This window comes from Corythoichthys intestinalis, chromosome 18 (assembly GCF_030265065.1).
Source record: "Corythoichthys intestinalis isolate RoL2023-P3 chromosome 18, ASM3026506v1, whole genome shotgun sequence".
NCBI lineage: Eukaryota > Metazoa > Chordata > Actinopteri > Syngnathiformes > Syngnathidae > Corythoichthys > Corythoichthys intestinalis.
In genome coordinates this window covers 10,631,907-10,868,063 of record NC_080412.1, presented here as the reverse complement: position 1 = coordinate 10,868,063, position 236,157 = coordinate 10,631,907, and the positions used below count along the sequence as shown (strand labels likewise).

Sequence of the window (236,157 nt, the reverse complement as noted above, 5' to 3'; positions counted from 1 at the left end):
ACTAACAGAGAAGATACTACTACTACAGACTATGTAGTAGTCATTTTATATCCGGTAAGATGCATTTAAGATATACTTAGAGGGTTTTGGGCTGACAAATAACCACAATTAAGATCATTGCTAGGCTAATCGCCGACAACATACACGTATGTATGTAGTGAGAGTGCTATCGCTAAACCATATAAACATTAAAAGCCTTAACTCCATTGACAAACGACATGAAATACATTAGACTTGACGGTGGATGTTAGCAATAACAAAAGATTTTGAATTGAAAATTTCGTAACTCACCTTTCCAAGCACAAGATAGATTCCTGCCGAATTTTCGTGGACGAGGACCTGTTTCACCCAACCAGCAACGAAGTATTTATAAGCCTCCAAGCTCTTGAAGTTTTTCAAATTTTCGTGAGAATAGGCTGATTTTGTGTGGACAAGATAATATCAGCGTAGCAGATGTCAGGCAGACAGGGCAAAGACAGTGGGTCGAAAAACATCGTTTTGGGCATCAAATATGGATCTGGCGACTGTATAGAACGAAGCTTTTCCACATAACGCCTTTTATGCAACACATCCAGTGAATTTACGGCATCAGAAAGCATCGGGTCTTCCATGAAATGCATTTTAAATTCCTCGATCAATTGAAACCAATGCTAATACAGAGACAAAATGACGGACAAGTGGGCGGAACCATACAGCGAGCACGTGGTTTTGTGACGTCGGTGGGTAGGGTCTATAACTGCATTAACCCTCAAAGTGAAGTCTAACTGTAACTGTAGTCTTGAAACAAATCTGAAGAAGGAAAAACATTGCAATAAAATAATGCAAACGGTTAAACTTGAGAGTAGCTGAGATTTGTCATGACAGAACATCGCTTCAATGATATCTGGTGCCATCTAGCATCGTGAATGGGTATAATGTCTAGACCGCGAATATAAGAGGACCCCCTCTTTTTCAGTTTAATTTCAATGCAAAAAACACTTTAGACCAAAATGGTACCTTTCTGACAAAATATAATTTGGGGGAAGGGGGTGCGATGGGGTAGCAAAAACGGATATTGAAGTTTTATGGGTTGTGAAATTCAGTCTTACTGACAATTTTTTTTTTCAACAAATGCCCCCCCCAACCCCTTTATACATTGGCTACCATTAATGGTGATAGACCTGGCAGCCCTCCCAGTTCTAATAGACTCCGGTTCTCCTGTAACCGTTCAAATTTTTTTTATACGATTCCAAGTTTCGATGCCCTGACCGCTGACCGGAACAAAATAGCTGCCGAACACCACAAAGAAGAAGCCATATGAAGACTAGCTCCGTTATGAGCAAATCAAATGAAGTAGCTCATTTAGCTTAGCCAAACGTGTTGCTTCGCTTCACATAAATGACAGCACAGTAACAGAAATGATATCAGGCCCTCTGTTAAAACGTGCAAAGTAACAGATTTTGTTTTATCAAGGGTCAGGGCTGTCAACAGACTTGCAGGAGCCCGGGGACAAGAGAGCATTACAGGGACCCACCACCCCACCCAACCCCTGCCGCTGGCTTGTCATGACAACATATGCAGTACTTTGACGCTTTGCAAGCAATGACAGTGTAAATCTTAAAATTATTTAATTTGAGATGGACATTTAACAGACCATAATGTTATGTGACACAATATAAACAAACAATTTCCATCTATTGTCCCATGTAGGCTACAATACAATACTACTGAGAGTACTATACCTGCCTGCTAAGCCACAAAAGAGTTTAACTAAACAACCTGTGCCTACCCCCTCCACATCCCTGCAAATTCATTTATAACATCAATAAAATCCAGTTTTTGAGCAAGCTCATACTCAATGGAGAGCATGGTGCTACCGGCATCCCCAAGGAGCCGCTGTCCCCTACAATATGACCAGCTTTATCAATTTGGCGCAGACGAAGAGGTGGGCGAGTGTAAGGGGGTGAGATAGGAGTTGCTGAGAGCTGTTGCGCGGTAGCGCTGAGTTGAGTGGCTGTGAGTCCCCCATTGTTAATAAAAGTTCCAGCAAAAAAACACCCAATATGTCTCTGCGTTTTTATGCACATCGCCACCTTCCTGAAGGAACTGACAACGAACAAGCCAAGTAAATCGCTGGTCCACACACTATGGTGCGGAGTTGAGAGCACCGCGACTTACCATAAAGTGCAGTTTGGTAACAATGGCTAGGTGTTAAGCCTGCCCTTTGATATGGTGGAGCGTAAGCCAAGCGCACATTGCAAAACCAAAGAAAAACTGTAGTGTCCGGAGTTAAAAGAGTGACATCTTGTGGACGGATGAACAATATATAAGTTTAGAAAGTAATCAAACTTAAAAAGTAGTTAAGATCAAGGGAAAGAACACTCCCTGCCTGACATCAGCCCTTAACTAACTTGTAGAAATACCACCTAAAAAAAACAACGCAATACAATAAATGCCTGCAGCATAAGACACTCTAAAACATAGGCAAAAGAATATTGTGAATATTTTCTCCGTGAGCTTTTGAAAAAGATCTTTGTGAAAGTGCACTCCTGTGGAAAGTAACTTCGTCATATTTGAGCTCAAAGACTGATATTTTTATACAAGTTAAAAATACCCCTGTGAGAAATTCATAGCAAAGTTAATTGAAAGTTCATATAATTAAAAAAAAATTGAGAAGTTAAGAAATTAATATAAACTACGCAATTTTTTTTACCCTGCCTAGTAAAAGAATTGGAATTGAGAATCGTTTGGAACCGGAATCGAAATGTGGACTCGGAATAGGAACTATTCGAATTCAAACAATGCCGAACCCTAGTGACTAGGATAAAATGCCTCTGCCCAAAATTAACCTGAAATAAATATAATAATAATAATAATAATATACGGGTAGTCCCCGGTTTACGACGTACTCAACTTACGCGATTTCGGCTTTACGACGACGGACTCTTGTGCGCCATTCTGTCTTCAGTCTTTTTTTTTTTTTTTTTTTTTTTTGTTTTTTAGTCGTTCAAACAGTACCTAATTGTACCTCACAGTATCTTATTTTCTACTTACTTTATTAACATTACTTGTACTGCCTTCACTAAACGTGAAGTTGTTCAGCTTGACAGACAGCAAACAAAGCAATTGTGCTTTTTGAAGCTTCACTTTTGACAATTTGTAAAGCTGTAAGAAACATATATACACATCTGTTCAAAACGACACACATTTTAACAATAAAACCTTCAACACAAAACGATTGGTGTTCAAACATTCATCTAGTCGGATCAATATGTAAATTTAGTAGCCTAATTTGCATCACGAAAGTCCGCTATCTTAAATGCTACGAATGCTAACGAATTTACAATTTTCATAGCAAATCGCTCACACGTAACTCCACAGTTTGTAGCTCTAAACTTAATTACACATGCATACACAAACATACAGTACTAGCTGAAGAAACTTACAGCCTTATGTGGGCCAAATCAGAGCAGAGCTATCCTTTATCCATGTGAGACGTCTGAGTACTCCTGTATGGAAGCATGATTGAACGACAGGCCAGCCAGAGCCAACGCTGCCACCAGAGGGTAGTATATCCTCCACCATTAAACATAATAAAATACTTTTGGACTTTTTGGATAGTTGCATTTTTAAAGTGTTAATTCTGATTTATGCGGAAATTCGGGTTACGTCGCCAGCCGTGGAACGGAGCTCGTTCATAACCCGGGGACTACCTGTAATAATATTTACATATACATATACCCTATGTATAATATATATACCGTGTTTATATATGGTGGAAAACACAGACAAGACTGAAAAAGCAGTTTCTGCTCTTGCACTCCTCTTTAAAAAAAACTGCTGTATTTTAAGCCAAAAGAACTGTTGTGTTTGATATAACAATATGTCTATATGCTGCCATAGCAGATTCATGGCACATTAAGCCCCCAAACTATTTTTAATTTGTCCCTTTTACCCTGGAAACCTCTGGCGCAACCGCTTTTGTTTCAACCCAGCCATAAAAAGAAGGTAAGTTATTATATTTATTAATCAAAATGTCTGTCATTTTTATCTTTGAGTCATTAATTGATGTCTAATATTTCTTAAAAAAAAAAACGACTTCAAAAAATTATTCACTCGCATATTTTAAACTTTTAAACAAATTACGTCACAATGAAAAAAATGGCGTCTGTAAAAACGTCACGGATATCTATCTCATAACTATTGATTAATTGTATTTTTTTTGTTACTGTCGCATTTTCCCCAATAGGTTAGATGATAAATAATTGATCCAAACAAAGAAAAATTGAAAAAAAAAAAAAAAAACGTTTAAAAGGGTAAATATATGAAAAAGAAAATCTCGACTACTCCTTGATGTACTGTATGCGATTTCTGCATCGCGACTATTGTTATATTACCATGTTTCACCCATAAAATCCCCCAAAAATCCGGCTGTGGCCATTCACATCTGTGTTTTGACACGCGATGATACATGCCACATGGAGTTTTTGAATCGAAACGAGGCAAGTACACGATAATATCTCGTTAAAATCATGGCGTCTTTAATTCTGCTCTCGCGTGCTCTCGCCTCCAGTTAGGGTTTTGCTGTTTATTTATTTATTTTTTTTAAATACCCTCTTGTTTAAAAATTTTCTTCCCCCAGAAAATTGAGATTTTAAGCTTTCCAATGACGTATCACACATGCATATAGGACAATTTTGAAATATGGTCAAATTGGGGGTCCCAGAGCGGAACTTTGAGTTACCTGAGTGTTTTCCGCCATATATATTTTTTTTACGAAGATATAGAAAAATAAGTTTTTCTCCGAAATGTTTTGGGAGAAAATACTTTTCTGGCAAAAGATGGTTTTGACAGTCATTTTTTTTTCACTTGAGGTCATTTAGTAAAAATTGATATTGAGATTTATTTTTGGGTTTCACTTTACTTACAAAAAATTAGCCCAATCATTTTCCTAATATTTTTTTTCTTCTACAAAACATTTTTTGAACAATGTTGTCCTTTCACAAAATAAAAATGTTACTCCGTCTCCCTCTGAAAAAGCTGCTGAATTTTTTTTTTTACCAAAACGCCATAAATTGCTATATGTCACCCCTTTTTTTTCTCTCAATGGCTGTCATCAATGGATATAGACATCCAATCAGTTTGAACTAGGAGGGTGGCAGCCTCCCAGTTCAAATGGATTGGGCGTCTATGAGTCATAAACTAAGTTAAATTCACTTGTTAGTAACTAATAATATAACACTTTTTATTTTCTCCTCAAAAAGTCAATTTTGGAAGCTTTTTTCTGCCTGAAAAAAAATTAAACTTCGATTTGAAAAAGTGGCGGCACGCACGCAGCTGGTAAACAGGAGTGCATTCTCACCTCCCACGCGACTTTGCATGTTTCTGTTCTCCAAGAATGCCGAATGATGCGTGCAAAACATCAGCAACGCATGTCAGCCCACTGACGCCATCATTCACCTTTTTCCACTCAAACTACTTGATGTTAATTGCATGCGTGCTGTCGGGGGATGTTGCTTACGTGATGGTTGATACTCTTGACTTCCTATTTTAGTTGCATAGCCTTTGAAGCATTCAAAAGATTTTTTTGTAACTCTCAACGGCATGTTTCAGCTCCTCGCACAGATGTTTAATGGGATTTAAATCAGGCTCATAGTTAGTCAAGCCACAGTAGTGCGATGCTTTGCTTTTTGAAATGTTTTTGTTGTTTTTTGGGCAACACATTTGTTTTTTTCGTTATGTGAAAAAGTGGCGTATTTCAACGGGAAGGGGGGGTGTTCTTCAGGAAAGAATGTTTAGGTCAAAATGTTTTTTTTTTTTTTTTTTTTTCTTCACAAAAAGTGTTTTATTTTGATTGTATCTATTTGTTTTTATTGGATGTGTCAGATAATGACTTTTTAACCAATAACCGATATCGCGATATTGTCCCTCTCCAAAAATCCAATACCGATATCAAACCGATACCACCAATACCGATATATGTGGTCGTGGACTTAACATGGAATGGCTAATTGCATACCTGTCAAGTTGTACGGTTTCGGCGTAAATTGTATAAGTGAGCACTGATTTTAAAATGTGTACGCTGTACGTTCAAAAGTTGTACGTTTTTCATGCATTACATTTTATTTTCTACGTTCGGATTTTGTCACCGTTTCGGCAATGAGACAATGTTTGTAACTACGTTGGTTGAATGACGCGAGAAAAGTCAGAGACACTGAGAGAGAAAAGTGTTGTGACGCTGTAGCAAACGCGATGCTAGGATAGGTGCCTCCAATATTTCCTGACCCTAGCCGGCAGCCTACAATCTACGCCTAGATATTACATGCTTATAGAACTACATGCGGAATGACAGACGGCGGCGTTAATAAACAGCCGCCATTTTAAAGCAGTAAACTTCTCAGAAAGGCTCTGTTGTCGTGAACCTTCCTAGCGAACCTAAGTAACTTTTTTATCTAAAATACTCTTAAATCGGCAAAATTTTGACTTGAATCTATCTTTAAATGATGAAACAGTTTTAAAACTTTAACATGTCGAAAGAAGGCAGAAGGGAACTAATGCAAACATGGTAGCAATTTTAACAACTTTTACAGTTGATTCAAAACATTAAATGAATTCTACACATAGCAAAGGTTAGTATGCGGCACGGTGGCTGAGTGGTTAGCACATCTGCCTTACAGTTCTGAAATCAAGGGTTCAACCCTGGGATTCATTTGCATGTTTTGCCTGTCTCTGCATGGGTTTTCTCTGGGATTTCCTCCCACATCCCAAAAACATGCATGGTAAGCTTATTGAACACTCTAAATTGAGTGAGTGCGTGAATGGTTGTATGTCTCCTTGTGCCCTGCGATTGGCTGGCAACCAGTTCAGGGTGTACCCTGCCTACTGCCCGTAGCCAGCACCTCTGCAACCGTCATGAGGAAAAGCGGCATGGAAAATGAATGAATGAATGAATACAATGTTGTAAGATTAGTCACCAATTTGTTAGGGCATACATCACTATTTGTAAGATTGCCAACGGCCTCGGGTTTACAGGTTTGTAATTGTATTGTGATTCCCCACTGGATGCTTATAAATGATAATTATAACAGTTTCAAGGTTTTTCAAATAAACATTTTGTGAAAAATGTGAACAAATTCAGCTTTTTAAAAAGTTATGGAAAGAGTGCGTATATTGCACCACTTTGTACTAATGAGTTTATAATTAATTGTTTTTCAATTATTTATTGTTCATTTAATTTTTACACCATGACTGCAAATGCTGTGCTCACATAACAAATCCCAAGCATTTTAGGGGCAGTTTACATGGCGACTCTGCGACACCAAGCTCAATGTGGAATTGTGGAATGGCCTTGCATTTATTTGGTGTCGGCGAAAACGGAAGGTGAAGACGCATCCCTTTGAATTCGGGCTCCAAAGATTTCGATTGCGGGGGCTTGCTCAGCATCCATATGAATGGAAAGCTCCCGCACCGATAACGTCAGCACTCGCACACGTCACATTGGGAGTGCGCAGCGGTGCTACTAAACATTAAAAACAGCAAATATGCCGGAATTTCAGGTTTAATTTACTGTTTTTATAATATTCAATTTAGATATATTGAATGTTTCCATTTTTGTGCCTATGGGAGCAAAACAAAAATGCCATTGATTGAGACAACTAAATGTCAATAAGCATAATTGCAGTGATAAGCGGTGACCAACCCTTGTACAAAAGTAGAAGGCTTCTACATTCACTTTAAAGACAAAATGTATATTGAATAAAGATGCACGATAATATCGGTTACCGATACTGGCAATTATGACGTCACACAGATAATCCAGATAAAGAAAAAAAATCAACCGATAATGCAATCCGATAATATTATACTTGATTTAGCCTCTAAATGTGCACAATCGACGCAGTTTTGTCCAATTCTGCACCGCCTCCTCAACCCCTCCTCCTGCTGAAGTCCCGGTTGCATGAGTGACACGTTACACGACATGGTTGAGGCGGCAGCTGTCACCAGCATGGGTTGATTTTTCCGTGTGGGTGAAACAAACGACGCTCTCGCCATCTGCAAAACATGCACTGCAGAAGTTCCGCAAGGCGGAAAGAAAGCGTCCTCATTCAACATCAAAAACCTGATAGGCCATTTAAAGCTGCATCACAAAGATTTTTGGAACGAATACAAGGGTGCTGCTAGCGTGTAGGCTAAAGCTACTGTAAACAGACAAACTAAGCAAAGCTACGGGGCTTGTGACGATCTGAGACGCATTTGAAGGCAGCGCTGTCGCAACTCATATCCGGTTCAACTCATTAAGCACTACGGCCAGACTGAGGCCTGGCGCGGGTGCTCACTTTGTGGCCGGACGGACTGAGGAGCACAGGTGGGAGGAGATGCCAGGCTCGGTCGGACGAGAGACGTTTTTTACTGAAGTGACCCGACAGCCAAAGACCTGGATGAAAAAAAAAATGCAGTTTATACGACCACCATTTTTCGTGAAAAACATGCCAATCAAATCAGTTTCACCACGTACATTTGGACAAGCGATGTCAAGTAATCAACAGAAAGTACCACGGCGACTGCAGCTAGCTTACTCTGGAGCACGGTAACGAGACTTGCTAGCAAAACGGCCTGTCAGCTAAAGCGCTTGACAGCGTGGCAACTCCACTTCTTGCCCGATAGACACTGAATAACTCGGCGTGGCCCATTTTGCATTAAAATGCCGCCGAAAAAAGTCCCGTCAATGGATGAAATTGAGGAGATCAAGCAGTCTCTCAACTTCATAACGGAGGAACTCAGTGCTGTTCGGCAACAGCAGAAAACTATTATGGATTTGGTCGGGGAAGTAATGCAGCTGAGAATACAGAATGCTGAGAAAGACAACCGTATTCAACATCTGGAAAGCCGTGTCGCGGACCTTGAACAGCACACCAGAATGAATGACGTTATTGTGACTGGTCTTAAAATCAAACCGAGGTCGTACGCGCGGGCGGCGGCAGCGGAGAGCGCAGGGGGAGAGCCCGCTGAGCTAGATAATAGCTCCACGGAGAAACAGGTGGCTGAATTCCTATGGTCCAAAGGGATCGAACTGGACCACAATAACATCGAGGCCTGCCACCCTCTGCCCAGGAGAAAAGATGGTGAGAAGCCAGCTGTACTACTTCGGTTCACAAACAGAAAATACAAAATCGCCCTATTGAAACAAGGAAGAAAGCTGAAGGGAACGGATGTCTTCGTCAATGAGCACCTAACCAAACATAACTCGGATATAGCCTGGAAAGCGCGACAACTTAAAAAACAGAGGAAAATACAAAATACGTGGACTTCAAGTTGCAAAGTATATATAAAATTGAACGGGACCCCCGAAGAAGCAAGAGTAATCTGCATACGAAATATCACTGAACTGGAGAAATATTCATAAACGTCAACGGATTGCAGTGTCAACATAGGATGGAGCGGATCAAGACTGGACTGGATACGGAGGTAGCAAACGTAACACAACCATGACTTCACAATTGGCTAGAACTTATTATGGATCGGGGGATAGGAACCAACTAACACAGATAATACGCAACAGCGGGGAACAGAAACTGAAAAGTTTTGAGTACATTGACCACCACAATTTGGATTTAGAACAGGACATAGATCCGGACAGTAATTTTTTCTCTTCCATTGACAAAAACTGCTGCTATTATACAGATGAACAATATAACAAGGTCATTAAACATATGGGAAAGTTATCAATTATTCATTTCAACAGTAGAAGCTTGTATGCAAATTTCAAGAAAATTAAGGACTATTTGAATACTTTTACAGAACATTTCGATATTATTGCAATTTCAGAAACATGGATTAATACTGAAAAAGGAACAGACTTTCAAATGGAGGGATATGAATTCATATATAAAAACAGAAAAAACAAAGGTGGTGGAGGAGTGGCTATATACATTGATGAAGCATTAGACTTCAAAGTTATTGAACAAATGACAACTGTGGTGGATAATGCTCTTGAATGCTTATCTATTGAAATATGTAAGAATTCTAGAAATATTATTGTTAGCTGTATATACAGGACACCAGACTCAAATATTGCTGCTTTCAGTGAATGGATGGAAAGGATGTTTTCAAATATAGGTAGCAAAATGGTTTTTATATGTGCAGATTGGAACATTGATCTCTTAAATTCTAATAGTCACAAAGCTACAACTGACTTTATTGAAACAATGTACAGCATGAGTTTTTTCCCAAGAATCACTAGGCCAAGTAGAATTACATCTACATCTGCTACGCTAATTGACAATATTTTCACAAACAATATTGATGATAAAGCAATTAGTGGATTATTGATAAATGATATAAGTGATCATCTCCCGGTCTTTACAATAAGCAATATAAAACTTGGAAGGAAAAAAGAGGAAAAAACAGAACGCAGACGAGTGAAGACGGAGGAAGCCTTAAATTCGTTGAGAAATGAATTGATGGATCAAAACTGGGAAAACATATATAACGGCAACAATGTTAACCAAGCATATAATGAATTTCTAGAAATATTTATGCTATTATATGACAAACATTGCCCAATTAAGGAACACAATAAAAAACATGCCTATGGTAATTGCCCATGGATGTCAACGGGATTAAAAAATGCATGTAAAAAGAAGAATTATCTTTATAGAGATTTCATTAGAGAGAGGACTATAGAGTCTGAACAGAAATACAAGAAATATAAAAATAAGTTGACTAATATTATGAGAGCTACTAAGAGAGATTATTATGCACGGATATTAGAGGATAACAAACATAATATGAAAGGAACATGGAAGATACTAAAACATATCATAGGGAATAGTAATATGTACAACAGTCTGCCGAAATATTTTATTGATGAGGATGTAGAAAAGTACAACATGGATGAAGTTGCCAAAAAAATGAATAATTTTTTTGTTAATGTGGGTCCTAAACTAGCAGAAAATATACCTGATACCGGAAATTATGAAGAATATTTATCTGAAAGAAATCCTTGTTCTCTTTTTCTCAAACCTGTGACAGAGCAGGAACTAGTGGACATTGTTTTAAAATGTAAGAATAAATCTTCTACAGACTATAATGACATTGATATGTCATTAGTGAAAAAGACGATTGAGGCCATCTCAAAACCATTAACATACATATGTAATTTGTCGTTTCAGACTGGTAAGTTTCCAAATAAAATGAAGATAGCCAAGGTAATACCAATATTCAAAACTGGGAACAAGCATTCATTTACAAATTATAGACCTATATCTCTATTACCTCAATTTTCAAAAATATTTGAAAAACTTTTCAACAATAGACTAGACTCATTCCTAGAAAAACACAACATCCTTGCTGAAAATCAGTATGGGTTTAGGTCAAGCAGGTCTACAACTCTGGCAATAATAGAAGCAATAGAATCAATAACAAATGCTATAGACCACAAGAAATATGCTGCTGGAGTATTTATAGACCTGAAGAAGGCATTTGATACAATTAATCATGAGATATTATTTAATAAACTCCAACGATATGGCATTAGAGGAATAGTGCTTGAATGGGTAAAAAGTTATTTTAGGGGGAGGCAGCAGTTTGTCAAATTAGGTAATAATTCCTCATCATGTTTGGATGTTGTGTGTGGTGTCCCACAGGGGTCAGTATTGGGCCCCAAATTCTTTCTTTTGTATATAAATGATATGTGCAAGGTTTCCACGCTACTGCAGTTTGTGTTATTTGCTGATGACACAAATATTTTTCACTCAGGGGATAACATATTACAATTGCAGGGGGAAATAACAACAGAAATGAACAAATTAAAAATATGGTTTAGTAATAATAAATTATCATTAAATTTAGAGAAGACAAAACTAATATTATTTGGGAACTTTAAAAACGATGCACAGTTGAAGATAATAGTAGATGGGATAGAAATTGAGAGAGTACATGAAATAAGGTTTTTGGGGGTAATTATTGATGAAAAACTTAACTGGAAACAACATATCAAACACATACAGGGCAAAATTTCGCGGAATATTGCAATAATAAATAAAGCAAAGTGGGTATTAGATTCCAAATCACTCCACACTCTATATGGCTCACTAGTCTCTCCTTACTTGCAATACAGTGCCGAAGTGTGGGGCAATAATTATAAAACTTCGCTATATTCAGTAAATGTACTGCAGAAAAGGGCATTACGGATCATACACAAAGCTGGTTATCAGGATCATACAAACACACTATTTCATAAGTCAAAATTGCTCAAGCTTTCAGATATCGTACAATACCAAACAGCACAAATAATGTTCAAAGCTGTAAGAAATTTATTACCTCAGAATATTCAGCAGTTGTTTACAAACTACGAAACAAGTTACAATTTACGGGAATCTAGGGACTTCAAAGAACCCAGATTTCGGACGACAAGGAAAAGTTTTTGCATATCAGTATGTGGGGTGAGACTACTGAAGAAATTTCATGTGGACTTAAAACAATGTATAAATATTGGACAATTTAAGAAACTGTATAAAGATATGATTTTCAAGAAATATAAGGATGATGGAAATATGGATAATAACTAGGGTGTTGTGGTTATTGGGATATGGGACAGTGCTGTCATTTATTCATGTTTTCTGGGCTTTTTTGTGTGTATAGGTCATATGCAGGGTTATATGGTGAGATTGTATATGTGTTAAACAAGAATGTATATATTTAAATGTAAGGAATGGAACTGATATGTCAGGACTTAAGGACAAGGGGTGGGAGTAAATAAGTTTTTACTTCTTCTCACTCCTTTTCGAATACTCATATTTTGTTTTTTTTGTTTTTTTTTTCATTATTGTCACCGATTATCGGTACCTATGTATTAAGTATTCGAAATAAACGTGTTCAAAAAAAGCATGCTTATCATGACGACAAAGTGGTTAGATGATAATTTCAACATGCACCAAACCATACTCACAAGAAGTCAGTCAGTCAGTAATGCATTCAGTACACTATAAATTTATAACGTCTTAATCAGATAATTTTTCTTAAATCTAGTCAAACAATTTCTCCACCTTGTTTTGAGTGTTAAAGACTTGTTAACAGATGAATGTGCCAGATTATTCCACTTACTCGAAGTAAATATTACCATTTGTTCTTAGTAAGCTCATACATTGGTCATTTTTCACCCAAATCAAGGAAAATTTGCTTTCAAATAATGTTTTGAACCATACTTATTCTTGAATAAAGAACATTTCTGACAAGTTATTTTTTTGTAGATTAAATATAATAATTTATTGCTTAAAATAAGATGATAAAGGTTATTTTCAGCTAGCTATTTTTCTTATTTCAAGAAATCTAAGTGAGTGAAATAAACTTGAAGCGCTGCAGATAATTAAACTTATTTCCAATATACTGGGAAAAAAAGGGAATTGAACTAGTTTTAAGGAGGTGGTTTTTTGTAGTGGAGTAATGTTATACTATTATATGTTAGGAGTGGCTTATTTTTAAAGGCATTTTTGTGCAACTTAGGTATTTTTTTTCAGTAAGTAATAGCTGCGAAAAGTTACACACCATTACACAATGTCAGACAATCTGTCATTATTTAGATGTTGGAATTTACTACTTGTTCACATTTGATGTTGAAAAAAGAGCAATAAATTCTATTTTTGTGCAGTAATATTTGCTCTTGTGTATACTTTAAAATTTTACAGATATCTTTTAATAGAATTATCAGCTTGACATTATCAGTTATCGGCTGGAACGAGTAGGAAATGATTGGTTATCAGTATCGGTTGAAAAATTATTATCATGTTTTTATCATGTTATTATTATTATTATTATCATGTTTAAATAATTATTATCATTATATATATATATATATATATATATATATATATATATATATATATATATATATATATATATATATATATATATATATATATATATATATATATATATATATATATATATATTTCTTTACTTCTATAAGACCTAATTACTTTTAGAAAAAAAAATCCTTGGCATTTTAAGCATTTTTTAAATATTTCACTTGAATTTAAATCTGAATCATTTAAGTAAATTTTTATAGTTTTTCCAGACCAACAATATTGTCTGACCAAAAGACAAAACAAACCACAGCCATTTTTGTGGGCTTTTTCTTTCTTTCTTTCTGTTTTTTTTTTTTTTGTTTTTTTTTTTTTTTTAGATGAAAGCATCCATACGCAACAACAACAACAACAAAGAATATTTCTGTTCCAATATTTTTGTCAAAAGTAGCCAAATAACTCTTTTGGTGCGATTGGCAATGATAGATGTCCAATTATGTACCTCTTTTCATTCGTCTGCTGTGAATTCAAAGGAGTTTGTCTGTACTAGACGTTCAGTTCATTTTAGCTGGAATGGTGGCAGATGAATAAATGTTCATTCTCTTCCAATCCTCCCACTTCAAAATGGATTAGACATCTAGCACAGTAAATGACAGCCAATTTCGATTTCACATTTAGTTTTTCATTTAGTTGTTAGGGGGACAATGTACATACATACAGAGGTGGATAGTAATGCGTTATGTCTTATGTATACTCCGTTACATTTACTTGAGTAACTTCTAAGAGTAGTTTTAGTAAGCCATACTTTTTACTTTTACTTGAGTAGATTTGTGAAGAAAAAACGCTACTCTTACTCTGCTACTTTAGGCTACACAAGAGTATTCCATTTTTCCTCTTTATTCTACGTATTAGAATTATTATTTTTTTGCCAGCGATGCCAAGAGTCGCTCTAATTTCACCAATGAGACATCGCAACAATAATCACAGGACTCCATTACACCAATCAGAAACAAGCTTGCTGTTCTATGATCTCGCCAGCCTGTTGAATCATGTGGCGTCTTTAAAGAACAACAAAAAAAGGAAGTATTTCACGTAGCGCGCTGCCCTCAACATGACTCGAAAGCGCGGATTTAAACCTCTCTCCCAGTTTTTATTTGGCACCGAGTGACCACAGAAAAACGGAGATAGGATCCTTTTGATTTCATAACAGTATTCACTATTCAAACTATTTTCTCCACTAGAGGGCACTCATGCTCTTTGGACGAATCATGCTTCATTTCAGTCTTTATTTCTTTCTCTTGTCGGAATTCAATGATTTTTTTGTTGTTGTTGTATTTCTGTAATGGGCTATTGTACAGTATCATTATAATAACAGTTCATATAAATAGTTCTGAGAGAAAAAAATACTATTGTTTAAAAAAAAAAAAAAAAACTAAAATAAGCAGTTACTCACAATGTTACTCATTACTTGAGTATTCTATCTAAAGGATACTTTTTTATTTGAGTATTTTTTGAATGACAGTGGCTAATTTGGCTACTACAAACTTTAAGTAGCACTTCGCCACCTCTTTTAAAATGAAGCATATGTGAAACAGATTAGACAGATAGAGGGCACACATGCTCTTTGGACGAATAATGCTTCAGTTCTGTCTTTTCTGAATTCAATGGTTATTTCCCCTTTTTTTTGTATTTCGTTTAGGGCTGTCAAATTTATCCCGTTAACCGCCGGTTATTAATTTTTTAAATTAATCATGTTAAAATATTTAACACAATTAATGCATGCACGGAATGACCCATTCATGCGTTGCATCAAACAGTTTACAATGACGCCCCTTTAGCACATTGAGCGCGAAAAGGCAGAGAAATTGAAGTGGACATAGGCGTTCATTGGACCCCGCCTTTTATTGGCGCAAGCTTTGGCAACTCTTTCACAACAAATATAAGTATTGCGGCGAACAACGTGGGGAAGAATGACAGGGGACAATATATTTCTTTACACATTGAAGTGAAAATGCAGATCAAACTGTATACCATTTGCAGCCACCACTGACAGTCATGGTTGCCCAACTTCCCATCATGCATTTGGGGGGAACAGTTAAGTCGCTACAGTTCCATTTAGTGTAGCACAACAACAAAAAAATATTCCTACCTCTCACAGGAGACCTTTTTCTAAACACGCTTAATTGACCACAACGCAGAACATACTCTATGGCATTTACAGCCACCACTGAAAGTCATGGTTGCCCAACTTCCCATCATGAATTTGGGGGTAACTGTTAAGTCGCTACAGTTTCAATTAGTGAAAGCACAACAAAAATAATGCTCCTATCTCACACAGGAGATGATCTTTTTCTTAACATGCTTAATTGAACACAATGCAGAATATACTCTATACCAGGGGTGCCCACTCCCTGTCCTCGAGAGCCCCTATCCAGCTTGTTTTCCATGTCTCCCTCCTCTAACACACCTGAATTAACTAATCAGGATCGTTATCAGGCTGCTGCAGAGCTTGCTGATGAGCTGATCATTTGATTCAGGTGTGTTAAAGGAAGGAGACACGAAAAACAAGCTGGATAGGGGCTCTCGCGGACCGGGATTGGGCACCGCTGCTCTATACCATTTGCAGTCACCACTGACAGTCATGGTTGCCCAACTTCACATCATGCATATGGGCGCAACAGTTAAGTCACCACAGTATCATTTAGTGAAAGCACAACAAAAATAATATTCCTGTCTCTCAAAAAAATAATGTTCACAAAAAGAAAAGCACTCAATGCAAAGAGAACTGGCATTCCCAATCAAAATAGCTATGCAAAATACACATAAAACTTACTCAGACTTTTCCTTGGCTAGATCTCTAAATAATTTTAAACTAGCCATTGACACCTTGTGGTGTATTTCAATCACTACCATACGTAGTTAAAGACACTGTGGAAGAACGGCAGGGAACCCATTTGACGTCCCAATGGCTAGCTATTAGTGTATTTTTTGATTGAAAATTTTTACAAATTTTATTAAAACGAAAACATTAAGAGGGGTTTACTATAACTTCTACTCAAATTTATCTTTTAAGAACTACAAGTCTTTCTATCGGTGGATCCCTTTAACAGAAAGAATGTTAATAATGTTAATGCCATCTTGTGGATTTGTTGTTATAATAAACAAATACAGTACTTATGTACAGTATGTTGAATGTTTATGTCCGTCTTGTGTCTTTTATTTCCATTCCAACGATAATTTACAGAAAAATATGGCATATTTTAGAGATGGTTTGAATTGCGATTAATTACGATTAATTAATTTTTAAGCTGTGATTAACTCGATTAAAATTTTTGGTCTTTTGACAGCCCTAATTTCTTTGGCTTAATGTGGTTATATAATGGCGTATTGAACAGTATCATTATAACAACAGTTCATATAGATATGTTTGTGCTGAGAGAAAAAAAATACAATTGTAAAATAAATATATATATCATAAGCAGTTACTCACAATGTTACCCACTACTTGAGTATTCTTTTCACCAAATACTTTTTTTACTTGTACTTTTTTTGGATGAGTACTTTTACTTGAGTAATATTATTTTGAAGTAACTCTACACTTACTTGAGTAAAATCTTTGGCTACTCTACCCACGTCTCATAAATAGACATAATGTAAATTTACCCGATTAAGCTTAAAGCCTAGTTTTCATCGGTAGTCGCCTGCCAATGAGTTTGTTTGGAGTTGTGCCACTGTTATCGACATAAATGTGAATTTTGCTTGCATCGCGTTTCATCTTTTTCCAGCACTGTTTTTGTTTGTCTGCTCTTTTGAGGAGCCTCTGAAGAATCCTATGGATTTCAGGCCAAAACCCAATTTTGAGGTCATACTGGTTCCTTTGAGCATAGCGCGTAATTGCGTGTTACACAAGCGTTTGTGGGTCAGCATTTGAGAGGGGAAAAAACACTCGCATCCAATTTGTGGAAAGCGTGCCATCTCCCTCTCAGCCGTCATTACGGAAACGCTCGGTCGGGGTGGACAAATTGCATCATCGTAGCAGTCATTGATCTCTGGACCCTATGTGACGCACATACAATTATTCAGCATTGCTCGCATGGATTTTTTTTAGTGTGTTTTTTTGGCCCGTCTCTCGCATCTGATGGAAGCTCTCATCCGAAGAGGACCACGTGTCGGACGACCAATAACCACGCCTGGACTTGATGTGTCATCGAACGGGGATGATATGAAGGGGCGGGGAGCCCATTAGATGTGATGGAGTCCGTCAGTGCCCGATGGGATAAAAATGCCAGATGTAATAATTGCAGCTGTTGAGACCTAGAGTGGTCTAACCTCATTTTTTGAATTTAATAAGTTAACTGTAGAATAAGCTTGTTAGTATCATCTTTTCTGGACTATATAAGTCGCACTTTTTCCATAGTTTGGTCATAGACTTCACTATCAGTTGACGGGAAATGGGGCCGGCGTCGCTGTGTAGTGGGCCTTTTTTCAAAAAATTAAAATTAAAATATTTTAAAAACCAAAGCCGCTAGGCACAAGCACCCCCCCCTTAGGCTTATATGACTCTCCATGAACAGCGGCATAAAAAAATGTCAAAGTTGTTCCCCAATAAAATCCAGATTAATTGTTTTTATCTAATTCTAACAAGATTTATAAAATTATAAAATTCCCAGATTTTACTTTAGGTGCAGAAAAATCACCAAATGCAGAAGAGATAATCTCCGATAATTTCTGGATCAATACCAATATTTAACATATGATATGAGTTTTTTCGCATTAAGAAGCGCCTTTTTTTTTTTTTTTTTTTTTTTAATTTTGTACAAGTTTTCAACAGCTAATAAATCACTCAATTTTCACATCAGAAACTTAATACTTGAGGAAAGCATGCAGAATCATCTTAATGTTACCCGTAAATTTTGCATTTTTCCATATCAAATCACAACTTATTTAGGTTGAATTCCGATGTCACTATTGCCTTAGCACGTCTTGCCGGCTATTTAGTCCTTGTCGTTTTTAGATTACATAAAAATACATAAAATAAAACATTTTTGTATGGATGCAAAAATTTCTATAACACTAGTTTTTTGCCGAATAACAGGCAGTTGGCCGAAAATTACCTGATTATTTGAATGTAAAGTTACGCTATTGAGTATGGATACAAAATCCAACATGGCGGCCATCACAATGCAAAGAGATTTTTAAGTTGAAAATTCTTGTAAATACAGTACCTTGCAAAAGTATTCGGCCCCCTTGAACCTTGCAACCTTTCGCCACATTTCAGGCTTCAAACATAAAGATATAAAATTTTAATTTTTTGTCAAGAATCAACAACAAGTGGGACACAATCGTGAAGTGGAACAAAATTTATTGGATAATTTAAACTTTTTTAACAAATAAAAAACTGAAAAGTGGAGCGTGCAATATTATTCGGCCCCCTTGCGTTAATACTTTGTAGCGCCACCTTTTGCTGCAATTACAGCTGCAAGTCGCTTGGGGTATGTTTCTATCAGTTTTGCACATCGAGAGACTGACATTCTTGCCCATTCTTCCTTGCAAAACAGCTCGAGCTCAGTGAGGTTGGATGGAGAGTGTTTGTGAACAGCAGTCTTCAGCTCTTTCCACAGATTCTCGATTGGATTCAGGTCTGGACTTTGACTTGGCCATTCTAACACCTGGATACGTTTATTTTTGAACCATTCCATTGTAGATTTGGCTTTATGTTTTGGATCATTGTCCTGTTGGAAGATAAATCTCCGTCCCAGTCTCAGGTCTTGTGCAGATACCAACAGGTTTTCTTCCAGAATGTTCCTGTATTTGGCTGCATCCATCTTCCCGTCAATTTTAACCATCTTCCCTGTCCCTGCTGAAGAAAAGCAGGCCCAAACCATGATGCTGCCACCACCATGTTTGACAGTGGGGATGGTGTGTTCAGGGTGATGAGCTGTGTTGCTTTTACGCCAAACATATCGTTTTGCATTGTGGCCAAAAAGTTCCATTTTGGTTTCATCTGACCAGAGTACCTTCTTCCACATGTTTGGTGTGTCTCCCAGGTGGCTTGAGGCAAACTTTAAACGAGACTTTTTATGGATATCTTTGAGAAATGGCTTTCTTCTTGCCACTCTTCCATAAAGGCCAGATTTGTGCAGTGTACGACTGATTGTTGTCCTATGGACAGACTCTCCCACCTCAGCTGTAGATCTCTGCAGTTCATCCAGAGCGATCATGGGCCTCTTGGCTGCATCTCTGATCAGTTTTCTCCTTGTTTGAGAAGAAAGTTTGGAAGGACGGCCGGGTCTTGGTAGATTTGCAGTGGTCTGATGCTCCTTCCATTTCAATATGATGGCTTGCACAGTGCTCCTTGAGATGTTTAAAGCTTGGGAAATCTTTTTGTATCCAAATCCGGCTTTAAACTTCTCCACAACAGTATCTCGGACCTGCCTGGTGTGTTCCTTTGTTTTCATAATGCTCTCTGTACTTTAAACAGAACCCTGAGACTATCACAGAGCAGGTGCATTTACACGGAGACTTGATTACACACAGTTGGATTCTATTTATCATCATCGGTCATTTAGGACAACATTGGATCATTCAGAGATCCTCACTGAACTTCTGGAGTGAGTTTGCTGCACTGAAAGTAAAGGGGCCGGATAATATTGCACGCCCCACTTTTCAGTTTTTTATTTGTTAAAAAAGTTTAAATTATCCAATAAATGTTGTTCCACTTCACGATTGTATCCCACTTGTTGTTGATTCTTGACAAAAAAATTAAATTTCATATCTTTATGTTTGAAGCCTGAAATGTGGCGAAAGGTTGCAAGATTCAAGGGGGCCGAATACTTTTGCAAGGCAATGTAATTGCATAAATCCTGGAAATTCTATAGATATGAACGTAAAACACTCTAGATTCTTGGTTAAAAGCAAAAACCGGACAGTTATCATTCCTTTCACGTAAATATTTCAAGCGTGGGTTACGCAAATTTTTTCCATTCATTAAATTGTTTTCACAACGTTTCAAATGCATGCATGGTTTCTATTTTATATAATAATTAATTATCTGGAATCCTCGAACAAAACACTCTTGAGACACTTCTGCCTGCTTGTTTGCTTTAAAACTTTTGTCCTATTTCCACTTAAATCCGACATTAGAACGCTGCTTGTTTGAGTTTATCGCAGTGAAAGCTGCCATGACGATCTGCCCGGCCTGACAACCATACGGGAAGCCGTGGCGCAATGTCTGTAGGAGCTGTCTCTTCAACTGGTAGTGAAGTCTATGGTTTGTTGTCCATTCGCGTTGATCTTTTCATTCTTCTGCTAGCTCCTTCCTACTTTACGTAATCCTTGAAAATGAAAAATATTGAGCATCTCGAAAGGCTGTATTTCAGAATCTTTTTCACGTACAGTATGGTTCATCTTAATAGAGGTGGCGAAGTGCTATGTAAAGTTCGTAGTAGCTGAATTAGCCACACAGCATCTACACTGCTGGCCAAAAGTATTGGCACCCCTGCAATTCTGTCAGATAATGCTCAATTTCTCCCAGAAAATGATTGCAATTTCAAATGTTTTGGTAGTAATATCTTCATTTATTTTGCTTTCAATTAAAAATAATACAAAAGAGAATGGGAAAAAAAAATATTATCATTTTACACAAAACTCCAAAAATGGGCTGGACAAAAGTATTGGCACCCTCAGCCTACTACTTGGTAGCACAACCTTTAGACGAAATAACTGCGAACAACATCAATGTGTTTCTTACAATGCTCTGCTGGAATTTTAGACCATTCTTCTTTTGCCAACTGCTCCAGGTCTCTGAAATTTGAAGGGTGCCTTCTCCAAACTGCCATTTTCAGATCTCTCCACAGGTGTTTTATGTGATTTAGGTCTCGACTCGCTGGCCACTTTGGAAGTCTCCAGTGCTTTCTCTCAAACTATTTTCTAGTGCTTTTTGAAGTGTGTTTTGGGTCATTGTCCTGCTGGAAATCCCATGACCTCTGAGGGAGTCCCAGCTTTCTCACACTGGGCCCTACATTATGCAGCAAAATTTGTTGGTAGTCTTTAGACTTCATTATGCCATGCACACGGTCAAGCAGTCCATTGCCAGTGGCAGCAAAGCAACCCCAAAACATCAGGGAATCTCCGCTATGTTTGACTGTGGGGACCGTGTTTTTTCTTTGAAAGCCTCGTTTTTTTCCCTGTAAACTCTATGTTGACGCCTTTTCCCAAAAAGCTCTACTTTTGTCTCATCTGACCAGAGAACATTCTTTCAAAACGTTTTTGGCTTTCTCAGGTAAGTTTTGGCCAACTCCAGCCTGGCTTTTTATGTCTCTGGGTCAGAAGTACGTTCCCTTTTCATTCAGACACCAACAGATAGTACGGGTTGACACTGTTGTCCCCTCAGACTGCAGGACAGCTTAAACTTGTTTGGATGTTAGTCGAGGTTCTTTATCCACCATCTGCACAATCTTTCTTTGAAATCTCTCATTAATTTTTCTTTTCCGTCCACATCTAAGGGAGGTTAGCCACAGTGGCATGGGCTTTACACTTATTGATGACACTGCGTACAGTAGAACATTCAGGTCTTTGTAGATGGACTTGTAGCCTTAAGGTTGGCCATGCTTCACCAAAATTTTGCTTCTCAAGTCCTCAGACAGTTCTTTGGTCTTCTTTCTTTTCTCCATGCTCAATGTGGTACACACAAGGACACAGGACAGAGGTTGAGTCAACTTTAATCCATTTTAACTGGCTGCAAGTGTGATTTAGCAATTGCCACCCCCTGTTATGTGCCACAGGTAAGTAACAGGTGCTGTTAATTACACAAATTAGAGAAGCATCACAGGATTTTTCAAAGGGGGCCAATACTTTTTTCCGGCCAATTTTTGGAATTTTGTGTAAAATGATAATGATTAAGTATTTTTTTCCATTCTGTTTTGTGTTTTTTCATTGCAAGCAAAATCAATAAGGATATTACTACCAAAGCATTTGTAATTGCAATCATTTTCTGGGAGAAATTGAGCATTATCTGACAGAATTCCAGGGGTGCCAATACTTTTGGCCAACAGCGTATATTATGTTAAAATTCAAATATAAGGACTTTAATATCTTAATATTGAATAAAATTACCCAACATTCTGACTTTTTTGTTGTAAATTATGTAACACTGACTTTTTTTCTCATAATATTACTTAACATTAGTTAGTATTCCGGTTATACTCTCGTAACTTTATGAAAATAAAGTAATAACATTACGGCTTTATTTTTGCAGGCCTATTTTTTTTCTTTCTTTGTTTGGTCCTAAGAATCTGTCTTAGTCTCCAGCTATTGATATGCCTTTTTTAAATTGCTCTATGAATATAGTTGAGTTAGAAAGTTTACATAATTGAACAATATTCCTCCTCCTGCACATTGTTGATCATTTTGAGTGCCAACGTCCCCTCTATTTGTGCCGCTAATGCGCGTGCTTTTGTTTGCTTTAACGAAGCGGCGGACCACTTAGCGCTTCGCCGACGATTGATGTGCGCCACTGCGTTTTTACATCAACGCCCCCGAGTGTATGGCGAGTGCTTGTAATTACAAAAGCAGAAGATGCGATTCATCTCATACGTTTGCTTGCAGAAGGCAAAAACAAGTTTTGAAAAATGAAATAAACAAAGGTGGGTGTTTGAGAAGCTCTGTCTCTTGTTAAATGGGGTCTGATCCATTCTTGGATTGATTAATCATGTTTTGAAGATTTGGGGGAGGTGAAATGGGGTGCAGTGCTTGGCTGCAGCCAGCAGAGGCACTGCTGATTCACGAAGGTTTTTATGAATGAATAAATAAATGAAGTTATGGGTGAGGGTAAGTGTGCATGTGTTTTTAGTTTGTTTTTAAATCATAGCTAGAATATTTTTTTCAAATTCCAAAGTTCAAGTTCCAAAGAACAATAACTAAAAAAATACAAATTTTATATTTTAACTTTTGTGAGCAAAAACTAATTTTCCTAAAAATAATTAGAAGATCAAATCTAACAAAATGCCAACATGTAAATGTGCTGCTGGTGTACCGTGTCGTGATTCGGTACACACCAGTACCCGTTAAAAAGGCAGTAGCGTCCGCCCGCGCTCTTCCTGGCATATGCCACAGGATTGGCCCGCTAATCATCTGCCAGACACGCACATACACACACTGGGATGCCTTGCTGCAGCTGATTACACTGTTGAAATTAAAGCATCGCTGAATAATGCATGAGCGACGGTTGCGTGAGATGCTGTTTGTGTCCATTCCAGCTGTGCGTGTGCGTGCGTTTGTGCGTGCGTACGCGCCAGGCAGATGTCGTCCACACAGATTAGGCTGCGCCCTGGGTGTGTAATCCTGGTGTTAGTGAGAGCAATGCTCCTCTTCCTCCCCTTTTTGCTGAATATGATTCTCAGCATATGTCCTGCTCACTGCAAACTGCCCAGTAACAACATTCGGCAGTGCTGGGAAGTAATCAGGTACACACTTTATGTCGGTACATAACAGAGGTGGGTAGAGTAGCCAAAAATTGTACTCAAGTAACAGTAGCCTGACTTCAAAATAATATTACTGAAATACAAGTAAAAGTAGTCATCCAAAGAATTTACTTAAGTACAAGTAAAAAAGTATTCGATAAAAAAAAAAAAAAAAAAAAAAAAAACTCAAGTAATGAGTAATTCCATATCTTATTTTTTTTTAAACAGTAGCATATTTTTTTCTCAGCAGAGTTCTTTATGAACCGTCATTATTAGAGTTCCCCAATAATTACTTTTTAACTGATATCCCAATATTGTCCAACTCCAAAAATCCGATACCGATATCAAACCGATACCAATATACGCGGTCGTAAACTTAACATATTATGGCTAATTGTATTGTGATGCCTCACCGAATGCTTTGATAATGATAATCCCAGGCATCTTAGTTTGAAGACTTCTAATGGTCAATAAGCATAACTGCTGTGCTAAACTGTTATCAGCCCTTGTACAACCCCTAGCAAAAAGCATCGAATCACCAGTCTCGGACGAGCACTCAGACATTTTATTATGTAGTACAAACTCAGATAAAAACCTTGAAAAAATAATGAATTATTTCAAAAGTGCATCTCTTTTGCATTCTGAAACACTAAAAGAAATTAATGAAAAACATTGTGGTGGTCAGTAAATGTTACTTTATAAAGCAAGTGCAGGGAAATAAATTAGGGCTGTCAAAATTATCACGTTAACGGGCGGTAATTAATTTTTTGAATTAATCACGTTAAAATATTTGACGCAATTAACGCACATGCCCCACTCAAACAGATTAAAATGACAGCAGTGTAATGTCCGCTTTTTACTTGTTTTTTGTTGTTTGGCGCCCTCTGCTGGCGCTTGGGTCCAAATGATTTTATGGGTTTGGGGAGTAAGCATGGTGTAATTATTGACATCAACAATGGCGGGTGAGCTAGTTTATTTTTTGATTGAAAATTTTAATAAAACGAAAACATTAAGAGGGGTTAAATATAAAATTTCTATAACTTGTACTAACATTTATCTTTCAAGAACTACAAGTTTTTCTTGTTGATTTATTGTTATAATAAACAAATACAGTACTTATGTACCGTATGTTGAATGTATATATCCGTCTTGTGTCTTATCTTTTCATTCAACAATAATTTACAGAAAAATATGGCATATTTTATAGATGGTTTGAATTGCAATTAATTACGATTAATTAACCTTTTAAGCTGTAATTAACTCGATTTAAAATTTTGATCATTTGACAGCCCTAAAATAAATATTGAATCACTCCATTCTGAGGAAAAACATATCGAATCATGAGAAACAAAGAAATAACAATCAAAACACATCTCTAGTATTTAGTTGTCCCACCTCTGGCTTTTATGACAGCTTGCAGTCTCTGAGGCATGGACTTGATGAGTGACAAACATTATTCTTTGTCAGTTTGGTGCCAACTCTCTTTGATTGCAGTTGCCAGATCGTCCTTGCAGGTCGGAGCCTTGCTGTGGACCATTTTTTTCAATTTCCACCATGTGGTTTTCAATAGGGTTGAAATCTGGGCTATTTGCAGGCCATGACATTGACTGAATGAATCTTTCTGCAAGGAATGCTTTAACAGTTTTAACTTTGAGGCATGATGCATTGTCATCTTGGAAAATGATGTCACTATCCCCCAAAAAATATTTCCAATTGAAGGGACCAGAAAGCTGTCTAAAATTTCAATGTAAACATGTGCATTTATTGAATATTTAACCACAGCCATCTCCCTAGTACCTTTGCCTGACATGCAGCCCCATATCATTAAGGACTGAGGGAATTTTGATGTTTTCTTCAGGCAGTCATCTTTGTAAATCTCACTGGAACGGCACCAAACAAAAGTTCCAGTTCCATCATCACCTTGTCCAATGCAGATTCTTGACTCATCACTGAAAATAACTTTTATCCAGTCATTCACAGTCCCTGATTGCCTCTCCTTAGCCCATTGCAGTCCTTTTCTTTTCTGTTTAAGTGGCAATGATTGTTTCCTTTTAGCTTTCCTGTATGAAAATCCCATTTCCTTTAGGCGATTTTGCACAGTTCTGTCACATACCTTGACTCCAGCTTTCTTCTATTTCTTCTTCATTTGTCTTGTTGTACATCTTCTGTTTTCAAGACATATGGCCTTTAGTTGTTTGTCATGACATTTGGATGTCTTCCTCTGTCTAACAGTACACTTATCTTTAACAACCTTGCCATGCTGTTAGTACTTGGTCCAGATTTTTGATACTGCTGACCAGAGGTTGCGCTGGACTTTTTCGTTGTCTGTCATTTTGACTGACAGGGTCATAAAAATCCGGTCATAATCTATTTTTACCCGTCACTTAAATTTTTAAAATGTTAATAATGACATATTCAATAGTATTTACTTTTCATTCATCTTTAATTAATATTCTGTCCAAACACGCTTAACAGAGAATCCACACCGCGCCATCACACATCAAGCAGCTGTGCGTTATTAGCGCCTAGCTTGCCTTAAACACGGCTTTTTAGGAAGGGTCAGACTTGACAAGTCATTAAAAAAAAAAAATAAATAAATAAATAAATTTTAAAAAAAAGGGTTTGAGGATAAGCCTGAGAATGATCGGTTTTCTCTCTGCTCCATATAAGCAATATTTCAACATTGCTTACACGGCCGAGAGTCGGGGCCAAACTGCTCGGATGTGTGTGTGACATGCACGAACATGCTATCGATCCATATACTTTGAATATAAACCTGTACAGGGAGTACAGCCGTCTCCCCAGTGCCTTTGCCTGACATGCAGCCCCATATCATCAAGGACTGAGGGAATTTTGATGTTTTCTTCAGGCAGTCATCTTTGTAAATCTCACTGGAACAGCATCAAACAAAAGTTCCAGCATCATCATCTTGCCCAGTGCAGATTCTTGACTCTTGAAACCTTGTCAAAAGCAGATTCTTGACTCTTGACAAGACGAGTGCTCGTCCGAGACTGGTGATTGCATACTTTTTGCTAGGGGTTGTAAAACTGCTCTTAGGAGTACATTTTTCTCCAAAAGTTACTCAAGTATATGTAACAGAATAAATGTAACATGTTACTACCCACCTCTGGCACTTAAATTATGGGCTGTAACTGACAGCACTAGACGTCCAATCCACTTCAAATGGATTGGACCTTGGACGTCTAGTCGTCTGCAAGTGATAAACTCATTTGGAGTTCTACTTTATTTTTGAACAGCAGCATAATTGGACGTGTCATTGAAAGAACTGGCATTATATTGTTTTTCAAAAAGACAAGGAAGACACAGGAAGACTGCCATTTTGCTTTGAAGTGGCGACTTTGGTTGGAATCTGGTATTCCGTCTCATTTTAACCATGAAAAACAAAATGGTCATTGAGGCTGCTACCAAATTTGGACCAATCATCCTAGACCCTTGGTCTTCAATTAGCGGACTGCGGTCCACAACCGGACCACGGCACACCTCTCTGCGGACCCACGGACGTACGAAAAAACGAAAGAACCCCCACCCAACTTTTTTTCAACATACATCATCTGTATGAACCGCCGATCTATCGCTATGCGCTATTCTATCGCTAAATTCTGTTTGTTTTTTTAAGTCAAATATCTTATGTTTTCGCTTCTGTTGTCATCGCTATGACAACGATGCGCTGATTGGCTGAGAGAGCCTGTGTGGATGCGCTCATTGGCTGAGAGAGCGTGCATAAATGCGCTGATTGGCTGAGAGAGACTGCATGCTACTAGCTAGCGCGGACGGACTGCAGCAGTGTCAGCAACCTCAAACACGAGTCGCACCCAGCACTTTGCAATCTGTTTGTATATGCTATCGTGTACTTTATTTTTCATTCAAGAATGTGAGTCATACTGTGAGCAAACGTAATTTATTTATTTATTTCGCCGTGTTACCCCGGCACTCTCGTTGCATGAGGGCAACGTTCAAGATCACAATGTTAAGCAACGTTCACTAACACCACACGTGCCACAAGACCGAATCTAACAAAATGGCATGCTCAAAGTTGACCAAGAGAAGAAAAGTGGACAACGAAAATTGCCGTTTCAATGAAGAATGGAATGACGAACTTAAAGAGTATTACAACACCTGGGGAAATGCTAATATTCCATCATTTATCCATAAATACATGCCTTTTGGATTCATATCATGTCACTACGTGTAATTACACACATCGCAACACCAAGAAAATGATAGAAATTTGGATCGATTGTCAAGCTATAACGACCGGCGCCCGAGATCCCGGAAACCTAGCATATTGTGTGTGTGACGTCAAAACTAGGAAACACCCGGCTCAGTGCTTAGTACTGAATGGCGGCGATGATGGCGGACAATTTTGTTTCTAGTTGCAGCGACGAATCCGACGTAACGAATTTTCTTCTAATGGTGACGAGGAGAGTTATGAACCTTTCTTTGGCGTTTTGGGTTATCAGTTTGAGCCCAAACGAAAGCCAATGCAGCCTAATGAAACGATCACTGAGGGGAGCAATCACACTGATGAAACACCGGCAACAGATCGTGTGGGAAACACCGAATGGTTTGTTTTGCATTTCTTTTTGTGAAGCTGATACACCGTGAGCGCAAAATAATGTATAGAATAATTATCATTTATTGTGCTATCATAGGTTTTTGCTCTGCCAACAGACACAAATATGAATGGGATTAGAGGATTTGTTGTATAGATTTTACGAGCGATAATTTATACGTGTCCAGTCCTATATCCAATGTGTGATGTTTTTTATTATAAAAGAGTACTCACTCTGGCCATTTTGAGCTTGGCTGCTCCCCTCCTTTGCTTAACCTGGGGTGGTCTCATCAGTCCCAGTCATCGTCCTCTTTCTTGATATCTCAGGACATTTAGGTGGCTGCGCGTGTATGGTGGGCACCGCATCTGTTCGAATAGCTTTCATGTGTAAAATACGCACCACACAAGACTGTGCCGGAGGTTGGGTCTGCAAAATTAGCCCTATTTGCACGGGCGAACTTTACTCATTGTCTGTGTAGTCCAGCTCTTTTTCTCGCGTTCGGGAACTCATGGGTACTACATTGCGACAAATGGCTATTTGTACACCACATCGCATGACAGTTTGAACCATTTTAGCGATTTTTTTGATAAAACACGAATGCAACTCTCTCGTCGATAAACAACGATGGCACCTGCCTCGACCTTTTGTTTCCTGGCTGTGACGTCAAAGCCCCATTCGGCTGTTTCCGGAATACTTTCGGAAATGTTCATAATTTTCGATCTATTTTCGATAATTGCTCATGAATGTGATTTTTTTTTTTTGTTCACTTCATTAATATTTGTTATCTTGCCACATAATGGTTCTATTTATATCTCACAGCCCCTTAGTATTACAATTCTCTTTAGGAAGCCGTTCTCTGATGGAGAAATAATAAAAGAGTGTATGAAGTGATGACAGCAATGTTCAAAGGGAAAGAAAAGAAGGAAATGGCAAGAAAAATCAAATCTCACTCTCAGATTTATCAACCACAAGACGCACTGAAGTACTGTCTGATGATGTGGGTAAACAGCTTTGTGACCCCCAAATGCCATTTTTCTCATAGAGCAGTGTGTTACAGTTACAATTACTGTCAATAATGTTTGCACCTTGATGACAGAGCTTGTCATTTATGTTCTGAACAAGTGAACATGTACTGTACTACTTGCACGTTTTCTTTTTTGTCCAGCAGTTTTACAGTTACAAAATTTACTGTCAATAGTTATTGTTTGCACCTTAATTACAGATCCAGTCAATTATTTTGTGTACATGTGTAAATATTGTTCTCGCATGTTTTTTTTTTTTGTATTTTTATTTTAAGTCAAAAAAATGTTTTGTTAATTGATTTTTATTTAATCAGAATGTCCATTGCATTTTTGTTTGGTCCAAAGAAAACCACCTTTACCACCTTCGACCTGCCTTGGACTTGACCGACATTAACAAATGGACCCATGCTTGTATGAAAAAAAAATATTGTGGACCTTCAAGATTTGTATTTGAGGACCCCTGTCCTAGACCGAGTGGTCGTAGTAAATAACTAAACGCTTGAGTTTTCATTAAGAACTAGTTGGCTGACATTGAATGATCGAATTGAATTGGCTCTCTTTTACAGTCAATGGCGCTGAAACAGGATTACCGGTTCAAATCGGATCTTTCACTGCCAGCCCTCCCAGTTCAAATGGAACGCAGGGTGAAGTGCAGCCACAGATGACAAACACAAGTTGCGCACAGTGTACACAATTTATTCACAGTGACAAAACAAGGCGTTAAATCCAAGGCGGCGCGTCTGTGCGTGTGCGCTCGCTCTTGAAAGTGTCTTACTTTTAATTATCTTCCGCTTTGATGCGCCTGCTGCTCGGCCTCCAAACGACCCCCCTATGAAATAAATAATTGGCGAGTAATGAAATGATTAAACAAAGAAGGCGTTCGTCTTAACCCATTGACGGCGATAGACTTCTGCTAGTGATAAACAAAATTTAATTCACAATTAAGGATGAAAAGAGTCACATGATTAGGTGCCTATCACCGTCAATGGCACTGAAAGAGTCTCGGAGGTTGCGTGCCACATGTGCTACATGTAAGAGGATTCCTGTCGATCATTTGAATCCGTCCCAACCTGCCGCGGGTTCCGACCCAGTGGAGGTTCTGTTGGTCCTAGTGGCCCTTCTGGCTCGCAGTGACACCAGGTTCAACAGTCTCTCCAGCTCGTCTCCAGAACTGGTCATGGTACCAGAGCCCAGATTTGCTCCACCGGCCTCCCGAGATCCCGGTGCCCAGGCCCGTAAGGGGGGCAGCAGCTGGGCGGGGTGTAAACTGAGCCCCGGGTGGCTGGACGGGTAGCCGTCATAGGCTTCTCGGGTCGGGGGCAAGGTGTCGTAGAGATCCTCAGAGTCTTCGCCGTGTTCAGAGTCTCGTCTGGGCTCCCGGTATTCCTCGTAGACGGGCGATTCCTCGCTGCTCCGTTGCCGTCCTTCCCCGTCCAGCCACCGCTTGCGTTGCCACTCGCCCGACTGGTTCTTCTCCCACTGGAAGGCCCGCCGTCCGGCCTCCGGCGCCTGATCCCGCCGTATGTCGCGGCTGGAAATCTGGACTGGGAAGTCTAGCTGCAGGGAGCGGGTGCTGCCTCCCCGCCGAATGCTCTGCTGGGCGTCGCTCACGTCGTAGTGCGAGCCTACTTCGGGTGGACGCAGGCGGCTGGGTGAGAACCAGCTGGAAGTCTGGCTTGAGGGGTCCCAGTGGTAGGCTGCAGGGAGAAGTATTCACACTTGAGTAAACATATTCGGTGGCGTGAAGATTAACAACCCTCGAGCGACACCTGTGTCAAAAGAAATTGAGTGTGTGCTACATTTCCGCGTGAAAATTCCTTCTGTGTTGTCATAAGTCACCCTCGTAATGAATGAATATAATGATGAAGTTTTAGTCTTATAGCTTGTTTTCATGCTAATGATGTTTATTATTATTTAAGCTGCTTTGTGACAAAAGAAGTCAAGACTTGGTTCTCTGTCATCTTTGAAGTTTAACGCCCTCAGAGTTTCTTTTGTTTGCACCGGCGCGGAGGAAAAAAAGCTGGGCGAGATGTGCTGCAAGGAGAAGTGGCATCGGTTGCTAGGGAACAAGACATAAAAGTCGATAACCGACGTCTCGGTTAGGGCCAACGTGCCTTCCTTAACCTGACAGGAGAATTCCAACAGTTGACTTAGTATTACAGCCGGTAAAGTAGGTGTCGTCTAATCTCCTGACAGACGGCCCTCACCAGTTGAACATTTCCACAAAGTGGAACTATCCATCGATGAGATTTTTTTGGCCTCTGCATGAAAACAGAAAAATAATGGCGATGGCTTGCTACCCGGGCAGAGTTTGTTTTTTCCGTTTGTTTGTTTTATAACTCAAACAACATGTGTCAGTAGCACCTGATTTGACGTTCACAGTCAGTCTGGAGGAAATGTGTTGAAGAACTCATTGGCTGCCATTGACAACGATAAACGTGGTAGAGGTCCTTTTCAAATGGATTTGACGTCTACTAAGTGATAAACTTATCTAGTTTTTGATAAATTTATTATGTTAGCATTTGATTATGACATTCACGGTTCCTATGCATGCGTGCAATTTGGTGCTGATCCAAATGAACTTACCTCTTCGTGAGACTGCGAGTGGCTCGCGCTAACAATGCTACATGCACTACTTGACGCTTACGCATAATTGAGGTTGGTGTTAATGAGGTGTGAGGAAGAGAGATATATGCAGTATTTATGGTATTGATGAGTTCAAGTACAGGCTGTCGTAATGATGAGATACCAAGAGGAGATGAGCGGGTACGCTTCATTTGCCAGTGCGCTTCAATGCACGCACTACCGTCTACTTAGCGACCCGTCAATCGTCTTACTTACTTGCCTATATTTCCATTTCCCAATCTACCAGTCAAACAATAAACGATCAACTACCTGTCCGAACTTAGCAAGTACCTAGCTAACTAACTACATACTGTCTCGTTTTACGTTTTATGTATTTGACGAGAAATCTCCTACAGGGGATACTACACATGCGAGGCTCCATAGCACCCCAGGCCTTCCCTCCCTTCACCTACTTGGACATGAACTGATAAAATACACTCAAATTACTATATGCGAAATTTCCATGGCAATCAATGACTTTTGAACGAAATGTGTTAGACTATGACTGGACTGATACACAACATGCTGCTTGTGCGACCCGGGCGGAAGGGGGACGGGATTCCGATAAGCTTCTGCTTTTCCCGTCTTCCTTGTCTTGTCTGTCTTCATCTTGTCTTTCCTTCGGGTAAATTCACACTCTGATAATGTCCATACTCTGAAACTGTTAATGATTTCTTGATGATTTTTTGTTTATGATGATCCTTTTTTTGATGATTTCTTTTATGATGATCTGATGATGATGATGATGACAATGACAATAAATTCTTTCATAAATTCATAAATTCATTTTATACAGGACAGTATGTGTAGTACACAATATATTTCACATGAGACTTACCAGGACTGTGCTGCCACTGCTCCTTGTCCATGGTAGACACTACAAATAAAAATGGTTTTAATCATAATTGCAAATATATCCATAATACTGTACACATAAGGCATTGCCTACCTTCACTTTCAATGTGGTCCACCGTGTCATTGACCAGACGGATGACTGTTACGATGGAGGCTGCGTGTATACAAACATAATACTCATTTTAAAAAATGTTAACTTGTACATTGTGTGATTGTGTGCACACGTGAAACACCTATTTAGGGTTGGCCATCGTTTGAATTTGAACGTTTCCAATTCCAATTCCATGTTTCGATTCCGGTTCCAAACTATTCTCGATTCTGATTGTTTCAATCGGCAGGGTAAAAAAAAATTGTAAAGCTTATATTCATTTCTTAACTTCTCAATTCTTTTTTTTTTTAAATTATATGAACTTTCAATTAACTTTGGTATGAATTTCTCAGATGGCTACTTACCTGTATAACTTGTACAGTGATACCTCGGCATAGAAAGTTAATTCATTCCAGGACCTTGTTTGTAAGTCGAAATGGTCATATGTCGAGCAGGATTTTACTTTCGTTTTCAATGTTTTCTTGAGAACACCGTCAACTGCGGTAGGCCTTTTGTGTTGCATAAATTGTGAAATAAATGATAAAAACTAGGGATGTCAAAATTATCGCGTTAACGGGAGGTAATTACTTTTTGTAATTAATTACGTTAAAATATTTTACGCAATTAACGCACATGCCCCGCTCAAACAGATCAAAATGACACTGTCATGTCCATTTGTTACTTGTGTTTTTTGGTGTTTTTTCGCCCTCTGCTGGCGCTTGGGTGCGACTGATTTTATGGGTTTCAGCACCATCCATGAGCATTGTGTAATTATTGACATCCACAGCGGCGAGCAACTAGTTTATTTTTTGTTTGAAAATTTTACGAATTTTATTAAAACGAAAACATTAAGAGGGGTTTTAATATAACATTTCTATAACTTGTACTAACATTTATCTTTTGAGAACTACAAGTCTTTCTATCCATGGATCGTTTTAACAGAATGTTAATAATGTTAATGCCATCTTGTTGATTTATTGTTATAATAAACAAATACAGTACTTATGTACAGTACAGTATGTTGAATGTATATATCCGTCTTGTGTCTTATCTTTCCATTCCAACAATGATTTACAGAAAATATGGCATATTTTATAGATGGTTTGAATTGCGATTAATTACGATTAAGTAATTTTTAAGCTGTGATTAACTTGATTAAAAATTTTAATAGTTTGACAGCCCTAATAAAAACGTGACGAAGCTGGCGATTTCTTTGGCGATGTTACCACAATCAGTGTTGTTAATAACGGCGTTAGAATATAACAGCGTTACTATGCGTTACGATGTTGGTTGACTGACGCGAGAAAAGTCTGAAAAAGACGGACTCATGGAGACAAGAGAGCAGAGCAGGAGTAGGGAGGAGGCAAGGGAGTGTGACGCCGTTGCAAACGCGATGCTACTATGCTAGGCGGCTCCAATAATACCTGACTGTAGCCGATGGCCTACAAACTACGCCCATATGATGCTTCGGTAGATGTCACATATATAACGAACTAGATACAAATGACAGACACGGCGGCATTAGCAACATGTATAATAAAGAACTAGATGCGTTAGTAAACAGCCGCCATCTTAAAGCAGTAGACTTCTCAGGAAGGCTCTATTGTAAAGAACCTTCCTAGCGAACCTAAGTAACTTTTTATCTAAAATGCTCCTAAATCGGCAAAACTTAAAACTTTTAAATGATGAAACAGTTTTAAAACTTGTCGAAAATACATGCCGAAAATAGACAGATGGGAACTAATGCATTAATGGGAGCAATTTTAACAAGTTTAACGGTTGATTCACAACATTAAATGACTTCCACACATAGCCAAGGTAAAAAATCTAGTTATCGTAATATCCCCAAAACTAGTGTCTAGTTAAGTTTAGGGTAAAGAATTTGGCTAGGGCCAATTGTCCCAAAAACCCTTTAAACTTCACATTGTGTGACCTGTTTTTTTTTTTGAAAATGATCACCAGTTACTTTGCCAAGTAACTAATTACTCTTAAGTTCATGTAACTGAGTTACTTACGCAATTACTTTTTGGGAGATGTAATTTTTAACTGTAATTAATTACTTTTTAAAAGTAAGATTAACAACACTGACTACAATAATAATTGTCACCTTAACTTATAAAGACTGGCGAACGGTGGTCGGAGGAGGACCGTGGAGATGTATTGTTGAGGCAGTACATGGATGTGCACCCCACGCTCATATTTCTCTATAATTAGCATCTTAGGAGGTAAGCGTCACCTTTTTCCTTGTTTCACCACCTGTACCAACCTTTTTGAAACCTGTGTTGATTTCTCACACAAGAAAATCCCCCGTGCGTTCGTCTACGGTGCTCTCTTGTCGTCGTATTTCGAGCATGTCATCGGATGTAGAGACAAATGGCGAGTCAAATTTTACGTCGGATGTCAAAAAGATCGTGTGTCGAAGTGATCGTATGTCGAGGTACCACTGTCTTTGAACTTGAATATGATGAAGTTTCTTTCCACATGAGTGCACTTTCACCAAGATGTTTATTTTTCAAAAGCTCACTGAGAAAACATTTACATATTCTTTTGCCTATGTTTTAGAGTGTCTTATACTGAAGGCATTTATTGTATTGCATCATTTGTTTTAGGTGGCATTTCTACAAGTTAGTTAAGGGCAGATTCAGGCAGGGAGTGTTCTGTCCCTTGATCTCAGGTTGACTACTTTTTAAGTTTGATTTATTTCTAAACTGATATATTGTCCATCCGTCCACAAGATGTCACTATTGTAACTCCGTACTCTACAGTTTTTCTTTGGTTTTGCTATGTGCGCTTGGCTTCCCCTAGTGGTGACTTACAGCAACCAGCAGGCAAAAAGAACATTACTTGGAAAAGAATCCTTGAGGTGTGCAGATGTTACACACCTTCTCAGCACAACACATCGTTGGGAACCCTTGATAAAACAAAATCGAAGTTTTCACGCTCTAACAGAGGGTCTGATATCATTTCGGGGTGTTTATTCTGTTACTTTGTTGTCATTTATGTGAAGCGAAGCTGCACGTTTTTGTGCTGAACTAAATTAGCCAATTCATTCGATTTGCTCATAACAGAGCTAGTCTTCATGTGGCCTCTTCTTCGTGGTGTTTGACAGCTATTTTTTTTCCGATCGGTGGTCAGGGCATCGAAACCTGGAATCAAAATTTAAAAAATTGAACGGTTCTAGACGAACCGGAGTGTTAGTCCCTGATCCCATCGATGCTCGATGCCCAACCCTACTCTTATTTCTGTGTACTTGCGTGCGTGTTTTACAAGTATAGGTTCCTAATCTTCAGTAATTAAAGAGACACACAGATGCACACACGTCACTAGCATGTTAGCCGTGTACCTTCCTAGTAGCAGGGAGAAGATCAATGCTATTGAGTTGTCTAGGTGGGGGAAAAAAAGTCTTGTAATTCTTCTTGTTGTGCCTCAGAGTGCTAATCATCTTCTTAATGACTTCATGTCGCTTAATGAAGCGCCGGGGTTATCAATCTAGCGTGAAGCTCACTCATCAGTGGTGTTATTGTTACCTTCAGTAGGGAGGTTTTTCTTTGATATTTTTTAAATTAATGATTACTTAATAAATGCAACTCATTTCTATAAAACAGTACAAATGAGGTAACAACCACGCTAAGTGCAAATGTTGGTGCACTCTAAACTCATTCGAACATAACCCATTCTTGAAATTTTTACACAGTTCAGATCTGCATAGGTCTCCAATGCATAGCCGCTATTGAATTATTGGCGGCATTGACATCCAGTCTATTTTGAAATTGGATTGGACATCTATCGGCGTCAATGGCAAGTCGCTGACGTACCGTTGTCGTCGAAGGACTCCGACGTATACGAGCTGAGCTCCTCTGACGCGGAGTCTGATGAAAGACCAATGGCGTCGTTCTGCACAGGCGACTGCTCACCTGGACACACACATGCACACAGACATAAATAACACAATCGACTTTGTTAGCAGTGTTGTAAGAATGTAAGTTCTATTGAAGTTGACATGAAACTCCTCAACTGGAGCCTTTGGTCTCCACAACAATTCGTCATGCTTTGACGCCTTCGGACCACAAGTGTGTGAGAGTTAGAGAGAGAGACACACACAGCACCCCGCCAACCTCCCATCACCACCACCACAGGACCCAGGCTGGCTGTCAATCAAAGTAAAGAGAGAGCAGCCACTTGACGGCTTGTGGATGCATCAGACTCTTTGAAAACACACACACATGGACAAAGACACACAGATGAGACACACACATTCACAGTGAGACAGAGACACACATACACAGAGAGATGAGAAACACACACTCACCCAGACACGCACTCATTTCTACGCTGACAGATGAGACACACACACTCTCACAGACACAAACTCATTTATACACTGACGGCTTAGACACGCACACTAGCAGACAGACAGACACACACACACAGACACTCATATACTGTATTCAAAACTATGGTTTTGGGTGAGCTATTATGTTGGCAAACCCATATAAATATCTACCTCATTTGGCTGCCATTGACGGCACTAGACTTCAAATCCCTTTTGACTGGGATGAGTTCATTTTCCCCTCTTAGTCAAAATGGATTGGACGTTTAACACCATGATTGGTAGTTAAACTCGTGCTTCCCTGATTGAGTGATTAATCAATTAGCAAAACAATCGTGATCTTTTTTGATAGGCAATAAAGCGTTTAGAGACATTGTTGACATCACAATTGTCCAAATCCCTTTTTTCTGAATTAATACACTGGAATGAAAAAGTATCTGAACATTGTGGAATTTCTCAAATTTGGAATTTCTCAAATTTCTGCATAAAATCCCCATCAAATGTGATCTGATCTTTGTCAAAATCACACAGACGAAAAAACAGTGTCTACTTTAACTAAAACCACCCAAACATTTATAGATTTTCATATTTTAATGAGAATAGAATGCAAACAATGACAGAAGGGGGGAAAATAAGTCAGTGAACCCTCTGCCTAGGGAGACTTAAAGAGCAATTGAAACCAATTTTTACCACACAATTCGGGTGCATGCCCAATCACTGATGAGTGGTTTAAAGCTGCCCTGCCCACTGTAAAACACACACCTAGTAAGAATTGTCTTGCTGAATAGCATTGTCTGATGTGCATCATGGCTCGGTCAAAAGAGCTGTCTGAAGACCTGTGATCAGGGATTGTTGATTTGTATAAAGCTGGAAGGATACACAACCATCTCTAAAAGTCTGGATCTTCATCAATCGAAAAGTCAGAGAAGTTGTTTACAAATGGAGAGAGTTTGGCACTGTTTCTCCTCTCCTAAGGAGTGGCCGTCTATCAAAGATGACGCCAAGTGCAGAATACTCAGAGAGATAAAAAAGAACCCTAGAGTGCTTGCTAAAGACAGAAATCACTGGCACAGTCCAATATCTCTGTGCACTCATCAACTATCTGTGCACACATCAACTATATGTAAAGATATGGCTAGGAATGGTGTTCATGGGAGGACTGCACGGAAGAAGCCACTGTTGTCTAAAAAAAATATTGTCGTTAAGTTTTGGCAAAATATTTTGTGGTCTGGTAAAATTAAAGTTGAATTGTTTGGGAATAACTTACAATGGTATGTGTGGAGGAAACATTGAACAGCTCACCAACATAAACACGTCATCGCCACTGTGAAGCATGGTAGAGGGAGCATCATGATTTTTAGGCTGTTTTGCTACCTCAGGGCCTGGACAACTTGCAATCCATTAATGGAAAAATGGAATTCAAAAGTTTATCAGGATGTTTAGTAGGAAAACCTGAGGCCGTATGTAGGACAGTTGAAGCGAAAAAGGATTGATGTTGCAACAAGGCAATGATCCAAAACACAGAAGAAAATCAACTTCAGAATGGTTTCAGAAGAACAAAATGCACGTTTTGGAGTGGCCAAGTCAAAGTCCAGACTTGAACCCCATTGAGATGCTGTGGCATGACCTAAAGACAGCGATTCATGCCAGACATCTTAGGAATCTGACTGAACTACAGAAGTTTTGTAGAAAACAACGGGTCCTGATCAATGTGCTAGACTGATCTGCAGCTACAGGAAGAGTCTGGTTGAATTTATTGCTGCCAAGGGGGGTGGGGGGGCAGGCACAAAATATTAAATGTGATGGCTCACTTATTTTTCCCCCTTCTGTCAATGTTTGAATGCTATCCTCATTAAAATATGAAAACCTATAAATGTTTGGGTGGTTTTAATTCAATTCAGTTTTATTTGTATAGCACTATATCACAACAAGGTTGTCTCAAAGGGCTTTGCAGAGGCAATATGAGGCAATTATTTTACTTAAAGCAGAAACTTTTTTCATCTGTGTGATTTTAACAAAGATCAGATCATATTTGATGGTGATTTTGTGCAGAAATGTGAGCAATTCCAAAAGGTTTAGTCACTTTTTCATACCACTGTATTGTTTTTTTTTTTTTTTTTAATTCATTTGTAATTTTTTCCAAAAAAAAAAAAATATCACTTTTTTTTTTCTTTCATTTGCTGGTAATTTTTTTTCTTCATTTTTATCTTTTACAATTTTTAATAAACCAACAATCGGAACTCTATCAGTAAACATTCTCTTCAGTAAAAAACGGGAAGAAAATCCTGTAAATATTCCCTTTTTTTAATTATTATTTTTAATTTCATTAGAAAAAGGGGGAAAACAGTAAATATTCTCACATTTTGCACTATGGAAAGTTTACCGTACATACATTTTATTTTTGTCCTTTGGCCAATTTGCATTTGTGCTTTTTTTTCTTTTGCAAAGCGTTTGGAATTGTCGTGCGTGTTATGGAAATTTGCATTTGTGCTTTTTTCTTTTTGCAAAGCATTTGGACTTTGCAGTTTGCCTGACACTTCTCGGCCACCGCAGATTTGGGCCCTGGGAGTCAGTTTGACACTCCAACTATCCACAGACAGATGAGACACAAACACACACATAGAAAACAGTCACTAACAGAAAGAAACACAGACTGTAAATGCATTCACATAGACACACTAACATAGCCTGGCTCTGCCAGACTATTCTCCCTGTATTTTTCAAACACTGAGAGAAATAGTCTGGGAACCATCCCATTAACGGCCTTTTCGAGCAGATACAAAATCAATCGACAAATCAGATTCGTTTATTTGCGTCACGTGTTCTTCACGAGCAACGTCACTCTTGCGCGTCGAAAGTCGTCTCTTCAGCAACACAGACGGTGAACGGCAGAGCCGAGAATATGTTCCAATCCACGGTAAAATCAGTTTTAAATGACCAAAAACACATCGACACGAGTCACTGACAACAATTTGTCTCGCGCTAGCCATGTCGAATAAACTCCGCTCTCTTCGTACGTTTACTTCCGCGCGCAAGTCCCTCATCCTGAAGTCGCCATTTTACTAACGTCACGTCTGCCCGTCGCTGATTGGTCCACTCCGCTGTCTGTATGCTGTGGCTTGCTCCGCCCTGGAAATTGTTTCCGTGGGAATGGTGGCCAGACTCAATAGCTGGAACAGCGTTGAGTCTGGTGTACCAGGCTAACACTAACATACACAAACCTATGGATAGACAACTTCACTTACACAAAATACAGTTTCAAGACAAGTGTAGGGTTTTAAATGACGCTTAGTGATTCAAAGTGGGCTTCCAAGCCAGGTTAAAAAAGAATGAATTTACAGTTGTGGTCAAAAGTTTACATACACTTGTGAAGAACATAATGTCATGGCTCTCTTGAGTTTCCAGTTATTTCTACAACTCTGATTTTTCTCTGGTAGAGTGATTGGAACAGATACTTCTTTGTCACAAAAAACATTCATGAAGTTTGGTTCTTTTATGACTTTATTATGGGTTAACAGAAAAAAATGATCAAATCTGCTGGGTCAAAAATATACATACAGCAGCGCTAATATTTGGTAACATGTCCCTTGGCCATTTTCACTTCAATTAGGCGCTTTTGGTAGCCATCCACAAGCTTCTGGCAAGCTTCTGGTTGAATCTTTGACCACTCCTCTTGACAGAATTGGTGCAGTTCAGTTAAATTTGATGGCTATCTGACATGGACTTGTTTCTTCAGCATTGTCCACAAGTTCTCAATGGGGTTTAAGTCAGGACTTTGGGAAGGCCATTCGAAAACCTTAATTCTAGCCTGATTTAGCCATTCTATTACCACTTTTGATGTGTTTGGGGTCATTGTCCTGTTGGAACACCCAACTGCGACGTTGACGTTAGGTTATCTTGAAGAATTTGAAGGTAATCCTCCTTCTTCATTATCCCATTTACTCTCTGTAAAGCACCAGTTCCATTGGCAGCAAAACAGCCCCACAGCATAATACTACCACCACCGTGCTTGACGGTAGGCATGGTGTACTTGGGGTTAAAGGCCTCACCTTTTCTCCTCCAAACATTGCTGGGCATTGTGGCCAAACAGCTCGATTTTTTGTTTTGTCTGACCACAGAACTTTCCTCCAGAAGGTCTTATCTTTGTCCATGTGATCAGCAGCAAACTTCAGTCGAGCCATAAGGTGCTGCTTTTGGAGCAAGGGCTTCCTTCTTGCACGGCAGCCTCTCAGTCCATGGAGATGCAAAACACGCTTGACTGTGGACACTGAAACCTGTGTTCCAGCAGCTTCTAATTCTTGGCAGATCTGCTTTTTGGTGATTCTCGGTTGAATCTTCACCCTCCTGACTAATTTTCTCTCAGCAGCAGGTGATAGCTTGCGTTTTCTTCCTGATCGTGGCAGTGACAAAACAGTGCCATGCACGTTATACTTACAATTGTTTGCACTGTTGCTCTTAGGACCTGCAGCTGCTTTGAAATGGCTCCAAGTGACTTTCCTGACTTGTTCAAGTCAATGATTCGCTTTTTCAGATCCATGTATGTATATTTTTGACCCAGCAGATTTGATCACTTTTTCTGTTAACCCATAATAAAGTCATAAAAGAACCAAACTTCATGAATGTTTTTTGTGTAAAAGAAGTATCAGTTACAATCACTCTATCGGAGAAAAATCAGAGTTGTAGAAATAACTGGAAACTCAAGAGAGCCATGACATTATGTTCTTCACAAGTGTATGTAAACTTTTGACCACAACTGTAAGCGCTCATGCTTTCCACATTTGTTGTTCTGAGTCATAGACATCATTACTATTGACATGTCATTTCGTCATTCTTTGCATGACGCCTTATCAGAGGGGGCCAAGCTTCATTTAGTAATAGCCAAAGACGGCACATGCTCATGTCGGATTTAAGCTTGGATTTACTTACAATTGGATTTATCTATGAAAGCTGTACCGCATACAAACAGGTAAATATTATATTTTTCGTATCATGCGTGATTGAAGCATTTATTCGCAGGAATTGTGTTCTTTGTTTACACCTGGAGGCCGCTAATTTTCGTAATTGTCTAGCCTCATAGTTTACTTTTAACCAAGAATCAAGACTTTTTTACATCCATTTCTATAAAGAATTCGGGGATTTAAGCATTTGTTCACAAGAATTTTCGCCAGAAAAGCTCTGTTTATGCCAGGCGGACACTAGCCTCATTCGCTAACATAGTACCATTGTACTACATCAATATACTGTACGTAAAATAAACGCTAACTGCACGGTTTCTTTGCTTTTAACCAGGAAACGAGACTGTTTTACTTCCATATCTATGAAGAATTTGGGGATTTAAGCATTCACAAGAATTTTCTCCACAAAAGCTCCTGTTACGCCAGGTGTTCACTAGCCTCATTCGCTAACATATTAGCATTGTACTTCATCAATATACGTAAAATAAACGCTAACTGCACGGTTTCTTTGCTTTTAACCAGGAATCGAGACTGTTTTACTTCCATATCTATGAAGAATTCGGGGATTTAAGCATTTATTCACAAGAATTTTCGCCACAAAAGCTCCTGTTACGCCAGGCGTTCGCTAGCCTCATTCGCTAACAGTATATAGTGTATAATGATAATAAAGGGAATTCTGTTCTATAATAAGTTTTGATTGTAAATAGACTTTATTAATAATTTACATGTTATTTATATAGATTCTGCACATTTTCCTCAAGTATTAAGTTTCTGATGTTGAATTGAGTGATTTATTACCTGTTGAAAACTTGCAGTAAAAAAAAAAAAAAAGTTGCTATTTTGGCCAAAAACTTATATATATATGTTAAATATTGCTATTGATCCTGAAAATATAGGTGATTATCTCTGCCTTTGGTGATTTTTGTGCATCTAGTGTAAAATCTGAGACTTTTATAAGTTGTGTTATACTTACAAAAAAAAATAATTAATGGGGATGTTATAAGTGAACGACTGAATTTTTTTGATGCCGCTGCTCATGGACACTCATATATGGCTAACGTAGGTGCCTGTTTTGGTTTTAGGTCGGTAGCAGCTTTGGTTTTGTAAATATTTGAATTTAAGGTTTTTGAAAACAGACCCCCTACGAATCGGCCCTGTTTCCCGTGTCATGTCAATAGGTTATGAAGTCTATGTCTGATCTTATTCATCATACACTGATAAAGATATTAAACGAACAATCAGTTCGTTGACTTAGGCGTGACACAACGTAATAAACACGTGCATGGCTCTCAATCACGTACTAATTAAGCTGGAGTGGACCCCCCGGAGCGTGCTTTCCGTCCTCGGCGGGGGAGCGCGGCACCCCGATGAGGACATTCCGATCCCTAAGGAGGAAATCAATGTTGGCGAGAAGGAAGTAGACGCTAACAAATGCTTCCGAAATGCTCCTTGCATGGAGAAGAAACCTTGTGGGATTGCACCGGCAACAAATAACACATGACAAGTAATCTGAATTCTGCTTTCATACCAGCTTTAAGAGTAAGGTTTGAAGTTTGGATTGGGGTCACAAACAAGGATTAGGCTTGCAAAATTCATTTTTAATGTGAAACCATGGTTTCCAAAATTAAAGTTTTCATGGCACCCTTTCTGTGTTTTGGTACTTCTTTCCAACTGGAGCACTTTGTGTCCAAAGTTGGTCAAAGAAGAAACTAATAAACATTATTCCTCATATTTATTCATCAAATGTCTTCATTAGAATTGATATTGAAAATGTTTCAAGTGTATTGAGGTCAGTACTTTGTCTCCATGGCAGCCGTGCCAACAAAAAGTAGCTTCAGCGCTGTATGTTTGTCTTTGAAAACCAAAATATAGTTAATCGAAAACCCCACTTTTAAACCCTAACCCCTCATTTCAAACCTTAACCCCGGCCGGGCTGTTTGCGTGCAGTCTAACCGTTGCTGCCCTCCGTCTGCTCCATCTCAAAGGCTCTCTGACTCCATTCTTCTTCGCGTTCGTCCCGCCGCCTCGCTTCTGGCGCCGTGTCTGTGTCGCCGCCCTCCCAGGAAACCTTATGAACGGGACTGTGCTGTCTTAGGCGGTGGCAGGGTGACTGCGGAGGCAGGTTGGTGGGCGCCACACTGCACACGGCCACGCCCCTACGCTTGCCCCGCGTGTTGCACGTGTCGGACAGGAAGCCGCTCAGCTATAATGGAGGAAAAAAATGCTGATGTTACTGTTGGATTTTGGATGGGATGCATGTGGTTTGCATGCATGTGTCACAGTTGAAAGGTTTTAGGATCAAAACCAGGCTTGGGGCTTCCTACGTTAAGCCTTACTCCCTTCCACCGTCCCTATACACCTATGTGCAAATTCCAGTCCTACGGCATCCAATACTTACCCTGCTTCCAGCCCCGTCTCTCCCGTATCTGCACCCCAACAAAGGCGAGTGCTGGTTTGGTCTCACTGCCACTTGAGGCGGTCCAGTCAGGCCGCCGCTAACCTCCCCGCTGGCATCGTCGGCAGGGCTCAAATTTGCCGGCGAGCCTGACACGCGCACCGCCTTGAACTCAATGCCCTCCGTGCCCATGCCGGTCTTGCGCAGCATGTAGCTTGTCTCCGTGATCGCCGAAATGGCCGCGACAGCCCCGCCGGACGCCGCACCAGATGGGGGCGCTGACTCCTTCCGAAACTGGATCTTTTTTCGGAAGATTGCGAAAAGGATGAGGAGCAGGACGATGACGAAGGCCAGGACGCCGATGCCAATGATTTCGCCCGGACCGACGTATGATAATGGCTCCGCCTAGGACATTCCCGCACACATGATTGACACTTAGTACATACGATTGACAGTTGACAAAAGATCATTCACACCTATCACATACAGTGGGGAGAACAAGTATTTGATACACTGCCGATTTTGCTGGTTTTCCCACTTGCAAAGCATGTAGAGGTCTGTAATTTGTTTCATAAGTTCTCTTCAACTGTGAGGGACGGAATCTAATACAAAAGAACAGAAAATCACATTGTATGATTTTTAAATAATACATTTTGCATTTAATTGCATGGAATAAATATTTGATACATCACAAAAATCAAACTTAATATTTGCTACAGAAAACTTTGTTTGCTATTACAGATACCAAACGTTTCCTGTAGTTCTTGACAAGGTTTGCACACACTGCAGCAGGGATTTTGGCCCACTCCTCCATGCAGATCTTCTCCAGAGCCTTCAGGTTTCGGGGCTGTTGCCGGGCTACACGGACTTTCAGCTCCCTCCATAGATTTTCTATCGGGTTCAGATCTGGTGACTGGCTAGGCCACTCCAGGACCATTAAGATGCTTCTTACGGAGCCACTCTTTTGTTGCCTTGGCTGTGTGCTTGGGGTTGTTGTCATGCTGGAAGACCCAGCCATGACTCATCTCCAGGGCTCTCACTGAAGGAAGGAGGTTGTCAGCCAAGATCTGGCGATACATAGCCCCATCCATCCTCCCCTCAATACGGTGCAGTCGTCCTGTACCCTTGGCAGAGAAGCAGCCCCAAAAAATGATTTTTCCTCCTCCATGTTTCACGGTTGGGATGGTGTTCTTGGGGTTGTACTCATCCTTCTTTTACCTCCAAACACGACGAGCCAAGTTTAGACCAAAAAGTTTGATTTTGGTCTCATCCGACCACATGACCTTCTCCCATTGCTCCTCTGGATCATCCAGATGGTCAGTGGCAAACTTCAGACGTGTCTGGACATGCACTGGCTTCAGCAGCGGGACCTTGCGTGCGCTGTAGGATTTTAATCCATGACGGCGTAATGTGTTTCCGATGGTTTTCTTCGAGACTGTGGTTCCAGCTCTCTTCAGGTCATTGACCAGGTCCTGCCATGTAGTTCTGGGTTGATCCCTCACCTTCCTCATGATCAGTGATGCCCCACGAGGTGAGATCTTGCATGGAGCCCCAGAACGAGGCAGACTGACCGTCAACTTGAACTTCTTCCATTTTCTAATAATCGCTCCAACAGTTGTTACCTTCTCACCAAGCTTGTTTGCTTATTTTCCTGTAGCCCATGCCAGCCTTGTGCAAGTCTATTATTTTATCCCTGATGTCCTTACACAGCTCTTTGGTCTTGGCCATTGTGCAGAGGCTGGAGTTTGTTTGTTTGAGCATGTGAACAGGTGTCTTTTATACAGGTAACAAGTTCAAACAGGTGCAGTTACTTCCGGTATTGAGTGGAGAACAGGAGGGGTTCTTGAAAAAGAACTAAGAGCCGAAATATTTACTAGTTGGTAATGTATCAAATACTTATTTCATGCAGTTAAAAACAAATTTATTATTTAAAAATTATACAATGTCATTTTCTGGATTTTTGTATTAGAATCCCCCCTCTCACAGTTGAAGAGAACTTATGATACAAATTATAGACCTCTACATGGCTTGCAAGTGGGAAAACCAGCAAAATCCGCAGTGTATCAAATACTTGTTCTCCCCACTGTATGTTTCATTGAATAATTGGTTTAAAATGCTTTAAAATGTTTTAATACAAGCTAAAGGCCTGTCAAGTCCAGGCTCATGTTGTTGAAGTTATGTACACTACCATTTTTTTCTTATTCCGCCGTGATTTGTGGACGGATCACAATGACATTTTGTAGTTATATTCTAGTGATGTACAGTATACTCTACCACTGATTTTGTGTCAAGGCTAAATAATTAATTGCTGACTTATTGTTGCCTGTAGGTTAGAAGTTAGCCGGTAGAGCAGGGGTCTCCAAACTATTCCACAAAGGTCTCCAGGATTTCAATCCAACAAAACAAGACAACACCTTTTCACCAATCTGGTGTCTTTCAAGTGTAATCAGTTGATTGCAGTCAGGTTCTGCGTGTTTTAGCAGAAACGCCAATGGTTAACCGGTCTGTTCTCAATCAGTAGGAACAAAAACCAGGATCCACAGGGGCCCTTGAGGACTGGTTTAGAGACCCTTGCAGTAGAGGATGTGCGCTATTCGTCACAGCTTTCAACCTATAGTAGCACCTATTATTTTTGTTTTTTGATTTCGTGCGCGGCTAAATCTCAACATTTTTCCTCGTAAAATGATTGAATATCAGTAAACCGACAATCGTAAATGTTAAAAGGATCCATGGATAGAAAGACTTGTAGTTCTTAAAAGATAAAGATCATTATGGGTTAAAATAATTTGATATTGAAACCCCTCTTGATGTTTTTATCTTTACACAATTTGTAAAATTAGTTTAACTAGTGGGTCGCCATTGTTGTTGACGTCGCAGGGCGGTGACGTCACAAGGTTAGGCTGCCGGGGCTTCCAGAGTATGACTCTAGTGACATAAACATGTCATCTGTTCAACCCTTTCAATTCGAACCGGAGAGAAACATTAATGAGCATGACAGCACTGTCGATATTTCGCAAAACGAGCAGCAAAAGCAAAATGAACAGGACAGACAAGATGAGACGTGACGAGAGTAAGGAAAAAAAGAAAAACAATCTTCTGCCAAAATGTGCTACACCGGCAAAACGTCTACATGAGGCAAATTTGACACCCAGAGTACAACCTTGCGCTTTCAGCTTGTTTTGTTTGGATGCATACAGACAGAACATACTAAAGATGCTTTAAGAAAATACTTAAATGTAGTAACATCAAATGAGGGTGGTTTAAATATGCTACGTGACTAATGCGGTCAACAGAATAACAGTCTGCTTTGAAGCTACCACAAGAAAACACTATATTTAAAAGTATAAGAGGAAAACACATGCAAAAAGTATTTTAAGGCAATGAAAAAGTAATAAAAGACTCAATAAAAACACAAATATTAAGTGCTCGCCGCTTTTAACCAATGAAAGCAAGTGTTGGAAGTAGTATTCGTCGAGTGACAGTGACAATCTACGTCATCACCCCTAGCGTCCATAAAACATGGCGCCTTCCGTAGGTCAAAACATGTACTAATTATTTTAAATGTTTAAAGCAATTGCAATATATGATGTGTTTCTAGTAACATATTTTAGACAAAGAGAACAATTGTGGTTTATTAGAGCCTACAAGTCTTTAAGTCTGAGGTTCCCTTTAAGATTGGCACCTGTGTGTCGTCGTCTATGCCGCCCCCCTCGACACAATCCCCATTCTCGTATCCCGGCGTGCAGTTGCAGTAGAAGGATCCTGGCGTGTTGATGCATTCACCCCCGTCTCCACAGTCGGTCTGCTTGCACTCGTCCACGTCCTCATCGCATCTGCAACATTAATGATCATTTTTATCAAATTGGTTTCTGGTGTCGTTCAGTGGTACTAACTCCAATTCCATCGAAGTTGGGACATTGTTTGCGTTTTGGCAATTTTTGGCTTGTTTGCCTTTGTAGTCGAGTTTGGAACGTACCGTTTTAGCCTAAAAATTGCACAAGCGTGATCACGTACCAGCAGGAATACAGGCCTACGTCTGTTATTTTAATACAGCATCAATTGATTCGAATGGCTTCAGAACAAATCTATTAACACTCTTGAACAACGTGTTCCTGATTTAGTTGTTTGCAGTGAAAGAATATAAGGACAATGAGCCACAAATGTGCATACAGATTTTTGTGCCTATTTGAAACTCATTGTTTCTCTCCAGTTGACTTTCAATCCATTTTTCTGTAAATTATTGTTGGAATGGAAAGATAAGACACAAGACGGATATATACATTCTACATACTGAACATAAGTACTGTATTTGTTTATTATAACAATAAATCAGCAAGATGGGATTAACATTATTAACATTCTGTTAAAGCGATCCATGGACAGAAGGACTTGTAGTTCTTAAAAGATAAATGTTAGTACAAGTTGTAGAAATTTTATATTAAAACCCCTCTTAATGTTTTCGTTTTAATAAAAATTGTAAAATTTTCAGACAAAAAATAAACTAGTAGCTCGCCATTGTTGACGTCAATAATTACACAATGTTCATGGATGGTGCTGAAACCCATAAAATCAGTCGCACCCAAGCGGCAGCAGAGGGCGACAAAACACAAAAAAAAACCCACAAGTAACAAATGGACATGACACTGTCAGTTTAATCTGTTTGAGCGAGGCATGTGCGTTAATTGCGTCAAATATTTTAACGTGATTAATTAAGAAAAATTAATTACCGCCTGTTAACGCGATAATTTTGACAGCCCTAAAAATATATATGTATATATACATATATATTAATATATTTTATTTAAGCACTTCAAATGTAATAATTATGATGTTTTAAACATGTTACTGTCCCACCACATTATTTTTAAACAAGAATAAAGTAGCAGAAAAATGCTTGGCTTTATTAAATGCTTCATTAAGTAAGTCCACTCAAATCCGCTCAAGCTGCTCACTTACACACAATGAGTTGCCACAGGAACTGTTTAACAAGTTAAACGACGACTGACGCATGCGGCGCTTTGAAGTTCATGTCTCCGACAACAACAAACCGAAACATCTGTCAGTCATCAGTAACTTTAATAAGCAATTTTAATAAGCACGCCTGACGAATAAAGAGCAGGGAGAGGGAGGGAGAGTGAGACTACGCGATCGACTCGGGACAGCTCATCTGTATATATATATTCTTTTTAATTGAAAAAAAATCCGCGATGGACTGAGGGTGCCAAGTTTGAAGTGTGAAGTGGCGAAGGAATACTCGCCGGCATTCCGTTTAAAATCTTCACTACTACTAGGAAATTTGCGACAGTTGATCAAATTTCAGTGGAAAACTGCCAGACCAGTGCTGGTTGGCCAAAATACTTTGTATAGTAATGTGTCAGGTGGAGGTAATAGTGCCATTATTGTTAGCCGCCGGCGAAACTGTAATTGTGACAGCGATGGAAATGTTTTTGAAAAGGAAAGATGCTAACTCAGAACTGGAAAAAAAACATGACCCAAATGAAGGCCCAAGTATGAGTGGCAGTCAAATATAAGCAAAGACAGTCTGGTGTGCAGCAGTAAAGCTATATTCCATAAGGAGTTACCATAGACTGGAAAGAAAAGGACAAAGCGGGATTAACTTTCACCTGGGATGCAATGATACCTGCTGCAATACAACAAGCCCTTGTGTCACACTGAGTGGGAAAAAATATGATTATAAAATGAGTTTTTCTTGAATTCATATTCACTGCATGACTTTTTTTGTTAATATCAGCTACAGAAATTAAATTTTACATTTTAATGCAGGTGGTGTGCCTTGGGATTGTCTCAAAATAGCTTGAAAAACACCACCCACTCATTTGCTGCCATTGACAGCGATGGATGTCCAATTTATTTTTTCCTGGGAGGCCCTGGCAGCAAGTATGGCGCTGCCAGCCCCTCCTAGTTCAAAAGGGGGGATTTTGTTCAGGCTCTGATGTGGAGTGATTTTTTTCAGGATCTCAATGTGAAAGCGGCAATAGACAATCAAATGGGTATTTAATGAACAATAATGGCATTTGCTTTGTAGATGAATTCAAAGTTTAAGCTACTTTTAGCGCGTGCATGCTCAGTGGTGGTCCGCCCGACCGCCCGCCGACGCGCGTGCTCGCCGCAGCTTTGAAACGCGCCCCCCTGCTGTCAGCCCCCCAAGCGAGTCACAGCCGTTTTCTCCTCATTTGTGATGACTTGCATCACTTGTACGCTCCGGTGTTTTTGTTCTCACTCGTGTAGCTCGCTGCTTCTTGCTCTTCCTCTTTCCGATTATGATGATGTTTGTTTGATATTTGGTTGTGCTACACGACACGTGCGCAGCAACACTTGGAAATGTCATCACGATGAATAATATCTGCTGAGTGAGCGTTTACCCCTAATTATTATGCACTGATAGAAAGCTGAAATCTCAGAACAATTATAATTTGGAAAATGCTTCATAAGCATTTAACCTCTTATACTCACTGTAATACAATTATTAGAACTTAATGTTTTTGTAAATGCATGTACTGTTTGTTATTTATTCAAATTTAATGCATTGTATCATCAATATTGTGGTCTGTAACTTATGAAAATGAATTTAGTTTCTTTAAGGGACTGTTATGAAATTAACTCTTTCGTTGCCATCCATTTTATTTAAAATAGATAAATAAATAAATAAATGTATTTATATAGCTCTTTACAAGAAACCTAAGAGGTCCTCAAAGTGCTTTACAACAAAGAAAAATATATTACATGTTTAAAATCTTGTTTTTACATACACTGGCCTATACAGTGAGGAGCAGATGTATTTGCACATTTTCGACACGTCCTCGCATACGAACTGTGTATGTTATTTCTGCTCATTTTCTCCCGTAATCTTACAAACAAGAATATGCCGATCAAGCACTGTTGATATGGAACTTGTAGATAGGACTCTAGACGTTACGACATATGAAGGATGTTTTCTTCATACGTTTCCCGAAACCAAAAACACGGAGGAAAAAATGTGAAGAATGGCTCAACTTGCGCAGACGTCCAAAGGACTAGTTTAACGCCAGCAAGGTGAAGCCATTCACATTTCATATGCAGTAAACATTTTGTTGGGGGCCATGGTCCTTCAGAAGATGAAGGGTAAGTCATTTTGATATTTTTTTAAACTTATTTTTTAGCGTGGTGTTTTGCCATGCTGCTTCTGTCTGACAATGAATGACCTGAAAAAAAATAAAATGGTATCTGACCTGTCACTGTTACCTTTTCTGTTGTAAAAAACAATTTTAGTAAGGGGGAAGTGTAAATAAATTACTGAATTAAGCTTTGTTATTACTGAAAAAATAAAAGTGTTCGTTGGCTGTCACAGATTAGCATTTGCGATCGCTACACAAAAATAGCAATGTAAATTGCCCCCAAGAATGGTCAGAGACGTAAGACAACCAGAGGATATGATATATAAGAAAGACAGGGCATATGGTAGTAAAGGACAGATTGTTGAAACAGGAGAATGTTATTGTCAGTGGCGTAAGAAAAAAGTGTCGAAACGCTAAGACTAAGTTTAGGTTGGCTCGGCTATCTTTCCCGTCTTTTTAAGCTCTTGACACTCAAGCCATCTCTTTAACTGAACATTTGTATTTTCTTCCACATCTTTACCAGTGAATTTGGCACCAGGGACATCATTTTCGGACAGAATTGGTGGGTTTAGCTTAGTAAACATCTCGTTCGTACACTATTTCCATTAATTTACTATTGGGGACAAACGTGAGGTTGACCCGCCTAGCCACAATTGCTAACATCATGAATATTAATGAATATTATTGCGCACCATGAATATTAATGTTGCTTGCGGTACGCCATTGTTAGAAAATGGAAAAGGCTAAACATGACTGATAATCTACCTTGGAATGGGGCTCCATGGAAAATCTCTCCTCGTGGGGCATCACTCGTGATGCGAAAAGTGAGAGCTCAGCCTAGAACTATGCGGCAGGAGCTGGTCAATGACCTGAAGAGGTCTGGATGAACAGTTTCAAAGGCTACTGTCAGTAGAACACTACGGTGCAATGGTTTAAAATCATGCATTTCTCAGAAGCTTGAGGCCAGTACATGTGAAGGCCCGTCTGAAGTTTGCCAGGGACCATCCGAATGATGCAGAAGGGTCATGGGAGAAAGTCATGTGGTCAGATGAGACCAAAGTAGAACTTTTTGGTGAAGTATGGGGGTGGAAACCTCATGCTTTGGGGCTGGTTTTTGTTAAAGGGGCAACTGTACTGTATAAAGCAGAGGATGAATAGTGAAATGTCTTGTTAGATTTTGAGCCGCAACCTCTTTCCCTCAGTCAGGATTTAGCAAGGGTTATAGATATTTGAGCGCCTATTACACATATTCATTTGGATTTTTTTCAACAAATTTGAGGGAAAGAAAGGGTTCCATTAAGACCTTATTATTCAAAATTTGGTATTCTTTGACAATTGATTCATTCTGCAGGTCTTTAAGGGTTAAATCTTGAGTTTCGGTCTTAATGTAGGTCATTTTTAGGACAAACCTCAGCTCCTCTACTCTGAAATATTTAACAGCGTCAAAGGAGTTTGTGTAAAAGGAGCGCCACTGCCCTCGAGTGGCGACTTTTAGTAATAACAATAACACACCGAGTTGTAAACAACACAGGCCAATGCTCCATTAATGCTCAAAGCTTTTTTTCCCCTTTAATCTTACATAAGCCCTCCCAGTCCCGGTGGGCAACCACAGACGAAGCCGCCGCCTCCCACGGCCTGGCACTCGCCGCCGGCCTGGCAAGGGTTTGGTGTGCAGGGTGTCACTAGGATCTCACAGCGCTCCCCTGTGAAGCCATAGACGCAAGTGCACCCAAAGCCTGTCAAAGAAAACATAACAAGCGTCACAGCCATGTCTGGGTGCTTTGGACATGCAGCATTACGCTGCTTGTCTGGCTTCTGGGGAAAAAAGGGCAACTTAACAGCTGAAGTTTGACTTTTCTGTTCAGACTGGTGACCCACTTTTGCATGATCTCTGTTTGAAAGAAGCAATAGACATGCAAATATATCTAACCATTCCCAATTTTTTGTTGGTGTCTGTGGATTTTTTCTAAATTACAAAAATCCATGAGGAAATCTTCCTTGAATGTGACGTTTTATGAAGAGGTGCAATAAATGAGACTGACCTCCCATGGGGAGGCTGGTGCACATGGCTCCATTAAGACAGGGGGTGCTGACGCAGGGGTCCGGGTAGAGGACGCAGCCCAGCTCTACCTCACTCAGCCCGGCAATCTCTGCGTAGCGACTGCGCTTATTCTGCAGCGGGAGCTCTCTGCCGTTGAGCGTCAGCCGGCTCAGGCAGCCCTGGAAGCCGTCTTGGGCCCTCGCTGCCTGGTTCCCCGCCCCAGGGGGCCTCACTTGCGCACCGAAGAAAAAGGAGGATTCCGGAGCCACCGGCCAAAAACGGACAGGGGCTCGGGCAGCTCGACGTCGCTCCACGTAGCTATCGTCCAAAGAAAGGAGGGTGTAGTTGCTGGTTAGCTCTAAGGCCACGGCGTGCCATAGCCCGTCGTTGATCTGACGCCCAGAGATTCCCATGATGCCCAGTGTGTTGTCACAGTCCAGCTGGAACCACAGACGGCCACCTTCAATCTGGAAAAGAGGGATTTAGTGTACATAGCGACAAGAACCAGGTCAAAAAGGCTAGGTTCATACTACAGGTCTTAATGCACGAATCCGATTTTTTCATGTTTTTACGAATCGAGTCAGGCATTAACTTGACGGTCTGAACGGGAAAAGTCGCATAGAAGTGGACCATTCAAATCCGATCTGAGTGTTTCGTATGTGGTTCAAATCCGATCTGGGCCACATTTTTTCAGAACATGACTGGCGGTCTGAACTGTCAAGACTCCCAAATCGGAATTCATGCAGCAATTACGTCAGCAAAGACCAAGAGGCACAGAGGACGGCAGCCATGTAGGCATTGGCGCCTGGCTTGAACTCTGCTTTTAAGCACGAAGTGGGCTTGACCACAGTCATAAAAAAAATAAAATGAAGAAAAGAATAAGCCTTACAATTTTCGATTTTCATTCTGTGCGCCGAATGAGCAATGTTTCATTATTGCACACATGGCCGAGTCGGGGCAAACTGATGCACCCACGTCATTTCACGCACACACGTCAAGGGTCATGTACACTCTTTTTGGAAATCAAAATATGATCACTCTGGAATGACATACAGCTAGCATGTGTAATTTGTTTTGATGCTTCTGCGCATGCGGGTCTCTTTGCTAAGCGCATCTCAGACTGCGAATTAGTGCGCATGCGTGATACTTGAACGGTCTTAATGGACAAAGACAGTCTGAATGGGCACGCCCAAAAAACAGATATGGCAAAAAATCGGATTTGTGCATTAAGACCTGTAGTATGAACCAAGCCATAGAGATTCAAAACTAGCCAGTCAAGAACCAATTGAAAATTTAGGGCGCATCAAAAAAGTCCGGATCAAATGTAATTTTTTGCGGATCAAACAAAGAAAAAACTTTGGACATCCCAGGTGTGAATACGCCCGTAGTCACACACAAGTGAAAAACCATGTGTATAATCATGTCAAAAACCACACATCATATACAGTGGGGAGAACAAGTATTTGATACACTGCAGATTTTGCTGGTTTTCCCACTTGCAAAGCATGTAGAGGTCTGTAATTTGTATCATAAGTTCTCTTCAACTGTGAGGGACGGAATTAAAAAAAAAAAAAAAACAGAAAATCACATTATGTGATTTTTAAATAATAAATTTGCATTTAATTGCATGAAATAAGTATTTGATACATCACAAAAATTGAACTTAATATTTGGTACAGAAACCTTTGTTTGCTATTACAGATACCAAACGTTTCCTGTAGTCCTTGACAAGGTTTGCACACACTGCAGCAGGGGTTTTGGCCCACTCCTCCATGCAGATGTTCTCCAGAGCCTTCAGGTTTCGGGGCTGCTGCCGGGCAACACGGACTTTCAGCTCCCTCCATAGATTTTCTGTCAGGTTCAGATCTGGTGACTGGCTCGGCCACTCCAGGACCTTAAGATGCTTCTTACGGAGCCACTCTTTAGTTGCCTTGGCTGTGTGTTTTGGGTCGATGTCATGCTGGAAGACCCAGCCACGACCCACCTTCAGGGCTCTCACTGAAGGAAGGAGGTTGTCAGCCAAGATCTGGCGATACATAGCCCCATCCATCCTCCCCTCAATACGGTGCAGTCGTCCTGTACCCTTGGCAGAGAAGCAGCCCCAAAAAATGATTTTTCCTCCTCCATGTTTCACGGTTGGGATGGTGTTCTTGGGGTTGTACTCATCCTTCTTTTACCTCCAAACACGACGAGCCAAGTTTAGACCAAAAAGTTTGATTTTGGTCTCATCCGACCACATGACCTTCTCCCATTGCTCCTCTGGATCATCCAGATGGTCAGTGGCAAACTTCAGACGTGTCTGGACATGCACTGGCTTCAGCAGCGGGACCTTGCGTGCGCTGTAAGATTTTAATCCATGACGGCGTAATGTGTTTCCGATGGTTTTCTTCGAGACTGTGGTTCCAGCTCTCTTCAGGTCATTGACCAGGTCCTGCCGTGTAGTTCTGGGCTGATCCCTCACCTTCCTTATGATCAGTGATGCCCCACGAGGTGAGATCTTGCATGGAGTCCCAGAACGAAGCAGATTGACCGTCAACTCTTCCATTTTCTAATAATCGCTCCAACAGTTGTTACCTTCTCACCAAGCTGCTTGCTTATTGTCCTGTAGCCCATCCCAGCCTTGTGCCGGTCTATTATTTATCCCTGATGTCCTTACACAGCTTTTTGGTCTTGGCCAAAGTGGAGACGTTGGAGTTTGTTTGTTTGAGCATGTGAACAGGTGTCTTTTATACAGGTAACAAGTTCAAACAAGTGCAGTTACTTCCGGTAATGAGTGGAGAACAGGAGGGGTTCTTAAAAAAGAACTAAGAGCCGAAATATTTACTAGTTGGCAATGTATCAAATACTCATTTCATGCAGTTAAATACATATTATTTAAAAATTATACAATGGGATTTTCTGGATTTTTGTATTAGATTCCGTCCCTCACAGTTGGAGAGAACTTATGATACAAATTACAGACCTCTACATGGCTTGCAAGTGGGAAAACCAACAAAATCGGCAGTGTATAAAATACTTGTTCTCCCCACTGTATAAACTATATCAAGACTCAAGTGTCACTGCAAAAACAGCTCTGTGTGAAAGGGGTTGCTTTAGTTCTTGACTTTGATACTCACTGGTTCAGCATCGGCTCTTGATTTGGTCATATGTGGTTGTACTACAGCAGCGCAACCAAAAGAACCACCCCAATTCAAAGGTTCCGATGTTTACCTTCAGCATTGTGCAGGGGTTGACTCTAGTGAACATGATGACCCCTCTGGTCTGCAGCGTGCGGACCCTCAGGCCCAGCTTCATCTCACCACCCTGACTGCTCTCTGTCACTTTGTACTTGATGTAGCCCTTCCCAGAAAAACTAAGAGCGCTTTCACCTGTATGAAAACACATAATATTCAGTGTACCTGGAGACCTGCAATAAGCTAAGTGAACAATAAGGATAAGATCATCTGTCTACCACTAAGTAAAGAACCACATCATGAATTTTTCAAGGACAGAAGTTAGACAAGAACTGCAGCAATAATGTTGTCAAGAACCAAGTCAATGACCACACCAAGAATTAAGTCAAGAAACAAGCCAATAACAAAGTGAAGAACCTATTAACAACAAGGGCCCCAATTAATACTAAGAACACCTCAGTGTACCTGTAGACAAAAACTACAGTAAGTCACAAATCAATTCAAGAACCAAATGAAAACCTTATGACATTTATAACCTACTGTATTTATTCTTTGTAATTAAAAATAAACAAACAAATAAATAAATAACTTACCAGCGCACTCATCCACACGCTCAGGTAGACACTGGCAGACAGATGGGGCCGTCGGGCCGGAGCGAATGCACTGCATGTCTGCAGGACATGACTGACCTTCACACAACTCAACAGAAGCTGGGCAAGCCCCACCTGATTGGTGCACAAGCAAAACAAATGGTGGACAGAACGTTTGCTATCTCAAAAGTATAAATGGCAGTCCGAAGAACAACTCACGGGGGCAGGTGCAGGTTTCGATTTGTCTGAACGGAAGCGACACCAAGCTGACCCTCTCTGTGCTGTATGTCAGTAGAGAGCCGGCCTCCAGGGCCAACATCTGTTCACACACCTTATCGCCACACTCAAGCTCCCCAGAGCAGGTGCCGTCCATCACCATTGCCCCAGCCAGGACCCCGCGGAGCTGTCTTTGAGCCTCCTGTAACTTGGCTGCCACCTCCTGGGGCGTGTAAAAGCCCACCATCCGCCCGTTACCTCCACCTCCAGACATTTCCGGCCTCTCGATGGCTACGAGGAGGTCCACGTTGGACGTTCCCTCCACTGGCTGCAAGCCGAGGATGTGAAGCGGGTCCTGTTGTCCCGCCGACCATTTCCAGCCAGCGAGGGCCCGCAACGTCAGACGGATCTGGCTGAGATAGCGGCCGAGCAGGTCCTCAGGAGACAGAGAGCGGAACCTCAGGGCAACGGCGCTACGCAGCAGGACATCCGTTACTTGTTCCACTCGGACCGAGACGTCAGCGATCACGGCAAAACGCCCGTCGCTCACGGTGGCATTCATTTGATACCTGAAAATGAATAAAAATAAAATGTAAAAACAATCAGGCAGGGCCGGACATTTTTGCAAATCGCGTTCAACAACAATCATGTTACTTTTAAAAATCAAAGTGCTTCAGCATACTCAGATAAGTATAGTTCACCTGCCCGGCTCGAGGCCCGGTAGAGCTGTCACACTGCCGTCCTGCCTGTTGATGCGAAACATGCTCTTCTCCTGCGGCTTGTGGGTGAAGGAGAGCGCATCGCTAGGGTCGCGGTCTGTCGCGTGGATGCGACCGATCGGGCCGCCCTGGAACGTGTCGGTTGCCGTCACCACAAAGATTTCCAGGGGTGAGACAGCCGGCTTGTACTGACTGTTCCCAATGACCCGGAGAAACACCCATGAGGATGACACCAGAGGGGGTCGGCCAGAGTCTCTGGCCTGCCAAATGAAAGGACATTCCTGATGCCAGTGATTTTGGGTCCGGAAAACAATTTGCCTATATCACAGTTGCCACCAAAATTCAGACACCAAAACCTTTCGGCGGTATTAGGTATAATTTTTTTAGGGTTTCTATTTTCAATGATGCCCAATCATGTAGATATTTTCATCTTTCTGCTGTAGATTTAAATGAGTTTGTCACTAGTAGACGTCCAATCCATTTGAACTGGGAGCAGGGGCGTTACCTGGGGGGACACGCCCTGCCCACCCATAGAAAACTGGATGTAGTACTAACAGCAGTCTGGGCACCGCGTATGGTATCCCATTCATATAGTACGGATGAGTTTTAAATTTTAACCTTTGCGTTGTTACCTCCTCTTTCACCTTAAAAAAAAAAAAAAAAAAAAGAAATAATGTTGGTTTTGTTCCTAGGGCGCGATACACACATTTGCGCATATTTTCATTTTTTTTTTTTTCCATTTTATCAAAGGGTCAAACAAAGTAGGGCTCAAAGCGTCGGCGGGTGTTCCGACAAATTTTGCAACCCATCAAAAATTGCTACCTTGCGGTTTTGCGCATGCGCGTAACGTTAAAAATGGCTGCGAATGCAGCGATTCCAAAGTAAACACTACAAACTTTCTTTAAAGAAAGAAATATTTACTTAAGTTTGATCATGTAAAGACATGTACAAAAGTTCTCAGACACATCCTACCATGTTAGCTGCACACAGCAACTGCACCCCGCGCTCTCCCTGTTAATGACTTCGCCGTGTCATTAAGTAGTAATTTACGCCATTTTCGTGTTGCACATGTATTTTTATGATGTATCTAGTTTAGTTAGCACCTTTGGATAACATTGAGAGTCCAACTGAATGTAAAAGAGGGCATTTTCAGCGCCACAAAAGCTTAGGGAGCAAAATTTTATAAGGGAGCAAATTTTGACAGAACACGGGACATAGAATGACTGCTAGGGGGCGCTAATTATATTTATATATATTATGTATATATCATGCATATATTATGTATACTTAGTATATTTGGAATTTATCTTTACACGGTATCAAAGATTGCACCTGTCTTGACCTGCCTGCCGATTTTGTTGCATTTTGAAGCATTCTAAGGGTGTCAAATTGAGCTCAAACGAGCTGCAGAACAAAGAATAACTATAATTATAATTATAAAACCGAAGAACAAGTTACCTAAAAAAACATTGTCACCTGCATGTCCATAATGTTTAGTTATGGATGTGTTCTAAGTCAAATAAAATCAAATAAACTTCTATTGGTTTAGACCAAATCACAACAACAGTTATCTCAAGGAGAAAACAAAACATGTTTTAAGGTGCAGTAGCCCTACGCTGGATTTCGACCTACCTGAGCATTATAGCTTTATTTTTATTTTATTTTTTTTTATTTTTTTGCCCCCAGGTAAGACTAATGCCCACCCACACCTGACATCCTGGTAACACCACTGACTGGGAGTGTTGGCAGTGAATGAGCAAAAAACAACAAATGTTTCTGACCTGGACCTCAAGAGTAAACTCCCTGGGGGACTCAGGGCTGAACTCTCGGTCAGACTTCAGTGTTCCCATCTGGTCCAGCGTGAAGAAACCACCCTTGTTCCCAGAAACTAGGCTGAACTCAAATGGTGGGCCGTTTCTGGGGGAGTCCTTGTCGCTGACAGACAGACGGAGCAGGACACTGCCGGACGCTTGGCTCAGCTGTAAAGAATCATTAGTGCTAAAGTTGGTTGTACAATGCTCCTTTCAAACAGACAGATAATTTAACTGTTTGGCACCACAATGCCACAAGATGGCAGTACAGCAATATTTGTATCACTTTGGCAGAACCAAAAATATAAAATTAGGTGACCCCTAAAAGAGAGCGACAGAGGCTTTTACCTGGACCACAGCGGTGGCATTGGGTGGAGTGAAGACAGGCGGGTTGTCGTTGACGTCGGCAACGTCCACGTTGATGGCGACGGCCGACGACATGGCGGGGGAACCGCTGTCGAAAGCCTGCACCGACAGAGCGTAGCGCGACACCTGTACAGGGCGGGAGGGAGCACATCTTTATGCATGAGGCAACGTGGCCGACACGCTTCGTTACGGCCGCATAATGCGGGAGCACGCTGACCTTGTGCTGACTCAGAAAATGACTATTGATTTTCTCTTGAGTTATTTTGCACTTACATGTGCGTCCTTAAGATGGGTCTACACCAGTGGTCTCAAACCGGTCCTCAAAGGGCCGCAGGGGGTACTGGATTTCATTCCAACCAAACGAGACAAATACCTTTTCACCAATCTGGTTTCTTACAAGTGTAATCAGTTGATTGCAATCAGGTGCTGCTTATGTTAGTAGAAACCTCATTGGTTGAACTGTTTGTGCTGGATCTGTTGGAACAAAAACCAGGACCCACTGCGGCCCTTTGTGGAGTCGGTTTGAGACCGCTGGTCTACACATACTGTAACAGCAATCTAGCCAAATCTAAACAGTTTCCTCAACGCAAGCGCAAGCACAATTGTAGACTTTTTTATGACTTATTTTTTAATCCCTACAGGGCACTCATTGGTTGACATTGGCTCTTAAAAATTCAGAATCATTCACAGTAGGTCTGCACAATATATCTTTTGAAAATCGCCATCGCAATGTGTGCATGCGCAATAGTCCCATCGCAGGACGCACGATATTTTTTTTTTCCGGTAAACTTTTCTTTCTTTTTTTTCTTCATCAAAGCAGCAATTATGCAGAGACATGGCTCCCCTTAGCCTGGATTAAACGTTATCAGATGAATACTAGGGATGTCCCGATTGCATATTTTTGCACCTGAGTCCGAGTCAACTGATTTTGAGAATCTGCCGATACAGAGTCCTGATCCAATACCAAAAATAAGTGTTTGTGTGTTTGCTTTGACGCTCATGCATAATGAGAACAGCCTCTCAATTACACAATGAATGAGTTGCCACACCACACTTCAGACTGTGCACCAAGCTTAACGATGATTAACATTAGGGTTGTTCCGATCATGTTTTTTTGCTCCCGATCTGATCCCGATCGTTTTAGTTTGAGTATCTGCCGATCCCGATATTTCCCGATCCGATTGCTTTTTTTTGCCCCCGATTCAATTCCAATCATTCCCTAAAAAATTTTCCCGATCATATACATTTTGGCAATGCATTAAGAAAAAAATGAATAAAACTCGGACGAATATATACATTCAACATACAGTACATAAGTACTGTGTTTATTATGACAATAAATCCTCAAGATGGCATTTACATTATTAACATTCTTTTTGTGAGAGGGATCCATGGATAGAAAGACTTGTAATTCTTAAAGGATAAATGTGACTTTGTATATTGTGACTAAATATTGCCATCTAGTGTATTTGTTGAGCTTTCAGTAAATGAGACTGTATCCATGCCCAAATGAATGATGGGAAGTGCAACCATGACTGTACGTAGTGCTACCAATTGATATATCTTCTCTGCGTCGGGAAATAAAATAGGGTGTTAAGAAAATGATCAATTACCACCTTGCTTCCCACGTTATTTCTAATCATAGGGAGAGGGATTGTAAGGCTTTAGCCAATTAAAAAGAGGCTCCAAAGGCTGTCAAAATTCACTGTACTCATTTTACGCTGCCTTTTAGCTCTCTATATAGGTAAAATGGCAATGCATGAGTGGGTCGTGCAGCGCATGCATTGATTGCGTTAAATATTTTAACGTGATACATTTTTTAAAAATTAATTACCGCCATTATCGGGATAGACTTGATAACCCTTCCTTAAGCCTAAACTAAAGACTCTGGATGAGTGTAACATATTATGTCTGTAACGTTAAATACAATTAGAAAACTATTTAATAAAAAAAAAAAATATATATATATATATATATATTAAAAAAAGGCATGTCCGATATTTTTTTGCCGATTCCGATACCTTGAAAATGACGTGATCGCACCCGATCACATCTCTAATTAACATATTTGTGCCTTTGATCGTAGAGCTACAGAGGCATCGCTGGCCAGATCAACGCTACAAACCTGTGAATCAATATTAACTTTATGAATCAAACGCCATCTGCACTGGTGACCATGAAAATTAGTTTGGTCGCACTGCTTGACAGCCGATCCTTTTCACTCGATCTGATCCTGTGATAAATGGCGCAATTGGCCACGTTTCCGATCATGTGATCGTATCAGGACAACTCTAATGAATACAATGTGGTCATAGTGAGCAAATCAAAGTCTTCCCAAACAGAGCTATTCAAGTTATCTGGTGACAAATGTTATAGTTTTAATATCGCAATATATAACGCAATATATCGCAAACCCACAAAAAGTCGCAATGTCATTTTTTTTCAATATTAGCCCTTTTTTTCTAATATTAGCCCTAACGGCCAGTCCTCACGCTTAAAATGAATTCGACGTCTAAATGTTGAATATCTTTACCAGCTCCCGGTCCAGACGCTTATTGACCTTGAGGAGCCCTGTCACCGGGTCGATCCAGAACTGGTTGCTCCGGTCACCTTTCAGGATGGAATAGGTGATGCGTCCATTAACTTGACTGTCCAGGTCCTCTGCCAGCACCTTTAGAAAAACGTACATCTGATGAGGAATTGCATTTCTAGCAGCTTGCTACTAACAAACTGAAAACCTTACTCTGGTTATGGACTGGCCGACTGGCGCGTCTTCGCTGACCAGGACATTGTAGACGTCCTGGCTGAAGGCCGGGGCGTTGTCGTTGATGTCCATCAGCTGGACGGTGACCATGGTGGCGGCGCTGAGGGGCGGGCTCCCTCCGTCCCAAGCCTCAACCGTCAGGTAGTAGTCCTTGCACACCTCAAAGTCGAGATCATCAACCACAAAAATGGAGCCTAGAAGGCGGCAAGGAATACACTTGCTGCATTTGGGATTGACTGCTAATCTCATACTAGTCCTTCTCCAAAAATTTGCGTATTGTGATAAAGTTCATTATTTTCTGTAATGTACTGATAAACATTAGACTTTCATATATTTTAGATTCATTACACACAACTCAAGTAGTTCAAGCCTTTTATTGTTTTAATATTGATGATTTTGGCAAAAAAGTCCAGAAAAAACAAAAATCCCTATCTAAAAAAATTTGCATATTTCATCCGACCAATACAAAAAAGTGTTTTTTAATAAAAGTCAAACTTCAATTAATTATATCAGCTATGCACTCAATACTTGGTCCGGAATCCTTTTGCAGAAATGACTGCTTCAATGCGGCGTGGCATTGAGGCAATCAGCCTATGGCACTGCTGAGGTGTTATGGAGGCCCAGGATGCTTCCATAGCAGCCCTAAGCTCATCCACAGTGTTGGGTCTGGTGTCTCACAACTTCCTCTTCACAATATCCCACAGATTCTCTATGGGGTTCAGGTCAGGAGAGTTGGAAGGCCAATTGAGCACAGTAATGCATGGTCAATAAACCATTTACGAGTGGTTTTGGCACTGTGAGCAGGTGCCAGGTCTTGCTGAAAAATGAAATCTTCATCTCCATGAAGCTTTTCAGCAGATGGAAGCATGAGGTGCTCCAATATCTCCTGATAGCTAGCTGTATTGACCCTGCCCTTGATAAAACACAGTAGACCAACACCAGCAGCTGACATGGCACCCCAGACCATCACTCACTGTGGGTACTTGACACTGGACTTCAGGCATTTTGGCATTACCTTCTCCCCAGTCTTCCTCCAAACTCTGGCACCTTGATTTCTTATTGACATGCAAAATTAGTTTTAATCTGAAAAAAGTACTTTGGCCCACTGAGCAACAGTCCAGTGCTGTTTCTCTGTTGCCCAGGTCAGGCGCTTCTGCCGCTGTTTCAGGTTCAAAAGTGGCTTGAACTGGGGAACGCGGCACCTGTAGCCCATTTCCAGCACACATCTGTGCACGGTGGCTCTGGATGATTCTACTCCAGACTCGGTCCACTGTTTCTGCAGGTCCCCCAAGGTCTGGAATCGGCCCTTCTCCACAATCTTTCTCAGGGTGCGGTCATCTCCTCTGGTTGTGCAGCGTTTCCTGCCACACTTTTTCCTTCCCACAGACTTCCCACTGAGGTGCCTTGATACAGCACTCTGGGAACAGCCTATTCGCTCAGAAATTTCTTTCTGTGTCTTAGCCTCTTGCTTGAGGGTGTCAATGATGGCCTTCTGGACAGCAGTCAGGTGGGCAGTCTTGCCCATGATTGCAGTTTTGAGTAATGAACCAGGCTGGGAGTTTTTAAAAGCCTCAGGAATCTTTCGCAGGGGTTTTGAGTTAATTCGTTGATTCAGATGATTAGGTTAGTAGCTTCTTTAGAGTACCTTTTCATGATAAGCAAATTTTTTGAGATAGGGATTTTTGGTTTTTCTTAACTTTTTTGTCAAAATCATCAATATTAAAACAATAAAACCCTTGAACTACTTCAGTTGTGTGTAATGAATCTAAAATATATAAAAGTCTAATGTTTATCAGTACATTACAGAAAATAATAAGCTTTATCACAACATGTTAATTTTTTGAGAAGGACCAGTATCTAAAAATAATTATAATGAACATAAAACAGACTGGACAGCTCACCCAGGTTCCTGTCAATGGAGAATTTGGCCATCTCGTTGCCCGATCGAATCCGATAGGAGATCTCTGCATTGGGTCCAATATCAGCGCTGGTGGCCAGAACCCGCAGCACTTCAGTGCCCACCGCAACATCTTCAGGCACGGTGACCGTGTACTCCCGCCGCTGGAACACTGGCGCATTGTCGTTCACGTCCAGCACCAGCACGGTTAAATCCACCTGGTGGACACATGCCAGTTGGAAGCACTCGCAAAGCCACTCTTCACTCATTGGCTGCCATCGATGGCGCTAGACGTTCAATCAATTTGAAGTGGGAGGATTGGCAAATCCTCCCACTTCAAATGGATTGAACATCTACTAGTAATAGACATCACTCTCAAAATATGTTTATCATCATCAATGGCACTGAAAGAGTAAACAGATTTTCCACGACATTTTCGCCAGTGGGCGCGAAAGAGCCACTCGTCCCTCAGCTGTCACCTCTCGTCATCTTTTCGTCTCAGTGCTCGTGTGATAAGCATTGATCTTAATTAAAATCTACACGGCTTGTTATCACCATTCCTGGAGGCGCATCTTGAGGTGGCCTCCTTTCATTGGGAGGCACATACGTGAAAGAAGAACATCCTTTAATCCCATTACATATCTACCAGGCTTGTGTCTGAGATTATTATTCATTTATTTCACAATTTGAAACCGTTTCTAGGTGTTAAAAACAGGAAAATTTGGTGTCTTGCTAAATTAGTTGATTTTAAACAGGCTTGTGTCAACCCAATTTTCTATAAAATGTTCTTTCAATTAGTGTTGCACCGATATTTATGCAGATTGGGTGAACGGGGTTCAGCCTGGTCAGTGCTTTACTTCTTACGAATATGAACCTAATTAACTGATAGGCTAAATGATCAATGCAAAATAAACCTGTATTGACTTATGCTAACTTTCATATGCATTAGTTCAGGTGATACACTGTTCGATTTAAGCCTTTGTTTTAAAAAACTACTAAAGAAACATTTTGAAAACTTCCAGAATAAATCATTTTATAAGCAAATTGCAATATTTGAATATAACTTCAATTATATTAACATACACAATAAATACAAAGTTGTTTATAATCTACTAAATATCCAGGAATCCAAAAAATAAACATATGTCGAGAAGAATAAAATAAATCCAATAAAACTGAAAAACTTCTTAGTCAGGCAAGGGCGTAGGTTTGCACTAGGGGTGTGACAAAATATCGAAATAGTGATATATCGTGATACTTTGTATCCCAAAAGATTATCCATATGCTCCTGCCAAGAATCGAGATATCATTTTAAAAAGGTGTCAATGTCTAAAAAAATAAAAATGAAGCAACAAGTTGTTACCAAAATCTTCCACCATTGTAGTGTCTCAGTTAACTTTAAGGCTGCATTGACGGTGCTCGACTCCTCATCCATTTAGACTGGGAATGTTCAGTCATTCGAAACAGAGCATTTACAGTCATTCTGTCAAATTTTCAGGGCATTTACAGGCCACTTGCTGTTCATTTTATGGCATTTACAGGTCATTTTCTGTTGAGTTTGAGTCACTGCCTATTCATTTGGGTGATTCCCAGGTTTCTTCCTGTTCTTTAACTCAAAATAAAGTGGAAGAGACCCATAAAATACCCCAAAATCAACAGGAAGTAACTGAAAGTCAACAGGTAAATAACCTTAAATGGCCCAAAATTACCTCATTGCCTGCCATTGGCTGCCACTACCGGCCATAGACGTTCAATCCGTTTGAGGTGGGAGTTCATTCGCTGGCACCCTCCCAGTTTAAACGGATTGGACGTCTACTAATGATAAACTAATTCCAATTCACAGCAGAAGCTTCTTTTTCTGTTTATTAATTGTTTGTAGAATATCCTAGAATGATTTCCTGACCAATGTATCGATAATCGTTGTATCGCCATATCGCCAGATCATCGTTATCGCTATCGTTAGCTTTGTATCGCAAATCTTATTGTATCGCGAGGTAGCAAGAGGTTTCCACTCCTAGTTTGCATAGGGTCGGTAGCGACATAACACTAGCAACTTTTCAGGATGCTGAAACTGTCCCCTCCAACTTTTAAGCAACATTATTTGCATTAAATAATGAGTTAAGTTATATAGGAAATGTAGCTTGTCTTCCCATGTTGTAAGGGTAAAATTGACCTTACCATTATTAAGTGAATTATTTTCATCATGTTCAGACTTACATTTACCCCTTCTCACTTGCTGAATGTGCCAGTCCATTTTTTTGCCCTCAAACGTACGTTTGATTGGCTGATGACTTGCATTTATTTCAAATATAGTTTTTTTTTTTAAACAAAAGTTTAAAACATGTTACAGTTCTGTACTGTTTACATAACTTCCTCTTCCATTTTTTCCAGGAGTATAAAACATATATTTTTGTTTCTTTTGGCAATGCCATAGTATTTCTGGATTATTTCGTTACATTTTAGCCCAGTGAAAAAAAATTAAAAACCTGATTTTTTCACTCAATTCCAACCCTCTGAAAAATGGCCCGATTTCTGATCACGTGATTGGAACTGGGAAATCCATATTAAAAATATTTTTATTTGAAGCATATCCAGACATTTTTTTCCACACATTTTTTTCCTCACAATTGAGGCAAAAAGGTTTCATTTTTTTTGTTGAGTTTGGCTGTGCTTGTGGACATAAGCAACCTGAAGGAAGGCTCCATTTTTATTTATTTTTGTTATAATATGACTAAGAAGTTTTTCCATTTATATTTAATTTATTCATTTAGACAATGTTGAGTGGTCTTAAGACAAATGTTTATTTTTTGCATTTAGAGATTATTAATGAGTTTGTATTTATTGTAGGGCTGTCATACGATTAAAATTTTTAATCAAGTTAATCACTGCTTAAAAATGAATTAATAGTAATTAATGGCAATTCAAACCATCTCTAAAATATGCCATATTTTTCTGTAAATTGTTGGAATGGAAAGATAAGACACAAGATAGACATAAACATTCAACATACTGTACATAAGTACTGTATTTGTTTATTATAACAATAAAACCACAAGATGGCATTAACATTATTAACGTTCTTTCTGTTAAAGTGATCCACGGATAGAAAGACTTGTAGTTCTTAAAAGATAAATTTGAGTACAAGTTATAGTAATATTATATTAAAACCCCTCTTAATGTTTTCGTTTTAATAAAATTGATAAAAAATTTCCAAAAATAAACTAATAGCTCGCCACTGTTGACGTCGCCGAGCGGTGACGTCATATCGGGCTCCCTGCCGTTCTTCCACAGTGTCTTTAACTACGTAAGGTGAAATACACCACAAGGTGTCAATGGCGAGTTTTAAATTAATTAGAGATCTAGCCAAGGCAAAGTCTGAGTAAGCTTTATGTTTATTTTGCATAGCTATTTTGATTGGGAATGCCAGTTCTCTTTGCACTGAGCACTTTTCTTTTTGTGAACAATATTTTTTTGAGAGATAGGAATATAATTTTTGTTGTGCTTTGACTAAATGATACTGTAGCGACTTAAATGTTCTGCCCAAATGCATGATAGGAAGTTGGGCAACCATGAGTGTCACTGGTGGCTGCAAATGGTATACAGTATGTTCTGTGTTGTGTTCAATTAGACATGTTAAGAAAGAGAATGTCTCCGGCTCCGCCAAAAATGCACGATGGGAAGTTGGGCAACCATGACTGTCAGTGGTTGCTGCAAATGGTATACAGTGTGTTCTGCGTTGTGTTCAATTAGGCGTGTTAAGAATAGACCCCACTCACCAACGTCACACAATGACGTGTCGCTGTATCCGGCCACCATATTGTCCGTCATTGTTTATCTGTATTCTCAATGGTTTCAATTTGTTATGCAATTTATAGTGCAATTCATGGAAGCCCCGGTGCTTTCAGACGCTGTAAACTCATTGGATGCGTTGCATAAAAGGCGTTACGTGGAAAAGCTTCAGTCGATCCATTCACCTGATCCATATTTGATGCCTAAATCGATATTTTTCGACCCGCTGTCTTCGCCGTCTCTGCCTGACATCTGCTACCCTGATATCTACAACTATCTTGTCCACAGAAACTCAGCCTATTCTCACGAAACTTTGAAAAACTTTAAGAGCAGCACTCTAAGCAACATTACCCCGTGTGACCCTTTACTTTCAATTTTCTAAAATGGCGACAATCAATCAAAAAAAAAAAGTTGACTGCGATGGCCGACGCTTCAAGGATAGGCGGATATTGGACTATTTCTTCAATACAATACGCAACAACTGTGTCTGCGTCATTTGCAAAGAGAAAGTCGCTGTTTTCAAAGAGTTCGATGTGACGCGATATTACCAAACAAGACACGCTGACACGTACGACAACATTACAAGGAAGATACGCAGCGAGAAATTATAGCAACTTGAAGCTAGTTTAATTTCACAGCAGCAGTATTTCGCAAGAGCCCGAGTGTCGAAAGAGAACGCCACAAAGGCGAGATTGTTGAAATTATAAATTTAAAAAAATAATAATAAACAAATGTGACACACAGAAGGGATTGCTAAAATTGTTTAAATATATTGTTCTACGTAAATCAGCCAAGGTAGCCCCCCACATTTTTACCACACCAAATCTGGCCCCCTTTGCAAAACGTTTGGACACCCCTGTTTAACTGATGATCCATAGACGAGGCCAGCTTCTTTCACTTGGTACCAGCTAAATATTATTCCAAAAGATAACTATGGCGGAAAAAATAAACATCTTGAATTTGAAACTGTATGTTGTCGGCGATTAGCCTCGCAATGATTTTAATTGTGGTTGTCAGCCCAAAACCCTCTAAATATATATTAAATGCATCTTACCAGGTATAAAATGACTACTACATAGTCTGTGGTGATCGTTTGGTGCCCAGTTTTCTCGTCGAATTGCAGCAGTCCATCTCGCTCTCCTCTCTGGGTCTCTCGGAATACGGAAGAACTTCAAGTCTCTCCGTCTATCTTCTCTGTTACTGCAACCAACCGCCACACACGCCTTCACCATTTTGATTATTAATGTTAACGAGCAGAAAAACACGCCATAATAGGAGGAATTTACGTAGCGGTAATGCGTAAACACGACGAGCTGACGGACAATATGGCGCGGAGGCGTGGTTGTGACGTCATGTGAGTGGGGTCTATAAGACCATCTCCTGCGCTGCCCAAATGCATGATGGGAAGTTGGGTAAACATGACTGTCAGTAGAGGCTGCAAATGGTATACAATATTTTCTGCGTTGTGTTCAATTAAGCGTGTTAAGAAAAAGATTGTCTCTTGCTCCGCACGAATGGATGATGGGAAGTTGGGCAACCATGACCGTTTCTAGTGGCTGCCAAACGTTAAGCCAATAAAAGGCGCGGTCCAATGACCACCTGTGTCAACTCGCATTTCTATGCCTTTCCGCTCTCAATGTGCTAAAATGGCATCATTGTAAACTGTTTGAGGCAACGCATAAACGGGTCGTTCCATGCATGCGTTAATTCCGTCAATTTTTTTAACGTGATTAATTTCAAAAATAAATAACCGGCCGTTAACACGATAAATTCGACAGCCCTAATTTATTGTGGATGTTAATATAATTTTAGTTATGTTCAAATATTGCAATTTAAAAATTTGCTAAGACAAGCCAGACATATATTCTGGAAGTTTTCAAAATGTTTCTCTAGTAGTTGTTGAAAACAAAGACTTGACTCGAACAGTGTTTCACTTGAACGAATACACATGAAAGTTAGTATAAGTCAGTACAGATTTATTTTTCATTGATCATTTAGCTTATCAATTAATTAGGTTGATATTCGTGAGAAATGTAGACCTGACCCCCGTTCAACAATCTGTTTGGCCTATTAATGTCCCCAGCAAGAAGTTTACATGCAAGTTATGCAGTTATATCATCCCTACCAATGTTGAGACCAAACCTACGCCCTTGTAGTGAGGGTATAACAAAAAATAAAATAAAATAAAATAAAAATGGAGCCTTCCTTCAGGTATAACAATACTGCTTTTTTTCCCACAAGCACAGCCAAACTAAAAAAAAAAAAGAAAACTTTTTACCTCGATTATGATGAATGTGTGATTATCTGGAAAAAACGTCTATGTATAGGCTGCAAATAAAAATATTTTGTAATGAAATAATGTAGAAAATAAATTAATTAATTTTAAACAAATGCAGGTCAATCACACTTGCGTTTAAGGGGGAAAAATGGACCGGCACATTCAGCAAGTGAAAAGAGGTGAATCTAAGTCTGAACGTCAGGAAAATAATTCACTTAATAATGGGAAGACATTCTCAATGACCATATATAATGCAAATAAGGTTGCTTAAAAGTTGGTGGGGACAATTTGAGCATCCTGAGAAGTTCATTCATGTCTGATTTTGGGCCAAAAAAGGAAAGGTCAAAGATAAGCAGCCAACTTAGCACAATGTCACTTACAGCTACAAATCAAGTCAGAAACCTCGGCGTAATTATTGACTCAGACCTAAAATTTGATAGCCATCTAAAGTCCGTCACTAAATCCGCTTATTACCACCTAAAAAATATAACCAGAATTAAGGGGCTTCTGACACAACAAGACATGGAAAAACTTATGCATGCATTCATTTTCAGCAGATTGGACTATTGCAATGGTATATTTACAGGTCTTGATAAAAAAATCAGTCAGGAAGCTGCAGCTAGTACAGAATGCTGCAGCCAGAGTCCTCACAAATACAAGGAAGCTGGACCACATTACACCGGTTTTGAAATCGCTACACTGGCTTCCAGTGAGTCAAAGGATAGACTATAAAATACTACTGCTCGTCTACAAAACACTTAATGGCCTTGGACCAAAATACATGCTTGACTTGTTAGATTCCTATGAGACATCTAGACCCCTAAGGTCGTCTGGAAACGATCTTCTGCATGTTCCAAGAACAAGAAACAAGCAGGGTGAGGCAGCATTTAGTTACTAATCTCCTCACCTCTGGAACAAGTTACCCGAACCTCTGAAGTATGCTCAAACTGTTAGCTCTTTTAAATCAGGGCTAAAAACGCTTTTGTTTAGCACTGCATATCCACAACTATCTATATATTTCAATCTACCTGCTTTCTATTCCTCTTGTGCTTATCTCCATTGCTGATTTCAATTATTATTAGGAGTAGTAGTTTTGTTTTATTTTTTATTTTTGTTTTATTTGTATTTATTTATTTTTATTCTGTGATTAAGTGCGATCTTTTGTCTTGGTTTTTACGTTGTATTGATTTAAATGTGATTTTTATGATCTTTATGTGATGTAAAGCACTTTGAATTGCCTCGTGTTGAATTGTGCTATATAAATAAATTTGCCTTGCCTTGCCTTGCCTTGCCTGATGAAACTGTTACAGTGATCTTTGCGTGCGCCAATTGTTATAAGAAAAGCATTTTGAGTCGCTACTCACACCAGCTGTGATAACATAATCACTTTTGCCACACACATAGCCACAACAAAATGTTCCCACAGCAAATAGATTCTAGAATGTCAGGGACATGACAAAGCCATAACCTTGTACGCCTTGAAATTCAGACCACTAATCTTGTGCAAGAGACTGCTGTGTCAATCGAGCTGCTTGACTGGACGCTGAGTTATCGTAAACCCAGATTGTTGATTGTGTTATTGTATAGTTTATGGCCATGTGATGTATGTAACTGTACCACGTCTGATTGTGCGTCTTTAGCTGTATGGGGGGACGGGAAACTGATAAGCATATGCTTCCTCCCGTCTGCCTTTGTCTTCTTCTTTGGTTCCTTCCTTCGGGCAAATCATATCACATTTTGTAATTGTCAATGGTATCGATGATGATGACAATAAATATTTTATTATCATTATTATCATTATTATTAAGTTGCTAGTGTTATGTCCCTACCGTCCCTATGCCATAAACTCCACCATGAGTTGACAGGACAGCTCCCACAGACATTGCGTCACGTCTTCCCGTAGGGTGCCGACCCAGGTTGAGTTGGCTTTCACTGTGATAAACTCAAACACACACTGCATTCTAATGCCGGATTTAGGTGGAAATAGGATGAATGTTTTACTGCATACAAGCAGGCAGGAGTGTCTCAAGAGTGATTTGGTCGAGGATTCAAGATAAAAAATATATTAAATAGCACCAGGCATGCACTTTGAAATATTGTGAAAAAAATCAATGGATAAATTTTGTTTAACTTTGGCTTGAAATATTTACCGGGTATGTAAAATGAACGATAAATGCCCGTTTTTTTGCTTTGAACCAAGAATCTAGACGGCTTTACGTTTATATATATATACATATATAAATATATATATATATGTATATAGATATTCCGTGATTTAAGCATTTATTTACAAGAATTTTTAATTTAGAAAGCTCTTTGTTTCGTGACGGCCGCCATACTGGATTACACAATACCGTTAGTTTTGCTTGAAATATTTACGTAAAACGAACGATGACTGCCCGCTTTTTGCTTTTAACCAAGAATTTAGACTGTTTTACGTTCTTATCTATATAAATTCCGCGATTTAAGCATTAATTTACAAGAATTTTCAACTCAAAAATGTCTTTGTTTTGTGACGGCCGCCATGCTGGATTTTGTGTCGCGACACAATAGCGGAATTCAACCTAAATCAGTTGTGATTGTATGAAGAAAAATGGAAATTTTGCGCTTTTTTTTTTTTAGTAAAATTAAAATTATTCTGCATGTTTTCCTCAAGTATTAACTTTCAGATTTGAAAATGTAGTGATTTATTAGCTGTTGAAAACTTGCACTACGGGTAAATTAAAAAAAAATTACGTTGCTATTTTGGGCAAAAACGTATATGGTAAATATTGGTATCGATCCTGAAAACATAGGTGACTATCTCGCCATTAGGTGATTTTTGTGCATCTTGCGTAAAATGTGAGAATTTTATAGCCATTTTTAGTTTTGTTATACTTGTATAAAAAATAATTAATCGGGATTTTATCAGGGAACGACTTTGAATTTTTTGATGTCGTTGCTCATGGAGAGTCATACTGTATATGGGTAAGGGAGGTGCCTGTTTTGGTTTGATGTTGCTAGCAGCTTTGGTTTTGAAAAAACTTGAATGTTAAGTTTTTGAAAATAGTCCCCCTACGGATCGGCCCCGAGCCCCGTGTCCCATCAACTGATTGTGAAGTCTATGCCTATGAAAACCTACGCCCTTGCGGTGCAATGTGACTTACCAATTACAATTTTTTTAGTTTTGATTCCAACTGTCTCATTCACTTAATAATTTTGGGTCACCAACCTGTGAGGAGAGCGCCCCCTGCATGCCGGCTTGGTCTGTGGCCCGAACGCGGAGCCGATACGAGTCTTGGCTCTCTCGGTCCAGGGGTCTCTCCAGAACCACCACCCCAGATACAGGGTCGATAGAAAAAACGCCGTTAGCTGAGTCCATCAGGGAGTAGACGATTGTTCGGTTGATGCCTTGGTCCGAGTCGGTGGCCCGCAGCCGTGTCAGTAGCGTGTTGGGCGCTGCGTTCTCGTACACACTGGCAACGTAGCGAGAGGACGCGAAGGCCGGCGCATTGTCATTGACGTCCAGGAGCTTCAGCGACACCTCGCAGCGGCAGAAGAGCCCGCCGCCGTCCGTGGCCTGGGCAATCAGCTTGTAAGCGGGACGGCTCTCGCGATCTAACGGCGCCACTGTGCGTAGCTCGCCTTTAGAGCAGAAGATAAACATAAAAAACAAATGGGTGAAGAACTTCGACCCAAATTAAGTGTTTTGAGGTACCTGTGTTGGCGTCCATGTAGAAGTCCTCCACTCCGATGCCAAATAGTGAGTACTGGATCTCGGCACTGGAACCCGAGTCAATGTCGGAAGCGCCCACCGTCAGCACGCCCTTGTTGGCTGCCATGTCCTCGGGGAACGAGGCGCTGTACACCGCCTGGCACGCATACAAGTGCACCCATTATCGATCAAATCCAAAAATAGCGACGTCACGTCAACTTTTTATGGATTGTAAACTTTATTACTTTAGTTTAGAAACTTTTTAAAAAGGTTAAGATTGTAAGTGAGGAGAAGAAACATCAGATGTGAGAGCAGCAAAACATCCCTTGACTGTAATGAAGCATATTGTTTACACAAATAAATGTCTTTTGGAGCACAAATTGCCCCAGAGGAAGCGTTGCATTTTGGAGGGAAAATTCATGGAGGTGAGGACTGATTAAATAACAAATGAATGGCAAACGAGAATGCTGCTCAGTGGAGCGTTTAAGCCAAGGTCTTTCTACCCTAGTTTGGACAAAGTTAAATGAAATATTGTATTATAACTAGAAAATGGAATATCCAGGGGAAAAAATTGCGTCAGGACACTTTGCTCTCCCATGGGCTAATTCCTGCCAACTTTGTCCTTGTTAATTTTCCGGAACTTACAGTCACTAATTGTAGATTTCGGCAGCATTCTTAGGACACTTCTTGTACATTTTGGATCATTTCATGTTAATATTATGGCATTTTTGGGTCATTTCTTGTTCTTCTGTTGATCTTAGGGTATTTCTGCATCACGTACTGTTGATTTCGGGTCATTCTCTGAATATTTTGGGGAATTGTCTGCTCACTTCTTATGAATTTTGGAAGTTTTTTGTTGGCAAGAATAATGAACACCAATGGGAAATTTTGGAGAGGTCTAAGTTGAAAATTAATAGGAGTGAATGGAAACGTTTTTGTGGAAGTAAATGAATGGGGCCTTTGACAATGTATGACAGATTTTTTTCAAATTTTGACAAAACTAGCTGATAACCAGAAGTGGGTAAAGTAGGCAAAAATTTTATTCAAGTAAGAGTAGCGTTACTTCACATTATAATTAATCAAGTAAAATAAAAAAATACGTAGTCATCCAAAAAAAACGTACTCAAGTACAACTAAAAAAATACTTGGTGAAAAGAATACTCAAGTAATGAGTAACATTGTGAGTAACTGCTTACGATTTTCTTTTAACAATTTTACCGATTTTCTCATCGCAATATTATCCATATAAACTGTTGTTATTGAACCTATTACAAAACTAAACCATCCCAACCAAATTAAACCAAAGAAATGCAAAAAGAAATCATTGGCGAGAGGAAAAAAATCTACAGCAATGAAGCATCATTTGTCCAAAGAGCACGAGTGCCCTCTAGTGGAGAGAACATATTTCCGATTATGACATTAAAAGGATCATATTTCTTCAGTTTTCCGTGGTCAATCGGTGACAAATAAAAACTGGGAAAGAGTTACAATCTGTGTTTTTGAATCATGTTGACTGCAGTGCTCTATGTCAAATACGTTTCAAATATATATATATATATATATATATATATATTTTTTTTTTTTACAGTGCTTTAAAGCCGCCACGTGACTAAACAGGTCGGTGTGATCATAAAACGGCAAGCTTGAGTCTGATTGGTATGATGGAGTTATATGATTATTGTTGCGACATCTCATTGGTGAAACTGGTAGAGTTGGCATTCCTGGCAAAAAAAAAGAAGTAAAATCTAATATGAAGAATAAAGACGAAAAATGTAACGACTACTGAAGCCTAAAGTAACAGAGTAAGAATATGTTTCTTCCTCACAAAATTACTCAAGTAAAAATTATGGCTTAGTAAAACTTTTAGATGTACATTTTTCTCAAAAAGTTACGCAAGTAAATGTAATGGAGTAAATGTAACGCGTTACTACCCACCTCTGCTGATAACGTTTGTGCACTTTGATTTTGTGAATTTGTTGATGTGTAAATTATGTGAATGGGGAAAAAACTGTACACATGACTAATTTTGAAAATGTTTTTGGCGCAGTCATGAAAGTTAGGGGGAAAATTGAAAGACTGAGTCGTGTGAATTTTTGGAACGCTTCGAAGTTGGAATGGTGTAAGTTGGTCAAACGGTGTGGGCCGTTACTCCGGTTTCTTCCCACATCCAGAAAAACATGGATGCTAAGTCGGTTGAACACTCTAAATTGTCCTTTCGTGTGAGTGTTAAAGAAATAGGCTCTAGCACACACGTGATCCTCATGAGGAAATACGGTACTAATATTAAATAAATGCATTTTAGGTGGAACTCCAACTTAGTAGAGATAATGATTGCTCTGTTGTGTTTTGAGCACCTGGTCGCAGACGGGGCTGTTGTCGTTGGCATCCATGACAGTGACCTCTACGGCGGCGCCGGCCACATATAGGCCGTCGCTGGCTGTGATGTTGAGCTGGTAACGGTCCTGACGCTCGCGGTCCAGTGGCCCGCTCACGTACACCTTCCACTCACCCTGTACCAGCGCCAGACCAAAAACACCGCCTGAATTCCCGCCTGACAAACAACAAAAAAGAACAACAAAGCAAAGTCTGGCATCTCGTAATTTTGACAAAACATTCAAGATGAATGCGAATCATCCTTTATATGGTTTTAACCAAGCCGTCGGCATTCGAAAAGCATCAGTCATGTTGCGGAGGAGACGACGCCTGTGCGACATTTGAGAATGTGGAGTGTGACCTTTATTACAATGCCTCCATTGGGCCAATGCGTGAGTGCTGAATGGCAGGAAAACAATGCTATTTTGTCTTGAATACAAAACACCAGGAGTGGAAAGTAATGAATTAAGATTTACTTTCGTTTCTGGAACTATTAGGCTAGGTTCAAACCGCAGATCTTCATGCACAACTCCGATTTTTCGTCATATCTGTTTTTTTGGCGTGCCCGTTCAGACTGTTACTAAGTATTACTCATGCACATTAACACGCACTCTGACACGCGCTGAGCAAACTGACCTGCATGCGTAGAAGCATCAAAACAAATGACTACACATTTTGGCTCTACGTCATTTTAGGGTGATCACATTTCCAAAAATAGGACACAAATAACAGACTTAAATAATCCCCGTTAGTCTTATATTCAAAGTTTATATGGATTGATAGAACACATGCTGGCATGATGCACACACATACGGGCAGTTTGCCCCGACTCTCGGCCATATAAGCAATATTGAAATATTGGGCAATCGGCATACAGAAAGAAAACCGAGAATTCTCTGGCTTATCCTCTTTTTTCATTTTATATTTTTTTCTGACTGTAGTAAAGCCCGCCTCCTGCCTGAAAGCAGAGTTCAAGCTAGACGCTAACGCTAATCTACAGCTCAGTCGCTGACGCCGTCCTCCCTGCCTCTCTCACTCATTGCTGACGTAATTGCTGCATGAATTCCGATTTGGGAGACTTGAGAGTTCAGACCGCGGCCAGATTTTGAAAAATGTGGCCCTGATCAGATTTTATGATCACATATGAAAGTGACCTAGATCGGATTTGAAATGGTTCACTTCTATGTGACTTGTCCTATTCAGACCATCAAGTTATTGCCTCCCTCGAGTTGGAAAAACACGAAAAAATCGGATATGTGCATTAAAACCTGCGGTCGGTTTTTTTTTGGAGTGACTTGTAATTTTTTTGTATTTTTCAAAATGACTTTACCTTTACTTGAGTACATTTTGTTGGAATTAATTTACTCAATTACATTTGAAAACACTTCTGTTACAAAGTAAAAGATAGGAAATGAAATGAGTAAAAAGGGGTAGGAAAAAAAAGATAATTTTCAGTATGGAGCGTCATTCTGATTGGCTCTGATAACTTTACCACCAGACAGCAACACATAGTAAAATGTCAAGGAAGGCGTTCTGAATCTTTGCCATATTGGATGGGTTTCCTCACTGATCGAATACATTGCAAAAGTCAAGGTACGTCACACAAAGTAGTGGAAACATAAAAGTTGATAAATAGCAAGTTGGTTTTACCAATGCTATGGAGATACATAACATTGCTAATTAGCATGGTTAACATACCATATTGGCCCGAATATAAGACGGCCCTGATTATAAGACGACACCCTCTTTTTCAAGACTCAAATTTCAAAAAAAAACTTTTTGAACACCAAATTAATTTTTATACAGAAAATAATTACAGTACATCTGAAACAAATGATTATAACAATATATTTGAGAGAAAAAGCATGTTATTTTGCCTCATTCAAATCTTAATATCTGAACATTTAAATATGTAAACTAAAGTGCAATCACATTTGTAAATGAATGGCTTCTGGTGTTTGAAATATAAATAAACCAATCTATTGTGATAAAACAACATTTCAATAACTACATTAACCATCAAAGTGAAGTCTAACTGTAACTGTAGTCTTGAAACAAATCTTAATAAGGAAAAACATTGCAATAAAATAATGCTAACTGGTTAAACTTGAGAGTAGCTGAGATCTGTCATGACAGAACATCGCTTCAATGATATCTGGCGCCATCTAGCGTCGTGAATGGGTATAATGTCTAGACCGCGAATACAAGACAACCCCCTCTTTTTCAGTCTTATTTCAATGCAAAAAACACCGTCTTATATTCGGGCCAATACGGTAATTAACATCGCATTGACAGCAGCACTCAATTTTTGCAAAAAAACCCCCCTGAAACCGCTACTATTGCGTTCATACTTCATACTATAAGTAATGTTATCACATCTGTTAGATCATTGGCTGCCAATGAAGGCACTAGCTGTCCAATCCGTTTGAAGTGGGAGGGTTGGCAGGGAAATATTGCTCATTCGCTGCCACCCTCCCAGATCCCAGTGGGTTGTACGTTTACTCATTTAAAGAGTTTATTTAGAGTTAATTTAGTTTTTAAGAGCCACATGATTGGACATCTATCGCCGTCAATGGCAGCCAATAAGTGCCTCTCACCGGTGATGTAGAAGCTGACCACGCGGTTCTGGTCAGTCCCGTCATCGTCCTGGGTTTTGAGTACGGCCACCACCTCACCGGGCGGGTCACTCTCCTTGACGGCGCCACGGTACAGCGCCCGCCGGAAGCGCGGCGGGTTGTCGTTGATGTCCGAAACAGTCACAGTGACAGCAGCGGCAGACCGCAGAGTTCTCGATTCGCCCAGGTCGGACGCCACCACGCGGAAGCTGTAGCTTGAGCGTGCCTCGTGGTCCATGGCACCAGCGGTGGTGATCCAGCCTGTCTTGCTGTCGATGGCGAACACGGGCGGTGACTCTTCCAGGCTGTATATGACCTTTTTTTACATTTTGATAATTGGTGTCTTTAGATACGAGCGAGCTCACGAACAATTGTTCCATGTCAGTGACCCACCTGACCGTTGGAGCCCCAGTCGGGGTCCTGCGCTCGCACTTGGACCACCCTGGTGCCGACTGGCATGCCCTCCATGACGGTGGCCACGTAGGTCTCCGTCTCGAACGTCGGCTCGTTGTCATTCACGTCCTGCACCTGCCGTCGTAGAGTTTTGTTTTAGAATGATTCAAATGGATTTGATCACTGTCACAGGCAGTGAATGAGTTAAATAGCGGCTTCAACATTATGAATCTATCGGCTTCTTGCCGTTGCCCAATAAAAAACCAAAAAACCGCGTCATCATCACCGACCTTGACTTCCACATCCACGCTAGTGATGGCCTCGATCAGGTCCCTGCGGGTGGCAGCGGCCACCTTGAAGCGGTAGACAGGGACGCGCTCGTAGTCGAGTGGCTCGACCAGGCGGACAATTCCCGTGTCGGCCTCCACCAAGAAGGTCCCGCCACGGTTGCTGTCTGACGTCTCCCCGGCCACAATCGAGAAGGCGGCGCTCTGGCCCGGGCCAGTGTAGACGGAGCCCAAAGCCGTGCCAGCCGGCGTGTCTTCGGGGACCGTGAAGGAGTACTGAGGCTGGCTAAAGGATGGAATGAAGGCGGCGGGAGGCAGCACGTGGACGAAGGCTGACACTAGCGAGTGTTTGGCTGGCGAGCCGCAGTCTGTGGCCTTGACAAAGAAGGACAGCACCGTTCCCTGAAGGTGTGCCACCGAGCTCTTGGTCATCATCCAGCCGCTGTCCGACTCCACCTGTGGAACGTGACAGGCGGCCGGTGGCTTTTTGTTAACAAAGGATGTCACTCCTGTGACTGCTTTAGTGTCTTTTGCTAAATTAAAACTCTTTAAATGAGTTATCACAAGTAGAAGTTCAATCTATCATTACTAGTGTATACACTAGTCGATCGTTCAACCTGACCTCAAGGACATCGACGAGAGACAAGCGAGCCTCGCTGTAGAGAGAATAGACGATCCTGCCGTTGGCGCCGGCATCGGGGTCGCTAGCCTGGATCTGTGTGACCAGAGAGCCTTTGCCCACGTCGGCCTTGATGCTCATGCGGTACTCCACCGCCCGGAAACGTGGGGCATTGTCGTTCTCGTCTGCCAGCACCACTCTAACCGTGCAGAAAGACGCCCGGCCTGCAAATGAATGTTTGGATTTATCTTGTTTATGTATAAGGTACCAAAGCTAGAGGGTGATGTTGACAATGGTACCTCCGCCATCCAGGGCCATGACGGTGAGCAGGATATCTTTGTTAAGAGGGTCCTCTCGATCTAGCCTCTGCGTGGTGGCAATAAGTCCATCTGCGTCCACAGCGAAGCGACTTTTTCCAAAGTCGTTGATGAAGGAGTAAGTTATCTGACCAAAGAGTCCCGAATCCTCGTCGGTAGCACGGACCTGCAACACCACCACACAGAGCGTCACACTGACAGGCCACATGGTAGGAAATGACTTCAAAAAATGAACATACCTGGATGACCTTTGAACCAGGTGGTGCATTCTCCGGAACCTCAGCCAGGTAAAACCTCTGACTGAACACTGGACTGTACAGGTTAGCTCCCAGCACATAAACCACCACCTGGGAAGCACAATCAAAATCACGACTAGTGTAATTTTCGGACTATGACCCTAACCCTAACCTGCTATTTTTTTCGCTCCGGTTTAAACCCTGCAGCTTAAAATAGGATTTTTACAAAGCGATGAGCTGTATGTCTCTAGTGTTGTCAAACCTATAAAAAGTATTGATACTAATATGTTGTATCCGGATATTATATTTGATTGCAAAAGCATTGATACTGTCATTTTTATACAAACCACAGGTCACCAGAAATTTCGTGTCATGGGGTGTATTTGATTTTGCCCTACTCCTGATACGACTAACAGGATATTTTTTGCATGTTCCTTGTTAAGGCATTGGTTGCCATTTAAGGATGTTCATTCACTGCCACCCTCCCACTTCAAATGGATTGGACTAATACTAGTCTTAACTCATTTAAAGCAACACTATAGCCCTTTTCACACATATATCCAGGGAAATTCCTGTGTAAGGTGAGGCGGCATTTACTCGCGTCATAGCTTTCACGCATGTAAAGATGTCCCGAGAATGACGCGGGTTGGACACTTTCACAGACTTGCCCCATGTTGCCCACTGGCGCTCTCTGTGTGGGGCGGAATCTTGGCGTGATATTATAACCTGGACATTACGTCATTTTTAGTCGGCATCGGCTGTCACAATGTTGGTCAAATCGTGTTTTGTTCCAGAGTGAGCGTTCCCGATGTCGTAACTGCAACCAATTCAAGCTTATCAAGACTGTATTCAAGCCCAGGCGATTCAAGAGAAGGGTGTCCAGATATTACTTGTTGGGTGCCATTGGACACCTCTGCCGCCCTTGTTCTGAAATCCCCTACGTTGTGCTAGTAGTTGAGTGTACTGTATTTGTTTTGTTGTCTTATGGGCTCTCTGCCTACCGCTTAGGTTAGTATTATTGATCCCCGTCGACTTACTGTCACGGACCCATTGTGTTATTCCCCCTTTTCCGCAATCATGTGTATTTTTGTTTGCAGGGCAGCGGTGGGGAGAGGCTCGCTCTCTCCCCGCGCCTCAGGCCCCGCCTAGTAGAAGCCTCGGGCCCGTGCCCTGGTGGTGCCGCCGCGGGTGCAGATCTTGGTGATGGTAGAAAATATGTATTTAATAAACCCTTCAACGCATCCCTCAGTTTTCTGCTTCGAAGTATCGTATTGGCCCGAATATAATTTTTTGCATTGAAATAAGACTGAAAAAGTGGGGGTCGTCTTATATTCGCGGTCCAGACATTATACCCATTCACGATGCTACATGGCACCAGATATCATTGAAGCAAATGCTGAACTTGAGGAGTAATGTTTTGTCATGACAGATCTCAGCTACTCTCAAGTTTAACCAGTTTGCATTATTTTATTGCAATGTTTTTCCTTTTTCAGATTTGTTTCAAGACTACAGTTACAGTTAGACCTCACTTTGATGGTTAATGCAGTTATTGCAATTTTGTTGTTTTATAACAATAGATTGGTTTATTTACATTTCAAAAACCAGAAGCCATTCATATACGAATGTGATTGCACTTTAGTTTACATATTTAAATGTTCAGATATTAAGATTTGAATGAGGCAAAATAACATGCTTTTTCTCTCAAATATATTGTTATAATCATTTGTTTCAGATGTACTGTAATTATTTTCTGTATAAAAATTTGGTGATCAAAAAGTCTTTTTTCAAACTTGAGTCTTGAAAAAGAGGGGGTCGTTTTATAATCAGGGCCGTCTTACAGTGGGGAGAACAAGTATTTGATACACTGCCGATTTTGCTGCTTTTCCCCCTTGCAAAGCATGTAGAGGTCTGTAATTTGTATCATAAGTTCTCTTCAACCGTGATGAACGGAATTTAATACAAAAAAACCCAGAAAATCACGTTGAATGATTTTTAAATAATAAATTTGCATTTAATTGCATGAAATAAGTATTTGATACATCACAAAAATCGAACTTAACATTTGGTACAGAAACCTTTGTTTGCTATTACAGATACCAAACGTTTCCTGTTGTCCTTGACAAGGTTTGCACGCACTGCAGCAGGGATTTTGGCCCACTCCTCCATGCAGATCTTCTCCAGAGCCTTCGGGTTTCGGGGCTGCTGCCGGGCAACACAGACTTTCAGTTCCCTCCATAGATTTTCTATCGGGTTCAGATCTGGTGACTGGCTAGGCCACTCCAGGACCTTAAGATGCTTCTTACGTAGCCACTCTTTAGTTGCCTTAGCTGTGTGCTTTGGGTCGATGTCATGCTGGAAGACTCATCTTCAGGGCTCTCACTGAAGGAAGGAGGTTGTCAGCCAAGATCTGGCAATACATAGCCCTATCCATCCTCCCCTCAATACGGTGCAGTCGTCCTGTACCCTTGGCAGAGAAGCAGCCCCAAAAAATGATGTTTACTCATCCATGTTTCACGGTTGGGATGGTGTTTTTGGGGTTGTACTCATCCTTCTTTTTCCTCCAAACACGATGAGCTGAGTTTAGACCAAAAAGTTCAATTTTGGTCTCATCCGACCATATGACCTTATTCCATTGCTCCTCTGGATCATCCAGATGGTCAGTGGCAAATTTCAGATGTGTCTGGACATGCACTGGCTTCAGCAGCGGGACCTTGCGTGCGCTGTAGGATTTTAATCCATGCAGCATAATGTGTTGCCGATGGTTTTCTTTGAGACGGTGGTTCCAGCTCTCTTCAGGTCCTGCCGTGTAGTTCTGGGCTGATCCCTCACCTTCCTCATGATCAGTGATGCCCCACGAGGTGAGATCTTGCATGGAGCCCCAGAACGAGGCAGATTGACCGTCAACTTGAACTTCTTCCATTTTCTAATAATCGCTCCAACAGTTGTTACCTTCTCACCAAGCTGCTTGCTTATTTTCCTGTAGCCCATCCCAGCCTTGTGCAGGTCAATATTTTTATCCCTGATGTCCTGACACAGCTCTTTGGTCTTGGCCATTGTGGAGAGGGTGGAGTTTGTTTGTTTGAGCATGTGAACAGGTGTCTTTTATACAGGTAACAAGTTCAAACAGGTGCAGTTACTTCTGGTAATGAGTGGAGAACAGGAGGGGTTCTTAAAAAAGAACAAAGAGTCGAAATATTTACCAGTTGGTAATGTATCAAATACTTATTTCATGCAGTTAAATACAAATTTATTATTTAAAAATTATACAATGTGATTTTCTGGATTTTTGTATTAGATTCCGTCCCTCACAGTTAAAGGGAACTTATGATACAAATTACAGACTTCTACATAGCTTTCAAGTGGGAAAACCAGCAAAATCGGCAGTGTATCAAATACTTGTTCTCCCCACTGTATATTCGGGCCAATGCGGTACAATCTTGTTTCCACAGATTCGGCGGACTCTAACATCGGCAACAAAATAAACCACACATTTTCAAAGATGAACGATGGACTCTCTTCCTTGGCTCTACGATGCCGTGGCAATTTAATTTCGTTATGTTTTCAGTTGGGCTGTCAAACGATTAAAATTTTTAATCGAGTTAATTACAGCTTAAAAATTAATTAATCGCAATTAATCGCAATTCAAACCATCTATAAAATATGCCTTATTTTTCTGTGGATTATATATATATTCTGTAAAATAAATTGTGGAATGGAAAGATAAGACACAAGATGGATATATACATTCAACATACGGTACATAAGGACTGTAGTGGGCATTTCACTCTACTGTCATTTAAATCTGTCTATGCTGTCCTCACTCCGAACCGTCTACTTTTTCCAAAGCTAGACAGCTAGTGAACGACGCCTTAATAATCAGACTTCTTCCTTTTTCATCTGATTTATTAATAAAATGGCCTCAAACCATTGTCCTCTTTAGACCGTTTACGTAAAACTTAAAAAAGTAAAAAAGCATTGCATTAGCAACAACGTTAGCTTAGCAGGCTATACAGGTTGACTAAACATAAACAAAAAGCGTCTCATACAAAAAATATAACATTTCGCTTATTAACATAATATGTACATTCTTTACAACAACCATACTTACGGACAAATCTTTTCCAAGGATCATATAAGCACAACAGAGACGTCGTGCAGCCATATTGAACTGGAAAGAAAAAACATAAACCATGTCGCAAAGCGACCACAAGAGTTCGCTGTTAGACAGCACAAAACGCCTTGCTGTAAAACTTACCAAAAGGCAGAATACTGTCTGAGAGGGACATGTGCGTTAATTGCGTCAAATATTTTAACGTGATTAATTTAAAAAATTAATTACCGCGCGTTAACGCGTTAATTTTGACAGCCCTAGTTTTCAGTTGAATTGAGCTATTTCCAGCTTGCTATGTTGATAATTGAGATGTTTGTTTACCGCTTTTCGTCTTACTGCGAAGAAAGAGGAAGTGACGATGGGCCCCCCATGACATTTACGTCATCAGCCATCGTGCTTTGACCTGGAAATTTAACGCCCGCTTTCACGCACACCGCTTCCTGGGAAAATCCCGGACATTATACTAAGACGCGACCCGTTAAATATCAGAGTATTCTCCGTCTCAGTTGACCCTGGAAATTGTTTTCACTTACAACTGCTGCACGGTTGAATCCTGCTATATTCCCAGTGTTTCAGTGTGTGTAAAAGGGGCTTATTTAACTTTTCAGTGTTGGTCGATTTTAGTGACGCCGGTGGACAAAAGCGGTAGTGTTTTATCTTAAGGAAGACTGCGTTTCCCATGAGGACCTGCGCACACCCACACTGTGTCGTAAAAACACCAATCAATCAAAAATCAATCTCCTGGTCGCCTGCAGCTGGATTAAAAGACATTTCTGTTTCCAGCGGCTGTGTGAAAGATGAATAGTAATAAGGTAATGAATCAGGTTGTGGCTCAACAATAAACATGTAACAGTTAGCAAGCAACCATGTGGCTTAGTGTGGCTAACCACCCAAGTCCAACCGAGCTCGTCAACGCTGAGGGGGGTCGAGGGTGGAGTGTCACGCCAGCGATTGTAAGCCGGGCCAATGATTATTCTTGAGTATCCTGGTAGCCTCCCTTTTTTTCTCTCCTCGAACAATACTTTTGTCTCTTTTGTTGCTTTCCCACCTTTGCAGAATTCGTGCGAAAGCGCTTGTATTGACTTCCGTCTTTATAATGAATGGGGAAAGGAGGACGTGAAGTATGCCGTAAAGCAGTCAGCACATTTGTATTCTTTTTGTGTGGCCACCCTCCTCAAAGATAATTAGTGCTGGTGAAAGCGATACAGACTCCTTCAAGATATAAAAGAGGTGTCATTTAACTAGTTGTCAGTGTACATGTCATCACAAATGTTATGAAAATATTTTATAAAGGTTGAAAGTTACCTAGTGTTGCTTTGAAGAGTTTTAATTTAGTTGTTAAGAGCCACATGATTGAACGTCTATCATCATCAATGGCACTGAAAGAATTCATACTGTCATCAAAGCATCTGGGTTGGACACCTCGGCTCTTTTTTTCAGCCCAGTCGTTCCGCTTATTACAATTCCAGAAGCGCTCACACTTAATATAGGCAATTACAAAAGAGCGGACGCAGCAAAAACCACGAGACAGAGCGTTCTACTTGGCAGCCGCTCCCGTCAGTAAATTTGACGTGACGTGAACAAGCATTAACCTCGACGGACTCGGGCCGGGTCGCTTGCCGAACGCCGGGTGTTCACTAATTGAGCGAGCGCACGGGTTGGCGCGGCAGTGTCACCTGAGCCGTGTTGGTGAAGACGCCGTCAGACACGGACACATTAAGCTGATATGAAAGCTTCATGCTCTGTCGCCTCTTGTTAGACAGACGCAGAACGCCGCTCTCCGCCTCCATGAAGAACGTCATGTGCTCGTTACCGGACAGGATGCTGTACCTACGGTATGAATGGGGAGTTGACGATTATTTTGAAATTTGGAATTTGAAGATTACTCAAACATACAATCCACTGATGAATTAGAATAAAAAATTGACTTAATTCTCATATTATGCTCATCTTTCAGTGAAGGTGATAGGCATCCAATCCATTTGCTGTCAATGGAATTGAAAATTTAATATTTTGACATTTTTTTTAATAATATATTTTGAAAAATTGAGACTTAATTTTCCTTTATTATATTTCGATCGCTGCCAACCCTCCCAGTCAAAATGGTTTGGATGTCTAGCGCAGTCAATAGTAGCCAAAGAGTCAATCTTCGGAATTTTTATTCTCTAGGAAAAAAATACAGACATCATACTCCGTTGATTTTCCTCAAACGTATGACTTTTTACCAAAGAAACCACTTTTTAGCATCGAAAAAAAGCAATTGCTGTATTTTCTGAAAAAATATTTATTAAAAAAATCAAGCCTTGACGCCAAAGTTTTCAAAGAAAAATTAAGGATTTGAGATCTGATATTTATTATATTATTATTTATACAGTATATAATCTAAAATCCAATTTAAAATCCAAATGTTTTGCTTTCAATTAGATGTTGAATATAGTTGAGAAAATCAAAATACATAAAAAAATAACAAATAATATTCATAAAGAAATAGTAATAAAATGACTTAAAAATAATTCAAATTCAGTATAATTTATTGTATGAGGCAAATTAGCAACAAAGGTATCTATGGTAAAAAAAATATATATATACAATTTTTACAACGTTGTGTATTGTAAGTAATTTTCTGCATTTTTTTTGTTCAAATATAAAAAATCAAAGCAAAACTTGAAAGTTGAACATTTAATGAGAAATCATAATAATAATACTCATAATAATCATGATAACAACAAAATTCAAAATTAATTCTGTCAAAAAATGATTTTCTCCCCAAATATTTTGACTTTATTCTCATAATATAATTGAGTACTTTCAGTATGGCCTTTAAACAAGTTATTTCGGTAACCTTTAAACATACCTGAGCCTCTGAGCGTCGCCCATGTCCGCGTCTGAGGCTTGAACGCAGGTCACAAAATGTCCTCTAGGCGCCAACTGGCTGACGAAGGCCTCGTATAGCGTCTGGCTGAAGTCGGGCGGGTTGTCGTTGGTGTCGGCGACGGTCACCGTGACGCTTACGTCGCTGCTGAGCGCCGGCTCGCCACCGTCTGTCGCCCGCATTATGAAGTTAAAGCGCTGGATGCGCTCGTAGTCCAACAGCCGCGCCGTCAACAGCAGGCCGCTGTCACGTTCTATAAAGAAGTAGTCGCTGCTGTTGTAGACGTCTGATACGATCTCGTAGCTCACTCTGGAGTTCTTGTCCGAGTCTTGATCTTGAGCAAATACCTGCAACGAGACAACATGTAGTGGTTATACTTTAGCATCATGAAATCTCGTAGATTTATCTATCACAGGGTTCCCATGGAGCCTTGAAAAGTCTTATAAGGCTTTGAATTCATTATCTTCAAAAAAGGCCCTAATTGGCATTAAAATGTCTTAAATCTCATATTTTCCCATAAATGTGATGAGTTATTTAATCAAGGTTCGGCTGTGATGCCAGTTTCACTTAGCAAAAGATAATTGGTAGACTTGTCTATGATCAGTATACCAAAAAAACACGGAATCGGAGGAAATCATGTCTAAAAAGCAACATTTTAAACTAACCGTATTTCCAGCAGTTCTTCAAAGACAACATTTCTCTGAAACATTTAACTCAATTGCTTTCAGATTTGAACCCTATATAGCAAAGAGATGCGTGATGCTAAAACAACAAACTCTAATAAGTCAACTCCACAAGGTCAATGTGATGAAGGTCCAAGAGATTTACACCCGCTACTGGCATGAGCGTATGGCCGCCATAACTCCTGATGCACTGATCGCCCTAAAATCAATACATTCTTGCTTGGGCATTTGGACACAAGCTCTGAAAAATCAGCAAAGATAAAGCGGATATATAGCGGCAGAAGAAATGCCCACCTGAGCAAATGTTCCCTCAGCAATAATAATAATAAGCTTTAATGCTGATGATTTAAGACGTGATCAAATATAATTACATCATCTCTGTAAATCCAGACAGTTTAATTACAAGTCATCTTGTGCAAATGTTTCCACAGTGGTGCTCTATTATTCGGAAAAGGTCAGACGTTTTCTCAGTGAACTTCCCGGAGGAAATAGTCATTTTGGATTAACATGGTGAACGATAATCCAAGATTAAAATCAATGTGCGCTTTATAGTCAATTTATTTTGGAAGATGAAACGGAAGTGTTTGAGATTAAGATGTACTGTATTTGTATGAAAATACAGATAGTAGTTTTCAATTCCATTTTTCAATTATTGCCTGCCATTGAAGGCGCTAGACATCGAATCCATTCCAAAATGAATTGGACATCTAGCGCCGTCAATGGCACTGAAAGTTGAACATTCACCTGGCAGGAAATGAGTTAATATTCAAAAACCACAAGGTTTTTATTTTTAGACTGAAGTTATATTTACCTGTAGGACACTTGTTCCGATCATGACATTCTCAGGCAGCACGGCGAAGTACGCCTGCTTCTGGAAAGTAGGTGCGTTGTCGTTGACGTCAAGCACCACCACATCCACATCCACCTCGGACCTGGCACCCGTCAATGTGTCGGTGGCCCTGGCGGCGAGGCGGTAGTATGGCGCTGTTTCGTAGTCCAGCGGGTAGAGTACGCTGACCACTCCTGTGTCGAAACCGATGTCAAACTGTTGTAATGGGTCGCCGCCGGCCAGGGTGAAGATGATGGGCTGCCCTGTCGGGCTGCTGGCGTTGATGCTCAGCAGAGAGGTGGACACGGCCACGTCCTCGGGCACGGTAATGCCGTAGAAGGGCTTGTCGAACAACGGCATGGCTTTGTTCAGCACGCTGACCGGGAGCTCTACCTCGCTGGACAGACAGGGGATGCCGCCGTCGGAAGCCACGACTACCAACTTGAATTCCGCGTTGGACAAGTCTGCTTCGAAGGCTCGCTTTAGTGTCAACTCCCCTGTCACAGGGTTCACCTGTGTGGCAATAGGTTCATGAGACAGTGCTTCCTTAAAAGAGGTTGTAAAAAATTGTAGATTGAGTTAAGTAAGCGTGAAGACTAAAGATTAGGAGTCAGTCCTACCTGAAAGTTCCTGTTCGGTTCCTTGAGGCGATACATCACCTGAGCATTCATGCCCAAGTCACGGTCAGTAGCTGTCACCGTAAAAATAGATGAGCCTGGTTCTGCTTCCACTTGTACTGTGGCGTAGTACGGGAGGTTCACAAACTCAGGGGCGTTATCATTATCATCTTCCACCTGATAGGAGACAAAATCATCAGAAACTCAGCGCATGTTTGGAGAAAATAACCTTAAAACGGTCACTCTAAACCAAAACTGTAGACATCAAGACATCCTTTGTATTTTTAGGCATGGCTTCATGAGATTTTCTGATAGTTTTCATTCAAACCTGCACTTGGACAGTCACTCTTGCCACCTTCAGTACTTCCTCCTCCCTTTGGACTGCCACCACCAATTCATAGCTGTCCCGTTCTTCACGGTCAAACGGGACACCAGCGGTGAGCAACGCACCGCAGGTGGGCCTTACGGTGAAGAGCCCGCCGGGGTTGAGCAGCGTGAACTTCAATGGCTCATTTGGGAACTGGCCGACAGGATTTACTACGGCCAGGACGCTCAGGTTGCGGGTGTTTTCCCGTACGGTGGCGGTGTAAAACGGGACAATGAAGGAGAGACCGCTGCTGACAGCTTGACGGATGAGCACTGTAACCAATGCCACGCTGGAGAAACGACCGTCCCAAACCTGCCGAGTGTTAACACGAACCAGCAGAGAATGTTTACTACCATTTTGTAGCTATTAGCTCGTGCCAAATGAAGTGTCCGGTATGTCGATTGGCCGACCTTCACGTTGAATCGATAGCGTTCCTTGCTGAGGTTCTGATTGATGACCGTCACCACGCCACTGCTGCGCTCTACAGAGAAATGTTCCAGGTTGCGGTCCACTAGCGAGTAGACTAGCTGGAGTGTTTTGTTAGCAGGGCCCAAGGTATCGTCAGGGTCGAAGGCATCTACGCGGAGGACCTCCACTCCCACGTAGGTGGGTAGCAGGAGAATGCTCTCATACATGTCCTGTGAGAATGTCGGTGGCGAGTCATTGATGTTAATCACCTGAAAATTAAGTAGAAGGATGAGTTCAATGGCTTGTGAGAAGAAGACCAACAAGTAAACAAGGAGACACTCACTTTGATAAACACCTCAGCAGGACTCTCGGCACTTTTAGGTGGCTGTCCACTGTCTCGGACATGAACCCTGAAGACAAACTCAGGGAAAGTCTCATAATCCACACTGGCAATTGTCCTGGAATACGAAAAAATGCCAAATTCAGCAACAATAAGGGAATACTGCTAGTTGCTACTGCCTTTAGGGTTTAATTCACAATGGACAATTTCATGCATCTTTTCAAGTCATGAATTCTTACGAGTTTTTGAGGATCTTCTAATGATTAGACAGACATGAAAACCTACCGGATTGATCCGGTCCCAGGGTCAACACTGAAAAACATGCGAGCGGTCTCATCTATGATTTGAAAGACCAGCAGGGCGTTGTGATTGCGGTCGGCATCCGTCGCCTGGATGACTAGCGGGTCACCATCGTCCCCTAGGACAACGCTGTTAACCGGAGCCGCCTCGCTGATGGTCCCCGTATACCTGTTCCGACAATAGTCTTAGGACTTGCGGTCTAAAACTGTGCTCAAACTATTTTCTTACCTTAGCTGCTGAAATACAGGTGCGTTATCATTGACGTCGCCCACTTGGACTGTGATGGCAACGCTGGCCTCTGCGCCCGCCATGCTGGAGGCGCGGACCATCAGGAAGTAGTATGAGGTTTTCTGACCAAAACAAAGATATGGGACAGATGTTACAGATGAGATTTTTTTTTATCTGCTGTGAATTTAAATGAGCAATTTATTTATCACTAGTAGACCTCTAATCCATTTGCAATGGTAGGGTGGCAGTGAATGAGCATTCATTCCCACTTCAAATGGATCTGAGGTCTAGTGCTATCAGTGGCAGCCGGTGAGTTTATTATTACGCTAATTTCTAAAGATTTGCATGAGCGCTAACAAACTCAGTCCGCAGACAGCGACAAAAACTAAAATTGAGGATGTCTTGATCACATACTTTTGAACCTCAGTCATTCGACTTTGACGGTCTACCGATACGTGATCGGATCGGGAACATCCTTAACTAAAATAGTTCTAAATTTAGGACCTTTTATCCGTCTCATTCCGAAACAGTCTAAATGACTGCTTCAAAACAAAACGGCAAATTTCTCATGTCTGGTCTCAGTCTTTTGGTGCATAGCTTGAGAAAGCAGAAATGCCTGTAAGGTTTAATGTTCACAAATAAAACTGACTTAGAGGCTTAATTTTCATATTTAACAAGTGTTTTTTTCAAAAATATGCAGGATTGGTAACACTACCCTGATCAGTTCAAAAATCAAAGCAATGTGATATTTTTCCTTTGTATTTCTTCCATAGTTTTGAATTATGAGTTAGTTTATCCATGTAATACCATCGATAATATTAATAACGAGTCCACAAAGTATAAACTGACCTCAAAGTCGAAGCGTTTGCGCGTGCTGATGACTCCAGTGTGGTGATTAATAAAGAAGCACTTTTCCTCGTTGCCCCTGGTAATGTCATAAATGAGTGCTGAGCGACTCAGTGCACTTATGGTGGCCACATGGGTTCCAGCTGTGCTGTTTTCCAGGATCTGTAAAAAAATAAATAAATAAATCAGATATTATATTCCGAATGTGGCAGATCTTTACATAATTTACCTCGGCCTGGTACTCTTTCTGTGAGAATTTGGGTTTGGATAAGTCAGAGAGTGTCAAGGATACACGAGCGGACGCGGTTGCCATTAGTCGGGGAAAGCCGCCATCCGTGACTCGCACGGTAAGTGTGTAAAAACCCACAGAAGATAAGTCCAGGTCCTTGGCGATAAAGATGAGACCTGTGTTGTTGTTTATGCCGAATATACCGCCCGTGTTGCCTGCAAAATGATAAAAGCAGCCAAAGGACTTGTGTGAATTTACAAAGGACATACTTGTATTTGAGAGTTTGTCCAAATCCTACTAGATTTTCCCCATGTAAACTAGACCCTGGGTGATGCTAATTTGCGAAAGGTTTGGATTTTTGTCGTTATGAGATGGTTGGAACTTGGCAGGAAGTTTGATGACTTGCCATGAAACAGTAAAACGTTTGAAAAATCTAGCCATTTTATTGCTACCAATTGAGAACCTAGAGATAAACAAAACAGAAAAAATGGGGACTACTGGTCCTTCTCAAAAAATTTGCATATTGTGATAAACATTATTTTCTGTAATGTACTGATAAACATTAGACTTTCATATATTTTAAATTTATTACACACAACTGAAGTAGTTCAAGCTTTTCATTGTTTTAATATTGATGATTTTGGCAAAAAAAAGTCAAGTGAAACCAAAAGTCCCTATCTCAAAAAATTGGCATATCATGAAAAGGTACTCTAAAGAAGCTACTAACCTAATCATCTGAATCAACGTATTAACTCAAAACCCCTGCGAAAAATTCCTGAGGCTTTTAAAAACTCCCAGCCTGGTTCATTACTCAAAACTGCAATCATGGGCAAGACTGCCGACCTGACTGCTGTCCAGAAGGCCATCATTGACACCCTCAAGTAAGAGGCTAAGACACAGAAAGAAATTTTTGAGCGAATAGGCTGTTCCCAGAGTGCTGTATCAAAGCACCTCAGTGGGAAGTCTGTGGGAAGGAAAAAGTGTGGCAGGAAACACTGCACAACCAGAAGAGGTGACCGCACCCTGAGAAAGATTGTGGAGAAAGGCCGAATCCAGACCTTGGGGGACCTGCAGAAACAGTGGACTGAGTCTGGGGTAGAAACATCCAGAGCCACTGTGCACAGGCGTGTGCTGGAAATGGGCTGTGCTGGAAATGGGCTGCAGGTGCCGCATTCCCTAGGTCAAACCACTTTTGAACCTGAAACAAGCGGCAGAAGCGCCTGACCTGGGCTACAGAGAAGCAGCACTGGACTGTTGCTCAGTGGTCCAAAGTACTTTTTTCAGATGAAAGCAAATCTTGCATGTCGTTCGGAAATCAAGGTGCCAGAGTTTGGAGGAAGACTGGGGAGAAGGTAATGCCAAAATGCCTGAAGTCCTGTGTCAAGTACCCACAGTGAGTGATGGTCTGGGGTGCCATGTCAGCTGCTGGTGTTGGTCTACTGTGTTTTATCAAGGGCAGGGTCAATACAGCTAGCTATCAGGAGATATTGGAGCACCTCATGCTTCCATCTGCTGAAAAGCTTCATGGAGATGAAGATTTCATTTTTCAGCACGACCTGGCACCTGCTCACAGTGCCAAAACCACTGGTAAATGGTTTACTGACCATGGCATTACTGTGCTCAATTGGCCTGCCAACTCTCCTGACCTGAACCCCATAGAGAATCTGTGGGATATTGTGAAGAGGAAGTTGAGAGACACCAGGCCCAACACTGTGGATAATCTTAAGGCCGCTATAGAAGCATCCTGGGCCTCCATAACAACTCAGCAGTGCCACAGGCTGATTGCCTCCACTCCACGCCGCATTGAAGCAGTCATTTCTGCAAAAGGATTTCCGGCAAAGTATTGAGTGCATAGCTGATATATTAATTAATTGAAGGTTGAATTTTTGTGTGTTAAAAAACACTTTTTGTACTGGTCGGAAGAAATGTGCAAATTTTTGGAGATAGGGATTTTTGTTTGTTTTTACTTTTTTGCCAAAATCATCAATATTAAAACAATAAAAGGCTTGAACCACGTCAGTTGTGTGTAATGAATCTAAAACGTATGAAAGTCTAATGTTTATCAGTACATGACAGAAAATAACGAACCTTATCACAATGTGCTAATTTTTTGAGAAGGACCAATTCTAACCTGCTTGTATAGAGTAGGTTAGTTGTCCATTGATCCCATTGTCCTTGTCCAGTGCAGTGACTTGCATGACCGAGGTACCAACGGGGAATGATTCATATGCGACAGCGTCATAATTGGTGCTGGTGAAGTAGGGTACGTTATCGTTGGCGTCCTCTACTGCCACGAGGATCCTGGCCAGGTCCCGGTTGTATGGAAACTCCTGGTCCTTGACCTGAAGCACCAGAACAAACAATGAGTTGAGATCAGGAAGATCAAATCAGAGCAACATTGGCAAGAACTTACCATCACAGTGAGTATGTGCTGCGTCCTGGCCTCGTAGTCCAGCAGGTCAGCCGTGTGCACCGCCCCTGTTCCTGGGTTGACTCTGAACAACCGCATGCTAGCTGGGTCCACGCTGCCGTAAATGGAAAAGCTTAGGCGGCTACGCTCATCCATGTCTGACGCACGCAGACGCAGGAGCTCTGTGTCCACCGCCACTTCCTCAGACACGCTGACATCGTAGGCCGGCTGCGGGAAGACTGGAGGGTTGTCGTTGCTGTCCTGGACCCGGATGTATACCTGGCATTGTGCAAATGCATTCTTTGAGGATAATTCAGCCCCCAGTGTCAGGTTCCTGGTTCCTTTCAAGTAACCACGCTCAAAAACACAAAAGATGTCCATTTTGGTTTGAAGCAGCCATTGGAGGCGCAGTTCTGCCATTTCCAGGGGTCCTTCAAAAGCAAATTTACTTTGAGATTTGGTCCAATGGCTACCAAATTTTACACTTGCACACAAGACAGATGGGCAAAGCTCGGTGAAATTCATTAGTTGAATTTGTCTTTTATCCCAGACATTTGTTTTAGGTTGTTTGAATTACAGTACCTGACATGTTTTGCCGACTACTTCCGCCTTCACCAGAGTGTCACTGGTGTTGGTCTGACGCGTATTTATCACCTGGTGAATGTCAAATCTAACAGGTGAGTCACGCCCTCTACTGACCATTGACTCTTCCAGGATGCTGGTCCAGGTAGTAGAGAGCATGTAAACCCCCTCATCCCCGTTGATGGTCCTCGGGCCCCAACTGACTCTGGCCTTTTCTCAGTCCATAATGTGGTTTTCCCTTTTGCAGTGATCGGTGATGGCTGACTTGTGATGTTCCTGTTGTGCTTGTTCGTTTATTGCCCTTGTTTGTCTTATTGCTGTCTCCTTCTCACACCCCTTCTTGTGTTCTGTTTTTCTTCTAATAAAGCTCCTCCCGGTCTCTCCGATGTATGATTTATTGAATGTTTTGCATGAAATTTCATTTAAGGAGTTACATTAGTTTTCTGGGTGGACTTTGTCCTTTGGATGTATCAATATCTGGCGGAGTTTTGTGTGTGGTTTGATCGGTGTGTTCAGCTTGCATTTTTGCATGACTCATTGGATACATTCCGTGACTCCTCTCACATACGGCAACGTCACCATATCTCTGTGTTCTTCTTATGTTTGTTTTTTCTTTAACCCCTGTGTTGTGTTGTTTTTGTTTTTAACCTGTCCTGCACCTTTTTCAATTGCCCAATGTGGATACTGACACCTTTTTACTGCATGTTGTATGTGCTTTTCGTCTTGTGTTCTGTCATCTGGGTCCGTGATTATTGTCATAGGTTCATGTAATGTTCTGACTACTGACAGTTTGTTGATAATGGGGTGTTCAGATGTCCATAGGAGGTATTGGTCAGTGTGTGTGGGTTTCCTGTGTACTTTTATTTTGATGTCTCTGTTGTCTGTGTGGTGTATGTTTATGTCCAGAAAGGCTATGGATTGATCTGTTTCCTCTTCTTGGGTGAATTTAATGCTGCCGGTGGTGTCTATGGTGTTGAGGTGGTCCGTTTGTCATTGTGTATGTCCTGTTTTTACTTTTTTCCAGAATGTCGTCTATGTAGCATTTCCATAGTTGTTTTAATTACCTGACATGTTTCGACTACTTCTGCCTTCATCAGAGTGTTACTGGTGTTGGTGTGAAATAAAACAACCTAAAACAATTGTTTGGGATAAAAGAAAAATTCAACTAATCTATAAGTATAGACCAAATTAACTCAATACAACTAACGGTGATATTCATTTTTTGTGATTGCACGTGGGCCACATATTGCAGCAATTTTGGATGAGTCATCATAAAACATCATTCAGTTGTTTCTAATTTGTTTCTAATTTGAAATTCGGTGCGAAGATCCATCCTGTCGCAGTCCAAAAAAATAAGTTTGAAGCATTTAGTTTGAAGCAGCCACTTAAGGCAGATTTTGACAATATTTTTTTGTGTTAGTTCCCTTTAAAAGCACACTTATCCAGATATTTTGTTAACTCTTATTTCAAATTTGTAGAACAAAACAAACTGACAATGCTAAACTTGTGAAATATTTTAGTTTTCTTAATTGCATTTGGGCAGAGATTATCAGAAAACTGATCAAATTAAACTCTTAAAACTTGTGAGGAGACCTCAAGAAGTCATTCCCGATATAGTTTTGATTAACTCATCCCGTGCGTGTACCTGAGTGGTGGCGACACTGGTGCCGTCCGTCACCTGCACTGTCATGTTGTAGAAGGCCTGCACCTCGGCGTCCAGCGGTTTCGCCACCACCAAGGTGCCCACGCCCACTTGGAGGTCATACTGCATATCGAAGCTACCTGCAAACACACACACACGTTAGCACGTTAGCATTCGCGTCTCAACCTCACCTCGCAATTATTACGGCCATCTGGGCCCGGTGGCTGAGCGCAGTAAAGTGAAGCGAAACGCAACAATGCGCCGCCCGTCGGCCCGGGGGCCGTTAGCGTCCTCACCAACATCTGCCTTATCGCTCGCCAAACACCAGCCACCTCGCGGTCTGGGCTAGTGTAGAGTTTATAGGCTTAATGTTTGATTAGAGGCACAGAGAGAGGAAGAATTGATACGCCTTAGTTATTCAACACAATCCTCGCTCTCATCCCTGCACATATCTGAGGGCCCCGGCTTCATGCGCAAGCACATGAATACTGATGCCCATTGCAGGGATTGGCTTACTTTTTTTTCTGAGGTTCTTGTTGTTGCTGTTTTCCCCCTAAAGAGAAAATGGTCAATATTAGACTCAGGGTGAGCCGTCTCACAGCATTACTAAAAAGAGATATCACAAGTCAAAATGCTTCTTCAAAGGAGAAGCTTTTCCCTCAATGCAACAGAAATGTGAGGCAAGCGTCAGAAACGATGCTCGACTGACTATTTACGGTCTAGTCATCTCGGGGTGTGAAGAGTAGCTCATAAATACATGAAGCAGGGAACACAGATGGGAAGCAGTTTTAGGAAGCAGTAAATATTTGATCAGTGATTGATAGGGAAGCAAAATCTTTAGGAATTTTTCATTTATTACAGTAAGGCAATCTATTTTTGTGAAGGAAAAACATTTTGATTCATTTTTTTTTTCATGTTTTGATTTGGATTGGAATGTGTTCATGTTGCATCACTGCTACTAATGCATACACAGATTGTCAGAGTATGGAGATGCTTTTACAAATGAAATCAATCCATACGGCCGTTGGCTAAACACAGGCTGCTGTGCTCAATTCACCATTTTGTTTTGTTCTGTTTTTTTCCCTTTATGTGGCTAAATTGCTTCTTGCCTCACCTGTGTCGAGAGAGCAGTTCCTCCCACACGCATTTTGCGGAATGTAGAACATTTCTCTGGCCACGCGTCCTCCTGCACGTGGACGACAACATGAAATCAAAATGTATGTGAAGGGACGAAACTGGGGGACAAAGCCTTTCAGGTAGTTTGCAAATATTTTTGAGATCAGAGACAACAGCTGTAGACGTGTGCAAATCAAATTATCAAAAGTTCTGTATTACCCGTTGTATTGATTTAGCTGTGTAACTAAAATTTAAATATTATTTATTAATTCCTATTCACTGTAATCTTCGGACTACAAGCCGCTGCTTTTTCCCTCCGCTTTGAACCCTGCGGTTTATACACGGATTTTTACAGGCTTATGCGCTGCATGTCTTTAATAGGGTTGTCAAAAGTATCCGTACTGAAATACAACACAGCGGTACCTCTACATACAAAGTTAATTCGTTCCAGGACCTTGTTTGTAAGTCGAAATGGTCGTATGTCGAGCAGAATTTTCCCATAAAAATACATTACAATTCCATTAATTCGTTCCGCAGGCCGAAAATCTACACTAAAACCTTAGTAAATACTGCTGGTAGGATTGCAAATAGCACTTACATAGAGTAAAACAAATAAATTATGAATAAAAAGTAGGAATAATACTATAATAATAATTCTTGTAATAATGGAACGAATCGGGTTCTAATGTGATCAATGTGTTTTGCCTGGTGCACCTGAACGCACCGCCTCGCTGACGTGACAGAGTGACTTTTTACTTTCACTTTTCATGTTCAGCTGCGATGTACAGTAGGCATGTTGTGCTGCACAAGTTCTGAAATAAATGATCAAAAACCTTACGAAGCTGGCGATTTTTTTGGCGATGTTACCACAATAATAATTGTCACCTTCACTTATAAAGACTGGCAAACGGACGTCGGAGGAGGGGGACCGTCGAGATCGTAGACATTCTACGGTCATCTTGTCGAGCCAGTTCACGGACATTTCCATCTTCATTTCAATATTAAAGCCTGACCTTTTCCTTTTTTCACCACCTGCACTAACATTCTTGGAACTTGTTGATTTCTCTCACAAGAAGAAAATCCGCCATGTGTCTGTCTTGCGGGAAAACAAAGAAACTGGGGCGCTGTCTTAAATCATTGTATTTCGAGCATGTCGTCGGGTGTAGAAACAAATGGCAAGCCAAATTTTACGTCGGATGTCGAAAAGATCGCGTGTCGAAGCGATCTTAGGTCGAGGTACCACTGTATTTGATTAGAAACGTATCGATACTCAGGTAATTGTTTTTACATGACCACAGGTCACCAGAAATTTGGTGTCATGGGTGAAATTAGATTTTGCATAACTCGATATTAACTGGGTGTATTTTTGCATTTTCCTTGTTAACTCATTGGCTGCTTTTGACTGTGCAAAACGTCCAATCCATTTGAAGTGGGAGGCTCGGCAGTGAATCATTCTTTCGCTGCCCTCCCACTTCAAAGGCATTAGACGCTTACTAGTGATAAACTCATTTGTATTAACAGAAGATGGTTGAAAAGAGCCACAAGTAAAAAACGGTATTCTGAACAGTTCACACAAATGTCCCAATACTTCTATCCAAAGAGGATACTTGAAGCAACATTCTAAGATCTAAGATTCTGCCACTGAAGCATGAAAAATGCAAGCAACGATTACAATGACGTTTCCCCTGCGTCGGCGTAGCCTAATCAACTCTTTTTTAATTAATGTGCGGCCGTGATGTTGATTATTTTCAACCGCAGCAGCAGTACTGGACAACCAGTGAAATGAGAGGTCATAAAAATCAATCATGTCGTCACTGCACAGATAGAACAAATAAATAAATAAAATTGAACGCACTCTTAGCGCATGTCCAGTATGTAAAAATAGAAAGCTATGTCAGGCTGAAACTCGATGATGCTTTTACAAAAATGCTCACAGTATTTTCCATCATCTCTTCCTGGTAACCTTACCCACGATGTTGAACCAAACGGGGGTGTTAGACTGGCTGACAGCGACCACTCCGACTGGCTGAGTCACGGAGGCCGTCTCGGGCACGGAGAAGTTGTAGCAACGCTGGGTGAATAGCAGGGGCAGCGGGGAGGGTGTTGGCCGGACGATCCACTCCACGTGGAGCTTGACTGTGGACCACAGGGGTGGGTCGCCGCCGTCTTCTGCTTTGATCTGAGACAGGAAGTCAGTGGTGTTACCAGGATGCCAGGTGTGGGTCGGCATTAGTCTTACTGGGGGGGGGGAGCTACAATGCTCAAGTACAGTGGGGCAAATAAGTATTTAGTCAACTCAAACCTCAACCATGAGAGACAGAATGTGGGGAAAAAAAACAGAAAATCACAATGTTTGATTTTTAAAGAATTTATTTCCAAATTAGAGTGGAAAATAAGCATTAGATCACCTACAAACAAGCAAGATTTCGGGCTGTCAAAGAGGTCTAACTTCTTCTAACGAGGTCTAATGAGGCTCCACTTGTTACCTGTATTAATGGCACCTGTTTTAACTCATTATCGGTATAATAGACACCTGTACACAACTTCAGTCAGTCACACTCCAAACTCCACTATGGCCAAGACCAAAGAGCTGTCGAAGGACACTAGAGACAAAATTGTAGACCTACACCAGGCTGGGAAGACTGAATCTGCAATAGGTAAAACGCTTGGTGTAAAGAAATCAACTGTGGGATCAATTATTAGAAAATGGAAGACATACAAGACCACTGATAATCTCCCTCGATCTGGGGCTCCATGCAAGATCTCACCCCGTGGCGTCAAAATGATAACAAGAACAGTGAGCAAAAATCCCAGAACCACACTGGGGTACCAAGTGAATGACCTACAGAGAGCTGGGACCACAGTAAGAAAGGCTACCATCAGTAACACAATGCGCCACCAGGGACTCAAATCCTCAGTTGTCGGACGTGTACCCCTGCTGAAGAAAGTACACGTCCAGGCCCGTCTGCGTTTCGCTAGAGAGCATTTAGATGATCCAGAAGAGGACTGGGAGAATGTGTTATGGTCAGATGAAACCAAAATAGAACTTTTTGGTAGAAACACAGGTTGTCGTGTTTGGAGGAGAAAGAATACTGAATTGCATCCAAAGAACACCATACCCACTGTGAAGCATGGGGGCTGAAACATCATGCTTTAGGGCTGTTTTTCTGCAAAGAGACAGGACGACTGATCTGTGTAAAGGAAAGAATGAATGGGGCCATGTATCGAGAGATTTTGAGTGAAAACCTCCTTCCATCAGCAAGGGCATTGAAGATGAGACGTGGCTGGGTCTTTCAGCATGACAATGATCCAAAACACACAGCCAGGGCAACAAATGAGTTGCTTCGTAAGAAGCATTTCAAGGTCCTGGAGTGGCCTAGCCATTCTCCAGATCTGAACCCTATAGTAAATCTGTGGAGGGAGTTGAAAGTCCGTGTTGCCCAACGACAGCCCCAAAACATCACTGCTCCAGAGGAGATCTGCATGGAGGAATGGGCCAAAATACCAGCAACAGTGTGTGAAAAGCTTGTGAAGAGTTACAGAAAACGTTTGGCCTCCATTATTGCCAGCAAAAGGTACATAACAAAGTATTGTGATGATCTTTTGGTATTTTCCACCATGATTTGCAAATAAATTCTTTAAAAATCACACAATGTGATTTTCTGTTTTTCTTTTTCCACATTCTGTCTCTCATGGTTGAGGTTTACCCATGTTGACAATTACAGGCCTCTCTAATATTTTCAAGTGGGAGAACTTGCACAATTAGTGGTTGACTAAATACTTATTTGACCCACTGTAGGTCAAAATCCAGCGTAGGGCTACTGCACCTTAAAACATGTTTTGTTTTTTTCCTTGAGATAACTGTTCTCAGTGGTGTTACCAGGATGCCAGGTGTGGTTGGGGATTTAAAAAAAAAAAAAAAAAAAAAAAAAAAAAAAGCTACAATGCTCAAGAAGGTCCAAATCCAGCGTAGGGCTACTGCACCTTAAAACATGTTTTGTTTTCTCCTTGAGATAACTGTTGTTGTGATTTGGTCTAAACAAATAAAAGTTGATTTGATTTGATTTGACTTCGAACACATCCATAACTAGACATTATGGACATGTAGGTGACAATGTTTTTTTTTAGGTAACCTATTATGGTTCCTCGGTTTTATTATTATTATTATTTTTTTTATTATATTCTTTGTTCCGCAGCCCAATTTGACCCCCTTAGAATGCTTCAAAAGGCACCAAAATCAGCAGGCAGGTCAAGACAGGTGCAATCTTTGATACCGTGTAAAGACAAATTCCAAATACACTATGTAGCGCCCCCTAGCAGTCATTCTTTGTCCCGCCAACGCTTTGAGCCCTACTTTGACATCCTCAGAATGCTTCAAAACTCACTAAACTCAACAGCCAGGTGAACACTGGTGAAAATTTTGATAAAATGTAAAAAAAATAAATAAATAAATAAATAAAAAAATATGCGTACATGTGTGTAGCGCCCCCTAGGAACAAAACCAACATTTAATTTCTTAAGGTGGAAAAGCGCTATATAAGTATAACACCATTTACCACTACCATTTTTTTTTTAGGGTGAAAGAGGAGGTAACAACGCAAAGGTTAAAACTTAGAACACATCAGTGCTATATGAATGGGATACCATACGCGTTGCCCAGACTGCCGTTAGTACTACATCCAGTTTTCTGTGGGTGGGCAGAGCATGTCTGTGGGTGGGCACTGCCCACCCCTGCCGCCCCTTCAGGAAGTGATGTCACATCAGTGCTTTCTATTACAATTTACTGGTAAATAAAATAGCCGTTTCAATCATCATTTGTATTCCAGCGGAAGGACTCTTGAATTTGTAATAGTGGAGAAAAACCTAAGTAATAGCCACTATTTCCTGGAAGTAGCTAAATAGCTGTCAGACATTTTTAAACACCGGTACTATTTTAGCCAATCAAATTGGAGTCACACACTATACCTGTAATAATATAACAAATAGGGATGAGAATTGATAGGATTTTTAGGATTCCGATTCCAAACCACATTGCTTAACGATTCGATTCTTTATCAATTCTCTTATCGATTTTAATTTGGGGAAAAAGAAGATTTTGAATGGCATCTAGTTTGTTTAATCAGAAGTCACAACCTTACAAACTCACAACGAGGTCAAAAGAGGCCCAAAGCCTCGATGTTAAGTGTTGCAATATGTAACTGTGGCAAATGGACAGGAATGTGTAACATTTTACTGAAACATTTTTCAAACTGAAATTTAAAAGTCCTACTTTTTAGAAGGACATATGAGCTGATAGCACTCAAAAATAATAATAAAAAAAAGATAAATATTGTCAAATACAACAGAACAGTGCGTAGTGCAAATGTGCAAAATTAACAATTCTTTTTGCAGAAAAATAAGCATGTTTGCTTTTTCAGGTAGGATACGTGATCGTTCTGGACTTATGGTGTCTACAGCAGTGGAGAACACCCTCTCAGATGGGGTGAAGAAAGCCTGCACACACAGAAAGCTAGTCCAGACAGCAGGGGCAGAGTATCTCTTTTGTTGTCCCAAACATTAACACGTTTATATTTAGGTTGGTGTAATTACATAAGGACGGTTGGATCTCATACAATATAAGAGGAATTTTAGCACAATACCCCATTAACGTGGATTTGTTAACTTCCTAGACATAGTTGGGGTACTCTATGGAAAGGCCTTTTGATACTGAGTAGAATAAAATTGGTTTGGGACCAATGGGACCATCCTATCTTGAATTACGGGCGAAAATACGCTGATTGGCTGTAGTCATCAGGTGCATTTTCAGGAACATCCACTTCCGTTAGTCGTAGCAACACAAAAATACCACCATCTAATGCGGAGGTATATACTTTTGTGTGAAATCAGTAGTCAGATTGGCCCTACGACCCACCAAATTCAAATTATTCAGAAAAAAAAACACGAATTGGTGGACTACCGACCGAAATGAGAATTAAAATTGCTAATAAAATCATTTAGAATAATTTTAAATGCATATATGTTATATTATTATAACATTTATTATTATAACATTATAATATATTTTATATTTTTCTTTTAGAATATTTGAGGAATATGATAGACCCATTAATTGACTTTTTGGAAAAATCACCATTTCTTTGAGTAGTCTCATGAATAATGACGTGTCCACTCGGCAACAGCTCTCCGGATTATACTTGGGGAGTAATCACTCTTTGAATAATCATGTTGTTTGACGTGCCAAATCGAGCGTGTGTTCCATGCGGAAATTTTGTGATGTAATTCGTGCTGCTCGGAATCGATAAGAGAGTTGTCAGATAAACTGCCAAACAATACCATATAAATGAAACGCATGGAACCAATCCTCTATAACAGGGGTAGCCAACTCCGGTCCTTGAGGGCCCCTATCCAGCTTGTTTTCCATGTCTCCCTCCTCCAACACACCTGACTCAAATAATCAGGATCGTTATCAGGCTCCTGCAGAGCTTACTGATGAGCTGATCAATTGATCCAGGTGTTTTAAAGGAAGGAGACATGGAAAACAAGCTGGATAGGTGCCGTCTTTTGCGTGGTGTACCTGAATGCACCTGAATTACTTTGACTTTTCATGTTCTGTTGTTGGCATTAGCTGCAGCGGACAGTAGGCGTGTTGTGATGCACAAGTTCTGAAATAAATGATTAAAAACCTGACGAAGCTGTCGATTTCTTTGGCGATATGGCAATAATAATTGTCAACTTAACTTATAAAGACTGGCGAACGGAGGTCGAAGGAGGACCACTGAAATCAGACATTTTACGGCGTTATTGTCTAGCCAGTTCACAGATGTGCTCACCACGCTCATATTTTTCTATCATTTCCATCTTAATTTTCACCATGTTTCCTTTTTTCACCACCTGAACTAACATTCTTGGAACCCATGTTGATTTCTCTCACAAAAATATTCGCTCTGCGTCCGTTTTGCGGATTGAGGCGCTGTCATAAATCGTTTTTCGAGCATGTCGTCGGATGTAGAAACAAATGGCGAGTCAAATTTTACGCCAGTGTCGAAAAGATTGTGTCGAAGCGATTGTATGTCGAGGTACCACTGTAAAAAAATAAATACATAAAAATGAAGAAAAATCTGATGGCAAGTCACCAAAATTCACCTTTGTGTTACAGGAATTTTTCAAATTGTGTCATACTTGTATACCTCTTTTTCACCTTTCAAGCTCAAAGCGCTTCACACTACATTGCCATCTACCTACTGGTGACACAGCACCAGGAGCAATGTGGGGTTTAGTATCCTGCTCAAGGATACTTAGGCAAGTTCATCTGGGCAGAGATTCGAACCCACAGCCTCTGGGCTGGGGGACAACTACTCTACCACTGAGCCACGCCAACCCCTTATCCCATATGTGAAATACCATAACTTGGTGTCCATTGCTCTCACCAAGTGTGACAACATCAACTCAAATTATTTGCAATTCGGCTATATCCATTAGTCGAGTAAATGAGTGTCCAATTTGGTAGCAATCGGACTAAATGTCAATGACAATCTGGCTTTTTTGGGGCTGACCTACCAACAATTCTTTCTGTTTTATTGCAACATCTTTCAGACAATAATAACTCCTCAAAATCATTGAACCGAAATTGATGCAAAATGGATTGTTGGGCCTTAGTGGCGGTCTGCGCTCCACTGAGACACACTGACTCCCTATGAAGACTCAACAGGGCAATGACCAATCAGAAAAGACATAAAGCTAATGTCGGCAGTAAAGTGGTATGAAAAGAAGAAAAATGAGTCATCTATTACAATGACACTAGTTTGTAAATGAAGGCCCCAAACAAGCTTTGAGTTGACGTGATTGAGTGCAAGCAAACTGAAATAAAAAAGCAATTCCATCGGCGGGTTATCAAATTTATCTTAGCCAACTCATAAAAATGCATTGGGATGATAAAAGATGGATTTATGCCCGTTGCAAAAACTGAGTCAAACCCACCGTGAGGACGTGGTAGCTCCCGGCTATCACCGCCTTCTTGGACACCACCATGGCGGTGCGCGGGTCCACACCAAACGTCTCGTCCCGGTTGCCGTCCACAATGCTGTAGGTGACGTTGGCGTTGGCACCAAGGTCACGGTCGTATGCAAAGACCCGATAGACGGGTTCGCCGCGCCGGTTGCGGTCGCGCTCGGGCAGCCGGATGCGGTAGGTGACCTCCGGGAAGATTGGCGGGTTGTCGTTTTCGTCTTCTACGTGGACAATGACCCACACGGTGGACTGACGCGTGGTCACCGGACCGTCGATGACCGTCACCTAGGAGATCGACATGGTTGCTTGTGTGGGTGTCGAATATTTTTGTGGGCTTTTAGTGCCCGCATGTCGGCGGCTGTGAGGAGTCAAGCTCATGGGAAATCTCTTTGTATTAGCGCGGCCTGCGGTGGAGGCAAAGGTCTCATCACAACATCGATTGGATCACATCACTAGTGCGAGCTGCCTGACTGCTGACTGGACTCTTAATTACACTCTCTGCCGGGCAAAGCCTCACATACCGGCACTCACACTGCAGGTGCAGATGGAGGGGCCCGTTTCCAGCTGTCTACATCCAATTTCAAGGGAGAACACACAGTTTTAAGGAAGTCATAGCGTTTTTGGAGAAACCCAAAATGAGCCTAATGCTGTACATCAATCTCAAACTAAAATGGCTTTTCACAGTGCCTTTAACATTTTAGTGTGTGTATTCATAATAGACATATCTACCAACTTATACCATGGACCCCTCAAACAACTGTTTTTGGGAGGCTGAATTTTCAAGCTTCACTGCTCTCCACCTCACGTCCTCTGACGTGATTCCTTTCTTGCATTGGCCTTTCGAGACTTTTTTGTGGCTCTTTGTGTTCTTACGTAAAACTAGCTGAAGGGGATGACTAATCTGAATGTTCAGGTGATATGCCATGTAACTCTGCTGCCATGCTTTTCCCAAATACAATAACGAAAACTTGTCTGACATACTCTGTTGATTTCAGGCATTGTTTCCTGAAGACTTTTTCTTGGGTGTACTCATTACAGACAACCCTAACTCATCTTCCTATGTTAAACTGGCACCAGGGGCTGAATTTTCTCAAAAATTGTTCTATTTGATTGTAAGTCATCAAAATTCACCACCACACTAAGCATTGTCTGTTCCCCAGGCTTCCTGAATCTCTTTGACATGGCTTTCGAGACTTTTTTGTGGATCTGCTTAGCAAAGTTTCACAGAAATATAAATTTACAACTATTTTAGTGATGTTCCAAGCCGACCTGAAATCAGGCTCAATCACAAAATTTTCAGAGGATCGGAATCGGGTGAAAACGATCGGGTTTTAAAATTTTAAGGGTGAAAAAGCAACAGAATGTTCCAGATGGACAAGGATAATGCCAAAAGATGGGGGGGAAAATTATACAACAAAACATCGCAACGTAGTGGAAATTGTGAAAGGTATGTTCTGGTAACTGCTAGGAAGCTAATGCTAAGATGGCATCGTGCAAGAGTGAAATATTTTAAATTTTCATGTTTTTTTTCCCATTATTACATTGCTGAGGTAGCACGTCCACCTCATGGTTCTGAGATCAAGTTCAATTCCAGGCTCTGGCCTTCCTGTGTAGAGATTGCGTGTTCTCCCTGTGTGGGTTTTCTCCAGGTACTCCTTCCTCCCACACCCTAAAAACATGCATGGTAGGCTGATTGAACGCTCTAAGGCTAGGGTCATACCACAGGTCTTAATGCACGAATGCATTTTTTCCCCGTTTTTCCGACTCGAGTGAGGCATTACCTTGACGGTCTGAACAGGAAACGTCACATTAAAGTGGAACATTTCAAATCCGATCTAGGTGATTTCGTATGTGGTTTAAATCCGATCTGGGCCACATTTTTTCCAGAATGTGGCTGCAGTCTGAACTGTCAAGTCCCCAAAATTGGAATTCATGCAGCAATTATGTCAGCAAAAAGTGAGATAGACAGGGCGCTACTTTAGCGGTGGAGCTGTGCATTAGCGTTAGCGCCTAGCTTTAACGTGGATTATGGGGAAGGAGAGGGCTTGACAACAGTCTTAAAGATATAAAATAGATTTAGGATAAACCTGAGAATGCTCGGTTTTCTATCTGCTTTGAATGAGCAATATTTCAAGATCGCTTACACGGCCGAGAGTCGGGCAAACTGTCCGTATGTGTGTGCGTCATGCACGCACAGTGGTGCATCCTATCAGTCCATATAAACTTTAAATATAAGATTTAACGGGGATTATTTATGTCTGTTATTTGTGTCCTCTTTTTGGAAATCAAAATATGATCATCCTTGAATGACGTTGAGCTTAGCACGTCTTGGACTGCGAATTAGTGCGCATGTGTGATATTTGAAAGGGCTCACTGGACAAAGGCAGTCTGAACGGGCAAGCCAAAAAAAACAGATATGACCAAAAAAAATCGGAATTGTGCATTACGACCTGCGGTATGAACCTAGCCTAAGTTGTCCCTAGGTAAGGGTGCATATGTGAATGGTTGTTTGTCTACTTGTGTCCTGTGATTGGCTGGCAACCGATGCAGGTTGTACCCCGCCTACTGCCCATAGTTAGCTGGGCAACCCCGCGAGAATAAGCGGCTCAGAAGATTGAATGCGTGAACATTGCGTGTGACTCAAAATCAGGTGACTCAGACTAAGACTCAGGACATCCCTAATTTTAGTTTTTGTCATTGGGCATTTTCACATTAGCACTGTTTGGTCCGTTTTAAACAGACCAGAGTTCTTTTTCTCAGATAGTTCGATTCGTTTTGTAAATGTGAACGCGCATTCGAACTGTGGTCCACTCAAAAATCGTGGCTCTCGGTCCGCTTAGAGCGGATCCTGCTTCGCTTGTGAATGCAACCGGCGCAGGGTGCACTTTTGGTATTTTACGTGCAGCTTGGCACTGTGATGCTCCAGGCTGTGACGCTACACCAAGTGCATTTTTGAAAGCGGAAGTATAGCGCGCACGCTATTCAAAATCAACAATGGCAAGATGACAGACGCTTAACCATTCCCAAATGTTGTTGTACTGTGCTTAGCTGTTGTATTTATTCCACAGAATCGGGTTCCAATGTGGCGGTTGTGTTTTGCATGCTGTCCCTGAATGCACCGTGTGTGAGATGCGGAAGAGTGGAGCGCGATACTTTCACTTTCTATGTTCTGTTGTTGTTGGCATCGCCCACGGCGGACAGTATCCGTGTGGTGTTCCACAAGTTCTAAAATAAACGATTAAAAACCTGACAAAGCTGGTGACTTCTTTGTCATTGTTACAGTATAAAGGAAGCAAATGCCTGCACAAGAAGCTCCATTTTTCAGTTGTTTTTTTTCTCTTTTTCCAGCAGCGATTGGGGGGGCGGGGGTAGTTTGATTTGTGCATTGTGAATGCTGAACCTTATCAACAAGTCATTTACAAGTGTTGTTGCGAGGTAGATCTCTAACCGGACTCTGGTCCTCTTGGTCTAGTTTTTAGTTTATTAGTTTAGTTGATGATAACTGATATAGACAAGACAGTTTGTTAGCACTCATGCAAATTTTAGAAAATACCTCAATACTTAACTCATGGGATGCCATTGACTGCTAGATGTCCAATCCATTTGAAGTGGAAGTGTTGTCAGCAAGTGACTCTCTCTTCAAATGGATTGGACGTCTACTCGTGATAAACTGATGTGTATCACAGTCAAAGGCAGCCAATGAGTTAATGGCTTAACTCGGTGCTTCTCAATTATTTTCTGTTGCCCCCCCCAATGGAAAGATGTAAACGTTCCCCCACAACTCTCTCCCACCACTGTAAATACACTGTAGTAAAATTTGTCTATAAAATTCTCATTATTGTATAAGTACACCCCAGCATAACATTGTGTCCTTTTTAATATTAAGGAGGAAAATAAAAATAAAGTGTAAAAAAAAAAAAAAAAAAAAAAAACGCATTCATACTGTAAAAATAGATTCAAGATACATTTTTTGACTGTTTGATACGGGAAAAAAAATAGAATAAAATCAATAAAAATTCATTAATTCAAATTGATTAGCAACATTAACTGAAGAGGAAAAAATGACAAACAATTGTACTGAAAAAATAAGAATTAATAGAACAAAAACAACAACGTCAATGGACAGAGAGACTGTTTTTATTTTTGCTGCAGGCAGTATCAGCTCCTTTGCTGTGGTGTTGGGTTATTTTGCATTGAGCAACTTGGTATGCCATCTTATGGGATGCTGACAGTGCTCACTGGTTTACTGATGTAACACTGACAAAGCAGAACGATTGTTGGCAATATTGGCACGTTTTCGCTGAAAAAAAAAAGGAATTCCTGCTGTCCGCTGCGAACATTTTTAGACAAAATAATCAGATTGGTCTTTACTCGTCTCCCACTGTACTAAAAGTCGAAGCCAAATGCTACATAAGCTTCGTCATATTTCTTCGTCTTAGCTTTTCATAACTCCGGTGCTATTTGCTGTTTGCTCTTGTTTGGTTGAAAAATACTGCGCACATGCTGAAAATGTGTGAGTGCCACTGCCACCCACTCAGTGGATGTGCAATTACACTTTATTCTAGCAAAAAAAGTATGTTCCCCAAGGTCACATGCGCCACCCCCAGCATCGCTTTGTGCCCCCTTGGGGGGGGCCCGCCCCACTATTTGAGAAGTACTGGCTTAACTAATGATAGATATGTCTAGCAAATTTCATGTTGATGAGCGGAAGCGATGAATTTTTAAAACATTCCTGGTTGTACTAATGGTTTAAAGCTGTCTTTGAAAATGCAGAGTTATTGTTCCAACTCTTGTATTGGATCTCATTAAATTGTCTACCTAATGAAGGCAGCGTACACGATGTTATTGTCTTCCCCGGTGTCCTCTCACAGCATCGAGGCTGAGGTATCTTTGCATGACAGATAAACATCTCAGAGGGTGTCGTTCGGAGGTGTTATTTCATTTCATTGCGGTAGTTAATAAGTAGCCAGCAAAGTCTCGACAGGGATAAAGTTTTCCCTGTGAAGTGGAGAAGCAGCGATTATCTGCTTCATCTGCATGCGGAAGCCGTAGCACAAATGCTAATCGCGGCACTATCTGGACGCCCAGTGTCTGCACTTATCTAACACTCGTACACGCTCACACACACATACAAAGTCCTCACTGGCCCGAGCCGAGGAGATAACCAATGATGGACGATTACGTTTAAGAAATCCCCACGCCGGGCACCAACTTGGAGCCATTCATCAGCGTCTGAGGGGGACCTGAGGTGGCTGGTGTCTGGCTCGTCCTCTGCCCGCTCTGCTGTGTTAGCGGCGTGGCAGGTGGCGGCCAAAGATAAACAAACCGGACCCTGGAGCCCACGCGCCGGTCGTACGTTACCTCCAGGAAGTGTTCAGACTGCTGCTCTCGGTCCAGCTTCCTCGCCGTCGTGGTGATCAAACCTGGCAACCGTGAGACAGAAGAGAGTCGTTATGATACTGCAATAGACATCACAGCCATTTGAACTAGGACAGAGGGCTGGCAGTGAATGATCATGAACGAAGGGAATGTTTAGATTTGTATTTACAAGATGTAGGCAAGTTCAAATTTAGAGTTACAGCATTACAGTACAGCCGTTAACACATTTGCTCTGAAATGAAATGAGTTTATTACTAGTACACGTCTTGAACTGGGAGGCTGTCAGCTGTCTTGGCCTAGAATTAATGTAGCATTCATGCTATTTTCCGTGAGCCTATGGCATTTCACATACAGTGGGGCAAATAAGTATTTAGTCAACCACCAAGTTCTCCCACTTGAAAAGATTAGAGAGGCCTGTAATTGTCTATATGGGTAAACCTCAACCATAAAAAACAGAATGTGGAAAAAAAAAAAAACAGAAAATCACACAGTTTGATTTTTAAAGAATTTATTTCCAAATTAGAGTGGAAAATAAGAATTTGGTCACCTACAAACAAGCAAGATTTCTGGCTGTAAAAGAGGTCTAACGAGAACTAACGAGGCTCCACTCATTACCTGTATTAATGGCAACTGTTTTTTACTCATTATCGGTATAAAAGACGTCTGTCCACTACCTCAGTCAGTCACACTCCAAGCTCCACTATGGCCAAGACCAAAGAGCTGTCGAAGGACACCAGAGACAAAATTGTAGACCTGCACCAGGCTGGGAAGACTGAATCTGCAATAGGTAAAACGCTTGGTGTAAAGAAATCAACTGTGGGAGCAATTATTAGAAAATGAAGGACTTACAAGACCACTGATAATCTCCCTCGATCTGGGGCTCCATGCAAGATCTCACCCCATGGCGTCAAAATGATAACAAGAACGGTGAGCAAAAATTCCAGAACCACACGGGGGGACCTAGTGAATGACCTACAGAGAGCTGGGAACACCAACAAAGGCTACTATCAGTAACACAATGTGCCGCCAGAGACTCAAATCCTGCACTGCCAGACGTGTACCCCTGCTGAAGCCAGTACACGTTCAGGCCGGTCTGCGGTTCGCTAGAGAGCATTTGGACGATCCAGAAGAGGACTGGGAGAATGTGTTATGGTCAGATGAAACCAAAAGACAACTTTTTGGTAGAAACACAGGTTCTTGTGTTTGGAGGAGAAAGAATACTGAATTGCATCCAAAGAACACCATACCCACTGTGAAGCATGGGGGCTGAAACATCATGCTTTAGGGCTGTTTTTCTGCAAAGAGACAGGACGACTGATCTGTGTAAAGGAGAGAACGAATGGGGCCATGTATCGAGAGATTTTGAGTGAAAACCTCCTTCCATCAGCAAGGGCATTGAAGATGAGACGTGGCTGGATCTTTCAGCATGACAATGATCCCAAACACACAGCCAAGGCAACAAAGGGGTGGCTTCGTAAGAAGCATTTCAAGGTCCTGGAGTGGACTAGCCAGTCTCCAGATCTCAACCCCATAGAAAATCTGTGGAGGGAGTTGAAAGTCCGTGTTGCCCAACGACAGCCCCAAAACATCAAGGCTCTAGAGGAGATCTGCATGGAGGAATGGGCCAAAATACCAGCAACAGTGTGTGAAAAGCTTGTGAAGAGTTACAGGAAACGTTTGGCCTCCGTTAGTGCCAACAAAGGGTACATAACAAAGTATTGAGATGAACTTTTTTTTTTTTTTTTCAGTTTTTTTTTTCACATTCTGTCTCTCATGGTTGAGGTTAACCCATGTTGACAATTACAGGCCTCTCTAATATTTTCAAGTGGGAGAACTTACACAATTAGTGGTTGACTAAATACTTATTTGCCCAGCTGTACAGTGCTGTCTAAAAGTATGAGCACCCCTGCAATTCTGTCGGATAATGCTCAATTTCTCCCTGTAAATGATTGCAATTACAAATTCTTTGATAGTAATATCTTCACACACAAAACACAAAACACAAAAGAGAACAGGAAAAAAAAAAATCATTATCATTTAACACAAAACTCCATAAACGGGCCGGAAAAATGTATTGGCAAACTTTGAAAAATCATGTGATGCTTCTCTAATTTGTGTAATTAACAGCACCTGTGACTTACCTGTGGCACACAACAGGTTGTGGCAATAACTAAAACACCATCACAGCCAGTTAAAATGGATTAAAGTTGACTCAACCTCTGTCCTGTGTATCCTTATGTGTACCAAATTGAGCATGGAGAAAAGAAAGAAGACCAAAGAACTGTCTGAGGACTGAGAAGCAAAATTGTGAGGAAGCATGTGCAAACTCAGGGCTACAAGTACAGCGCCAAAGACCTAAATGTTCCAGTGTCTACCGAGCGTAGTGTCATCAATAAGTGTAAAGCCCATGGCACTGTGGCTAACCTCCCTAGATGTGGACGGAAAAGAAAAATTGACGAGGGATTTCAACGAAAGATTGTGCGGATGGTGGATAAAGAACCTCGACTAACATCCAAACAAGTTCAAGCTGTCCTGCAGTCCGAGGGTACCATCATGTCAACCCGTACTATCCATCTGTGTCTGAATGAAAAGGGACTCTATGGTAGGATACCCTGGGAGACCCCACTTCTGACCCAGAGACATAAAAAAGCCAGGCTGCAGTTTGCTAATTGTTGTTTGAGAAAGCCAAAAACATTTTGGAAGAATGTTCTCTGGTCAGATGAGACAAAAGTAGAGCTTTTTGGGAAAAGGAATCATCATAATGTTTACAAGGTGGAAAAAACGAGGCCTTCAAAGAAAAGAACACGGTCCCCACAGTCAAACATGGCGGAGGTTCCCTGGTGTTTTGGGATTGCTTTGCTTCCTCTGGCACTGGACTGCTTGACCCTGTGCATGGCATTAAGCAATCTGAAGACTACCAACAAATTTTGCAGCATAATGTAGGGCCCAGTGTGAGAAAGCTAGGTCTCCCTCAGAGGTCATGGGTCTTTCAGAAGGACAATGACCCAAAACACTTCAGAAAGCACTAGAAAATGGTTTGAGAGAAAGCACTGGAGACTTCTAAAGTGGCCAGCAATGAGTCCAGACCTGAATTCCATAGAACACCCGTGGAGAGATCTGAAAATTGCAGTTTGGAGAAGGCACCCTTCAAATCTCAGAGCGCTGGAGCAGTTGGCCAAAGAAGAATGGTCTAAAATTCCAGCAGAGCATTGTAAGAAGCATTATTGATGGATACCGGAAGCGGTTGTTTGCAGTTATTTTGCCAATAGTTTTGTCCGGCCCATTTTTGGAGTTTTGTATAAAATGATAATGATTTTATTTTATGTTTCATTCTCTTTTGTGTTTTTTCATTGCAAGCAAAATAAATGAAGATATTACTACCAAAGAATTTGTAATTGCAATCATTTTCTGGGAGAAATTGAGCATTATCTGACAGAATTGCAGGGGTGCCAATACTTTTGGCCAGCACTGTACTTTTAGTTTTGCTACTTATGTACCATGCCTACTGCCCATAGTTAGTTAAGAGCACGAGCACCTTCGCAGCCCACGTGAAGATAAGCGACTCGGAAGATGAATGTATAAATAAATGTAAGCAAGCCAAAATAATATCACTATGCTCTTTACACCCTCTGATAGCATCTTGGCACCAAAGAAACAATAGGAAGTGAGTTTAAAACTTTAATTTAGGACATTAGTACTTTTTTGACAATCTGTGGCACTATATGCAACGAAAAAAACTTGGGGGAGGCATAAATTACTCGCGGAATTAAAATGTAATCATATTTATAAATTGACGGGTCAGGCCACATGTTGATTTTTCCTAGCAGACTTCAAAGTGTGCCATCAAAACAGCTTTTGCGTCAATATCAAAACTAAAAAATGCATGTTCGTCAATGTCGAAGTACAACATTTGTAATATTTTCCATAGAAAATTCCCAAGTGCATTTGGGAAAAGTATTTGTTTTAAGATTGTTGTCAAAAGCAGAATCAAATCCACCTGTCACAAGCAAATAATTCACTAACACACACTAACACACTAGTCAAGGTGTCGACATACAAGTTTAACTGTTTAAAATGAACAAACCAGTTCCTCCCAAAACCGCAGAAAAAAGAAAAAAAAAGTGCCTAAATTTGATCAACCCACCCAATTTATTTCTCTTCTGCCAAAAGTCTTTTAACAGGGTGGGAAATCACCCACTATGGCAACTAAACATGTGCCGATTACCGGTTTCAAGGTATACCGTGGTATGAAAACGTCACGGTTTCAAAACAAATTTTCCGTCATACCGTCCGTACGGTATTACCTATTTTTTAATGTCCCAAAAATGCAAGGAGAAATCCCTCACTTGCAGCTACAAGGCTCAACCCTCCCCCATCGGTTGTTGCTCAGTGTCAGTTAGTCAGCTGTGCTACACGATGGCTGGAGTAAGTGAAACTCCTGAATTTTTCCCCCCATCGAAGAAAACGAAATCGCTGGGATGGGAATACCTCGGCAACAGAAAAGTTACAGACGGCCACGGCTTAGAGGAGGAGGGCCAAAAGACATGTAAAACATTTTTGCGCAAGGTGGCTGCCGAGGACACAATAGCTCCAATTTGATTTTGTATTTATTGTATATATAATTAAAGGTTAGTAAACACTAGAGGTGGTAATCTTTGGCCACCTAACAATTCGATTACGATTCAGGGGCTATGATTTGATTATAAATCGATTATTGATGACCCCACCCCAAGCTATTAGCTGCTTTTAATGTTTCGTACATTGTTACAAAAATTGTAAAATTGTAAAAAAAAAAAAAAAAAAAAAAAAACTCTCAGGCTTAAATAAGCAACTATTCAGCATCAAGGTAACAGTTCAAAACAGTACATAAAATATATATATATATATGCTTTATTCCGGAATCTCACAGTGGGTCCATAGCACACACACACCAACAAAGAAAAAAAAAAAAAGAATACCGTACATACGGAGACATAATAATAAAGTGACTTGAAAAAAAACACACAAAAAAATACTCAAGTCCTCTTTCTGTTTCAGCAGCTTTAAACTACATTCAATTAATTTAATGTTTTGAATCAACCGTTAAAGTTGTTCACATTGCTCCCGTTACTCCATGATTTCCCTACTGTCTACTTTCGACATGTGAAAGTTTTAAAACTGTTTTAAAGATAGGTTCAAGTGAAGAATTTGCCGATTTCGGAGTATTTTAGATAAAAAGTTAATTAGGTTCACTTGGAAGGTTTGCTACAACAGCCTTCTAGGGAAGTCTACTGCTTTAAGTCAGTCATTTCGCATCTAGTTTTCTGTACATGTGCTGCTAATGCTGTCGAGTCTGTCATATTGCATCTAGTTCTAATCTATATACATATGATATCTATTATCTACCGTAGCATTATGTGGACGTAGTTTGTCGCGGCACCAGTCAGGTATTATTGTTGTTTTATCTAGCGGCATGAGTTGAGCCAGAGCCGTGAGTTGAGATTGGTCATTACCTGGGTAACGACAAGCATGATGTTTACTCTCGGTCCGTTCTTCATTGCGTCCCAGAGACCACGCTGACTGTGTTTTAGTTTCGCTTTACTTGACATATTTCAATATTCGGAATTTGGATGTTTGTGAATTACTCTCGAATCTTCCACGGCCGAATCGCGAATAATCTAAGAATCGGGAATTTTGCGCACCCCTCGTAAACACTGTCATGAATGTTTCTCACCAGCTACGAGAGTTAACTCCAGCGTGTTTAGTGTGTCTAGTGGTGGTAAAACATGTGGTGGGTTTTTTCTCTTTGGCAACTGTCTGTGTTGAGAAAGAGAGTGTGTGTATAATGTAAACAAGATACAAGTCATACACACATGCTTTTTATGGAGAATAATTCAATTATTTGTGTTCTTATGGTAATAATGTTGAGCTGTAGCTGTGGGTTTACACTCACCTAAAGGACTGCATTTATTTTCATTTTATTAAGAATATTTCAGTTAAAATTTTAAAACTTTAAAATTTATTTTAACTTAACATTATACTCATGTTCCAATTTGCAATATGTTTTGAAAAAAAAATCCTGTTCAATGGGGAAAAAAGTTGTTTTGTTTTTTTAATGCAGATATCTCATAGTAACACATTTTAGAGCTGTAATTGCAATACCATGAAACTGCGATATTTTGGCTTCAGGTTATCATACCGTCAGAATCTCATACCGGCACATCCCTAATGGCAGCACGAAATAATGAATGAACAGCCCCCATATAGCTCAAGTACAAACATTAGTATGAATATAAATTGGTTTATTAATATCATTAGCAGACATGTAGATACAGTATGTTCCAGAGACACTTCAATTCACACACAGGAGATTCTACACACACACACACACACCATGCTTCTTAGCAAACTCGTCACACACATAAACGCTTGTTGCTAAGCAAGCTTATGGAGCAATGCAACTATATGTGATGCTTTTGAAAGACATATATATCCGTGTAGGTATATGGCGGAAAACACAGACGAGGCTGAAAAAGCAGTTTCTGCTCTTGCACCCCTCTTTAAAATAAACTGCTGTATTTTAAGCCAAAAGAACGGTTGTGTTTGATAGAACAATATGTCTACTAGTATATGCTGCCATAGCAGATTCATGGTGCATTAAGCCCCGAACTATTTTCAATTTGTCCGTTTTACCCTGGAAACCCCCGTTTACAGATGTCGCGCAACCGCCTTTGTTTTAACCTAGCCATAAAAAGAAGGTAAGTAATTATATGTGTTATTCGCAATGTCTGTCATTTTTAGCTTAGAATCATTAATTGATGTCTAATATTTAGTAAAAAAAAAAAAAAAAAAAAAGGCTTAAAAAAATTATTCACTCGCATACTTTAAACTTTTAAATAAATTACATTACAATGAAAAAATGGTGTCTGTAGAAAAGTCACGGATATCTACCTCATAACTATCGCTTAATTGTATTTTTTCGTTACTGTCGCATTTTCCCCAATATTTTAGAATATAAATAATCGATCCAAACAAAGAAAAATTGGGGGAAAAAAATAGTTTAAAAGGGAAAATATATGAAAATGAAAATCTCGACCACTCCTTGATGTCTGCGATTTCTGCATCACGACCCTTGTTATATTACCATGTTTCACCCATAAAATCCCCCCAAAATCCAGCTGTGGCCATTCACAGTTGTGTCTTGACACTTGGTTATACATGCTACATGGAGTTTTTGGATCGAAACAAGGTAAGCACGCTATAAAATCTCGATAAAATCATGGCGTCTTTAATTATGCTCTCTTATGCTCGCACCTCCAGTTAGGGCAGTGCTTCTCAATTATTTTCCGTTACGCCCCCCCCACAGGAAGACATAAACGTTCCGTGCCCCCCCAACTCTCTGCCGCCACTGTAAATATACCATACTGTCATTTGTCTACAGAACTCTTATTAGTATAGTATAAGTACACCTCTGCATAACATTGTGTCCTTTTTAATATTAAAGAAAAAATAAAGAGTTACAAAAAGAACACATCCATACTGTAAAAATAGACTCAAGATACATTTTTTGACCGTTTGATACTGAAAAAATTAAAATAAAAACATAATAATAATCCTAAAGTCAAATTGATTAGCCACATTAACTCAAGAGGACAATATGCCAAACCATTAGACTGAAAAAACAAAAATTAATAGAACAAAAACAACAGTGTCACTGGACAGAGGGACAGTTTTTATATTTGCTGCAGGCAGTATCAGCTCCTTTGCTGTGGCGTTGGGTTATTTTGCATTGAGCAACTTGGTATGCCACCTTACAGTATGTGATGCTGATAGTGCTCGCTGGTTTACTGATGTAACACTGACAAAGCGGGACAATTGTTGGCAATATTCGGCACCTTTTCACTGAAAAAAAAAAAAAATCCTGCTGTCCGCTGAGAACATTTTTAGACAAAGTAAACAGACTGGTCTTTCCTCGTCTCCCACTGTACTAAAAGTCAAAAGCCAAATGCTATGTACGCTTCGTCATATTTCTTTGTCTTAGCTTTTCCTACCTCCAGTGCTCTTTGCTGTGTGCTCTTGTTTGGTTCAAAAATACTGCACACATGCTGAAAATGAGAGTGCCACTGCCACCCACTCAGCAGATGTGCAATTACACTTTATTCTAGTTCGGCAAAAAAGTATGTTCTCCAAGGTCACATGCGCCACCCCGAGCATCACTCTGAGCCCCCGCCCCACTATTGAAATGTACTGAGTTAGGGTTTTGCTGTTTCATTTTTTTTTTTTTTTTAAATGCTCTCCTGTTCAAATGATGTATCACACATGCATATAGGACAATTTTGAAATTTGGCCAAATTGGGGGTCTCAGAACAAAACTTCAAGTCATCCGAGTGTAGTAAAAAAAAAAGGTTATTCTAATGAAAATATTGTTCCGTAATGCAGAATGACCAGTAAATTACATAACTATACCTATATCATATTCGAATGCAGTAATGTTGCAGCAGTTCGACCACATCCATTAACATTCTAGTGGCATCAGTGGATTTATATCTTAATCCTCCACAAAAAAATCTAATCAAGTCTATTTCTTCATTATATTGATCCCCTCTTCACATTTAGACATATTTAGTAGTGACACCGTTTTAATGAATATGCATAAAACCGTGAAATAATTAACGAAAGCTAATTCATTGATTTAACTCTTTTAGTGCCGTTGATGATGTTAGATAGTTCAAATGGATTGGATGTCTACTAGTGATAAACTCATTTAAATTCACAGCAGAAGGATGAAAAAAGTCACATGATTGGACGTCTGTACTATGAGTTAATGGCTGTGGAATTAAGGTAAAAGGATTAGTATCTCTGTGAGTTTGTGTGGGTGTGTGTTTGGATTTTATGAAGTGGAAGCGTGCATGTTTCAGTCACAAACACACGCACACGCTAATATGGAAGTGTCACCTTGAAAGGATCAGCGCAGAGATACAAACGCACACTTGCACACTAACATAATCACATAATAAACGCACACCATAATCACACGCAAGTCGGACTGCAAATACTGTATATTCCTACAAAGACACGCGCACTCACACAGACTCACTTTCCCTCATCTTGGCCCTTGTGTCAACACTCATCTCTTGTGTTTGCTCCTTCTGCCAAGGAAGAAAACGAGGACTGTGTGCGTGTGTGTGGGGGGGTTGTAGTAAGTGGTTTTGGGGTAGTGGCAGGGGGTGCCGGGGGGTTGTCAGTGCTCCTATAGCAAAGAGCAGTGCTTCAATCTTGTGTTGTGCTTGGCTACACACAATCCGCACACACACGCGTACACAACAAATCAAAGTGACTGGGTCGAATGGTGCACATCAATCAGTTCCGCGCGGGACACAAGAAAAGTTCCGGGATTCCCGACCCACACAAAAGTCCCGTCGCGCTGTGATAACACGCCTATCATCTCAATCCGCCGCTATAATAGGATCCTGGTGGGGAGGCGGCGCCAGGATGCGGTAAAAGTCCATTTATCAGGAGGCAGGGACATCGTTACGGATGTGGATGAGCAAAAGATAATAGCAACAACAAAAACAACAAAGGAGGGCTTAGACGGCAGGATAAGTCCGAGACCTGTGGCACACCGAGTGTAGGCAAACCTGAGCATTGTAGTGGCAAACCGTGACTAAATGTATCATGATGCTTTGTATTCCGCCGGGTTATCGATATGCTACTGCCAAGAATCGATATATCGTTTTTAAAAGGTTGATATCAAAATTTCTACTACTTTAATCTTCGGACTATAAGGCGCACCTGACTATAAGCCGTCACACACCAAATTAGACACGAAAACAGTATTTGTTCATAGATAAGCCGCATTGGATTATAAAATGCAGCTGTCCTCACTGTATTATGGTATATTTACACCAAAAGATATTAACACTTAACACATTTGACAGCGGCATTACAAGACTGTAAGACCAAATGAAACACCATGAAACTCTGAACCCATTGGCTGCAAAGCTTCATTGCTTCAAGAAGCTTCATTTGGCCATCACTGCTCCCTTGGGGGAGACAGTCGACCTCTGCTGCCACCTGCTGTCAACACTTTTGTCATCCAACATGCCTCCTAGAATGCATTGCGGCGATACAGACAAAATTCAAGCTCTGTGCTAATTATTTCTTCAGTTACTGTTCCAGTCAGGGTTGTTCTGATCATGTTTTTTTGCTGCCGATCCGATCCCGATCGTTTTAGTTTTTGAGTATCTGCCGATCCCGATATTTCCCGATCTGATTGCTTTTTTTTTTGCTCCCGATTCAATTTCAATCATTCCCGAAAATTTTTCCCAATCACATACATTTTGGCAATGCATTAAGAAAAAAATGAATAAAACTCAGACGAATATATACATTCAACATACAGTACATAAGTACTGTATTTGTTTATTATGACAATAAATCCTCAAGATGGCATTTACATTATTAACATTCTTTCTGTGAGAGGGATCCACGGATAGAAAGACTTGTAATTCTTAAAGGATAAATGTGACTTTGTATATTGTGACTAAATATTGCCATCTAGTGTATTTGTTGAGCTTTCAGTAAATGATACTGTAGCCATTTAACTTCTGCCCAAATGCATGATGGGAAGTGCAACCATGACTGTGCGTCGTGGTACCAATTGATATATCTTCTCTGCGTTGGGAAATAACACAGGGTGTTAGGAAAAAGATCAACTACTACCTTTCTTCCCCACATTGCTTACCACGATTATTCTAATCGTTGTGAGAGGAATTGTAAGGCTTTAGCCATTTAAAAAGAGGCTCCAAAGGCTGCCAAAATTCACTCTACTCATTTTACGCTGCCTTTTAGCTCTATATACTGTATGGGTCATCTCTTGTTTCAGTTGTTTCATTAATTGCGCGTTCTGGTATTTGGTAAAACATTATTTGACAGTGGCGCCATAAGACTGTCATAAGACAATCATAATTATGATATGACACTGTCATAAGCATTAATGAATGCTTATAACAGTCATTTAATTAATGCTCATGATAGTGTCATGTCATAATTATGACGCTGCTGTCAAATAAGGTCTTGCCTATTAACCCAAATAAATAAACAAATAAGATGCACTGGACTATAACCCGCAGGATTCAAAATGAGGGGAAAAAAATGCGGCTTATAGTCTGAAAATTACAGTAGATGAAAATTTTCCACTAGAATAGTGTCTATGTTAAGTCATTGGCTGTCATTGTGCTCAAATGCTCAAATATTAGCATTCAAAACCAGTCGTCTCAGTGTTAAAGACTCAGCTGACCTGTCTTTGGGTTGATGTAGAAGAAGTTCTGTGGGTTTCCGGCAGTGATGCGATAGCTGAGGCGGCTGGGCGTGGCGGTGAGGTCGGGGTCTTGCGCCTGAATGCGGATGACCGACACGTCCTTGGGGGAGTTCTCCATCACTGATGGGTGGTAGATGGGGTCGGAAGTGAGAGGCGCGTTGTCGTTCACGTCCTCCACCTGATGAGAGGACACGCTCGTATGTCATCCAGTACTTTTTTATAAATTCTTATTTTTTTCATTCAAATTTATTTGAAAATGAACTCATTGCCTGTCACTCTTTTAACCCCTTAATGTCGAATTTAGATGGAATACATAATAATAATAACAATAATAATAATAATTTAGGAAAATTAATTTGAAAAATACAATTAAAAATGGGAAAATCCTAAAATAAAATAAAAATAAATAAAACATAATAAAAATAAAATTAAAAAAAAACACAAAATGATGAAATGATATTATAACAAATAGAAGAAAATTGGACTATTAGCTAAAAATAACGATTTTGAAAGATTTTTTTTTTCTCGAAGATATGAAGAATAAATTAAAAGGTGGAATTTGTTAAGACAATCCCCTTTTTTTTTAATCTTAGATTTTTTTCCTTAATTTTAAACACTTTACAACTTTTCAGTTTGGTTGATTTTAGAGACGCTGGAGGACAAAAGCAGTAGCGTTTTGTCTTATGGAAGACTATGTCTCACATGAGGACTAGCGCACACCCGAAGAATGTCTTAAAAACATCAATGACTCAAAAATCAATTTTCCGGATTAATGGATGGCTGACTTAAACAACATTTTTGTTTCCTGCAGCTGTGTGAAGGACGAATAGTAATAAGGTAATGAATCCAGCTGTGGCTAAACAATAGCATATGATGGTTAGCAACCATGTGTGGTTAACCCCCACACTACACCAGAACTCGTCAGCGCTGATGAGTTCGGTTGGGGGGTGTCATTTTTTTCCCCTCCTCAGACAAAACTTTTTGTTTCTTGTTGCTCTGCCATCTTTGCAGCATTTGCACAAAAACGTTTGCATCGACTTCCGTTTTAGTGCCAGGAAGGAGTCGGAGGTGGAGTATCGTGGTCAAAACCTGGAAACATTATTTCTCAACGGAGCAGAACTTGCACACCAAAGCACGAGGCACCAGGGGAACAGAGCTGAGTCTCACACCTTTAAGGGTCCAGGCGGAAATTACTCACTACACGTTCCTCTGAGTGAATTATGTAAATAGTAACGCCACACCTTCTTTATAATGAATAGGGAAAGGGGGAAGTGACGTATGCTATAAAGCAGTCAGCACATTTGTAGTTTTTTTATGTGGCATGGTTCCTTCCTCAAAGTTAATTATTGCCGGTGAACGTGATACAGACCCACCTCAAGATATAAAAGAAGAGACATTCAACTAGTTGTCAGTCGACGTATGTTATGAAAATATTTTATAAAGGTTGAAAAGTTACCTAGTGTTGCTTTAAATATATTTTGATTAGTTTTCTCTATTTTCTAATTAGATATATACTTTAGAAATACATACATATATGTTTGTATTTATATATTCACAGAACTATTTTTTATTATGTACAATTTTCATTTAAATTCCGTTATGATGCATTTGTAAAAATATTTTGAATATTAAGATTATTGTTTTCATGTGTTATACAAATGATTAACTTTCCTTGCACAAGAAAAACAACTAAAACGAGATTTTTTTTTTTTAATAAATGAAATGCCATGAGATATCATGTTACATGACTGAACATTAGGAAAAAGTTCAAACTAAAATAATACACAATCATTGGTGTTCAGCATGCTGTATGTTATCGCGACTGACGGTCTCCACAGCCTCGGCGTGCACGTGTGTGCGGTGTAAATGCGAAGAATATTTACGAGCGTGGGCCGCGAGCGACATGGCGGCGATACGCTCGAGCGGGTAATTGAGGAGCACCTGAGTTTGATTAAACTTCGTGTTTCAGTATGCCTGTGTGTGCGACCAATCACGCCCGGAAGCCACAACAACAACGGCGCCACTCAAAAAAAGTCTTCCAACCCGGTCACGTTTGTTCTGTTTAACTCTTTCTCTCTCCCTTGTGGTTCATTTCATTCTTCTGCTGTGAATTTGAATGAGTTTGTCGCTAGTAGGCGTCCAATCCATTTGAGTTGCGAGGGCTGGCAACGAATGAACATTTGTTCATTTGCTCCCGTCCCTCCCAGTTCAAATGGCTGTTGCAAAAAAAAAAAAAAAAAATCAGTCACAAACAAATCAGTCACAAAAAATTCAGTTGTGTCATCCAGGTAACCAGGGAGAAGCAATCGATGCCGATTTCATTTCCTCGGACTCTCCACTCTTTTTGCGACTGAATTCTTGTGAGAAAATTTTTTGCAACAGAATTTTTGCTATTGACGTCTTTGAAGCTGAATTTTTATATACTGAATTTTTTTTGCGACTGAATGTTTTTGCAGCTGAAATTTCGCTACTGATTTTTTTATGCGGCTGAATTTTTATGACTGAAAAAAAAAGTTTTAGAATTTCAATGGCGAAAAAAATTCAGTGTTAGAATACAAATCTAACTCCGGTGGCACATATTTGCTTCCATACATATTATCCCATCAATAAACCAGCTCCTGTGTCTGCTCCAAAGATTGGATTCTTTCAAAGGACACATTTCTAAGGTACATACAGTACATAATATGTGCACCCTGCACTGCGATGGCTCCAATTGTTATGCAGAGCGCGTGCAACCCACCTGGATGAAGACCTCGACGGAAGCCGACAGCGGCGTGACCCCTCTGTCTGTGGCGTACACCGTCAGCCAATAGGAGTCCTTGCTCTCGCAGTCCAGGACACCCGCTGTGTAAATCACTCCTGCAGGAGAAAAGACATTCATACCAGCGGGAACATATAACAATCAAGTGTGTGTGAGGTTGTCGCAAGGAGGATTTCATTCCCAAAGTGGGAAACAATTTGAGTGTAATTTCCCAGAGGACGCAAACCTGTAGGCCCACATTCTCACCCATCACTAAAGAGAGATTTCTATACGCATCTCGCAGCTGCGTTGACCCTCGCGGACTGCAGGGTCATATTCGGGGTTTCCGATTTTGTACATTAGCTAAATAGAAATGACGTTAAATCTTTTACAAAAAAATTGTGATTCAGAGAAAATTGATATTAGAATATACAGTTTTTATGATGATGTTCGAAACATGTTCAGGTCATTTGTGATGTATTGGAATGTGTCTTTTTTTTTTTTTTAAATATAATTCCACATTTTCACATTTAGGACCTCAAATTAATAGGGATATTTCAGAATTTGACCTAATCCGTAACAGATCAGCTCATTCAGGATAATATAGACCCTACCCACCGCTGTATGGTTCCGCCCACTTGTCCGTCATTTTGTCTCTGTATTAGCATTGGTTTCAATTGATCGAGGAATTTAAAATGCATTTCATGGAAGACCCGGTGCTTTCTGATGCCGTAAACTCACTGGATGTGTTGCATAAAAGGCGTTATGTGGAAAAGCTTCGTTCTATACAGTCGCCAGATCCATATTTGATGCCCAAATCGATGTTTTTCGACCCACTGTCTTCGCCCTGTCTGCCTGACATCTGCTACGCTGATATTATCTTGTCCACACAAAATCAGCCTATTCTCACGAAAATTTGAAAAACTTCAAGAGCTTGGAGGCTTATAAATACTTCGTTGCTGGTTGGGTGAAACAGGTCCTCGTTCGGCAGGAATCTATCTTGTGCTTGGAAAGGTGAGTTACGAAATTTTCAATTCAAAATCTTTTGTTATTGCTAACATCCACTGTCAAGTCTAATGTATTTCATGTCGTTTGTCAATGGAGTTAAGGCTTTTAATGTTTATATGGTTTAGCGATAGCACTCTCACTACATACATACGTGTATGTTGTCGGCGATTAGCCTAGCAATGATCTTTATTGTGGTTATTTGTCAGCCCAAAACCCTCTAAGTATATCTTAAATGCATCTTACCGGATATAAAATGACTACTACATAGTCTGTGGTGATTTTTTGGTGCCCAGTTTTCACGTCGAATTGCAGCCGTCCATTTCGCTCTCCTCTTTGGATCCCTCGGAATACGGTAAAACTTCAAGTCTCTCCTTCCATCTTCTCTGTTAGTGCAACCAACAGCCACACACGCCTTCACCATTTTGATTATTATTGTTAAGGAGCAGAAAAACACGCCGTAAATAGGAGGAATGTACGTAGCCGTAACAGGTTAACACTATGTTTTGACGGACAATTGGGCGGTACCATTCAGGAGAGCGGAGTTGTGACGTCACGTGGGTAGGGTCTATACCGCAGGTCTTAATGCACTAATCCAAATTTTTTTGTCATATCTGGTCTTTTTGCATCCCCGTTCAAAATACCATTTTCAATTGCGGCCCAAAAGTGTTAGTGCAATGCGCAGAAGACCAATAATAGGCATGTCACAAAATCGCGTGGAGGAGTGCTTCTCAATTATTTTCTCTTACACAACACCCGCACCCCCCAGGAAGACGTAAATGTTTCTCACCCCCCCAAACGATCTGCCGCCACTGTAAATAGTGTCATTCATCTATAAAATTATTATAGTACACGTCTGCCTAACATTGTGTCCTTTTTTTCTATTGAAGAAAAAAAGTAACATAGATCAACTTGCAATGAAGTATAACTTTAATAACATTATTTTCTTTGTAAAAGAAAAGACTTAAAGCGCATCAATTTGCCTGAATTAAAAAAAAAAAAAAAAAAGTCACATCCAAACTGTAAAAACACACTCAAAGTACATTTTTTGGACCATTTAATACTGAAACATAAAATATCATGAATAAATAATAATGAATTCAAATTGATGAGCAACATTAACACATGAAGACAATATGCCAAACAATTTGACCGAAAAAACAAAAATGAATAGAGCAAAAACAACAGTGTCATTGGACAGAGGGACAGTTTTTTTTTTTGCTGCAGGCAGTATCAGCTCCTTTACTATATTGTGGGGCTATTTTGCACTGAGAATGCTAAGCAGTGCTTGCTGGTTTACTGATGTAACACTCACAAAGCGGGATGATTATTGGCAATTTTCGGCACGTTTTTGATGAAAAACAAGCTGCTTATTAATCAAATCAAATCAAATCAAATTTATTTATATAGCCCTTTACAAAACCCGAAAGGTCCCCAAAGTGCTTTACAACAAAGAGAAACATGGCACATAGTAAATAAAAGGCAGGAAAGTGTTATAAAATGACATTAGGAAGAAAAGAAAAGAAAAAAAACGAACCATCGCATCACGATTAGTCAGTCACCAAACAAAACAATAAAACAGATAAAATCCGAAAACATTAAAAACCCTAAAGAAATAAAACCAGGCTAAACTAATCTTGGGGAAAGGCGAGTCTAAAAAGGTGTGTCTTTAAACGAGATTTAAAAAGGCCCAAATTTGTAGTGGTGCGGATTTCCGGGGGAAGACTATTCCATAACCTGGGTGCAGCAACCGCAAAAGATCGGTCTCCCCACTGTTTGAGTTTGGACCTTGGGACTTGCAAATGAAGTTGGCCGGTAGAGCGAAGACTCCTGCCAGAGTTACGGATGGTTAAAATTTCTGATAAGTAAGAAGGAGCCTGGCCATTAATAGAATTAAAAACAAACAGTAAAAGTTTAAAATCAATTCTAAAATGGACTGGAAGCCAGTGGAGCGATGATAGCACGGGGGTAATATGTTCACGTCTAGGTGTATCTGTTAAAAATCGAGCAGCAGCATTTTGAACAAGTTGGAGACGAGAAACTGAGGATTTGGGAAGACCAACATAAAGAGCGTTGCAGTAATCCAGCCTTGAGCTTATAAAAGCGTGAATTGCTTTTTCCAAGTCGTGGCGAGTAAGAAAAGGCTTCACTTTGGCCAGGAGACGGAGCTGGAAAAAACTTGCTCTTACAACAGAACTAATCTGTTTTTCAAAGTTGAGCCTGCAATCGAATATCACTCCAAGATTTTTAACATGTGTTTTAAAAAAGGGAGCCAGAGTGCCAGGGTTGGGCTCAAGGGCATTTAACATAGAAGGTGTGCCAAAAGTAATATATTCAGTTTTGCTTTCGTTAAGATGTAAAAAGTTTTGCGCTAGCCACTGCTTCACATCGGATATGCACTCCATTAATTTAGTGAGAGCAGTTTGTTCGTTGGGTCTCAGGGGGAGATACAGCTGCAGGTCATCAGCATAAAAATGAAAAGAGATATTATGTTTTTTTATAACTGATCCTAAAGGTAGGAGATAAAGTGCAAAGAGAACAGGCCCTAAAATGGAGCCTTGTGGCACCCCACAAGACAGAGAGGTTTGTGAGGAGGAAAATTCCCCAATCATTACTGAGAAGGTCCTATGTTCCAGGTACGATTTAAACCACTGTAGAGCTTTACCACGGATACCTATTAATGAGATTTGGGTCTAATGTAAGTGATGTCTTAATTGATTTGACTTCCCGTTGTTCGCTACAGACATTTTTAGACACAGTAAACAGAGTGGTCTTTCGTTGTCTTCCACTATAATTAAAGTCAAAGCCAAAGGGTCGAAAACTTTGCATTCTCGGGCAGCCGGGGGAGAACCGGAGGTGAGGGCGGTCGTCGTGACGCTGCCAAGCCGAACATGGTGCTTCTCGGGCGGACTCCTGAGAACCGGAGAAGACAGTGGGTCGCCGCGTGAGCCTGGCCCGAAAACGGCACACAGCTCCTGGCTTTGTGCTCTTGTTTGGTTCAAAAATACTGCGCACACTCTAAAAATGACAGTGCCACTGTCACCCACTGAGTGGATGTGCAATGACACTTTATTCTAGTAGGGCAAAAAAAGTATGTTCCCCGAGGTTACATGCACCACCCCCCGCATCGCTCTGTACCCCCCTGGGGGTGCGTGCCCCACTATTTGAGTGGGGCACGTACTGGCGTGGAGTAAAGTGACCCGCATGCGCAGAACTTCATCAGCGGTCACCCAAATTCCGATTTGGGAGACTTGAGGGTTCAGACTGCAGCCACATTCTCGAAAAATGTTGCCCACATTGGATTTAAAACCACATATGAAACTGACCAAAATGGTCCACCTCAAAGCGACTTGTACGGTGGCCCTGAAGTGCAAAACACAACGGCAAATCAAAAACGTAAAGGCAAATAAAAAAACACAACGGCAAACAAAACAAAACAAAAAACGGCAAATTCAAAATCACAGTGGTAAATCAAAAAACAAAACGGCAACTTAACGTCGTGGTATTTAAAAAAATGAGCATTTTCAAATTATTCCAGAAGTGAAATAACTTCCTAGTTCATCAGTCCCCTACACTTCCCAGTAGATTCATCCAATCAGCTGTGAGTGTAATTGTTCACTGCTACCTACCTTTCCCGATTCCTTAATGCAATTTTGTTTTTTAATTTGCAGTAGTGGTATGCGAATTATCGTTGTGTCTTCTGATTTGTCTTGGTTTTTAAAAAATTTTTTTATTTGCTGTTGTGTTTTTGAATTTGCCGTTTTGTTTTTTTATTTGCTGCTATGTTTTGTACTTTAGGGCCACCGTAGACTTGTCCCGTTCAGACCGTTAAGTTAATGCCTCACTCGTGTCGAAAAAGCATGAAAAAAGCGGATTTGTGCATTAAAGTGATCCTCTGATTTAAATACATGTAGGCTCTAATAAACTACAATTGTTCTCTTGTACTAAAATATGTTGTTAGAAACACATAAAATGTTAAATCAATGGCAATATTTTATAAAATTTAGTCCATATTTTGACCGTTAGTTGGCGCCATGGTTTGCGGGCTCGCAGTGATGACGTAATTGATATCTTTACGAATGTGTAGCGTGTACAACAATTGCTTATTGCTGCCTAAACTCGCGAAGTAAAATGCCACGATGTGCTGCTTTTGGATGCAATTTTCAGTCAAATGGAAAAAAGGGGAGTGAAGTGAGTGGTCAAGGTGGAATTATTATTTTTAGTGAATAAATGTGCATAAGTGGAAGTTTCTCCCCCTTTTTTGGTCCCTGTATGCATGTATCCTACCCACAACGCGTTACAACTGGCGCCCGAACATTTTTCCTGGATCCTCAGTCAAGTAAGGGTTCCATCGCGTCTGGAATAATGGTTTTTGATCTGTCCATTTATTTTTATTCGTCGGTCCCACAGCGGATTTTCGGATCAGTCTATTTTGTGGAATCGACGGCCTAATCGCGGCTGCGATATTGCCATGGGATCGGTCTACTTCCTGGATCTTCGAGTGAGTAAGAAACGCAGATTTGGATTAGTATTGCTATCTTTTTTGTTGACTATTCTTCGTGGGAGTTTTCCCCAAATCATACTAAATAATTAAAGCACTATGGCACGCTACAGTGACGACAGTGACTCTGACGTGGACCTTACAACAATGTTGGAGTTTGTCAGGGAATGCGTGTTTGCGTACGGCTGAGCTCCCGAGTGAAGAGTGGTCAAGGTGGAAATATTATTTTTTGTGAATAAATGTGCATAAGTGGAAGCTTCTCCCCTTTCTGGTACTTTTATACACGTATCCTAGCTACCACGCGTTACAATGTACAAGACCTGGATTACACAAGGTGTGCTTTTTGGCCTGTACTCTATGTAAAGCTCACGACAGCTCTGGATGATAAAAATCTACATAATTATATTGGGAAAACCTTTGAAAATGCAATATGCTTACCTATAATATCTGCTAATAAAACCGGAGTTCCCGAATCCCAACAGCATGCACTCTCGCTCCCAACCGGAGTTACCAACAGGACTCTCTCGCATCACCAGTTTTGCCCAACTTTTGTCTTATCAGGTATTTGCTGCATGCATTTTTCCCTGAAACTCGTCTTGTGAACGACCGACAGTGCTGTCCTGCTCTTCACTTTTCAGATCTGGTTCAAATAGGAAGGGTAGAACTGACGACATGTTGGGAAAGCTAACGAGTGACAAGCTGGAATTTCGGCATTCAGGGCCAGTGACATCACACACTGCGACGTAACAAGAATGGTGACCTATCACTTAAAATAATTTTACAAACTTTATTAAAACAAAAACATTAAGAGGGGTTTTAATATCAAATTATTATAACTCATACTAACATTTATGTTTTAAGAATTACTTGTCTTAAAAATAGAGGATCCCTTTAAGACCTGCGGTATGAACTTAGCCCAGGACTATGTTTCTCCAAATTCACATTTCTCAGGATTACACATTTTCCATCACAGTGTTTCAAATTGTAAATTTTCAGTCTCCCACATTGTTTCCATTGGACATCTTTGGAAGTCTTTTTCTCCTTCCCCAAATTCCACTTTTTCCAATTTTCACGCTATTTAGAGATTTTTGACATGGTCGCACGCTCCTTCCACATTTCCTCACCAATTACAACCATTCCAACATCAAACATTGCCCAGTTCATTCAGGACAATTGCCTTGCAAATTAAATTTACTGTTGTCAGAATGTAATCACTTTGCAATTACCATTAGAAATAGAACATAAATAAAGGGCATCAGAGCCATTAGCCGCGGTCACCTTGAACGCTCGGGCCAATCACGGCCTGCCTGTCGCTCGCTGCCACTTTTGTGCCAACACCAATAGAGTCACAAACACCAGCGCGCACACACAAGCACGACGTGTCAGTGGCCTCAAGTAAGATGAGGAGCTGACAGCTCTGGTGTGACCTCTTAATGGACTGTCTGCTCTGCTCACCATGCCAGACTTTGCATTGAAATCAGCCACCCTGACTGAAAGCCTTTGCATAGGATAGTATGGACAAAAGCTTTTTGATGACCTCCCTGAGGAGGTTAACCATATTATTCCACGCTGTCACTTTGCTTGTAGTGAGCTTACGTGGAAACAACTTAGAAGATTACGGAAAAACTTTGAATAGAAGTTTAAGCAGGGGCTAAGAAGAATTGTAGGAGATGTCAGTGCACTTCTGTAAAATCCATTAACATTGCATTTTCTTTCATTTATTCGTGAATAATGCATGACTTATTAGGGTTGAAATACATTCATATGCAAGGAGATATGTGTCTGCTGAAATGCTGATCCAAATGAGACTTGTTGATGTCTAAGTCTGATTCCTATTAACTGAAGTATGAAGTAAAAGTACGGTACCTTGTTACTGTACTTAAGTATTTTCTTTTTCTGTAAATCTGTACTTAAAGTGCGTACGACAGGAGAAAAAAAAAAGTCTTAAATATAATTATAATGTGAATTATAATCATATTTTGAGACGATTCGACTATATACAACTATTTGGCAAAGCGCAGATGACGAGAAATTAGTCTTTTAATCTGCCGGTTAGCCTCGCCTACCATTATAGGGCTCTAGAGTCCCCAACAGGAGGATGACGTTGGCAGGAGAATGGTTTCATCTGTTTTACTATTCAGCCCGTCGAGGGGTAATTATTCAGAACGAGGAAAATGCGACGAAAAGCCGCAAAATGTCATTGTTTCAGTCTCTCTACTCCAATATTTTTACAGGATATTCTTTTCATCCAAATATTTTTTCCCCAATAGCTAAATAAATGGTATGGTCATGACAAATAACAGTCTTGTGCTAAATGGAATATGAAATAATAAAAATGCATTTATTCAGTACGACATGGCAAAATTACTCCATAATGGTCAAAACTGTCGACTTCACCTTTACTGTCGCACCTCCCGAACGATATTTTATGCCACCGTAGTTAGTCGGGCTTTTGTCATTTCCTGGCCCCGGCTTCGGGAAACGTAAACAAACCAAGAGGCGTGACAGCTAGCCGACATGCTAACCCGAACCGAGTGATGTTTCAATGTCTTGGAAGCGAAAAATCACACATAACTAGCCCGGATCATTTCACACGGCGGCAGGGTTGTCGATTGTCTTCGCCGATCGGCAACCCGCCCGGCGGCGAGCAAGTTAGAGCTTTGCTGAGGGCAGAGGGCTTGTTTGCGGGGAAGCAGCTGGACAATGACCGCCGGGCAAACTGGCCGACGTTGGAGGAGCGTGTAGCTGCCAGATGGCCAACACGAATATTGCAAAATAATGCTTTACTACATGGTGAATACGTAAACAGCGAGAGAGTCATAGCATGGCAGAATGTGTCTGAGGGGAGCTTTTCTACATGTCCGTCCGTGATCAAACGTAAGTAAATAGTCCTTTATTTAAAGAATGTTTGTAGTGTTTACTTTGTAATCGCTTTATTCGCTGCCCTTTGTAACATAAAGTTGCAATTTCTGATCGGGTGGAAATTTGACAGAACACCGGGCACACGAAGAGGGCAATAAGCCGAGTATAGCACTCTCCCGGTGGAGGGATGTGTGACAAGCCGCCGGTTGTCAGCCAAGTGGCATTTTCGGTGAACAAGGAGGATGTCAGCCACAAAATGCAAGCCACCTCCGTATTAAGACATGTGCCATGATCCCAGTATTTGACATGGTACAAAACACGATGTTTACTTACTTCCTCGTAAGTCCAATGGTCCCACAGCTGTTGCACACTTGTTTTGGCTGATCTCGGGGTGGACGGGAACTTTCTGAAACCCAAAAAGGCTCACGCCTCTCCCTGGTGTAGCTACAAAAGCCTGCAGCCGTTTGGCTGGCATGATGCGAAAAATAAACAAATTAATCCGCAAAATCAGCTGAATCCGCCGTCCATCTGCATGCTATAAAGCAATGCTGTATTGTGAGATGCTAACCCGGGTGAAATCACATCCGCATTCATCCTAAACCTGAGACAGGAGCTGGAATTAACTAATTTTCATGGCGCAGGATTAAAAAATTGAATATATATAAAATGATCGCTTCCAAACACATCCAAGTGGTCCATTTCATTCAGGAGCATAAAACACTGCGTGAAATATGAAATAAACATGCTTTTTGGTGTCATACGCACTTTAAGTAAAATTATGAAGTGGTACTCTTTTCTTTGCAACATTTTAGAGCATGTGTCTGTACTTCACTACTTTTCAAATTGTGTTAAATGCTACTTTTGTGAATTAATAGTTTTTTTTCATGCTTGCGGCATAATCGATAAGCCCGGTGCAACTATACTGTAAAGCACTAGAGGCAGCAACAGGAGTACAACCAAGAAAATGCAGGTGAAGAAGACTGACCAATGAAAACCAACAGTGAAAGCAGCACGTCTTCGGCAAAATGATTCGTAGCTCCAGTTGTAGCTAATTGATAGCAAGTCGAATGGCAAATTGTGCAATAATGTCTGAAATCGCTGTGGAGAATGAGTGCTGCCTTGGCAGGAATGACAGACACAAATGTGACGAGGAGGTTGTTCATCCCTGGTCCGACCAGAAAGAAATGTTCCTCTGTCTGGGAGGCAAAAACTTTGCCACGAAAAAAATCGTCAAATCTCATAAAACATGTTGAAGTAAGAATGTTTTTATTACATTTTTTCTATTTTTTTTCTTGACTTTGAGATTTTTTTTTTTTTTAAAGTTCACGCTATTCGTGTCCGGTGGATGAGTTCTTCTTTTGAGAGGTTGTCAAATATTAAGACGTCCTAAACATGCATCACTCTACCCGTCCACTTGTAATGTATGAACAACGGTCTAATTAATTATCCACGTAAATTAATTAGGGTTGTCAAAATTACCGCGTTGATGGGCGGTAATTAATTTTTAAAATTAATCACGTTAAAATATTTGACGCAATTAACGCACATGCCCCGCTCAATCAGATTAAAATGACAGCACAGTGCAATGTCCACTTGTTACTTGTGTTTTTTTGGAAGTCTGTCACCCTCTGCTGGCACTTGAGTGCGACTGATTTTATGGGCTTCAGCACGCATGAGCATTGTGTAATTATTGACATCAACAATGTCGAGCTAGTAGTTTATTTTTTGATTGATTGAAATTTTAATATAAAATTTCTATAACTTGTACTAACATTTATCATTTAAGAACTACAAGTCTTTCTATCCATGGATCGCTTTAACAGAATGTTAATAATGTTAATGCCATCTTGTTGATTTATTGTTATAATAAACAAATACAGTACTTATGTACCGTATGTTGAATGTATGTGTCCATCTTGTGTCTTATCTTTCCATTCCTACAATAATTTACAGAAAAATATGGGATATTTTATAGACGGTGATGATGGAACAGGAAGGAATTATGGGGGAACAGAAGAAAAGAAGGAGAGCGAGACAGAAGAAGCACAAACAACAATAAGAAATACATTGTACGCCCACACTAACTATGAGTATGTTGGTGCTATCATTAGCTAGTTGTATTTCCGGTTGAGACCATGTGGGGAGCCTGACGACCAAGGAGAGAGAGGAGGGGGGACGGGGGGGTACAGAAAGCTAAGTGATTAGGAGGGGTACAGTGTACAGAAATCAGCCATGTGGTCTAAAACCCAGTATTTGTGTGATTTCCTTGTTAGTGTGAGTATGTTGGCATCCTATTCTATGCCGTCTCATCGCTAATCCTGACACCGAGGTTTTCTACTTTCTACATGAGTGTGGTTTTGGAATTTTTGTCAAAAAAGATAACTTTAGTTACAGTTGGACTGTAATATGATCAATACTTAAATCCTACAACTTTGCACAATCTATTTCTGTTCTATGTGAAGTAGCTAAAGAGGTAAATTTATATATCGTTTACTATGTGGATTCTATTTTGATATATTTTTGAAGTTGTTTTGGACTGTAAATTCCTCTTAAGTTAAGAGAGGTTTAAGTTCCCGTTTGCCTGTTTGCATATATTTTTATTTATTCATTCATTCTCCATGCCGCTGATCCTCACGAGGGTCGCGGAGAGCCTATCCTATCCTATCAGCTAACTACGGGCAGTGTGGGTACATGCTGAATTGGTTGCCAGCCAATCGCAGGGCACAATGAGACATTTATTTAAATACCTTTTTAGAGCTGGGATGGTTGTTGTTTCATTTATATAAATCCAAAAAGCAGCTGAAATGTTCTTGACGTATATGATAAAAATGTGAACTGAGCAAGATCAGGAAAGCATACCTGTCAACCCGAGGCCGTTGGCAATCTTACTAATAGTGATGTATGCCCTAACAAATTAGTGACTAATCTTACAACGTTCTATATAACGTGCAATATGAAACAAAAATAAAACTTAATTTTTAAAATAATATGAATTCATTGGTAAAATTGTCAACTATAACCTGGTGCAATCAAAGAACAATCAATATTTTCAGCCACATCATGATTAACAGGGACTTTTGTTATAATTGTATGTAGCATTTTTGGCCATTTCTATTATGGCTTTTGATGGCTGCACTTCATGGCACTTCAGCTCGCAATTCAGTTTGACTTGAAGGTAGTTCGTTAGTGTGTCCAATTAAAAATTAAAAAGGTCGATTGATAAAATTAACTTACCGATGCAATCTTTGAGTCAGGGAACATTCCTTTTGCTAATTCTGAGAAGTGATCAGCAATAGTTGCAGGCAAATTGTGTTTGGCAACAAATTGGCAGAATAAAATCTCTGCTTTCCTCATAGCATAGCTTTTCATTCTGCAGGCTGCATCTTTATGACCAGTGTTGTTAATCATACTTTTAAAAAAGTAATTAATTAGAGTTACAAATTACTTCTCCCAAAAAGTAATTGAGTTAGTAGCTCAAGTTACCTGAATGTAAGAGTAATTACTTACTTGGCAAAGTAACTGGTTTTACCTTTCATGTTTTTTTCATTTAAAAAAAAAACAACAACAAAAAACATAATAACCTTTGCTATGTTTGGAAGTCATTTAATGTTGTGAATCAACCGTTAAAGCTCCCGTTTTGCATTAGTTCCCTTCTGTCTATTTTCGACATGTGAAAGTTTTAAAACTGTGTCATCATTTAAAAATAGATTCAAGTCAAGATTTTGCCGATTTAGGAGTATTTTAGATCAAAAGTTAGGTTCACTAGGAAGATTCACTACAACAGAGCCTTTCAGAGAGGTCTGCTGCTTTAAGATGGTGGCTGTTTACTAACGCTGTCAAGTCTGTCATTTCGCATCAAGGTCTATATGCATGTGATATCTAGTGTAGCATCAAGTAGGCATAGTATGCTGTCGGCTACATTCATGAAATATTGGAGCCACCTAGCCTAGCATCGCGTTTGCAACAGCGTCAAGACACTGTTCCCACTCCACCTCTTCTGTCTCTCCGTGTCTCTGACTTTCTCCCGTCATTCAACCATTGTAGTAACGCATAGTAACACCTAGGCCTGTCGCGATAACAAATTTTAGTGTGCGATAATTTATCTCATAAATTATTGCGATATGTGATATTATTGCGCCCCCCCCCCCCAATTTTTTTAAAACCAATTTACAATAACACAGTGAGAATACAGTATATATTAATAGATGAAGTATACCCATTTAAACGCGATAAGAAATCACTACTAAAAACAATAGACCATGCCTCTTAAGTAAAAGACAACAATATTAATACCCCACAGAAACACAGAATAAATAAAATGTGTTTTTCAAGAAAAAAAAATACAATTGCAGTTAATAATTTAAGCATTTTGGCAAATGAAAACTTTTCCCCTCATAGCTTCTGCAATGGTGTTCCATAGGGACGCAACGGTACAGTTAAGTCACAGTTCGGTACGATTTTCGATACGGGGGACACGATTTTCGATCTGATTCAATACATTTAATGCTCTGAGAAAAAAAAAAAAACCTACTACAACAACTACAAAACTATTTTTTGTTTCGGTTTTTTTTTTTTTGCAAACGAGCAAAAATTAAATTGCCATCATATAAACATGCATTTTAGTGCATAATATCTATGTGCTTACTTCTTACTGATCTGAAGAAATTTAGTATAAAAGTGCTTAGAACAATCTTTACTGTTTGTAAAGTGAGGCGGGGCACACTGTTGATTGCTACAGCTCTTTTAGCAGCTAGGTTTACTACATGAGCAAGACATCCTATTTGTGGTCCGAATCCATCTGTGTCACGTACTGAATTAACAATATTTGCAGCATTATCTATAGTCACTAGTATGGATTGATTTGGCCTGCCTAACTTCCATTCAGTCATGGTGGTTTTTAATTCATCGATGTAGTATATGGACTACATGTCCCATAATCACTCTGGGCTCACGTAGCCAATGGCATGGGACGTAGCACATCTAGTTTACTATTTCATGATATCTAGTGTGTGCGCGCATTAAAAAAGTTAGCAAACGCCACAGAAGTCATGTCTGCTCATTACTGCACAACACCAGCATATGACAATCGACTTTCATAAACAGGACGAATTTGAAGCACAGCGATCTCAATTTGCCACTCAGATATCCCGTGTTGTGCCGAAAAATAGCCACCCCGCGTGAAATGTCACCCCTGACGGGAGCGCCCACACATCAACAACACCGACACGTCGGAGATGGTCTGCAGTCACTCCGGAGCACTGACGCGGCCGGTATACGTTGAACAATAGGATATAATGGGAACGATTGACTCCGGTGCTTTTTTTTTTGCCGGACCTGGAACGAAGATGCATTTTGCGCAGTTGGTACAAGGAATCCGAACTTTTAACAGCATGTCTGCTGCACCAAGCACGCACGTGCACGCGAGGCAATAAATCGCAGTGGAAAAATTACCGCCTTCATTTTTATTTATCGTGCGATAAATGGAAATATTGCATATTGCGACAGGCTTGGTAACACCCATTGTCTTGTTGCCGAAACGGTGTTAACGTCCGAACGGAGAAAAGAAAACGTAACGCACGAAAAACGTACAAATTTTGAACGCATTTAAAAATCAGTGCTCACTTGTACAAATTACGCCGAAACCGTACAACTTGACAGGTATGGGAAAGCATACTCACAGCAGAAGTATCAGAATCGATATCGGGAAAAATGGCATCGGAACATCTCAAGTGAGGACTTCATCCATCACTGCTCTTAGACGTCCAAATCCATTTGAAGTTTGTTCGTTCGCTGCCATCCCTCCCACTTCAAAACGATTTGGACATCTACTAGTGATAGACTCGTTTATATTCACAGTAGAAATGACAAGAACCACATGATCGGACATCTATCACCATCAACGGCGTGAAAAAGTTAATGACAAGAGGTGCGTTCAGGGGCAATCTTTAAAGAGTGTTTTTGTCGGCGGCGGAAACGCGCTCTTGTAAGCTTGTCCTTGACTTTGTCCCTTTCAGAGTGCATCCCATCTCCGTCAAGAGAGAGAGGGGAAGTGAAGTGGTGGGGGAGTGGGAGCGACCCATCTTTTTTCAAAAAGCTCTTTGAACTAGCGAAGGAGAAACCTGCCAATATGATACAAATGTGACATGACAGCCTTCATTTTCACCACAAATAACACGCTCCACAACAAACCAAGGTGTTGCCACATGATTTTTTTCCCTCATCCATCGGTCACGCGTCAGATTTCCCGTGAACGTGCTCCGCGACCAATCTTGGAGCGCTTTAATACAGCTCACTAATGCGGAGGAACGAGAGGCGCGCGCACCAGACGATGGGAATACCAATTTCCTCGTCGCCCAGTGGTTTAACGGCGGTGAGGATGTGGCTTATTGCCGATAGACGGGAGGAAGATCTTTGCATTGCGCACACACGGGAGGAGTGAGTCATCTCAAAAGGGTAAAGATAAGACCGGCCTTCCGTGCGTGGAGGGGAAAGGTGCAAATACTCGGGGAAATTGGCTCGACGTGAGCAGAAGCTGAGGAGGAAGAGAGGGATGTGCTATTTGCTTTCGATCGATACATCCGCAACGTAACAAAAGCGGAATGAAAATGAGTAGAAACGGCAACGAAAACAAACACAGCGGGACCGTGATGCATAATATAGTGGGAGACTGTGGCTGGTGTTCAAGGGTGGTTGATAAGGTCTTAGAAATATCGGGATTTTCAATTTCCGATTAAGCTGGTTCTCCCCTTTGCTGATTTGATATGATTCAAAATATGTAGAGCTGCAACTCGACCAAGGAGAGAAATTGGAGGTGATGTATTAAATCGAGTTTCGCAAGATTTTTTTTTTTTAAACCGTTTGAGGTAATTTTTTGGGTTGTTTTTTTGCGAAAAACAATCTAGAAACCTGTAATTAGATTCATCCATGGTAAGAGTTTGTTTCTTTGTTATGTTATAACTTTGTGTTGGAGGGCTGACAGCACAAATAGGGTGAGAAAAATATATTTAAGGCAGTTTTGCACTTTGTCTACTTTACAACAATCACTTTTGTTTATATTTAATTTTTTTAACCCGTTTATAGGTCATTTTTGATTATTAAAAAAAAAAAAAAAAAACACAAAAAAAACACAAAAAAAACATAAAGACCACATCTTGGGTCATTCCCTACCAAAGACGTATAAACAATGCTGTTTATGATGCTTAACTGCTCATTACTAAAGAACGAAAAAGTGGAAACAAACTTTTTTTATGATGAAAGATTGGAATCTAATCTTTCCTTTTGTGAGTTATGTCTTCATGTAGCCATAGACTACAATATACTATGGCGCTTAAAAGAAGGGGTATGTCTTGTGACATGATGTTTAGAAGTTAACATTTGTTGTACAATTGACATCCCCATATGTGGAGGTCAGATCTCAATTATCCAGCTATTCGTATATCCATTTTCTCCGCATATCGGAGGTCAAGTCGCGGGGGGATGAAGCTTTAGCAGAAAATCCCAGACTTTCCTCTCCCCAGCCACTTCATCCAGCTCTTCTTGGAGGTTCCCAAGGGGTTCTCAGGCCAGCCTAGAGACGTAGTCTCACCAGACAGCCCAGGGTCGGCCCCGCGGCCTCTGGCCAGGGGGACATGTCCGTAACACCTCAAATGGGAGGCACCTAGGAGGCATCCTAATCAAATGCCCGAGCCACCTCATTTAGCTACTTTCGATACGGAGGAGCAACAGCTCTACTCCAAGCCCCTCCTGGATGACCGAGCTTCTCACCTTATCTGTAAGGGAGAGCCCAGACACCTTACCGAAGAAACTCATTTCTTGTTCTTTCGGTTCTTTCGGAAAGAACCACCACAACAATTCAATTATAAATATATATGGCGGAAAACACAGACAAGACTGAAAAAGCAGTTTCTGCTCTTGCACTCCTCTTTAAAAGAAACTGCTGTATTTTAAGCCAAAACAACTCTTGTGTTTGATAGAACAATAAGTCTATATGCTACCATAGCAGATTCATGGCGCATGAAGCCCCCGAACTATTTTTAATTTGTCCGTTTTACCCTGGAAACCCCTGTTTACAGACGTCACGCAAAAACCGCTTTTGTTTCAACCCAGCCATAAAAAAGAGGTCATTAATTATATTTAATATTCGAAATGTCTGTCATTTTTAGCTTAGAATTATTAATTTATGTCTAATATTTCGTTTAAAAAAAAAACACTTAAAAAAAAATATTCACTCGCATATTTTAAACTTTTAAACAAATTACGTCACAATGAAAAAAATGGTGTCTGTAAAAAAGTCACGTATATCTACATCATACCCATTGCTTAACTCTATTTTTTAGGGCTGTCAAACGATTAAAATTTTTAATCGAGTTAATTACAGCTTTAAAATTAATTAATCGTAATTAATCGCAATTAATCGCAATTCAAACCATCTATAAAATATGCCATATTTTTCTGTAAATTAATGTTGGAATGGAAAGATAAGACACAAGATGGATATATACATTCAAAATACAGTACATAAGGACTATTTGTTTCTTATAACAATAAATCAACAAGATGGCATTAACATTATTAACATTCTGTTAAAGGGATCCATGGATAGAAAGACTTGTAGTTCTTAAAAGAAAAATGTTAGTACAAGTTATAGAAATTTTGTATTAAAACCCCTCTTATGTTTTCGTTTTAATAAAATTTGTAAACTTTTCAATCAAAAAATAAACTAGTAGCCCGCCATTGTTGATGTCAATAATTACTTACAGAATGCTCATGGGTGCTGAAGCCTATAAAATCAGTCGCACCCAAGCGCCAGCAGAGGGCGGCAAAACTCCATAAAACACAATTAACAAGCAGTTCACTGTACTGTCATTTAAATCTGTCTGAGCGGGGGGAGTGCGTTAATTGTGTCAAATATTTTAACGTGATTAATTTAAAAAATTAATTAACGCCTGTTAACGCGATAATTTTGACAGCCTTAGTATTTTTTTTTTGTTACTGTCGCATTTTCTCCGATATGTTAGACGATAAATAATCGATCCAAAGCAAGAAAAATTGGAAAAAAAAAAACGTTTCTAAGGGTAAATATATGACTAAGAAAATCTCGACCACTCCTTGATGTCTGCGATTTCTGCTTCGCGACCCTTGTTATATTAGCATGTTTCACCCATAAAATCCCCCCAAAATTCAGCTGTGGCCATTCACAGCTGTGTCTTGACACTCGGTGATGACTACATGCTACATGGAGTTTTTGGGTTGAAACAAGGTAAGTACGCGACAATATCTAGTTAAAGTCTTGGCGTCTTTAATGCTGCTCTTTCATGCTCTCACCTCCAGATAGGGTTTCGCTGTTTAAATTTTTTTTTTAAATGCCCTCCTGTTCAAAATTTTTCTTCCCTCAGAAAATTGAGATTTTAAGCTTTCCAATGATGCATCACACATGCATATTGGACAATTTTGAAATTTGACCAAATTGGGGGTGTCACTGTGGAGCTTCAAGTCACCTGAGTGTTTTCTGCCATATATTTGTTCATTTATTATTGATTCTTTTTTAAATTAATTTTGATATGAATAAATAAATGTATGCAAACAAAAATGTTAATTAAAGAAAATACAATTAAAATAAATAAAAAAAGAAGTACACTCTAGTCAGTGTTACCGTAATTTCCCGAATATAACGCGCACTTTTTTCCCCCAAAATCAACTTGTAAACTCATGGTGCACATTATAAACGGGTACATGGATGGAGACAGAAATATATTATATATATATATATATATTACATATATATATAAACCGATTTTTTTCTCATTGACACGGCCACGTTGTGTTGAAGAAACGTATGCGGCGACCCGTTGCCGACCATTACGGTACGTGACGTCACCATTTTGTTTCGGTAATACTTCACTCTAATCGGCCGAATGATTTCGTCTGTGTTAAATTCTGCTTTTTTCACTCTTCATAAAGCACAGAATTTAGTTTCTTGAACTCATTTGAGTCGACGTTTATTGCAGCGCCGCAATTCGGACCATAACAAATTTAAGGACACACACTTCCTGTGTCCGTCAACTATATCGGTCCCTCGTGAAACTCAAACCCAAATTACAATAGTTCCTTTGGTTACTGTCGTGTTGACAGTGATGAGCTCTCACGGATTTCCGACTTACGCTCTGACTTTCATTTTACCGTATCAATCCATGGAAGAAACATTTATTCATCATGAGGAAACGAGCAAGTTATACACCAGCCTTTAAAAGAAAAGTCACATCCGTTTTGTTTTCTCCTAGATTCTGGTAAGTTGGAGAAATTGTCAAATCATATTATTACCGTAAATATTGTCAGTTTAAGGTAATGTTTTGAACTACCAATGTGCTATGCTTGTGCTGTGTTTCACCAGTCAGTAAAATGACATCTCTGTATCTGTACACGAGCTCTGTTTTCTTGTATTCTTCTATTTATTGGTGCTAAAATTAGGGTGCGCGTTATAAACGGGTACAATAATTTTCCCTAGATTTTACAAGTAAATTTGGGGTGCACATTATACACGGGTGCGCCTTATATTCGGGAAATTACGGTATTAATCCATGGCGTTAGAGTATAATGGCGTTACTAACAGCGTTATTTTTGTCAGTAGTGAGTAATCTAATTAATTACTTTTCCCATCGTTACTGAGGATGTGAAGGCGTGCGTTACTACAATTTGGTTGAATAACGAGATGTCTGAGTTACATGGAGAGAGCAGAACTGGAGAGGGGAGGAAGGGAAGGGGGTTGTGACGCCATTGCAAACGCGATGCTAGGTGGCTCAGAGCCTTAGCATAGCATTCGCATTCTCGTTAGCATTAGCATTTAGCGTGCCGAACGTCATCTTAACCTCTTGGGCAACTTTTTTTTTTTTTTTCACATACAGTTAGTGGCGTTCAGGTGGGTACAATTAATTCAAAATAATGGACTGTTTTCCTGTTGAGTATGCGTTATCATCACCAAGTGGGCGTTGTCCTTTTAGATCCTTTAATATAATGGTAAATGGTGTTATAATAATTTGTTTTTGGCTTTTTATTACCAAAAATACTCATTTGTCCTAAACTTATCTTGACTGACGTATCCATAAAACTTGTGTGATTTTTTTTTTTTTTTTTTTTTTTAAAATCAAAACAACTACAACAAAGATAGGAGTGGCAAGAGATTTAGAGCCTAATCTGCATATTGAAAAATATATCTACATATATATAAGGGGTGTGACGGTACACACAAATGTTCAGTACGGGGGTCACGGTTGGGTGCGGGTTCAGTATAACAGGAAAAACAAAAATGATTTTTTTTTCTCTCAGCATTTGAAAGTTAAAGTTTGTATACCATTACACTCTTGTATAGGTGAATTTTTTTTTAAATATGTAAAATGTGCAACCTTTTTTGGGGGGGTGGGATGAAAGAGGCAGTTCAATTCAATCAGTTAATATCAACGTATTTGATGTAAAATACGTTACAGAATGGATCACGCAATAACATGTAGAACTTGTAATGTCAGTTACTTTACCGAGTATCAACCGGTAATTAAGTCTTACATTGTGGTAATAGAGTTACTAACTCAATTGCTTTTTGGGACAATGTAATTTGTAACTGTAACTAATGACTTTTTAAAGTAAGATTAACAACACTTGTTATAGCCCCCTAATAACACTCTAAAGTTGTTGTTTTTCAATAGAATTAACTCATTGACTGCCATTTACAAGAATAAATGTCCAATTAATATAAACTGGGAGGAGTGGCTGTGAATGCTCATCTTTCAATCTTTCAGTGTCAGTGACGGTCCTGGACGTCCAATCCATTTTGACTGGGAGGGGAAAATGAACGAATGTTCTTGTGCCATCAATGGCACTGAAAGTTTAGTCAGGGTTTTTTTTTTTTTTTTAAAGACCATATCGCCCAGCCCTAGATGCATTTAACAATTACTTCAAACCATTCACTACCATTGACAGCAATGGACATCCAATCCATTTGAACTTCCAGTCAAAATGCATTGTACATCTATCAGATTCACAGCCAGCCCTCTCAGTTCAACTGGATTTGACCGCAAAGCCTTAAGGCTCAAAACTGTCTCATACAGTAAATAGATAAAAAACAAGGTATTACTTCCTCAGGGAGTGTTGTCGGAAAGTAACAAACGCTGACTGTTCTTTCAAGATAAAGTTGGACGAGGGCTATGAAACATGTCAAAAAAGATGTTAAAAGGGGGAAAAAAAGTGTAATAAGGTATCTTTTTTTCTCTGCACTCCTTTGCAATCTCTTTCACTTTCTGCTCCGACGGGCGCTCACTCAGACCTCCCCCGTAATAATCTCGGCCTCACTTCCAGCTTACTTTGCGCCTCGCTGACTTTGTAATGTTAAGGTACATAACGGAGGCGCGCATCGTTACACATAACTGCAGGGGATCAGAAAACATCTTTTACTTTAAAAAGCAACTTCATATGTCTGCTCACCGCACTGCGTACAGTAATAAGGCTCAATATGGGGCTTTTACAAATGTTTTTCCATTGAAGACAGGTTAAAAGGTATATCTTTTAACTCTTGAGATTATCACTAGTAGATGTCCAATCAATTTGAAGTAGGAGGTGGGCCGTTCATTCGCTGCCACCCCTCCCACTTCAAATGGATTTGACATCTATAGGTGTCAATGAGAGTCAATGAGTTAAGAAAGGTATTACATGGAAGATAATGCAAATCGAGGACTTTGATTCCTCTTGGAGGTTGTTTACGTGCTTTGGTTCGTAAGTGTTGCTGTTCTGGTTAGTCACAGAGTTCAAATGGGTACACTTATTTAAGAATTGATTGAAGAAGATTATATCATTAATTGATGGAAAGATTTGTACTACATCCAGTGTTGTTTTCATCAGCATGACGATAATGATGATTATGAGCTAAAAACGTGTCTTGGAAGACTGAAACATAGCGAGATGGATGCCAGTTTTCGTCTGACGAGACGAGAACGATATGGTAATTCGTCATAGTTTCCATCATAAGTTTACAGTGTGTGACGTTTTCTTATTGTATGTGTAGTTAGCACGCATCGTAGCAGTGTTTGGTCGTGTCACTAATGTGGCGTGCTGCCCCCCCCACCCCCGCCCGACACTCCAGGCGCTTTTTGTGAAATGTTGCTTTAGCCTTAAAATGTCTGAACTGAGTGATCATCACACACTAAATGTAACTTGTAGCCATAGGTTGATAGAGTAGGAAAAAACAGGTAAAAGAAGCATTACTTCCAAATAATATTAATCAAGTACAATAAAAAAGTATTTGGTGAAAAGAATACTTAAGTAGGCGGCACGGTGGCTGAGTGGTTAGCACGTCTGCCTCACAGCTCTAAGATCAAGGGTTCAATCCCGGGCTTCGGCCTTCCTGTTTGGAGTTTGTATGTTCTCCCCGTGCCTGTGTGGGTTTCCTCCGGGAACTCCGGTTTCCTCCCACATCCCAAAAACATGCATGGTAGGCTGATTGAACACTCTAAATTGTCCGTAGGTATGAGTGTGTGCGTGAATGGTTGTATGTCTCCTTGTGCCCTGTAATTGGCTGGCAACCAGTTCAGGGTGTCCCCTGCCTACTGCCTTTAGTTAGCTGGGATAGGCTTCAGCACCTCCGCTACCCTCGTGAGGAAAAAGCGGCATGGAAAATTAATGAATGAATACTTAAGTAATGAGTAACTTTGTGAGTAACTGCTTACAAATTTGTTTGATTTTTTTTTTTTTTTTAACTTTTTTTTGTTTGTTTTTTTTTCTCAGCACAAGGTTATCTATATGAACTGTTGTTACAATGATACTGTACAATAACCCATTACACAACCACATTAAGCCAAAGAAATTACAAAAAATAAATAAAATCATTGAATTCCAGCAAGAGAAAAAAATGACAGCAATGAAGCATTATTCGTCCAAGGAGCATGAGTGCCCTCTAGTGGAGACAATAGTTCCTAGTTTGAATAGTGCATACTGTAGTTCTGTCATGGTTACTGCAGTGGTACCTCTACATACGAAGTTAATTCGTTGCATGACCTTGTTTGTAAGTTCTAAATGGTCATATGTCGAGCAGGATTTTCCCATAAGAATACATTATAATTCCATTAATTCATTCCACAGCCCAAAAACCTACACTAAATCCTTAATAAATACTGCTGTTACAATTACAAATAGCAATTACAAAGAGCAAAACAAATAAATTATGAAAAAAAAACATGGAAAATGAATGAATGAATTAATTAATTAATAATAATAATAATAATGATAATACATGTAATAATGTAACGAATCGGGTTCTAATGTGGCGGACTTTTTTTGCCGCGGGGCTGATGTGACAGTGAGCAAGAGTTTACTTTCTGTTTTGATGCTGGCGTCCGCTGCTGTTGCACAAGTTGATGGAATAAATGATTAGAAACCTGACGAAGCTGGTGATTTATTTGGTGATGTTACCACAATAAGAATTGTCACCTTAACGCATAAAGACTGGCGAACGGAGGATGACCACCGGCCGAGATCGACATCTCACGGCCCTATTGTTCATGGATGCACACACCATGTTTATATTTTGCTCTCATTTACATCTTCATTTCAATGGTAAGCGTCACCTTTTCTGTTTTTTTCTCCACCTGCACTAACCTTTTTGGATCCAGTGTTGATTTCTCTCACAAGAAAATCAGCCGCGCTCCAACCTTCTGGCTAGAGGTGCACGATAATTAACTCCAATAACATTATATATTATTGGGCCTATTAATAATATTTTGGGGACGGTGTCAGATTGGGACGTAAGCGTTTGTATCCACTTCTGTTTTGCCAGTATGCAAAGTTTTGTTAGTGTTCTACAGGCTGTATTTTTCTTTCAATGAGTTATAAACCTTGCTATGGCAATTAGCAAATGTTTGCATTTTACAGTGTTATTTTTACAAGTTCTTGAGAGGCCTTTAGGTTATTGATAGGCTTGCTGTTCTATAATTGCCAGGTTAAGAAAGTTGTTTCATGGACCAAGACGACAAAAGTCTTCTCTCCTGTTGCACCAAATGTGTTATCTGCTGACAAAGCACAATACATGTTGGGTTTATGTTTGTTTTAGATCAGTTCTCATTGTTCAGGGGTACACATCGTCAATGATATTGAGTGATTGATTGTGATTGACTCAAAATATATTTATTTGAAAAAATTAATATGGGCACTTTTTTTAAGTCAAAACTGTGTTTGTCTTTGTTTTGTTCAATATAATAATATTCATGTCATCATGAAAATTCTGGTTTGGTCAAAGGCAAATCTATCCTGAATCAACCAATGGTATTTTTGACCTACAGGTGGTCAAAAACTCATGTAAATATACATTGAAAAATGATATATATTTTATCGTTATCGTATCGGTATTGGCCTTGAGAAGCAAGAAGTTATCGATATCGGTATTTAAAAAAAAAAAAGGATATTGTGCACCCCTACCTCCGGCAAAGCAAAGAAACTGCGGCGCTGTCAAAATAGTCGTATTTCGAGCATGTCGTCAGATGTAGAAACAAATGACGAGTCAAATTTTGTGTCGGATGTCGAGAAGATCGTGTGTCGAAGCGATCGTATGTCGAGGTACCACTGTATTATGAAATTAAAAAGGTCATACCTCCGGTTTTCCGTTGTCAATCGGTGCCAAATAAAGACTAGTAAAGAGGTTAAAATCTGCACTTTCAAGTCATGTTGAGGGCAGCGCTCAATGTCAAATACTTCATTTTTTACGGTGCTTTAAAGACACCAGGTGATTGAACAGGCTGGCGTGATCATAGAAAAGCAAGCTTACGTCTGATTGGTATATTGTAGTCATGTGATTATTGTTGCGACGTCTCATTCGTGAAATTGGTAAAGCTACTCTTGGCATCGCTGGGGGAAAAAAAGGAATAAATATGTAGAATAAATAGGAAAAATGTTGCGGCTCCTGTGTAGCCCAAAGTAGCAGAGTAAGAGTAGCGTTTTTTTCTTCACAAATCTACTCAAGTAAAAGTAAAAAGTATGGTTTAGTAAAACTACTCTTACAAGTACATTTTTCTCAAAAAGTTACTTAAGTAAATGTAACGGCGTACATGTAACGCGTTATGAGCCACCTCTGCTTGTAGCGTTAGTATAGCGTTAGCATTTAGTGTGGAGAGTGTTGTATTAAACTCTTGGAAAACTTTTTACATACAGTTTGTGTTTAATTTAAAATAATGTACTGTTTTCCTGCTGAGTGTGTATTATTATTATTATTATCGTCATGAAGATGGTGATGTCCTTGTACACGCTACAATTATGTGCTTGTCTCTCAATGGTTATTTGAAATATTTGGAAAGTTTTTGTTTATGTATTGATCCATGGACTGAAACATTTGAAGTTTACAGACGAAAAAATTTTGAGTAATTGTCGACTGAAACTAGACGAAGTTTTCGTTGAGTAAAATTAGATGAACACATTTTGAAAAGACTAAAATATGATTAAGAGTAATAAGTGTTTTCGTCCAAAAGACTAAGACGAAAAATAAAAGGGCTGCCAAAAACAACACTGACTGAGTCTTATATTTTTTTACATTTATATTCTTCAGGTTGTCCATAAAGTATGTGTACATGGTAAAAAAAAAAAAAAAAAAAAAGAAAAAGAAAAAAAAAAAACCTTGAACCAAAACAAGTTTATTCAGTTAATTAAATTAATTAAATAATATTTTCAACGAATGATTTATTGTAATTTATTGTTTTGCTTGTTGTTATTGAAGGGAATAGTTACATTTCTCGCTCACACCATATTACTGTTTTCGTTACTCTAACACACGTAATATAATTAATCAGGGAATAGTATCATTTCTCATATTTACTGTAGGACTGTACTACTATAACACACCTAATATAAAATAAATAGCACACCATAGTTTAATGAAAAGAAGCAGAATAGATACACAAAGCCATCTTATCACAGAAACCCAACGTGTGCGTCATGAGCAAGATTGATGCACTAACTCTTACAATCAGTTCTCCCGGCCACTCCAAGGACAAAGAGCAGGGCGCTCTGTCCTAAAACATGTAGCGTCTCGCCCAGCCAGGATAACAAAGTTGATAGCGGGCGCTTGGGACGTCAAGACCAGCGACGGTCGCTGTGGCAACCACGTCCCATCCACGCACGAACCTAACCACCCAAAACCGGCCAAAGAGCGATTATCCCAAGACAACACCCTCGGCCCGGCCCACTCCACTTCAGACTTAAAAAAGACTAAACACTGAGATAACAAACGTTGTTCGCTGCTCGGAAACTTTTTCTATGTAGCATTGTTTTGGATCCAGAACTGCCTTGTTTTTGACCATTGTCGACGAATAAATTGTCAACCTGTTTTCGGTGAGCCTTCTTCAAACTTTTGGAACATGGAGTCAGTACAAAGGGTTAACGCAAGAGGTGACCGCGCGGAATATCGGCCCTCGAAGCGGTAAGCAGCGGAGCACCATTTCCGTTCTGCTGTCGGCGTTTCCGTGCGGCATGGCCGGGGGGTGGGCAAATTCCTTCATTATGTACATTATTTTTACAATATTTTTAGTAATTTAGGGTATAGGTGGTTTTTACTACTCTTATTGTTTTTTATTTGTTTAAAATTATATTTTGAGCCCTTTTATTTTATTTGTTTTTTTTATTTTATATGCTTTTTCACGTTTCAATTTTTTAGTTGATTTTCATTTAGTTTTGTTGATTTTTTTGTTGTTGTGTTTTTTAGTTTTCTAAATAATTTTATTCATTTAAATTTGCTTTTTTTTTTTTTTTTTTTTTAGCAGTATTTTTATTTTATAAATACTTGTACTCTACTATCATTTGTGTGTGTTATGTATACTTTTATAGGTATTTGAAGAACAGTTTTGAGGAAAATTCGTTGTACTCCTAATTTCCTCTTTCACTCTTTTAAAAAATATTTGATTTGATGTTCAAACACTATCTGAATACATATAATTAGAATAAACTGTAGTGGATCAGATTAGCACCAAATGTTACTTACTCTAACCGCACGGTTCATAGTGCACAACGAGGGTGGGCATGTAGAGCATGCAGACGAGAGCCAAAAGGACTTGTATGTGTGTGTCCATTGATTGTTCTCCTCTGACTGGCCAGTCAATACTAATTACCCTAGTTAAAGGTCAGCGCAGGCCTCCAGTGGACACCGAAGACCCGCACAAGACGAGAGGAACCGATTACCGTCCCGGCCAGGCTTGATTTTATTAAGCGTCCCGACGATGATTGTTATCGCTTCACCGACACGAAGCTCTCTACCGGTGGCTGGTTTTACGTGAGCAGAGGAACCTATAAATAACACCAGGCTAGCCATGCATTATTGTATTTTTTGTTGTTGTGGTGGTGGTGGTTTGTTTGATGGCTGTGTGCTGAGCCGCCGCTGCGACAAAGTTCCCCCGAGGGGATAATAAAGTTCTCCTTGACCTTGCGCAAGTGTCAAAATGAGAGCAGCGCTAAGTGTACATTTTATAAGTGTGTATTGCTGGACCTGTGAAGGCCTTTCAATGGTGGGGAGAACTTGATTTTATCATAAAGATTGTACTGTAGTGCACTGGATATTGTGGGTATTGCATATGTACTATGCTGGTAATCGTATTGCGTGTCATTTCGTATTGCTTCCTATCGGATTGTATCATTGTTTTGTGCGTATCGTGCATCATGTTGTATCGTATCAAATCAACCCTGAGACAGTCCCACAACAGCAAAATCCTTTCACATAGTGAAAAGATGTTGGTAGGCGTTTCGGAGGGAGACGTTTGAATATTCGCACATAACAAAGACAGACAATGAATTGTGATTTGTTCAGAGCGAGAGCTGACGGAAAAGAAAATGAACTCTGATAGTGCACGTTTCTGCACACTCAACTTTCATGCAAATGCGGAATGTGCAGACATGCGTGGCATTTTGAACGACCAGGCAATGAGAAGGTTCGGGATTTCTTTTAATCCAGGTGTGCCGACACAGGTCATGTAACGCAAATGCCGACATCGTATATGCGGCGTGACTTGAAAGCCATGATCAGTACTGCTGCCATTTTGTCCTATTAAGTCATCGACTGCCATTGACGGCGATAGACGTTTGTTCAATCCTGTAGCAGAACAAATGTGAACAGGGCCCAGGTGCGATGAGCATAAACGGACCCCCCCCCCCCCCCCCCCCCCAAGTGGACCGTCCAACGGGGGGGGGGGGGGTGCTAATGGTCAATTATAACAACCCTCAAGACGATCGTCCGGTGTGGGTGTGGGTGTTTTGTGTTGTGGGGGGGCAAGTGGAAATCTTTTTGCGTGCCCCTCAAGACAACCAGCCAAGCGGCTACCTACAGTGGGGCAAATAAAGATTTAGTCAACCACTAATTGTGCAAGTTCTCCGCTTGAAAATATTAGAGAGTCCTGTAATTGTCAATATGGGTAAACCTGAACCATGAGAGACAGAATGTGGAAAAAAAACTAGAAAATCACGTTGCTTGATTTTTAAAGAATTTATTTGCAAATCATGGTGAAAAATAAGTATTTGGTCAATACCAGAAGTTCATCTCAATACTTTCTAATGTACCCTTTGTTGGTAATAATGGAGACCAAACGTTTTCTGTAACTCTTCACAAGCTTTTCACATTGGTATTTTGGCACATTGCTCCATGCAGATCTCCTCTAGAGAGGTGATGTTTTGCGGCTGTCGTTGGGCAACACGGACTTTCAACTCCCTCCACAGATTTTCTATGGGGTTGAGATCTGGAGACTGGCTAGGCCACTCTAGGACCTTGAAATGCTTCTTAGGAAGCCACTCCTTTGTTGCCCTGGCTGTGTGTTTGGGATCATTATCATGCTGAAAGACCCAGCCACGTATCATCTTCAGTGCCCTTGCTGATGGAAGGAGATTTTCACTTAAAATCTCTCGATACATTGCCCCATTCATTCTTTCCTTTACACAGATCGGTCATCCTGGTCCCAGTGCAAAAAAACAGCCCCAAAGCATGATGTTTCCACCCCCATGCTTCACGGTGGGTATGGTGCAACTGAGTATTCTTTCTCCTCCAAACACGAGAACCTGTGTTTCTACCAAAAAGTTCTATTTTGGTTTCATCTGACCATAACACATTCTCCCAGTCCTCTTCTGGATTATCCAAATGCTCACCAGCGAACCGCAGATGAGCCTGGACGTGTACTGGCTTCAGCAACAGGACACGTCTGGCCGTGCAGGATTTCACTCCCTGGCGCCGCATTGTGTTACTGATAGTAGCCTTTGTTACTGACCCCCAGATCGAGAGCGATTATCAGTAGTCTTGTATGTCTTCCATTTTCTAATAATTGATCTCACAGTTGATTTCTTTACACCAAGCGAAGAGTGAAGAGTTACAGAAAACGTTTGGCCTCCGTTATTGCCAACAAAGGGTACATAACTAAGTATTGAGATGAACTTTTGGTATTGACCAAATACTTATTTTCCACCATGATTTGCAAATAAATTATTTAAAAATGAAACAATGTTATTGCCAACAAAGGGTACATAACTAAGTATTGAGATGAACTTTTGGTATTGACCAAATACTTATTTTCCATCATGATTTGCAAATAAATTATTTAAAAAGGTTTACCTATGTTGACAATTACAGGCCTCTCCAATCTTTTCAAGTAGGAGAACTTGCACAATTGGTGGTTGACTAAATACTTATTTGCCCTATTGTACTGTATACATTCAACATATGGTACATAAGTACTGTATTTGTTTATTATAACAATAAATCAACAAGATGGCATTAATATTAACATTCTGTTAAAGCGATCCATGGATAGAAAGACTAGTTCTTAAAAGATAAATGTTAGTACAAGTTATACAAATTTTATATTAAAACCCCTCTTAATGTTTTCGTTTGAATAAAATTTGTAAAATTTTCAATCAAAAAATAAACTAGTAGCTCGCCATTGTTGATGTCAATAATTACACAATGCTCATGTTGCTGAAACCCATAAAATCAGTCACACCCAAGCACCAGCAGAGGGCAAAAAAACACCAAAAAAATACAAGTAACAAGTGGACGTTACACTGTGCTGTCATTTTAATTTGTTTGAGCGGGGCATGTGCGTTAAATACGTCAAATATTTTAACGTGATTAATTTGAAAAATTAATTACCGCCCGTTAACGCGATAATTTTGACAGTCCTACTTTTTTTTTACAATAATAGAGATATAAGTAACATACATTAACAAAACAATAAGTACAAATAACATACATTATGGAAAGTGAAATGGAATATATTTTGAAGACAAAACAAACACTTTTTTTTTTTTTTTAATTCTAACGAAATAAATAAGTAGCCTTATTTGAGTCCCATGTTTTGCATCCAACTCTCTTGGGGAGAAAGAACGTGCATTTAATAAACAAATCAGAGATAACTATCCTTGCTCATCATGTGTCAGTATGTCTGCCAATTGAACGAACAGCAGAGTCCATGTTTTTTTTTTTTTTTTTTTGCTGCCTGCGACGCGACTTGTCAGAGGCAGGGAGAGAGACCGAGCGAACTACGTCGAAGAAATAAATGAATAATAAATATCGGTGGAAATGGATGACATTACACAAGCTCTTAATTAGGCTTGTTGTTTACACTTGTGTATCTAAATCTGACGATAGTAGATTCTTACTGGAGATGCGTGTGTGGCAGCGGGGCAGGTTTTTTTTGTTTTTTTTTAGCATTGTTTGGACAGTTGCTGTCATATTTGCGGGATTAAAGCTGCGTTCCGGGCGGTTCCGCCTAATAAACTCAAAGCGGAACTCCGTTCCGGCTCGGTCCGGTCCGCTTTCACCCCTGGTCATGACCATTCCATTTATTTAGCAACTGGGGACAAATACTTGGATAACAAGAATGTCCCGTAAAAATATTGAGTAGAGAGACTGAAACAATAACATTTTGCGGCTCTCTTCGTTGCATTTTCCTCGTTCTGAATAATTCCCCCTCAGTGGGCTGAATTGTCAATCAGATTAAACCGTGACCCTGCCGATGTCATCCTCCTGTTGGGGACGCTAAACGGCAAATTAAAAGAATAATTTCTCGTCATCTGCGCTTTGCCAAATTGTTGTATATAGTCGACTCGTCTCAAAATATGATTCTAATTCACATAATAGTGCTATTTAAGACTTTTTTAATCCTGTCGTATGCACTTTAACCTATCAACTAATTCGTGAAAAATGGAGACCTGATCCCCGTTCAATAATCCGTCCAGTGTTGTAAGCAAACCTACGGCCTTGGTATCACTAGTAGAAGTCCAATACATTTGAAGTGGGAGGGTTGGCAGCGAATGAACAAACGCACCCTCCCAGTTCAAATGGATTGGACGTCAAATAGTGACAAACTTATAGCAGTTTTTCTGTATAAAATGTCTCAATACTTTTGTGCGCCTCTCATAAATCAAGTTATCATGCAGCCGCTGATGTTGCGTATCGCACAGCTGCTGAATTGCAAAACACAACACGACTTTAATAAGCAACCAATTACAAATAAATGGAAACATCCTGCGCCAGGCACATGACTCGTATCGCATAATTGAGTTTGGTGCGTCAAACCTGTGTCTTCGTCGATGGTGAAGGCGCCCAGCCCGCTGCCGCCTCGGATGGAGTACTTCAAGGCGCCGTCCCTCCCCCTGTCGTCGTCCTTGGCGTCCACCCCCAACACGCTGGTGCCCGCCCGTGAGTTCTCCTTCACTGAGCCTCTCACGGCAAAGTCGGCAAAGTAGGGGGCGTACAAATTCTCATTGACGTCCACCACCTGGAACCAAGTTAACTGAATGTTCACATTTCAAATCACGCATCTTGTCAGTTCTTTGCCGATACTCATAGGCTGCCATTGACGGTACTAGATGTCAATCCATTTTGGCGAGAGGACACTCTCTATCATCCAATAGTGTTGTATGATTTTTTAACTTACTGCGTGCCATGGACAGGGATAAAGGTCAAATTCAATTAACCCTTTGATACCTGAATTTACATATAGCAAATCTATGTCAAAAAGCATTGGAGTAATACATAAGTACATAATGATAATTAAAAAGAAAAAAATGAAAATTAATATTAAAAATCCAACTAAAAATTGTATATTCTAAATTAGAATAAAAAAATATATAATTTTGAAAAAAAAACATATTGGAAAAAAATTCATAAAAAAATACTTGCTACTTCACGCCCTCAGCCCGTCAAAGATTTTTTTTTTTCCCAATTAAAATAAATAAATAAATACAGATGTGCTGTCTCGATTGATCATGTAGTCTCACTCTCCCTTCTGCCGCATTTCTTTGTCAGGCAATGCACTGGAGTTGCTTACTAAAGTTAACGATGATTGACAGACGTTAAGGTTTCATCTTGCTAGTGATGCTTGGAAGCCGAAACTTCAAAGCACCGCATGCGTCAATCATCGTTAAACTTGTTTAACAGTTGCTTTGCCAACTCATTGTGTGCAAGTGAGCAGCTTGAGCGGATTTGATTGGACTCACTCAATTAAGAATTTAATGAAGTAATAAAGACAAGCATTTTTCTACTTCTTGTTTAAAAATAATTTGGTGGGAAAGTAATATGTTTAAAACCATCACAATTATTACATCTGAAGTGATTAAAAGTTTTATTTTATTACTAGTTTTATATATACAGCGGAAAACACTCTGTATGACTTGAAAATTATCGCATTAACGGGCGGTAATTTTTTTTTTTAATTAATCACGTTAAAATACTTGACGCAATTAACACACATGCCCCGCTCAAACAGATTAAAATGACAGCAGTGTAATGTCCGCCTGTTACTTGCTTTTTGGTGTTTGGCGCCCTCTGCTGGCGCTTGGGTAAAAATGATTTTATGGGCTTCAGGACAATGAGTGAGCATGGTGTAATTATTGACATCAACAATGGCGAGCTACTAGTTTATCTTTTGATTGAAAATGTTACAAATTTTAATAAAACGAAAACATTAAGAGGGGTTTTAATATAAAATTTCTATAACTTGTACTAACATTTATCTTTTAAGAACTACAAGTCTTTCTATCCATGGATCGCTTTAAGAGAATGTTAATAATGTTAATGCCATCTTGTTGATTTATTGTCTTAATAAACAAATACAGTACTTATGTACCGTATGTTGAATGTATATATCCGTCTTGTGTCGTATCGTTCCGTTCCAACAATAATTTACGGAAAAATATGGCAGGTTTTATAGATGGTTTGAATTGTGATTAATTACGATTAATTAATTTTTAAGCTGTAATTAACTCGATTAAAAATTTTAATCATTTGACAACCCTAATATATATATATATATATGTGTGTATATATACATACATACATACATATATATATATATATATATATATATATATATATATATATTTTTATATACAGTTTTTTAATTATACTTTGGGGCGAAAAAAAAGTGAAAAAACATGTCTTATATGTTTCTCTTTCCAATGCTAAATCCGTATAGATACATTGAACACACACGCACACACAGAAAAAAAATATGGGGGGGGTTTAGCGAAACTTAGCGGTTTTCAGTTATTGCGGCGGGCTCTGGTCCCCATCGACCGTGAAAAATGAAGGAGTACTGTAAAAAATTTTATAAAATGAAATAAAAAGGATATTATTAATAAATTCCTTCTTTTTCATTATTTCAAATGTATTTTATTTTAAATATTCCCATTAATATTTGTTCTTTTTCTTTTTTTTACTTTAGGATTTACTTTTTTTTCTTCAATTGGATTTTATATTTAGTATTTATTTTACAAAAGTATTTTTGTGTTCTTACATATTCCTCCAATACTGAATGTAAATCCAGGACTGGCTGTGAATGCACATTTCTCAGTGCCTTTGACGGCGCTTGACGTCCAATTCATTTTGACTATTGCCAATGGCAGCCAATGAGTTCATTTCTTAAAATGTTTATAGGTGTTGCGTACCTCCACCTCCACATAGGTCAGGCTGCTGAGGGTGGGTGTTCCTCGGTCCTCGGCAAGCAAAGTTAGATTATAGAATGGCTGCGTCTCAAAGTCGAGTTCCTTCCTGATCCGCAATACGCCACTAGCAGCATCCATCTGCCACACGCACACGCACACACACATAAGTCATTAAAAGCAGCATTTAAATATGTAGGACATATGTAGGGCGAATAATCCATTTTCTATCCTGCTTATCCTGTTTAGAGTTTCAGGGAGCTGGGATAAATGCTCCCTGACTTCGGATGAATCAGAAATTGACATTACAAACAGATAAAGAGTAAGTAAGATTGCAAACCTCAAAAGCACTGTTGAAGTCATTGAGTAGCGAGAACCGGACTTGTCCACCGGGCCCAAGGTCCGAGTCCCTGGCCTGCACCCACGTAATGACAGCCCCAGGTGGGAGGTCCTCCAGCACCCGAGCACTATAAGAGCTCGGGATGAAGGACGGGGCGCAATCATTGACATCTTCCACAATTATGTTCAACGTGGTCACTGACGATCTCCTGTTGCCTCTTTCGGCCTTGTCTTTGGCCTCGATCCTCAGCGTGAAAGCTGGAACGATCTCTCGGTCTAGTTGCGCGGCCACGAATATGCTACCGGTCTCGCTGTCGATGCCGAACTGAGGGACGGCCGTCAGCAAAAGGTAGGACAACTGCGCGTTCTGCCCGGCGTCTTTGTCAAAGGCAGACACGGTGACCACCTGCGTACCCAGTGGGGTGTTTTCAGCGACCAAAGCGGTGAAGGCGTCCTGGGTAAACTGTGGGTCATTGTCGTTGGCGTCCTCCACGATAACGGTCAAGATCCTCCAGTTGGACATCTGAGGAACACCTTGGTCGTAGACGGTGATGTTAAGAAAGTAACGGTCAGTCCGCTCTCGATCCAGCGGCCGCAGGATGGTCAGCAAGCCGCTCTCCATGCCCACGGTTAAACAGTTTTCTTTGCTGCTGTCAGATACGGAAAACAGAAGGCGACCATTAAACCCAGTGTCGCTGTCCCTTGCCCTCACCTGGAAGACACTGGCTCCGGGTGGAAGGTCTTCCCGGACCAGAATACTTGTGGGCAAAGCTTCGAACTGCGGCGCTTGTTTGTTTACAGAGAAGACATCTGGAATCCTGTCATCTTGTCTCACTCGAGCCATTGCCGAGGCCTTCGAGAGCATTTTCTCCGCCATCAACTGGGCCACCTGGGTGTCCTTGCAGCTAAGCCCCCGGGGCGGTACTGAACCTCTCACGACAGATATATTCACAAACATGGGCTCGGACGACATCTCCCCATCTGTGGCGATGACTTTCAAGTTGAACATCCCGCTTTTTAAATTGGCCCCCACTAATGATCTCTTCAGCGACAAGGCACCAGACTCTGGGTTTATACTTAAGTAGTTCATCTCGTTGCCGGAGACCACCTCATATTTGACCATTCCGAGTTCATCCATGTCCACGGCCGATAGTGTGACAATGGTCTGGCCAACGGGGAAATCCCGGCCAATCATCCCTCTGCAGGAGACTCTCTCGAAGATAGGCGGGTTGTCATTTATATTTATCAAACGGACCGTTACATTGACCTCACTCTCCCTTCTGTAGGGTGAACCCCAGTCCGAGGCTCGGACGACGAATGTGTAAACTTCCTCTGACGACTCAAAGTCCAGGTCTCGCGTGATCATAAGCTCCCCCGTGTCTTGATCCACGGTAAAAGGAAGCGACGGCTCGCTGATAATTGTATGCGTGATATAGCCGTTCTCTCCTTTGTCTTCATCCACCGCTGACACAATGAGAACGACAGTGCCGACGGCCAAGCTTTCATTGATGGAAACGACATAAAACGGCCGGCTGAACACTGGAGAGTTGTCATTAGCATCCTCCACGGTGATCCGGACCTTTGCTCTCAGCCGGCTGACAGCCTCTAACACTTCCATCTCCATGAAAATCTGTGATATCCTTGTCAGCAGCCTTGAGGTCATAATAACGCCGGTCGACGGATTGATATCAAAGTACATTAGTTCTGAGAAGCTGCAAAAGCTGTAATTGACACTCGCGGGAGCTGGGAAGATTCTCAGCACCTCCACAACAGTGCCCGGGGGAGCAATTTCACTCAGCACCACTTCATAAACGTCTTTCTCGAAACTCCCCAGTGTCGGTTTGGGCTTCGTGACCAACAGCTGAAGCGATTGAGTATTAGAGAATTTAGGAGGGATGCCCCTGTCTTTAGCCTGGAAGGTTAAGTTACAACCATAGGGATATTTGTCCCAGTCGACCTGCTCTGACGCTCTGACCCAATACTCATTTGCAGCGAGTGGCGACCGATCAATTGCAAACTGTTCAAGTGGGTCACCGTCAATGATGGACACCGACTCTATGTACCCACCCACCCCCTCATCTTTATCCTCCACCATCACTTTGGCAAAGACTGGGTTTTGCTCGCTCCACGATGGGATGATGGCAACCGCCCTGAGGACAGGCGCAAACTCATTTCTTTGCGTCACGCTCACCACCAACCGGGCCGTGCTGCTGATGTCATTGCTACCGTAGAGCTTCATCCCTCTGTCCACTACCTGCACCTCAAGCTCAAAGCGGTCCTCGCTCTTGCTGGGCCGGCCGGTCAGTGTGACCACGCCGCTCGTCGGGTGCATGGCGAAGAGGTCCTCTTTGCTCTTAAAGAAGTAGTAAAACTCACCGTTGGAGCCGACGTCGGCATCTGTGGCCGTCACTTGGCCGATGCTGGCGCCCAGGGGAGTGCTTTCGGACACCAAAAATGAATAGCTGGTCGGGGAGAAGAGAGGACGGAGGTCGTTAGTGTCCAGAATGTTGATGTAGACAGTGGCCAGTGCCTCCAGGCCTCCTTGGGCAGACGCCTTCACCGTCAGAGTATAATTGTCTTGCACTTCCCGGTTCAGCATGGCACCGGTGTTGGTTCGTATGCGGAGGAAGCAGAAATCCCCCAACGGAAAGTCCTCCGCCTGGAAAATTCCATCGGCGTTGCCAGACTCGATAGAGAACTTGACATCAAACGATCGACCCAGGACGATGCCCATTTTGACCCGGCTTCCGACATAGGTCCTGGCAGCAGAGTTCTCAAAGATGGAAGCGTTGTAAGCGGGCTGGGTGAAAAGCAGCAGGCCTTGGCCGGCCCTCGCCTCAGGCAGTAATTGGCCACGCAATGTCGGGAAGGGGAAGGTGAGCAGAAAGCAAATACGGCGGAAAAGAAATGGAAGGCGCATCATAATTCCTTTCAGATTGGGCTTCATGCTTGTTACATCACCCAGTCGTCCTGCAAGAAAAAAAGCACGGCAGAAGAATAAACATCTCTTTTACTGGCTGAGATTCTCACTGCTTGTTAAAATTTTGATAGAAAACCGTGGAAACAAAGATATTTCAGGCGTCTTCCCTAATATTAAAGGGATGTGACCGCATATTCAAGTCTGCACTACGGCATGTTTTCACAGCCCAAAGGCAAGAGAGAGCCATTTCTTGAAGCAAGCCATACAAGAGCAGTAGTGCTATTTCTTACACAACGTCTAATATTGAAAGAGACATATTAGCGAAATTGGCTTTTTAATTGCTTGTATACAAATAGTTGGCTCTCTGGAGGGCCTGCACCATCTAGTGTGAAATAAAACATTTAAGTAAGTCTGGTGTTTGCTGCCTATTTCCCAGAATATCTAAGAGCAAAATCTAATAAATGTAAAATCGTTCAGTGCCATTGACGTAGATAGAAAGCCAATCTGTTTAAACTAGGCGGGGCAGGCGTAGTGTAATTAACCCTTTAACACCTAAGCCTATTTTGGCCGAATTTGCATGCATTTGATGTTGCCTTTATATTTCAAAGAAAAAATTGTTCACAATGGCCAAGTTGGGTCCCTTTTTTAAGGACACCTTGAACTTCATGTCCAAACTGTTGTTTTCTTCACTGACCAATTATAATCCACATTTTGGACCCAAAAAGACAAAAAAAATCCCAAAATATTTTTTCTAAATTTGTAATGTTGATGTCCCATTGACAACCAAACATGCTCGACCAACCGTTTTGAAGCTTGATAATATTTATTCAACTTGTTAGGATAAACATTCAATAGAAAAAAATAAGATAGAATAGTTTTATGTTTGACAATTCAACACGAACAGCAAGTATGGTCATAGGCGTTTTTGGCCTTTACACATACTATGGTCAAAACAGGTTATATACAGTGCAAAATAGTGAGAAAAAAAATATATATCATTTAACACAAAAAGGGTTTGGAGGATATCTCTTTGTGAAGTTAGGTATTATACCCATCACCTTATCTAAAGTATATACGTACATGCAATCAAGCTTTTCGAACACTCATCTTTATAAAAATTGAAAAGATTATAGTGAAGAAAAAATATATATAACATTGAAAAAAAGTATTTTCAAAAATATTGACAAGTAGTTCAGTTCAATTTAAATTTTTCTGGCATACGACCCAATAAAGTTTTTTTTTTTTTTTCTCCCTCAATAAAGCTTCTGCATGAACAGGTCACGGAGCTGCGTCACACACAACGTCACACAGCCTACTCTTTAGCGCGCTGCTGTCACTTCTACTCGCCGAGACGCCGACTCATCCCAGGAAAACAACGACAAATACGGCTCATCTTCTTCCTTGAGTTAATGAAATAATGCATTAGCTTATGCTAAATTTAGTTTTAGATTCATTCTGCACGTTTCAAAGTCGCTCGCTCAATCGAACCGGTGCACAACAACACCGGCCGTTGCTTGCTTCGCATGCCTCCTTTTCCTTAGGTGGCGCTTCACTCGGAAATTTATTAAAAATGTCCACATTCAGTTCGTCCTTCTTGACATCACAACTGTCTTGGGATCTGTAGTTTTTTTGTGCTGCTTTCGGTTTTGAAAAAGGACAAGAAATGATGGAAATATGGAGATAGATACGTGGTCCATGCAGCGTTTTAATGCATATTTATGAGTGCAATAAAACTATAAAACTCAAATGACATTATCTCCCGTTTTTCTTGGTCGACTGACTTCAAATAAAAACTGGTGTGGACATCAACTTCCACACGTTCAAATGAGACCAACCAGCGACACGTGGGTGACGTAATTACAGCGTGACGAAGCTTCAAAGACGGCATGCGTAAACGCGTCGCTGCCGACACGTTCGGTGTTAAAGGGTTAAGCAACTTGGTGATTAAGTAGAACTTCACAAGTGAAAATGATAATTGCTTTTGCATACATGCTTTTTTCTTCACAGCTCGTTAACTCATCAGCTTCCACTGACGGCGATAGACGTCCAATCCATTTTGACGCAAATTGGATTGGATGTCTAGCACCATCAATGGCACGAGCATTCACTGCCAATCGTCCCAGTTTAAATTACTTGGACGTCAATATACGTCTACAAGTGGCAAATGAATATAAATTCACAGCGGAATTATGAGCCATATGATTGAATGTCCGTAATCATTAAAAGTGCAATGAAAAAGTTAATTATTTTTACTGACGGCGGCAACACTTCATACACCACACTTCATAAACTTAGTTAACTCATTGGCTGCCATGATAGTGATAGACGCCCAGTCCATTTGAGCTGGCCTGACGGAGAATGATCCCAGTTCAGATAGAAGGGAACTCCCTTGGGGATATGGATTTTCCCCTAAAAAATGCGAGATTTTTACTTAATTTTAACTCATTGGCTGCAATTGACAGCACTAGACGTCCAGTTTATTTGAATTGGTTGGCCCTTCAGCCCTCCCACTTCAAATGGATTGGATGTCTGCTAGTGACAAACTATTTTAAGGTCAATATTTCTGCACAAGTCTAAGTAGAATGGGGGGCAAAAAAAGTTAAAAGGCATTATACACAATCCATATTGATCAAACTGCAAATGGCAGCTAAGGGCGTGCAAAATTTTTTAAAAAGGCAAGAAGAAGGTTGTATTGTATATACACTGCAGCCTAATTAAGCATCTGCACTGACAAATTTCAGGTTCTCCTACCTGTTTTGCGGAATCACTCAAAAAGTGCATCCTTTCTCATCCTCGTTCTTCAAAGTCTTCAAAAGCACTCAGACGAGCACGTTGCATCCCGCCAAGAGGCACTCGTCGAGGGAGCCGCAGCCATCCGTCGTCAAAGTACACGCCAATTGTCCCAGTTTTCACGCACCTGCGCCCTGCCGAGCGTGACACAAAATGGACGTTAAAACAACCCGGGTGCTCCCTTTACCCTGCGGGGGTTCCAGTTGGAGACAAAAAGACGACTGGGAGGGGGAATTAAAAGGAAAAGGCTTTGCTCAAGTTTTTTTCGAGGGGCTCCGGCCAGAAGCATCAGTTGCCGCCGCTTTGGGACCGCAGATGGATGGGAGGGTGGGTGACAAGCAATGGGCGAGCGAGCAAGAGAGAGAGGGAAGATGCGCCGATATTTGCCGAAATAATCCGGAAAAGGCCGAAAGTGACTTTTCATGCAAGAAAATAGACAATTGGTATCACAACTCTTTCCGCCCAAAAATATTACAAAAATAACTGTCTAAAATGTAAACGTATTTTCGAAATCTTACAAATAAATTTTACTTTCTATTCATAGTGCAAAACTAGAAAAAAAAAACAAAAAAAAAAAAAACAACAACAACAACAACAACAACAGAGGACATACGCTTCCCCATCGCAGGGGAATCTAACCACAATTTCATTTACTTTGAGCCCCCCAATAGGTTGCCGACGGAACTGCAAGTGGCCAAACTAAACAACTATGAAAATGTAGTTTTTAACACATTGCACCGTCATTGACTTCCTTTATTTGATTTCATTTTAAAATACAAAAATTTTAGTAAAAATTAAACAAATATCATTGTAATTGAAACCTGTCACCCACATATATGGACATCCATTTACTGTACTGCAAGCCGGTTGACAGGAGAGGGCAACCGGGTATGTTGTCCCGGGCCTCAGGACCATAGGAGCCCCTGAATGACCCTTAATTTATTTTACTTTACATTCACATATCTATATTACATATTTATAAATTAATACATATTTATTTTTTTACTTTAAATCATTGTCAGATTAAACTTTATGTTCCACTCGATATGTACTTAAAAACCTTAACATATTAAATATTTCAAATATAATTTGTTTTCCTTTTTTGAACAACACCCCCTGCCCCCTCTGTCAGAGAATGGTTTGACCCCGCTCTGGCGCACTCAAGGCTACACTATGTACATGCCCTAAAGCGGGAAATTAAAATCTGTCATTGTTATAAAATCTAAACATGGCGAAGAGGTGACATGACATGAAGAAAAGAAAGAGAGCTGAAGATCATAGAGGTGAACGAGAAAAAATGACGAAGTTTTTAAAAGGGGGACAAGAAGCCAGAGAATAAAGGCTAGCGTTCTCTGTGGACGGTGATGTCGGTAAGTGAACAACAGCCGCTAACACTGAACGGTTTACATTCGCGATCACCATGACCAAGGCCCAATTCGAGTCAGTCACCGGCCGCTTGTAGCCTATTGAGCTGTGGTATGACAAGACATGCTGCTCGCGTTGATCCGAGGAGAGAGAAGGTGATGGGAGATCAGGGATATTTGTTAGTCTGTGGGAAGCAAGTACGCGAGGCTGAACAGACTCAGGTTCGGCGGCTGGATTTATCTTGGGTTTACAACCCATTGTGTATTATAGCAAACGCTAATACCAATCCAACACCGAAACCACACAAATGAACCTGTTAACAATCTAGCCATGCTATTGCCTGGGATAAAAGAAAGGGTTTGACGGATGGATTTCACTGATGTTATAAATGACTTTGCTGTCAAAAAATCTAGGCGTATCACTGTTTGAGGGCTTGATAACCCCAGGGATGAGGAAGGAGCAGGCACAGGATGTTTAGTTATACTGTTTTGTTGCTTAGTAGGCAGGCATAGCACTCTCAGTTGTATTGTATTGTAGCCTGCACGGGATAATAGATGGAAATTGTTTCTTTTTATTGTGTCACATCACATTACAGTCTGTTAACTGTCCATCTCAGATTAAATAATTTGAAAATGTACATTGTCATTGCTTGCAAAGCGTTAAAAGTACTGAAGTACTGCGTATGTTGTCGTGACAAGCTGGTGGCAATGGGGGGGCGGCTATAATGGTCTCTTGTCCGGTTGACAGCCCTGCTGTACTTGTGGACGCCAGGTCCCTATGGTTTGTTTATTTATTTATTTATTTATTTATTTATTATAATCAAAAACAGTCACGTTCCCCATAAACAGCTAACAAAATTGTCATTTTATTGAAAATTAAATAAATGAATAACATTTCACTGAATCGATTGATATATTCACAGACCCAAAAATATATTATTGAAGCAACCCCGGGAGTGAGCGAGTGCCGATGTTTTCCGAAAGAAGCCGAACAAACCCGGAAGTGAGCGAAATCAGGTTCGTGTGTGTGTGTGTAGCGGTGTGCGGCATCCGCTCTGTCTTGGTCTCGTGCGTGCTGTGTGCTGCTTTTAGGTGTTCATCTTCACATTTCAAGTACATTTACTCGTCACGATGTCTACTTTGTGCTATAACAAGGGCTGCGGACAGCGATTCGACCCGGAAAACAACCCAGACGGTGAGTAGCTAAATGGCTAGCGAGGCTACACCTCATCTGGAAATTTCTACGAGCCGACAGGCCAAAAGTGCTACACTCATACAGGCACAATTGAAAGCAGCTTAAATGTCACACTTCAGTTGACTTTATGATTCATTATAGCTGGCTGGCGACACTCGTGAATTATACGTTATTTTACTTTGGAAAACGTTGTTGTTAGCATTTGCTTAGCAACTGGGGGGGGGGGGGGGGGGTGAAAGTTGGAGAAATGTACAATCTATGAACATTTGTACTTACGTACAGTGTAGGCAGCATCTACATTTCATTTCAGTCATTAACCTCAGACAACATTTTGGCCAGACAGAGAAAAAACTTAATTGATTGAAGCACATTGATATGTTTAATGATATGAATGAATGAAATATTTATTGTCATCATCATCGGTTTCATCGGTATCATTGACAGTTACAAAATGTGGGATTGTTTGGCCAAAGAAAGAGAATCATTTATATATATACTTATTATAGTAATATTTTTATTTCATTACCCGCCATTGACATTGCTAGACGTTCAATTCATTTAAACTGAGAGGACTGACTGAATGCTTTTCTTTCAGTCCCATTCGTTCATTCGCCCCTCCGAATCAAAATGGATTGGACGTCTAGCACCGTCAATGGCAGCCAATGAGTTCAATAAATGCCTGGTAATAATTCCCTTTCCTTGAGGAATCAATATGAAGTCTGAGGTGTTGACTCGTAACCCTCTCTCCTAAATAAATGAATTTTAAAAATAAAAAGCGGCTTGGAAAATGAATGAATGAATGAAACTGGGGGTCAGAGGTTGCGCTAGACTTTTTCGTTGTCTGTCATTTTGACTGACAGGGTCATAAAAATCCGGTCATAATCTATTTTTACCAGTCACTTAAATTTTTAAAATGACTATATCTTGATGCATAATATAAAGTAACTAACATTAGTGCAGTCATGGATTACAGTAAGCGGGCCAGTGCTGTGTTTCCATATATATTTTTATTATATTATGTATATACAGGATGTATATAGTTTTTTCCCCCCAAGTGGGACCTTCCATGATCCTAATACATTTAATAATAATCAAATATTATATAATTCCATTATATATATATATATATATATATATATATATATATACAGGGGTGCACATAATTTTTTTGCCCAGGTTCTCAGAGGAGGACCTGGAGATGTGACTTGGTCCTCATTGAGCTTGAGAGCCAACCCGCCTGATGCGATAAATTTATGACAAGCTTTACTTAGAGCCAATTAACTTTAATTAATTATATTAACAATTAATGCTTGATTAACATCAAATGGCACAACAAAATTGCCATTACTTTGAAGTGAAATGTAAAGAAATAAAAAGCACCAATTCAAAATAAAGGGCATTATGCGGCTCCCACATTAACTCCAAGCCTTTTTAAAAGTGGGATGTCCTCCTCATAAGACCTCATTCAACGTGCATGTTTAGCTTTGTAAAATGCGAGCAAAAACACGTTTGCCAGTGCATGTCGTTGTTCATTACCTTTATTCCGCCACTTGTCCATAGGGCGAGTGGGGTCCTGTTTGACATCGATAGTTTGTTTTCAAAGTTTGGATGGCTGAAATTCTTTGACCCTACATAAAATGCGCTGCTCTTATCGGCGACATTGGGATTCTCACGGCACGTTTTGTACCGCATTTCATTTTGTACCGCATTTCCGTGCGAGCATCATTTACTTCTAGCCATGGTACCTCCTGCAGCAACTTTTCAGCTAAAGTCATTTTTTCGGTAGCTCCGGTGACGTCTCTGTCGTCTGTCTGTCTTTTGACGGGGGTGGGGGAACACGGAAGTAATAACTCAGTGTGGCCTGCCTCTTCGACATTTTGAGAAGTTATTTTCTCGTGTCCTCCGCAAATACAGTGGTCAGCCATCGGTACGCAAAAGCGTATGGAAGCCGTTGAGGGCCAGCGCGTTTGTCTACGTCCAGTACGCATGCGCGCATGCAGACCACTTATGTGCACCCCTGTATATATATATATTTTTTTAAATTATTATTATTAAATAAAAATGCACGTTGATAAGATGCACATAAAGGCAACTTCCAATTTTTTAAAAAATCGATTGAAAGTTGTATGGACTTACAATCCGCTAGCCTGTTGTTTCCTGTTGTCTTCCGAAATACACCTGGGTGACGGTGCGTCAAGTGTTCGTTCATAGCCGACGTGCTACCGTGGTATGCGAGCTAAGCTTAGCAAAAAGATTACACACAGTGGTGGCACCCTCCATATTTTCCTTGAAATAATTTCAGGCTCTGGCTAGTCTGGTCCGCTTTTTTGGCTTTATGCCGCTTTCACCGTGTTACCAATTCTGCCCTTTTTAGTAATTGGCGGTGTTTTCAACTGCTCGCCGCAGTGAGGAGTGAACCGGCGATTCACTTGATTTGTTGTCATCCTTCATCCTCCACTGCACCAGTCCCTCTTTTTTCACCTCTTTTATCAACACCATCGTCGTTTTGGGGCTTTTTGAAGAACTTCGGACACTCAGTTGCCTTGACATTTTTTCGAGTAAGGCCAACGACGTCATGCATCAAGAGAGACAATAGCTAATTAATATGCTCACTCGCCACCCTGTGGTCTGGGGTGTGAATTGCAACCTGTCAAAATGACAGATGGACTTCAGCTTTTTCCGTCACCGTTTTAAAAAACCGGTCAACGACGGAAAATATTCGGTTAACGCGACCCCTGCTGTGGGTAAAATCTTTTTCTGCTTTTACCTATTCTCATAACATTATAAAAAAATATATACATATGCGTTTTTTTCTTTAATAAGTAGTAAGTACGATTATTCCAGAAGGCTATCAAGGCCGGTTGATATTTCAAATAATTTCTTTATTAGTTTAGAACTACTTTTAAATGTAAGCATTCATTCACATATATATGTACACTTCCGTTCAAAAGTTTGGAGTCACTTACAAATTTCCTCCTTTTAGAAAGAAAAGCATAGTTTTTTTTAAAAAAGGAAATAACATTAAACTAATCAGAAAAAAACACTCTATACATTATTAATGTGGTAAATGACTATTCTAGCTGGAAATGTCCGGTTTTAATACAATATCTGCGTAGTTTTGTAAAGAGGCCCATTTACAGCAAACATCACTCAAACATCAAACGGTGTCTTCTATTGGTACGTTGTGCTTGCTAGTTGCCTTAGAAGGATAATAAATGATTAGAAAACCTTGTGCAATTATGTTGGCACAGCTCAAAACAGTTTAGGTGGGTAGAGAAGCTATAAAACTGATTTTCCTTTGAGTGAGTTGGGTATCTGGAGCATCACCTTTGTGGGTTTGATTAAACTCTGAAATGGCCAGAAAAAGACAACTTTCACGTGAAACTTGACAATCTGTTCTTAGAAATGAAAACTATCCCAAAAGAGAAATTGCCAAGAAATTGAAGATTTCCTATAATGCTATGTACCACTCCCTTCAGAGAGCAGCACAAACAAGATCTAACCAGAGTACTAAGAGAAGCGGGAGGCCCCGCTCCACAACCGAGCAAGAAGACAAGTTCATAAGAGTCTCTAGTTTGAGAAATAGATGCCTCGGAGGTCCTCATCTAGGAGCTTCATTAAATAATACCCGTAAAACGGGAATGTCAATGTCGACAGTGAAGAGACTACTTCTGGATGCTGGCTTTCAGGGCAGTGTGGCAAAAAAAAAGCTATATCTGAGACAGGCAACGATTAATATGGGCAACAGAACACAGATGTTGGACAGAGGATGATTGGAAAAAAGTGTTATGGACAGACGAATCATAGTTTGAGGTGTTTGGAGTTTGGATCAAAGAGAAGAACATTTGTGAGATGCAGAAAAACTGAAAATATGCTGGAAGAATGCCTGATGTCATCTGTCAACCATGGTGAAGGTAATGTGATGGTCTGGGGTTGCTTTGGTGCTGGTAAAGTGGGAGATTTGTACAAGGTCAACGGGATTTTAAATAAGGAAGGCTATCACTCCATTTTGCAACGCCGTGCCATACCCCGTGGACAACGCTCAATTGGAGTCAGTTTCATCCTACAACATGACAATGACCCAAAGAACACCTCCAAATTATACAAGAACTATTTAGGAAACAAGCAGGCAGCTGGTATTCCATCTGTAATGCAGTGGCCAGCACAGTCAACAGATCTCAAACCCATTGAGCTGTTGTGGGAGCAGCTTGACCGTATGGTACGCAAGGAGTGCCTATCAAACCAATTTAACTTGTGGAAGGTGCTTCTGGATGTGTGGAGTCAAGTTTCTCCAAATTCCTTCAACAAATTAACAGCTAGGATGCCATAGGTCTGCAAGCTGTAATTGTTGCTAAGCGAGCATTCTTTGATTAAAGCAAAATTTGAAGGAGAAAATGATTGTTTCAAATAAAAATCCTTAATTCTTACCTTGTCAATGTCTTGACTATATTTTCTATTCATTTTGTAACTCATTAAAAAAAAAAAAAAAGTGACTTTTGAAGGAAAACAGAAAATTGTCCGGCCGACCACAAACTTTTAAAGGGTACTGTATATGTACTATATATCATATTGTTCATTTTAAACTGAAAACCTGGCTCTCTTAAAAATCATTTTTAGAAGTGGAGTATTATGGATAAATGTTTCAATTTTTTCATATTTATTTGAAATACATCTGCTTTCATGAAGTGAAGATTTTTATTTTCCCTCAATAAAATAGACATATAGCCTCTTAATATGACTGATAATACCCCCTTCAAGTTAGATTTGTTATTGCAATAGAGGAATGCTACTGTATCGCTTGAGTTTTCTTTTTTTGAAGACTGATGATTCTGTTTGGAAAAACAAAACTTATTATTCTTGAAATAACTTTTTCCTCTAGAATCATGTACCTGTCAGAGTATAATGTATTTTTTTTCAGTATGTTTGATCGCTGTACAATAGGATTATAAGAACTGTGATTGTAGTCCATAGATTTGGCATCAGTCAGAGTTAATTTTGTACTAAAGAATCCAATGGGTTGATGGCTTATTGTTGTCGCGATGCCTTTGTTGTAGTTGAAATTCAATAGAGTGTCCGTCTAGTTTTGTGTGATTAAACACGCGCACGTCGTCCGCGTCTTCATCTGAAGAAATTCCGCACAGGTCTCGTGTCTAATTTCCATTTTAATTGCATGCCACTTTTCATCACGGCGAGTTACAATGCAGTGCTATTACCTTAAGGCTTGATGGACGACTGTGTGTGGACTGCTGGAAGGAAATTGTTGCTTTATAAGGTCACCCAGGCAATTTGATACTCTCTTTATGTGACTTTTACTTAAAAGTTGTGAGGAATTTTGTCTCTGCAGCTAGACGCACGTAGCCGCCTGTATTACCACAATAAAGTGTGAATTTTAGAGGTCCTGGTATATTTAAGTTAAATGTCAAGGGGTTAATGTGGGGATAAAGTTGTAAGTTCAGGGCAAGAAAAATGGGAAGGGACTTTATCCTGTAGTATTACTTATTTAGGGGTGAATTCTCACCTCTATTTTCCATTTTCTTTCATAAAATATGTTTTTGTCATGCAATTAATTACCCCTTCTTATTATGGAAAGAAGGAAAAGAATTTCCATCAGTTTGTCACGAGTAGACGTCCAATCCATTTGAACTCTGAGCTTTGGCAGCGAATGAACATTTTATTTGAATGAAACAATGTTTATTCGCTGCTAACCCTTCCAGTTCAAATGGATTTGACGTCTATCGTTATCAGTGGCAGACAGTGAGGTAATGAAAATGGTACACTATTATGACAATAAGTTTAATGAGTAAAAAGCTGCAATTTTATTCTTACAAAAAACTTCTGGCAAAGCCCCCCCCCCCATAAAAATACCTCAATATTTATTTTCTATTGGACTTCTTAAATCTTATAAACTTTTGCTTTTCTCTTATGAGATTACCACTATATCTTGAAACAGTATTCTTGTAAAATGCATTTTTTGACTAAAATCTGAAAATTTGACCTTGTCATTCATAAAATTGTTAATGTTGACGATTTGAAATTTAAAATCGTGAATCTTTTTCCGGCCAAATCACCAAGCACGACCATAAACTTTTATTCCCGTAACGTTGCGACTCACCAACTTGCACAAATATCAATCTTTTTTTTTTTTTGTGCCCACAGGCTGCTGCACGTATCACCCCGGCGTTCCCGTGTTCCACGATGCGCTGAAGGCAAAATCCCTTTGAAAATCTTACTCTGTGTCCCTTCAATATGCTAATGCGCTTCTCCCCCTCCTCTAGGGATGGTCCTGCTGCAAGAGACGGACCACCGACTTCTCCGACTTCCTCAGCATCGCGGTAAGCTTTTGTACCCGCTGGCAATAACCGGCTTTACCGCTGCTTTTTTGTGGTGCTCACAGGGCTGCACGAAAGGTCCCCACAACAAAGAGAAACCCCCCGAGCCGGTGAAGCCGGACGTGACCTCGTCGGCAGAGAATAAAGACGTGGACGAGCAGAAGCCCAAATTTAGCGAGTACATCATCTCCGCGCCGAAACCCCAGGAGGCCATTTGCAGACCCAGGTTGTCCAACACCTTAGCTTGGAATCGATAATCTTCAGGTCCAAGGCACTCACTATTGATTGGTGGAGTCCTAAAAAGAATAGAAAAGCAATGTCTTATTGACACATACTCAGCTGCTTCTTTTTGTGGGGAAAGCTCCGCACATAGAATACTTGTATATTTTTTCTGTCAGCTTTAACGGATGCAACCCATTCCAATTTACAAACGTTCCAAAAATTCATGCGATACAGGCTGTTTTGATTTTTGCCTCCGACATTCACGGATGTGCCAAAAACACGTTCTGTCTTCTTCGTCAGTAGAAATTCAACTCATTCTACTGTATATGCATTAATTTAAAAACAAATGGTATTTTGCAGTGTTGTCTTTGGAAGCCCTTTTATCAAAAAAAAAAAAAAGAATATATATGTGGCGGAAAAGACTCAAGTGACTTGAAGTTCTGCTCTGAGACCTGCAATTTGGCCAAATTTCAAAATAGTCCGATATGCATGCGTGATACATGATTGGAAAGCTTAAAATCTGTATTTTCTGGGGGACGGAACATTTTGAACAGGAGGGCATTTAAAACAGAAAATTAAACGACAAAACCCTATCAGGAGGTGAAAGCATGAAAGAGCAGAATTAAAGACGCCATGACTTTAACGAAATATTATCGCGTACTTACCTTGTTTCGATCCAACTCCAAATAGCAATGTATCACTGATACCCCTTTCCCACTGGCCAAAAAACCCGTGTCAACTCACTAACAATCAGCTTTTGGTGGCAGTGGGAAAGGTGCAGCGACCCGCCTCGACCCGTGTCAATCGACCCGCCAAGCGACCCACGTTAAAATCACCTCGGCTCTGATCGTCATGCAGTGTGAAAGCAAAACCCCAGGTCAACAGTCAACATCCTAATCTACGTGGTGACGCAGGCTCTTACGTGATGCATCATAACAACATGCCAGTCGTCTTCCATTTAACACGCCCCACACCGAGAGGCGTCGGATGGCTCTTTAAGGATACTTTTATTGACCAAAACAAAAACGTGGGGAATGAAGCCACTCAACTCGGCGCTACCCGCGCACTTTTCCAACTCGCCGATCTCGCTCCCTCTCTCTCGCTCGCTCGCCCACTTTCTTCCTCTTTGCTCAATCTGACAACGCCGGTCACATTGAAATAACAGCGGCCCCCTTGAGTGTGCCAGTAACAACCGCTTGTATCATGAGCGCCTGCCATTCTAAACTTTATCTGCATGTCATGTTTTTAACCCGTCATTACCCGTCGACGGTATGTTTTTCCCCTCGACGCATTTACGTCATCGATGACGTTGACAACGTCGACTAGTCGGGACAGCTCTAATATCTAGTAGGGGTGTGCCATCTTAGGCACCCCACAATTCGATCATGATTCAGGGTGCTAAATTTCGATTTTTGATCGATGGTCGCGGTATTGACGATGATCGCGGTTATCACGATAATCACAATTATCGATGCATCGTACAGTACTGATTAATAAAGTAGCCAAACAAATTTATGTCCATTATTTAACATATCCTTATGATTCAACAGGAAAGATGGAAACATGCCCATACAAAAAAAAGCTACCCTTAAGCTGCTTTTTTATTTATTTTTTTACAAGGGAGTACTTATTTCTCTCAACAATACAATAAAATTCACACTGGTGGAATGAATTCCACATTTTCTGGACACAAAGTGTCTTTTGAAGTAAGACTTCTTTTAACCAATATACTTTGTTTTCACAGTGTTACAGGTGGAAATCACAACTGCTCTTGACACCGCCACACCACACTCATTACAGCGTGCGCACTTTCTTCTCTCCATCTCTCTCCGCAACAACAGATTTCTTTACTCTTTTGCAAGTTTGTAGTGCTACCGCTGTACTTAATCATGGTTTTACACGTTCTGCATATGAAATACATGTTAGCGAATTAGCTAATTAGTTTAGCGCTCAGCGCTAACTATTAACATCTCAAAAACAAGAACAATAAAGGCTAAACAGTACAAGAGGGCTCGTGTACTAACCTCTTATTGACGCACACAGGTTTTAGCAACACACTCAGGACATTTTTCAATTGAAATGCCTTAAAACTACTGCTGGACAGTAGGAAAGACAAGGAGCAACGAACTGTCTCTCTTACCCTCTCGCTCTAAAAAATAACTTGCGCACAAAAGCGCGACCGCCGCCTGTCTCATACACAAATTTATTTTCCAGTCTTTTAAAAGAGGAGTAAATCTGTCTCCCAGTAACTGGGAGCATCCATCATAACGTTGTGCATGCGTCCGTTAATGGTGTCCGGGCGGCAGACGTATCTTGAATTTCTTCGGCAATGAGCAGCTGTCATAAAGTTATGAGTGAAAATCGTCGTTTCTGAACCTTTATGAATCGCAATCGAATTGTCACGTGTCAAATCACGATGCATGTAATAATCTATTTTTTGGAACTCCTCTAATATCTAGCCAAGACAAGAAAAGTAAGCATGCGTGTGGGGTGGGGGAGTGCACCTCGTCACATGAGTGACACAACCAAACACTGCTACAATGCGTGCTAACTACACATACGATAAGAAAATGTCACACATTGTGAACCTATGACAGAAACTATGGCGAATGTTCATCTCGTTCTAGTCAGACGAAAACTAGCATCCATCTTGTTATGTTATGTAGTCTGACACGTTTTTAGTTCATCGTCAGGAAAAAAATTGTTCGTTGACGAAATATTTTTGTTTCGTTATTGTTGACGAAAACTCTGGTATTTAGTTTTCAATGTGGCAACTTTTTTTGAGCAGTTACTCTCTTTTGTCGAGGAAAAAAAAATGTTATGTTATAATGAGCGTCCTTTTGTGATCAGTCCCGACGAGCCTATGGTGAGGTTGCAGCACAAAGTGTCGTCTTCTCTCAAGCAAGCTCTGGAGAAGCTCAAGCTGAACGACAACTCACGTGCACTCCAACAAGGTGAGAGCACAACTTTATTTTTTGGGGGGAACCACTTGATCCACCAAGAGCAGGAAATAAACTACAGACTGGAACTTTGAAAGAATTCTCTCCGGAATTTGAGCTCCATTTGTGTCAGAGGAGTGCAGTCAAAGTTAATGGGTCATAACTGTCACTCAATATGAATTTTATTTCTATGTCCATCGCAGAGGACGACAGCGGCGAGGTCAAGATCGGAACGTCCTGCAAAAATGGAGGATGCACAAAAGTAGGTGCAACAATCCAATCCATTTGAACTGATAGATGTCCAATCACGTGACCCTTAAAAACCTAATTAAAACTCTTTCACGGGTTATGCGTTTCATTAAAAAGCATTAAAAGCCATTTAGTGGATTTTATGAAAATTCAGGCCTTAGAAAACATTAAATATTCTAGGCAATAAAAACTATATAAACCTGACGGTAAAGAAACTTTGTTTTACATCCGATAATATCGGCCGTTAAAATAAGTTTAAAACGTTAGCAGATAATATTGACATCTGTTTTTCATTATCGGTTTTGGGCCAATCTGAATGTTGCCTTCAAAGTGAATGTGGAAGCCTTTGTTCAAGTGGTGGTCACAGCCTAGCACAGCAGTTATGCTTATTAACCATTAGGTGTCTCTGAACTAAGATGCATAGGATTTGTTGTGTGAGCATACCATTTGCATTCATGGTGCAAAAATTAAATGATCAATAAAAGCTTGAAAAATAATGAATTCTAAACTCATTACGTACTTTATTCACTGTATTGAAGCTGTGTGCCTTTGTAGTTATTTTGAGCCAGAGGCATTGTGTGAGCCATATGTGATATGGCAGTGCCTTATTGGCACTTTGCACTTCATCCAAAAAACATGTTATTTTGATTTCAACAATAAATATAGTTGTGCAATATAGGCACTATTTTCCAATAACTTCAGTTGAAGTTGTTCCCTTATTTTTCACAGAATGTTTTTGGGAAAAAGATGAAGTTGTTACATTTATCATTATGAAAGTATCCAGTGGGGTATTACAATACAATCAGCCATATGTTAAGCCCACGACTGCATATATCGATATCTGTATCAGATTTTTGGCGTTGGACAATATCTGGTTGATGGTTAAAAAGCCATTATAGGACAACTTTACTTACAATTTGTGTGAGTGAAACGATTTGCAGTTGGCATGGGCGTTAAATTCGTTTAACAAGGCATTAAAAGTGGCATTAAAAATATTTAAAGCAACACTAACTTTTCAGTTTTGGTCAATTTTAGCGATGCCAGTGGACAAAAGTGGGAGTGTTTTGCCTTAAAGAAGAAGTTTCCCGTGAGGACCAGCGCACGCCCACACAGTGTCGTAAAATCATCAATTGATCTCCCGGTAGCCTGCAGATGAATCAAAACGTTTCTGTTCCAAGTGGCTGTGTGAAAGATGAATAGTAATACGGTAATGAATCCAGTTGTAGCTAAACAATAGCATATGACGGTTAGCAACGGTGTGGCTAATCCCCCGACCCCACCTGTACTCGTGAGCGTTGACAAGTTTGGTTGAGGGGGGGGGCTTGTCACGCCAGCGAGTGAAGCCAGGCCAATGTTTATTCTTGAGTATCCTGGTGGCCTCCCCTTTTTTTTCCTCGTCGGACAAAACTTTTTGTCTCTCTTTTTGCTCTGCCACCTTTGCAGAAGTCGTGTGAAAGCATTCCCATCGACATCCGTCTTTATAATGATTGGGGAAAGGCGGAAGTGACATGCCGTAAAGCAGTCCACCCTCCTCAAAGTTAGATCCGGTGAAAGCAATACAGTCCCCCCCCCCCCCCCAAGATATAAAAGAGGTGTCATTCAACTAGTTGTCAGTCGACATCACAAATGTAATGAAAATATTTTATAAATGTTGAAATGTTACCTAGAGTTGCTTTAAATGAGATTTGCTGATACCTGTAGAAACCCTCCTTAAATGAGTTTATCACAAGTAGACATCTAATCAGCCATTTGAAGTGGGAGAGCTGACAGCGACTGAATGGATATTTGCTGCTAACCCTCCCACTTCAAATGGATTCGATGTCTAGTCGTGATAAACGAATTCATTATAAAATAAAAAACATGACAAGTGCAGTACATTGATGCAACAATTTGGCTTTTGTATGAAAATATACTCCTTTATCGATAGTGCGCCCTACAGTCCGCAAAATACCAAAAATAATGTTGTTGTTTTTTTCTAATCTATTAGAGCTACGACGGCCCCGCCACAGACTCTGACACGTGCTTCTTCCACTCGGGATTTCCCATCTTCCACGAAGGGTTGGTGGTGTTGCACTTTAAACATATGTCACTCACTGCGACGGTAGGAAAATATACAGTATATTTCTTTTACGTCCAGGATGAAGTACTGGAGCTGCTGCAAGAAGAAAACCTCCGACTTTAACTCCTTCCTCTCCCAAGTAGGCTGCACCAAGGGCCAGCACCTGTGGAAGAAAAAGGATGAGGTAGGTTGTGAGAAAGAAAGCTCTGCTACCATCTAGTGGTAGGTTTGAAATCGTTGAGGCTTACTCAAAGCGTCTCTTGCTGATTCAGGGTAAGAAGGTGGTGCCGTGTCGGTTCGACTGGCATCAGACGGGCTCGCAGGTGATCATTTCCATCTACGCCAAGAACGCCGTGCCCGAACTCAGCTACGTGGACGCCAACAGCACCACACTGAACATTCACGTGGTGTTCGAAGGCGAAAAGAGCTTTGAGCAGAAGATCAGCCTGTGGGGAGTAAGTCTCAAAGTTGAGGAAAAAAAGCACCCCAGACATCACAGTTGACACTTTTTGTTGTCGTCTTTCAAGGTGATCGACGTGAGCCAGAGCGCCGTCAACATGATGGCAGCCAAGATCGAGGTGGCCATGAGAAAGTCGGAAGCCATGTCGTGGGCTCGCCTGGATCTGCCGGCGCCTGTGGCAGCGCCCGTGGGGGACCATGAAAAGAAATGCCAGGACGACAATAGCAGTAGCGACGAGGAGGAGAATGAATGATCAGGAGGAAGACAACTTTTCTGCAGGAATTATTCTCCAGTTTGGGAACTTGAATAGCCACAAAATGCTTGGCATGATGTCACAATGCTGGATGATCTCAGAAATTTTTGACTTTCAGCCCATCTTTTTATTCAACTTCTCATCCCAGTCCATATTTCTGCACTGAATAATGATCGGTGATGTTTGAACTCGCACTGTTGAGAAGTAAAAATCGTTTTCTGCATGTCCTTCAGGTGGCAGTAAAGCCAAGAAAATTAGGTTCATAATGACTTACTGCATTGTAATAACACAGGGAAAGGAAGAAATAAGAATACTGAAACAAAATGTTTCCTTAATATTATAAGCAATTCTACCTTTTTTATGTAACGTTTTCTTTTCTATCCATGTCCAATTCATTGAAACTGGGAGAGCCTTGCAGTGGCTGATTGTTTCGTTGCCACTGATAGCAATAGGCGTCCAATCTATTTCTCTGTCAGCCCTACCACTCAAAATACATCGGACGTCCATTGCCGCCAATGGCAGCCAATGACAAAGTACTGTAATATAAGATCATTTTGAAGTGCGATATCATTTACACACAGATGACGTGTATTTGCGTGTTAAGAGAAATTGTTGAACAATATTTTTTACCAAAAATAAACATTTCAACAAAGATGGCAAATTCTTTATTGCAACAACGGACACATCCAAAATCGGTGCAGTTTTACCTAATGAAACCTAACATGGTTGTTTTCTTAATCCCTCCTGATAAGTGGCTGTCGCTCTGGCAGGCTTTGGAACAGGGAGAATGTTTTGGGGAGCTGAGGCCACGCCCAAACGCGCCCTTTGCACTTGACGACGACGGCGGCCACGCATAGAGTCAGGAAGACGCTGCAGAGGCTTGCGAGCAATAGCCACGGCCACACGGCGTGGACTTCCTCCAGGTAAGGACGCCAAGACTCATACAGAAGCTGGTCTGTGGCAAGAATGAGGAAAGAATATGCAAGGTTACCGTGGGTAATCAAAAAGTCTTAAAATGTCTTAAATGTAAAATCCAGATAGTCAAAGTCTTAGATTTAATGGAAAATTACAGTAGGTATTTAATTTCCAGACGATGCGTTTAATGCCAGGGAAATCACTGCAGTCTGCCGTAAAACTTTTAATGGTGTGTATGTGTTTTATAATGGCCATGCACTATAGGCCTATATGAGAGTGAATTAATTTGTGGTAAATGGGGACCAGAACTCGCCGCGATAAGTAAAAAATTGCGAAGAACCTTACCTACCAATTTTTTTCCCCCAGTGTGTTCAATGTATTCAGATTTTGCATTGGAAAGAGATACATATAAGACGTTTCCCTTTTTCCCCCCAAAGTATGTCTATATGCTGCCATAGCAGATTCATGGCGCATTAAGCCCCGAAGTATTTTTAATTTGTCGGTTTTACCCTGGAAACCCCCGTTTACGGACGTCGCGCAACCGCTTTTGTTTCAACCCAGCCATAAAAAGAAGGTAAGTAATCGTATTTATTATACGAAATGTCTGTCATTTTTATCTTAGAATTATTAATTGATGTCTAATATTTCATAAAAAAATAAACGACTTAAAAAAAAAAAATCACTCGCATATTTTACACTTTTAAACAAATTATGTCTCAATGAAAAAAATGGTGTCTGTAAAAAAGTCACGCATATCTACCTCATAACTCGCTTAATTGTATTTTTTTTGTTACTGTCGCATTCTCTTTGATATGTTAGTATTATTATTATTATTATTTTTTTTTTTTTGTAAACTTGTCCTGTTCAGCTGTTTGACACGGAGAATGGAAGTCTACGTGTCCGGTTGGTCTGAACAGTTTTAATGTTTCACATTGAGAGTCTGACGTACTCCCATTGTGATCATACAACATACCTCATTTATTATGACAAAGCAGCAAACAGGAAGGGGTTATGGGGGAACAGAAGAAAAGAAGCACAAGAGAAGAAAGAAACACGGACAAAAACAACAAGAAATACATAGAACGCCTTCACTAACTATTAATATGTTGGTGCTATCGTCAGCTAGATGTATTTCCAGTTGACACAATGTGGGGGGCCTGTTGACCAGGGAAAGAAGGGGACGGTGGGATATTCTCCGATATGTTAGATGATAAATAATTGATCCGAACAAAGAAAAATTGAAAAAAAAAGTTTAAAAGAGTAAATATATGAAAATGAACATCTTGACCACTCCTTGATGTCTGCGATTTCTGCATCGCGACCCTTGTTATATTACCATGTTTCACCCATAAAATCTGCCAAAAACCTGGCTGTGGCCATATATCTTGTTAAAATCATGGCATCTTTAATTCTGCTCTTTTGTGCTCTTTCCTTCAGTTAAGGTTTTGCTGTTTAATTTTATTTTTTTTAAATGCCCTCCCATTCAAAATTTTTCTTCCCCCAGAAAATTGAGATTTTAAGCTTTCCAATGATGTATCACACATGCATATAGGACTTTTTTTTTTTTTTTTTGGCCAAACTTGGGGTCTCAGGGTGAAACCTGAAGTCACCTGAGTGTTTTCCGCCATATATATTTTAATAACTTAACAAGTTAACCCTTTAACACCGAACGTGTTGGCAGCGACGCGTTTACGCATATTGTCTTTGAAGCTTCGTCACGCTTTAATTACGTCACCCACGTGCCGCTGGTTGGTCTCGTTTGAAAGTGCGGAAGTTGATGTCCACACCAGTTTTTATTTGAAGTCAATCGGCCAAGAAAAACGGGAGATAATGTCATTTGAGTTTTATAGTTTTATTGCACTCATAAATATGCATTAAAACGCTGCATGGACCATGTATCCATCTCCATATTTCTTGTCCTTTTTCAAAACCGAAAGCAGCACAAAAGACTACATATCCCAAGAGTCGTTGTGATGTCAAGAAGGACAAACCGAATGTGATCATTTTTAATAAATTTCCGAGCGAGGCGCCAACTATTAAAAGGGAGGCATGCGACGCAAGCAACGGCCGGTTGGTTTGAGCGAGCGACTTTGAAACGTGCAGAACGAATCTAAAACTACATTTCGCGCAAGCTAAAGCATTATTTCATTAACTCAAGGAAGAAGATGAGCCGTATTTGTCGTTGTTTTCTTGGGATGAGTCGGCGTCTCGGCGAGTAGAAGTGACAGCAGTGCGCAAAGCCGCAAACGGCGAAAGAGTAGGCTGTGTGACGTTGTGTGTGACGCAGCTCCGTGACCTGTTCAAGAAGAAGCTTTATTGAGTGCGCAAATAAAAAAAAAACGTTATTGTGTCGCATGCCTGAAAAATTTGAATTGAACTGAACTACTTGTCAATATTTCTTAAAATACTTTTTTCCAAAGTTATACAGTATATATTTTTTCTTCACTATAATCTTTTCAATTTTTATGTAGATGTGTGTTCGAGAAGCTTGATTGCATGTACGTAAATACTTTTGATAAGGTGATGGGTACAACACCTAACTTCACAAAGAGATATCCTCCAAATTCTTTTTGTGTTAGATGATATATATATATTTTTTCTCAGTATTTTGCACAGTATATAACCTGTTTTGACCATAGTATGTGTACAGGCCAAAAATTCCTATGACCATACCTGCTGTTTGTGTTTATTTGTCAAACATAAAACTATTCAATCTTATTTTTTCTATTGAATGTTTATCCTAACAAGTTGAATAAATATTATCAAACTTCAAAACGGTTGGTCGAGCATGTTTGGTTGTCAATGGCACATCAACATTACAAATTTTGAAAAAAGATTTCGGGATTTTTTTTGTCTTTTCGGGTCCAAAATGTGGATTATAATTGGTCAGTGAAGAAAACAACAGTTTAGACATGAAGATCAAGGTGTCCTGAAAAAAGGGACCCAACTTGGCCATTGTAAACATTTTTTTTCTTTGAAATATAAAGGCAGCATCAAATGCATGCAAATTCGGCCAAAATAGGCTTAGGTGAGAAAGGGTTAAACGATGATTGACGCATGCGGCGCTTTGAAGTTCCTGTCTCTGGCAAGATCAAACCCAAACGTCTCTCATCATCGTTACCTATAATAAGCAAATCCAGTGCACTACCTGATCAACAAAGAGCAGGGAGGGAGGGAGGGAGAGTGAGACTACGCGATTGGCTCGGGACAGCTCATCTGTATTTATTTATTAATTGAAAAAACATCTGCGGTGGACTGAGGGCGCAAAGTTTGAAGCACGAAGTAGCGAGGGATCACTGTATATGTTATACCGAACGTTGTCTGCAACCTCAGCGAATGTCAGCAACTCGTAGACCAAAAGATTATTGATATGCTCCCACCAAGAATCGATATATCGTTTTAAAAAGGTGTCACTGTTTAAAAAAATGGAACCATGGAAGCACCACATTGCTACCAAAATTAGAATAGTGCCTACATGAGCTCAAGGGCTGCCATTGAAGGCGCTTGACTTCCAACTCATTTTGACTGGATTTGGATGTCTAGCACCGTCACTGGCACTGAAACCAGAGCATTCGCAGCCAGTCTTTTGTAGGCATTTACAGAGTCACTTCCTATTCATTGTGTGACATTCTCGAATCAGCTCCTTTTCAATAACTCTAAATCAACAGGAAGCAACCCGTAAATGCCTCAACAGGGAAGGAACTGTTAAAAAATGACCAGGAAATGACATAAACTGCCCCAAAATGAACTTCTTGCCTGGCAGTGGCTGCCACTGACGGCCATAGACGTCCTATCCGTTAGAAGTGGGACGGTTGGCACCCTCCCAGTTCAAATATATTGGACGTCTACTAGTGATAAACTCATTCCAATTCACAGCTTGTGTTTCTGTTTGTTGTTCTGTAGAATATCCTAGAAAGACTTCCTGACTCGTGTATCGCCATATGGTGAGATGATCGTTATTGTGAACCTTGTATCGCCAATCATATCGTATCGCGAAGTACCCAAAGGTTCCACTCCCACTCCCAAGACTTTTTCCTTCAGGATAATGGAGGTCAAAGCCGTTGAGTGGCACATGGGAGGAGAAAAACGCCAGTTACAGTAAAATAAAATAACCTTTTCTCTTCATCACAAATTGTTGCAAAATGTTTTGGTCTTAAATGATAGTTTAAGGTCTTAAAAATGTCAGAAATGACAACATTAAATTTGACGTGTAAAAGGGTGCAAGAACCCTGATGTTCGACTAAAGACAAAATTATCTCTTTTTCGAACTATACACCGCTACTTTGAACTCCAATTGAGTGGAGCGACTTATAGTCAGGCGGGCTGAATTTGCAGTCATTTGTTGAAACAAGGCAAGGCAGCAACTTACTGGCACCCAGCAGGCGAGAGTACTCGTATCCCAGGTTTTTGCTGGTTATGAAGTATTCTCTGTTGGTGTGCAGGGGCAGGAAGGGAACCATGTGATACTCGCTGTTGTGTCCAATGGGGGCGTTGGAAGTTGGGTACTGGGACGGGTTGGGCCTGTGCCTCCTGAGCCATTCTTCATAGAGGCTTGCATTGGAAAGTCACACACACCTTTAGTTGGACTAAAACCAAATGGTGCAACAAAGCACGCAACATTTCCCGAAGGAAATAAATATGAATTTTCATTCGCCCTTTCCAGTCATAATGGATTGGATGTCTAGCACCGTCAATGGCAGCCAGTTCTTTCAGCGAATGCCCTAAAATGGGTTAATGTTTTGAGCTTTGTTTGTTCAAATTTTCTCCTTAAAAATTAGAAAACAAGGAGGGGAGTAAGCTCACGGCAATGACACCCTAACACAAATTTTTAAGACCCCTACTTAAAGCGGAAGTTCAGAATTTTTTACATTTGGCTTAATCTTCGAGGTAGCGGGGGTTCAATTGGTTGGTGGAGTTGATTTTAACAAATTCCGTGCAGTTTTTAAGTTATTTGTTAGTTTCAGGGCTCCGGAGTGGCTAAGCTAGCACGAGTCAATGGGGCCAATTTAGCATGACAATAAAAAAACGATACAGAGCTACGAACAGATCAAACATAGTCAAACAAATTGAAAATGCAGATCATTATTCCAAAACAGCCATGCGGTCAAAACTGTCACAAAAAAACTGACGTAATTCATTTCATTCTGCAGGACTATATTTTTTAGATGCGTAATACAACCACAACAGAGAGGAGATATGCCACTCGGACGGTACAATTTGCGACCTCAAAGCGTTCCAAGCGAATGTAAACAGCAAAGATGGCTGATCGCGACAAGTTGTTTCTTATTTTGGCCATCAAAAGACATTTTGACCTCCAGCAAACCTGCCTTCTAAGCGATCAAATAGTGGAGGCGGATTATCATTGGAACAATGATAATTTTCCAGATCGGAGGTTGGTAACTCTGACTTCCCACCTTCCTCGAATGCAGCATCAGTCTGCTGAGTTATCTGACGGCCGGCGACATGATGAAATGTGTATTTAGAGGCTCCGGAAACAGACAGAAGAAATGGGCAAAGGAAAGTTTCCACAAATTCCCTATGAAAAACGAGGAAAAGTATAAACTGGTTACTTGGTACTGGGTACGACATAAAAAATCATCAGTGAAAAAAAAACGATGTGATATCACTCCGCCCTGCTCCTCTGCAGAGCTTCTGGGTTACAAATGTTGCTGTTGATACTGCAATTATTGACATGCAATGGTAATTTCTAATAACTTTATCCTGAAAACATAGCCAACACTATCGATTGCATGGGTCACTGATGGTTTTCATTTGTGCATATATTGTTTTTTATTGGAATGCTAAGTCGGCCCAATTGACTCGCGCTAGCTTAGCCACTCCGGAGCCCTGAAACTGACAAATAATTAACAAACTACATGGACTTTGTTGAAATCAACTCCACCGACTAATTATCACCGAATGTCAAAAATTCTGAACTTCCCCTTTGAAGGGCAGCTGAAGGCCTTTTTGGATTGCGCTCTTGAGTGTTTTACTCAGTTGAATTGTATTAAATGCATCATTCGCGGTCTCAAAAAGTCACATTAAAAAGAAAAAATAATAATTGACCGCGTAGTTTTTGAGTTATGGCCATAGCAACACCATAGCAACGAGGGACGCGCAGTCCTGCCGGCCGCCACCTCATGAACTAATGCTCATTATATGGTGTCCAGAAGGAGTCACAAGAACAGAGCAAGGGAAATGAACTCTACAACATTTATTTTCGGGAACACTTTACAATAAGGGTCCCTTAATTAACATTAGTTAATGCATTTTGAGACAATAACTAATGTTTAAGTAACATTACAATAATTAATATAATTGCTTATCTAACATTTATTAATATATTAATTAACATGAGTTAATGCATTAGCTTATGCATTAGTTAATGCATTAGGTAATGCATTAGTTAATGCATAACCAGACAGTAACTAATGGTTTGGTAAAATTAAAAAAAAATATAGGCCTATATAGGGTTAGGGTCTTAGTTAAGGGACTCGTGCTACACTTTACAATAAGGGTCCAAAAAGCATTCAGTAATGGTTAATAAAGGTTAGGGGGGGTGGGGGGGGGGGCTTAAGCATTTATAATTTCTTAGTTAAGGGACACATGTGGTACACTTTACAATAAGAGTCCAAAAACATTCAGTAATCGTTAATTAAGGTTAAGTAATACTTATTAGGTACGTTCACGAGAAATAATACCATACTTAAGGTTACAGTAGGTTAGCAGCACCCAAGGACTCACAGAGCAATGTTTCTCATTTTAAAATAAAATAATCACTTACTAGTACCAGTATACATTAATAACTTTTTATTAATGCACTAATGTATATGTGAATTAATGTTAAGTAATGTATTATATATTACAACCTAACTTTAAGTATGGTATTATTTCACGTGAAATTTTCGTATTTCACGAAATTATAAAATGCTTAAATTAACAAACCCTAAACCCCAACCTTATATAGGCCTATATATATTTTTTTAATTTTACCAAACTATTAGTTACTGTCTGGTTATGCATTAACTTATGCATTCACTCATGTTAATTAATATATTAATAAATGTTAGATAAACAATTATATTAATTATTGTAATTTTACTTAAACATTAGTTATTGTTTTAAAATGCATTAACTAATGGAATAACTTATGTTAATTAATATATTATTAAATGTTAGATAAGGGATTAAATGAATTATTGTCATGTTACTTTAACATGAGTTATTGTCTAAAAATGCATTAACTTATGTTAATTAAGGGACCCTTATTGTAAAGTGTTACCTTATTTTCTGGTACAAAACCAAGCTGGCCAAAATTTCAAAATCTTCATAATCTGATTCGCACGAAAATCTTTACAATATAATGCTTTGGATCGAGGACAGAAATCGTAACAAGGTGAGTTGTGTAACGTGTTCGTCACCTGTCCACAAAGGAATGGTGCAGGAGGAAAACGGGGTCGTTTGCCGAGCCCTGCACTGACGACATTGATCCGTTCATAAAGACGTGCAGAGCAGCGTGCATGCCCATACGGGTGCTGCCACCCAAGCCAGTCTGGGGGTCCCCAAATCCTAGCAAAGTGACAAACGGGGTAATATGCATAAGGTATTTACAGCCCCACATCCACCCCCCTATTAATACAACCTTCGATGGTGTTCCGAAAGCTCATGTTAGCGCTGCGGTCCATTGCGCCTGTGTCGTAGTTGGCCAGGCTGAGGGTAAAGGCCACCTCCGCGGAAGTGGGCAGACGAGCCACCCGGCTGCGGTCGTGGTTGCCTGGGTTACGGCGAATGGGGCCCTCTGCCAGAGCATTACACAAGATGCCGCGGGCGTTGTAGTCCTGTGCTCGGGAGCACAGCGACTGATAAAGCAGATGAGCAATGTAGGTAAGTAACACATTGGCTGCCATTGACTGCGCTAGACGTCGAATGCATGTTGACTGGGAGGGGCAAATGTTCATTTGCCTCTCCCAGTCAACATGCATTGGATGTCTAAGCGCTGTCAATAGCACTGAAAGAAGACCACTCAGAGCCAGTCCTCCCAGTTTGAATGAATTGGATTTCTTTTGTTGTCAATACCAGGCAACGAATTAATGGCGTTCAAGAATATTTATACAAATTGGCTTCCACTGACAGCAATAGACATCAAAACCATTTTAACTGGGACGGCAAGCAAGGCAACAAAAGGTAATTCCAAGAGATTTACATTACTTCACATTGTCTGGATTTCTTTTTGGTCCAAGGCCATTACGTGTTTTGTAGACCAGCAGTAACATTTTGTATTATATCCCTTGACTCACAGGAAGCCAGTGTAAAGATATGACTGGTGTAATATGGACCGTTTTCTTGTATTTGTAAGGAATCTACTAAAGATAAATGCTTGGTTAAGATTTTCCATTTCTTGTTTGGACAGAAGCCCTTACTTCTGATTTAATGTTAAAGGGCCTATGACAGCAAAAAGCATGTTTATTTCATATTTCACACTGCATTTTATGCTCCTGATTAAAACGGACGACTTGGATGTGCGTAGAAGCGATCGATTTATATGTTCAATTTTTTTAATCCCGTGCCATGAAAATGTGTGACTTCATGACTTCCTTCCTTACTGAGGAGGAATGCGAATGTGACGTCACCGGTGTTAGCATCTCACAATACAACATTGCTTTATAGCATGCAGTCGGACTGTGGATTCATTTTATTTTGCGGATTAATTAGTTTAATTTTCGTATCACGCCAGCCAAATGTGTTCCAGGGTTTTGTTGCTGCACCAGGGAGAGGCATATGAGCCTTTTGGGTTTCAAAAAGTTCCTGTTCACCGTGTAGAATGACCAAAACAAGTCTGACAACTGTGGGACTATTGGACTTGAAGTGAGTATGTTAGGGCCTCCGCTCCTCCTTCCTGAGCCCTGCCTCAGGTGAGGGGATTTTGCCAGATTACAGGTCTGATGTCACATGGGTGGAGCGACCACAGCTGTGGGCAATAACCATCAGCCAGCTTTAAAAGCCCAGTGGACGCACCACCACATCGCCCGATCAACTTGTCGTGTTTTCCAGTCAGTTGTTCTCGCAGTCCGATTATACATACTGTATTGCTTTTGACACCCGACTCACGACCTCTTTTCCTTGCCTCCAGGACCTGATCAGCGTGCCCCTTGTCGGATACTTCCGCTTCCCCGGTGAACTGCCAAACCAGACAACCGCCGGCTACTCACTTTGGCATCTACGGTGCCCAACGCAACAATCCTCCTTTCCGCCTGAGAAAAAAAACCCTCTGCTAAATAAACATGACATCAACCTACTCTGCTTCCCCTTTGTCTGCGTGGGGATCCTCCCCCTGGTTCCGCGATCCCTAACAGAGTAAACATCGTGTTTTGTGTTATGTCAAATACTGGGATCAAGGTACACGTTTTAATAAGGAGGTGGCTTGCATTTTGTGGGTGACAATGCTCCTTATCAACTGAGAAGGCCACTCGGCCCACGATCAACGACTTGTCGCACACACCCCTTGGTCCTCTTCGCGTGCCCACCGGGAGAGCGCTATACTCGGCTGATGCTCGTGCGATTCTCCATATCGTCCAGACTTCCAGCCCCCTTTGCCCTCTTTGTGTGCCCGGCAATAGACCACTATCCTCGGGTTAGGCTCAGGCAGCTACGCGCTCCTCTGACGTCGACGGGTTTGTCTGGCGGTCATTTTCCAGCTGCTTCTGCGGCAAACGAGCTCTCCTGCCCGCAGCAGGGGAACAACTAGGTATAACTTGCCGCCGACGGCGGTTTGCAGGGTGGTGAAGACAATCGACAACGCCGCTACTGTGTAACATGATCTGGGGTAGTTTTGTGTGATGTTTCGATTCGAAAGGCGAGAATAAGGCTTGGAAAGGCTGCTCGGTTCAGGTTAGCATGTCGGCTAGCACTGTCACGTACGAGACGGAGGACCCAGTTGCATATCGCAGACACAGGATTTTATTGATGTTGACAGGCAAGGCAAGGCAAAACTATCAGGTCAAGTAATAATGGCAAGTTGACATGCAGACCTATGTTGGATCGCTGACGACCTGACACTGGATGTTGTCTGCTCGAGGTTTGTATAGTGTTCTCAGTTATTCTTTATGACATAATAAAGGGCTTTGTGATGCATGAGTGTGAAGCAATATGATGAAACATTACTAGCTGAAATTACTAGCTGAAACATTACACATGCAAGAAGATGAAACATTAATGGCTGAAATATTAATACGTGACAGAACCCCCCTCTCAAGGGACGGCTCCAGAAGTCCCAAGGATTGAGCCCATCGAGGGCTACTAATCAGAGTCCATGGCCTCATCCCCTGAGGGCATTGGTTCAATCTCAGAGTCCATGGACTCATCCACCGAGGGCATCGGCTCAATCTCCTCTTCGCCAGTGGAGGAATCAACTACCGATGGCACAGGCTCGGTCCGTCGACGGTTGGCTCTGATGGCATAACCAGAAACAGACTTTAACAGAGCGGTACGAGCTTGAGACCAGATTCGACGACATCTCCGTACGCAGGCTTGGGCGGAAAGGCAGCAAGAGTCACCTTCCTGGCTGGCGAACGGGGCGGTTGATAGCCGAAGACCGTGTGAAAGGGAGACAGGCCGATGGCAGAGCTGGGAAGGGAGTTGTGAGCGTATTCCACCCACAGCAGATGTTGCGTCCAGGAATGGGGGTTTCGTGAAGCCATGCAGCGGAGAGATGTCTCAAGCTCTTGGTTGAGCCTTTCCGACTGGCCGTTTGACTCGGGGTGATAGCCTGACGTGAGGCTCGCTGTGGCTCCCAGGAGGCGGCAGAACTCCTTCCAGAAAGAGGATGCAAACTGCGGACCCCGGTCAGATACGACATCCCTCGGTAGTCCGTGAATTCGGAACACCTGCTCCATAACCACCTGTGCCGTCTTCTTAGCAGTGGGCAATCTTGGCAGTGGGATGAAGTGGGCCATCTTGATGAACCTGTCCACGACCGTGAGAATGACAGTGTTTCCTTCAGAAGGAGGGAGTCCAGTTACAAAGTCCATTGATATATGGGACCAAGGGCGTTTGGGGACTGGCAGGGGTTGGAGCAAGCCGGCTGGGGGACGGCTGGTGGTCTTGTTCTGGCTACAGGTGGGGCAGGCCTTCACGAAGTCTTGGACATCTGTTCTCAACGATGGCCACCAGAATCGCTGGGAGAGCAGGTGGATGGTGCGTGTGACCCCAGGGTGGCAAGCAAGGTGGGAGTTGTGGCCCCACTGGATCACCTGGGACCTCAGATTATCAGGAACAAAGAGGCAACCAGTGGGGCAGGCGCTGGGGCCAGGCTGATCCCGGATGGCTTCTTTAACCTGCTCCTCAATGTTCCAGGTAAGCGTGGAAACTAGGCAGGATTCCGGGTTAACAGGACTGACAGATTCAGGGTTGGTGGGTATGATCGCCTTCCTCAGGCAGGTCTGGTGGCATCTACTGCCCCATTCTCGTACCACTCCAGTTTCCCAATCTATGTTAGGGTTGTGCTGGCGCAGCCACGGGTACCCAAGGATGAGAGGCTGACCTGGTGAGGGGAGCAGATAGAACTGGATGGACTCGTGGTGGTTTCCGGACAGAAGCATGGTCACCGGGGCTGAGATGTGGGTCACTGTGCCGAGTAGATGTCCATCCAGAGCTCGTGCAGGAACGGATGGGGAAAGTTGGTGACGCCGAATGCCGAGCTGCTGGGCCAGATCCACATCCATGATGTTGGCCTCCGCTCCAGAGTCGATGAGAGCGGTCAAGTGATGGGTAGTGTCAGTCAGCAGGAGGCGAGTTTGGAGAAGGGGTTTACGAATGGGGGGAGACAGAAGACACGTTGAGCTCACCCGAATCTCCCCGACATCTGGTGAGCTCTGGCTTTTGCTGGGCAGGTTGCGATTCGATGACTGGTGAGCTCTGGCTTTTGCTGGGCAAGTTGCGATTCGATGACTCTCACCTCCGCAGTACAGACACAGGTTCTGGTGAGCTCTGGCTTTTGCTGGGCAGGTTGCGATTCGATGACCCTCACCTCCGCAGTACAGACACAGGTTAGAGGTGAAACGTCGCTGGCGCTCTTCAGGAGTTAGGGCAGCACGGCCGATCTCCATGGGCACAGGCTGGTTTAGATGAGTGGGAGTAGCAACTGGAACAGGCTGAGATGCAGCTACTGGAACAGGCTGAGAAGCAGCGGGTGCGTTCCGACCTCCCCTCTCTCGCCGTCGGGTCTGAATCCGACGATCAATGCGGTTTACAAGGGCAATGGCTTCATCAAGGGTTCTGGGTAAATCATAGGAGACGAGCTCATCCTTGATGTAGTCCGCCAGGCTGTGATAGAATGCGTCGATCACAGCTTCCATGTTCCAATCGCTTTGCCTCACCAGAGTTCGGAATTCAATCAAATACACTGACAATGACTGACTGCCTTGATGGATGTTCATAAGAGCGCGGGATGTCTCAGTGTTAGCAAAGCCCGGGTCGAACACTTTGATCATTTCATCGGCAAAGGCATTGAAGTTGTTACAAGCTGGTGTTTGTCTCTCAAATTCCGCTGTTCCCCAAAGCCGAGCCCGACCAGTCAAGTGGGTGATGACGTATCCAACCTTAGCCCCTTCGGTTGAAAAGGTCCGGGGTTGCAGGGAAAATTGGACCTTGCAGCTTGTCAGAAACGCTCGTACCTGAGTTGGGTCGCTGTTAAAACGTTCGGGGTCTCCAATCTTGGGCTCGGGAGCGTCAATAGCCAAGGCTGGGTTCACCGGAGCCGAGGCTTCTGGAACCAGATCATGGGATTGTGATGGCGATGGAGTTGCCAGTTTGGTGAGAGTTTGGATCACCTGAGTCAGTTGTTCTTGCTGTTGCTGGAGTTGCTGCTGGTGTTCGTGGCCGATCTGGATTAACGATGTGAGGTCACCAGACATCCGGGAGACCTTCTTTTCCGTTTGGTGAAGACGATTCAGAACTGAGGGTTGATACGCTGGCTTCATTTTGGTCAGGTCGTACTGTCACGTACGAGACGGAGGACCCAGTTGCGTATCGCAGACACAGGATTTTATTGATGTTGACAGGCAAGGCAAGGCAAAACTATCAGGTCAAGCGATAATGGCAAGTTGACATGCAGACCTATGTTGGATCGCTGACGACCTGACACTGGATGTTGTCTGCTCGAGGTTTATATAGTGTTCTCAGTTATTCTTTATGACATAATAAAGGGCTTTGTGATGCATGAGTGTGAAGCAATATGATGAAACATTACTAGCTGAAATTACTAGCTGAAACATTATACATGCAAGAAGATGAAACATTAATGGCTGAAATATTAATACGTGACAGTCGGCTAGCAGTCATGCCTCCTGGTTTGTTCACCCTCACTGAAGCCGGGGCAGGGAAATGACAAAAGCCGGACTAACTCCGGTGGCATAAAATATCGTTCGGGACGTGCAAGAAGTTTTGACCATTATGGAGTAATTTTGCCATGTCGTACTGAATAAATGCATTTTAAATATTTCATATTTCATTTATCACAAGACTCCTATTTGTCATGACCATACTATTTATTTAGCAATCGGGGAAATACCTAAAATATCCTGTAAAAATATTGAGTAGAGAGATTGAAACAATGACATTTTGCTGCTGTCTTCGTGCCATTTTCCTCATACTGAAAAATTCCCCCTTTAACGGGCTGAATTCTAAATCGGATGAAATCGTGACTCTGCTGATGTCATCCTCCAGCTGGGGACGCTAGAGCGCTATGACAGGCAGGGCTACATGGCAGATTAAAGGACTAATTTCTCTTATCTGCGCTTTGCCAAATTGTTGTGTATATATTTGAATCGTCTCAAAATGTGATTGTAATTCACATCATAATGCTATTTAAGATTTTTTTTATGCTGTCACTGGCACTTTATGTCGTTCATAGCAAATAAATTAAGCAATCTGAGTTAAAAAGATTTTCACACCTGTCGCCGTCAATGAGTTAAAAGAAACAACTTATATTTACCCTCCAAGAAGAGAAGACTGAGCCGGGACTAAGCAGACTAGGGTTCCGGGGGTTTTGGCCCCCCATCAGCTGGTCCGTACACACATCGCATCCCTGCGCGTCCCTCCAGTCCCAGTAGGGGATGGCGAAGCTGTCGTCCCCTGTTATTTTCCTTATCTGGCGCTCCCAATACAGCAGGTAGACACGGTGCCACGGCAGGAACCCCGGAGCCCAGTGTGCAAAGTCCACGTCGGCCCAAATGTTCCCCGGCCCGCCCAGTAAGGCATCACGGGACACATAGTAATGCATCCACACAAAAATGTCGTACACGGAAACGTTGGCGAAGGCGGGGTTGGATCCGTTCCCCATCTCCTGATAGGTTCCCGTGGCAACCACATAGTCCTCACTGGGTGTCTGCTTGGCCAGGTTAAGGTAAGACACCAGTTGGGTCTTCTCGGCTCGGGTCAGGTGGAAAACATTCCTCCGGAGGGACTACCTTCTTTCTTGGCAGTTTTCCCCATAATAGCCGAACTTGCAATCAGCACAGTTGAACCCCATGAAGTTACCCATGCACTGGCAGGTTCGGTTGTAGAACACCAGAGGCCACTTCTCCCGGTCGTCCAACCCTCTGAAAGGGTACTGCGCCCCGTCCGGGTTATCGGGTACCACCACGTCCCTGCAGAAGCCTCGACCGGTGCTGGCCCCGCACGCCGAGCCGTCCACATCCGAAGGTGGGCAGCACTCCTTGGCCAGGAGGGCCTGACGGGTGGTGCACAGGCGCGGGAACTGTTGGAGGCCCGATGCCCAAAAGAGCGTGAAAACTACGGCTGCAGCACACCACATCACTGCAGGCATGAAATCAAGATGTGGATTAAACTCTTTCACGCTTTCAGGCCGGAAAAAGTCTTCCCTGTCAGAAACCCCCCTCTCACTTGCTGATCTGGTCACATGGCGCTTAACCTCAGATGGAGGTTTGCACTGATGCTATTAAGGAGCTCACAAGCACTCAGACAAAAATAATTAGCCATGAAATTGCACATTTTTTAAAAAGTAAGAGCAAAAGAGTGCATCCAACTTTTGCCCAAGTGGACACATGTAAAACCTGCATTTTACATGCACATTGTTACTGTGCGTATTATATTTTGGTTATTAAATTGTAGGTGTAATCACTTTTTCCCTCAGCTTAATTAATGGGATACTTCGTCTAATACTCTGTTTTGAGTCGCTATTGCACTACTAATAAGAAAATGTTGCCTATGTACCTTTCTACAATTACTTCAAGAAAATGGTCACAAAGACAGATTTTTCCAATAATTAAAATATTAAGGTTAGGTGAAAAAAGTATTAATTTCCTAAATTTTAATGCTGTAATATGACCGTATGACTTATTTGAGAATATGACGCAATGTGAAGTATTCCAGTGAATTATGTTGCAGGAAGAAAGAAGAAAAAGGAAATTGTATGGGGAGGAATTCTCACCAGGGGAAAAAAAGCTACAGATGGTATCTAAAAGTTAGATTTTCAAGTGAAAAATAAAAAGATGCCTTTCTTTTAGGAATGTAAAGCGCAACATTTCTAGGAAATGCGAAGGGCATTGTCCTTTAATGAGAATACAATTCACATGATTAACCTCAGGGTTAAGCTTTGTGAGTGCTCACAATCACTCAGACAGAACTAAAGTACATAAAAAATGTTTGTTCGTTTGCTCCTTCCAGTCAAAATAAATTGGACGTCTATATATATATATATATAAATATATAAATATATATATATATAATATATATATCGTTGGACGCGAAATGTTTTGAACAGAGTCCAGCTTGAAGCGCCAGTGTGGATCTACCTCGCCATACGCCTTAAATCGAATCCACAATAAGTTAAGGATGTGCTTTAAACCTAAGGATGTACCTAAAAGATTATGTGTTTTTTCTTATCACTTCGTTGATCATTAATGGACAAAATTATAACAACCTGTGCAGCCTGTGTTAACGTGAGGTGTACATTGATACACTGGCTACTTGAGTGACCAAAATGAGGTGAAATTACAAATAATAGTACAGTTGCCGAATGCGGAAGTGCTAACACGGATTTTGTTGTTACAAGGAAATACTACAACCAAAAATAGTATGTCATTTTTTTTATTGCAGATATTGATGAAACACAATCGCAATGAAACATTTGGACAACATGATTCCATTTCTTGTTTTATTTAAAACGATTGGTTGTTGACTGGATGTGCAAAAAAGGTCAATAAATCACAATATATGAAATTGTTAGAAAAATATTAACAAAGCATTAGTCGAGCCTTCCATCATCAAAGAACAGACTTAGTCTTGTAAGTGTTGTGAGGCACATCAAGTTGTCTTCCCTTGCCTAACAGTGTTATCCACCTGCACCTTGCATTCATGCACAATTAAATAATTGTGCCATCCTACACGTACTGATTAGGAACAGGCTCGCAGCAGATAGCATGTGTTGCAGCCACAGCATTAGAGTAGTTGTACTAAAAAATATCACATCATCACAATTACCAATCATCATCGTAATAAATATATCAAAGACAACAAGTCGTTTCCTTCATCGCAGGATTTTAGCTTTGGTATTTTTGAGCCCCGGACACATGAAAATGCAGGGATAGGAAGAACATACCTTCATAACATCAGCAGCAAAATGGCTACATAAACACAAGGTCTTTGTGGTGGCACCGGCTTGGTTCCACAACTGCCTTCACGAACATGTTGTCCTTCCATGTCGTGATGATGGCAGATGGATGCTGTATTTCCAAACTGTCGTTTTTGAAGGAATTTTGATAAGTGATGCCACTCCAGCTCCATTGTTGTTTTGGATGGAGAAAGTGTAAAACGGAAGCCGCGAGCAGAAATGCAGAAGTAAAGCGGAAGTACCTCAGAAACTTGTTTATAAATGGTTAAAAAGATTAAGGCATGGAAGGGTTAATTTGCCCCTCACAATGTATGTATGTATGTATGTATGTATGTATGTATGTATGTATGTACAGTGGGGCAAATAAGTATTTGGTCAACCGCCAATTGTCCAAGTTCTCCTACTTGAAAAGATTAGAGAGGCCTGTAATTGTCAACATGGGTAAATCTCAACCATGAGATACAGAATGTGGGGGGGGGGGGGGGGAAACAGAAAATCACATTGTTTGATTTTTAAAGAATTTATTTCCAAATTAGAGTGGAAAATAAGTATTTGGTCACCTATAAACAAGCAAGATTTCTGGCTGTCAAAGAGGTCTAACTTCTTCTAAAGAGGTCTAACGAGGCTCCACTCGTTACCTGTATTAATGGCACCTGTTTTAACTCATTAACGGTATAAAAGACACCTGTCCACAACCTCAGTCAGTCACACTCCAAACTCTACTATGGCCAAGACCAAAGAGCTGTCTGAGGACACCAGAGACAAAATTGTAGTCCTGCACCAGGCTGGGAAGACTGAATCTGTAATAGGTAAAACACTTGGTTTAAAGAAATCAACTGTGGGAGCAATTATTAGAAAATGGAAGACATACAAGACCACTAATAATCTCCCTCGATCTGGGGCTCCATGCAAGATCTTACCCCCTGGCGTCAAAATGATAACAAGAACGGTGCGCCAAAATCCCAGAACCACACGGGGGGACCTAGTGAATGACCTACAGAGAGCTGGGACTACAGTAACGAAGACACTATCAGTAACACAATGCGCCGCCAGGGACTCAAATCCTGGATTGCTAGACGTTTCCCCCTGCTGAAGCCAGTACATGTCCAGGCCCGTCTGCGGTTCGCTAGAGAGCATTTGGATGATCCAGAAGAGGACTGGGAGGATATGTTATGGTCAGATGAAACCAAAATAGAACTTTTTGGTAGAAACACAGGTTCTCGTGTTTGGAGGAGAAAGATGAACTGCATCTGGAGAACACCATACCCACTGGGAAGCATGGGGGTGGAAACATCATGCTTTGGGGCTGTTTTTCTGCAAAGGGACCAGGATGACTGATCTGTGTAAAGGAAAGAATGAATGAATGTATCGAGAGAGTTTGAGTGAAAATCTCCTTCCATCAGCAAGGGCATTGAAGATGAGACATGGCTGGGTCTTTCAGCATGACAATGATCCCAAACACACAGCCAGGGCAACAAAGGAGTGGCTTCGTAAGAAGCATTTCAAGGTCCTGGAGTGGCCTAGCCAGTCTCCAGATCTCAACCCCATAGAAAATCTGTGGAGGGAGTTGAAAGTCCGTGTTGCCCAACGACAGCCCCAAAACATCACTGCTCTAGAGGAGAACTGCATGGCGGAATGGGCCAAAATACTAGCAACAGTGTGTGAAAAGCTTGCGAAGAATTACAGAAAACATTTGGCCTCCGTTATTGCCAACAAAGGGTACATAACAAAGTATTGAGATGAACTTTTGGTATTGACCAAATACGTATTTGCCACCATGATTTGCAAATAATTTTTTAAAAAATCAAACAATGTGATTTTCTGTTTTTCTTTCCACATTCTGTCTCTCATGGTTGAGGTTTACCCATGTTGATAGTTGCAGGCCTCTCTAATATTTTCAAGTGGGAGAACTTGCACAATTACTGATTGACTAAATACTTATTTGCCCCACTGTATGTATATACTGTATATGTATGAATGTATGTATGTACATATGTATATTCTGTATGTACATATGTATATATATGTATATGTATGTATGTATGTATGTATGTATGCATATATATGTGTGTGTGTATGTATGTACTGTATATGTATATACAGTATATGTATGTATGTATATATATGTATATGTATACTGTATATGTGTATGTATATACTGTATGTATGTATATCTATATACTGTATATGTATATATGTTTACATATATGTTCATATATATCTACTGTATATATAAAACTCGTAGGTAGTTTAAAAAAAATATACAAGTTCTAATCAACTAAGTGCACAGAATGTACTCCTGTACACAACGATTTTGATCTTCACGTCATACACTAATTGGGTGTTGATGGATGATACATATATGTCTGTATTTGGTTTGCTTCATAAGCAAATGTGACCACCATTCTTTCGAGCCGCCTTCACACCCCTCCAGCGCAACCCGCTCTTCCCCCGTGTCTTCTCCGTGAGTGGGAGGAGGATCGATGAAAGCAGAGAAAGAACGAGGCAGGGTGCGAGTATTTGCTGGTGCTGCTGAAGGTGATGATAGTAGTGATGTTCTCACCTAACGCGCGTCGACAAAATGGGATGATATACCGACGTTGAGAAAGCTCATAGTTTGTGATGGAGACTTCTTATATTTGAATGGACTCCACTATGGATACTGGAAGACGGCAGGTAAGCTGAAAGAAAGTTGGAGTGTGGATCATTTCTGCATTCGGAGCAGCTCTTTTCCATTCAGAAGTGTACAGTATATTTGGGCATATTTCTCCCATTAATTGTCACCTTTACCAGTTTAAGGCTCAGCATTGTATTTTCAGTGCGTTATTTGCTAGTTAAAAACACCTTTACAATTAAAATAACAAAGGCGATTAATGTTGATTATTCTGCTATCTTCATCAGAATCAGAAACGTGCTTGTCCAAATCCACCCACGGACACAAACAAGTTGGACTTGTGCCAGCAGGCTCTTGTTCAAATATGCAGTATTCATCATCATACTTTATCCCAAGTGATTCATTGGCAGGTCTGAAAGGCTATTTAAAGACAAAAAAATGAACATTCCAAAGCTGATTCGGAACATTTCCAATACAAGCTTGTTTGTACACCACAGTAGTTGTGAGATTTATGAGTATTATCTGGGAATAATAGGTATAAAGTACTCGTTTACACCTGAATATCAAATTTGTTGTAAGACATTATATCAATTTAAATCTCTCAAGGTATAAATGAAGTTTTTGTCAACTGTTCGACTCAAAATAGAAATAAAATCACCCAATGTGCATGTTTTTTCTGTTTCTTAGGAAAAATGATCAAAAAATCTTTTTTTTTTTTTTTTTTTTTTTACAATTTTTTTTAAAAAAATGAACATATAGTTGTAATAAAACAGTACTTAGTTTTACTAGAATGAAATATGTATTTCAAAGCAAATATTGAAGTAATTAATCTGAAATATTTTCAAAAGAATATGAGAAAAAAATTATACTCTTTTTGGGTATTCATTGAACTCATTGGCTGCCATTGACGGCGCTAGCCGTCCAATTCATTCGCCTCTCCCAGTCAAAATAAATTATATATATATTTTTTTGATAATAAAAAAAACCACACACACATAATGAGAACAGACCTGCTCATGTAGTCATCCTGTTTTCGTTAATTTTGGCCATTCTTGTATTCAATTAATGTTCATATTCTGGCGTACACGCTCAGATCTCTGTGGGTTTAAGGTTTGTTTTTTTTAAATTACCAAAATAAAGGCTATAAAGGGTTAAAAAAAAATAAGGAAAAAAAGTAAGATTTTAAAGAAAAGGGCTTAAATATCTTTGGCTCCCACATTTGTGCTGTCAGCCGCCACTTTATTTATTTTTTTCTCAAAAATGAATTCAACTCCAAATAATTAAATCGGAACAGCACCGTAAAGGAATGTTGTGATGTGAAAATAAAAACTTTGTTGTGCTATGATGTTCTAAAGCAAGAAGAAAGTTCATGTTTTTTAGGGCCATTATAAACAGGTGGTCACAATAATGTTGTACTTGTACACTTGTCATTTTAAATTTGAATTGTAATCGCTGGCTACTTGGTTTTCAGCTGAAAATAACAAAGAACAAGGGGCGACGAAAACCTAAGCTTCCCAGTGGAGGTGATGAAAAGCGAGCTTTGTTTGTATTGGCCACCCACGAGCCCTCATTGGCCACGCTCCAGTTTCATTCCGTTTAGCTTCAGCACCATGGACAGCAGCACGCTGTTAGTTTACGTGGAATATGTCAAAATTCTTGTCAGATACAAATTCACTACTCTGTATCTCCTCAAGAATTGAACAACACCAGTGAGCGTCACCCATGTGGACCTCGGCTCTAAGAATATGGCGGCAGGCGTGAGGAAGAGCGCCAGGATGGTTTGGCTGCTGGCGGCGAGCGTCCTGCTGGGGGCCGAGCTGAGCAGACTGGGCCCGAGGGATTGGGTTGGGGTCGTCGCCCAGAACAATGAAAGAAGGGTGCTGGCTCGAATCCCGGGCGACATCATCATCGGGGCCCTGTTTTCCGTTCATCACCAACCGCCTGCAGACAAGGTGGGGGAGATAGATTCAGTTTCAGCGTTAAGTATGATGTGACGTGTGCTGGGACCTCTCTCAGGTGCATGAGAGGAAGTGCGGCGCAGTACGAGAGCAATACGGGATCCAGAGGGTGGAGGCAATGATGCACACGTTGGATCGGATCAACGCAGACCCCAACATCCTTCCGAATATCACTCTGGGTTGTGAGATAAGGTAAATAATCCAGACTTACAGTGAACACGAAAAACTGGAGGAATACATAATAACATGAAAATAGTATTACAGTGGTATCTTTACCTACAAAACTAATTGGTTCTGGAAATAGTTTCGTAAACTGAAAATTCCATAAGTAGGGACGCGTTTTCCATGTAAATGCCTTCATCTGTTCCAAGCCCCCAAAATCCAGACATAAATTTTGTATAAAGCATAAAAATGCATCAAAACATGTAACAAATACATGTTAAAATTACATTACTGCACAATTAACATGAGGGTGGTGCATCAAGCAAAAAACAAAGAACAGAGTAAAGAATTAATACACTCACGTAAAGCTATCGGAACACCTCATGGTGAATGAAGATGACGCTGGCATACACACACACATACAGTAGATGTAGTAGTTTATCTTAGCCAATTGGATACCAGGAAGATGCTAGACAATAGCCAGTGGCAGAAAATCTATAAGTGTGTTACGTTCAGTAAACTCTGGGAGCTGCGAGTAGCAGCCCACACAGTATTTTTGCCTTTTGTACCCTGAAATTTCTTTCGTAACAAGAGGGAATATTTTCCCGTTGAGGCGTGTAATAACCTAGAAATTACGTACAGTGTATCACAAAAGTCAGTACACCCCTCGCATTTCTGCAGATATTTAAATATATCTTTTCATGGGACAACACTGACAAAATGACACTTTGACACAATGAAAATTCGTCTGTGTGTAGCTTATATAACACAGTTAATTTATTACATCCCTAAATGTCCAAATTGAGTACTGTCATGTGACTCGTTACAGGAGTGCTGTCAGCATTGCTGCAGAGATTGAAGAGGTGCGGGGTCAGCCTGTTAGTGCTCAGACCATACACCGCACTTTATATCAAATTGGTGTGCATGGCTGTCACCCCAGGAGGAAGCCACTTCTGAAGACAGTACACAAGAAAGCCCGAAAACAGTTTGCGGAAGACATGTCAACAAAGCACATGGATTACTGGAACCATGTCCTATGGTCTGATGAGACCATACACTTTCTTGTGTACTGATTTCAGAAGAGGTTTCCTCCTGGAGTGACAGCCATGCACACCAATTTGATGTAGAGTGCGGCGTATGGTCAGAGCACTAACAGGCTGACCCCCCACCTCCTCAATCTCTGCAGCTGACAGCACTCCTGTAACAAGTCACATGACATTTTGGAGAGAAAATGACAAGCAGTACACAATTTGGATATTTAGGGATGTATGTATTTACTAAAAGGTGTACTCACTTTTGTTGGCAGGGGTTTAGATATGAATGGCTATATTTTGAGTTATTTTGAGCGGGAAATAAATGAACTCTTTTATAGAAACTGCACACAGACTACTTTTCATTGTGTCAAAGTGTCATTTTGTCAGTGTTGTCCCATGAAAAGATATACTTAAATATCTGCAGAAATGTGAGGGGTGTACTCACTTTTGTGATACACTGTATGTAGAGACGTTCGTACTGTAAGTAGAGGTACAACTGTAATTTAAAACAACAAAATACTGAAAATTCCATTTAAAATTCAGCAAAAAAAAAAAAAATCCCCCGCAGGGATTCGTGCTGGCACTCTGCCGTTGCCCTGGAGCAGAGCATCGAGTTCATCCGGGACACTCTCGTGTCCAGCGAGGAGGAGGAGAGCCAGGCCAGGTGCGCCACACCACGCGGCGTAACACCTGCGCCGCAAAGCAAGAAGCCCATCGTGGGCCTCATTGGGCCGGGGTCCAGCTCGGTGGCCATCCAGGTGCAGAACCTTTTGCAGCTCTTCAACATCCCGCAGATCGCCTACTCGGCCACCAGCATGACACTCAGCGACAAGGTTAGCGACGCTTCCAAATTTCCCGGTCGAACACGGCAAACACGGCTCCGACTCTTACAGAGCCTGTTTAAGTACTTCATGCGGGTGGTGCCGTCAGACATGCAGCAGGCCAGAGCCATGGTGGACATTGTCAAGAGGTATAACTGGAGCTACGTGTCTGCCATACACACTGAGGGTAAGGTCGCAGTGCGCTTTTCATGATTTTTTAAAGGGGACAATCGGAACAGAAGACAGAAAGCTCAAAAAAAGTTTGACCCTTTAGAAGGCACTCTTTGAACCCTACTGTCCAATCAGTGGTTCGGGAAGTTGGGTGCTGAGGGTGCTGCAGCACCCCCTGGTGTTGGGGGGAAAAAGTGTTTTGGTAGATTATTTTTTTAATTTGTATTTATTTATTTATTTATTTATTTATTTATTTATTTATTTATTTATTTATTTTTATAAATTAATAAAACATATTGAAACTTTAGCGTATCTAACTTTGGAGATTAAATATATAGATTGAAAAGTATTTTTTGTAAACTGTAAACTGTTGACAGAAGAGGCGTTAACATGGCACAAAAACAAATTAGGCTACGTTCATACTACAGGTCTTAATGCACGAATCCGATTTTTTCGCGTTTTTCCGACTCGAGTCAGGCATTAACTTGACGGTCTGAACGTGACAAGTCGCATAGAACTGGACCATTTCAAATCCGATCTGGGTCACTTTCGTATGTGGTTCAAATCCGATCTGGGCCACATTTTTCCAGACTGTCGCGGCGGTCTGTACTGTCCACTCTCCCAAATCGGATTTCATGCAGCAATTACGTCATCAAATAGCGAGAGAGACGCTTACCGTAGCGGTGCCGCTGTGCGTTATCAGCGCCTAGCTTGCAGTGAACATGGCTTTTGGGGAAGGGTTGAGCTTGACAACAGTCATAAAAAATAAAAATGGGTTGAGGATAAGCCTGAGAATGCTCAGTTTTCTCTCTGCTCCAAGTGAGCAATATTTCAACATCGCCTACACGGCCGAGGTCGGAGCAAACTGCCCGTATGTGTGTGTGACGTGCACAGACCGTGCGTGCATGCTATCGATCCATATAAACTTTGAATATAAGCCTAAACGGGGATTATTTATGTCTGTTATTTGTGTCCTCCTTTTGAAAAGCAAAATATGATATCCCTGGAATGACGGATGACGTGTGTCATTTGTTTTGATGCTTCTGTGCATGCGGGTCGTCTTGCTCAGCGCGTGTCGGACCGTGAACTAGTGCGCATGCGTAATACTTGAACGGTCTCCATGGATAAAGGCAGTCTGAACGGGCACGCCAAAAAAACGGATATGACAAAAAATCGGATTCGTGCATTAAGACCTGTAGTATGAACGTAGCCTTAGTGATTTTTTCCTTTACAAAAACAATAAAAATTTCTCAAATTCAATTTGAGGTAAAAATGAATGGTAAATGGAGCCTTCTTATATGGTGAAGATGATTGTTCTTTGGTGTCTTCAAATAGATAAGACATCCTTGCAGTGTACCCATATTATTGTTTGTTGTTGTTGTTGAGCTGCCGCCGTGCCGAGCGCTGTTGGATATTCGGGTGCAATTTATTTTAGAGCTGTGAAAAGGGAGTGTTAAAACAAGGCTTATTGGCTCTTTTAGTTTTCAAATGTGTTCATGTGTCATTGCGCCGTCTCGCTGTGGGATTTGCATTATAATACACATGCGCTTCCATTTCCAATGCAAAAACTCCAACACACACTGGAGGTGAAATACAACGCTGTCTTTGTAGTAGCCTAGTAGTAGTAAGTAAACTATCCTGCATGCGTGTGTACTGCCAATGTGCACGCCTTGTATGGAGAAAACGCGCGAGCATGACAAATTTGGACCGAAATGGCTGTTTTTGGATGGGAAAATTAAAAAAGATCCTCCGCACCCCCTGCTATGAGTGACTTCCAGCACTACCGATTCCAATCCATTTTGACTCGATTAATGCGTCAGATTATTCCACTTAAATTAAGTAAATACTACTATTTGTTCTGATTAAACCCATACATCTAAAAGTTGGTCATTTTTCACCTAAATTCAGAAAGATTAGCTTTCAAATAATGTTTTAAGCAATATTTATCCTTGATTTAAGAACATTTCTGCCAAACAAGCTTTTTTTTTAGGTTAGATATACTAACTTTTTGCTTAAAATAAGTCTGTTAACCTTATGTTCAACTAGCTAGTAGAAATCTAAGTGAGTAAAATTTACTTGAAGCACTGGCAGATCATTTCACTTATTTCTAGTAGATTTATAGTGAAAACAAAGGAATTTAACTATTTTTAAGGAGGTGCGTTTTGTAGTGCATATGTGTTGGTTCAGGTGATACACCGTTCGATTCAAACCTTTCTTTTAAAAAATTACTAAAGAAACATTTTTGAAAACTTCCAGAATAAATGTCTGGATTACATAATTTAAATTATATTAACATACACTATAAATAAAATCATTTAAATAATCCAACTATCCAGGAATCCAAAAAATAAACATTTGTCTTAAGATCACTCAACATTGTCTGTCTAAATAATTAAATTAAATATAACTGAAAAAAACATTTTAGCGTATAATAAAAATAAATAAAAATGGAGCCTTCAATCAGGTAAAACACTACTGCTTTTGTCCACAAGCACAGCCAAACTTCTTTGGGCTGCTTTAAGACCACATATATAAAATAGAAATGAAACTATGGGAGAAGGGGTAAAACGGTTCACTGAATTTCTCACAGTTTAATGAACTTTAACAGTAGAAAACACATACAGGAGGATATTTCTCTCAAAGCAGCTTCCTACTCGAGTTCGGGAAATTTACACGGATTAATGTGATGCTAACTCTGATGCAGGGCGGACGTTCTGTAGTAAAATTAGTGGTGTGTTCCCCACCTCTACAATGTTTTTACATTACTTGCAGTGGCTGCTGCTAGCGGAAAAAACTTCTAATATTCCTCGTCTTCGAAGGAGGTGGCGTGTTGTATTTGTGTCATGTCATCAGCCAATCAAACGTGCGTTTGAGGGAAAAAAATGGACTAGCAGTAAGTGAAAAAGGGGTCATTGTAAGTCTGAACATAATGAAAATAATTCACTTAATTATGGTCGGGTCGATTCTATCCTTACAACATATGGGAAGAAAATCTAAATGACCTATATAACTTAAGTCATTCTTATTTGCATTTTCTAATGCAAATAAGGCTGCTTACAAGTTGGTGGGGACAATTTGAGCCTCCTGAAGCATCATGTTATGTTCCTACTGTCCCTATGCAAACCTCCGCCATTGCTCCTCACTTGTTGCTACATTTCCTTTTTGGCACTTAAAAACAAGAACAAAAAAACTCTGTTTTTCCAAACATCTGCAATTAAAAAAAACTCTATTTTATCCATTTATCGACCAGGCCTAGGATATACAGTGGGGCAAATAAGTATTTAGTCAACCACCAATTGTGCAAGTTCTCCTACTTGAAAAGATTAGAGAGGCCTGTAATTGTCAACATGGGTAAACCTCAACTATGAGAGACAGAATGTGAAAAAAAAAAACAGAAAATCACATTGTTTGATTTTTAAAGAATTTATTTCCAAATTACAGTGGAAAATAAGTATTTGGTCACCTACAAACAAGCAAGATTTCTGGCTGTCAAAGAGGTCTAACGTCTTCTAACGAGGTCTAACGAGGTCTAACGAGGCTCCACTCGTTACCTGTATTAATGGCACCTGTTTTAACTCATTATCGGTATAAAAGACACCTGTCAAAAACCCTTAGTCAGTCACACTCCAAACTCCACTATGGCCAAGACCAAAGAGCTGTCGAAGGACACCAGAGACAAAATTGTGGACCTACACCAGGCTGGGAAGACTGAATCTGCAATAGGTAAAACGCTTGTTGTAAAGAAATCAACTGTGTGAGCAATTATTAGAAAATGGAAGACATACAAGACCACTGATAATCGCCCTCGATCTGGGACTCCATGCAAGATCTCACCCCGTGGCGTCAAAATGATAACAAGAACGGTGGGCAAAAATCCCACAACCACACGGGGGGACCTAGTGAATGACCTACAGAGAGCTGGGACAACAGTAACAAAGGCTACTATCAATAACACAATGCGTCGCCGGGGACTCAAATCCTGCACTGCCAGACGTGTCCCAATGCTGAAGCCAGTACACGTCCAGGCCCGTCTGCGGTTCGCTAGAGAGCATTTGGATGATCCAGAAGAGAACTGGGAGAATGTGTTATGGTCAGATGAAACCAAAATAGAACTTTTTGGTAGAAACACAGGTTCTCGTGTTTGACGGAGAAAGAATACTGAATTGCATCCGAAGAACACCATACCCACTGTGAAGCATGGGGGTGGAAACTTCATGCTTTGGGGCTGTTCTTCTGCAAAGGGACCAGGACGACTGATCTGTGTAAAGAAAAGAATGAATGGGGCCATGTATCGAGAGATTTTGAGTGAAAGTCTCCTTCCATCAGCAAGGGCATTGAAGATGAGACGTGGCTGGGTCTTTCAGCATGACAATGATCCCAAACACACAGCCAGGGAAACAAAGGAGTGGCTTTGTAAGAATCATTTCAAGGTCCTGCAGTGGCCTAGCCAGTCTCCAGATCTCAACCCCATAGAAAATCTGTGGAGGGAGTTAAAAGTCCGTGTTGCCCAACGACAGCCCCAAAACATCACTGCTCTAGAGGAGATCTGCATAGAGGAATGGGCCAAAATACCAGCAACAGTGTGTGAAAGCTTGTGAAGAGTTACAGAAAACGTTTGGCCTCCGTTATTGCCAAAAAAGGGTACATAACAAAGTATTGAGATGAACTTTTGGGATTGACCAAATACCTTTTTTCCATCATGATTCGCAAATACTTTAAACATCAAACAATGTGATTTTGTTTTTTTTTTTCTCCACATTCTGTCTGCCATGGTTGAGGTTTACCCATGTTGACAATTACAGGCCTCTCTTAATATTTTCGAGTGGGAGAACTTGCAAATTAAGCTTTTTAGTATTTTTAAGTAGTCCCACAGCAAAACCCCAATCAAACCCTTTTTATCTTCAGGTAACTATGGCGAGAGCGGCATGGAGGCCTTCAAGGACATGGCGGCCAAAGAGGGCATCTGTATCGCACACTCAGACAAGATCTACAGCAACGCCGGTGAGCGCGCCTTCGACCTGCTGCTTCACAAGCTACGGGCCCACCTGCCCAAAGCCCGCGTGGTGGCCTGCTTCTGCGAGGGCATGACAGTGCGAGGCATCCTGTCTGCCATGCGCCGTCAGCAGCTGGTGGGCGAATTCCTACTGGTGGGGAGGTGAGACCGGGACCACAGCTCCTTCTCATCATACATATCCCATCATCCATCCTTCATCGTCGCTATGGAAACCAAAGGTACCGTTCTTGCCCGTGCTGTTGCGCTTTTCGAAATGTGTTCAAGAGTTGGCTGTAAGGATGCGGAGGAGTGGAAAGGAGGGATGATGAGGAGGGGGGGTTATAGCTGCTGGTGGGCGGAGGAATAAGCGCTAAGAGGGGGTTGACGGAGCCGTTGGATTGGCCACATCTCCCAAGAAGGTGTTTTATTTTAAGGCTGCCCCACGTTCTATTAATGCTTCTGCTCATTAAGAGACGCACATGTGGGCTGCAGAGGCAGGAAAAGAAACATGTAACCTTGAACTACATATAACAAAACACGCCACTCCACCCAACGAGCTCATGTGCGCGCTGTGGCAGGGAGTGATCATGAACATAGATAGGGATCGCTTTGTGATCAGTTGAAATTGATAATATGAGGGGTGTCAAACTGGTGGCCCGGGGGCCTGATCTGGCCCACCGCATCATTTTGTGCGGCCCTGGAAATTCAAATACCGTATTTTTTTTTCATAGTTTGGCTGGGGGTGCGACTTATACTCTGGAGCGACTTATGTGTGAAATTATTAACACATTATTATCAGGGGTGAAAGTGGCTAGAATTTCTTGCTGGAACTCCCCGACGTGAAGGTCACCACGGAGCCAGAAATTTTATTTATTTATTTTTCATTCAAAATTTTTTCAATGATTTGCAAAATAAAATTTAACAAAAACAGCAATAGCCCCAACCTCCATCTCCTAATTTTTATTTTCCCTCATTTCTTCACATACTAAATGCCAAATCTAAATTTTAACTACTTAAGAACATAGGATACATACTAAAATTGAAGTTAATGTAAACATTTACTTTTTTTTTTTTTTTTTAATAATAAAGATATACGTAACATACATTCAGGAATATAAGTACAAATGCAGAGTGAAATGGAATATTTTGAAGATCTTGCAAACATTGACTTTTTTAAATCATAAGGAAATGAATAAGTAGCACAACATAAATGAGTCCAAAGTGCACATTGACAGCAAAGATGTTCCGAACCTCCCCATCAGAGCAAATAAAACCAAATATGATAAATAAGCCTCCTCAACTCTTTTTGTCGCGCTTAAAGATTTGATCCATTTTATGTTGCATTGCCCTTGTTTTGTCGCATCAATTTAACAAGCTTTTTTGTTTTTTTGCTGTTCCAAAAAACATGCACATTTGAACCAATCAGAGCTAACCATATCTGCTGATCACATGTCAGTATGTCGGCCAATTGAACGGATAAATGAGTCCAGGCGTTTTGCTTTGCTGCGTGCATTCGCACATTGATGTGACTCATCATCGTCAGACTCAGATAACTGCAGCAGCTGGAGAAACCTCCATGAGGTCCGTTGAATAAAATCAATAATATATATTGGTGGAAACGGATGACGCTAAACAAACACTTTACAGCTTAGCATTTTTTTTTTCACATAGCGTTTTGACAGTTGCTGTCATATTTTCGGAATCAAAGCACCGTGTACCGGAACAGCATTCCGGCCCTGAATCTTATACCGGAACAGCATTCCGGCCCTGAATCTTATACCGGAACTTCGTTCTGGCCCTGAATCTTATACCGGAACTTTTTCCTGACCGTTCTGGCCCACTTTCACCCCTGATTATGATATCATTTCACATGTTATTTTGGTGTTTTGGAGTGACACTGATGGTTTGGTATAATTGTTAGCATGTTCTTTATGCTATAGTTATCTGAATAACTCTTAATAGCTAGTTTACGTTAACATACCGGCCACGTTCGTATTTTGTTGTTCATGCATAGTGTAACATTATCATACTGTACACTTATTCATTATGTTGTTCTCTATTGTATTTTTATTTTAAATTGCCTTTCAAAATGACGTATCTGTTCTTTGTGTTGGATTTTATCAAGTAAATTTTCCCCAAAAATGCGATTTATACTCCGGTGCGACTTATATGGTTTTTTTCCTTTTCATTGTGCATTTTTGGGCTGGTGCGACTTATACAAGGTGCAATTTATAGTCCGAAAAATACAGTGCATCTACTTAAAAATTTAAGCAAAATTTCCGTAAATCATTATTTACAGTTTTGTTTTTTTTTTAAATAAAAAAAATCAGTACAAATTAAAAACCAACAAGAAAATATATATATACTGTCTTCCCAAATGATTTTTTTTTTTTTTTTTTTTTTTTTTTTAAATATTAGAAGGTTAAAAAAACTGGCCATATTTTGAGGTCAACGATGTCTGTCAACCTATTAATGACATGGTGATTTCAGTCAATTAGTCAATTAACTGTGGCAGCCCTAGCTTACTATGAGGGTCGAATGAATGAACATTAAAACAGATTGAATGTCTATCCCCGTCAATGGCAGCCGTATGAGTTAAACATTTTTATAGGCTTGCAACATAAAGGCTATCCAAAGGAAAGCATAACTACTATGTGGCCTGCAACAAAAATGAGTTTGACACCTCTGGAGATCAATAGCCAATGAGCATTTTAACATGTAAAAATGTTATCAAAAGTAAAGTCAGTACTTCCATCTAGGTTACAGAATGTACTAGTATATATAATTGTGTGAGGAAAATGTATTATTATTCTATTGTCGTAATACTTGACACATTTTTTTACATGAGTTGCAAGGTATATTATGTACAAGCAGGGTTGCAAGACAGATTTGAATCAGTGTTATGGTTTGAAGGAATCTTACCTTCTAGCCAGACTGCCGGACCCGCGCTGGCGCAGCAACGGGCCTTGCCAGCGGTATCCCGGCAATCCAGCCAGAAACTCTGCGCATTCACCTTAGTCTTATCCCTTTGTACTGACTCCATTTTGAAAGGTTTAAAGAAGGCTCACCGAGAACAAGTTGGCAATTTATTCAGGTCGACAGAGATCAAAACAGCAAGCCGAAACAAACACTCAGTCAGCGAGGCAAGCTCACCCTATCATACGTCAACAAACGGTTCCTGAGAAAAATGACAACGATTAGTCAAACAGTCAGTCTTTTGAAGACTTTCACGGGGCGGGCCGTGGGGAGGAAGAAGTGTGTGTTTGGGATTATTGTCTGTTTGTGGATTGTACAGAAGGATGCGGGAGTTACTGTTATCCAGGCAACGAGGATTGTGGATTTTGCCACCTCAGCATCAAAGGGGCTCTTGGAGTCTTATCAGTCGTGTTATCAGTTGGATATCGGGCATTCTTCTGTGTTCCTTGTGTTAGGACAGACCGTTCCACCATTAGTTGTGGACTGTCCGGGAAAACTGATTGCGAGACTTGGTGGTGCAGACGTGTGCTTGTCAGCGTCTATCTTGCTCAGTTAGTTGTATGACACATGCGCTGGGCTTCCGTGATAAGAAGGCGTTGTGTATCTCTTCTGCCCTATATTCTGCTTGATTTCCTTAAACTATGGTATAAGTGCTATTTATTTTATATTAGGTGTGTTCGAGTAATACAAACAGACGGTGCCTACGAGAAAAGGTACGATCTCCTTCAGGTTTTAAATTAGGGTTTAAAGTCATTGCTAGGGTCTTAGGTTATGTTTGAAAACTGAAACTAAAGATCAGGTTGAGGTTTCAAGCTAAATTTAGGTTTTCAAAAAGGGTTTTAAGTCAGCATTATGGGTTAAAATCTAGGTGCAAAGTCGAAGCTGAGTTCAAAGGGACGGGGGAAAAAGTAGAATTTTACAGTCCAAAAAATACAACAATAACCTCCTCATCATTATCATGATCTTTGATGTAGTTCTTTTATCTTGTATTGGAGGTGTCTATAATAAAGCGCCTATTGAGAGCCAACTGAAAACCACCTAACAACACATCAAGCGATGACCATAGTGGGACTGGAGCCAAATAAACAAACCAAATATTCTCATCAGTCTCGCCGGACGTCACTTTATTGCACCTCCACACGTGCACACCATTTGAAGAAATAAAAAGTTTACGAGGACGTTGTCCCAGAGTTACACAAGCCGGCGTGGGCGTCTATTTTGTAACATATCCTCCGAGAGGCTATGAGTTTGTGTTGAAAAGTACACGGAGCTCTGACTCTGAATCACTCTTGAACCAAAACCCACACACACAAGCGCTCAGGGCAGATACCACACTGCCGCCTCTTCCTACACCACCTACACAAGCGCACACATACTCACACAGGTGAACTTTGAAGAAGATCTTTTCCGAGCAGCCACTTTTACTGCAGAGGAACAAACATGATCCAATGTTCAAATGGACCAAAATAGGAAATCACTCTCCACTTTCAAGAGTACACTGGAAAGAATTTTTTCTTTGCCTCTACTTGAAACACTATATAGAAAACTGTTAACACTGGAAACCTTTATTTAAATTTATAATCCTGGTCTGACACTCGATTGATTGTATTGTTTTAAATCGTAACCCAATTTCAAAACTCTAATACAGTAGTTGTTTGAAACCTCAACTGAGGCTTTATTTTCTGTTTTGAACCTCTAACATTTAATTTTCAATCCATGTTCATGAAACCCCAAACTCTAGTATCAAACACTAATTTGAATCTCTAATCCTGATTCAAAATCCTAGTTAGACAACTTGACCTTGGTTTAAATTAACTCAATTGTCTGCTATTGACGGTGGTTGACATCTAATCCATTTTGACTCGGACTCCCAGTCCAGATTGGATGTCGAACGCTGCGTTCAGATTGCAGGCATATCTGATTCCAATGGGATTTCTCCTCAAATCTGAATTTTAGGGTTGACTGTTCACACTATTTCTAGCAGGTTTCCAAATCAGAGCTAGCATGTTCAGACTGGGCCACATTATTGACACAATTGACAGATTGCTGTGGCAACGAAGGTGTCATCCAGGATAAAGTAATGTCACAGACAGTCAAGTCCCATCTCAACTGTTCAGATTGAGAATCATCTTGTCCATATCTGATATACAATTCCCGTATGAGGTTTCAATATGTCTCGCAAAAATCTCATTTACCGTAAGAGCATAAGCCGCTGCTTTTTTCCCCGCATTTTGAATCCTGCGCCTTATAGTCCAGTGCATCTTATTTGTTGATTTATTTAGGTTAATAGGTAAAATTTTATTTGACAGCAGCGTCATAAGACTGTCATAAGACCGTCATAATTATGACATATCACTATGATGGGCGTTACTGAATGCTTATGACAGATGTCATTAATTGTCATCCGGCAAATTATGTCACGAACTCCATTTATGTCCAGTTTGGTCCTTATACATCCATTCAAAAGTGAGATGATTTCCCAGCTGACACGAATTGACATCTGTTATAAGCATTCAATAATGTTCATGACAGTGTCATTGTTAAAAATGCAAGGTTTACATGTTATGTGTTTTGGATCCCCCTGGTGGCAAGTTGCAATTTGTTATTTTCTGATCAGGCATATTTTGGCCACCTAACGAAAGTTAAGACCCACGTTCACGATAGAAAGAAAAAAATAAAGCATTGTTGAGGAAGAGCAAGTTTTTGGTCCCATTAATTCGGGTCGGGCATAATTATAGTTCTAACCGGACTATCAGCAGTGGTATCCATTCTTCGAGTCACACCATCCCTGCACTATTTTGCATGGTCCTTCGAGCCGCATGGATAAATACTGCAGACAAATGTCCACCGAAGATGAGCACAACAGACCTAAACACTCAATTCAACTCCTAGTTTACCTAAAGGACTATGAAGTCATGCGAGATAGCAAAGACGAAGAATCAGCAGAAAAAGATTCTTCAGAAAATGGCTCATCAAAAGAAGGAAAACAAAAAGCATTGTTGTGGAAGTTTTTGGTCTGATTTATTCGGGACGGGCATCATTATAGTGGTTTCCATTCTTTAAGTCACACCAGCACAGCGCCATTTTACAGTCATGTCATAATTATGATTGCCGTATGACAGTCTTATGGCACCACTGTCAAATAAAGAGTTATCAAATACCATAACTAGCAACTAATGAAACAACTGGAACAAAACTAAAGAAACTAAAGAACTAAAGAAATCATTAGAACAGAACATGGATTTTGTCTGTAGAGCTGCAATGCATGCTAGGAGGCATGTTGGACAACAACAGTGTTGACAGCGAATGGCAGCAGAGGTTGACTGTCTCCTCCAAGGGAGCAGTGATGGCCAAATGAAGCTTCTTGAAGCAATGAAGCTTTGCAGCCAATTGGTTCAGAGCTTCATGGTGTTTCATTTGGTCTTATGACAGTCTTATTATGCCGCTGTCAAATTAAGTGTTACTGTTTAATATCTTTTGGTGTAAACATTTCATAATACAGTGAGGACAGCTGCATTTTATAGTCCAGTACGGCTTATCTCGAACAAATGAGTTTTCGTGTCTAATTTGGTGGGTGCCGGCTTATAGTCAGGTGCACCTTACCGTCCAGAAATTACAGTATGTGCTTTGTGATTATTCAAACTACAAAAGAGCCATTCAGTTTCAAACTGGATGGGCTTAAAATCATTTTTGTTTTGGCTGCCAGTTTAAACAAGGCCTATAAGCAGCGTCAATAGCATTGAAAGATGAGCATTCATTAATCCCATAAATGAATTCAAATAAGTTGATTTTTTTAAAAAAGTGTTTAAATTTTTTTTATTTTTTATTTTGTTGTTTAGTGACGGCTGGGCAGACCGCTACGACGTGACGGACGGCTTGGAGCATGAGGCGTCGGGCGGCATCACCATCAAGCTCAAGTCGGCCTACGTGACGTGGTTTGATGACTACTACCTGAAGCTGAAGCCCGACACTAACCTGAGGAACCCCTGGTTTCCCGAATTCTGGCAGCATCGCTTCCAGTGCAAGCTGAGGGGAGTCCCACAAGAGAGCACCACTTACAACCGCACGTGCAGCTGTAAGATAGCTCCTTCATGTGCCAGTAGATGGCATCGGAGTGGGTTTTAAGACAGCACCTTCTGTGCAGGGAGAGAGTCACTGCGCCACCAGTATGCCCAGGACACAAAAATGGGCTTCGTTATTAACGCTATCTACTCCATGGCGTACGGACTACACGCCATGCAGCAGGACCTCTGCCCAGGATATAAGGTAGTGCAAATAAGTAAATAGGTTCACCTAACAGTTGAGGAAATATTCAGAAAGTTAAACCTTATTGGAAAACACAGAAATGTGCAGTCATCATAAAAGATGGATTGACATTCCTCTATTCTAGGCCTGGGCAATAAATCATTTTACAAATGAATTCAATTATTATATTGTGGATGACTCAAAAAAAAAAAAAAAAAATCAAGTAGTCGTTCAATGGATTGTTCAATAAGAAAAGAGTTTGATTCTTTGTTATTACATTGTAACACTGTGTACAGGGTCTATGTGAGGCCATGCAGCCCATCGATGGCCGCCAGCTCCTGGACTTCCTGATGCAAACCAACTTCACAGGTGTGTCTGGAGAAATCATCCACTTTGATCAGAATGGAGACTCACCTGGCAGGTGAGAATGAGGATAAGATTTTTCACTTATGCGTTGACGGTCCAGTAACGGTACGTTGATACCAGGTACGAGATCATGAACTTCAAACAAATGGCTGAGGACGAGTACGCGTACGTGCACGTTGGCAGCTGGGACCAGGGCGGCCTGCGAATGAATGACGAGGAGATCTGGAACAACGACAGTGAGGTCATACGCTCCGTCTGCTCGGATCCATGTCAGAAAGCCCAGATCAAGGTAAAAAGTTATGAGCTAAACTAATTTGATATCGAAACCCCTCTTGATGTTTTCGTTTTTATACAATTTGTAAAAGTAGTTTAACTTGTAGGTCGCCATTGTTGTTGACGTCGCAGGGCGGTGACGTCATATGGTTACGCTGCCAAGCTTCCAAAGTATGACTCTAGCGACACAAACATGTCATCTGTTCAACCCTTTTTATTTGAATCCGAGAAGAAAATTAATGAGAATGACACACTGTTTATTATATTTCACAAAACGAGCAGCAAAAGCAAAATGAACAGGAAAGACGGGATGAGACGAGATGAGAGTAGGGGGGGGGAAAGGGTGTTTTGCCAAAATGTGCTACACCGGCGAAACGTCCTACAAAAGGTGAATTTGACACCCAAAGTACTACCATGCGCTTTCAGCTTGTTTTGTTTAGATGCATACAGACAGAACATACTAAAGATGCCTTAAGAAAATACCAAAATGTAGTAATATCAAAAGAGGGTGGTTAAAATATCCTACGTAACTAATGTGGTCAACAGATCAAAAATCTGCTTTAAAGCTACCACAAGAAAACACAATGCTTCAAGGTAAGAGAGGGAAACACATACAAAAGTATTTTGAGGCAATGAAAAGGTAATAAAAGACTCAATTAAAACACAAATAGTAAGTACTCACCACTTTTAACTGATGAGGGCATGAGTTAGATGTCTCGCCGCATAGAAGGAACTCCAGTAACCCGGTAATTTTCGTCGAGTGACAATTTGACAATCTATGGTATGTCATCACCCCGAGCCGCCATAAAACATGGCGCCCTCCGTAGGTCAAAACGTGTACTAAATGTTATAGATTTTGATTATGTTTCTAATAACATATTTTACTAAAAGAGAACAATTGTGGCTTATTATAGCCTACAAGTCTTTAAGTCTGAGGTTCCCTTTAAAAAGTATTTTACATACTATACATCTACAAGTAATTAGCAATCAAGTAGTAAATATTTGTTATAATCTTAAATGATGTTAACGACGATAGACGTTCAATCCATTTTGACTGGGAGGGGCGAATGAATGATTGGATTGGACGTCTATCGTCGTCAATGGATCACAGGTTCAACGGCATTTCTGCAGCTCTAACTTCAGCACGTGGTTTTAGACAGTGTTGTTAATAACGGCGTTAGAATATAACGGCATTACTAACGGCGTTATTTTTTTCAGTAGTGAGTAATCTAATTAATGACTTTTCTCATCTTGGCAACGCCGTTACAGTTACTGAGGCGATAAAGGCGTGCGTTACTCTGCGTTACTATGTTGGTTGACGCGAGAAAAGTCTGAGAAAGACGGACTCACGGAGACGAGAGAGCAGAGCAGGAGTGGGGACGCCGTTGCCTGGTATACCAGACTCACCGCTGTTCCAGCGATTGAGTTTGGCGACCGTCCGGCGGATCAAATTCCGAGGGCGGAGCAAGCCACAACAAACAGACAGCGGAGTGGACCAATCAGCGACGGGCAGACGTGACGTTGTTAAAGCGAAAAGTAATTAGCGTGAGCGGAGAATGGAGAAGTTTATTCAACATGGCTAGCGCGAGCCATGTTGACTGTTGTCAATGACTTGTGTCGATGTGGTTTTGGTAATTTAAAACTGGTTTTACCACGGATTGGAACATATTCTCGGCTCTCCCGTTCGCCATCTGTGTTGTTGTAGAGACGACTTTTGGCGCGCAAGAGTGACGTTACTTGTTAAGAGCACGTCACGCAAATAAACGAATCTGATTGGACGGTATATTTTTAACTTGCTCGAGAGGCCGTTAATGGGCTGGGTCCCAGACTGTTTCTCACAGTGTTTGAAAACTACAGGGAGAATAGTCTGGCGGTGCCAGGCAAGGGACGGCGTTGCAAACGCAATGCTTGGTGGCTCCAATAATACCTAACTGTAGCCAATAGCCTACAAACTACGCCCACATAATGCTACAGTAGAACTAATATATTATAGAACTAGATGCAAATGACAGACACAGTGGCATTAGCAACATATCTAAAGAACTAGATGCGTTAGTAAACAGCCGCCATCTTAAAGCAGTAGACCTCTTAGGAAAGCTCTGTTGTAGAGAACCTTCCTAGCGAACCTAAGTAACATTTTATCTAAAATGCTCCTAAATCGGCAAAATCTTGACTTAAATCTATCTTTAAATGATGAAAAAGTTTTAAAACTTACACATGTCGAAAGTAAACAGAGGGGAACTAATGCAATAACGGGAGCAATTTTAACAACTTAATTAAATTAATTAAATGACTTCCACACATAGCAAAAGTTACTATCTAGTTATCGCAATATCCGCAATGCCCCAGTGTCTAGTTAAGTTAAGGGTAAGGAATTGGGCTAGGGCCAATTGTCCCCAAAACTCTTTAAACTTCGCATTGTGTGACCTGTTTTTTTTTTTTTTTTTTTTTTTTTTTTTTTTGAGAGAAAAAAAAAGAAAATTATCACTAGTTACTTTGCCAAGTAACTAATTACTTTTACATTCAGGTAACTGAGTTACTAACGCAATTACCTTTTGGGAGAAGTAATTTGTAACTGTAATTAATTACTTTTTTAAAGTAAGATTAACAACACTGGTCTTAGCCATCACTTTTTGTAAGCTGAAAAGCCAAAAGGAAAAGAAGATTTCTGCTCATTTCTGTTTATCGACACGTTGACAGGTTATCCGGAAAGGCGAAGTAAGCTGCTGTTGGACGTGCACGCCTTGCAAGGACAACGAGTTTGTGTTCGACGAGTACACTTGTCGCGCCTGCATGCTGGGCTCGTGGCCCACGGACGACCTGCGTGGTATCAAAACACAACATAGTATGACACAACAACAAAAAATATATGATGAAACTTTAAAATTTTTCTCCCCCTGCGTAGGTTGCGAGCCCATCCCGGTGCAATATGTGCGCTGGGGGGATCCAGAACCCATTGCCGCCGTCGTGTTTGCCTGCCTAGGCCTATTGTCCACAATCTTTGTCACAGCTGTCTTTATCAAGTAAGTCTGTTTGGTCCATATTTATTTACGTTTCTTTTTCGCCATAAATCATGAAGTCTATTCACATAATATACTTTCGCGGGCCACACAAACTTTGCCATAAATTGACCCGAATGAGATTGAAAATGGGTCAGAGACTAACATTGTAAGGGTTCTGTGTGCCTTTAAATCAGTGCTTCTCAATTATTGTCTGTTATGCCCCCCCCCCCCCCCCCAGGAAGACATAAATGTTCCGCGCCCCCCCAACTCTCTGCCACCACTGTAAATATACTGTAGTATAATTGTATATAAAATAATCCTCTGCATAACATTTTGTTCTTTTTAATATTAAAAAAAAAATAATATAGATAGTTTTTTTTTTAAATACTCATCCATACTGTAAAAATACACTCAAGATTTTTTCACCGTTTGACCCTGAAAAATGCCATTTAATGAAGTCAATAAATAATAATAAATTCAAATTGATTGGCAACATTAACCCACGTGGACAATATGCCAAACAATTAGACTGAAAAAACAAAAATTAATAGAACAAAAACGACAGTGTCATTGGACAGAAGGACAGTTTATTTTTGCTGCTGGCAATATTAGCTCCTTTCCTATGTTGTGGATTTTTTTTGCACTTAGCAACTTGGTATGCCACCTTATATGATTATATGACAGTGCTCGCTGGTTGACTGATGTAACACTGACAAAGTGGGAGGATGGTTGGCAATATTCGGCACATTTTCGCTGTAAAAAAAAAAAAAAAATTCCTGCTGTCCGCTGCGAACATTTTTAGACAAAGTAAACGGACTGGTCTTTCCTTGTCTCCCACTGTAATAAAAGTCAAAGCCAAAAGCCAAATGCTTCATACGCATCGTCATATTTCCTTGTCTTAGCTTTTCATATCTGCAGTGCTCTTTGCTGTGTGCTCTTGTTTGGTTAAAAAATATTGCACACACGTTGAAAATGAAAGCGGCACTGCCACCCACTGAGAGGATGTGCAATTGAACCTCATTCTAGTACGGAAAAATGGTATGTTCCCCAAGGTCGCATGCGCCACCCCCAGCATCGCTCTGCGCCCCCTTGGGGGGGCCCGCCACACTATTTGAGAAGTACTGCTTTAAATAGACTGTTTTCACAGATTTCATTATCTGTCACAGATGGTGCTAGAAATCCAATACGTTAAAACCCAGAGGCGTAACTGAACGTCCTTCGCCGTCAGTGGCACAAAACATGATAATTTGCAGCCTAACCTAGCCATGTGACATACCACAACAAACCCAACATTGTCAACACAAGCACCTCCAGAGCAGTCACATGACTCCCACTGTCATGCGATTGGTCCGACAGGTTCTGGGACACACCGGTGGTGAAATCGTCAAGTCGCGAGTTGTGCTACATCATCCTGGCGGGCATCTTTCTGGGCTACGCATGTACATTCAGCCTGATCGCGAAGCCACACCTCATCTACTGTTACCTGCAGAGGCTCGGAATCGGCCTGTCGCCCGCCATGAGTTACTCTGCATTGGTCACCAAGGTGACGAGTGTCCCTCCATGTTTAGATGTCCTCCATGACCTCCAAAGATTAACAAAAAAAACCCCTGCAAAATTACAATAAATATAAGTACAACTATTCAACCTTTAAAAACACAAATTATCTGCAACTATCATAAAATTAAAACAACATAGAATAAAATTACAGCTATGTTTGTTCAATTCTGGCTGGGGTACATGTTGTAGTGGGAGTCAGTAGGGGTCTTACTGTACAGACCGTAGATGTATTTTTACATTTGTACTCGCCCGCTCAATAAGCACTTGATGTATTTTGGAACGCAGACCAATCGCATCGCTCGAATCCTGGCAGGCAGCAAGAAGAAAATCTGCACCAAGAAGCCTCGCTTCATGTCCGCCTGCGCTCAGCTGGTCATCGCCTTCCTTCTCATTCTGCTGCAGCTTGCCATCATTGTGACGCTGCTTGTCATAGAACCGCCAGAGGTGCGTTTTATCACTGTTGGCATGTTAAAAGGGGTACGCAACTTTGCTATGAGCATTTTTTAACCTGTCCGGTCAGCGTCTTGGACGGAGAAAATGGAAAAATTAGCGTCTTTATAAAATGACCAGTATTAATGTGTCACACGTGAGTTTGGTGTACTTTTTAAGGGATTTTCGAGGTTTGTATGACAACTGTGATGTTGAAGTTATGCGTAACTTTAAACAGCTTTTGTTTTGCTTTAATGCCCAGGGTGTTTATGATAATAATATAATGCGAATGGCACGTCTTATTTTTGTTTTAACTCAAACAGTGGCACGGAAAGTGGGGTGGTGATGGGTGCTGCAGCAACCCCTGTTGTTTTGGGGGAGTGTTTTGGTAGACTTTTTTTTGTTGTCGTTAGAAATAAATAAAAAAATAAAATGATAGCGTATTTAACTTTGGAGATTAAATATATATATTGAAAAAAGGTTGGGGGTTTTTTGCGTTAATATCATGGTTACCACCTGACACCTTGCTTGCTAGCGGGTCACGTTGAATAATGCGCTATTGGAACGGAAAAGTTAACTGTTTACAGAGGAGGCATTAACATGGCACAAAAATAAATTTGCGATTTTTTTTTCTTGACAAAGCCGCGAAATTTTCTAAAATTCAACTTGAGGTTGAAAATGAAGACAAATATTTTTTTATTATTAAGACCGTGGAGTGCAGAAAGGAAATCTACCTTTGGTGTCTTCAAATTGGACATAAAGGGCATGCTGCATTGTAGCCATATTATTGTTTGTTGTTGCTGTTGAGCTACCGCCATGCAGAGCGCTGTTGGATATTAGGGTGCAATTTATTTTAGTGTTGGGAGAAAGGGGTGTTAAACCGGGGCTTTTTGGACCTTTTAGTTTTCAAATGTGTTTATGTGTCATTGTAACGTCTAGCTGCTGGGATTTGCATTATGATACACGGCCATTTTTATTTCCAATACAAAAACTCCAACACACACTGTAGGTGAAATAGAACACTGTCTTTATAGTAGCCGAGTAGTACATAAACGATCCTGCATGCGTGTGTACTGACATTGCACATACCTTGAATGGAGAAAACATGCAAGCAAGACAATTTTGGACCGAAATGGCTGTTTTTGGATGGGAATTTTTTTTTTTTTTTAAAAAGATCCTCAGCACCCCCTGCTGTGAGTGACTCCCAGCGCCCCTGAACTCAAAGATCTATCTTGATTGAAATTTGCTAATTTAATCAGATTTCTCTATCATCCAAGCTAATGCATGCGTCAGTTTATTGGTGTATCAGGAAAATTGTGATCTAACAAAGGTTCTGTGTTGTTTAGTGGAACTAGCTACCATTGAGGGCGCTATTCATCCGATCCATTGGAAGTGGGAGGGTTAGCAACAAATGAACGAACGTTCCTTCAAAGCCACCCTCCCAGTTCAAATGGATGAGACATCTACGAATGATAAACTCACTTAAATGTGCTCCTCAGGTAATCCATGACTACCCCAGTATACGTGAAGTGCACCTCATCTGCAACCTCACCACTCTTGGGGTGGTGGCACCATTGGGCTACAATGGCCTGCTTATCCTGAGCTGCACCTTCTACGCATTCAAGGTACGAACGCACTCAAGTTTTATTGAGTCCATATAATCTCTGGAGGGTTTTTTTTTTTTAAATTTGTTTCCAGACCCGTAACGTTCCAGCCAACTTCAACGAGGCCAAGTACATCGCTTTCACCATGTACACCACCTGCATCATCTGGCTAGCCTTTGTGCCCATTTACTTTGGCTCCAATTACAAGATCATCACCATGTGCTTCAGCGTCAGCCTTAGCGCTACAGTGGCGCTCTGCTGCATGTTCGTCCCCAAGGTAAACGCCACAGTCGCTCGCTCTTCACTCGCCGTTTAAGCTCGACATTCCCAACCGCTAGGTGTACATAATGCTGGCCAAGCCGGAGAAGAACGTGCGAAGCGCTTTTACCACGTCGACAGTGGTGCGCATGCACGTGGGCGACGCCAAGAAGGCCGCCAAGGCAGGCAAGCCGTCCAGCAGCATGGCCAACCTGTTCCGGCGGCGCTCATCTGCGCAGGACAATGTCAGGTGAGGATTTCGTGTAGCTATTGCATGTTGGTGCATCATTTAAAAATATATTAGATTTGAAGCTATTTTTATCTACACCTAGCTTGGCCAAAAAATAACACGCAGGAAGTCGCTGTAGCTTTTGTAGAGGTTGGTAGCTGCTCCCCCCAGTGAAAACTAGCAGTGAAAAAGTTCGCCATGAAGTCAGCCAAAAACTTTGACAGTGATAGTTCTCGCTGGTTGGCGTCGTTCAGATTGCATCCGGCTCGAAGGACCAAGAAAATGTTTGATTCGAAGCTAAGTTTATGTACACTTAGCTTGGCTGAAAAGAACACACAGGAGATCGATGTAACTTTTTTGGAGGTTGGTAGCTGTTCCTCCTGGTAGCTGTAATGGCAACTCTCTTTATTCAGCGGAAAAGAAAACGATGAGAGGAACAGGAAAGCAACTTAGAATACAAAGACTACATGGGGGCCACATGGCCAAGGACAAAGGAAAGGCTGAGTAGACAGAAGTTATCCATTGTGGTTTATATTTCTCTCATTTAAGTTATTGTCTGCCATTGACGGTGCTGAAAATAAATCTTGACTTTATCGATTTTAAAATCGCTATGTCCAAATTCACAATCTCGATATTAAATTGATTAATCTTTGAGTCATAACTGCAAGGCTGCCTCACTTTGGATGATCTTGTGGAAATTTCACCATTTATCTTTCTTTTGAGGAAAGATGTTGGATTTTGTACAGTTACACATCTAGAGAGATGGTGATAAGAACACTAGCAAGTAGAACACTGATTGAGATTGTGACTCGAGATTTGTTCCCAGCACGAACGGGAAGTCTGCTGCCTGGGAGCAGAACGAGCACAGCTACAGGCCCAACCTTTGGAAGAGGATGACCTTCCATGTCAAGAAGAAGGACGTCATGGAAACCAACCAAACTGCTATCATCAAGCCTTTCTCCACAAGCGGCGGGAGTCAAGTGGCGGCGGACGTGGAGTCTCACTGGTTCCAAGACGGTGCTCAAGCTTTGCCCCCCGAGCCCCTCGACATCGGCGTCATCGGCGTGGGTGAGCTCGGCGTAACGGGAGGCCCGCTAGGGGGCGCTACCGTCAGTGAGCAAATAAACTGCGTGGTCAACAGCTTCAATCAGATGCCCAACGATCGCAAGCAGAGCCAGCACCCGGAACTCGCCGTGCTCACGCCGCCGTCGCCGTTCCGGGACGCGTCGCTTAGCTCCGAGGAAAGCTACGACGCTTGTTCCTCGCGCTCACTATCTGGTGCTTCCGAGGCTGAATACGGGCAACTGCTGCCGCGACACTATAGCCAAAGCGCTTCCTCTCTGTAGACGCTTTTTGGAGAAAAATTAATCGAGCAGTCGATCGGTCTGTGGCTTTCAAGACGCATCTGGAAATGGGGGCGTGTCTGCCCATACGTCACAACTGGGCGCTAATCATTACGCTGCTGAAACAGATCACAACAAAGCACCAACGATATCACACGAAGGTCGGTAGATAAACGTATTCCTCTGAGATTTGCACTTTCCCAATTTCTGCTAAATTCTTGTGCTTAAAAATCATTGGACAACTAGCTTGCTTCTCGTTAGCTCATCAGTGACGCCCTAATTTCCAAACCTGCCCCCGCCTTTCAAGCCGCTGACAGACACTCATCAAACCTAGTTTCCATTGATGACCACAGACGTCCAATCCATTTTGACTAGGGAGGGTGGGGGCCGAACATTCGTTCTCAGTCAAAATGGATAATACGTTTATCATCGTCAATGGTACATATAAGATTATGTATAATAATAATTTACAACTTGAGTGCTACATACGTGTCTTTTTAATGGACTAAGATACTTTTTAAGAAGTTTTTACTGGCTCCAAAACAAACATTTGTTCTGCTTATCTTAAGAGGAAAAAAACAAAGGGGATTCAAGTGGACCAAAAACCACCTCAGGACTGATAGTGTAGCAAAGTGCTAATAAAAATGACAAGCTGATTTTTAAGGTAAGAAATCTGAGCTTTTAAATGTATGTTTAAAGTCAGATTTTCAATCATTCATTCTTTGTGACTTTTCTATAGAACTGAAACTACAGTGATGGCTTGTTTTACAGATAAGTGGTTAAGAAAAATTGAAACCTGTTGTTAATGTTGTAAGTAAAATTATGCTTATTCATATTAATCTCATTTTTCTTAAGAGATCATTTTTAGAATATACAGGTTGCGTATTTGCATGTTCAAAAACAATTTGACTTGAATTGTTTATTTTATCTGAAGCGTTACAGTTTACACTGAGTAATTAGTCATTGTGTAAATAAAGTTCATTTCATTTGAATGATGTGTCCTTTACAAAGCTCAAATGTTGTTTGTTGTCACAATCTAATGTGTCAAGTCTAGTGTCAAGGTTCAAGTTCAATTCAAAGTAGGCTTTGGAGGAGGAGGTAAGGAAAATGCTTCTGAATTATTTTCAGTTACCCCCCCCCCCCCACCAAACCCCATGAAGATGTTAACTTTTCACACCCCCTCCAACTCTGCCGCCACTAAATAGTATCATTTGTCTATGAAGTTATTATTATTAGAAGTACACTTCTGCATTTGCCTGGCACGGCCAGACTGTTCTCCTGGTATTTTTCAAACACTGAGAGAACAGTCTGGGAACCAGCCCATTAACGGCCTCTCGAGCAGGTACAAAATCAATCGACAAATCAGATTCGTTTATTTGCGTGATGTGTTCTTAATGAGCAATGTCACTCTTGCGCGTCGGAAGTCGTCTCCACAACAACACAGATGGTGAACAGGAGAGCCGAGAATATGTTCCAATCCACGGTAAAATCAGTTTTAAATTACCAAAAACACATCGACACGAGTCATTGACAACAGTCTGTCTCGCGCTAGCCATGTTGAATAAACTCCGCTCTCCTCGTATGTTTACTTCCGCGCGCAAGTCCCTCGTCCTGCCCTCGTCGTTTTATTAACGTCACGTCTGCCCGTCGCTGATTGGTCCACTCCGCTGTCTGTTTGCTTGGGCTTGCTCCGCCCTGGAAATTGTATCCGCTGAATGGTGGCCAGACTCAATAGCTGGAACAGCGGTGAGTCTGGTGTACCAGGCAACTTCTGCATAACATCGTGTCTGTTTTAATATTAAAGAAAAAAATAATATACTTACAATAAAGTACAACTTTGCTAACATTTTGTTTGTAACAGAAAAGACTTAAAGCGCATCAATTTGCCTGAATTAAAAAAAAAAAAGTCGCATCCAAACTGTAGAAATACACTGATAAATTTTTGATCATTTGATACTTGATTTAGACTTGACTAGATTTTACAATAAGCAACTTGGTATGCCACCTTATATGATGCTAACACTGACAAAGCGGGATGATTATTGGCAATATTCAACACGATTTTGCTGAAAAAAAAAATCAAGCAACTAATCAATGTGATTGGGATCTAATGTCTTGAAGTGACATCTTAGTTGATTAGGGTTAGGTTTAAGGTTAGGGGTTAGTCTTTCCTCATCTTGGCTCTTCATATCTCCGGTGTTTTTTGCTGTGTGCTCTCGATTGGTTCAAAAATACCTGTACTATGTAGTGCGTACACTCTGAAAATAAGAGCTCCTCTGCCACCCATTGAGTGGTTGTGCAATTACACTTTATTCTAGTACGGCAAAAAAGAATGTTCCCTGAGGTCACATGCGCCACCCCCGGTATTGCTCTACACCCCCATGGCTGGGCACGCTCCACTATTTGAGAAGCACTGAGTTAAGGTTCCAAATTAGGATTCCTAATATGAAGATAAAAATCTAAAGTAAATTAATGTTGAATTAAATAAATTTTGTAATTATGACTGAAATAATGTTACTTAAAGTTCATACGACAGGATTAAAAAAAAAGTCTTAAATAGCATTATTTTGTGCATTAGAATCATTTTGAGACGATTTGACTATATACAACAATTTGGCAAAGCGCAGTTGACGAGAAATTAGTCTTTTAATCTGCCATTCAGCCGCGTCTACCATTATAGGGCTCTAGCGTCCCCAACAGGAGGATGACGTCGTCAGGGTCATGGTTTCATATGATTTAGAATTCAGTGCACTGAGGGGGAATTATTCAGAACGAGGAAAATGCGACAAAGAGAGCAGGAAAATGTCATTGTTTCAGTCGCTCTACTCCATTATTTTTACTTTTTATTCAAGTATTTTTTTCCCCCAATTGCTGAATAAATGGTATGGTCATGACAAATAACAGTCTTCTGCTAAATGGAATATGAAATATCAAAATTGCATTTCTTCAGTACAACATGGCAAAATTACTCAATAATGGTCAAAACTGTCGACTTCTTGGCACCTCCCGAACGATATTTAATTCCACCGGAGTTAGTCGGCTTTTGTAATTTCCCTGTACCGGCTTCGGAGAATGTAAACAAACCAAGAGGTATGACCGCTAGCCGACATGCTAACCCTAACCAAGCGACGTCTCAAGGTCTTATTTTCACTTTTCGTAGCGAAAAATCACACAAAACTGTCACACGGCGGCGGGGTTGTCGATTGTCTTCGCCGATCGGCAACCCGACCGGCAGCGAGCAAGTTAGAGCTGGTCGTTCCCCTGCTGCGGACAGAGGGCTCGTTTGCAGGGAAGCAGCTGGACAATGACTGTCGGACAAACTGGCAAACATCAGAGGAGCGCATAGTTGCCACATGGTCAACACGATTATGGTGTAATGTTTTACTACATGGCGAAGACGTAAACAGTGGGAGAGTCATATGAGAGTGGCGTGCAGTTGTTGTGCAGCTAACATGGCAGGATGTGTCTAAGGAGAACTATTCTATATGTCCGTCCATGATCAAACGTAAGTAAATAGTCCTTTATTTAAAGAAGGTTTGTACTGTTTACTTTGTAATTGCTATATTCTCAACCATTTTCAACACAAAGTTGCAATTTCTGATGGGGTTTAAAAATTTGAAAGAACACCGGGCATACGACGAGGGCAAAAAGCCGAGTATAGAGGGTGGTGTGCAACAAGCCGCCGGTCGTCGGCCGAGTGGCATGGTGGACAATCAGCCACAAAATGCAAGCCACTTCCGTATTAAAACATGTGCCATGATCCCAGTATTTGACATAAGACAAAATTTGATGTTTACTCACTTGCTCGTAAGTCCAATGGTCCCACAGTAGTAGGGCTTGTTTTGGTAAATATCCGCAGTCAAAAAAAAACTTTTGAAACCCAAAAAGGCTCACACGTCCCTCCATGGTGCAGCAACAATTTTCTGCAGCACATTTGGCTGGCGCGATACGAAAAATAAATGAATTAATCCGCAAAATCAGCTGAATCCTTAGTCCATCTGCATGCTATAAAGCAATGCTGTATTGTCAGATGCTGACCCAGGTGACGTCACCTTCGCATTCCTCCTCAAAACAGGAACTTATTCATTATCATGGTGCAGGATTCAGAAAAATGAAGAGATAAAACGATCGCTTCCACACACATCCAAGTGGTCCATTTCATTCAGGAGCATAAAATACCACATCAAATATGAAATAAACATGCTTTGTGGTGTCATAGGCACTTTAATGGCTCAGGAAATGGTTTATTCCAATATGTATGCCTTATTTAATTTTGGCACTCCTGTTCCTCTATGGGGTTAGTTTCAAACCATTTAATCAGCGATTAGGGTTCATATTGCGGTTTTAGGTCAAGGATGGGCTTTAAGATTAGGTCTCAAGTAAAGGTTACAGTTTCAAATGACAATTAGGTTTACAAATTTGGGTTTCAAGTCATTTTGTTGAAGTTTCAAATGAGGGCGTGGAGCCGAGGTTAGGCTGTTCAACAAGAATTAACACTATTAACTCTTTATAAGGCATTCATTGAACTCACTGGCTGCCACTGACAGCACTGCACGTTTTGGTTTATTCACACATCATTCAAGGTATAAAATATATGGTCATATACAAACAGTTCGTATGATAAGATGCGTGAAAAGAACACTCCAATGAAGCTATTTAAAGCTTTTAGTTGGGGCCCAGTTTTCCACAAATATAATATATTGACCAGATATCTTTATCCTTATGAATGTGCACAACATACCCACACACACACCCAAACACATACATACGATTAACTAGAGACAATTTCAAGATTCTGGTTACATTGGGTTTGATATGAGATACCTTAGTAATGTTATTCAAAGAATCAGCATATTAAACATACGTTGCTAGGAGATGAGTTTTGAGTTTTTTCTTAAAAATGGAGATGTGACATTTGAAGTATTTCGTCAGTTCAAGTTCATTCCAAATCTGTGGTCCTCTGTACACAATGCCAAAGCTTGTATACTTTAGGCCTCTTTTCCCAGTGATTTGATTTTTTTCTTCAGGTTGTATATGTGTGCTGAGGAGTATATGTTTTGAGATTGTGATGAGGTCACCTAATTTTTGGTTTAGTTTATGGATGATCTGATACATTATGCAAGCATTTTGAAAGTACAGTGTATCACAAAAGTGAGTCCACCACTCGTATTTCTGCAGATATTTAAGTATATCTTTTCATGGGACAACACTGACAAAATGACACTTTGACACAATGAAAAGTAGTCTGTGCAGCTTATATAAAAAATAAAGTTAATTTATTTTCCCCTCAATAAAACTTAAAATATAGGCATTAATATCTAAACCCCTGGCAACAAAAGTGAGTACACCACATGGGAACTACGTACATCCCTAAATGTCCAAATTGAGTACTGCTTTTCATTTTCCCTCCAAAATGTCATGTGACTCATTACAGGAGTACTGTCAGCATTGCTGCAGAGATTGAAGAGGTGAGGGGGGTCATTCCCACCACTATGCTTGACTGTAGGCATGACACACTTATCTTTGTACTCCTCACCTGGTCGCCGTCACCTATGCTTGAGACCATCGGAACCAAACAAATTAATCTTTGTCTCATCAAACCATAGGACATGGTTCCAGTATTCCACGTGCTTTGTTGGCATGTCTTCAGCAAACGGTTTGCGGGCTTTCTTGTGTACCGTCTTCAGAAGAGGCTTCCTCCTGGGGTGACAGCCATGCACACTAATTTGATGTAGAGTGCGGCGTATGGTCCGATCACAAACAGGCTGACCCCCACCTCTTCAATCTCTGCAGCAATGCTGACAGCATTCCTGTAACGAGTCACATGACATTTTGGAGGGAAAATGACAAGCAGTACTCAATTTGGACATTTAGGGATGTACGTATTTACTAAGGGGTGTACTCACTTTTGCTGCCAGGGGTTTAGATATTAATGGCTATATTTTGAATTATTTTGCAGGGATAATAAATGAACTCTATTATATAAGCTGCACCCAGACTACTTTTCATTGTGTCAAAGTGTCATTTTGTCAGTGTTGTCCCATGAAAAGATATACTTGAATATCTGCAGAAAAGCGATGGGTGTACTCACTTTTGTGATACACTGTATGTGTGCTGATGAGTTCTGAGATTGTGATGAGGTCACCTAATTTTTGGTTTAGTTTATGGATGATGTGATGTGATGTGGAAAGTAGTTGTGTCGGTGAAAAATTATTTCAGTTGGAGCATTGAACTCAGCATTGAACTCAGACCATGCAGGGCACGTATAACTTTTTCTGTAGTATTTCAAGCTCCTTTTTTTTTTTGTTTTGTAAGTTGGAAATGTGTTGCACCATATGATATTAATTGCAGTATTATAAATGTACAGGGTGTCCATAAAGTCTCTTTACCATTTCAAAAAATTATTAAAAATGCAATTGATTAAATATTTTATTCAGATTTCCTCTATTGTATTTAGTGTTTATAAAAGTTTTTTATTACACTGCATTTGTGTGTTTTTCTTCATCGAGACATGAAGTTCTGCAAATGTTTACCTTGACCTTTTAACTGAATATGTGGCACCACAATTGAATGACCTTCAACCAACCATCATTTTTCAGCAAGATGGTGCACCACTACCTTGGGGGCTGCATGTTTGTGGGTTCCTCAATCGAATATTTCCAGACCGATGCATTGGAAGGGATGGGCCAATTCCTTGGCTGCCACATTCATCAGATATCACTCCCTGGACTTCTTTCTATGGGGCTATGTTAAAGATATCGTGTATCGAACAAAGATAAGGGACATTAGTGACCTTAAGCGAAGGATTACTGATGCCATTGCCACAATTGATGAGGCTATGCTACAGCGAACATGGCAAGAAATCGAGTACCGTCTTGATGTGCTTCGTGCAACTAATGGTGCCCATGTAGAAGTGTATTAAAAGACGTAACAAAAAACTTCAATAAACGCTGAAATTTGAATAAAATATCTAATCAATTGCATTTTTAATATGTTTTTTAAATGGTAAACAGACATTATGGACACTCTGTAGTTCAAAAAAAGGTTTACACAGAATGAGAAATGCAAAGAGTGGGAGATAATGTCTCAGTTTAAATAAGAGAGCAGCGTATTTCCACTGTTTATTTGTGAGATCATCAATATGATTTTTTTTTAATTAAGGTACTCATCACGTCCAATCCATTCGGACTGAGAAGGGCGGAAGCATGAGTGAGGCTCACTCAAAAAAATGACTCCAGTAGGTTGTAAATTTACTAAAAGACAATATGCATCTTCAGCAAGAACACATCGTGTTTCCAAGGTGAGCATGATTAAATCATGCAGTCCATACATAAACGTGAACAATTGATGAGTAGCTAGATTAGATCATGTTGATGCAACATAATGTTAACGTGCCTTTCCAACCAAATGCAATAGTCTCGTCATTTCTCGTGAGATTTAAAAGTAGGGTTGCCAACTCCCTGAAAAAATAAGTGACACCTCATTGGTAGAGCCGGCCGGCCCAAAAACCGTGACCGTTTGATTATTATTTTGTTTGTGAAAAGTGTTTTTTTTTATTAGATGTGGCTTTGCAAGGCACTGGCCCAGCTAGTAAAATTCCTCAACTTAATAATCTTCATAATCTTATTATCCACGTTTTTTCGGCTCACTGGAGACTCCAAACCGTTTGACCGACCGGCACCGTTTGAATATCAAAATGACCGGAATTCCATTCATTTTTAATGGCAAGCATTTTCCCTTCATTTTCAATGACAGGAAAACATAGGTGGTTGTGATTTTTGACCACTTACCATCACAGCCCATTGACATTGAACTGGCGCCTAAGTAAGTCAATACCACTGACAGTTTTGTACGTCAATGACATTGACTATCATGAATGTCGCTACTATTGATGCCAATGTACTGGATACCATTGAGGCATATATATATATATACTGTAAATTGATGCCATTGACGGCCATTTACGTTAAAATTAGGGGTGTCAAACGATTAAAATTTTTAATCGAGTTAATCATAGTTTAGAAATTAATTCATCGTAATTAATTGTAATTCAAACCACCTCTAAAATATGCCATATTTTTCTGTAAATTATTGTTGGAAAGGAAAGATAAGACAATACGGATATATACATTCAACATACTGTACATAAGTACTCTATTTGTTTATTATAACAGTAAATCCACAAGATGGCATTAACATTAATAACATTCTTTCTGTGAAAGGGATCCACGGATAAATTCTTAAAGGATGAATGTGAGTTTGTATATTGTAACTAAATATTGCCATCTAGTGTATTTGATGAGCTTTCAGTAAATGATACTGTTGTGACTAAACTGTTCTGCCCAAATGCATGATGGGAAATGAAATCTCACAACCCTGACTGTGCGTGGTGGCTGCAAATGCTATATCTTCTCTGCATTGTGTGCAATGCAGGGTGTTAAGGAGACGCTCGCTCGCGTCAATAGTAATAATTGATGTGGGAGAGATGTTTTTCCAATTTAGGGCACGGTCCAAATGAAGGCCTCTATCCAATCCACTCGCTTGTCACTGCCTCTTAGCTCTGTATATACTTTACGCGGCGCCATTGTAGTCTGTTTGCGGCAACGCGTGAGTGGGTCGTTTCGGGCATGCGTCAAATATTTTAACGTGATTAATTTAAAAAATTAATTAACGCCTGTTAACCCTATAAATTTGACAGCCCTAGTTGTGCCTTATGTTGGCTCAACATGTGTGCTTTATGTTAAAAGAACACAATTGCTAAATACTGAAGG

General features: G+C 40.6%; 4 protein-coding genes across 5 annotated transcripts; 2 read left to right on the top strand and 2 right to left on the bottom strand.

Annotated features, from left to right (window-relative positions):
- Positions 1–30,531: 30,531 nt before the first annotated feature.
- Positions 30,532–167,038, bottom strand: LOC130906486 (protocadherin Fat 3). Of its 2 annotated transcripts, none has more exons than XM_057820875.1 (51): positions 166,698–167,038; positions 161,028–163,996; positions 160,694–160,828; positions 158,322–158,538; positions 127,384–127,502; positions 124,623–124,821; positions 113,327–113,388; positions 107,936–108,250; positions 101,927–102,137; positions 99,957–100,028; positions 98,846–98,982; positions 96,622–96,897; positions 96,340–96,550; positions 94,209–94,423; positions 93,983–94,141; positions 93,134–93,255; positions 92,891–93,073; positions 92,609–92,723; positions 92,268–92,534; positions 91,819–92,169; positions 91,494–91,667; positions 90,856–91,386; positions 89,344–89,708; positions 88,166–88,319; positions 82,382–82,489; positions 82,125–82,308; positions 81,829–82,049; positions 81,210–81,662; positions 80,920–81,054; positions 80,509–80,842; positions 77,893–78,089; positions 75,542–75,695; positions 75,056–75,468; positions 65,782–65,995; positions 63,860–64,074; positions 63,650–63,787; positions 61,099–61,242; positions 60,721–60,918; positions 58,922–59,199; positions 58,224–58,789; positions 58,008–58,139; positions 57,452–57,609; positions 54,243–54,708; positions 53,780–53,936; positions 48,768–48,918; positions 45,089–45,490; positions 44,644–44,893; positions 37,221–37,319; positions 33,412–33,471; positions 33,301–33,339; positions 30,532–31,534 (listed from the first exon to the last, which is right to left on the bottom strand). In XM_057820875.1, the coding sequence occupies exons 2-51, from the start codon at positions 163,971–163,973 to the stop codon at positions 30,888–30,890; spliced, it is 14,049 nt and encodes a 4,682-aa protein (XP_057676858.1). In that variant the 5' UTR covers positions 163,974–163,996; positions 166,698–167,038; the 3' UTR covers positions 30,532–30,887. The 2 variants fall into 2 exon arrangements, with proteins under 2 accessions (XP_057676858.1, XP_057676860.1); XM_057820877.1 differs by having other exon boundaries at positions 158,322–158,523.
- A 2,052-nt stretch (positions 167,039–169,090) lies between these two features.
- chordc1b (cysteine and histidine-rich domain (CHORD) containing 1b) lies at positions 169,091–182,435 on the top strand. The gene is made up of 10 exons (XM_057821929.1): positions 169,091–169,295; positions 175,452–175,501; positions 175,571–175,627; positions 175,690–175,850; positions 178,697–178,800; positions 178,989–179,047; positions 181,022–181,092; positions 181,172–181,277; positions 181,366–181,548; positions 181,621–182,435. Exons 1-10 carry the CDS (start codon positions 169,232–169,234, stop codon positions 181,804–181,806), a joined length of 1,041 nt encoding a protein of 346 aa, XP_057677912.1. The 5' UTR covers positions 169,091–169,231; the 3' UTR covers positions 181,807–182,435.
- A 105-nt stretch (positions 182,436–182,540) lies between these two features.
- On the bottom strand, positions 182,541–197,533 carry LOC130906833 (tyrosinase-like). Its single transcript, XM_057821495.1, is given in 5 exon segments — positions 182,541–182,761; positions 187,091–187,272; positions 190,143–190,290; positions 190,364–190,580; positions 196,712–197,533. Coding segments are annotated over 5 exon segments (1,590 nt in total).
- A 4,303-nt stretch (positions 197,534–201,836) lies between these two features.
- Positions 201,837–229,274, top strand: grm5a (glutamate receptor, metabotropic 5a). The gene is made up of 18 exons (XM_057821037.1): positions 201,837–202,027; positions 203,660–203,917; positions 203,982–204,115; positions 205,688–205,952; positions 206,013–206,127; positions 211,017–211,266; positions 217,920–218,155; positions 218,225–218,346; positions 218,622–218,746; positions 218,812–218,980; positions 221,665–221,791; positions 221,870–221,987; positions 223,323–223,509; positions 223,809–223,967; positions 225,452–225,577; positions 225,651–225,833; positions 225,895–226,064; positions 226,870–229,274. Exons 2-18 carry the CDS (start codon positions 203,711–203,713, stop codon positions 227,387–227,389), a joined length of 3,213 nt encoding a protein of 1,070 aa, XP_057677020.1. The 5' UTR covers positions 201,837–202,027; positions 203,660–203,710; the 3' UTR covers positions 227,390–229,274.
- Positions 229,275–236,157: the final 6,883 nt, after the last annotated feature.

What these genes read in the sequence shown, in the direction of transcription:
- grm5a (XM_057821037.1), top strand. Translation starts at nt 203,711, where the DNA reads ATGGCGGCAGGCGTGAGGAAGAGCGCCAGGATGGTTTGGCTGCTGGCG. An exon ending in GAATTCCTACTGGTGGGGAG is followed by an intron (nt 211,267 to 217,919) that starts GTGAGACCGGGA and finishes TTTGTTGTTTAG; the next exon opens with TGACGGCTGGGCAGACCGCT. An exon ending in TTACAACCGCACGTGCAGCT is followed by an intron (nt 218,156 to 218,224) that starts GTAAGATAGCTC and finishes CCTTCTGTGCAG; the next exon opens with GGAGAGAGTCACTGCGCCAC.
- LOC130906486 (XM_057820875.1), bottom strand. Translation starts at nt 163,973, where the DNA reads ATGAAGCCCAATCTGAAAGGAATTATGATGCGCCTTCCATTTCTTTTC. An exon ending in GCAAACGCTTCGACTTTGAG is followed by an intron (nt 93,256 to 93,982) that starts GTCAGTTTATAC and finishes TGTTTTGGTCAG; the next exon opens with AAAACCTCATACTACTTCCT. An exon ending in CCGGGCCTCGAGCCGGGCAG is followed by an intron (nt 58,790 to 58,921) that starts GTGAACTATACT and finishes ATTCATTTTCAG; the next exon opens with GTATCAAATGAATGCCACCG.
- chordc1b (XM_057821929.1), top strand. Translation starts at nt 169,232, where the DNA reads ATGTCTACTTTGTGCTATAACAAGGGCTGCGGACAGCGATTCGACCCG. An exon ending in CCCGGAAAACAACCCAGACG is followed by an intron (nt 169,296 to 175,451) that starts GTGAGTAGCTAA and finishes TTGTGCCCACAG; the next exon opens with GCTGCTGCACGTATCACCCC. An exon ending in CTCACGTGCACTCCAACAAG is followed by an intron (nt 178,801 to 178,988) that starts GTGAGAGCACAA and finishes TGTCCATCGCAG; the next exon opens with AGGACGACAGCGGCGAGGTC.